Raw genomic sequence first — 288358 nt, 5'->3', positions numbered from 1 at the left:
ATATTGTTTCAATGTTGGCAAATTCACCTATGTTGAGAAACATGACGTCGGAATGACGTTGCCATTTCAACGTTGATTAGATTTGCAAAATCTAAACTAAAATCAATATTGTTTCAATGTTGGCAAATTCACCTATGTTGAGAAACGTGACATTGGAAAGACGTTGCCATTTCAACGTTGATTAGATTTGCAAAATCTAAACTAAAATCAATATTGTTTCAATGTTGGCAAATTCACCTATGTTGAGAAACGTGACATTGGAAAGACGTTGCCATTTCAACGTTGATTAGATTTGCAAAATCTAAACAAAATTCAACGGTTATCCAACACTGGCACCTGACGTTGATTCAACAGTGGCTCAATGTTAAAATGCCAGCTGGGATAGCCTATGCTTCTCGTACTCTCTCACCGGCGGAGAAGAACTATTCACAAATTGAAAAAGAGGCGTTGAGCCTGGTGTACGGAGTGAAGAAATTTCACCAGTATCTGTGGGGGCGGAAGTTTAACTTAATCACCGACCATAAACACCTGCTTACGCTGTTTGGAGAGCATAAAGGACTTCCAACAATGGCTGCAGCGCGTATACAGAGGTGGGCTATTATACTGTCTGCTTATGATTATCACATAATCTACCGCCAGTCAGAAGATCATGGCAACGCAGATGGACTGTCTCGTGTCCCACTGCCGGAGACTACGGACGCAGGAACAGAGACAGTGACCGCATATCTACATGCACTCATCTGTGAACACCTGGAGGATGTGCCGCTGAGTGCAAAACAGATTTCCAAGGCAACGCGCAAGGATGCAGAGCTATCTAGGTTGCACAGATACATCATGGAAGGATGGCCAAGAGAAATATCAGAAGAACTGAAAGTGTTCTACAAAAAAAAGAGGAACTATCTGTTGAGCAAGGTTGTGTTCTATGGGGGACAAGAGTAGTGGTGCCTACAAAGTTGAGAACGGCAGTGCTTAAGGAGATCCACAGCGGGCACCCTGGCATTGTTAAGATGAAGACCATTGCAAGGCAATATGTCTGGTGGCCACATGTAGACATGGACGTTGAAAGAACCTGTAAGCAGTGTGACAGGTGCCAGTTGGAGCAGCGTATGCCACGTCTAGGTCCTCTGCACCCGTGGGAGTTTCCGGGAGAGTTTTGGAAAAGGCTCCACATTGACTTTGCAGGTCCGCTCATGGGTCACATGTTCATGATCGTTGTAGACGCATACTCTAAGTGGCTGGAGGTTTTCAAGATGGCAAAAATGACATCCTCCGCAACCATTTTAAGGCTTCGGAGACTTTTTGCGTCATATGGGTTGCCAGAGCAAATTGTCACTGACAATGCCACAACCTTCATGTCAGAGGAGTTTCAACTGTTCATGAAAAGGAATGGTATTCTTCCCACAACTGGGGCACCGAGGCATCCAGCTACCAATGGCCTCGCTGAGAGGTATGTTGCCACATTCAAAGCAGGCATGAAGAAACTGGATGGAGAGGATTTGAGTGTGGAGGACAAAATCTCACATTTCCTACTGCGATATCGTATAACTCCTAATAGTGCGACTGGAGAGTCACCCGCAGATTTGCACCTGAAGAGGCATGTACGTTCGCGGCTGGACTTTCTAAAGCCAAACATCGCCATGAGAGTGAGAAGGAGACAGTATCAGCAGAAGGAAGAACATGACAGTAGGGCTGCTGAGAGACAGTTTGATGTGGATGATCCTGTGTATCTACGCAATACTGCAGGAGATAAACCCAAATGGATCCCAGGGGTAGTTACACAACAGACCGGTCCGGTGTCGTACCGGGTGCAGGGAAGGTTAACTGACCAAGTGTACAGGCGTCACGGAGACCAGTTGCGACCTCGATACCCTCAGGGCGTTTCAGAGCCAGAGCCTCAAGGAGCAACCCAGTCAGCTGAGCAGGAGGGGGACTTTGATGTGCCAGTCTCTGCAACACCTGCCATACCACCTGTTACGCTGGACCAGCCCAAGTTGTCTGATCCAGAGACAGTGACTTTGAGGCGCTCGGAGCGCATAACTAAGCGACCGTCACGTTACAGAGATTAAATATAGTATAATACTGGACTTGTGCAGTTATTAAACAGGGTTGAGTTAATTGTAAGGTTAAACATGTTTCATTTAGTTAACCGGAGTGAAATTACTATTATGTGTAAGAGGGGTAGTTAAAGTTGGTGTTATGCTATTGCACTATGTTGAAATTACCTTTAATTTTAAAAAGGGGAGGTAATGTGGTGTATTTGATACTATTAATATGTGCATTAAGGTTGGGCCTGAAGACTTGCCATAGTTAGTATTGGGGTACCCTCTGCGCATGTTATAGATACAGGAAGTCGTGTCCGTAATGCCCTGATGTAGAGTTTTCATGTGTTCACCCCTCTTCACTGATAAAGAGTAAAACGCGTGCCTTGCCTCGTTATTGAAGTACACCACAGCTGTTAAGTGAGTCAGATCTCACACTGGAGAGAGAGAGAGAGAGAGAGAGAGAGAGAGAGAGAGAGAGAGAGAGAGAGAGAGAGAGAGAGAGAGATTGAAGATTGAAGATTGAAGATTGATTTTATTTATCTGCAGAGAAGCAGAGAATGCAAAGCACAAATACAACCATGAGTACTACAGCACAAGAAAGAGCAATACATGCAATGAACAAGACCAAAGGCAAAGACAACCAACATTGGAAACAGGGAAGAAAACAGTAAGTTCAAGTCCAGAGTAACAGTAAGAAAATAACAGATCAAGTGTGCAGGGAATGTGGAAAGTCACATTAACCAAGGCTTTGCCCAGCATTTGGAGTCTTCTGCTGTTAGTGTGGCAAGCTCAATCACTACGGAAAGATGTGTGAGTCTACAAAAGCAACACATAAGATGAAAATGCATAATTTGAGCTCAAAAATAGACACACTTTTCATTGGGACAGTGAACTTTGACCACATAAGCACTAAAAGAGACAATTCCTGGTATGCAGACATAAATGCTGGAAACATGTCTATTAAGTTTAAGTTAGACACAGGAGCAGAAACAAATGTACTACCGCAGGCTTTGTACAAAACACTGAAGAGAAATGCCAGGTGCGAAAAACGAATAAACTTGCAATTGAAACCGTCAAAGACAGTGGAGTTAAGCTGAAACCAGAAGGAACAATCTCACTGGAGTGCTCCAGTGCCCAAACCAAATCCATCCTGCTGTTTTATGTGTATTATGACCCTTTACCCACAGCTTTGGTGAAAACACACGTCAGCTCTCTTAGTCCCTTAATAACCAAAAGTCATCAACAATTCTCTACATACTGGTCATGTACATGTACACTCTACATCTGCTCTTAAAACTGCTGTTATCAAAACCCCTTCTGAAAAACCCCACTAGTTCTTCCAAACAACAGGCCTATTTCCAACCTTCCATTCTTGTCCAAAGTTCTAGAAAAAGTTGTTGCTCCCCATCTTCAGGATCATCTAAATTCAAACTCTTTGAAAAATTTCAGTCTGGTTTCCGTTCCGCTCATAGTTCTGAAACAGCCCTGATCAGGGTCACAAATGACCTGTTGATGGCAGCTGATACCGGCACACCTTCGCTGCTCATGTTACTGGATTTATCTGCTGCTTTTGACACGGTTGATCACAATATCCTCCTTCAGCGTCTCCATCATTCTATCGGACTCTCTGACACTGCTTTGAGCTTGTTCCAGTCATACCTGTCTGGAAGAACAGAGTATGTTTCCTTGGGAGGTGTAAAGTCTCAGACGCATACAGTCACTTGTGGTGTCCCGCAAGGGTCGGTCCTCGGCCCGATTTTGTTCACCATTTATACTCTTCCCCTTGGCCACATAATCAACAGGCATGGAATATCATTTCATTGCTATGCCGATGACACTCAGCTATATATAAAAACCAACCTCACTTCATCTACAGCCACTCTGTCATCTCTGAGCTCCTGTCTTGAGGATATTGAGGCATGGATGAAGGCAAACTTCCTACAGCTAAATAGCTCCAAAACAGAAGCTATTTTAGTGGGTAAACCACACCAGGTCCAGTCATCACCTATAACGCACATCACCTTCTCTGGTCAAAACATTCCAATTTCATCGACAGTTACTAACCTGGGAGTAAGATTTGATGCTCAACTCGACTATTTGATGCTCAAACCCCCCTGCGTTGGGGGGCTGTTATTAATGCCGAGTGGTGTGTAGCAGAATGGATTGCAACTTTGCCAGTGGTCATGGGACGGGGTAGGCGTCTCTTTGCTTGTGCGCAGTTAAACTAGCTTTGCTAACCCCGCCCCCCAGAGCTTATTGTGGCCGCCACTTCTGGGCGGCCCCTGGCCTTATCTTGGGAGGGACGGCCGGTTGGTAGTATGTGTTGAATGCTTCACTTCTTGCTCTGTGTCTTCTGCTCCACCTTTTTAGGGCTCGAGTTGAGCTGTACTTCACAACCATCTGCTTAGCATGGGTTAGTAGGATGCTCCCCTAAAGCTGAAACACTGCCATGGCTGACGCCCTTGCACGGACGGCGGGCCGCTGGATGAACAGACGGCCGCCCTGGAGGCAGGTGACGTAAGTTGTACTCCCCTCACTTTAAAGGGTCCAAGGCGTTTTTGCTGAGTGCACTGCTGTTGGCAATGTGTTTTTAGGTCCACCCTGGTAGGTGCTGCCTGGGAAACTGTGCCGTCGCACAGAGGGCCCTACAGGCCGCTGGGATGGACTGACTTTAGAAGCCCAGTTGGCGGGGAGACGCCAGTCTAGGCAGTCCGGGCAGTTAAGTCCAGGACAGGTGGTAGGCCTCAGTAGGCCTCCCTGCGAGTGAGTTCCGACATTGTGGCCCATGTGAGCCGGGGAGTGTTCTCCCCAATGATGTCGGCTGCAGCAGAAACCTCGTCAAAAGCAGGCCCCTTATGGCCTCCCTGGGGATTAGTCCCCAGGTGGTTACTGGATGTCCAGTTCTTTGTCAACCAGCAGACAAGCCACTGTCAGCCCGACTTGGAGCGGCCAGCATTCATCCAACCTGCCAGCGAGCATTCGTCGCTGGCATGGCTACAAGCCCAGTTAGTAGGCCACCCTAGGCCTCCCTGAGGGGCTGCTGGGGTGCAGCAGGCCTTGCCGGGCTTCCCTTGAGGGGGTATTCCCGGGCTTCAGGTGTTGGACGGCAGGTAGTAGGCCGCACCAGGCCTCCCTGACGGCCTGCTGTGGTAGCAGTAGGCCTCGCCTGGCTGCCCCCAAGGGGGTGTTCCTGGGCTTCAGGTGTGTAATTTTGGGAAGTTCAGAAATAATTTTGATACTCCAAGTTCCCGAGATGAGCGTGGCATAACTGTTAAAAAGGGCGGATGGGAGATGAATTTCAGGTGTTTTATTAGGTTTTTTTTCCACAAATATTTCATTGTTATATTCTGATATTCTGCTTCCTGCTTCGCTACTGTTCGGACGCTCTTGCTTACTGCTCCGCGCTTTGCTCTATCGCTTCTATATTTTATCTCATAACTTCAACTTCAGCAAATCAACACAGCGCTCAAACAACAAAGCTTAACTTTTTTGATAAAACTTGAAACTCTGGAGACTGGATTACTACAAAAAAGCGAACACTTCATCTGACCAGCCTCTCCCTTCCATCAGCTTACATTCCGGAAGGGAAAACACAGCTGCCTACTATCGAAAGGATAAGAAAATGCCTCTTTTAGTTCAAGAATCTACTTGCTGCACAAACTGCCACAGACTTTCACAACGGATTGCAGTTCTTGAAACAAAGTTATTTGCGCAACTACCAAACCGGACGAATCACACAGCAGAGCTTCATCACGAACGTCCTCTGCACACAGCTGGTGAGTCCCGTAAATTTAGTGCTACTCAACAGATAGAGAAACAAGTAACTGATCAACACATTAATCGATGGCACAAACAGGGGGCAAGACCCAAACGCACTCGAGACGTCAGATTGTCACGAGCTTCATATATTGCTGCAGTAGCATGCTCTACCCCAGACACAAGGATTGCAAACACTAGTTTCCGACCACCATCGATACATCTCGAAAACAGATATGAAGTATTAATGAATGAGGGTGATGTATCCCCAAACGTGATGAATGTGATCGAACACGGATTGCATCAGCCCACAGCTAACACTAATGCTAACAGGCGCTCAAGGTCGAGCAGACAGTGGCCCTCAGCTCAGAGCGCAGCCGAGCCAAGGACTCTGATAGTGGGTGACTCTACAGTCAGAAACATTAGCAGCAGAGATACAACTACATGCTGCCTTCCACAAGCAACCATTTCTGATGTAAACAGGGAAATTCAGAACATCCTGATAAAACATAAGACCGCAAATCGACTTATCATTCATGTAGGAAAGAACGATATTCAGAGAGAGCAGTCAGAACTCATTAAAAGGGATTTCAATGAACTTTTTGAAACACTTAGCAAACTGAAAGTTCAGCCGTTCATCAGTGGACCACTGCCAGCAAGAGGAACAAATAGATTCTCACGGTTGCTTGGGCTTAATACATGGCTGCAAAAAACCTGCATGATGAAGGGAGTGAATTTCATCGACAACTTTAATCTCTTCTGGAGCCAGAGACAATTGTTTACATCAAATGGCCACCACCCAAACAAACTTGGTGCAAGAGTGTTAAAGGACAATATTTATTTTTCCCTTCATCATCCTTCAGCTGTGTGTTCTAACCCACTCAACCTAATACAGAGTATGGACGACCACAGGACTTCTTTTCAGCAGCTGAATGGACATGTGGCTGACACATCCCACAAGGACAATGATAAGACCACGCCCCCACAACAACAATTGCTCACGGACACACTCCCAGCTGAGCCCTGCCCACAGAGCTCACCACAGACTGACTGTGAAGGATTAGATCTGCTCCAAGATTCAGCACCCAAGGATGATTTTCTGGAAAATGGACAGGGAAGCCAGGACAACATATTTCAACTTCCGATAACACCAGAGAAACAGCCCCTCTCACCGGACATGTCATTCCTCTCTCCAGCATCCCCGCATCTGAGCTTCTCAGAGAAAATGGAGGGTTCATGCTGGAATCAGACTATCACACTCGATCGCTATGAGCCCCCAAATATCGACCAAAAATCGTGGAGCCCCACAAACACCAAAGCCTGTGGGCCCAGCTCGTCCTCGCCCTCCTCCTGTGAGATTTCTTCGGTCACAACGTCAGGGCCCACACCCGCCTCCATCTGTTGTAGGTGAACCAAAAACAACTGATTCCAGCTCTCAGTGATGTGTTTTGGGTCCCCGCTATGATAACAGTAACTTTATCAAATGTTTACAAAACAAGGGGGAACCCAGTGTGCCTGCCTCTTTCTCTATCTCTGTTCTGTTACGTGAAAGAAAGTCTAAGGCCTTGTCAGGCCGTTTAATAAACCAATATAATCTGCTGCCTGTTACCTGCCAAAATAGGATTAATGTGGAGAAAAAAATTATTACTGTTAAGTTAGCGCTTTTAAACATCCGTTCACTTAAGAACAAATCATTTCTAGTCAATGACTTAATAACCACTAACAACCTAGATTTTCTGCTTCTAAATGAAACGTGGCTAGAAGAAAACTGTAGTGCAACAGTCCTCAATGAAGCAGCCCCTCCTAACTTTACTTTTATGAGTGTTTGCAGATCTGTTAGGAGAGGTGGGGGTGTTGCTGCTCTTTTTAAAGATTTCTATCAATGTAAGCAAGTATCATTTGGTGACTATTTGTCTCTAGAATATCTGGGTATTGTGTTAAAAGGTTCTCCACGCATCCTGCTTATCATTATTTATAGGCCTCCGAAATACTCTGCAGGCTTCACTGAGGACTTTACAGAACTGTTATCAATAATTTCCTCAGAGTTTGACTGTTTTGCTATTGCTGGGGATTTTAACATTCACATAGACAATATTGAATCCAGTAAAACAAAAGAGCTCATGACTGTTCTTAACACTTTTGATTTGACACAGCATGTAAATGGACCCACACACAATCGTGGACACACTCTAGATTTACTTATCAGTAAGGGTCTAAACATTTCATCAATTGTTATTAAGGATGTGGCACTGTCTGATCATTTCTGTATTTTCTTTGATATATCAATCTCTCCTGCCATTAAAGCTAGATCTGTCTCTGTCAAAAAGAGATGCTTAAATGAGAACACTAATGTGCTGTTTATGAAGGCTTTATCTCTAACACCAAGCATATCTGCAGACTCTGTTGATTTTCTCCTTGACTCCTTTAACTCAAAAGTTAAGAGTGTAATTGATGATATTGCTCCTCTAAAAGTCAGGAAAAAGAGTACCAAACAAAAAGCACCCTGGAGAAACTCAACAGCAGTTCAAATAATGAAAAGACAATGCAGAAAATCTGAACGCATGTGGCGGAAGACAAAACTTGTAGTCCATTATAACATCTATAAAGACACCCTTCATGCTTTCAATGTTGAACTAGGCAAAGCTAGACAGACCTTCTTCTCAAATATTATAAACAGAAACATAAACAACACGCGCACTCTTTTTGCTACTGTCGAGAGACTAACAAACCCCCCGAGTCAGACTCCTAGTGAAATGCTCTCAGACAGTAAGTGCAGTGAGTTTGCTTCCTACTTCTCAGAGAAAATCAATAATATCAGAAAGGCGATCAGCACATCCTCTAGTTGCTCTGGGGTCAGTCAGATCATACCAAACCCTCGGAAAATTACCATGTCAGATTTCGACGCTATTGACTGCAAAATTTTAGAAGACACAGTACAGCATCTTAAAACATCAACCTGTGCCCTAGACACACTCCCCACTTCTTTCTTCAAAAGTGTGTTTAACTGTTTAGAAGCAGATCTCCTAAAAGTGGTAAACTCCTCACTTCTCTATGGGACTTTTCCAACCGCCCTTAAAACTGCAATAGTTAAGCCTCTTCTGAAAAAGAGAAATCTGGATAACTCCATACTGAGCAACTACAGACCAATCTCAAATATCCCCTTCATAGGCAAAATCATTGAAAAAGTTGTTTTCAATCAGTTGAACAAACTCTTACGCTCAAATGGATACTTTGACAATTTTCAATCTGGTTTCCGTCCACATCACAGTACAGAGACAGCGCTCATAAAGATTATAAATGATATTCGCTTAAACAGTGATACAGGCAAAACATCAATTCTGGTACAACTGGATCTCAGTGCCGCATTCGACACTGTTGACCACAACATACTTCTAGACAGCCTGGAAAACTGGGTTGGGCTTTCTGGAATGGTCCTCAAATGGTTCAGATCATACTTAGAAGGGAGAGGTTATTATGTGAGTATAGGAGACCATAAGTCTGAGTGGACATCCATGACATGCGGAGTCCCACAAGGGTCCATTCTTGCACCTCTCCTGTTTAACCTGTATATGCTGCCACTGAGCCAAATAATGAAAAAGAACAATATTGCTTACCACAGCTATGCTGATGACACCCAGCTCTACTTAGCACTATCACCTAATGACTACAGCCCCATTGACTCCCTGTGCAAATGCATTGATGAAGTTAACAACTGGATGTGCCAAAACTATCTTCAGTTAAACAAAGACAAAACCGAAATCACTACATTTGGAAACAAAGATGAAATTCTCAAGGTGAACGCATATCTTGAGGCTAAAGGCCTGATAACAAAAAATCAAGTCAGGAATCTTGGAGTGATTTTACAGTCCGACCTGAGTTTCAGTAGTCATGTCAAAGCAATAACTAAATCAGCATACTATCATCTGAAAAATATTGCAAGGATTAGATGTTTTGTCTCCAGGCAAGACTTAGAGAAACTCGTTCATGCTTTCATCACCAGTAGGGTGGACTATTGTAATGGCCTTCTCACCGGCCTTCCTAAAAAGACCATTAGACAGCTGCAGCTCATACAGAACGCTGCTGCCAGGATTGTGAGCAGAACCAGAAAATATGACCATATCACACCAGTCCTCAGGTCTTTACACTGGCTTCCAGTTACATTTAGGATCGACTTTAAAGTACTATTACTTGTTTATAAATCACTCAATGAGCTAGGACCCCAATACATCGCAGATATGCTGATTAAATATAAACCCAACAGATCACTCAGATCAGCAGGATCAAGTCAGTTAGAAATACCAAGAGTTCACTCAAAGCAAGGAGAGTCTGCTTTTAGCTATTATGCCAGCCGCAGTTGGAACCAGCTTCCTGAACAGATCAGATTTGCTCCAACAGTAGCCACATTCAAATCCAGACTCAAAACACATCTGTTCAGCTGTGCATTTACTGAATGAGCTCTGAGCACTGTATGTCCGACTGATTGCACCCTATCTTATCTCTTTATTCTTTTTATAACTGTTTTAGTTTACCTTTGTTCTTATCTCTGGTTATTGTTTATTTTATATTTTCTTTTGAGTTAAATATGATGAGTGAAAACTGGGTTTGATGGAAATAGTAAGTTTGACAATAAGGTTTGAGTATGTGTAAATCTGTGGAGGGTATGAAGAGTGAGTAAGGGTTTTAACAAGAAGGTTTCTGAGTAAAAATCAGGGAATAGTGATTAAAATGGATGGTATGAACGTGTTTGAGAAAGAAATGAATGAGAGGTGTTCTAATTAAGATGGTACATGTATGTAGGCAGTAAACTGAAGAATGTTTATTTTTATATCAGACCATTATTGTGGATCTGACCATTTTATTTTATTTTATCTTATTTTTATTTTATTTTATTTTTTAATTACTATATCTTTACGACTGTTTTAACTATGCTTGTTTTTAATTCTTTATTCGTCCATATGGTATTCTTTTTTTTCTCATGCATTTGTTACCACTGTTTTAATTAATTTCTATGTAAAGCACTTTGAATTGCCATTGGGTATGAAATGTGCTATACAAATAAACTTGCCTTGCCTTGCCTTGCCTTGCCTTGCCATTGTCTTGTCATTAAAGAAGTACATTTACATAAATTAATAATCACATGTAGTTGACCATCATTCCAGAATAGTGAGCAAGCTGACTATATATATAGTGTGGTAAAAGTAGCTATACAATAGGATCATGTATAGCTGAAATCTATTGCCATTTTAGTCTTTAAGCAGCCTTATCTTGTTTACTTTATGCCTTATTTGTGAATGTGATTATAAACAATATGCTTTTGTGTTGTGCTGCTATGTTTGCCAGTGATTCTATGATTTTCTGGGACCGAGAAATGACTGAAATGTTTATAGTGTTAAAAATAAAATTTTCCCTAGACACAAAATCAGGAACCTGGCGTCCTCCATTCTTTCACAGAAAAAAAAAATATACACAGATAGAGAAGGTGCTTCTGGCTGTCGTTGTTTCAGTTAAGTGCTTTTATCAGTATGTTTATGGAGTCAAAGTTAATGTCGGATTACAAACCTTTGGAAATTATCTTGAGAAAGCCACTTGGAACAGCTCCGTCCAGACTACAGCGGATGCTACTTCAGCTGCAATGCTATGACCTGAATGTAATCTATACGCCAGGTAAAGAGTTACTGATCCCAGATAGCAGACAAACAGTGAATCAGCGTTGAATCAATGTTAATGCATCAACTAAAATATCATTGAATCAATGTTGAGATTTAACATTGATTTTTCATCAGGTTTGCACCCTGAAATAATGTTATTTCAACGATGAAAAATAGATCAAGATGGGCTTAAAATCAATAGTTTTTCAACTAAAATTAAACCACTTATTTAAGTGAATCAATGTTGAATCAATGTTAATGCATCAATCAAAATATCCTTGAACCAGTATTGAAATATAACATTGATTTTTCATCAGGTTTGCACCGTGAAATAATGTTATTTCAACAATGAAAAATAGATCAATCTTGCTTTATGTACAGCAGGATTCTATGCCAGGCAATTTGTCTCTTTATTTTATTCATTTTAATCAGAGACCATGTGTGGCTGCAATCGATATGATTTTGCATCAAAAAGTCACTCAATTAAACAACATCCTTCAGTTTACATGCAAATGTATTTATTTATGCCTCCACAGTTACAACAGGAAATCTCACATTGACTTAAAAGAATTACATCTGAATTTATGACACAAATGGGAAGAGCCTGGAAAAACATGACAACTTGCATCTGCAAAATGGAAGTAAATACAAACGGAAACTTGCCAATAAATACAGAAATGAGACAGTACGACTGAAAGAAAGAAGGAAAGAAGGTAGAAGAAAGAATAAAATGCTCCAAACTCAGGGGTTTCCACCATGAGCAAGGCCCCGAAGCCTTTCAGGTTGTAATGGAGCCAGTTCTGCACCGTCCCAGCAAAGATAAACTCTGATGCCTCTTATTATCAGCATTCACGGCATCTAAAACAACAAGAAGTTAGTAAATATTTGGAAATGTGATTAATTATACATTACAAATATAGCCTACTACAAAATGAAGTGAAACTTGAAATTTTATCAAAATCTTGATATCCCAGTTAAAACGGTAACATTATATTCAGGACTATTTAATGCAATTTAGTGTAGAATTTAAAGGACCTGCAGACGCACAATGAATGAATGAAAAAGCAAAGTGAATATATCGGGCGTTTTATCTAATAACATTATTGTATTTAATAGTAAATAAATAAAGTGTGAAAATGAAAAGAGTAAATGAATGACCAAATAGCTAAATTAAGAAAATAAAAGAGGAGCTGTATAGGCTACATGGTGGTTTGGAAGAGATTTTTTTCCATTAACAACACGAACTGGAGGCACAACTGTTTACTAAATTTCTGTAGTTTGATATAGCTGCCTTAAAGACCTCACTCTTTTCTTTTTTCTTGCTTTTCTTTTTGGTACCGTGACATCCCTAGCTGGCAACATTTATTACCTCATTACTGAACTATTATTTAGAGGAGTATTGTACTCTTCAGATTTGTTCATTCATAGGATCTTCTGGCTTTTGTAAGACAAGTAAAAAAAGAGAAAAAGGTCAATTTATAATGTTTTTTTTCATAAAGCAACTTATTTTCAATTATTCCTTCCTGGGACAACACTTATTTTTTTTAGATTTGTTTAAGTGGGAGAAGATCCTATTGTAATTTTTACTAATTTATTTTATAATAAAAATAAAAACTAGCTTTGAAGAAAAGGTGGGTTTTTGTTTGTATATGCTGTCAATTATAGTTCTTAGAAAGAAAATTGCATTTGGCCAATCTCACTCACAAAAAAATCCGAAATCGGAATCGGCCAAGAAAATTGCAATTGGTGCGTCTCTAAAAATATTGAAAGACAACCAGCAAAAAAAGGTGCCATGGTTCGTCTCGTGGTGTCATCTGATATTATATTCTTTACAAATAGTGACAACTTCAGTGCAGATAAGACACACCAGCTTTGCATTCACAGACAAAACGTCTCTACAGCATGTCTAATTCGGTAGCCCTGCCCCGACTCATGGAGGTGATCAGCTTGCACTAGCCAACAACAATAAACATGCCGAAGAATATAGCAAGATATTGCGCTAGTCCTGGTTGTGGAAGAACACAGTCGCTGCTTCCTTCGGATCCTTCCTTTCAGATCCTAATATTAGGAATGTGTGATACTTATTTTTAATGAAGTTCCAGCTCACGTGGGGAAGACATTCATGTGTTCGCTTCATTTCACTGCGGAATTGTTTTTAAACAAGTGTCAGATGCTGGATTTGCAGACATATTTAGATTGTGCCTTCTATATTGGATACGACAGGAATGGTGAAACACACTTATGTGAGTAAAACTTGTTTTTATATGTGATAGTACTGCATTGTTATAGATCGTTTTGATTACAGAACATACCTTTAGCACGCTGGACTCAGACACGTATTGGCCAGGGCTCGCAAAGCCCAATGTCCCAGGGCTGTGTGTTTTCCAGACAGGCTACCAAAACGTAAGCCTGTCGGCAGGCCGATGAATCTCAAACAGTGAAATAATATTCCTTATCTTATTCCTTATTCCTTGATCTGCGCTATTCACTCTCTCTTGACGTGACATTTGAACATCGCATGCGCACGTTTTCGCACTTAAATCGACCGATCGGACGGGTCATGTAATACAAAAATAATACTCCAATCAATCGCGGGTGGATGAGAAATAAATAATTGTGTTTGTTTGATAAAGACGTTTACAAGCCCTCTGTTCGAGAGAATTATTCCGGTTGCTGCTTTCAAAATAATCCCTCCCTCATGTGACCTGTTTAAGCAGTAAAAAGTTTAAGCTGTAAAAAGCTGTAAAAAAGCTGTTTAAGCTGTAAAAAGTTTAAGCAGTACAACACAGCTGTGCGCCAATGCATCTGTGCCGAGGGTACCCCCGGTCAGGGAATAGTACCACTGGCAATGGGTCGAGTCCGGAGAGGCAAACAGGTCTACCTGTGCGGCTCCGAACTGGTCCCATATCAGCTGGACCACCTGGGGGTGGAGTCGCCACTCTCCCGAAGGTGCTGGCTGCCGAGAGAGCTCGTCGGCTGTCTGGTTGAGCGCACCAGGGACATGAATGGCCCGAAGAGACCTCAGCTGCTTCTGACTCCACAAGAGCAGGTGGTGGGCGAGTTGGAACATGCAACGGGAGCGTAGACCACCCTGATGGTTGATGTACGCAACGTCCGCCATGCTGTCCGTACGGACCAGTACATGCCTGCCACGTAACAGCCCCTTGAGGCGGCGCAGTGCCAAGTGTACTGCTTGCAACTCGAGGCAATTGATATGCCAATGCAATTGCGGTTCTGTCCACAGACTCGCAACTGCATGCCCGTTGTACGTGGCCCCCCAACCCGTGGATGAGGCATCCGTGAACAGCACAGCATGCCTGGACACTTGTTCTAAGGGCACCCCGGCCCAGAGAAACGTCGTGTCTGACCAAGGACTAAGAGTTTGGCGGCAGTACGGAGTCACTGGGACCCGGTACTGCCCGCTCCGCAGCGCCCACCTCAGGACTCGGCCATGAAGCCAGTGTTGGAGCGGTCTCATATGAAGCAATCCGAGCGGCGTCACTGTGGCTGCAGGTGCCATATGCCCCAGGAGCCTCTGAAAAAGTTTCAGTGGGACTGCTGTTCTGCCTTTGAACATTTTTTTAAGCAGTTCAACACCGACCTGACTCGCTCCTCCATGAGGCGCGCAGTCTGGTTGACCGAATCCAGCTCCATACCGAGGTAAGAGATTCTCTGAGTAGGACAGAGCTTGCTCTTCTCTCGGTTGACCTGAAGGCCCAACAGGCTGAGGTGACTGAGCACCATGTCCCTGTGTTCGCACAACTGCTCCCCGAGACTGGGCGAGAAAGTTGAGAATGCGAACGCCGCGTTCTCGGAGTGGAACAATGGCTGCCTCCACGATCTTCGTAAAGATGTGAGGCGACAGGGATAGCCTGAAGGGCAGGACCTTGTACTGGTATGCCCGTCCCTTGGACACAAAACGTAGGAACAGTCTGTGTCGAGGGAGAATCGAGACATGAAGTACGCGTCCTTCAGGTCGATCGCTGCGAACCAATCCTGGGGACGGATGCATTGAAAAATGCGTTTCTGCGTTAGCATCCGGAACGGGAGCTTGTGCAGGGCCCGATTCAGGACGCGCAGGTCCAGGATTGGCCGTAGCCCACCCAATTTCTTGGGCACGATGAAGTAGGGACTGTAGAACCCTGTCTTCATCTCGGCTGGAGGAACCGGCTCGATCGCGTCCTTCGCCAGTAGGACCTCGATCTCTGACCGCAAGACTCGAGCGTCGCTGCTTCTGACTGAGGCGAAGAGGACGCCCTTGTACTTGGGTGGCCGGCGAGCGAACTGAATCGCGTAGCCGAGTCTGATGGTACTGATGAGCCAACGGGACGGTCGAGGGAGCTGTAGCCACACTCCCAGGGACCGTACCCGCGGGACCAACGGCACCACAGACATGCCCGGGGTGGGGCAGCGCAATGGAGTGCTCTGGCTCGACTCGGGAGGCCCGGAGGCGGCCTGGAGTGTCGCGCGAGTACTCCTGGTGCGGGCAGGGAGTGGGTGAGAAGGCCCTGAGGTGTCCTCGAGCTCACTCGGCTGCTCACTGCCCGGAGGCACAGAGGTGGGAGAATCAGACCTGACTCGGGAGGCCCGTGGGCGGCCCAGAGTGTTATCTGAGTGTTCCCGGGAGGGGCAGAGAGTGGGTGAGAAGGCCCAGTGGTGGTCTCGATGCCCACACTACTGCCCCCTGGCGAGGGAGGGGAGGAAAGAAGGAGCAAGCCCGGGGGCTTCGCACACTTCCAACCTGGCCCTCTTGGGGCCCAGAGAGAGAGGAAACTGCTCTGAAAATGTGGGTACCGCTGGACTCCGGAGAGCCAGTGGCAGAAACGTTAACCAGTCAGGGCCCCCCGGTCCTCCTCCGGGGGGGTGGGGGAGGGATACGAATATCACCTCCCCCCGAGCAGCTCCTGTTCTCCACAGCCTGTCCGTCTCAGGGCCGCGTCCCCTTGCGCTTGCCTGCCGGTTAGCGGGACCCTGGACGGGATGGGCGCCTCCCTCGCAGTGGAGGCTGCTGCTCGGCTCTAGCAGGGTGGAGGCGGACGCAGGAGGGGATGTCCTCGGCGACAAGCCAGCAGAGGCGCCGCGACCAACGACCGAGCAGCTGGTCGTCGGCACCCTGGTGCAACGCCTCCGTCTGCTTCTGGGCCACCAAGAACTGCTGGGCAAAGTTCTCGATGGCGTCGCCGAGGAGGCCAGCCCGACAGACAGGTTTTTCTTACGCATATCTGCCAGTGGTCTCTGTTCCTGGACCACTAGTGTGGACGGTGCCTGACCCAGGGAGCGTGCAGTGATTTTCATCACCCCTAGGGCGAGGTCCAACACCGCATGCAGTTCCTGCACAACCCCTGGGCTGGTACTACCCACGTGCGTGCAGGGCAGAGGGCAGTGAAAGAGGGGAAACAATTATACTTTTTTTTATTTTTGGCCCTTATGGCACTCCATATTTTCCTCTCTCCGATGCAGCAATTGACACCTGTCCTCTGCCAGAGCAAAAAATGAAACGCTAAGACCCTTTCTCTTCTAGGATCAGTGATTCCATCTCTCACTACAAGCAGGCATGTGAGACAGTGAACGTGGCCGTCAGAACGGCACACAGCGCACTGAACGCTCAAGCCACTATGAAAAAAGGCAAGGCGAACAATGCCCTGACGTGGTCATGTTCTCATGAGAGAATCCGTACCACCCATGAACAGAGTCTCAGCATGCTTTTGATGCGATAGAGGAGTGGGGGCCCGAAGGGATTTACCCGGCGGGGAATTCCCACTGTAATCCTCAGGCCACCAGCGCTTATCAGCCAAAGTAGCCCTTTTCCAGTAACACCAGAAAATGAACTAGATCAGGGGATAGGCGAAGGGACTCGACCCCATCTGAGGTTTCATAGTCTCGACTGCGCATCTAGAGCGCCAACTGACGCACGCTGGTTGTTGTGACACGGCGTGCTGAACACTCAAGCCTTTTATGAGAAGGGTGAGACGAATAACGCGCCGATGTGACCATGTTCTTCTGCGAGAACATGAATCACCCACGATCGCAGTCTCACATGCGATCGTGGCCATCAACGAGGACAGGAAACAGTTGCATTCCAGGAATGCACGGTTTGAATAACATCTTGAAAAAGACGCAGGGTCAAACCGTGTTGCTCTTTTAGAATGGAAAAACTGCTCTTTTAGATGTGCTGAAGCACTCAGGGAGATGACCACAGCCAGCACACAGTCTACAGTGCAAGCCTGTGTGTGGCACTCAAGTTTGGAAAAAACGCCCAGCGAACCAACAAAACTGTTCTACTACTGTTCGGCTCCAAAGTTGAAAGCATTGATCTGCCATATCACTTCCTTATTTATACCCGCACTGCGGGGTGGAGCGTGGAATGTGTGGATCACATGCCAATCTCCGATTGGCTCGTTTTTATACACTCGAAGTGGATAGGTCTCTGAAATCAGATCTCAATTTGTCGGTTCAGTTCCGACTTACGTCGAACGTGACCGACTGAAAGGGAACTTTACAAGTTACATGAAAATATACATAATACCTTAGTATATGTTTAAGTCGCCTTTGGGTAGATTAATTCATGTTATTGAATCTATGGTTTAAGTTTACTCCTCATGTTTGCATTGGTGTGAGGTCTTGTACATTGGTGTGATGTTCAAAGAACCTTTGGAATGCGCGGGTCAAGAAAGGAGGTGCACAATGAGGTGTCCTGGATGGTGTCAGGGTTGACGTCGAGCCTTGGAAAAGCTTTTAGCGACTCTGTGTCCCGATAACGATTTTAATTTATGCCTGTCGGTAATAAATGAGTTCCTTCTTCGTGAGGTTCGACCCGCTGTTATGCTTGTTGAACAAAGAGGAAACATATCATGTGACTCATCTTGTCCTTGTGCTGGTTTTGAGAACACAGGTATAAGGGGGAGAGCTGTTGTCTCTGGGCCAGTTGGGCATCCTGGATTAGTTTTACGATCGGTTCAGGTTTCGGAGAGGGGGTCTCTGGAATGCTTTTGTTGTGTCGACTCACTGCTGGAATATACATATTCCTACAAGTGTTATTTGTTTATCTGCAGTTCCAATGATTTGGCTCTGTTAGTTCCACCTGACACTGAACATGTTTGGACAGATGCAAATGTTGGGGGCGTGCATATAAATTATCCCCAACACTTGCCTCACAGTTGGCCTTATGTTGAGAAGCACTTTTTTTTCCGTGGTGTTTATGATTTACGAGATTTACATAAGAAGGAGGAGGCAATGGTATTTGAGACTCACAGTATATGATGTACTTATTTCACTATGGCAAGGTTAATTCAATTTTTCATTCTAGCACCTTTAATATTGAAATTACGTGTTGTTTAATGTGTTTTTGAATGAAAGAAAGCAACTGTTAATCGTTACTGTATAATCTTCATATATGTTTGGCATTTGAAAGAATTTCTGTTGAAGTTTTAACCGTTTGTTGAGTTATGTTCTCATCATTTATGTTGTATTTTGTTGCTTTCTATTATTATTATTATTATTATTATTATTTCCCTTTTTAAGTTTACATTATGATACTGACTGTCGTATACTAAAAATGTGCAAGAGTTCATTGTGCGCATATGTGGACAACATGTGACTTTTATTTTGACTTGAGTCAAGTTGATTCACCGTCACGTGTGGCTGCTCCCTCGAGCACTGATGGTTTGCCAGTGTATTGAAATGTACGGTAAAATAAAGAATACTAAGAAGTTATTTAATGTGTAATATTCTTTAATGGATGCACTGTAAAACCCAACAAATCACAGTAACTCAAACTATTTGAGGAAACCAATTGCTTCAAACCAATTAAGTTTTAAAACCATTACTCATATACATTGAGTTAAATTAACTTATATTTTAGTGTTGTTTTAGTGTTAAAACTTATATTTTAGTGTTGTGTTGTTCAATTATTAAGAGTAAACTGAACTTAAAGATTTTTAAGTTAATTTTATTAATTCAGTTTGAATTCAGGTGTAGCAATAATAGAGTCTTTGGGGAATAATTTATTTAAATGGGACTCATATTCATGAGTCTATAATGTGACTCGCTGGTTGTACATTAGTTATTAACTTTATAATGGGACTTTTAATCCGATTATTATCAAAGTCGATTTCAGTCATCCATATTTTCCTCTCGTCTCGCAAGTGGAAAATGAGATTACTGAAATAGTAACACGACAATCAAGCTTAATTTGTAGCTAAGATCTTACGTCATCAGTGACTTCAAATCTATGAGCAAAACATTCACTTCAATGTAATTATTGGATTTTAATACTCAACTAAAGTATACAAAAACTACGATTTCACACAGGGTAAAATATGCATTTACATGTGAGTAATAAAAACAACATACAAGGAAAAATCAAAACTTAACGAATAATACAAAATAAAGATAGAGAGAGATTGAGTGAGTTTGATGGTGAGAGAGAAAGAGGGTGAGAGAATTTGAGGGTGAGAGAAAGAGAGAGAGATAGACACAACTTTTATCGTGCAGTCTTTTCCAAGAGGCCCCAATTAAATTATATTCAAACAGGAATTATCAAGACAACCTTTAAACGCAGTTTGATGGTGAAATAGGATACTTGCATTTAAGTTTTTAGGTGTGTAGGTCTGTTGCAGTTTCTTAAGTGGAGTGGAGCTCGGATGGAGTTCTTGGAGGAGTTTCGGCGTAAAGTTGGTCGGGCCTCTCGGGTAGGTTTGCCCAGATGGGCATGATGAGCGGACCACGAAAAGTGGGTCTCTCTTTGGCGGAATGCGCCAGAGTAGGTGAAGTCTCCCTTCTTCCGCCGTCACGTGAGGCGGAGGATGAAATGCCTGCAGAACCAGTGACCTGACCACCCTTGATGGGACCTTAGGCACATAACCCGGCCTAGGATGTAAAATAGCCTTTACTCCACCCGGGGCGTTACCGCCAAGGCCTGGAGATCTCCCACTCTCCTAAGAGAGGTAATAGCAAGGAGAAAAGCTACTTTAAAAGTCAAGTGTTTCGGTTCTGCCAGCTCCAGTGGCTCGAAGGGGGCCTCAGCCAACCCTCCGAGAACCACTGCCAAGTCCCATGTAGGAACTCTGGACTGAGCCACAGGCCTCATCCTCCGAGCCCCACGGAGGAACTGTACAACCAGCTGGTGCCTACCCAGAGGCCCATCACCCAGAGGTGTGTGGAAAGCCGCAATGGCAGCCACGTACACCTTGAGTGTGGACGGGGTCAGACCCGCAGAGAAATGATCTTGGAGGAACTCCAGCACTGAAGCCACCGGGCAGTTAACTGGGTCCACCTCACGTTCTCTGCACCAAGTGGAAAAGACATTCCACTTGAGGCTGTACAGTCTCCTAGTAGACGGGAGCTGAGTAGGGTCTCTACCACCCCTGCCGACAGGCCAGCCTCTAGGTACCTGGCCCCTTCAGGCCAGACCCAAAGGTTCCAAATCTCTGGTCGGGGGTGAAAATTGTGCCCGCCGCCTGAGACAGGAGATCCCTCCTCAGAGGAATCTGCCACGGGTGACCTGCCAGCAGAGCTATGATGTCTGAGAACCAAACTCGGGTCGGCCAACGGGGCGCCACCAGAAGTAGGCTGACCCCCTGTTGACGAACCCTCTCCAGGACTCCCGGGAGCAGAGCGATCGGGGGAAATGCGTACAGACGCAGCCTCGGCCATGTCTGCACCATGGCATCCAACCCCAGCGGGGCTGGACGCGTGAGGGAAAACCACAGTGGACAGTGGGACGTCTCTCGAGACGCAAACAGGTCCACTTCCACTGGGCCGAACCTCTCGCATATGGCCTCCACCACCTGTGGGTGGAGCCGCCACTCCCCGGGCCTCAGCCCCTGCCTTGACAGGATGTATGCTCCCTGATTTTGAACCCCTGGGACATACATTGCCCTGATGGACAACAGTTTCCCTTGGGACCACAGGGGAATCAGATGCGCCAATCTGCATAGAGGGCGCGATCTCAACCCTCCCTGGTGATTGAGGTACGCTACGACAGCCGTATTGTCTGTCCGTACCAGGACATGTTGGCCGCGGAGGTCCGGGAAAAAGCTCCTGAGAGCTTTGTAGACCGCCATCATCTCCAGGCAGTTGATGTGCCAGGAGGAATGACGGCCCTCCCACGGGCCCCTCGCAAAGCGGCCATCCATGACCGCGCCCCAACCAGTGAGGGAGGCGTCTGTTTAAATGGATTTCCGGCAACAGGACGCTCCCAACACTGGCCCCTGGGACAGAAACCAAGGTTTCTTCCATATGACTAGGGAACGAAGGCATCTGCGCGTTACCCTGATCATACGGAACGGATTCCCTCTGGGGGAAAACCCCTTGGTTTTCAGCCACCACTGGAGGGGTCTCATGTGCAGCAGGCCAAACGGTATCACGTTGGACGCTGCCGCCATGTGCCACAGCACTCTCTGAAAGTGCTTCACAATGATGCTGTGGCCTAGCCTTATTCCCGAGACCATCGCCCGTACGGTCTCGACTCGCGCGGGAGACAATTGTGCCCGCATCGTAGTCGAATCCCATACTATCCCTAGGAACGTAATCCTCTGGGATGGCGTCAACACGCTCTTCTTCGTGTTGAGTCTCAGCCCCAAGCACTTTATATGGGCCAGAACGACATCTCGATGCCAAACTGCCATATCGTATGACTGGGCCAATATGAGCCAGTCGTGGATGTAATTCAATACACGGATGCCCAGAAGCCTCATTGGAGCTAGAGCTGCATCCATGCATTTCGTGAAGGGAAGTACTTCCGTTCTAGGCCGAAGGGAAGTACTCGATATTGGTATGCTTCGCCCCCGAAAGCGAACCTCAGGTACTTCCTGTGACACGGAAGGATTGGGATATGGAAATATTCGTCCTTCAGATCTATCGTGACGAACCAATCCTCGGACTGGATCTGACTCACGATGGTGGGGATCGTGAGCATTTTGAATCTGAACCTCCTTAGAGACCGATTCAAATGCCGCAGATCTAGAATTGGACGTAACCCCCCCATCCTTTTTGGGAACTATAAAGTACCGGCTGTAGAACCCGGACTCCCTTTCCAGCGGAGGAACCTGTTCTATGGCTTCCTTCGCCAGTAAGGATTTTACTTCTAGCTCCATTACCCGAGCCTGCTCTGCTACCACTGCAGTCCAGTTCAACCCCCTGAATTTCGGAGGAGGGTGACCGAACTGCAGTCTGTAACCTGTCTCTACAGTACGCAGGACCCAAGTAGAAATACTCGGAAGGCATTTCCATGCGCCGAGATAATCTCTCGAGGCTGGCGTCGTCGTTACACGAGGCTCGTCCCCAACCCCCTGAAGCGGCTGACCGGCAGGGAGAAGCTGGGAATGAGTCTCTATGTGCGAGCTGTCCCACCGCAGGTCTTTCCAGAGGCGGTTGGGGCAGCATGCGTTCGGGGGAAACTGATGTGGCCCGAAGCGTCAAAGACGGCGGGATTACCACATTGATTTCCCCAGGGCGCCACGAAGAAAACAACCTCGGTTGTCTCTTCGTGGGAGGGACCGCCCTTAGAAGCCCTGCCGCGGCTAGGACTTCTTCCCGGCAGCCTTCCGCGCCTGAAGGACGTTCCGTAGATCGCCTTTAGGAACGGATGGCTGCTGGTGAGAGCGCTGCCTCTGTTGCCAAGCTCCCGGAGGAGGGGCTCTAGAGGCGACGCTCTCCTTCTACATCTGCCGATGCGAGGAGCTGGCAGACGGCTGAGGCTGCCCGCTAGGGCCAGCCTTCCCTGGTTTAGAGCGGCGAGGGAGGAATTGCTGGAAGGCCGCTGACTGTTTCTTCGCCTCCCGGTGTCTGGAGACCACGGCGTTAACCGCGTCCCCAAACAAACCAGAAGGCGAGATCGGGGAGTCAAGGAGAAAAGATCTATCTTTCTCCTTTATCCCCGACAAATTCAGCCAGAGATGCCTCTCCACAGTTACCATACCAGCTAAGGAGTTGGTAATGCGGAGAGACAAATCTGCAGCCTTCCGCAGCTCTAAAATGTCCTCCGGAGAGGGACCTTCCTCCTCGTCCAACTCCTTCAGGAGGTCGGCCTGGTAGGCTTGCAGAATGGAAAGGGTGTGCAGGGAACTACCAGCCCACCCAGCCGCCATATAAGCCTTGCCCACCAAAGCCGAGGTGTCACAACAGGGCTTGGTGGGCAGCACCGGAGCTTTCAGGGACGATGCCGATTCGGGCGAAAGATAGCTCGCGAGAGCATCTTCCACCCGCGGCATCGCCCCATAGCCTGCCTTGCGTGCCCCCAGGACATTGGAATAATCCAACACTGGGGGAATGGAAACACGCGAGGAGTAGGGCTTCTTCCACGATCTGCACACCTCAGTGTGCAGATCCGGGAAGAAAGGTAAGCCCGGGCGCGGTGTTTGGACCCGGTGCGAAAGAAACCAGTCGTCCAGCCTGCTGGGTGGCTGGACTTCCTGCGTTTCTTGTGGCCACTCGATCTTTAATTTGGCCACCGCCCGGGTCAACACCTCAACCAGCTCCTCATGGGCGGGCGGATGGAACATACAATTTCCCGCTTCATCCCCCGCCTTGATGCCCGCGCCCTCCGGCTCCTCAGAACCGGAGAGAACGAGCATCTGACCTTCCACCCCGGGGGAAGATGCCGCAGAGCGGGCTTCCACACGGGGAGGAAGCTCCCTCGAGAGCCGCCCGAGCATGCTGAACACCCAGACACTGCACACAAAGCATGTGTGTATCCGAGCCCAAGATGTAACGAGGGCAAGGATGCACACACTGCTTAAACTCTCTTTCCATTCTTTCACTTTTTAAACTACTCAAACACACACTCAATCGCAACTGGACAGAACAACAGTAAATAGACAGACAATGTAACACAGAGCACCTGCTGAAGAGCAAAGACTGCCGCCATTATGCGCCGGCTCCCCTTTTATACTTCCGGGTACGCCATCACAATGACGTCATCATGCACGCCAATCGGATTGGTCTAGTTTCTATTCAGACTTCAGAGTCGCTGATGCTTAAGGAGCATCCCCATTTCGTCGTTCCGACACAGTGGGAAGTTCCCTCGATAAAGGGAACCAGGTGAACACTTCCTGGCCGGGTGTTCCACCGTACCGTTGGCCGATAGGACCCACTCCTCTCTTCCTGGCAGAGGCTGGGTGGGCCCCCTCGGTCAGTCGTTTCTTTTAATTGCGTCGTCCCGTCTTTCGGTCGGTAGGACTCACCCACCTGATATCACGAGTATTGATCTCCTCTCAGATGAGGGCTGAGCCTTCCCGATCGTCCGTCCCAAACAGCGCGCCCCCTGTCCACCAGTCGGGACGCTCCCGGCTGAGCTGGATGGACTAAATCATGTGCTCCCCTTTTCGACCAGTAGGGTTTTTTCCATCTGATACAGTGAGCATTGGCCTCCCATCTGATGTTGAAAAAAGCCTTACCAGTCGGTCACCCTAAATTCTGACTGCTCCATTTACCAGCCAGTAGGGCCCGTCCCGCCAGGCGCTGTGAACTTCCGCCAGAGGCAACACGGGTCCTCCCGGCCAGCTAATTCCAAACCACCCCCGCTTCTCGGTCATTGGCTGGTTGGGTTCTTCCATCCGATACAGTGAGCATTGGCCTCCCATCGGATGTTGAAAGAGCCCTCCCGGCCCGGCGTTCAAAACCATCTTGCTTCCCAGTTACTGGCTGGTAGGGTTTTTCCATCTGATACAGTGAGCATTGGCCTCCCGTCAGATGTCGAAAGAGCCCTCCCGGCCAGGCGTTTAAAACCATCCTGCTTCTCAGCTATCGGCTGGTAGGGTTTTTCATCTGATACAGTGAGCATTAGCCTCCCATCAGATGTTGAAAGAGCCCTCCCGGCCAGGCGTTTAAAACCATCCTGCTTCTCAGCTATCGGCTGGTAGGGTTTTTCATCTGATACAGTGAGCATTGGCCTCCCATCGGATGATGAAAGAGCCCTTGTCCTGTCCTTGTCTCTTTGCTTTTTGGGGGGATACTCTGGGTTCGGGCAAATTTTCCGAGCCCGGAGCCCTCCCCGGACAGCACGCCAAATACGCATAATCTTTACTCTATTTAATTGATGTAAGTGTGAAGTCGTGAATTGAAGTTTCACAAACTAATTTCGGGAGAAGCACGCGCAAACAATTAAATCTAATTAAACACAGGTGGAGCAGGCTCAGATAATTAACCCAATTGGAACACAAGAGGAGCACATTAAACTAATCAGTTAATCAATAATAGGAGGTGTATATAGACAGCCGATTTACCTTCCTGTCATTGACAGTTTCTCAGCATCCCACCACCACCCCTTCTCCGCACTTACTTAAATCAACTGCTATAAATATCAAAACAAATCACAAATTGCAATCTAGTTCTAAACTATCCATGTCGGGGGGGGGGGAATACTCTGGGTTTGGGCAAATTTTCCGAGCCCGGAGCCCTCCCCGGACAGCACGCCAAATACGCATAATCTTTACTCTATTTAATTGATGTAAGTGTGAACTCGTGAAAAAGTAGGAATGGACCTCAAGCTGCTACTAAAGCTAACACAACTGTCAACGAGGTCCGCAAAGAACTTCTGTTGGACAACATGCACGACTATCTGAGCCAAGACACAGACTCCACAGAATTCATGCTATGCGAGGAAGAATTCCCATGTCTTCCAGAAACACCATGTAAGTCCCCTGCCATCAAACAACGCAAGACCGAGAGCGCTGACACAACTGCCATCCTCTCACAACTCGGGGAGCTTTCGAAGCTGATAAATAATCGTTCGGATGCTTTGGAAAAGATGGTAGGGGAAAACTCACGTGTGATCGCTAGTATGAAAGAAACGATCAATGAAAATACCAAGCAGATCTCTGGAGTAAAAGATGTTATCGACTTTATGAGCGCCGAAGTAAAAGATTTGAGAGTCAAAATTGGCGCGACTGAGTCACTAACCAGAAGAGTCGCGGTTAACTCGCATGAACAGGAGAAGCGGCTTATGCACCTTGAGGCTTACTCACGACGATGGAGTCTCAGAGTTCATGGGGTAACTGAAAGCGAACGAGAAGATGTTTGAGAAAAGATCATCAGTGTCTGCCAGCATCTTCTGCCAGACGCGAAAGACAAACTCCCGGATGTCGTGGACACCGTTCATCGCTTGGGTCGCAAACGGTTGAACGATAGCAAGCCCAGAGGAATCATCGTCCAGTTTACTTCTCGTTTTCAACGTGATGCGGTCTGGCGTGCAGCTAAAGATTCAAGTTTTCTTAAAAACAACAACCTGAAAATATCAGAGGATCTATCTACAGCGGAAAGAGAACGAAGAAACAAGCTATGGCCCATCGTGGAAAAGGCGAGAAAAGAGAACAAGCGAGCTTACTTTGTGGGTGGAAGGGCTTTTGTAGAGGGATCTGAAATATTCCCTCCTGATTGATGTGAGTCTCTCGTTAATTATTGTCTCGACAGTAATATTGCGTCCACCCTTTTGTTTGACTGAAGCTCTTTGATGTTCTGAAGTGGTTTCATCAGTCTACAGTTCATCCCAGGACACTGAACACGCGGTACTACACTCTTGACTGTTCTGCAAGACATTTAAAAAAAAGCCTTTCACATGGCTTAAATAGTTCTATTTCATAGCTTATATTCAGAAATGTGCTGTCTGACCTGTAAATTACAATACAGTCTTCCACTTAAACGATATGATGTAATTTACATTACATGCTGCATTACATTATTGAGCATATTTTTTGAGTTGCGGTTCTCATCCTAGTGTTCAATTCTCGACCGGTTAAAGGTTAGTAGCCTACAACAAGTTATTTGTTTTGCTTTTCTAGGTCTAGTCAATTTTCTTTTCCCTTTCTGTTTATTTTTCTTTAATTCCTTTATACTTCATGTCTATATCTATTATTTCATTAAATGCTAAGGGGCTAAGAAATCTCACTAAGCGAAAGGCTATTTTCTTATATCTCAAACAATTTAAGTCTGACTTTTGCTTTCTCCAAGAATGTCACTCAACTGTAGAGGATCTTAATTTCTGGAGGTCACAATGGGGACTGGACATATGGATATCTCATGGTACGACGCATTCAGCCGGTGTATGCATTTTAAAAAAAACAGTCTAAAGGAAAGGTGTTACTTAATGTAAGTAATTTAGATGGACGTTATATCTGCTTATATTATATTTGGTGGAGACTTTAATGTGGCTTTAGATGGCAGTATAGACAGATGGCCTCCAAAACTCCCTGACAATTCTAGTTTATACTTGAAAATGTTTATGCAAAGATTTTCTTTGATTGATAGTTGGAGAGTATTGCATCCCTCTCAAAAGATGTTCACATGGTGAAATAATTCTCTTTCCTCTCAGTCCCGAATTGACATGTGGCTCATCTCTAAAGAATTATGCAATACCTCTACTGATATTTTGCCATCACCATTTTCTGACCACAAGAGTATCTTTATTCGTACCCATTTTCTTGCCTCTGATAATGTGCGCGGATTCTCCTCTTATTGGAAACTTAACAACTCCATTCTCTCTTACAGTGAAGTAGAAAATGAAATTAATAAAATAATTCACAAAAATTGGAATAAAGCAAAAGAGGAGACTAGTTATAGCAGCAATTGGGAATTTACTAAATATGAAATGAGCAAATATCTTAGGAGATTTAGTACTTATTTGGCAAAAAAGAAAAAGGCTGATGAAAATTCCATTATATGCAAAATCACCAATTTGTTATCTAAAAATATGGAGGATTTACTTGATTGTGAAAAAGCAGAGTTGGTTGAATTACAGTGCAAATTGGATAACATATATAAACATAAAGCGGAAGGGGCGTTTATTAGATCACGCAGAAAATGGATCGAAGAAGGTGAACAGAACTCTGCATATTTTTTCAGATTGGAAAGACAACAAGCGAAAAATAACCAAATTCAAAAATTAATGATTAACGATTATATCTGCGAGGACCCTAAAATTATCGCAAAGTTCTGTGCCAAATTTTACAGTGATCTGTATACTTCTAAATTTTCCAAAGAACATATGGATGATTTCTTTAAATCAGTACCTAATCTAAACCAGTTAAGTAATTTAGATAGTAACTTTTGTGATGCCTCTATTACATTGAAGGAGATAAAGGAGGCTATTAATAGTTTAAAAGCCAACAAATCTCCCGGAACTGACGGACTCAGCTTAGAATTTTATAAATTATTTAGTCATAGTATAGCTCCATTCTTGTTAAAGGTTTATGAGGAAAGTATAGAAAAAACATAGACCTTTTACGCAAAAAACGGAAACGCGTCAGAGAAGCGTAAAGCTAGTTCCGGCGTAAGCTTTGTTGACGGCGAAATTGCAGCTAGATTATTTTCGACAAGCCTTACTTTTCTTCCGAAGTTCACCAGCGCCGATGTGGTGAAGAGTGTGGAGATACATTCGTCCACTAAAGGAAACAAACTGGACAAGGGATACAAATTCTTCCACGAAGAGTTTATCCACAATTACCAAGGTAAGTTAATGAAGACATTTCTACAACTAACGTTAGCGTTGAGCCATATCATAACTCTCTTTAACGTATGTCGTGTGTATGTTTAAGTGAGATGGCATGAGATAACATAACAACCAGTCATTTAGTGAAGCTGTAACGTTACTAGCTAAATGTGAAATGTTACTAACATTGTGTTGTGACTTACGAAAGTTACGAAGTTGTGTATTTCTATGTGAGATAAAACGTAATGTTTTCTTGTTGCATGGGGTTATAGTATCAAATATACTCCAGGGACAGGTTGTAGTCAGAGGTAGATGCTTCAGGTCAATAAGGAAGAGCAAGGAGCCTCACAAACTGGAGGTTTGACTAGACAGAATGCCGGTTGGCAAAAGTTAAAAGAGTTACCTGTTCTTGCGTGTTCACTCTTTTTTTTGCTGCGGTTGCGGCACTTTCTTCACTTACTATTGCTTTACTGAAAATAGGGTGACCAGACGTCCTCTTTTTGATACATAAATAATGGGTCTGCTGGAATTTCAAAATCATCCAGGTGTTTGTTCTACCTTAGCAAGGGTCAGACTGAACTGCAATTTAAAAATAAAAAATATCTAATTTAAATAGATTTTACACACTAATAGCAATATCATATCACATAATTTAACAAAGTATTGCATATCACATTTTTCTTCAATATCACCCAGCCTACATTTTATTTATACATACATACATACACACACACACATATATTATATTATATTTTATATATATATATATATATATATATATATATATATATATATATATATATATATATATATATATATAATATGTGTGTGTGTGTATATATATATATATATATATATATATATATATATATATATATATATATATATATATATATATATATATATATAATGTAAAATGTAATCATATTTGCATTCTGCACACCCATTACTCTCGATGAAATAACTCACCAACTCTCTTCACTGCTATTTTTTTTACCAACTCATATCTGGTCACCCTACTGAAAGTTACAATTCATGTTATTGCTAACATTGATATGACAGCATAAGTATGACTTCAGTGTAACCTATTTGTTATTGTGTCTAGATATCACTGGAGGCAGAAAGTTCCGACCTGAAAACCTTTTCCTGCAGTTGTGCGGCTGGTAAAGGATTCTGCAACCACATTGTTGCCATCCTGTACCAGACAGCACACTATTCGCAGCTGGGTCTGCAAGCTGTCCCCCTCCCCTTGGCCTGCACAAGCGACTTGCAAAAATGGCACAGACCAAGAACACAGGTAGGTTTGTGATAAACATGTCATTATGATTTAAGAACTGATGTGTATCTATAACAACTGTAAATAATTTTAAAATCACCCCTAGTAGTGACTACTGACTGTAACTGCTCTTTGTCTTTTACTTTTAAGGGAATCCATCCTGAACCTGCTTGTGAGCTGGTGGTGAGAGAGCCCAAAACAGTGGGCAAGAACGCTCTGAGGTCCACACTGTTACCAGGCTTACACAGGTGATTCATTTGTTAACTGTTTGATTGTTGCTTCGTGAGTTATTTTTTTGTTGTTTATGTTTTTGAATAAAATGTAAATGTAGTAAGGCAATCATGTCTAACTGTTCTTTTGTGTGACCAATAATCTTGTGCACCTCTTTGGTCTTTTGTCTAGGACCACTTCCAGATCCATATATGATGGCATCTGGAAGCAAATTAAGCCAGGTACAGCCCCAGCCTCTCATTGCGGTTGTATTGGATGGGGTTTCTGAGATGGAGCTGACACCATCTAAATTTGGGTCTGTCCCTCGTGGATCGCCGATGTCCTATCACTGTCCACCCAAGAAATCCAGTGATGTCATCCTACACCACATGGCTCCAGAGTTTCCATCCCTTCCTCTGATGGAGCACACTTTTCCCAGGTTGCATTTCGTGCCAACCTTACAGCAATTAATGCATCTGCAGTCTCTTCAAGTATCACCGCAGCTCTCCAGTGAGATAGCTAAAGAAACTCAGCAGCAGTCCAAATGTCCTGCGTGGACACAGCTTCGACGACCAAGGCTGACTGCCAGTTGTTTTTGGGATGCATGTAGTAGGGCGTGTGGTGCAGAGCAGGAGTCTGCTGCTATTCAGATGATCAGAGGCTCCACAAAGCAAACAGCTGCAATGAAACGTGGTCTGCTGGTGGAGCCTGAAGTGCTGGCAAACTATTCTGAACTGATGCAAGTTAATGTGCTACCAGCAGGATTCATCATTCACCCTGACGCACCACATCTCGGGGCCAGTCCAGATGGTCGGGTGTATGACCCTTCAGAGTTGCCTCCTTTTGGCCTGGTTGAGGTGAAGAGCAGCACAAAAAATGATCCTTCTCAGGTTGCTCACCTCAAGGTGCAGGAAGGCCATGCCAGTCTGAGGCGTACACATAAGTACTACTGGCAGGTTCAGGGCCAACTGGCAATCACAGGACTGACGTGTTGTGATTTTGCTACAGATACCCTATCAAATTTAACTGTGGAAAGAATTTGGCGTGATGATTCATTCATAGCGGAAATGAAAGAGAAATTAGATCTATATTATTATGGGACATACATGAATGCGTACCTAAAATTCCAGTAATGTTGTCTTTACCAATCAGTTTTGCCTTCTGCTTTACTGTTGATAAACTTTAATGCTATTTTCTATTGTAAATGTTTCATATTATTTATTGAATAATTTGTTATGAATAAGTTATTATTTATCAGTTGATGTTACACAAGGATGTATCGTTTTGACCACCAAAAGTTATTTATAATTAGTTTTAATTATTCAATCAGTTTTGACTTCTGTCTTAATGTTGATAAACTTAATTGTTATTTTCTATTATAAATGTTTGATGTTATTTATTGAATAAGTTGTTATTTATCAGTTTATGTTACACATACCAAAAAATTAAAGGATGTATCATTTTGACCAAAATTGTTTTAATTTGTTCATTTGATGTTTTAGTTAAAAAACATGTCACATTTCAAAAGACAAATATTAAGAATATACCAATTATATTTAATTTTGATGTTTTGATGTTTAACTAAATTATTTACATACCATTAACACATTATACAAAATATCAATTCATTCACTCTACAAAGCAAAAAGGTCCTTGATAATTGGCTAAAACACAGCAGTTAAGCCACATCTGATTGACACTGCCAATCAGTGTGAGCGGCACAGGAGAGTCCCAGATGTGAAAAGACTTTACCCTACCGATCACTCTCTCCACTATAATTCTGAGGCGGGCAATGGCTTGGGTTTTGTAACAAGTTCGATATGATAAGGAATGAAGAGGACACGGGGGTCGGCTAGACGGTTGATGCGTTCGTACTTTATTTCAAAACTCAAGAACACAGCGTACACACTCAGGCGTGTGACTTCTCATAAAAACTCATATAACGTTTCCCTTCCGGGTCGGTACTTCCGGCTTCCGGTTTCTCAGTCTCTGGGGTTTCGCATCAACCGTCCGATCTCGCTCTCTCTCTCTCTCTCTCTCTCTCTCTCTCTCTCTCTCTCTCTCTCTCTCTCTCTCTCTCTCTCCCCCGTCTGCGGTTCCACCGGTGTTTTGTACCCTCTCCGCACCCATTACTGGAACAAGAGACAGGTGTTATTAATCTGCTTCCAACCCACTCACTTACCGTCCCGGCTCTCTCTCCCGCTGCAGACCTCGCTGAACCACCAGCTTACGACTAATGTACAGCACCGGCCGCTCTCCCCCCTCCACCTCCTGGGCCAGGACTGCGCCCAGCCCCCTGTCCGACGCGTCAGTCTGCAACAAGAAAGGGAGAGAAAAGTCAGGGGAGTGTAAAAGCGGCCCGCCACATAGAGCAGCCTTAACTTGGGTGAAGGCCTGCTGGCACGGCTCCCCGTATCTGGTAGCCCCTTTCTAGTAAGGTCAGTCAAAGGGCTGGTGAGGTCCGAACAATTTGGTATAATCCGTCTATAATATCCCGCCAGCCCCAAGAACTGCCTTACCTCCTTTTTGGTCTTGGGTCTCGGACAGGTTGCAATCGCGGCGGTCTTATCAATTTGGGGACGCACCTGTCCATGACCCAAGTGGAAGCCCAGATACCTTACTTCCACCCGCCCAATCGCACACTTCTTCGGGTTGGCCGTGAGCCCCGCTCCTCTCAGCGACCTCAGGACCGCCCTGACATGCTGCATATGCCGCTGCCAATCGTGACTGTAGATCACGATATCATCCAGATAGGCAGCAGCATATGCGGCATGGGGAAGCAAGATCCTGTCCATGAGGCGCTGAAAGGCGCCCCGAACAAACCGAAAGAAAGCGTGACAAATTGGTGTAATCCAAACGGCGTGGTGAAAGCTGTCTTTTCTTTGGACAATGGGATCTGCCAATAGCCCTTTGTTAAGTCCAATGTCGAATAAAATTGAGCCGTGCCCAGCCGATCAAGCAACTCGTCAACCCGCGGCATTGGATAAGCGTCGAATTTCGACACTGCATTCACCTTGCGATAGTCCACACAGAACCTGACCGAGCCGTCAGTCTTAGGGACCAAAACTATCGGGCTCGCCCAGTCACTGTTGGACTCCTCTATTACTCCCATATCGAGCATTGCCCCTAATTCGTCCTGAACCACCTTTTTTTTGTGCTCAGGCAAGCGATATGCCCGGCTGCGAACTACCACGCCCGGCTCGGTCTCGATATGGTGCTGAATCAAATTGGTACGTCCCGGTAGGGGCGAGAACACGTCGGCGAACTCCGCCTGTAATTTTGACAAATCAGTGAGTTGGAGCGGTGAGAGATGATCTCCCCCCGGGGCCAGCGCGACCGATTGTGCTTTGATGCTCGCCTCTGGCCCGAGATCATCCTCTCCCCCAATCACCGTTGCCAACAACACTGATTCCACCTCATTCCATTTTTTAAGGAGGTTGAGGTGGTATATTTGACGTGCCCCGTTCCTATCGGATCGTATCACTTCATAATCGAGGTCTCCAATTTGTCGTGCGACCTCAAACGGCCCCTGCCACTTCGACATTAATTTAGAGCTCGAGGTAGGGAGTAACACGAGCACTTTCTCTCCCGGTGTGAATTTGCGTAGCTTCGTACCCCTGTTATATGACCGGCTCTGGCGGTCCTGGGCTTGCAACAAATTCTCCCTAGATAGCCGCCCCAAGGTGTGGAGTTTTGTTCGCAAGTCCAGCACATACTGAATTTCATTCTTCGCCAAAGAAGGCCCCTCCTCCCAAGTTTCTCGCAGGACGTCCAGCACCCCCCGTGGCTGGCGCCCGTAGAGAAGCTCGAAGGGGGAAAACCCCGTGGAGGCTTGGGGGACCTCCCGCACGGCAAATAAGAGGGGTTCTAACCACCTATCCCAATTTTTGCCGTCCTCCTGTACGAACTTACGGATCATGGATTTAAGTGTGCGATTAAACCGTTCGACCAAGCCGTCCGTTTGTGGATGATAGACGCTTGTTCGAATGGACTTAATGCCCAATAACCCGTATAGTTCGCTTAATGTACGTGACATAAACGCTGTGCCTTGATCAGTGAGGATTTCTTTCGGAATCCCCACCCGGGAGATTAGACGAAACAGTGCGTCCGCAACACTCTTCGCGGAGATGTTGCGGAGGGCCACTGCTTCCGGGTATCGTGTTGCGTAGTCCACGATAACTAGCGCAAAACGATGGCCGCGTGCGGATCGCTCTAATGGCCCGATGAGGTCCATCGCAATTCTTTTGAAGGGGACCTGCATTAATGGAAGTGGGCGCAAGGGCGCTTTTGGGGAGGCCAGTGGATTCACCAACTGACATTCAGGACAAGACGCGCACCACCTGCGCACATTGTAATGAATGCCTGGCCAAAAAAATCGGGTCATTAAGCGATTCAGTGTGGCCGCCTGTCCCAGGTGGCCCGCCATCGGGTTAGAGTGAGCCGCCTGGAAAAGCATTTCCCGGCGGCTCTTTGGTACTAATAACTGAGTTGTATCTACTGTTGTCTGAGTGTCTTGGGTCACTCGATACAACCGATCCTTAATTATGGCAAAATAAGGATACGTGACGGGCAAGGCGGGTTGGAGAGACTGACCGTCGATAGAGCGGACCTGCTGAAAGGCATGTTTTAGGGTCTCATCTTGAGACTGCTCCAGAGGGAAGTCATCGCGGTCCGAGAGAATCAGTCTCTCGACCCCGCTCGGTTCCTCTGGAGCTGTTCCCAAGGGTCCCGTGTCAGTCTCGCCAAGCTGCACTCGCGCCGCCCCGATCCTAGCCTTGTTTTCCCAAGCGGCATCCGCGCATAACGACCCCAATAAAGCCGAGAAGGCGGGCCAATTCGTCCCCAGAATTAGCGGATGCCGGAGGTGGGGACACCTCAATCCTATGCTTTTCTTCCCTAAACTGTATCGTGACTGGGACCAGCGGATACTCCACTACATCCCCGTGCACACACCGCACCTTAACCGCGCGGCCAGTATCCAATGCCCCAGGCTGCATCAGGCTTTGATGGATCGAGGTTTGGTTACATCCTGAATCCACCAAGGCCTGATATGTACCCCCCTTGATACTCACAGGAATTTGGTACTCTCCTGCTTGATCGGGGGTGGTCCGCTGGAAGTCTGGGACCCGGATCATTGTCCCGACGTCCATCATCGGACATCGGTCCACAAAATGATCCGGGTCGCCGCACCGCCAGCAAGCCAGCCCAGGCCTACCTGCCGTCCCTGCGAAAATGAGCGCGGAGAGGGGGTGGAACCGGATCCGTTATCTCCGCCCGACCCCAGCAGACTCCCGAAGTGCCCCGGGCCCATTCCACCCCGGCCTCTGGGGGGAATGCGAGGGGGCCCCGGAGGGCGGGACCTAGGGAGAGGGACAGGGCGAGAGGGAGAAACAGAGGGGGGAGAGAGAGAGGGAGAGGTTAGCAGGGGCTCGCCAACCCCCGGGCACGCCACAAGGTGGTCCTCCGCCAGATTGATGGCCGTCGTCAGCGACGTGGGCCGGTGGCACTGGACCCACTCGGCAGTCTTCTTTGGTAGCCAAGCGATGAATTGCTCCAGTACCACCAGATCGACGATGTGGTCCACGTTGCTTCCACCGGCCAGTAGCCATTTGCGGCACGAGTCCCGGAGCTGTTGGGCCATCGCTTAGGGTCGGCCGGCCTCGCCCCACTCCAACGAGCGAAATCTCTGGCGGTGTTGTTCTGGGGTCCGACCGACCCGCTGGATAATGGCCCTCTTTAGGTCTTCGTAGTCCAGGAGGTTCGCCACCGGCAGTTGTTGGGCGGCCGCCTGGGCTTCTCCCGTGAGCAGTGGTATCAGGCACACCGGCCACTGTGCCCGGGGCCAACCGCAGGCCTCCGCGGCTTTCTGAAAAAGATCAATAAAGGCCTCCGGATCATCTTGTGGCCCCATCTTATGCAGGGGCACGGGGACCGGTGCGCTGGTCAGCCCGGCGGCTTCGGCGCGAACCTCCCTGTCGATCCAGCTCCGGAACCTCTCGCGGTCCTCTTGCTGGCCTTGGACAATGGCCGCGAAGCGGCGCTCCTGGTCTGCCCGAAGGTCCAGCATGGCCTGATGTTGATCCTGGTGGAGGGCCGCGAGGGAGGTGATGATATCTGCAAACGGCGAGGCGGAGGGCGTTTGCATGGCGGCGGCGCTTTCCTACTTCCTTCCCGGGTTTCGGCACCAGTGTAACAAGTTCGATATGATAAGGAAGGAAGAGGACACGGGGGTCGGCTAGACGGTTGATGCGTTCGTACTTTATTTCAAAACTCAAGAACACAGCGTACACACTCAGGCGTGTGACTTCTCATAAACACTCATATAACGTTTCCCTTCCGGGTCGGTACTTCCGGCTTCCGGTTTCTCAGTCTCTGGGGTTTCGCATCAACCGTCCGATCTCTCTCTCTCCCCCGTCTGCGGTTCCACCGGTGTTTTGTACCCTCTTCACGCCCATTACTGGAACAAGAGACAGGTGTTATTAATCTGCTTCCAACCCACTCACTTACCGCTCGTCCCGCGGCTCTTTCTCCCGCTGCAGACCTCGCTGAACCACGCCCCCCTTGCCACAGGTTTGTTCTGTTTCCTCCTTGCTAAATTGAGCTGAACGCTTAAAAGGTGGAATGATGAGATTAGCTCCAACGTCAGCAAGGAGGTCTTGAATGTGGAACCCTTTATCTGCCATGATGTCGTCTCCTGGCTCCAGCAAGGGAAGGACTCCACTGATCCTGGTGATCTCCTTATCAGAGATGCACCCAGTGTACAGGGGTGAGACGAATGTCACCAAACCATTAGGAGCAACTCCAATCAGCCCTTTCAATGTCGTCCTGTTTTTATAGTTTGAAAAGGTTTCTGACTGCAAGGTCAGGGATGAGGCTGTCTCCAGGGTAATTTCTGTGCAGTCCAGTATCACTCTGACATTGGGACAGTACCTCTGGAATTTAAGGGGCATAGTGGATTTAACCTATTCCCTGCTTATCCAGATGGGAAGTGAGCCCAGCATTGGCCCAGGTAATGGTAACCCTGCTGACCCTGGCAATGCTCACATTAAACATGTCAGCAATGAGCTGCTCCTTCATGCCAACAGCAACCCGCATGGAGTACATCAAGAACTCATCTATTAATGGCATGATGCGTGGTGGGCTGGGATCTTGGCAGCCTTCCTCACCTGCCCTCTTTGCTTTGGTCCAGTACACCAGTCTGAGGGCAGATGGTGCAATTGACTCCCAAAAAATTGTAAAAACGCTCTCAGATGGGAATTTGGTGTAGAACCGCATTTGGTCGTCCGAAGCACAATATCGACTGAAGAGAGTAGGGGGTGGTAGGTCAGTGTTTTTGAACTTGGCTTCTAAATCATGTATGTAATCTAAAGCCTCATCCAGAGCACCTGTAAAGATAAAAATAAATTAAAATTATATTATATCATATATCTTTAATATATTATAAATGCTACACATACACAGACACGCACGCACAGTCACATTCGCGCACACACACACACACACACACACACACACACACACACACACACACACACACACACACACACACACACACAGACACACACACACACATTAACTCAGTCACTCACTCGCAGGCAGGCGCGCGCACGCACTAACGTGCACACACACACACACACGCACACATATTGACAAGCGTTAATTACGCATTATGAACAATCTTACCTGCAGGTGGGTGTGTCACGTAGTCATGATCCATCCTTACAGCCTTAGCCACCATGTCGCTATCTTCACAGGGTTGCTGGATAGACTGACGTTTGACGGTCCTTTCATACACTGACTCCCTTCTCAAAGGAGCAGTATAATTGTAAGGGAATAGGCTCGGGACAACACCACTTTTTAGGCGACGAACGACACAGCCACCAACATAGTCATCCAGAGCGAAATGCCGGCTGCAGACATAGGTGCTACCTCTTTTGACATTAAAACTCTTCCCTTCCTCTCATCGGATCGCCTGTATCCACTTAGGTTTTAGGGTAGGATCCACAGGAAACGAATGAAATGAAAGGTAAGGCTGTTTTTGGGTGGAACACGAACAGCCTGGAACACAACAGAAACTGCGGCTCTTTGATTCTGACATTTTTAGTATCTGCCGCTTTGACAACAGGAAGTTCTAATGCACTTCAGTGACGTATTTCCGTTCGAAAAATGCGGAAGTGCGTAAAAGGTCTATTACTTCCAGCCACATTATGTCAAGGATTAATAACTCTTATCCCCAAATTAAATAAAGATCCCCTCTTAATAGACAATTGGCGCCCAATCACACTATTAAATAATGATTATAAAATATTAGCTTTAGTCCTAGCAAAAAGATTAAAACTTGTTTTGAACTCTATAATTGATGAAACGCAGTCGGGGTTTATGCAGAAAAGACACATTTCTAATAATATACGATTAGTACTAGATATGTTAGACTATTCAGAATTAATTGACAGCGATGGCTTCATTTTCTTTTTAGATTACTACAAAGCCTTTGACACTTTGGAACACAAATTTTTATTTCATGCTCTTCAAAAAATTGGCTTTGGTGACTCCATTTGCAGAATGATCCAAACGCTTTACATAAACGGAAACAGCTCAGTTAAATTAAGTAATGGTACTTCACCTAGATTCTTTTTAAAATGAGGAGTAAGACAAGGATGCCCAGTTTCTCCTTACCTATTTCTAATTGCAACACAGTTCCTAAGCGCTCATATCAATAGTAGTCCCTTAAAGGGTGTCACAATTGGCAACACCAAAATAAAAATAACTCAATTAGCGGACGATACAGCTTTATTCTTGAATGATTCGACACAAATTCCAGTGGCTTTTGATATTCTTCAGTCCTTTTCTAAAGCATCTGGATTAAATTTAAATCTGAATAAATGTGAATTGCTACCAATTAAAAATTGCTCTCTTTCTTCAATTCAGAATATTACTATTAAAAATAGGGTAACATACCTAGGTATACAAATTACTAAAGACGAATGTAGGTGTTCAACAAACTTCAAACCGATCATTACCAAAACAAAACAAAAACTGAATTGTTGGCTACAAAGAGATCTGTCCTTAAAAGGCAGAACCTTGCTCTCTAAGGCAGAGGGTCTATCTCGTTTGGCCTATGCAGCTCAGTCTCTGTCTGTGGACAAGCCCACTTCTAAATTAATTAATGAGATTTTAATAAAATTCTTATGGAAAAATAAGTCTCATTATATGAGAAAATCAGTCATACTAAACTCTTATAATAATGGTGGTCTGAACTTTATTGATTTTGACACCCTCAACAATACGTTTAAAATTAATTGGCTGAATCAGTACCCACCCAAACCATCTTCTGTTTGGAATGTTTTCCCTCAACTTGTTTTTTCACGACTTGGTGGAATTCATTTTCTCCTAATGTGTAATTATGATATATCCAAACTCCCTATCAAACTATCCAACTTTCATTGCCAGGTTCTCTTAGCTTGGGCTTTAATTTATAAACAACTTTTCACCACAGAGATGTTTTATCTGGAACAATAAAAACATTTTATTCAAGAGCAAATCGCTATTTTATCATAATTGGTTCAGTAATGGTTTATTTTTGGTGGAGCAGTTGTTTATAAGCAAGGTCTTTTGTTCAGATACTCAGAATTTCTCTCCGAATATCAAATACCAATAACCCCAAAAGAATTTGCCACAGTAATGGGAGCTATTCCCTCTGGGTTATGTATGCTTTTTAAAAACTGTAATTATACCACCTCAGTATCTATTGCGTCCCTTCCCAAACCTTGTGATACTCCTGTTGGTCAAGTTTGTTTCTCTGAGTCGAAAGCTAAAAACTATAAAATAAGATCTCTATTTCTTAAAAATGTAATTTCTCTTTCACCGGTTATTTCCTTTTGGAATAATTTGTTTATTAACCTTAATTGGAAAAAAAATCTGGTCTTTACAGCAGAAATTCTTACAAATAAAGTGAAAGAAATTTCCTTTAAGCGCATACACAGGTTCTATCCTAAATCTGACATTGAATTAACATGCTCTTTTTGTTTAAATTCTGATGAAACCGTGGTTCACTTCTTTTGGTCATGTCATTATACTCAGAAGCTCTGGAAGGATATTACTGTATTGGTCAAGTGTAAAATTTTGCCTGGCTTCTCAATACATATGAGGAATGTTATATTTGGGTATTTTGACTCGGACCCCACAAACGAAAATATCTGTTTTGCTATTAATTTAATCTTTTTTCTGAGCAAATTTTACATTCACAAATGTAAATTTACAAACTTTAAAGTCTTCTCTGTCTTCTTAAAGGAAATGGAAAATTATTTAAATGTGATTTTAGTATCCACTAATAAGAAAGCTATAAGGACTATTAGGATTTGTACTGCCTTTGATCTCTTCATATGAACATTTTGTATGTGATGTAATGGCCCTCTTCTCCCTTTTTTCCCCTCTTTTTCTCCTTTCTCTTACCTTTTTTTATTTATCATTTCTTTGGTTGTCTCATTTATTATTGATGTTGTGTGTTGTATGCCTTCTTTTTTGTATGGTTCTGTTATCAGCAATAAAATAAATAAATAAATAAATAAATAAATAAATAAATAAATAAATAAATAAATAAATAAATAAAAAGCCACCCTTGAGAATCTGCAGCGCCTGCATCAGCCGGCTGCTCTCGAATCGCTCTCGCGGTACTTTGTTGACATACGTCAGAGTCACGTGCCTTCGGCGCTGTCTCAAGTCGGACAAAATTTCTAACCGGTGCTCTGAACAGATTACCTATTAAAATTTCTTTCAGCCAATAGAATCGCTCTTGGGGTCCATGCGGACAGGATTTCACAGGGGGACAGGATTTTTCATGACACCGGCATGCACTGCTTTAAGTCAGCCGCCAATCTAATCGGTCTGCGCATCGCTAGGTGAAGTCGAACAAGCCTTAAGGCTGTGGCACCGACATGATAACAGAAACGAACAATTTACAAATCTTTTAGCAAATCTTGCCATTAAATAAGTTAACATTTGCATTGAGAACGACATGACAAACACAAATCTTACCTGGAGCTCGACACTTCGCGGTCCCGCTGGGAGGCAATCATATCACGGACACAACAAGAACCCGCGATTGATTTCCGCCTGGCCGCGGCGCGTTAACGCATGCGTAGTTTGCGATGACAGAACTAAGGCTATTTTTGAGTTTTTAATTATTATTTTTTAAATATTGCTGATATTAATGTTAACAAATAGTTTGTATGGGTAGAACATTACGAAACAAATTTATGGGAATATACTGCAATTATATGCAAAATAGCCTATATTAAAGGAAATATAAAGGAATAAAGGAAACTAAAGCCTTTTTTAATATAGCTACTGCAATGTATGCATATTGACTATATTTATAAAATATGGCTATATTTTAACACATACAATATTTAGTAATTAAATTATAAATAGTATTACATGTAATATCCGTTAAGTTGTATCCTTTATTGTGTAGCCTTACTGTATATTGAATTTCCCATATTAATGTGAATGCATGTACACACATAAACACTTTTACAGAATGAGTTACAACAAATTTCTACTTCCCATCATGCTTTACTTCTGGTTTAAAGGAGGTTAAATGTTAAAATTAATTGTTTTTTCATGTGTTTTTGCTGAATTTAATAGAGGGAGATAGGTTGAAATAGTGGATATAGTGAGGTTGACTTTTGGCCAAAAACCAATAAAACTGTTACTTTTATTAAAAATAATGTCGGTGCACTTTTCAGCAGTTATAGCTCTTTGCTAAATATTTAGGAACATGCCGGTGTGCTTGACTTGTGTTATTGTTAACTGTATGTGTGTGTGTGTGTGTGTGTGTATATATATATATATATATATATATATATATATATATATATATATATATATATATATATATATATATATATATATATATATACATAACCCTTTGTAATTGTTAACATTTTCATAAGTAACTGTAATATAATAGCACTTTCTCAGTAACTATAACGGACTACAGTTCCTTTTATTTTTTAATTATTTTGTTCAATATATTTTTGGGTATATCATCACATGCACATCATATAAAATGACATACATTATGATATATAAGTAAATATATTGTCACATATTTTTTCTAATTGAAAGCAGCAATTCCTCATGTATTATTAAATATTGTAATATATTTATCCTGTATATTTTTAATATGCAGTTAAATAATTTAATATATTTATCATTCACATATATAAGGAAATATTTTCTTTGCGTTAGGGTTACCCATTTTTATTCGTTTTATTTGCTAATTAATTTACTAAAGTAAAATCTCACTGATTTGCAGGGGTTGCATTTAACACAATCCAGCATATATTTTTTTTTACAGTGTAGGACATATATGATTGAAAATACATGAATATTGTACAATTTGTATATGTGGTTTTTGCAGCATATATGATCCTTATAGTTTTCTGTTGGAACATATAAGAATCCCACATGTTTTTAGCGAGACTTTTCCATATGGGATGAGTGCTGATGTAGTTATGACGCCAGAATGGTGATGAAGAACGCAGCCGTATCTTTGATAACGTGCCCAGTAATCCTCCGTGAAAGTGATTGTCTGATCTGAACGCGAGATTGCTCGCCTTAAGGAACGAGCGACTTTTGGCGCGACAGCCTAAGGAACAAAATGATAGCTGACATTGGACACCACTGTATTGTACATTACTACTTTATAGTAGGGCCTTCGATCGACCACTACGAGCTCGTCAACTAACTGTCGCGTCAGCATCTGCCATGAATTAAACCACTTATTAAAAAAACGCAACTTGATCCTAAAGAATTAGTCAATAACAGGCCAATCTCGAATCTACCGTTTCTATCAAAAATACTAGAAAAGGCCGTCTTCACAATTATGTTCTTTTTTAGAAAGAAATGGTATATGTGAGGATTTCCAGTCAGGATTTAGACCGTATCATAGTACCGAGACTGCTCTAATTAGAGTTACAAATGATTTACTCTTATCATCTGATCGTGGTTGTATCTCTCTGTTAGTGTTACTCGATCTTAGCGCTGCATTTGATACTATCGATCACAATATTCTTCTGAATAGAATCGAAAATTATGTTGGTGTTAGTGGAACTGCTTTGGCATGGTTTAAATCGTACTTATCTGACCGTTATCAGTTTGTAGCAGTAAATGAAGAGATGTCACACCGATCACAAGTTCAGTATGGGGTACCACAAGGCTCAGTGTTAGGACCGTTGCTTTTCACCCTGTATATGCTACCACTGGGAGATATCATTAGGAAACATGGCGTTAGTTTTCATTGTTATGCTGACGATACTCAGCTCTATATTTCCTCACGCCCTGACGAAACCTACCAATTCACAAGATTAACAGAATGTATAGCTGATATAAAAAATTGGATGAATAGTAATTTTCTGCAACTTAATTCAGATAAAACTGAATTTTTAATTATTGGACAGAAAAGCTCCACAAGTAGTAACCGAGAATACTATCTAACACTTGATGAGTGCTCTGTCAAGCCCTCGTCGTCAGTGAGGAACCTGGGTGTGCTCTTTGATACTAATCTTTCATTTGAAAGCCACGTTTCTAGCATCTGTAAAACCGCATTCTATCATCTTAAAAATATATCTAAATAACGGCACATGCTTTCAATGCAAAATGCTGAACAGTTAGTACATGCGTTCATGAGCTCAAGGCTAGATTATTGTAATGCTCTACTGGGTGGTTGCCCTGCTCGCTTAATAAACAAACTCCAGCTAGTCCAAAATGCAGCAGCTCGAGTTCTTACTAGAACCAGGAAGTATGATCATATTAGTCCAGTTCTGTCAACACTGCACTGGCTCCCTATTAAACATCGCATACATTTTAAAATCTTGCTTATTACTTACAAATCACTAAATAGTTTAGCTCCCCGGTACTTAAGTGAGCTCTTAACACATTATACTCCATCACGTCGATTGCGGTCTCAAAACTCTGGCCAGTTGATCATACCTACCCATATGAAAAAAACCTATATGGTTCATATATAGCGACCATATATGTTCCTTACTTAAATCAGTCAGATATTTCTTATATGTTTAATGTAAGTCCCATATATGTCATACACAAAATCAGACCGTTTGTGGCCCATTTCATACTAAAAAGCACACAGAAAACTTTTGGGTCATGTATGAATCTTGCAAAAATCTTATATGAGTTTTACATGTAAACTGTATGCAATGGTATATGGTATTAGTAGAAAATACGTGATATTCATATACAAATCATATAAAGTTCTTATACTGAATCATATGCTAGTCATATTAAAGTCATATAGGATTTATTTATATTTTGTGTCATTTGTTTATATACTTTTTATACAGATTTCATATTTTTTAATAGGGAAATGGTATGTTAGCTCTTCGAGTTTATATAATATAAATATAAACTACATATAATAATCATACATGATATCAGTCAATATTACACATCTCTGCATATACTAACCATATATGATTTCAATCAATGATATACACACATTTGTGATGGAAACACTTTTATTTCAACACAAAATGAGATAATCAAATTATACTCCACATGAGTAATTTACAATTCCACCTTGATAGCAAACTGAACTTTGCTCAGGAAAAAAACAAAACCCAAAAAACAACAACAAAATACATTGAACACAGCGTCATGGCCATCAATCAAAGATAATGAACGGATTAGTTCACCCCAAAATAAAAATTGACTGATAATTTACTCACCCCCATCTCATCCAAGATGTCATGTCTTTATTTCTTCAGTGGAAAAGAAATTAAGTTTCTTGAAGAAAACATTCCAGGATTGTTCATCATATAATGCTTTTCAGTTACAACCAAAATGTTGAAGGTCCAGATCAACGGCGTTTCAAAGGGCTTCATAGCCTCTGCGTGATCCCAGATGAGGAATATGATCTTATCTAGTCAAACGATCAGTCATTTAAAAAAATGAATATACTTTTCAACCTTAATTGTTCAACTTGCTCAGCTCTGCGGTGCCAAGGATGACGTAATCACGTGTAAATGGTCACATAGACAGAAGTCCCGCCCTCGTGTTTACAAAGCGCTCATGTGAAGACTAATACAAACGCTCTTTAGCAAAAACACTCAATTTTCAACTTCAAAATCATCCAGTATCGTTGTTTTATATTATTTTTATTGGCTAGAGGGCATTTGTATTAGTCTTCACATGAGCGCTTTGTAAACACGAAGGTGGACCTGCATTGATTTGGACCTTCAGTATTTTGGTTGCAACTAAAAACCATTATATGATGAAAAATCCTGGAATATTTTGTTAAAAAAACTGAATTTCTTTTCGACTGAAGAAAGAAAGACATGAACATCTTGGATGAGATGGGGGTGAGTAAATTATCAGGACATTTTAAAAAATCTTTTAATAAAGGCCTTCTGAAGAGAAGCTATGCATTTTTTATTAGAAAAATATCCATATTTTTGACTTTAGACTAAAAGATCTATCTTCCGGCAGTCAACCGTGCGTGTCTACTTACGCCAAAAGAGTGACCTCTGACCTGAAGCATGATGTACTGATGAATGCGGTTATGCAGAGAATAGAGGAAAACAAAACACTGGTCACGAATTTGAATTTAAAGAGGATTCGATAAAAGAGAAGAGCTTGATTTTATTGCCCAGAGAGACGTTGAAGCTTACGCTACTCCTACATCGCATCACTCGGGTCACTCTCTGGACGCAAGTCGTCTGCCATGAGCTGGTTATTTTAGGCAATAAGGTTATAAATATGGATATCTATATCAGTATCTATATCAATTACTATATTAACTTATTTTACATAGTAATTATAGTACACATATTAAAGCTTTATTTCTTGTGTTCTGAAAATAAATGAACGTCTTATGGGTTTGGAACGACATGAGGGTCATTTTAACATCATACATTTTTGGGTGAACTAAACGTTAAAAATTGACAACGTTTAATAAATATTGTAATAATGTATTGCTCATTGTTAGTTCATGTTAGTTAATACATTACAATAAAGTCTCATTTGTTAACATTAGCTAAAGTCTTACAACTCACATTACATAAACTTCTTCAACACTTCCCGTTCAGAACTGAACCAGTCGATGAAACAGTCTGTGGCTGAACCTGTTCTTCTTGCGTGGTCTTCAAATGTTTTCATGAAGATCTTTCTGTGGAAGAAAAAGAAAATCTTCTTGACCACCCCATTTACATACAGGAATATTAGAAACACGTTTCATTATAATGTTTTTTTCAGTATAACAATATATTCTTATACAGTTACTTACTTTCTATTACAAAATTGTAATATTGTACATCATTTAGATTCATATATGTTGCAGTTACATGAATGCAAATGATAGAAGTTTATATTTTAGCTATATTTTAACTACATTAGAGCAATTTGCTAACTCAAGTTCACTAAAACATTAACTCTTTTAAAGTGAATTGGCACAAAATAGACTATGATGACAAAAGGAACATACCGGTAAACAAATCACATTACATTTATTCTAACTTTTGCTTTTTGTCAGTGTCACACAGCTTTCACTGTGTCACACACAATCGATGTATAACGTTATCTATGCAAACCATGAGCTTTAGGGTTTAACTTAGTTACCAAATGACATAGTTAAAAAACTAGAATAGTAGTTTTTTTACATTTGATCATTTAGCAGACGTTTTTATTCAAAGGGACAAACAAATGATGAGACCAATCATATAGTTTAATAACTTTAATACAAATATAAGCATTTTTCACTTGTTTTTGCACATTAAATACTTGTAATTTAATTTTTGCACGTGCGCGCAGCATAATTAGGCTTAAAGTTACCTGTACGTTACCTAACACTAAGGCTGTGGCACCGACGATAACAGAAACGAACAATTTACAAATCTTTTAGCAAATCTTGCCATTAAATAAGTTAACATTTGCATTGAGAACGACATGACAAACACAATTCTTACCTGGAGCTCGACACTTCGCGGTCCCGCTGGGAGGCAATCATATCACGGAGACAACAAGAACCCGCGATTGATTTCCTCCTGGCCGCGGCGCGGTGACGCACGCGCAGTTTGCGATGACAGAACTAAGGCTATTTTTGTTACAGAAATCTTCATCGTCTAAGCCTAACGCTTAGAGTGAGTGTTTAATTATTATTTTTTAAATATTGCTGATATTACTGTTAACAAATAGTTTGTATAGGTAGAACATTACGAAACAAATATATGGGAATATACTGCAATTATATGCAAAATAGCCTATAATAAAGGAAATATAAAGGAATAAAGGAAACTAAAGCCTTTTTTAATATAGCTACTGCAATGTATGCATATTGACTATATTTATAAAATATGGCTATATTTTAAAACATACAATATTTAGTAAATAAGATATAAATAGTATTACATGTAATATCCATTAAGTTGTATCCTTTATTGTTACTGTATATTGAATTTCCCATATTAATGTGAATGCATGTACACACACATAAACACTTTTACAGAATGAGCTACAACAAATTTCTACTTCCCATCATGCTTTACTTCTGATTTAAAGAAGGTTAAATGTTAAAATTAATAGTTATTTGATGTGTTTTTGCTCAATTTAAAAACCTGTGTTACTTTTATTAACAATAATGTCGGTGCATTTTTCAGCAGTTACAGCTCTTTGCTAAATATGTAGGAACATGCCAGTGTGCTTGACTTGTGTTAACTGTATGTGTGTGTGTATGTGTGTGTGTGTATATATATATATATATATATATATATATATATATATATATATATATATATATATATATATATATATATATATATAATTTATTTTTTTCATTTTTTTTTTCTTTGCATTAGGGTTACCCATTTTTATTCGTTTTACTTGCTAATTAATTTACTAAAGTAAAATCTCACTGATTTGCAGGGGTTGTATTTAACACAATCCAGCATATATTTTTTTTTACAGTGTAGGACATATATGATTGAAAATACATGAATATTGTACAATTTGTATATGTGGTTTTTGCAGCATATATGATCCTTATAGTTTTCTGTTGGAACATATAAGAATCACATATGTTTTTAGCAAGACTTTTCCATATGGGTAGAATATCTAAATCAACTGCAGGTGGTCGATCATTTTCCTATTTAGCTCCTAAATTGTGGAATAGTCTTCCTAGCATTGTTCGGGAAGCAGACACACTCTGTCAGTTTAAATCTAGACTAAAAACATATCTCTTTACTATGGCATACACATAGAACATTTTTAACTTTCATTATTCAATTAAATTGACTGATTGTTAGGCTGCATTAACTAGGTCAGCCGGAACCGGGAACACTTCCCATAACACCTGATGTACTCGTTACATCATAAAAAGAGTGACATCTACGCTAATGTTAGTCTCTCTGTTTATCCCGAGGTTTATCCAGGATCTGGGCCCTGTCCGGATCGGATGGTGGACCTGCCTGGACATGACCAACGCATCCTGGAGTGTCTGCTGAGCCGTGTCAAATGGTGTCTCCTCTGAATTTGCCTCACTTGCACGACATGCTCAAAACCCGTCTTCGGCGCAATAATTCCGATCTTTCATGTATTCATACTCTTGTGTAATCGACGCCCCATCCTAAATAAATCTGTCTCTTCCGTGATACCCTGAAAATTTTGAATAATCCGATCTAATATGACTTCCGAACTGTAAGGTTGCCAGAATAATAATCTTACACGGTGTGTTAATAGGCCAGAGGAGAACTGGCACCCGACTGAGTCTGGTTTCTCCCAAGGTTTATTTTTCTCCATCACGCCCTGATGGAGTTGCCAAATCTAATTATGTCGCAATATTATCCTGTTTGACACTGTGAAGCTGCTTTGACACAATCGTGATTGTAAAAGCGCTATATAAATAAAGTTGATTGATTGATTGATGATTGCAGCGTCAGCATGCGGTAAATAGTCGCATCGGCATCTGCCTATTGTTGCATCGGCATCTGCGAACTCAAACATGTGTAAGTACAACCTTTATACAGAAAATATGAAGACGTGATTGGCCAGAGATTAGGTTAATTAATGACGAAGTGATTAAGTCTTCCTGGCAGAACTTAAGCTGAAGCTTCCATTTCTGAACTTTTAATCAGAACGAAGACAGTCTATGATGAACACTGTCCTCTGAACTTACTTTGTTAACCCCATCACTGCTGGTGCAAAACAAACAGCAATTTCACAATGAAGAGTCTGTGAGCTACAATATTTTACATAGCCTACATAACATTGTATTTTTCAGAATAACAGTATATTCATGCCTTTAGCCTTTCATAAACTAATTTAGCCCGATACTAATATCTCATTTACTATTTATTGAACTAAATAACTTTATCAAAATATATTGTGATTGTGTTAAATGTATGAGACACTAGGTATGCGAGAACCTTGTTGGTTCTAATATTTCGAGCAAGCATACTTGAGCTTCCTTGATCAAATTCCTTCCTTGTAAGCTGACCAGTAGGTTTGTGACAATACAGGGTTAGTTCACCCCAAAATAAAAATTATGTCATTAATTACACACCCTCATGCCGATCCAGATTCGAGTCTTTTTCGGATTGTACCACAGACAAATAAAACATATTTTAGTCTTCAGATAATATAGCGAGAATATGGGGAATGAAGATGTTTTGTATTGTTCTGGATTTATTAAGTATCAGTATTAATATTGCTATGTTATACTTTTTACAGAGTTCAGAGGCATTGGAGCATCACAAAGTTGGAATGAAAATGGGAATTCTTGAAGTGAGCAGCAACAGTTCCACTTCAAGATCCCACTCCGATGTGACGTCATGATTGAATCTTAGAATCCTGAAATGCATGATTTTTATCTTTTTAAGATTTTTATCTACTAAGGTCTACTGTGCAGAAATATTCATTGTATTTACCATTTAAGGTATTTTCACAATACTGTTGTAGATTTAATAAAATGTATTAAATAACATGTGGCAGTATGGCTTGAGTGTTTTATATATATCCCTCTCTCATGTAATGACCAAATAACCAATTGGCATTCTAACCGAAATTCTAAATTATCATTCAATGGAGTCAGATAACGAGGAATTGGAATAAAATCCCCTTTTCCCCGCTGAAAAGACGAACGCGCAGCGACCTTCACCCGCCGATCAATGGCCTCCATTGGGACGATTTGGATGGCCTTACAGTATGTAACCCTCGTTCCCTGAGGAGGGAACGGAGACGTAACGTCAGTGACTGACAAATGGGGGTTTCGCCTAGAAGCCAATCATCTTCGAGATCTTAGAAAACGCCCAATGGCAGTGCCAATGCCATGGGCATGTGAGATTTGCATGTGTAACTCCGCCTACCCACATGGGTATATAAGGACGTAGCTGGCATGTTTCGCATTATGTTTACCTGCTGAGGAGCCAAGACTGAACTCTCGGCCGTTCCAGCGGTACAGCGGCTGTGGCAGCGGGACGTTACGTCTCCGTTCCCTCCTCAGGGAACGAGGGTTACATGCATAACCGAGATGTTCCCTTTCGTTCAGTCACTCCGACATAACGTCAGTGACTGACGAATGGGGGTCCCAATGTAATCACGCCACTCGGCTGTCTTCCAGTGCCCTGCGCAAGCGTGAGTGCCCTGATGCAAGAAGGACGGTCAAAGGCCTCTACTTAACGCAGGAATACCAAGGTACACTGGGAGGCATATTCCAGATGGAGATATGCGCCAAAATGCCTTCCCGTAGGGAGGACTTAAGGATACATGTATGACCCGAGGGGCTGCATACGGAGAACACTGGGGTACCAGCCGCAGGTGGATTTTTAACCCCAGGGGGTGGCAAGGTTGCCAAGGGAATACACCCGCTCAAGGAGGCTTACGGTGGAAATACACATGTGGGGGTCGACAGAGGGGAACCATGCACATGGGGCACCTGGCCGGACACGAGTGTCTGGGCTAAGGGCAGACTTACTGGCGTCAGCGTCGTCAGTGCTGGAGGAGCTCAGGGCTCTCGGGGAGCTTACCTGAGAAGAATATCGCACGTATCCAGTCCGTAGAGTGGAATGGCGAGCAAGCGAAGACACCTGAGCCAATCCATTACCGGCCACTTGTAGAGGCGAGTACATAGTCGGATACAGGCTCCACTCGGAGATTGTAAAATCTGGCGAATGTGTGTGGTGTCGCCCAGCCTGCAGCTCTGCAGATGTCTGTCAGCGGAGCGCCATCCGCTAAAGCCCAAGAGGAGGCCACACTCCGAGAGGAGTGTGCCCTGACCCCAAGGGGGCATAGGCGCCCCTGCTGCTGGTAGCCAAACAATGGCGCCACTAACCAGTGAGACAACCTTTGCTTGAGAGAGCCTTCCCTTTCAGCTTCCCACCATAAAAGACAACGAGCTGGTCTGAGGTCCTGAAACACTGTGTCCTGTCTACGTAAGCACGAAGGGCGTGCCAAGGCTGGGTCTGCCCCCTCCAAGGGCAGCGCTTGCAGGTTCACCACCTGGTCTCGAACGGACTGGCGGGAACCTTGGGCACATCCAGGCCAGGTTCTCAGGATCACGTGAGAGTCACCCGGCCCGAATTCCAGGCACGCTTCGTCAACCGAAAATGCCTGCAGGTCCCCTACCCTCTAGATGGAGGCCGATGCGGTCAGGAGCTTTCTTCATCGACAAGAACTTACGTCTACTGACCGCAAAGGCTCAAACGGGGCCCTCTGCAGTCACTTAAACTACTGAGAGGTCCCAAGAGGGTACGAGAGGAGCACGAGGAGAAAATAGTCTCCTCGCACCCCTCGGGAACCTGATGACCAGGTCGTGCTTACTTACCGGTTTACCGTCCAAGAGGTCATAGTAGGCGGCGATAGCGGCCACATAAACCTTCCGGATGGAAGGAGACAGCCTTCGATCCATTCCTTCTTGTAGAAATGAGAGCACAGACCCGATCGGGCATTTCCAGGGGTCTTCTAGGCGAGAAGAACACCAACTGACGAAGAGGTTCCACTTCAACGCATCGGCCTGTCTCGCGGGACTCGGCCCGAGCGGAAGTGATGGTAGCCACCACCGGAGGTGGTAGGGTACTCAAACCTGCCGCGTCTCGTCCAGGAGCCACACGTGGAGGCTCCAAGATCGGGACGCGGGTGCCACAGGGTGCCCCGTCTCTGAGAGAGGAGATCCTGTCTCAAAGGAATCGGCCAGGGAGGGGCTGTCGCAAGGAGTACTAGTTCTGGAACCAGGTCCGGCCGTGCCAAAACGGGGCAACCAACATGACCTGCTCCTTGTCCTCCCTGACCTTGCACAAACACGTGCAAGAAGGCTCACTGGGGGAATGCATATTGCGTAGACCCTGCGGCCAGCTGTGCGCCAGTGCATCCGTGCCGAGCGTGCCCTCGGTCAGGGAATGGTACAGGCTGCAATGGGACGAGTCGTGGGAGGCAACAGATCTATCTGTGCGTCCCTGAACTGATCCCAGATCAGCTGGACCGACTGGGGATGGAGTCTGCACTCCCCAGGGATTGGCTGAATCCATGACAGCTTGTCGGCTGCACGGTTCAGGATCCCCGGGATATGGACAGCACGAAGGGACCTCAGGCACTTCTGACTCCATAATACGAGATGGCGGGCGAGTTGGGACATGCAGCGGGAGCGTAGACCGCCCTGGTGGTTGATGTACGCTACAACGGCCGTGTTGTCCAACCTGACTAGCACGTGTTGACCTTCAGCAACGCTAGGAAGCGGTGCAGGGTGACCGTACTGCCAGCAACTCGAGGCAATTGACATGCAGGCGGCGCTGGCTCTCTGTCCAGGAGCACGCGGCCGCACATCCATTGCACATGGCACCCCAACCCGTAGTGGAAGCATCTGTTGACACAACAACATGCCTGGAAGCTCGATCTAAGGGCACACCTGCCCGTAGAAAACTGAGGTTCAACCACTGGGTGAGTGTCTGTCTGCAGGCCCGAGTCACTGGGACCTGGAGCGTGCGAGACTGCCATGCCCATCTCGGAACTCGATCGCGAAGCCAGTGCTGAAGCGGTCTCATATGAAGCAATCCGAGGATGTGGCTGCGGATGCCATATGCCCCAGGAGCCTCTGAAACAATTCAGTGGAACCGCACTCTTGCTCTCTATCTGGCGGAGGCAAGTCAGCAGTGACTGCGCGCGCTCCTTTTGTAAGCTGCGCGCACATGGCGACCGAGTCGATCTCCATACCGAGAAAAGAGATCCTCCGCATAGGGCAGAGTTGCTATTCTCCCAGTTGACCCAAAGTGGTGGAGAACCAGGTCTCTGTGTTCGCACATCCGCTCCCGAGAGTGGCCCAGTATGAGCCAGTCGTCGAGATAGTTCAGGACGCGAACCCCTTGCTGCCTGAGTGGCACAAGGGCTGCCTCGCCAATCTTCGTGAAGACGCGAGGGGACAGAGCTAGCCCGAATGGGAGTACAGCATACTGATATGCCCGCCCCTCGAACGCAAACCGCAGTAATGGTCTGTGTTGCGGAAGGATGGACACATGGAAGTACGCATCCTTCAGGTCAATCGCTGCAAACCAAACGTATGGACGAACGCATTCAAAAAGGTGTTACGCAGTCAACATCCCGAACGGCAGCCTGAGAAGGGATCGGTTCAGGACGCGAAGGTCCAGGATTGGCCGTAACCCACCGGATTCTTCGGTACAATGAAGTAAGGGCTGTAGATGCCAGACTTCATCTCGGCTGGAGGGACGAGCTCGATCGCGCCCTTCGCCAGTAGGGTAGCGATCTCCGCACGCATGACAGGGGCATCGGGCCCTACCATGGTGAACCGGACACCCCGAAAGTGGGGAGGAGCTCGCGCGAACTGAATCGCGTAGCCGAGCCTGATGGTAGTGATGACCCAGCGGGACAGTCCTGGCAGCTGAAGCCACGCTCCCAGGGAGTGTACCAACTGGGTCATACGGAGCACCGGCATACCCTCGGTGAGGCAGCGAGGCAGTGTTACCGGCCCGGACTCGGGTGGCATAGCAGCCCGGTGTCGGGGCACTGGTAACGACTGCGTCCTGACAAAGAAGACCAGGGAAGGACTCGCGTTCCACTGGGGTCTGCTCTGCGAGGGGGCTGATGACAGAGAGGGACGAGAGTGGCGTGGACCGGGGTCGGCGCGCACTGCCGTCACTGGTCTCTGGGTGCTCAGAGATGGGTTGATCAGTTCTTTCTTTACAAAGGGTACTGCTGACCCGTGGGCCAGCAGCTGGACAAAGGATTCTCCCCCAGCCCTCCACCGGGGGAAGGGGCGGACCTGCCACCGTCCCCTGAAAGAACTGGCCAGGGTGAAGGCTGCTGCTGTGGCCTCTGCCTCTGCGGACGGCCAAGAACTGTTGGGCGCAGTCCTTGACCGTGCCGCCGATAAGGCCAGCCTGGGATATGGGCGAGCTGAGGAGGCGGGCTCACTCAGCCTTCCCACATCGACCAAGTAAGGCCAATTGTCTTTCCCGGACCACAGCTGTGGACATCTCCTGACCCAGGGGGCGTGTGGTCACCTACGCCGAGCTGGGCGGGATCGGTGGCGGCACGCAGCTCGTAAGCCCATAGCACTGCTGGACTACGCCATCGAAGTAGACGAGCTAACAGGCTTGGGAGGGCGCTTAGGATAGCCTCACCGTGTCAGGTCAAAGCACTCAGTGGACACCGTAGTGCGCAACAGAGCACCTGACTGAGGGGGAGGGACCCCAGTGTACCCTTAGGCTGCGACCCCTCGAGGGCAGAGAAGGTGGAGGAGGCCACCGAACGGTCGCGGGAAGACCCGGAGATCTCCCGGACCGCGTGCACTCATCTCGGGAGCGAAATGGCATTGGGAGCGGGGCCTGCAGCTGTCGGGTGCCATCTCCAAAAACCAATTGCCCAACCGTGAGCACTCGTGACAGGGTGGAGATTCACACCAGCCCGAGGCTCGCGGCTGCCCGAGATAACATGGCTGTCAGCTCTAGGTCAGATTCTACAGTGCTACCACACCCGGAGGCAGAGCATAGCCAAATCGTCATCCCCAAAGGACTCCTTGAGCCCCTCAAGCCCACCTTGAGATGCGGCAATCGACCTCTCGCCGCTATCTGGAGTATGAACGAAACGAACGGGGCGTCAGCAGACGGTCCCGCTGCTTCAGTCCAACACTCGCTGGAAGCGATGTGCAAGAGGGCGGGAGTGGCCCGAGGAATGATCGTCGGGGTTCTTAATACCACAGCACCGCCCTCAGGTCACCCTGGCCACCAGCCAAAGTACCACCTCTCTCGGAGATGGTAAATCGGGGTGTGGCAGAGGGGACTCTCTCTCTTAACAGAGATCATTGAGTCCTGACCACAACATCGCGATGGTCATGTTCCCGCAGAGGGAACACAGCACATCCACAAACACTGTCCGAACGTGCTGGGCCCAAACACGTCGAGCAGTGAATGCATCCCAAAGACAGCAACAGATATCGACCGCACCCGGAAGTGCGCAGGCAAAACGTCTTGAAAAAGACGTGCCACACGCAAGCTCTTTTTGTGAGAGGAAGCTCTGCAGAGTGCTGAAGCGCCCAGGGAAAACACACACAGCTGTTGCAGATCACTGCACAGATCAGCAGGCAGGCAATGTGAGATCGCTGGAACGCGCCGTTACACCAACACCCTGGAGAACCGCTCGTCTCGAAGACTGAAGAGAGGACTTCAGAATTCAGGCTTGCAGGAGTGAAGAGATGCTCTTGGCTCCAAAGCAGAAACATAATGTGATACATGCCAGCTACTTCCTTATATACCCATGTGGGTAGGCGGAGTTACGCATGCAAATCTCGCATGCCCATGGCATTGGCACTGCCATTGGGCGTTTTCTAAGATCTCGAAGATGATTGGCTTCTAGGCGAAACCCCCATTCGTCAGTCACTGACGTTATGTCGGAGTGACTGAACGAAAGGGAACTAATTACTTTTCAATTGTTTTAACAAATTATTTCTTATTGAGCCAATGTTAACAGACTATTGCTACAATTGATAAAAATACATTTACAGAATTTCACTTGGGCCAATTGAAAATTTTAGATGTGACCAGTCACTAGAAAATTTTGAGTTGGGAAGATTATACATTTTTTACAGTGTTGGTAAACAACATTACCCTTTTTGAAAAAATAATCGTGATCAATAATCGTGATTATGATTTTGAGCAAAATAATCCTGATTATCATTTTTACCATTATCGTGCAGCCCTAGTCTAGATTATCCATACAGTGGTATTTTCTGCTCCAGTGTAATTGATCAAGTTGACCAAGTGTGTTGCCTGTCAACAAGCACTTCACCAGGAGTGTGCTGATGAAAATGAATGAAGTACTCCCTACAAGCAACCTTGAGAAGCAACACAAATCTGAAAGACTGTTGTAAAGGATGTGTATAACAACACACAATGGTTTGGTATTTATTATCAACAATTTTATAATGAATCTTAAACCACCTTGGTTTTGCATATAAAAAAAAAAAAATAATCAGCTGGGTTCCTGCTCAAAACGATGTTTGCAGGTGTATGCCCCAGTTTTCTCCCATGGCTGGCCCCCACCTATGACACAAGTAGTATGACAGCAGGGGCACGTTCAAGCTCAAACCGGTGCAGAACATTTTGCTACGATTTCCGGGTTTCCCGGAAATGGTGTGCAATCATAGACATGCGCAATAGGGTTTTTCTCTCGTTTGGTGGGTGTGTCAAAGATGTCAGACCAAGACCGATCTCGAGACCGATCTCGAGACCACTTTTTAACGGTCTTGGTCTCGTCTCGGTATCGACCGCATTTTTACTCGGTCTCGTCTCGGGCGAAGATGACTCGGGATTTTGTCTCAAGACCGGTCAAGACCACAGCTGAAGGCATATAAAGAGCAGAGAACTCCACCCTGCGCACACTCTCTCTAGCTGTGTCTCATTTCAGAAGGCTGCGTCCTCCGGAGGTCGCATTTGAAGGGTGCATACGTCATAAGGCCGTCTCATTTTAAAAAAGTGAGAAGGACACTCCAAATGCGACCTTTGAATGCGTCCTTCTTTCACAGGAATTCGGAGTGTGCATGAGGTGTAGCCTTCGCGGCTGGAGATAACCCATAATTCTTTGCATCGCCGTTAACAACCGTCATAAATATATTTTTTATATTATATGAAAAAACGGCACCACTGCCAGATATACATGCAAGCGTAGTTGTGGTGTTTAAAATGTAAGTTCAAGCTTGTTTTTATTTTTAAGCTCTATTACCTCAAACAGATAGTTGTGGTTAACAGCATTACAACGCTTTAGTGCTTTTTAAACGTTCAGAACAGTACATTGCTGTCAAGACAAGAAACATTTCATAGTAATTTTCAAGTTATAAATAATTTTCATTCATATAAACTGGCGTGAGAGCGCAACGAGGCTGAAAGTGTTGGCATAGCAACGTGATACTTCCTGCCTATGTGTCCTACGAAGTACGTCTCGTTTAATTCTGATTGAGGACACTCCGTATACTGCATCCTACACAGGACGTGTCCTCCGGAGGACGCAGCCTTCGAAATTTAACGAAATGAGACACAGCTATAGTCTTCAAAATAAAATATAAGCTCTCTCTCATACTTCACATATTAATCTAAATCAAAAGTTCAGAAAACCGAATCCATGTTGAACGCTGCGCGGTGTGAATTGCGCTCAAAAAACGTTTGACCAGCTAAACAGCTGACATAAATCATACATTAAATAAACAGGAAACAATTTCTATCCAGTTATGAAGTGTTTTATGTGTGACAAACCTTCCGCGATGTTCTGACAGAAGTGATTCACACACAACGGTGCTGCGTTCCAGTTCGTTTTTATCACGCCCTTCACTCGCGAACTTCCCTCCATCTCGTTCACTCGGATGTGCGTCATTGCTTGCGTTGCATGAGTGCCCACTACTGGCGGAAACTTTGCAATGGACTGAACTGGAACGCCCTAAGCCCTTGATCACTTGGAATCCACTATGGAGTTGATTTATTATTTATTTTTATACTTTTTGAAATTGTTTAATGCAGCATTTTATATTTATATGGATGTGTTTGGGTTGTTTTAAATGTTTTTAAAAATAGTTATTGTTGTTTGTGGTGGGGTAAATTAAACGCGATATGTGGTGACGTCACAATCGCGTTGCATTGTGGTATATGAAGCTGCCTGAAGTGTACCTATGAAGTAGACTCGCTCACTCGGTCAAAATCGAGGGAGCAAGGGTCTGTCCATACAAACTTCCCTTGTTCACTTCATGAAGTGGAACGCACTTCAAAATGGCGGCGGGGATTCCCCCAAGGGGAAGTGCTTAGGGAAGTTTGCAAGTGCATGTCTTAAAGTGGAGTGGAACGCAGCACGGGTCTGCTAATGTCCGATTCACGACCAAATGACTCATTGGAACCGAATCATTTTAACGACGGTAAGAAGAACTGATCTGTTCAACAATGAACTGAACGAATCAGTTTAATCATTTACTCAGAACACCTCAGAAATGAGAACGCAAGTGTGCTTATCCAATTTAGCAAGAGTGGAGAGTAAGAATTATCCAACTATCCACAGTATTTCAGCTTTTGTATGTTGAATGTGTAGTAAAATAAATAGTCTAAAATCATTTAGTTTAGACTGGAGTGAGGTGAAAACAGAACAAAGTTGTTTGTTAGCTAGCTGATCATTTTATTAAATTGTAAATGGCAGAAAATGTGGCTATTTGTTAACTGTTAATGCTATTTCTAATATTGATATGATTATATACCAAAACAATTCAACCTGTTGGAACAAAAAAAACATCAAGATAAGAGATCATACATAATATGAGATATAAACATAAGATAATAAAAAATGATTGTTTCATTGCATTTAAACAAAAAATTGTGTGTGTGTGTGTGTGTGTGTGTGTGTGTGTGTGTGTGTGTGTGTGGGTCTGTTAGCCACCACCAAAGACCATTTTTGAACCAGGAAAAACCCTGCACATGTGAGATATTTGTTAAATCAAACTGTAGTTAATCAAAAAATGCAAGTACAGGGTTTCTTTTCCTTGTTGTTGCACAATAAAGCTGCACAATAACATTTTCAAATTGTAAATGAAAAATATGTACATATATACAATAATTTGCTTAAGCAGCATACTAATGCATATCTGTATGATACATATTCCACCTCCTGTTATTCACATTAATTTAAGACATAATGGACTGTGTCTGAGATTAATACCTCATCCAGATTAGCATTCTTAGGGAACTTTGAGTTTTAAAATGGGATTGAGCGCTTTTCACAAAACAAAACTCAAAACTCTGTCAGTGTCAGTTTGGTGTTTATGTCCACCATAGGCCGTAAACAATATGGACACGTCGTCTTCAGTGACTCCCATTGACGAAAAGTTAAATGTTATTTGCTTATAGAAGAAAAAGATTAATTCCCACAAAGCTGCAATGCCTTTTGATTATTTGATCAAAACTTCTCTCATGGTACACTTACACACCCACACATACGAGAGAAGTGCCAATCATATGCATATTCCACATTTTATCATAAGTGTGGGGACATGCACTGGTCTTGGTCTTGACTCGGTCTCGGCCTGTCTTGGTCTTGGTCTTGACTCGGTCTCGGCCTTTCAAAGTCTTGGTCTTGTCTTGGTCTCGGCCCTTCAAAGTCTTGGTCTTGTCTTGGTCTCGGTTAAGGTGGTCTTGACTACAACACTACACTGCAGCACGGTATATGGAACAATTAAAGATATTAGAAGACATGTTTGTCTTTTCATCCGGAAATGTGAGGCAAATGTTTGATCAAAATAATTAGGAACCACAGTTTCCAAAAAAAACTTCACTCGATTGGGATGTTCTCTTTTATTCTGGACGGCAAGGGCAGTGACTGTAACATTGAGCGTATTTTTCAGTATTAAACACACTTATGCCGATTGAAAAGAAACCTAGATCTGCGTTCATCCCCAACAAAACGTTGCAAATTGTTTTGTTTTTTAAACGGAAACGGTGCTGCATTGAACACCCTGTTCTGATGACGCAAGAGTTGCAATTATGGCAGCTGAGAAGGCCAGTCTTTGTATTGTTTTTGAAGAATTTTCGGAGCCTAATAAAATTGGTATAAATGTGTTTAATACTGCAAAATATGCTCTAAAAATACAGTCACTACACTTTCCGTCTAGAATAAAAGAGAACATCCCAATCGAGTGAAGGGATTTGTGGAAACAGTGATCTCTACTCCGCAGGCACAGGACGTCAGTATGACGTCAGATTGATGTTGGACTCCAATGTCGGACAGACGTTGTATTTTGGTTGAAAATGAAAATCGGGTTGACGTTAGTGATGTCCGGTTCGCGAACGAATCGTTCCATTTAAACGGATCTTTATGGTGAACCGGTCGAACCAGTTCACCAAATCGAACTGAATCGTTCTAAACGGTTCGCGTCTCAAATCAGGGCTGATCCCACAAGTTACTGTAGTTATTAACTTTCTGACATGAGTGACAGTCTCTCAAACTAGAAATAAAACTAATATCTTGAAGTAGATGTTGTAACTCTTGAGACATGAGACATGTTTTGCTGAGAGATCTGATGAACTCACGAGCAACTGTTACTGAGCATGCGCGTGTAACCGAACATAGCGGTTCTCGGATCTTCGGATCAGAAGTACAGAATCGAAAACCGTTCCTGTCGGACACGTGCGATACTGAGAGCCGATGAGCTGATGAGCTGATGAGCTGCGCATGCGTGTTATTTGTTCAGAGGAACGAAATACAGGTTAAGTGTATAAAACTAATCACTTTTGGAAACATCATAACAAAGCTGTCTCATCACTGTATTATTTTAAAGTTTGGGAACAATGGATTTGTAAAACGGTCAAATTAAACATTTATTTGTTTTATCAATAATGCATGATATTTTCAGAAACAGCTTTTATCTTATTGAATTTGATACACATTTTAAAATGTAATCAAAACAGTAGGTTTGATATAGACTATTCAGCTTGCAGCAGTTCGCAGCTCAGCACCCTATGCTCAGCACACACACACACTGATACAGCGGTTCTCGAGTCAGATCGACCAGGTTGCAATGGATCACAAGTACAGAATCGAGAACCGTTTCTATCGGACACGTTAGATCTTTCGGATATGTTCGATTCTGAGAAGCGGTGAGCTGAGATAATGAGCATGAGTGATAGCGTCATAACCAAACTGTTTCTCTCGGACTGGGACAGCTGATGCTGATAATACATGAGCCCGGGTGAACTGAGGATTTGTGTAAGTATTATGTCAATGTAAGTTTATTTAATCTGTGTAAAACATCAGTGTTTGCACGACAGTGACAGTATAAGTCTCTCAAACTAGAAATAAAACTAATATCTTGAAGTAGATGTTGTAACAATTGATTCAGTTCGATTTGGTGAACTGTATTGAGTGCTGTTGCAAAACATAAATGAAAAGATGTATCCAAGATGATGATGTCAATAATAATTATTACTATACTAAGTTTTGATTACAAATACTTTAAAGGGATGTGTTTGAATGTATTTTCATCCGCCAAATGATGTCATCACGTGAAGACGTAAAAGAACCGGTGATCCTTTTTTTTAACCGGATCATTGAAACAAACTGTCCGAAAGAACCAGTTTGCGGAAAAGAACCGAACTTCCCATCACTAGTTGACGTCAGAACCCAACGTCAGAGTGACGTCTACATCCAATGTCGGACGGACGTTGTATTTTGGTTAAAAATGAAAATCGGGTTGACATCAGATCCCAACGTCAGAGTGACGTCTACATCCAACGTTGGACGGACGTTGTATTTTGGTTGCAAATTAAAATCGGGTTGACGTCAGAAGCCAACGTCAGAGTGACGTCTACATCCAACGTCGGATGGACGTTGTATTTTGGTTGAAAATGAAAATCGGGTTGACATCAGAACCCAACGTCAGATGACGTCTACATCCAATGTCGGACGGACGTTTTATTTTGGTTGCAAATTAAAATCGGGTTGACGTCAGAGCTCAACGTCATATTGACATTGGGTTCTGATGTCAACTCCATTTTCATTTTCAACCAAAATACAACGTCCGTCCGACGTTGGCGTCCAACGTCAATCTGACGTCATACTGACGTCCTGTGCCTGCTGGGAATTCCCTGGTTTCCTGGACAAGCAAATGGGAATTTTTTTAATACAAACTTCGCCAGTTATTCATTTCTTATAGTAAACAGCTAAACAAATCTTGTATTTTAAAAGAGGCCTCTATTATTAAAGAAATAAATGAATATGCTAACAAATTAATTTTAACAGAGGAAGATTGTATAAAGATTGTCAAAATTGTATAAAAAGATAGATAGGTCAAAATCTTTGCAATCACAGTTGGATGAAATTTATATGAGAAAAGCAAAGGGAGCATATATTAGATCAAGAGCTAAGTGGATGGAAAAAGGGGAGAAAAACTTTTTGCAGGTTAGAAAAAAAATGACAAGAAAGAAACTTAGTTAAAACTTTAATTATTAATCGGAAATGTTCAAATTTATGTTTAATTATTAAATGGAGTGTTCAAATGCACAATTAATAGCTAAAGAAATTGCCAACTTTTATCAAGATTTATATTCATCCTCTGCTTCAATATTAGACCCTAATTCCCTCTTTGAAAAAATTGGAAAATTTGTTCCTAATATAGACGAAAAATTCAAATTGATATGTGATGCAAAATTACCAATTGAAGAGCTTGACTCTGATGTTATGTGTCTGTCATTAGATAAATCACCTGGCCCAGATGGTATAACGTCCAATTTTTATTGTCATTTTTGGGACTTATTAAGGGAATTTATTTTTGCTGTTTTTCAAGAAATAACTACAACCTATGTTTTGCTTAGTTCGATGAAAAAAGGCCTAATTATGATTATTCCCAAACCAGGAAAAGACTCTAGATTGTTGGACAATTTACGACCTATAACTTTACTGAAAAATTACTATAAATTATTAACCCATATATATAATAATCGCTTGAAGCTAGTTTTAACCAAAATAATTGGGGAGACACAAACTGGATTCATTAGAGGCCGATCTATACATAACAATATTCGATTGGTTTTGGATTTGTTAGAGTCCATCCATCCATCCATCCATTATCTTCCGCTTATCCGGGGCCGGGTCACGGGGGCAACAGTCTAAGCAGAGACGCCCAGACTTCCTTCTCCCTAGCCACTTCCTCCAGCTCCTCCGGGGGAACCCCGAGGCGTTCCCAGGCCAGCCGGGAGACATAATCCCTCCAGCGTGTCCTGGGTCTTCCCCGGGGCCTCCTCCCGGTGGGACGTGCCCGGAACACCTCCCTGGGAAGGCGTCCAGGATGCATCCGAAATAGATGCCCGAGCCACCTCAGCTGGCTCCTCTTGATGTGAAGGAGCAACGGCTCTACTCTGAGCTCCTCCCGAGTGACCGAGCTTCTCACCCTATCTCTAAGGGAGCGCCCAGCCACCCTGCGGAGAAAGCTCATTTCTGCCGCCTGTATCCGGGATCTTGTCCTTTCGGTCATGACCCACAGCTCATGACCATAGGTGAGAGTAGGAACGTAGATTAACCGGTAAATCGAGAGCCTCGCCTTACGGCTCAGCTCCTTCTTCACCACGACAGATCGGTACAGCGCCCGCATTACTGCAGATGCTGCACCGATCCGTCTGTCAATCTCCCGTTCCATCCTTCCCTCACTCGTGAACAAGACCCCAAGATACTTAAACTCCTCCACTTGAGGCAAGAACTCTCCACCAACCTGAAGTGAGCAAGCTACCCTTTTCCGACTGAGAACCATGGCCTCGGACTTGGAGGTGCTGATTCTCATCCCAGCCGCTTCACACTCGGCTGCAAACCGTCCCAGTGCATGCTGAAGGTCCTGGTCTGAGGTTGCCAACACGACAACATCATCCGCAAAGAGCAGTGACGAAATCGTGTGGTCCCCAAACCGGACACTCTCCGGCCCTTGGCTGTGTCTAGAAATTCTGTCCATAAAAATTATGAACAGAACCGGTGACAAAGGGCAGCCCTGCCAGAGACCAACATGCACCGGGAACAACTTTGACTTACTGCCGGCAATGCGAACCAAGCTCCTGCTCTGGTCGCAAAGGGACCGTACAGCCCTAAGCAAGGGGCCCCGGACCCCATACTCCCAGAGCACCCTCCACAGGGTGCCACGAGGAACACAGTCGAATGCCTTCTCCAAATCCACAAAGCACATGTGGACTGGTTGGGCAAACTCCCATGAACCCTCCAGCACCCTGTGAAGGATATAGAGCTGGTCCAGTGTTCCACGACCGGGACGAAAACCACACTGCTCCTCCTGAATCCGAGGTTCCACTATCGGCCGAATACTCCTCTCCAGTACCCTGGCATAGACTTTCCCAGGGAGGCTGAGAAGTGTGATCCCCCTGTAGTTGGAACACACTCTCCGATCCTCCTTCTTAAAAAGAGGGACCACCACCCCGGTCTGCCAGTCCATAGGCACTGTCCCCAACCGCCACGCAATGCTGCAGAGGCGTGTCAGCCAAGACAGCCCCACAACATCCAGAGACTTAAGGTACTCAGGGCGAATCTCATCCACCCCCAGCGCCTTGCCACCGAGGAGCTTATTAACTACCTCGATGACTTCAGCCCGGGTGATGGACGAGTCCCCCTCCGAGCCCTCAGCCACTGCTTCCTCAAAGGAAGACGTGTCGGTGGGATTGAGGAGATCCTCGAAGTATTCCTTCCACCGTCCAACAATATCCATAGTTGAGGTCAGCAGCCGCCCATCTCCACTGTAGACAGTGTTGGTGGGGCACTGCTCCCCTCCTGAGGCGTCGAACGGTTTGCCAGAATCTCTTCGAGGCCAACCGATAGTCTTTCTCCATGGCCTCACCGAACTCCTCCCAGGCCCGAGTTTTTGCCTCCACAACTACCCGGGCTGCCGTCCGCTTGGCCTGCCGGTACCTGTCAGCTGCCTCAGGAGCCCCACAAGCCAGCCAGGCCTGATAGGACTCCTTCTTCAGCTTGACGGCATTCCTTACTTCTGGTGTCCACCACCGGGTTCGGGGATTGCCGCCTCGACAGGCACCGGAGACCTTACGGCCACAGCTCCGAGCAGTCGCGTCGACAATGGAGGTGGAGAACATGGTCCATTCAGACTCAATATCTCCAGCCTCCCTCGGGATCTGGTCGAAGCTCTGCCGGAGGTGGGAGTTGAAGATCTCTCTGTCAGGGAGTTCAGCCAAACGTTCCCAACAGACCCTCACAGTACGTTTGGGTCTGCCGAGTCTGTCCAGCTTCCTCCCCTGCCATCGGATCCAACTCACCACTAGGTAGTGATCGGTTGACAGCTCCGCCCCTCTCTTCACCCGAGTGTCCAAGACATACGGCCGGAGGTCAGATGAGACGACCACAAAGTCGATCATCGACCTTCTGCCTAGGGTGTCCTGGTGCCATGTGCACTGATGGACACCCTTATGCTTGAACATGGTGTTCGTTATGGACAGGCCGTGGTTAGCACAGAAGTCCAATAACAGAACACCGCTCGGGTTCAGATCAGGGGGGGCGTTCCTCGCAATCACACCCCTCCAGGTGTCTCTGTCACTGCCCACGTGGGCATTGAAGTCCCCCAGTAGAACGATGGAGTCTCCAGTCGGAGCACTTTCCAGCACCCCTCCCAGAGACCCCAAGAGGGCTGGGTACTCTGCACTGCCATTCGGCCCGTAGGCACAAATGACAGTGAGAGACCTATCCCCGACTCGAAGGCGCAGGGAAGCGACCCTCTCGTTTACCAGGGTGAACTCCAACACATGGCGGCTGAGCTGGGGGGCTATAAGCAAACCCACTCCAGCCCGCCGCCTCTCACCATGGGCAACTCCAGAGTGGTAGAGAGTCCAGCCTCTCTTGAGAAGTGTGGTTCCAGAGCCCAAGCTGTGCGTGGAGGTGAGCCCGACTATTTCTAGTCGGTTTCTCTCGACCTCCCGCACAAGCTCAGGCTCCTTTCCCGCCAACGAGGTGACATTCCACGTCCCTAGGGCCAGTTTCCGTGTCCAGAGATCGGGTCGTCGGGGGCCTTGCCTTCGACTGTCGCCCGATCCACTATGCACCAGCCCCATTTGTTAGAGTATAATCAAGAAATAAAGGATGATGGGGTTATTTTATTTTTAGATTTCTATAAAGCCTTTGATATTCTTTCATTTTTAAACGTTTAAAAGTATATGGGTTTGGTGAAAATTTTTGTAATATGATTCAGTCATTCTACACAAATACTAATAGCTCAGTTGCCTTACCAACAGGCACTTCACCCAGATTTGATTTCAAGAGAGGAGTTAAACAAGGCTGCCCCATCTCCCCTTCGTTATTTCTTTTGGCTACAGAGATGTTGGCTCTTCTAATTAAAAACTCAAATATTAAAAAATAAAGTGTGTTTGGACAGAAAATTGTTCTTAGTCAATTGGCTGACGATACAACATTATTCTTAAAAAATCTTGCCCAGATTCCTAAAGCTATTGAGATAGTTAATTATTTTTCAAAATTTTCAGGTTTACACCTCAATATAGATACATGTAAAATTATTACCATACATGAATTAAATCTGTTCTGAGAAAATTAAATCTTAAATCTGCATATAATATTCCAATCAAGTCGAATGTCAAATATTTAGGTATACACATCTCTAAAGATAAGGTCATGATGGAAAAGCAAAATGTCTGGAATTATAGATGGAACGAATGCAAAAACAGACTTGATGCATGGATGCAAAGAGACTTGTCTATTTTTGGAAGGACTTATTTAACTAAAATGGAAAGCCTTCAGGTGCATTTATCCTGCATCTTGTCTCTCCTTTCTAATAAAGCTATTAAGACCATCAATTAAATTAATTTCAATTTTATATGGAGAAAGCGGGTCCACTATATAAAGAGAGCCCAAGTTATACAAGAGTATAAAAATGGTGGCTTACAAGCTTTCGGCTTTTATTGTATAAATGGAATGTTGAAGGTAAAATGGCTTAAAAATTTCATAACAAATTAATCTAGTTTCTGGTTTTGCATTCCCAGAGGTATATTTAAAAAAATTGGGTGGAATTGATTTTCTTCTGAGATGGGATTTTAATGTGTCCAGGTTGCCAGTCAAATTAGCTTCTTTTCACCAGCAGATCTTATTATATTGGAAGTTATTATACAACCACAACTTCACCCCACACAGAACTCCCATATGGAACAATATATTTATTTTATCTAAGTCTCTATGTATTCTTAATGAGTTGAAAAAGGTGTCTGGTCAGTTCTTCATTTAATGAATGAAGATGGAAGCCTGTTAACTTTTAGAGATTTTGTACTAAATATAATTTGCAATGTGAACCGTACTTCTCTGTATTTAAAAATAGATTTGATTTGTAATTATTTTCCATCATTAAGTTATATGGAGATTAAAAAGCCCAGAGACTTGTAAATATAATAAAAGACCTTGACATCTTAGAAGAGCAATGAAAAGACCCCTTCTTTTTCTTTTTTCCTTATTTATTTTTGTTTTTATGTAACTAATGTGTGCCTTGCTTAATACTGATTTCTTATTGTATTTGTATTCATCAATGCCTTTATATATGTATATTTTCATTTTGTTTTTGTTCTTAGTGTTCAATAAAAAAAGGAAAATAAATAAATAAAAATTCCATTATAACGGAAATAACGATGTGTTTACACCGGATATTCTACAGTCACGTGATTGCAAAAGATTTTTAGTGTATGTGGATTGACCGATTGACTGACAAACAATAGCATATCTATGGTCGCCTTTTCAACATCTGATTAACAAAATATAGATAATGCATTTTTTTAAATGATCTGTGGTGCATCCTACAGTAAAACATATTTATTGTCGATTGTGAAAGTCTCACAGTTATATTGGATAAAATTAGGCCTATAGAACAGCTGCATGGTTTATGTCCAGTTTCAATTTGTTGTAGCCATGATTCAGTTAAACAACATTAATCACTATTTAATATTTTGCATTTACCGTAGTCATAGACCGTAAAAAAAATAGTAGTAATACATTTACATTACTTTATATCACGTCTTAAATAACCACGACACGTGATATGCAAATTAATTAACTAGGCCAATCTGACAGGTGCGTTTACCAGTCAAAATAGAAGCGCCACGCGTTCGCTGATCTATTGAAAAAAAAAAAAAAGTTGAGTTAATCGGTATAAAATTGTTTTTGAAGAATCCGTTTTTCTTTAATTAAAATCTCTATACATTTGGTATAAATTATCGTTATGGTCATGTGTTACTTTTCTTTGACATGGTGAGTTTTGAAGTTAACAGTTTTTTTTCCCTAATCATGAAAATCTCACCTAAAAGCGACAGCTAAGACGTTGTTGTGATTATCGTTCTTTCTTTTTTCTTTTTTTTTCTTTCAGGTTTCTTTTTTTGGGATTATGTCCCATTTCTGTTGCTGATTCCATACCTATTGGTAAGAAAATAATTAATAAAAGTTCAAATAATTTATTTAATGCTAATGCATTGGACTATGGACAACAATGTGTTATATATTTCGCAGGTATGTTCAGGGCAGAGTGCCATGATCGTCATTTCTGGTTGTCTGTCAATTCAAACTTCCTTGGCTACAAATTTAGGTTTGACGTTCAAGGTGTGTGTGTGTTTTGTTTTGTTTTGTTTTGTTTTTAGCATCTTGTTTAATTTAACTGGATGTTTTTGTTTCTTGTCAAAATTTAAGATTCCTGAATACATCACAGAATTGTTCCTGGTTTGAAGCATATTGTGCGGGTGAATTAAGGTAATCCGGGACAGTTTTGCCATTTTGATTGATGCAATTTAGTATGTCACCACAACACTGTTGATCTATAAATTACACCTCAAATCCCACTACAAACCAACTAATATATCATTGGTTTACTTGCTCTTAAGGTTGAGTAGACTTGCTCATGATGGAGCAAAAATGTACACCTAACTATTCCACATTGGTCACATTGCTCACTGTCCCAGACTACCCTAATTCATCCTGTATCTGGTCATTGAAATTATGTAATTGTCTTTGCCCACAGCAGACTCTGAGGTCCATGAGATTTCTGGTCAGTGGGCAGCAGAGTGTGGCTATACTGTGGCTCTTGACTCCTGGGGTGAATTACTCTTGCGTGTTTCCTACCTGGCCTGTTTGGTGGAGAACCTGGTAAGATATAATTAAAAGGTAGTTACCCAAATTAAAATTGTGACGATTTACTCGACCTCATCGTTTTAAACTTGTTTAATTTTCTTCTGCTGAACACAAAAGATATTTGGAAGAATATGGGTAAACCAAACTGTTGACATTGACTACGTTTACATGGACAACGATACTCCGATATTAATCTGATTAAGACAATACTCTGATTAAGAGGCTACCATGTAAACAGCGATTTCTAATATTCTAATCCGATTAAAGTCATAATCGTACTAAACGCAAATCGGATTAAGATGTGGAGTATGCCTATTTTAGTCACATTATCGGAGAGCATTAAAGACATGTATACACCTTAATCTAACTATTAACGTTGTGTTGGAGATATCACTGCATTTTGTGACAGGACACAACGTTACGCACAACAGGGAAGTGCAGAGGGAGGGGAGGGCTTTGGGGGTTCGAGCCTCTGCCCTTTTTGAAAATTAACCAAAAGTGCCCCTCTCAACAATCATCAATAATATTATGCCTAATAAAATAGAATTTGAATTATAATTAATGTAACAACGTGTACAAAAAAACAATACCCTTAGGTTGGAAAAGTCCCATTTATCTTTTACGTATCTGTCAGTCTGAAATGTCATTGCCCAACCTAACGCTTTGCTATGGGTGGCATGTATTTTGCTTGACTATTCATTCTGAACACTGCGACCTCCTATATATTTTTTTCTTTTTGTATGCTGCTTGTAATAATAAAATACAATAAGTTTGTAACTGTAATTGCGAACCTGATGGGTCATTTAGTAAACGCCTGTGGCTCGACGGCAGAAAAACAAAACCTTTTTCATCATTAATCAAATCTATTATTCTAAATGTAGGCTGTCAAGAAGAAGGAAATAGGGGCAGTGTCTCTTTAAAAAAAAAACAGAAAAAAACAATAAATATTACAAAAATAAAATTACTTAAATGTATATAAAAATTAGTGTTTTTTTTTTTTAATACTTTTTAATGTAAAGTAACACTGTTCAACAGCGACACCCGCAGGTAAATTTACAGCGAGTTTCCTGAGCCCATTAATTTTAAAGCTACGCTGTGTAACTTTTTTTAGTTTATTCTTAGCTAAAAGCACTTAGTTCTTTCAAAAATATATGTGCTTATTAATGTATATTTACTTATTTCAAGTAATGAAGTATTCTTGTAAGTTTATAATATGCCATTGAAAATACATACGGGTGAGGAGTGCGAATGTCGCCATGTTGCCCCTCCATCTTGAAAGTACATTAGCCAAAGAGGGACATACCCATAAATTCCAGCTTGGCCTTTCGCGTTTTAACACTCGATGGCACCGTGTCGAATGTAAAGAGGGGGATTAACATGTTAATCTTGGACTAAATCGGCCACCGTAGGAGTTAAAACGAAATCAGAATTGAGAGGAACAGAAACTATTATTCACTGGATGGTCATATACCTTTTCACCACTAGATGGGGGAAAATATCACACAATGTAGCATTAACAGACCTGCCAAAGGCTATGATTGGATGTTGGAGAACATAGCGTGGCATGGGGACGTAATGACGTTCCATTAATCGATCTATGTTCTATAACATGTAAAATGGAAACATGAACAGAGTATTCTAAAAGCCACTCATGTAAACACCTCAATCAGAATATTGTCTTATTTAGAATAAGGTCAATAATTTGATTACTGCTGTCCATGTAAACATAGTCATTGACTTATTCTATAGAGTACTGTAGAAGTCAGTTAGCCTGACATGGTCATACTCCATTCTAGTCAGAATATGAGTCTGAAACTGCTCTATTGGGCTGTGATTATGGGGCGTGTTTCAACCGAACCAGGAAAGACCTCAATTGGATAGACCTACAACCAATCAGAGCAATGAAGCGACAACCCCCCCCCCCCCCCCCAAGGGCAAGGTGAATGCATATACAAAAGAAACTCTCCGTTTAGGATTTGAACCAATATAATCCAAGCCCCTTTGATGGCGTGGATGATTACGTTGCTGTTGATCATCTGTCTGTCGTCTAAAGCCCGCCCTGATGATTTCATTGGTCCGAACAGTTTCTGTTCGGGGATAATTACTCCTCTACGGAGCAAGGCCAGACCGAACTGCCCGACCTAAAAAAGTTGTGGGCGGGGCTAAGTTCAGCTGGCATCCAGGCTAGAAGTCAGTGGGGTCTATCAACTGTTTGGTTACAAACATTCTTCAAATCTATTGTTTGTTCAGCAAAACAAAACAATACAGGTTTGGAACAACTTTAGTGAGAAAATTACAATTTTAATGTTTGGGTGAACCATCTTTTTAAATGTCATAAGGCTTTTCCATACAACAATAGTTAAGTCACTACATCTGTCAATTTCCAAAATAATAATTAAAAAAGTTGGTTATTAAGACTTGAGCTATACTGGAAGTCATCTTAATCCATATGATGTATTTATGATGGATACAGCAGAAGGTATATATTCTAAACTTCAGCCCGTTCCTCACACAAAGCTATCTGGTATGGCCAACTACAGTTATGGCTCTAGCAGTGAAAAGGTATATGACCATCCAGTGAATAATAGTTTCTGTTCCTCTCAATTCGGATATTGTTTTAACTCCTACGGTGTCCGATTCAGTCCAAGATTAACATGGCAATCCCCCTCTTTGGCTAATTTACTTTCAAGATGGAGGGGCAACATGGTGACCAGCATTCGAACCCCTCACCCGTATGTATTTTCAATGGCATATTATAAACTTACGTGAATACTTTATCACTTGAAAGAAGTAAATATACATTAATGAGCACATATATTTTTGGAAGAACTAAGTGTTTTTTAGCTAAGAATAAACAAAAAAAGTTACACAGTGTAGCTTTAACTGTAAATTGGTTACCATTGCATTCAATTGATTGAAATATAAATTTTGCTAGAAAAAAGATAAAGTCCCTGCTTACAATAAATTTTGTCCAGTTGCACTGAACTTTGATTCATAATTTTCCTTTTGGTTAACCCACCTATAATACCATTGTAGTTATCAGTACATATTAGGGTTAAAAAACAATTTTGGTAAATTGGTATTTTAACACATCACTTGATGAAATTTGTTTGTAAGTTGGAAAACCTTGGGCACCAATATGCCATTACATAATAGGTGAAGCATTTTCAGTATTATACTGAAATACTACTTTTGTGTGTGTGTGGTTAAATTTAACAGGATTTTTTTTTTTTTTTTTTTTTGTGATTTAAAAATTTAATTGTATGGTCATTTTGTTTTATAAGCTTGAGAGCACAACACTTAGCAATGTTAGTTTTGTGGTTTCAGAGGGATACAGAATTTCGATTGCTGGTGTGGTTTATAAATCAGGACTCAAATGGGGAGGAGAAATCCTACCCTTTACTGCTTACCTGCCCTCTTCAGGTCCCATGGGGGCCTCGGGAGCTTGTCTGTGAGCAGAACTACATGGAGGTGGAATGACTCTTATAGTTTGTATTTATAAATTGTAAATTTCCAAATATTAAACTGTCCCATAATACTTTTCCTATTTGTTAGGTTTCTGTGCTGAAACAGCTGCCTCCTAATAATCACATGGGCACAGCCTGGGTTACCCCAGCCCCTGTGGTAAGAGACTGTCACGACTAGCAACACATGTGAACTGAGTTTGCTACCATAGAGACAGAGCGTATTTAGGCCATGCCCACACAAGGGGGGGACAGTCCAACGCTCTCCATTGACTTTGTATTGCATGAAGTGGTTGCGCCGTCTTTTTTTACTTATAACAAACAACAGCGCAATGTCTAAAAGCTGATATGTGACAAGGTGTATAGCACACAAGCTAAAAAACACATGACTAAGTTTTTATAAGCTGTTGATCCCAAAAATGAGCGTTTAAGGACACAAAAGTGGATACAGGCAATAAGACGTGAAGCTTCAGCAGGAAGAATAGGTCAATTTTGGGATCCTGACCCTCAGTATGCCTCATTATGCCTACGTGTGCAGTAAACATTTTGTTAAATATCCAAATGTCAGTTTTATATATTATTTTTTGTCGCTGATTACTTTTCCTGGGCGCAGTTCTCAGTGTAATATAGCATCTCTCACTCTGTCTCAAGTGCCTGTAGCCACTTTTTTTGTCCTTAAACGCTCGTTTTTTGGGTCACCAGCATATAAAAACTTCTGGGTTTTTGTTTCTGGGTTTTTTAGCTTGTTTTCTGTACACCTTGTCACCATATCAGCTTTTAGACATTGTTTTTTTGTTGTTGTAATAAGTCAAATGACAAGGCGGTCGCTTCCCGTAATAGAAAGTCAATGGAGACGGTTGTTTTTGTGTGTGTACACCCCCCCCCCCCCAGTGGGCGTGGCTTTCAGATTATGACTCGTATCACTCTGTCTCTTGATCAGAAAATTGGTAAAAACCGAAGCCAAACTCACTCCATTTATGGAATGATGTAAAACTCTCATCAGACTGTTTGATATGCAGCCATTTTAAGACAACCAAATTGTATATGTTTGGTTGACAGTTTTTGTTTTTTTTGGTTCCTCTTAGGAGCTGGATGAGGGTCTGAGGGAATGGAGGGTGGTGTTTCACATACCAGCACTTCATCAGGAGGGTGGCATGAGAGAGGAAACTGTGCCAGTGAGAATGGCCCACCTGCTAGGCTACCACATTAACACCACAGATAGTCGCATTCTCCTGCGTTGTGCCTACAGATCCAAGCTGGCATACATGCTACAGGTAAAGGATAAAGCCGAGGACTTTTATTATTAAACTTAATTTAAAACATTTTTCTACTTTCCACTTTTTGGATCATGTGACTGCTAGAATACACTACATCAGTGGTTATCAAACCTTTCCTGTGCACATTTTGCATGTCTCATCATCTATCACACCTGATTCAACTCATCAGCTCATTAGTAGATACTGCAATAGAGGGAATGTACGTGACTTATGGGTCCTGCACACTGTGCAATTTTTCAAAATCCTTTGCGAATGTCCCTTGTCAGACTGTACGAACATGATCCCCGATGTAAGCCATGTCACACTGTAAGATCTCAGTTGTCTTACAACTGTCAGACTGCACGATAGTGAAGGCAAGCTAAAAACGGACGTGCACAAGAAAACTCACCCGGAATTTTATATCATCAATGAATGACGCGTTCGGTGACAGTGAGCTGCATTACACGCGGGACTGAAATGCTGGCTATAAAGAAATCTCTAGCTCTAGTTTTGGTCATAGTTTGTCTTGGAAAAACGGAGATATTTGACTGTTCGTAGAAGTCACACTGCAAGATTGTGTGCCAAATCTTCTGACACTGCCAGAATTTCGTCTGAGGTAAAATTTGATCGCAGCGCTCATTAATCGGCTGCCGGTGAACATGTCAAACTAACGACCAAAGACGTCAGATTTTAGCCTAGGATCAGAGGAATCTTTTAGGATTTGCAAAAATTGTCTCAGACGGCCAAATCGTGGCCAAAATCGCACAGTGTGCACCCGGCTTTAGAGCGACTGCGATTACGCCCTACTGAGTGGCAAAAAGACTGAAAAGCAGCTTTGGTTTACAGCGTGAATGCAACAAAAACACACAAAACCAGGCCCGGCGCCGGAGGGGGTGTAGGGGAGGCTTGTCCACGGACCCAATGGACATCGTTGTTCCGGACTAGAGATGGACTTGATAATAGAGTGTTATTTTCTCACTCAAACCACTACCACCTGCTGCTGCTTTTTGAGGGAAAAGCTGCCCATAACTGCTTTTATATGATCTGTAATCCTCTGTAAGAATTTGCATTAGCATATTATTAGTAAAAAGGAGCTAGCAAAAGATCCAGTGTGTATCTGTATTTGCACTCGTCAAATGATTACATTTCCAACATGTTTTTGCTTCGGTGAGTAACTTATGTAGCCAATCACAGACATGTTTGTAGACTTCCACAACACAGCTGGCCAATCACAGGTGTTGAATTTGGAATCACTCACCGCTTGTTTGTCCAGGTGCTAAGTTCAGTTAACACGCGCATCAATCCTCTTTAAGTGCAGACATTGTGAAAATAAGAGATTCATTGTATCATTCATTGTATACCAACGTCACTGTGGAACTTTGTGAGATTGTGTTTATTGAATGAGTGACAGCTTTTAGTGAATTTAAAGTATATTACCAACACTTTCACGCTTTAAAACACTGACCCATCTGCATATGCAGGGTTCGATCGAAAAATGTGATGAATGACAGTTATAAACATTCATGTTGAAATCAGTCTCATAAAAATGTCAGGAAAACACTATTCCTGGCTGCCTGTCATTATCCATGAATCACTGAATCTGTGGTAAGTTGTAAGGATTGTTTGCTCTACTTGCGTTTTCCTCATAGACAGTAAAAGAAAGGGTTTTCCTCTATTAAATCCAGTCAGGCAGCCGCTCTTCTGCCACTCAGCCCTGGCTGAGGCGGCGTGTAACGGCGGAAAAAGTGACGTTGATGCATTCCCTCTATACTTGAATTGGGTGTGTCGGATGAGAGACAAACGTGCAGTGGTGTGGGGTCCCCAGGATAGGTTTGAGAACCACTGCACTGCATGATGTGGTGTACGATGGCCCTGCCATTTTCATTTAGTTAGAGGATATCAAACATATTTATGAGCAGCTATTAGAAGACATCTTGTGTAGTGTATTTCAGCCTTCAGCCGATAGAGGTTATTGAATTAAATTACTGGCATTGCTTTAATACCTGTTGTACTTTAAAGTAAGTTGAAAAATACTCCACCCAAAAATTACAATTGTCATTATTTACTCACCCTTATGTTGTTCCAAATCTTTATTATTTGCTTTATTCTGCGTAGCTGATATTTTGGAATTTGTTTGGTTTCAAAATTGTTCCACAGAGGGAAGCCATACAGGTTATGAATGACTTAAAGATAAGTCGATACTGATGTGTCTTGATATAAAATCTTAAATTAAAAATTTGCTCTGAGCTGTTATATTAAAATATTGTTTGACTGAATGGTTTCAGTTGGGTGAGACTGGTGTGGAAGTGGTCAGTGCCACCATCTTGTACAAGCTTAAATGGACCCTGTTGACTGTGGACATGTCAGTAGCATGCACTATGAGTAAGTTCTTGCGGTCTCCCATTTTAGTCCTACATGATACAGCTCAGCAAATTGCTTAAGGTGTTTTTTTTTGTGTGTGTGCAATATTGTCCTGTTTAACACTGAAGCTGCTTTGAAACAATCGTCATTGTAAAAGCGCTATATAAATAAGTTGGCTGGTATTATATTTCTAAGCTTAAAGGGTTACTTCAGCGATTTTAGCATCACGCTTTGTATCAGTAGAAATCTAGTAGTTCTCACTCTAGAAGGCACCAAATTCAAAAATAACTTCACATTTCTACTAAATTAATGACACGGTTTAAATACAACTTAATACTAAATCACTGAAGTAACCCTTTGATTATTTAATGCAAATGCAAACCCACCTCTTTAATGGCCTTTTGTAGGTCAGGCCCGAATGGATGGTTCAGATGTGTTGTGGTCTCTTCCACGTGACCTTCCCCCTCTGGTCAATCCTCCCTTCATAGAAAAGGGCCTCAAGTTGGGTGTTGGGGGACGTTACCTGTCTGAGTGTGTTGCCCACCAGCGTGGCTACAAGATTTACAACAACAACGGAACTTTGGAGATCCGTATTCCTTTTGGTGCCGAAGGAGGATTTATCAAGGTATCCCAGAGATCATATGCCTTCTAGTTTTTAGTTGAAATGTGTCAATTTTTACTTTACGTATAAACTAAATATAATGTTTCTGTTAATGACTGTCTTTCTCCTTTCCTCGGTCAGAGTCACGTGATTGATGGACATTACTCTCAGTCATATTTAGTAGACGTCTTTCTGTTGCGTGAGTGGGAGGATTCAGTGTGGAATTTGACTCAGCAACGAACATTCAGAAATCTTAACATTTATCACCTGCCTCGACCAGTCATGCTTATTAACAGTGAGAAACACAATTCAAACCACTTAAATTCGTCTCTAGCTGCTACGTTACTTTTCTCACATAGCCAGATTATGTGTCATGGTACCACCTACTTGTTGATGATAAGGCCATGTGTGTGTTTGTCTATATCTCTCTCTCTCTCTATCTCGTAGGGACTGTGCCCTCTCAAGGAGAGTTTTCCATCTCCTTGTGCTGTTTTCCTCATGATGTTTCTCTGGGAAATGTGACCGTAGGAGGTCAGCTGGTTCTCTGGGAGGAAATGGAAAGGACTGGTGTTCGTCTTTCTCAAAACCCTTTCCCAAACAACACATACATGTATCTGTTTCAGATGCCCTTCTATCATCCACTCATCTCACAAAAGGTGATGGACCACATACATTTGTTTGTCTCAAATATTTTTGTTTTTTTTAAATTTAAAGTTATTCCTTTTTATTGCTGTGATTATAAAGCATGCTTGCTCCATCTGTGGTTTAGTATTTGGGAGACCGGTTAAGAAGATATACTTTCTCTGGGGTCTTCTCTTTCATTCTGTCTCCTGATGGAGATATCTACAACTATCCTGCTACTGTTGAGGCAGACCTGCAGGATGTAGGTATGTAATGCCCACCCACTAAAAGTTAGTTTAACACTGATTTTCACTAAGTGCACATAGCCCATCTTGTTGGCCAATGTTATTTACACTTGCTCTGCCAACCATTGTATTAAAGGTGGGGTAATTGCTATCTTGTAACGGTTGTTGATATTTCAAATCACCAAAACAAACACATCCCTATCCCCAAAAAGGGGTTTCCGCCCTATTTTGATAGCTCCACCCCAAATACAGGTCCTTCTAAAAAAAATTGCATATTGTGATAAAGTTCATTATTTTCCATAATGTAATGATAAAAATTAAACTTTCATATATTACAGATTCATTGCACACCAACTGAAATATTTCAGGTCTTTTATTGTTTTAATACTGATGATTTTGCTTCAATGCGGCGTGGCATGGAGGCAATCAGCCTGTGGCACTGCTGAGGTGTTATGGAGGCCCAGGATGCTTTGATAGTGGCCTTGCGCTCATCCAGAGTGTTGGGTCTTGCGTCTCTCAACTTTCTCTTCACAATGGCCCTCATTTATCAATCTTGCGTAGAAACTGGTGTATATGTTGGCGTAAGATTATGCTTACACTCCTCTCACCGCCTGATTTATGAAGCTGTGCGTACCTCTGCAATCCAGGTGTACGCAATACTTGCCCTTAATAAATCCCGCGGCTGAAAACGATCGTCATTAGAATAACACGCCCCTATGTATTCAAGTCTCTGCCTCCTCCACGCCCTCATTTATGCCATGGACAAACAGAAGACGGCAAAGAAGCGAAACTTCTCTGACGTGGAGATCAGGCGCGCTCAATCATCTCACTACTCCACTAGTCAGGGCACTGATTAGGACATAAGAATGGGCTGACTCCCTTATCAGTGCCCTGACTACTGAACTAGTGAGATGATTGAGACGTGCCCATCGAGACCATCACCAGGGAAGTGGAAAGAAACCCGAAATTGTTTTATTTGGGAGTTTAAAGAGTGGGATTAAAGGCACCTACAAAAACAAAATATGGACCCAAATTACGAGTACTCTTAATAGTGTGGAGGTTGAGAAGCGCACTCCAGCAGTTTAAAGCTGTTTGGATGATAAATTACCATCACAATGCATTATTTTACAGCACGTTTTGAAACAATTATCATTTAATTTCGTATCACGGCATGTATTGGGGTGTACAATAGTGATGATGATGTGATGTGGAGAACCATTCATTCACATTAATAATTACATGACAATTTGTAAGATTCTTATTATTATTATGATTTTTATTCTTAATGACGCTTGTTATTTAGAAGAAGAATGTCGTTTTTATTGATTTTATTATTATTTAAAAGAAGAAGGTCATTTTTATTATTTTGTCAGTCTGAATTATTTTAGTCCCAGTCCGTGCGCAGCTGCCGGGCCTAACCCTGAACCGTCAGATAAAGTGCACAGGCTCGCGACTGGAGGAATACATATGCCTACAGATCAAACGCTTTGGTAAAGACACACAAATTAAACATTGACGTTCATGTTGCACAAAAATAAACACTGAATGTTGTTGTTGTGGTTTTTAACAGTGGGTCATATCATATCTTTCCAGTGCGTTTTGTGGTGTTAGGAATTGTTTTTCTGTGCATTTTCGCTCTAACTCAAACGTGCGTACATGGGATATGAGCGTGCTGTACGCCAACGTCCATATTGATAAATCTCAAAGTCACCGTGGGTTTGGGTGTACGCAAGGTGTACGCTGGAAATTTGGTGTACGCACTTTTGATAAATGAGGGCCAATATCCCACAGATTCTCTATGGGGTTCAGGTCAGGAGAGTTGGCAGGCCAATTGAGCACAGTAATACCATGGTCAGTAAACCATTTACCAGTGCAGGGTTTTTCCTGGGTCAGAAATGGTCTTCGGTGGTGGCTGACCAGACATGGTCATCCACACACATGCATGCATGCGCACACACAGCAACAGTAAAAGTACCTACCTGTTTGATCTGTGAGCCCAATACTGACGATAAATATTTAAAAAAATATATATATTAAAAAATGCATTTATCTCATTATGTATGATGTCTTGATGTTTGTTTCTTTAGTTCCTTGTTTTTACACAGTTTGCATGGTTTACCGATTAATTATTTTGGCAACAATTAAAAAGTAGCATTAAAATGTAATTACAAATAGTCTAATTCTCTACCAAATACAATTTAATACAATTATTGTCTATCAACAACTTGCATTGTTCTGGTTTCACCTTATTCCAGTCTAAATTATTATTATTATTATTATTATGGGAATATACTACACATTATCATATAAATAGGCCTTCTCAAAATAAATATATGAAAATACTGTGGATTATTAAAACAAATTCTTACAAACCCCTCTTGTTTAATGGGGTAAGCACACTTGCATTCTCATTTCAGAGGTGTTGTGAATAAATGATTACACACCGATTTGTGAGTTCACTGTTGGACAGATCAGTTCATTTAAATGAATCGGTTCAAATGAGTCATTAGTTCGCGAATCGGACAAAAGCGGACGCGTTATATGTGAAACCGCTGTTAAAACAGACCGTTAAAACAACGCAAAAGATTTGTCAACACAGAAAACACTTCATAAGGATATTTTTCTGTTTATTTGAATGTATGGTTGATGTCAGCTGCGTGTGCAAAACGTCTCAAAAGAGGTGCCTTTTTTTTTTAAGCACAATTCACATCCAGCAGTAATTCAGAGAAAATATTTTGCGAACGCGCCACATGGAACATGGAGTCAATCTTTCGACCTTTTACCATTGTGTCAGTTCGGTTGATTTTGATTGCTGTGCGAGTGAGAAAGAGAGTGTGCACGGCTCTGCTCGTTCTCTGTCAGTTAACGCACGCCCTGGCACGTGCATTAGTAATCTACGTCAATTTATAAATCACAATAAATCATCAAATAAGGCTTTGGCGGGACAAAAATTTGTTTTGGCGGCCGCCAAAAAAATTTAAACGTAGGAAAAACCCTGCCTGTGGTTTTGGCACTATGAGCAGGTGCCAGGTCGTGCTGAAAAACGAAATCTTCATCTCCATAAAGCTTTTCAGCAGATGGAAGCATGAAGTGCTCCCAAATCTCCTGATAGCTAGCTGCATTGACCCTGCCCTTGATAAAACACAGTGGACCAACACCAGCAGCTGACATGGCACCCCAGACCATTACTGACTGCGGGTACTTGACACTGGACTTCAGGCATTTTGGCATTTCCTTCTCCCCAGTCTTCCTCCAGACTCTGGCACCTTGATTTCCAAATGACATGCAAAATTTGCTTTCATCCCAAAAAAGAACGTTGGACCACTGAGCAACAGTCCAGTGCTGCTGCTCTGTAGCCCAAAAGTGGCTTGACCTGGGGAATGCGGCACCTGTAGCCCATTTCCTGCACACGCCTGTGCACGGTGGCTCTGGATGTTTCTACTCCAGACTCAGTCCACTGCTTCCGCAGGTCCTCCAAGGTCTGGAATCGGTCCTTCTCCACAATCTTCCTCAGGGTCCGGTCACCTCGTCTTGTTGTGCAGCGTTTTTAGCCACCCTTTTTCCTTCCCACAGACTTTCCACTGAAGTACCTTGATACAGCACTCTGGGAACAGCCTATTCGTTCAGAAATTGCTTTCTGTGTCTTACCCTCTCGCTTGAGGGTGTCAATGATGGCCTTCTGAACAGTAGTCAGGTCGGCAGTCTTACCCATGATTACGGTTTTGAGTAATGAACCAGGCTGGGAGTTTTTAAAAGCCTCAGGAATCTTTTGCAGGTGTTTAGAGTTAATTAGTTGATTCAGATGATTAGGTTAATAGCTCGTTTAGAGAAACTTTTGTAGATCTAACTTCTGATATGCAAATTTTTTGAGATAGGAATTTTGGGTTTTCATGAGCTGTATGCCAAAATCATCAGTATTTAAACAATAAAAGACCTGAAATATTTCAGTTGGTGTGCAATGAATCTAAAATATATGAGAGTTTCATTTTAATCATTACATTATGGAAAATAATGAACTTTATCACAATATGCTAATTTTTTGAGAAGGACCTGTAGTGCTAAGAAACTATTGCTGTTTTCACTTACAAATATAGCTTCTCTAAAAGAGGGGAGGGGAGGGGGGACGGCATCGAAAGTCATTGAGATTAGCTTACAATTACATTCAATGTCCATTATAAAGTTGAGAATGGAAAAAATCTGGACTCAATCCACCTCCTACATGTAGTCTCTGTAGTTATGTAGTCTGCATGACAGGTTTCACCTATTTTATTTTTAATTTTCCCCCTCTCGCTTCATGTGAACCATTCTCTTCCAGTGTGAAATCCCTTAAAAAACAGTGCTTGAATGTAGCCACAAGTTGGAATGTGTTCTTTATAGGCATGTGCCGATATCAATTTTTTATGTTGCGATTAATTGCTGAAGTTTTATCACGATATACGATGATATCACGATATTGAAATAAGTTGCAAAAAAAATGTTGCCATAGCATAACCGCTTTAACGACTATTTTTGTAATAACAAAAATAACTGAATGTTTAAATAATGCACCAAAAATATATACAGCTCTGGAAAAAAAATTTTAAGAGACCACTTAACACTTAAAATCAATGAGAAATCAATGTTAAGTGGTCCCTGATTTTTTTTTCAGAGCTGTAAAAGTACAATTTTCAAACAGATTAAAGTGCAAAAGAATTAGACTATAAAGAAGAACAGATAGGCTTACAAATTACAATAAGGTGGCATTATTTAATGCATTAACTAAGATTGAGCAATAGCTACATTTGGTACAGAAAGTATAATGTTTTTGGTAATGTTAGTTAAGAAATACTGATCATTGTTAGTTTTATCTTAGGTCCATTAAAAAAGTTATTTTGATTTTAATGTTATTAAACAGTAACTAAGAAATTAACATTACTTAGAATAATTAATTCTTTATAAGCATTTTTCATTGTCAGTTTGGTAATAATGAATTAACATGTTAAATAATGAAGTCGTATGTTTCAAAGTTTTACTGAACAATATCAAATAATTAGAACAGTTCTAATCATTAGGGCATGTTGTGGTCCAGATTAAAACATAAAAATGTTTAAGTTTGAAAATAAATAGCATATTAAGTCTTTAAGTATTTGATGCTGTGATGAACAACCTTGAGATTACAAAAAACGAATGGCTGTTTTAAAAACTATGCGGTTTGTTTTGTTTGCGGGGTTTCTGGGGTAACCGATGCATTCTGCAGTTCATCAGCACCCTCTGCTGTCACTAGGGCTGGTCGATTCCGAAATTTTTGGAATCGATTCCTGTTTCCGGAATCGATGGAGTCGATTCCAAGAATCAATTCCGCACTGTTGTTTTCGATTCCTTTTCAATTCTTCTTTTTTAAACAAAATCGATGGTGAACCTAGTTCCGGAGTGACCGCAGGATACAAGGATGTAGAAAGTATCCTTCTCCGAAACTTTATTTATAAAATGATGATACATTTCCATAACTCTGAATTTTAAATGATGGATTCTCCTGAAATGACCCATATAGCCCAGAAGTAAATCCGTTTTAGCCTAATAAATCAAAAGGATAGCACATTATTCATGGATGTGCATTTATTGCATGTTTAAAACTACATGACATGTCTAAAATGCATGTGCACAGTTAAGTTAAATTCAAATAAGTGCTTGCACAGAATGTACGAGTTAAATTAACCACAATATTAACAAAATCAATAATATAAGAGTGCGCAGTTTATTTGTCAATCAGCTGCGCGAGCAAGTTGCGTTCATTACTATAGCAACATTAGACTCGGTCATTAAGCTGTACTCTAGTCTAGGCGCATTTTCTTTCAGTTATCAATGGATTAATGAAAATAAAAGAAAATGGAAAATTAAAATAAGACCCTCACATCTGCATCTGTAAGCAGCGCTCAAAACCTACCGTTGTGGATAACAGAACCATTTCACAATTTTAAATTATGGAGTTTTTGTGTGCAAAATGTAGCAAACTTGTCCACGATGCAGGATCACAGAAGGAAACGATGACAATAAACACTATTAAACTAAGTGAATGAAAGGTATAGTAATAATCAGCGATATGCATTCACATATGGCTTGATTTGAACGTTTCATACCATAAAAATAAGTACCGTATTTTCCGGACTATAAGTCGCACTTTTTTTCATAGTTTGGCTGTATATTTACAGCCAAACTATGAAATATATCAAATTTATATATCAAATTTTATTCATACTGACTGACAAGAATAAACATATAGCCGCGAGAATGCGCTCTATGCTGCTCCTGTAGCCTAATATTTACTTATACACAACAACTTAGAAAGACTGAACACAAACAAAATGCTCCCATAAAGAAAATCTTATTCTGCAAAATACAAACAGCATGTAGTAAAACATGCAGCGGAGAACGATTCTCACAGCGTTCGTCTCGCGCGGCAGAGAGTTCAAGCCTCTGTGGACTCGTTCCTTCAGCTCTGGCCATCTTGCTTACAGTCCGCAAGTAGATTTCTTTTTCTTCTTCATCACAATTAAAGTAACCTCTGCTTTTCGCCAGTCCCTTACAAGTTTCTCACTCACTTCAAACTTTCTTTCTTCTGCTCGGGTTATGCAGTGAAGCGGGCACGAGCGAGTGCACGCGAGCAGGTGGTCGCATGCGCGCGCGGGTGCTCGCGTGCTCGCATGCGCGCGGCTCCAGCTCTGCCCTAATGCGACTTATAGTCCAGTGCGACTTATATATGTTTTTTTCCGCGTCATGACGCATTTTTTGACTGATGCGACTTATACTCCGGAGCGACTTATAGTCCGGAAAATACGGTAGTTAGAATTACGTTCTAGTGACGTCATCACACAATGCACAAAAAAACACCAAAAAACGCTGAATTGTTTTATTTTTAACTCATAATTTGAAACTAACTGCTCAAAAGAACCTTTTGCAAAAAATAAATAGACTTCCAATCATTATTAGTAAGCGAGAGGCAAGTGAATAAAGAGCCTTGGAATCGATTCTTTTTGGAATCGATTCCCAGCCCTAGCTGTCACTGAGCGGCACTTCAGCAGCGCGTCTCCTTCACTCGTTCATGTGCTTCTCATTTACACCTGAGCTGCGTCCCTTTGACGCAGAATACAGCGGTGTTGAGCATTTATACGGTTGATGGGCAAAGTATTCTTGAGTGCATTATAAAATAATTATTAATTATTAATAAATTATTATTTAAGATATTTTAAAGTGCCCACAATAACAATATCGTGCATATTCATGTGATATATTGTGATAAATCGCATTATCGAAAATCGGCACATGTCTAGTCCTTTATGAATAGAGCAATTACAGAATGGATTTGTTTTGTGTCTATCTCCCAGTCCTGCCAAAGCTGGAAGGGGAATGTACAGTGCAAGGTGTGCGTACATTGGTTTACTATGGTAATATAGACTCCTCTGAGTGGAGTTTGTATGTAGGAGGAATGAGGCTGGACTGGGAGCTGGTGGAGCTGGGGGGATTTTCTCTAGACCCGCACGAGCTCTACCTCAGCTTGGAGGTGCCACTTTATGCCCCTGGCATGGCCTATGAGGTACATGAAAGGCCTGAGACCAGCCATTTATTCATGTATGATTATTGGTATCAACTTTAATCATTTAAAAACTAAAAGGTCAATAAAGTGCTTTCGTCTTTTTCTTAGGGCTTGGGACTGCAAGGTCTGTTAGTGAGTGTGCTGGTGAGTTTAGTTCATCTGGAAACCGCTGAAGAACAGACTCATGTGCAGCGCTGTGTGTTCCCTGTGAGAGAGTTATTGGGTAACTTATACAAACTACTCTTGATGGGCATCTATTCAAAGATCTATTGATCTATTCAAATTGTAACTTTATCCGGAAGATCAAAAGGCATGTTCCGTCTTTGTGCAGTGTGTCTGCCTGATGGAAGAATAGTGGTGATGGTTGACACAGCTGGAGCTTCTCCCCCAGTGAACCCAAATCACACAGCCCTCTTGGATCCTGCCTGTAGACCTCTTGAGACTGACCACTCTAGAGCCATATTCAGCTTCTCCATAGACTCCTGTGGCACTGTTGCATCAGTAGGAGTTTGTCAGCCCCTAAGTTTCTAGTTTAAGCAATGCATATTGACTGTATTTTAGCCTTTTTTTTTTAAATGTAGAAAATGTATAAAACAGTTTTAAATATACTTCATAAAAAATCAGGTTGCTTTCCGAACTTTTAATCCTAAACATGTTTTAAATGCAGCATGATGGTGATCAGGTGATTTACAGGAATGAAGTGAGAAACACACCCCCTTTTCCTCCACACCTGAGACCTCTCAGTCAACCTCATCTGCATTACAGGTATAAAACCCCTTTCTAATCAATCATGAGCTCATATTGCATGATTTGACAGATTAGGATAGGGTAGCGCTACCACCAACCAGAGCAACGAAGGTGAAACAGAGCTCGCTGATAGATTAAACAGGGAGGACTTAACTCCAAGTCTTCCAGAGTCGCGGTCAAAGCTGATTCGAAAGACCGCCGCCGTTCGCCAGTTTCTGTGTTTACTAGAAGCACGCAAACGCAATTCGCCCGTCGTCATTATGGCCCCGCCCGCCGACTCTATACATGCTGTGATTGGCCCGGCAAGAGTTAGGGGAATACAGCTCAGAAGGGTATTGAGAGTTGCTAGACGACACTCACGGGCAGATTAAATTTGTTGCCACTAGGGTGCGTCTAGATTTCTAAAAAAAATAAACCACGGCTATCAATCAGATTCAACTAATGCATACAGGTCCTTCTCAGAAAATTAGCATATTGTGATAAAGTTCATTATTTTCCATAATGTAATGATAAAAATGAAACTTTCATTAGTTTTAGATTCATTGCACACCAACTGAAATATTTCAGGTCTTTTATTGTTTTAATACTGATGACTTTGGCATACAGCTCATGAAAACCCAAAATTCCTATCTCAAAAAAATTAACATATCATGAAAAGGTTCTCTAAACGAGCTATTAACCTAATCATCTGAATCAACTAATTAACTCTAAACACCTGCAAAAGTTTCCTGAGGCTTTTAAAAACTCCCAGCCTGGTTCATTACTCAAAACTGTAATCATGGGTAAGACTGCCGACCTGACTGCTGTCCAGAAGGCCATCATTGACACCCTCAAGCGAGAGGGTAAGACACAGAAAGAAATTTCTGAACGAATAGGCTGTTTCCCAGAGTGCTGTATCAAGGCACCTCAGTGGGAAGTCTGTGGGAAGGAAAAAGTGTGGCAAAAAACGCTGCACAACGAAAAGAGGTGACCGGACCCTGAGGAAGATTGTGGAGAAGGACCAATTCCAGACCTTGGAGGACTTGCGGAAGCAGTGGACTGAGTCTGGAGTAGAAACATCCAGAGCCACCGTGCACAGGAGTGTGCAGGAAATGAGCTACAGGTGCTGCATTCCCCAGGTCAAGCCACTTTTGGGCTACAGAGAAGCAGCATGGACTGCTGCTCAGTGGTCCAACGTTCTTTTTTCGGATGAAAGCAAATTTTGCATGTCATTCGGAAATTAGGTGCCAGAGTCTGGAGGAAGACTGGGGAGAAGGAAATGCCAAAATGCCTGAAGTCCAGTGTCAAGTACCCACAGTCAGTGATGGTCTGGGGTGCCATGTCAGCTGCTGGTGTTGGTCCACTGTGTTTTATCAAGGGCAGGGTCAATGCAGCTAGCTATCAGGAGATTTTGGAGCACTTCATGCTTCCATCTGCTGAAAAGCTTTATGGAGATGATTTTGTTTTTCAGCACGACCTGGCACCTGCTCACAGTGCCAAAACCACTGGTAAATGGTTTACTAACCATGGTATTACTGTGCTGAATTGGCCTGCCAACTCTCCTGACCTGAACCCCATGAGAATCTGTGGGATATTGTGAAGAGAAAGTTGAGAGATGCAAGACCCAACACTCTGGATGAGAGTAAGGCCGCTATCGCAGCATCCTGGGCCTCCATAACACCTCAGCAGTGCCACAGGCTGAATGCCCCCATGCCACGCCGCATTGAAGCAGTCATTTCTGCAAAAGGATTCCCGACCAAGTATTTAGTGCATAACTGAACATAATTATTTGAAGGTTGACTTTTTTTTGTATTAAAAACACTTTTCTTTTATTGGTCGGATGAAATATGCAAATTTTTTTAGAAGGACCTGTATATGATGCGTTTGCTCTCTCCCTGACTCGTGCACACGCACCCTTCCGGGAGAAGAGCCCGTACGGCCCATACAAGGACATTCCGCCCGGTTGACGTCAAGCGGACTTGTACTTGAAAAAAACTCTCTGAAACTTGTGAGAAACCGGAAGGAGTATTTTTGATACAGAAATACTCCATCAAACGTCCAACTTATTTTTTTTAAACTTTGTCCATGTTTAGGATGGGAATCTAAGTCTTTAACAATGTTAAAAGCTATGCATGAAACTGCAAATTCCTTATTGTATTTCTCTTGGGTTCAGGGTTCCACTTGGCTGTGTCCATCCAGAGAATGGAAATCGCACTCTTGCCATCTACCTGCCATCCCATCCTCCCACACCTCTACCTATGAAACACGCACTCAAAACAGCCTCACTCTCACACACAAGGCAACTTGAGGACCGAGGTAGGGGAAGTAAAAGATCAGTCATTTACAACATCTTAACAGGTAAACAACCTACTGAGATACTTGGGACTCTCTTGGCAGACATTTTGGCATCCTTGAAAAACAAACCCACACCATACTCATTTATAGTAAATGACACTATAGACTAATTTGTATTTTATAGTTTAATATATAATTTATAGCTACTTTTTACTCATTAATACACATTAATGTAATTGTTTACAATTGTGAGGTTAAAGGGTGTTTTGAGTCGGCACATTCATCAACAAACGATCATTCATACAATGGTATTGGCGGCATGTGAAAGTTTCATTAAAGGATTACTTCAGCGATTTAGCATTACGCTTTATATCAGTAGAAATCTGGTAGTATCTTCAAATGATTCACTTGGTTGGCCCAAATTCCGTGAGTTGTTGTCTTTCATCCACATGAGCCAAAAATACATTTTCTGTCTTAACGCAGTCTAGAAGGCAAAAAATTCAAAAATAATTTCACATTTCTACTACATAAATTACCCAGTTTAAATGCATTGATCTTCCGAGTCCTGAAGTACCCCTTTAATCACGCATGAGTCGAAGATGATTTCTGTGCTTGGTTCTACATTAGATAAATGAGGCCCATTGCCTTTTCCCCTCGCATTTGAAATCTGATTATTCTGTTTTTGATATTTTGGTATTCTATTTTGCTAAATACCTGTTATTTATTTATTTTGTTTAAAATTTCTGTGTTGTGGGACTTTTATTCTGCCCTCACAATGGGGAAAAACGCATAATATGCATATTATGGTCTCAGTCTAGGATGCATGTTAGTATTTCTAGGATGGAATTGCAGGGATTTGTTGTAGAAACTAAATCACTGTATAACTTGTGATTTAAATTAAAGACAACATTTTAATAACTAATTTTAGTAAACAATCACGGAAGAGATCCACAAATGCAGAGGAAGCCATGAACAAATGCACAGGAAGCGATTCACAAGTAAATGCAAGGCAGAGTTGTTTGACATAAAAATAAAAAATAAATCCACACATTTATTTTTATTTTTGTTATTCACAAATGTCATTGTATTTATTTGTGAATCTAATTAATTTTTGAATCTCTTTACATTTATTAATGGATAACAATCTATTTGTTTGGAATAATGCAACAAAACTACCCCTGTAGAGTAGAGACCCCTATCGTGTGTAAAATGCTTTGGGTGTACAGTAGTACATATAAAGCATCAATATAAATGACTAATTCATTCAAATAATTAACATTTGTAGAGGTTCGGCTAGCAAAATTTTGGGAACCCTGGGGCCATTTGAATAAACATAGCCACTAGGTTAAAAACAAGTCTGACCAGCTAGCAATTAGTTACTCTTTTTTTTATTATTATTATTATTAGGCCTACTATTAGATCTACCTTTTTATGTAGAGTAACTGATATGGTTTTACAAGCTGTTAAAAAAATATAACCCCATCTTGAAGAGGGGAAAAAAAAACATGGCTAACTTGTAAAACTAATCTTGGCAGTTTATGCAACCGGCCACTTCTGAATATTATAATGCATATTAATTTCGCTCTAATAATGCTGTTGTCTAAAGGGCTAACAGGCATTTAAGATTAATATTACTTTGCATGCACAGACTTAACAACTTTAATTCAATATACTTTTACAGATAAAAAAAGGCACTCAATGTCAGTTGGAGGATGACGCCCATAAAGGTAATGTTTATTTTATCATGTGCATTTAGGTAAATCTGCTCCTTTTAAAAAAAATAAAAAATAAAACAACACACACGAGTAGTTAACATTGTATCGAGCTATAACAAGGGCATTTCTACACTCACTGGCCACTTTATTAAGTGTATACTGTTGAACTGCTCGTTGACGTAAATATTTAATTGGCCAATCATATGGCAGCAACTCCGATATGGTCAAGACAATCTGCTAAAGTTCAAACTGAGTGTCAGAATGGGGCAAAAAGTTGATATTAAGTTACTTTTAAACATGGCATGGTTGTTGGTATTTCAGAAACTGGTAATCAACTGGGATTTTTCACACAATTTATTTCTAAGGTTTACAGAGAATGGTTACATTTTATGTGGGTAAACATGTATTGTTGATACTAGAGGTCAGAGGAGAATGACCATTCGAGCTGATAGAAAGGCAACGGTAACTCTAACTGTTCATTACGCCCGAGGTCTGCAGAAGACTATCTATGAACATACAATACATCAAACCTTGTAGCAGATGGGCTACAGCAGAAGACAACTCGTGTTGCCACTTCTGTCAGTTAAGAACAGGGACCCTCAGGCTATAATTCACATGGTCTCACCAAAATTGGACCGTATGGGAAAACATTGCATGACTCTGAGTCTCAATTTCTGCTCTAATATTCTGATGGCAGGGTCAGAATTTGGCATAAACGACATGAAAACATGGCTCCATCCTGCACTTTATTAGTGGTTCATGCCAGTGCGGGATATTTTGTTGGCACAGTTTGGGCCACTTGGTACCAAATGAGCATTGTTTAAATGCAGAAGCCTACCTGAGTATTTTTGCTGACCATGTCCATCCTTTTATGACCCCAGCATACCCTTCTGATACCTTTCTGAATTCAAAATGTTAAGTTTTTATATTTTATAGCATATTATACAGTTTAAAAACATCACGACGCGACCAAGAGTGCTGTTTTCCTGAATACCATCATGACTGAAAATGTGACACTGATTTCATATGACAGTTCCATAAACAATTAACACTTTTAAGTCACAATTAAAGGTCCCATGGCATGAAACTTTTATTTTGAGGTTTTTCAACATTAATATGAGTTCCCCTAGCCTGAATATTGTCCCCAAGTCGTTAGAACTTTTGATCAGTATAAAACGAGTTCAGGCTGTCTTTCTCTGCCTTTGAGAAAATGAGCTCAGATGAGCTGATCTTGAATTCTCCTGTTAGGACGTCATATTAGGAAAGGTTACCGCCTCCTTCCTCTGCTTTGCCCGCCTGGTTTGCGTCTCAAATCAAATTGTGGGCTGATCCCACAAGTTACTATAGTTATTAACTTTCTGACATGAGTGACAGTCACTCCGACTAGAAATAAACGAATATCTTGAAGTAGATGTTGTAACTCCAATCGTTAGCTGAAGTGAGACATGTTTTGCTGAGAGATCTGATGAACTCACAAGCCTCTGATACTGAGCATGCGCGTGTAACCTAACCTAGCGGTTCTCGGATCCTCGGATCAGCAGTACAGAATCGAAAACCGCTTGTCGGACACGTTCGATACTGAGAGCCGATGAGCTGCGCATGCATGTTATTTGTTCAGAGGAACGAAATACAGGTTTTAAGTGTATAAAACTAATCACGTTTGGAAACATCATAAAGCTGTCTTATCACTGTATTATTTTAAAGTTTGGAAACAATGGATTGTAAAACAGTCAAATTAAACATTTATTTGTTTTATCAATAATGCATGATATTTTCAGGAACAGCTTTTTTCTTATTTAATTTCTAAGTCGATACACATTTAAAAATGTAATCAAAACAGTAGGTTTGATATAGACTACATATTCAGCTTGCAGCAGTTCGCAGCTCAGCAGACACACACACTGATACAGCGGTTCTCGAGTCAGATTGACCGGGTTGCAACGGTTCTCGGATCACCAGTACAGAATCGAGAACCATTTCTATCAGACATGTTCGATTCTGAGAACCAGTGAGCTGAGATACTGAGCATGAGTGAAAGCGTCGTAACCGAACTGTTTCTCTTTGACTGGATAGCTGATGCTGATAATACGGGAGCACGGTTGAACTGAGGATTTGTGTAAGTATTATGTCAATGTAAGTTTATTTAATTTGTGTAAAACATCAGTGTTTGCATGACAGTGGCTATATTAAGTGCTGTTGCAAAACATAAATGTATCCAAGATGATGTCAATAATAATTATTACTATACTAAGTTTTGATTACAAATACTTTATATGGATGTTTGAATGTATTTTCATCCGCCGGGATGATAGAAATGACGTCATTACGTAAAGACGTAAAAGAACAGGTGATCTGTTTTTTGTTTTTTTTACCGGATCGTTGAAACAAACTGTCCGAAAGAACAGGTTTGCGGAAACGAGCCAAACTTCCCATCGCTGCTCGTGCCTGACTAGACCACACCCCCATCCGCACGTTATCTAATTTTAAATGTAAAGATGTCAGCCAATCACAACAGTGGGTGTTTTCACTGAAGTCTCACAGCAGACACGCCGCTTGAAACCGAGCATTCTAAACAGAGGGCTAATATCAGTATAGAAAAAATGCCTATTATTTCTAAATTATGACTTCTTTTATTTTATTTTTTTATGTAAAAACCATACTATCAATATAAGTACACCCCAGGAAACATTATAAAACAACCCATGCCATGGTACCTTTAAGTCACTAACATTTTAGATGCAATATTGACTGCTTTTGTTCTATTTCAGCAGCAAAAATATTTCTAAGATCAGATCATATTTCCACATCAGAACCATAACTCATCTCAAAACAACAGTGTTACTGAATGATTCTGCGTTTTGAATGAATCTGTTGAATCAAAGATTCAATGACCTGTTGTAAACGACTGCCTCATTTATGAACAAATCAGCTGTTTGAACGAACCAACTCGATGACTCACTCATTAAGATCTGCCGTCACCAACTGGTGGTTTTCATGTTTAAACATTATTTCCAACATTTCTTATTTCCATTAACCCTTGTGCACTGTTCAATTTCTGTGTACACCCTTTATGGAGCGGGTCAAATTGACCCTAATTGGATTCAATACAATTCCTCAAAAATCACACTCTGAAAAACAACGAAGATTTAGGTACAAACTGTCAACTTTTAATATCAACATTTGTCAAATATTCCAAAAATATATATATATATCTGAACATGATTTAATAAAAAATGTTTTTTAACAATTTTTCAAAGCTTTAAAATAAATAGTATGCTGACATACACATAAAAAAAAAAAATTATATATATATATATATATATATATATATATATATATATATATATATATATATATATATATATATATATATATATATATATATAATATATTTTAAACATCATAACTGAACCCTTAAATGTAGCTGTATAATGAAAATCTTTACTTTTCCTAAATTGGCTATTTTGTAAACTCTTTTTATAAAGTCAAGAATTTACATCTGATGATGAGCACACAGAAAGTGCTTTTAGGTTTACTTACACTTTAGAACTGGAGTTGATGGCCTGACATACATGAAATGAATGTTTTTATTTTGTGTCTGTACAGTTGCTCTTGAATAGCTGCCTATGAGGGTCAAATTGACCCGTGAACATCACACACGTAATAGTAATTTTGTTTGCATATGTCAAAAAACACCAGCATGTTGAAACTTTGCATGCATGTTCATGATGATAAATAAGTCACAAAATATCAAGAAAAAAAAACAAAGGTTTAATATTTTATTAGGTAGCTTGAAAAAATAAATGATAGGTAATTTTTTACCGTCTGTGGCTGACAAAAAAATCCTATATAAAAGGTAAACATATCATAAATTTGAAGATTTAAATACATCAAAGCTGATGAGACTGTTGCTTCAGAATAATTTAACTCTGCAGATCACCCCGATTAGATAACCAGAATTGTAAGTCAGAATATAAACTGGGCGATAGATGGTAAGCACAATTACATTAACCCAAAACTAACATAATTAAAATGCCACAGCCCATACGGTTTTCTTCTTTTTAATTATTAGAATATAGACCTTAAGATAATTTATTATGCAATTACTTTTCATTTTAATACTTAAAGTACATTTAAAATCAGGTACTTTTTACTTAAGTAGGGTTGTTTGTCCTTTTGCTATTGTTCTTCAGCGACGATAAATAACCGTTCGTTTCCACACCGTATAAGCCTGGTATGTCTAAACCCCCTCACTGTCTGTTTCAGGTGTCATCTCACAAAATGTGTCCCAACATTAAGATAATCTACTCCTAATATATGTTTGTTTCCTCTTTTCATATTCTTTCACCCTCTAATCTGGTCATAATTGTAGTATGTTCGTTGGTTGGACTGTCATGCTTGTGTATGGGGTTGTTCATGAGAACTGTTTGTTTTTGTGATCACTGTAACCATCTTATCTGGACATAATTGTAATATGTTCGTTAGTAGGTCTGTCGTGCCTGTGCCATCCAGTTGTTCTTGAGCAGTTTGTTTTTTGATCGCTATAACCCTCTAATAGGGTTGCCAACTCTCACGCGTTTTCACACACTCTCAGTCGGCCTAACTAAATCTTTTAATGCTTTAAATTTTAATGCAAAATTCAAACAATAAATGGCGTTTTAGCGCTAATGTGGCATAATGTTAAAGCCAGAGGTGTTGAAAAACGTAGTTGCGACATGCTCTCATCTACTGGCAGCTTGCACGATCACGTGGTTCATGGAGCACTCAATACTTCTAGCACTGTGTCAGTGCATTTGAATGGCTTAAGCCGATGCACAACAGTTTCACTACACAGATGTTTGCAGCAAGTTTTGGTGAACAGTACATCATATTGTGCATTGATTATTAAGTCAACCATAATTACAAGATTTATGAAGCGTGATAGAGATGCAACATTGTTAACATTAATGTTCTTGTATCTTGTATTTAGCCCTCAGGTATTCTTTAGGCTACTAACTGGTCACACTCATACTTATTGATGACAAATGTGACCATACACCATAACTATTTTTCAATTAAATAAATGTTCTATAGTTTAATAATTATCGAATATCTTGGTGATCTTTTGGTAGTAAATACTATTTGTGCAATAATTATTATCAATTAATGACTACTTGTAAATAATACAAATATTATTAGAAAAATATTTTATTACAATTAGTGTAGTAATTAAGGTTAAAATAAAGAATTCCAATTCAGAGGCAAATTAGTCATTTTCTGGTCTCTAATCTAGTTGCTCAAAGTATTTCAGTCTTGCATTTTAATAAATATTTACATATGATGAAACACTACATTTCGTTATGTGAAAATTTTAAAACTTAAACTTCCATCCTAATATTTTTGATGTAATGATGCTTATTATATAAGCAAACACAAGTGAATACTAATGAATGCAAGGCACGGTTAAAATAGTGCTAAGACAAACATTTTTTTCCCCTTATGTACAGTAGGCTATATACTACATATGACTTGATACTGAATCAAGATCGAAATGGATATCGAGCCAACCCTTCCACTTGGTTCTAGCAAGGTGTACCTAATAAAGTGGCCAGTGAGTGTATATTGCCATTGATAATCAAAAACATTTACCTTTAGGCTGTATCCAAGGCAATAGATCACAGAGTAAAGTCCAAGACTGTTTTATCCATTTTTATCCAATTGATTTGTTAACATTGGGGTAAACGTGTGAGTTAACTGAATGTCTAATTGCTTATTTTGTGTGTGTTTTGGATTATTACAGATGTAGCAATAAAAACTTGCTTGCACTGCTTCTATGATGCTGAAGGTGAAGCCTGACAGCACAATGAAAGGGGCTTGTCCGGTCGCCTTATGACAACAACAGATCTGTCCAATAAAAGTTAACTTTTTGATGAACAATTCATGCTTCCGTTCTGACATTTGTTAAAATCTTCTTGATTTTATTCATTTTTCTAAAGATGATAACCAGTTAAAGGGGTTGCTTATTAACCCCAACTTCCCATTTCAATAGGAAAGTTCAAACAGGAAGTTTGTTTTACACTTTTCTTTTTTTTTCTTTTTTTTTTGTCCTCATTTTAAAACGGGTCCTCAAAGAGTGGTGAGAAACTATTAGGGATGGATTGTGAATGGGAGGGGTAGTAGGATTCATAGGGTTCATCTTGGAGTGTTTTGACAAGTGGTTTGTGAGATTTGGTACTGCTCTCTAACATTCCTTCGTCTTTGGTGATCAGTGGTTACTTCAATCACGTTCTCTGCTGGAAACCAGCCCTTCTTTCTGTCATAGAGACGCATGCCTTCATACCAACCTTGAGGAGTGGAATGAACACAGAAATCAGTTTTAGTGAATTATTCGAGTGCATTTAAGTAATTTTATTTTTTAACTGTACCTTCATTGGTTTTGCGCAGTACATTGATGATATCAGATGGCTCTAAGTTAAGCTCATCTGCCTGTTTTGCTACATACTGGCTGACACACTGCACTTGAGGACAGTCTGATTGAGAGACACAGAAGTTATTTATATAACAGGATGCATTACACCAACACCTTATCCCAAGTATAATTGGGGAAGCTTTTTAAGTTTATATTGGAATTTAATTGGATAGCCATGTGGTGTCTAACTTGAATTTGTAAAATGTTTTTTTTCCTTTTGTTTTTTTCACCCAGTGGAACTCTAGTGGCTTTGTCCCAAATCAAAGGGTTGGTTCACTAAAAAATGAGAATTGTCATTAATTACTTGCCCTCATTTTGTTCGACCTCCATTCACCACTCATAAGACCTCCATTCATCTTCGGAACATTAATGAAGATATGTGTTGAAATCTGATGACTCAGGCCTTTATTGACACCAATGTCATTTCCTCTCAAGTCCCATAAAAAGGCACTAAAGACGTCATTTAAAAGTACATCTCACAACAGTGGCTCTACAATAATTTTATGAAGCAACAAGAATGGGTTTTAATGTGCAAAAAAAAACATAATTACTTCTATAGTGATGGGCTGAATTCAAAACAAAGCTTCGAACCGTTATGAATCAGTGTATCGATTCGGATTGCCAAAGTCACGTAATTTCAGCGGTTTGACATGCAATCCGAATCATGAATCGATATACTGATTCACAATGGTGCAAAGCTTTGTTTTGAAATCGGCCCATCACTATATCGTAAATGTATTTATTTTTGCACACAAACTATTCTCGTCGCTTCATAAAATGATTGTAGAGCAACTGTAGTGAGATGGGCTTTGTAACAACGTCTTTAGTAGCTTTTATGGGTCTTGAGAGAGGAAATTACATTAGTGTTAAGTTTTATTTTTGAGTGAACTAACCCTTTAAGCTTGATGTCTAGTGGTCACTATACACTTTCTTACTTTATATATACTTAATTGAAGTAATAATTTTGCGTTCCAAGGAAAAAGTTGAATCATTGGGGAATACAGGTCCTTCTCAAAAAATATGCATATTGTGATAGTTCATTATTTTCCATAAGGTAATGATAAAAATTAAACTTTCATATATTTTAGATTCATTGCACACCAACTGAAATATTTCAGGTCTTATTATTTTAATACTGATGATTTTGGCATACAGCTCATGAAAACACCAAATTCCAATCTTAAAAAATTAGCATATCATGAAAAGGTTCTCTAAAACAATAGTTCTCAAACCTATCCTGCAAACCCTTACCGCTTCACTTTTTGTATTTCTCCCTCATCAGACATAACCAAATCAAGTATATTAATGAGCTGATAAATAGAATCAGGTGTGTAAGGTGAGAGAGACATGCAAAACGTGCAGTGGTGAGGGGTCCCCAGGACAGGTTTGAGAACCACTGCTCTAAAAGAGCTATTAACCTAATCATCTGAATCAACTAATTAAATCTAAACACCTGCAAAAGATTCCTGAGACTTTTAAAAACTCCTAGCCTAGTTCATTACTCAAAACCGCAAGCATGGGTAAGACTGCCAACCTGACTGCTGTCCAGAAGGCCTTCATTGACACCCACGCGAGAGGGTAAGACACAGAAAGAAATTTCTGAACGAATAGGCTGTATTAAGGCACCTCAGTGGGAAGTCTGTGGGAAGGAAAAGGTGTGGGAAAAAACGCTGCACAACAAGAAGAGGTGACCGGACCCTGAGGAAGATTGTGGAGAAGGACCGATTTCAGACCTTGGGGGACCTGCGGAAGCAGTAGACTGAGTCTGGAGTAGAAAACATCCAGAGCCACCGTGCACAGGCCTGTGCAGGAAATGGGCTACAGGTGCCGCATTCCCCAGGTCAACCCACTCTTGGGCTACAAGAGAAGCAGCACTGGACTGTTGCTCAGTGGTCCAAAGTACTTTTTTCAGATGAAAGCTCATTTTGAATGTCATTTGGAAATCAAGGTGCCAGGGTCTGGTGGAAGACTGGGGAGAAGGAAATGTCAAAATGCCTGAAGTCCAGTGTCAAGTACCCACAGTCAGTGATGGTCTGGGGTGCCATGTCAGCTGCTGGTGTTGGTCCACTGTGTTTTATCAAGGGCGGGGTCAGTGCAGCTAGCTATCAGGAGATTTTGGAGCACTTCATGCTTCCATTTGCTGAAAAGCTTTATGGAGATTAAGATTTTGTTTTACAGCACAACCTGGCACCTGCTCACAGTGCCAAAATCACTGGTAAATGGTTTACTGACCATGGTATTACTGTGTTCAATTGGCCTGCCAACTCTCCTGACCTGAACCCCATGAGAATCGGTGGGATAATGTGAAGAGAAAGTTGAGACGCAAAACCCAACACACTGGATGAGCTTAAAGGGTTAGTTCACCCAAAAATGAAAATTATTTAATTAATTACTCACCCTCATGTCGTTAGACACCGGTAACACCTTTGTCATCTTCGGAACATAAATGAAGATATTTTTGTTGAAAGCGGATGGCTGAGAAAGGCATCAAAAAGGCCTCCATTGGCATTTAGTACATTTCCACTGACCCACTCACAAGACCCATAAAAGGCACTAAAGACAACATTACAAAGTCTATCTCACTACAGTGGCTGTACAATAATTTTATAATGTGACGAAAATAGTTGTGCGCACAAAAATCAAAATAACGATTTAATCCACCAAATTATTGACGTGAACTCGAAGCATGCGCGAGAATATGACGCATGCGCGAGAATATGACAGCTTCGCCGTTCAAATCATAGCGAATACATGACCCGGAAGAGGAGGAGCGCTGCTATCGCATGAGTTCCGGGTGAGTTCAGGTCCGAGACCTGCACGGAATACAATATCTTGGCAGATAAAATCATTTTTTTAATTTTTTTTTGCACACAAAAACTATTCTCGTCGCTTGGTAAAATTATTGTACTGCCACTGTAGTGAGATTGAGTTTGTAATGTTGTCTTTAGTGCCTTTTATGGGTCTTGTCAGTGGGAATGTACTGAATGCCAATGGAGGCCTTTTTGAAGCCTTTCTCAGCCATCAGCTTTCAACAATAATATCTTCATTTATGTTCCGAAGATGAACGAAGGTATTACGGGTGTCCAACGACATAAGGGTGAGTAATTAATGAAATAATTTTCATTTTTGGGTGAACTATTAACTATTGGGTGAATTTAAGGCCGCTATCGAAGCATCCTGGGCCTCCATAACACCTCAGCAGTGCCACAGGCTGATTGCCTCCATGCCACGCCTCACTGAAGCAGTCATTTCTGCAAAAGGATTCCCGACCTGAACATTAATTATTTGAAGGTTGATTTTTTTTTTTTTTTTTTTTTTTTTTTTTTTTTTTCAAATTAAAAACGCTTTTCTTTGAGCTTTCATGAGCTGTATGCCAAAATCATCAGTATTAAAACAATAAAAGACCGGAAATATTTTTTAGTTGGTGTGCAATGAATCCAAAATATATGAAAGTTTAATTTGTATCATTGCATTATGGAAAATAATGAACTTTATCACAATATGCACATTTTTTGAGAAGGACCTGTATACATTAGCATGAAGGGAAGTAAATTACCACTGTCCATTTAAAGAAAATGCTACAGCACTGTGTAATGCTTCCCACGGTGTCTGATGTAATGCCTTTTAAGCCTACCCCAGTCCTCATAAATCTTCTCCTCCCCAGGTGCTTCATTAATCAAGGGGAAAGCAGCCATCCACCTATGCATGTCTGACCTGGAGAGGGGGTGTTAAAAACTATGAGAGAGGTGTAAATGACTAAAAATGTAAAAACAATGGTTATTTCCAAGATAGAATAGTCATGTCACATGACATGACATGACAGCAATATATTCTATTCTGAATCGAACCAGTGGTATGAATAAAACCACGGGCATCACATGCATCTTACTCTGTATTAGCCTTGAGCAGGTGTTCATAGGTACAACCACGATGGTTTTCCAGGAGGATCAGACAGAAACAATGTTCCAAGTGTGGTCCAAGACCATTTTCTGTAGCTTGCACCTGAACCAGAGACCGATGAGCATGATCGATCACCACAAAGCGGTCTGGACATCCACTGAGAAGAGAGGGAGGAAAAAAAGGGCTCCACATGATGTCAAAGATTCACTTAATTCATTCATTACATAGAGCAGTAATTTTGATTATAAATTAATAGCTTGTATGCTAAGAGATTAAAACAACATTCATATCATGAAAGAAACAGACCAGCTTTATGAAAGGACGTCATATTAGTTGTAATACTCGTCTTGTTCTGGATCTTATTAATTATAAAGAAGAAATTAAGTCTGATGCAATTATCTTATTTCTCGATTTTTATAAGGCCTTCGACACTGCACCAGTATCTTTATTAATGTTATCCAAATGTTGTATAAAGATATTGAAAGTTGTATAATTTTACGCATGTCACCAAGGTCTCCTATTCTTTGCGGAATAAGACAGGGTTGCCCTCTAAGCCCATTTTTATTTTTATTTGTTATAGAAAAATTATCTATTGATATTTTGTGCAATAATAACTTTGTTGGGCTTAATATCTTTAACAGAGAGATTCGAATCTCACAATTAGACAATATCACTTTATTCTTAAAAGATTAAGAGCAAGTTTCTCCAGTCTTAACTACAATGAATGCTTTCTCTAATGCCTCTGGACTCAAACTTAATTCATTCAAGTGTGAAATTATTTGCTTTTTGGAAACTAAAATTGAATATATACCAATTAAAAATTAAGTTAAAAATTTGGGGATTCATATAACAAAAAAATTAATTAATAAACAATCTCTGAATTTCTCTCCTCGATTATCCAAAAACATTAATATAAAAACTTAAATTTTATTGCTGATCTTTTCCATTGTAATGGTGATCTGTTATCATATGAGTTTTATGAATACCTACCAATATCCTATCATGTTTAAAGAATTTAACTCTATTATAAAAGCTATTCCAAGTGGTTTAATATGTCTGATGAAAGCTTCCCTATCCCATGAGTCATGTTCTGAACAACAATCTTTGTTATGTTTGGAAGGTGTTTCCATTTAAGTAAAGAGTGTAATAATACATTTATTCGTCAACTCTCTCAGGCCCCGTCCACATGGAGATGCGTTTCACTGTATACGTATACATTTTGTACCGTATCAGCGTTTCGTCTACACGGATCCGGCGTTTTGAAGCATGAATCCGATATTTTTCTAACAAAGGTCCCAAAGCGGATAAATCTGAAAACGGTCATCTTCCGTCTTCGTGTGTACAGCGAATCCGTATATTTTCTGAAACGGTGATGTCATCACACTACGTCCAGCATGGTGAAGAGTTTAAGGGATACAACTACGGGCACTGGGCATGCGCACATCAACATCGCGTCATTTAATTACCGTATCTGCATTATTGTAAGGGTATGTTTAGGGTTGGGGTAGGTGTAGGCATTAATAAAACCAACCCGATCACACATAAATGCGTATAAATAGTACGAGTGTGCAATGTCGTGGAATGTATACGCCAAAACTCATTTTGGCGTGCATATGATACGCACTTTATGGCGTATATATGACACGCGCTTGGGTAGGTTTAGGGTGGTGGGGTGGGGGGTTCATATGTATAATACGCCATAAAATGCGTCTAATATGCACGCGAAAAACCGCGTGCCATAGACACGCCAAAATGAGTTTTGGCGTATACATTCCACGACATTGCACACTCGTACTATTTATACGCATTTTTGTGAGAATACCCTGAATAAAACACATCTGTTAAGTAGCAAATGTATTTATTGTTATTTCATTGTGAGATTTTGGCTCACCTCCGACCACTGTTGCAGAATTACAGCGCCACACACTGGCCTGGCATGCAAACTACATCGTTTTTAGTCCGTTTTCTTAATCCCGTGTGGACGCAGATATTTCTTGAAACGAGGAAAAAAAATGATCGGATTAGGAAAGCGCTGACTTCGTGTGGACGAGGCCTTAATTACTCCGAAAGGGATTTTTTTTTTTTTTGGGGGGGGGGGGGGGGGGGGGGTAGTAGATAATATTCATTGGAGGAGAACATGGTTACTGACATATAAATATTGCATACCAAATAAAAATTTAAAATAAAAATTCTGCATAATATTTACCCTTTTAATGCACTTTTGTCCAAATACTGTGATGTAGCAGATATATGTACCTTTTGTAAAAATTAAAGTGAAGACATCTGTAATTTATTTTTCTCGTGTAATATATCTCATTTGCAGTGGCAGGGCCGCAACTCTGGAACAACCTGCCCTTAGAGATTAGAATGGCTAATACCCTGTCAGTTTTTAAGTGTCTGTTAAAAACGTTCCTGTTTTCTCAAGCTTTTTGACTGTTTTGCACTGTCTGTTGTGTTGCGTTATCGCTTACCTTGATTTCTTTTTTATCACTTCCCTCATACCATTTGATTTTGAGTTTGTTCCACTTTGCCTTTTTTTTGCTGTAGTATGTTATCACCTAAAGTTGTTCTGTATTTACAGTCGTGGTCAAAATTGTTGGTACCCCTGGTAAATATGATCAAATATGGCTGTAAAAAATAAATCTGCATTGTTTATCCTTTTGATCTTTTATTTAAAAATGCACAAAAATCGAACCCTTTCGTTAAAGTAAAATAATTGTAAATGATTGTAAATCACATTATGAAATTAATGCTTTTCTCCAAAACACGTTGGCCACAATTGTTGGTACCCTTTTATTAAATACTTTTTGCAACCTCCTTTTCCCAAGATAACAGCTCTGAGTCTTCTTCTGTAATGCCTGATGAGTTTGGAAAACACCTGAATAGAGATCAGAGACCATTCCTCCATACTGAACCTCTCCAGATCCTTCAGATTCACAGATCCATGCTGGTGCTTCTTCTCTTCTGTTCAGCCACACATCTTCTATAGGGTTCAGGTCAGGAAACTGGGACGGTCATGGCAGAAGCTTAATTTTGTGCTCAGTGCCCCATTTGTGTGTTGATTTTGATGTTTGGATTGTTGTCCTGATGGGAGATCCAACCATGGCCCATTATAAGATTTCTAGCAGAATCCATCAGGTTTTGATTTTTTATCTTATGGTATTTGCTCAAATCCATGATACAATGTACCTGAACAAGATGTCCAGGACCTCCAGCAAAAAAATAGGCTCACAACATTAAAGATCCAGTGGTATTTTCAGCCGTGGGCATGGGGTACTTTTTTGTTTCATCCTGACCACAGAACCCAGTCCCTTTTGACTTTCCAGTCGTGTCTGACAACTGAATGTGCTGAAGTTTGTTTCTGGATGAGCGAGGAGGATTTTTCTTGAATCCCTCCCAAACAATGTGATGATGTAGGGGTTGTTTGAATTTCTGACCCCAGGACTCAACTAATCTCTGCGATTCTCCATCTGTGATCCTTGGAGAGTCTTTGTGCAATCAAACATTCCTCATCGCTGTGCATTAGGACAATATACACACACGTCCTCTTTCAAGCAGATTTGTAACATCTTTAGTTAAATGGAGCTTCTTAATTATTGCCCTGGTGGTGGAAATGGGGATTTTCAATGCTTTAGCTATTTTCCTACAGACACTTTCTATTTTGTGAAGCTCAACAATCTTTTGCTGCACATCAGAACTATATTTTTTGGTTTCACTCATTGTGATAAATAATTAAGGGAATTAGGTTTTATGACTCTTTATATTTATACTCCTGTGAAACAAGACATTCTAGCTGGACAATTTAATGTTGCTTGTCACCTTGGTGTGCTAAAAAATGTAAATATTAATGTAAATATACTTCAGAGGTATTTTACTCATTTAAAATTCTAGGGGTACCAAAAATTGTGGCCAATGTGTTTTAGAGAAAAGCATTTATTTCATGTGATTTACCCCCCATTGTCAATTATTTTACTTAAATGAAAGGTTTGTATTTTTGTGAATTTTTTAAATAAAAGATCAAAAGGATAAACAATGCAGATTATTTTTTTACAGCCATATTTGATCATATTTACCAGGGGTACCAACAAGTTTCACCACGACTGTATCTCTTGTCCTTTCCTAGTCTGCTATTTTTCTGCAAATGCTGTCCCTATTTATTTAAAACTATTTATTTATTTTTGTCTGCTAATGCTATTGCCAATAATTATTATTATAAATACAACTAATTGAAATTTCTGATGAAAGCCAGGTGTTCGATAAGGTTTTTAAAACATCTTTTATTAAATAGGGATGGCTTCTGAATGATTTTGTGTGGAAACATCATACCTGAATGTTCATCCATCCAATTTACTGATGGCGAAACAAGCTGTTGGTCTGAGTACATATGCTTCAGTGTTGTTAAAACCCCACTCATTATTTAAGTATTTATGTGTCTAAAAAGGCACTTGTTAAAGTTGCTTAATGGGACTTCAGAGGCTGTTGGGGACATTAAACTTAAAAAGGAAAACTCTTTGTTTTAAAAATGCTTTTACAGTCTTTTTGTGTTTATACTCTATTACAAACTATTCTTACTCAAACTTTTCAACTTGTAGGTTTTAAATTAAGACTGAAAGAGTTATTGGAAGCTGAGTGGTGGTGGTTTAGTTCTTTATGGACACACTTAAGGTTTTTACTCCTTCTGATTGCATTTATGCTTCAAACTTTGTGAAGATTATGGGATTATGGATTATTTTTTGGGTTGCTAGGCAACGTGGGGGAGAGGACACTGGCGTTGTCTGTTCGCCGCTTCTCCACCCACAACAAATCATGTTAATGTACTATTAGATTTACATTTTATTTTATTTCCTTATGTTTGTGACTAGTCTAACAGTCAGAGCTACAATTGGGACTGTTGCTGATTGCTGGCAGCCACTGAGAGGTCGTTGTTCGTCGTTTCGCCGTTTTCAACCGCTTCTCTAATGTTTACGTTTGAATTGCTGCGGTTGGTTTCTGGTTTGGAGGACATTTGATGTTTCTCGCCCGCGGGTGCTCACTGGTGGTCTCCCTTGGGCTTAAGCTGCATGGTGGCTGAAGTTTGCACCGGGCTAGCGTCATCCGGGCTTTCGTCGTCGGCGTCCGGCATGATGTTGGGATGTTCTGCTTCTCGGCTGCGCCGCTGTTCCGTCCTGCATTGCGACCGTGGAGCGACATCTGCGCCGGCCCCGGTGTGTCCACAGAAGTGCCCGGAGGAATGTTCTGCTCCTGCATGGTGCTGCAGCGATCCCCCCATCGTTTGAATCATCATGAAGAAGACCCATCATCTGGTCTTCAGCTGTCGTGCCTCGGCAATTCCATCGGGACACTGCCGCTGGGAGAAATCTGAAACATGGAGTGGACCACAGTGTGCTGCGGAGCTAACAGAGACTTCCACCATCAGCTGTTTTCTGTCCACCATCAGCTCTGTTTCTGTTCACCATCAGCTCTGTTTCTGTTCTGTTTTCTGTGTTGGTTGATTGTTTGTAGTATTCTATATTTTTACTTGTTATTCTTTTTTTTTTTTTTTTTTTTGTTATCCCCCCCCCCCCTCCCTTTGTTGCACTTTGAGATTCTTCGGAATGAAAAGTGCATTATAAATAAAATCTATTATTATTATTATTATTATTATTATTAAGATTATCATGAGGAACAACAATCATTAATTTTTTATGGGCAAAAGAGCATATTTTCTATAATTATCCAAAAGTCAATGGAAAAATCTGTTTTTGCAGAGGGTGGTGATGCTAATTCCAAGGTTGGCCTGCAAAAATGTAATCCCTATAGCAGGGGTTTTCAAACCTTATGATGCCAAGGAAGGACCTTCAAATATGAGGAACCTTTATGGGGGAACCCCTTCCTAAAACCCATCTATATAACTGTATGTATGAAAAAACATATAAATTGTTAGATAAATAAGTGTGACGTTATAAATACAACATATTATTTCCAAACTTAAATTGGCGATACTTAATGTTGGATGTATAAACATGAAGAAGAGCAATTTTCACAATGTAGGCCTATGTAAGCAGCTTGCGTACTGTGTTAAGAACCCCAGTGAGCAAGACAAAGGGGACTATAGTGAGAAAAACTCACTCAAAAGCAATGGACCCCAAGTCCAACGTTCATTTTTTTTTTTTTGCACGACAACACTAGCAACATGAAGAAAGCCATGGACGAGATGAATGTACTAAGTTTGTACTAAGATGCTTCGCCCACACTCTCCAGCTGGTGGTGCATGAAGGGCTACTGTCACTGATACGTGTGAGTGATGCAGTGGCGAATGGCTGGAAGATAGTCGCGCATTTCAAACACTTTCCACTGGCTACTACACATCTGGAGGATATTCAAAAATATCTCCAAATGCCCACAAAATATCTGCACCAAGACATAGCAACGAGGTAGAACAGTACCTACTATATGGTCGAGAGTTTACTGGAGCAGAAGCGGTCAATTTCAACATATGGAGCTGACCATGACCTGCCAGTGACCTTTACGGCTAACCAGTGGGCTTTACTGGAGAAAATAATCCCTTTTCTGGCACCATTTGAAGAACTAAACAGACTGATTAGCTCTTCCACCAGCTCTTCTGCAGCTGAAGTCATTCCCTCAGTCACAGTGCTGAAATGCTTTCTCGGGAAAACGAGGGGGACACTGGTATAAAAACCATGAAAACAACCCTTCTTGAGGCTGTCTAGAAAAGATTCAAGACCATAGAGAATGAGCCCTTCTATGAAATTGCCACTCTTTTCAGACTGATCTCATGAAATGGCATATGTATGACACGCCAATTTGTATCCCATTTTGGCATGCTATCAAGACGCATAATCGCTTTTTAGCGTGTTTATCAACGCAGTTTCATTCTATCCCCCTACACTGCCCCTACCCCTAAACCTACCCATCACACACAGCCCCTAAACCTACCCATCACAAGAAACATTCTGCATTTTTACATTTTCAAAAAAACATAATTTAGTATGTTTATGAATTTATTTACCTTACACACACACACACACACACACACACACACTGAATGCGTAACTCAAACTCTTCCCTAAACCTACCCATTTGTGTATTATAAAAAACAGGATATAACAGGCAGATACGACTGCAGGCACAATTTATTCAGAAAGTACAAATATTCCGAGTGTTCCGAGGCCAAACGATTGATTTGTGTGAAGAAAATCCCCAAAAGCGATCAGAACGTCGAGTCCATCCGCCAAAGATTAATAATATATTTCAAATATTGCTGCCAGAAGCCAAGTCACGTCAGCTATACAGCATTGGCTGTCGTTTGTCTGGTGACCAATTGTGTCATTACGTCAGCTTTGATTGTAAAATGCCATTGGCTCTCGTGTGTCTCGTGACCGTTAGAGTCATTCTAAACTTGTCCTATGTATCATTTGAATCAGAAATGCGTGTGTTCTGTTCACAAAGGGGCGCGATCATCATTTCGACGACTAGAACATTAAGATCAACTCTATTCTTCACATAAATTAAGTATGAATTCAGAAGACTTGGAATGCAACATGAGTTAATACTTTTATACTGTTTTTTGGTCAGTTTTTGCAATAAATACATGTGACTGTACATTTATTTTCATGTTACGGGTTTTATATTGTTGAGAGTGGGTAGGAGTGGAGTTAGTTGCTCCAAAATATAAAATTAGGCTATAAATATTAATTCTATAAGGTCAGGTTGGCAGAATCACATGGCGTAGACATACACACAGATAGCTCAAAAAGCATACAGATAACACGCCACTTGGCTTTAGAAAGTGGCTTGTATGTTTATCCAAAGCTCTTTTGGACCCACGATTCAAAGACAGGTATGTCTAATAATTTTAGTAAATGTCTACATTATAAACAACATTTTAAAATGGTGTTTTGAATAACTAGATATTGCATTATTATTGATTACTATTGCATTAATATGTTACCACTAAAAGCTACTATGGAGGAGGTTGTTTATTTGTTTATTTTACACATCAGGACATTTATTTATAATTCTTTGTTGTTTTTAGATATTTCACAGGAGCAGACAGCATAAAGCATGCCAAGGATGCTCTGACCCGAGAGGTGGAGAAGATTGAGGCGTTACTGGGCAGGACCACACCTGAGGGACCAGAGAAAGTGCCAGAAAAACCCAATAAAGCCCCATGTATAGAAGCACAGGCACAGCCAGAGAGCAGCAGTAGCAGCAGAAAGAGCAGCTTGAAAGGCCTGTTTGAGGAAATCCTGCAGGAGAATCTGAGGAATGTGGGGCAAGTAGCACAAGCACAAGAGTTCAAATACACACATATTTGACAGAGCAAACTGGGTGAGTACTGAGAAGTACTGGGGAGTCAACCAAATTTGGTTTCCCACCCTGGCTGCCACTGCTGCAAAGTTTCTCTGTGCTCCTTGTACCAGTGTTGACAGTGAGATATTGTTCAGTGCAGCGTCCAACATTGTTGATGCAAAAAGGAACAGGCTAGGAGGAGAGAGGGCAGAAATGCTCATTTTGAATAAGAATCTGCCTTTGCTCTTGAAATTATGAGCAATACTAAATTTTGTCATGCTGTCATGCTGTACTGATTTTGTGTTATATTGAAAGCGTACAGCAGAAGGAGTGAGAATCCAAATTCAGTTTATTTACAAGTATTATCCAAGGTACCCTGGAGGGTCAGGAACGACTCGGCGGAGCAGGAACGGAAAGCTACTGCCAGGCCGCTTCATCTGCAGGCGCCGTTGAGGTCTTTGTCGCGGAACGGGCGACCACGAGCTCCCCAAACCGTGGTAGGTGGGGGATGACTCTGGTGTGAAATTCCTTTTGAATGGATGGCACTCTGGGCTGGGAAGGAGAGATGCTAGAAGAATCTCTAGTACTCCTAGGCATGAACTGCCTGAACCATCGAGCATCCTACCGCGCACGGTGTGCTTAGTAGCCCATAAGGCCAAACTCCTTGGCCATGCGGAGCTCTCTTACAGCCCTTTTTTCTTTTTTTTAGGCGTAACACCACTGAAAGATGAGAGGCCACTGTGTCTTCGACCGCCGGAATGGCGGAATAACCGCGCTCCACAGAACCAATGTGGTTGGTGAAGTGAGCGGCTGCTGCATTAGTAAGGCGGGCGGAAAAAGGCTGCTTTCATGATCTGGAGACCTAGTTGTGCAGATCGCTGAAAAACGGCAGTTTCCTTCTCACCCTGCGATTCGCACTAGCACATTTAGAAATCTCTCACCGAGCTTAGAAGATTACGATTCGTAGAGAACATAAGGCCAATTGATCGCAAGCTTCTCAGTCGCGCACAAAGCGCGTCGACGAGCTTGGAGTAGGCCGCAAAAGGCCGCCCTTCCTGGCCGCTAGGCGGGAGAGTGTCGTCAATCGAGACAGGCCCGAAATCCCCGGAGACGGACGCTGTCATAAGCAAAATGTCAACCAGGCCGAAAGAAACAGTCTCACGTGCTTCCGGGCAGGGCATCATATAGTCGTGCGAGCATACAAGCGGAACAAACTTCGCTACGTGGGTGCGCTCGGGAGAGGGAGTGAGAGAAGGAAAATAGCTTGCTCACACTCAGTGTCCTAGAGCTCAACCTCCGAACCCCAGGCCGCGGATCCGAGGGAGACCTGGCCAATTCGGGCACGCGCCGGGGGAATTAAAACGGTTTTAAGATACATCTTTAAGAGAGAGCCTTGAACGGAGGGTTTTAAAAAGGAGATATCGCAATATTTGCATTTCGAAGTGACCTGAACCGCGTCACACGCGTGGGCAGGCCCATATATATATATATATATATATATATATATATATATATATATATATATATATATATATAGTTAGGAGAACAAAGTTCCGCTATCCGTGGTTGCTGAAGTAGTGAAGGAGAAAGATGCTTAAATCCAGTTTTTAAGGGTCAGATAAATCGCACGAAGGGAGCGACGCTACCGCATTCTGAGGGCAGAGAAATCTGGGAAGAAGATGGCGCGCGCCAGTATAGCTCAAAGGTGATGAGCTGGAGAGGCAGCGCTTCGCCATCAGCCAATGAATTGGCGTGATTCTACAAGGGCTTCAGACAATCGGCACGCCCAGGGGCGTACCCCATATGCGTCATCATGCAGCGTCAAAGTGAAGTGATATTTGATATTTGAAATTGAACACAGACATTTGTTTTACTGTTTTCCACCCCCCTCTCTCTTATCAGTGGGACCATTTGGGATTCCTAAAAACAAAGAGATGTTGAGGACCTGTAGGCCAAATGGGTGCCCCACCTGTAGTACAGTGGGGGAAGTTTGGTCTGATTGGTCAGTTTGAATGTCTCAGGGTTTCAGTCACATGGTCAAGGGATAGATAAAAGAAGATTGGAACTGTTGCTCTGGGTCTTATTCTCTGGCTCTCTCTGATCTTGGGGGTCTTCTCTTTGGCTCTTCTCATTGCTTTCTTCTCTTTGTCTCTCTTTCTATCTTTCTATCTCTCTCACTTTCTCAGGTAACATTCTATACATGCTGGGTATGATTAATGGTATAAGTATTTATCATCTCATACATCTATTTTGTAACCATTTTAAGTTTAACCATAATCAGATTTTGTCATTAAATTCTTTCAATTATAAATGATTTAATAACTGGTTTTGATTTGGTATTGACTTTGAAGTGTTACCTATTGCAATACAATATAGTCACATTAAAGCAACGCTCTCCCACATATTTTGCTATTGTAACTGTGCTTATTTCCGTCATTGGTATAAGTTGCAGTGGGTGGTTATAGACAAGAAATGTAGTTTTCTACCATCTTGCTGATAACGTTTCTTTAGTTGTTCGGCAACCCTGCAGTCAGAACCTCTGTCGGTGATTCACCCTTACAACTGCAATACAATTGGTGGGATTCTGATCCCATAGGTTACCATCAACTTCCCTGTGGACACTGCCCACTAGCGGTCTGCATTTGAAATTGCATATTGACGTGGACAAAAATGCAGAAGTATAAATGAAAATCAACACGTAACTTGCAGCGTAGCATTAAGTATAAATCAGCATTAAGGCTGCAGCTTTTTAACCTAGCTTACCTTTTAGATTGAGGAAAGAGTGGAGAAAGATAATAAATAAGTTGGACGCAGACCAACCGCGTAACTATTTAGCATGCCAGAGTCTCATTTGAGATTTCTTATTGTTTGGATGTTGCTCTTTTACAATGTTTGTTTTTTATTTATTTTTAAAAAGAGCTTCCATTCTATTAGTTTTTTTTTTTTTTTTTGGGGGGGGGGGGGGGGGGGTTATACTAAGTAAACAAGGACTGGCATTTTTAAAATCAGGGTTACCAAACATTTTCTCCATGCGCAAACACTGACGTATTACAGAGTCTCACTCCAGCCAAAGTTCCAAAGTTGGCAACCCTTGGGCTAATGCTTACTCCCTTTGTACACAGTGAAGGAGACCAGAAGCCATTTGCATTCATGTCAATGGAGAAGAGGCTTCATTACACTGAATAAAACTGCTTTTGTGAGGAAATAGCTTATCGTTTAATGAATCAACTGCCTGTGCACTACTCTTTAATATGTTTTACGCTAAACAATAATTTAGTTGGGAACGATATGTAGATTTTACCTTGATAAAAAGGTTATTTAATACGAGAAGGCAGAATAGGGAATTTCACGATAGGTAGTACTCATTTACAACATTACGATAATGTTTAATTGCAATATTGAATGATATATTAAGTAAAAAATAAAAATAAAATAAAAACAATGTTTTGTTTCTTTGGCTTTCAGGTTTTACCAGTTATGATTAAACTTGAATTGTAATGCCTATTATAACGTCATGTGTGCATATGATACTGATTTTTTAATAATAAAGAGAAAATGTATAATTTAGTTATAAATATTGTTTTATATTGAAAATAAAATGTAAATGAAAAATTAATGAAAATAAAAATTGAACTGGGCTGCATTTCCCGATAACGTTGTCTCTTAACGCGCTACAAAGACTCTAAAGGTATAACTTAACGGAAGGTATACCATTTCTAGGCGTATTCCTCGAACTATACCTTAGTAGGTTGCAAGTGTGACGTTAGCAGGTGCTGTCTGTGGCTACGGTGCTGAATTGACTTATAACGATGGCTCAAGAATCTATATTTTACTCATGCAGGGGCTGTTTCACTGCGTTATGCAAACAAAATTATGTTCTTTATAAAGAAGACGCACTTCAGAAATAGTTGAACTTTCATTTATCATACAAAACTGCATTCTGAAAGGAGTGCACGAACCAGCAATCTCATGCTGAACCGCATCATGAGCATCACACGTCATTTAAATTATTACAATATATTTTCCATAGTGTCTTGATTTACTCCACAACCAGGGATGATTGCCCACGCAGCAGCTGCATCACATTATTGTGTAAATAACTAATTTATATTATTAGATGGCCTAGTCAATAAAACGAGACACGCAAAACATATAATCAGTAGCTACTATGGCGGAGAAAAAAGAAAGAAAGAGGAGAGCCGCCAGCAGCTGGATTTCAGGGCTGAGGGGGTAGCTCCGTCCAGTTTGTCTTTACAAAGTTGGTCCAACAAGTAGCCTAGAAATTTACATGCACCCTAGCGGCAGCAAATCTAATCTGCCCACGAGTGTCGTCTAGCAACTCTCAATACCCTGCTAAGCTGTATTCGCCTAACTCTTGCCGGGCCAATCACATTGTGTATAGAGTCGTTGGGCGGGGCCATAATGACGACGGCCGAGTTGCTTTTGCGTGCTTCTAGTAAACACAGAAACTGGCAAACGGCGGTCTTTCGAATCAGCCTTGATCGCGACTCTGGAAGACTTGGAGTTAAGCTTTTCTCTGAGAAAAGAACAAAGAACGGCACTGAAGTCATTCTAAAAAGTTCTAAAAAGGGAAGATGTGTTTGGCGTTTTGCTGACCGGATACGGCGAATGTTTAATCTATCAACAAGCTCTGTTTCACCTTCGTTGCTCTGGTTGGTGGTATCCTATCGCATGCAGAGGGAGCTTGAAAGACAACCGTTTATCCCGCCCCTCGGATTGAGCCCTGTCAATGGTGAGTTTCCAGACCAAACATCTTGATGTGGGTCTGGCTTGTCAGGCTATCCAACAAGATCTAATAGCTGCTGAATTTGCTGTCGTGGTTGGCGAAATTTATTTTTAATAGCAGCATCTGACATGGTAGCCAGGGAACTAAAGTTTTCACGTATGAAATAGTGCACATACACTAAATGGCTCCGTGGATGGCGCCGTCTTTGATTTAGCATAATTTTATTCACTGCCTCGCTGCCAAAGTTTGACTAAACTCCCCTCCACAATCATTCTCTTTAAATAGGCTCCTAAGCTTTTCCTGTCTAATGGTTTGCCAGCTGATGTACCTTTGGATAATATCATTAAAAAGCTAACAACCATTAGTGTTTGTTATGACATTTTTATGACAATTTTAATCCTTGCATTAAATAAATAAATAAATAAATAAATAAATAAATAAATAAATAAATAAATAAATAAATAAATAAACAAACAAACAAACAATTCAACTAGCCTAATTGAACACTGGGTGTATATTACAACTTCGGAATTATATTCGTATAGACTGACATATAAAGAAGCTTTTTGCACAGTGGTGGCCACTAGTGGAATTAACTGTTAATAGTGATAAGGTATAGCTAAGAGTGATCCAGACCAACCTTATGAAAGTATGATTTAAAGAAGGTATTCTTAACTAAATTTGGTTCGGGAAACACATATTAACATTAAGGATACTTTAAGGTATAACTTAAGAATGACGTAGTGTTAAGAAGGTTTCGGGAAATGCAGCCCTGTTCTTTCTCTCGCTGCCAGGTTAGACTTCTATTGTATGTAATGATTTATGACTGCTGTGTGGCTGATGATGATGATATAATGCTTTTTAATTAATGATGAAAAAAAATTAAATATGTATTAAATTACAATTAAAGGTGCACTATGCAACTTTTCCATCTGCTAGAGGGTACCTATTCAAAACAAAGGCATAGTTTGATGACGCCAAGTTTGAGTGCAGAATTTTGGGACATGTGGTTTTCACCTCACAGCCGGTGGAAAAGAATCGGGATATGACTGGGGCAGAAATCAAGTTCATGCGATTATTAACGTTACTGCAGTATGAAGCAGAGCAGGGGCGAGTGCTGTGGAGCTGAACAAGTTTGCTGGAGCGATTGCTAATGAGAAACGAGTCTGACATGGCTCACAATTCGTTATTATCATGCCACAGTCATCTGCACCATTTCTATTTAATTTTTTTAATGTTCATTAAAGAAAAGCACATACACATCTCAAGGCACAGTATATACATCGAATCATTGCAGAATTGAGTGTAAAATAAAACATGTATAATAAAGGCCCACATATAAATGAAAGTATAATCATTTTGATATACTGTATGCATAGACATCTAAAAAACAACAACAACAACAAACCCAACAACAACAAAAAAACAACCTTTACCCAGATTCTTTCTCTTTAAAGTAATCTAAAAATGGGCTCCAAGATCTTAAAAAAAGATCGGGCTTCAGTTTAACTCCGAATTTAATTTTTTACAGTTTGAGGGCAAAAAGTAGGTCAAAAACCCACTGACGGTAGGTTGGAGGAGATGGCAGTTTTCAGTTGATTAGAATAAGTCGTCTGGCTAGCAGTGTGCAAAGTGCAATATTATCCATCTCTAAGGCTGTCAGTTTGATATTTTCCGGAAGAACCCCAAATAAAGCTATCAACGGGTTGAGGTCTATTGCTGTATTAAAAATATCTGAGAAACAGCTAAATATTTGTCCCCAAAACCTTAATAGCTTAGGACAGGACCAAAAAGAGTGAAACAAAGTGACTGACTCCACAACACAGCGTGGACAAGTGGGCCTGCCACTTTGTTTCACTCTTTTTGTCAGCACGCAATGCAATTGCCAGGGGTTCAATGGCAATAGCAAATAGGAGGGGTGAAAGGGGACAACCCTGCCTTGTGCCCCGACACAGTGGAAAAGAATCTGAGACAATATTGTTTGGGCGTACAGATGCTTTGGGAGTGGCATGAAGTCTTATCCAAGAAATGAATTTTAAACTAAATCCAAACCTCTCCAAAACATTTATAAGATAGTCGGTCAAATGCTTTTTCAGCATCTGAGACCACAACCTCAGCATTGTTAGAATGAGGTGAATACAAAACATCAAGAAGATGCCTAATATTAAAAAAAGAATGTCTGTTTCTAACAAAACCGGTTTGATCGGGTGAAATTACTTTATGAAGAGTTTTTCAACCCGTATAGATAATTTAAAAGTAATATGGGACAATACGAGCAACAATCGGGGGGAGGGGGGGTATCTTTCTTAAGAATGAATGAAATGGTGGCTTGATAGAAGGTTGGCGGTAACTGGCGGAAGACTCTCTTGAAAAACCAAAAGCAACACAGGGCATAACAATTTAGAGAATACCTTGTAAAAGTCAGATAGGAAACGATCAGGACCCGGAGCCTTGCCTGTTTTCAAGGAAACAATTGCATCCGCTATTTCTTCAATTTGAATATCTGCATCTATACAATCACTCAGAGTCTTCTCTATAGTAGGGAAATTTAATTTATCTAAAAAGGTATTCATTAATGATGCATCTCGAGGAGATTCAGAGGTGTACAAATATAGTATTTTTTAAGTTGAGAGTATATTTCTTTATAGTCAGTGGTGGTAGTTCCTGATGGTAACCTGAGTTAGGGTATTAAGCATGATGTCTGCGATTTACGAATATGATAAGCTAATAATTTACCTGTCTTATCACCAAACTCATAGACCCTATGTTGAGCTCGTAAAAGTAAATTCTCAGCCTCTTCAGCTGTTAACAAATTATATTTTGTCTGCAGAATCTGACGTTCTTTATATAGGTTTGGAGAGGGATTAAGTGAATACTGAGAGTCAATAGCTGCTATTGAACCAGATAATTCATCTAGATGTCTCTTTCTCTCTCTATTTTTATAAGATGAATATGAAATTATTAGGCCACGCAGATAGCATTTTAAGGTCCCCAAAATTGTAGAATAAGCCATACTCTGAGTACTATTAAGTTCAAGAAAAGAAGATATATTTGAGGAGATCAAATTTGCAAATTCTTTGTCACGTAATAGACAAGGGTTAAAGGACCATTGGTGCTTCTTCGGGGGTGATTTCGGAAAGCTAAGTTCCAAAACAGCTGGTGCGTGATCAGATATTACTATGCTTTTATACAAGCAATCCTGCGGTGGAGGAAGACATTTGTTATCTAGGTAGAAATAATCGATTCGTGAGTATGACTGATGTACGTGAGAAAAGAATGAAGATTTCTTTGTGGAAGGGTTTAAAAAGCAAAATGCATCACAAACACCATAGTTATGCAGAAAAGATTGAATAATCCCGGCACATTTTTGAAAGAGATACAACTTTTTTTGAGGACCTATCAAGTCGTAAACACAGTTCAAACCTCCACCAAGGATTAATGAATGAGAATGAAGGTCGGGTATACATGCCAAAAAAGAAGAGATGAAAGTAGCAGCGTCGTAATTAGGAGCATAAACATTAGCAAGAATAAGGGGGTTGAGAATAAAGTTGCTATTGCAACGACATATCTGCCCTTATGATCTGCAATTACTTGTGACATGACAAATGGAATAGATTTATGTACAAGAATGGCATAGCCCCTAGACTTGAACTGGAAATTGTGGAAACTGTGAATGATAAACTTGACCCACCCAATCTTTTTTTAGTCTAAAATGGTCAGAAGAACAGAGGTGAATTTCTTGAAGAAACGCAAGTTTTCTACGTTTTTTTTAAGTTTTCTAAGATGAATCAAAACCTTATTACGTTTAACTGGATTATTCAAACGTTTACAGTTCCAGCTAACCCATCTCACCAACCCCTTTGCATTAGTCCTACTGCCCAACATTTAAGGTGAGTGAGGAGAGAAAAAAAAGGAAAAAAAGGAGAAAGAACAAAAATGTATTTACGAAACCCAAATACAGTGCCTTGCGAAAATATCCGGCCCCCTTGAACTTTGCGACCTTTTGCCACATTTCAGGCTTCAAACATAATGATATGAAACTGTAATTTTTTTGTGAAGAATCAACAACAAGTGGGAGACAATCATGAAGTGGACCGACATTTATTGGATATTTCAAACTTTTTTAACAAATCAAAAACTTTTTCGGCCCTTTACTTTCAGTGCAGCGAACTCTCTCCAGAAGTTCAGTGAGGATCTCTGAATGATCCAATGTTGACCTAAATGACTAATGATGATAAATAGAATCCACCTGTGTGTAATCAAGTCTCTGTATCAATGCACCTGCACTGTGATAGTCTCAGAGGTCCGTTTAAAGTGCAGAGAGCATTATGAAGAACAAGGAACACACCAGGCAGGTCCGAGATACTGTTGTGGAGAAATTTAAAGCCGGATTTGGATACAAAAAGATTTCCCAAGCTTTAAACATCCCAAGGAGATCCCAACATCATACAAGGAAAAGACTGATCAGAAATGCAGCAAATAGGCCCATGATCACTCTTGATGAACTGCAGAGATCTACAGCTGAGGTGGGAGACTCAGTATACAATCAGTCGTATACTGCACAAATCTGGCCTTTCTGGAAGAATGGCAAGAAGAAAAAAGTGTTGTTTAAAGTTTGCCACAAGCCACCTGGGAGACACACCAAACATGTGGAAGAAGGTGCTCTGGTCAGATGAAAACAAAATTGAAATTTTTGGCAACAATGCAAAACGTTATGTTTGGCGTAAAAACAACTCAGCTCATCACCCTGAACACACCATCCCCACTATCAAACATGGTGGTGGCAGCATCATGGTTTGGGCCTACTTTTCTTCAGCAGGGACAGGGAAGATGGTTAAAATTGATGGGAAGATGGATTGAGCCAAATACAGGACCATTCTGGAAGAAAACCTGATGGAGTCTGCAAAAGACCTGAGACTGGGACGGAGATTTGTCTTCCAACAAGACAATGATCCAAAACATAAAGCAAAATCTACAATGGAATAGTTCAAAAATAAACACATCCAGGTGTTAGAATGGCCAAGTCAAAGTCCAGACCTGAATCCAATCGAGAATCTGTGGAAAGAACTGAAAACTGCAGTTCACAAACGCTCTCCATCCAACCTCACTGAGCTTGAGCTGTTCTGCAAGGAGGAATGGGCAAAAATTTCAGTCTCTCTATGTGCAAAACTGATAGAGACATACCCCAAGTGATTTACAGCTGTAATTGCAGCAAAAGTCGCTACAAAGTATTAACTTAAGGTGGCCGAATAATTTTGCAAGCCCAATTATTCAGTTTTTGATTTGTTAAAAAAGTTTGAAATATCCAATAAATTTTGTTCCACTTCATGATTGTGTCCCACTTGTTGTTGATTCTTCACAAAAAATGACAGGCACTGTAAAAAAGGCACTGTAGTTATACAAACAGGAAAAAACAGGAAAATATCATTGGCCCAATATTGTGCTCTTGAGATGAACAAAGAAATGCGAACACGTTAACAAACAACACGAACCCAAGCGCGAAAACCAACCCCCCACCCTCACTACAACGTCCCACCATGCGCTCTTGACCTAAGCTAACACTCCCCCAACTGGAGAGTACGCTCCCCTGAGGAAACACCCCAATGTGCGTGCGAGATATTGTGACTCACCTCGGACGCATCTCCACAACCGAATAATGAGTAGGCTACAGCGAATACAATATATAAAGAAATTTAATAATAATAGTAATAATATATTCTAAAGATTATACCCCATAAATGAATTAAGAGCTTTCAATAGTAGACGATCTGAGCCATAGAAAATGAAACACAACTTCCAGTACGTTGCACCAATTCACGCAGGTAATAAATGCTTTTTCACAAAATCCATTGCTGCGGCTGGAGTGTCAAACATATGTTCAGCACCGTTCTTTGTCATTTTGAGCCGGTGAGACCTTTTAGACCGTACTTAACATCTGGCATGGACCTCAGTAGACGTTTCACCTCATAGTACGCAGTCCGTTTCTTGGCAATTTCAGGTGGGAAGTCTGGGAATATGAACACAGTTTTATCTCTGAACCTTAAGCTGCCCACTGCGGGTCGCCTTTCGCCAAATATCCTCCTTTACATCGTATCGATGGAAGCAAATCATGAAGGCTCGCGGACGGCCACCCTCTAAAGGTTTCGGTGCAAGTGTGTGATGAGCGCGACCAAGTAGTGGAGGTTCCGATAGATCAAATATCTCCGCCAGGGCATCTGCCACGAACTTCGTTGGTTGTGGGCCCTCCAAACCTTCCGGAAATCCCATTAAGCGAAGATTGGATCTGCGGGAAAGACACTCTAAATCGATGCACTTAGCTTGCAGTGAAGCGATCTCTTTCTGAAGAGAAACGACAGTAGGCTCAAGCGAGTGAAGACTGGTCGTCCATTCTTAGAAGACATCCTTAGAACTTGCTGTAATAACGCTGTGTCAAGTATTAGATCAAAATATAAAACGCGGTTTGCGGAGCTCCCGACTTATGCGGCCTCACATGGCTGACGTAAAACCGGAAGTCCATCTGCACCATTTCCGCTTCCGTTCATAATATTGAGTTAAGGAAGCTCTGTTTATCATATTACATACATGTGAGTGTGTTGAAAATTATGGTATGACGTTACTCTGTGATTTTGCTCAGTGGCTGCTATAACACTTTGCTGAGAGTAAAGCGTTTCTCCAAAAATAAACAGAGGGTAATGCAGATATGATGCAATTGACAGGCGACTTCATCACAGGCTCACACTTCCCAGTTCCTTGGCAATTTTCTCACAATTCATAAATAACACTGAACACAATATATAACACTGGCCTAGAGGTTTTGTGATATTTTACAGAATTTTTTTTTACACCTTTAAGTTTTTGTGCAATCTTAAAGGGTTAGTTCACCCAAAAATGAAATTGATGTCATTAATGACTCAGCCTAATGTCGTTCCACACCCGTAAGACCTCCGTTCATCTTCAGAGCACAGTTTAAGATATTTTACATTTTAGTCCCAGAGCAAATGCAGTCTATGCACACTGTCAATGTCCAGAAAGCTGAAACAAACATCATCAAAGTTGTCTATATGTGATATCAGTTGGTTGATTAGAATCTCTTGAAGCATCGAAAATACATTTTGGTCCAAAAATAACAAAAACTACGATTTTATTCAGCATCAGTCTTCTCTTCCTCGTTTGTCAAACCTCAAATAAAGATTCAAACGGCCATGACTCAGTGAATCGATCATTGATTCGGATGTCACGTGATTTCAGCTGTTTGGCAGTTTGACACGTGATCTAAACTGCTGAAATCACATGACATTGGCGATCCGAGTGTACTAGTATGTGGTTCTGAATTTAGCAAGTGTTAGTCTATTCAATTCCATATTCACAACACATAGCAAAGTATTCCTAATATGTTGGTTCTTTTATTGAAAGTAGTCTATTTTACCTGTTTAGATAAGTCTTCTCAAGCATCTGTATTATGTGCGAAAGGGGCATTTCAAAAATACGCTTTAGTTGTGACAATAGTGTTGCATCGACAACATACTTCACCTTTAAGGTTAATCTCAATAACTATCTGCCTCTAACCTTTTTTTAATGGTGAGAATGAGAAGGTCATTGAAGAGGAACATGTATACCGGAGTACATTTGTTGCGGAGGCTGAAGAGAGACCCTCTTTTGCTTAGCTCTTGAAGTTCCCCCTGTTTTTCTAAACAGCGTTTTTTAGAAACAATTGGAATGGCCTGTAGAAATAAACACATAACTTATTATTGTATATTGTACCATTTTAATCCTGCAAAGAAATATAATAATGTTGGCATATTGAAATAAAACATGTTTTAGTTAGTAAAATAAAATTGTACATTTCTGAAATTTTTGACAATCTGCTAGCTGAAGTTTGATTAAAATATATAGTCCTCACAATAATAAACATTCTCCTGTAGAATTTTGGTGAGAACAAAAAATGACCTACTGAAAATACAAGGATGAGAACAGTTTTTTAATGGTTCTTTGATGCAGAAGTTTAGCATAGAACCTTTCTCTAATCACTTTATTTTCTTGGTCTCTTGAATTGCTAAATTGCTCATTGAAAGTTTTTAAATATTGATGTTATGTTATACATTTTTTTAAATTTATATTTAATGTATTATTACTTCTCTAAGGTATTATTACTACCTCTATTAATGGAATAAAGCCTGCTTGTTTCTGTAAAGCAAGAGTAGATGCATTCTAAAGAAAATATTCTTCTGTGGCATAGTCTATAAAAACCCTTGTTGGAAAATGTATTTTTAATAGGGCAGTAGTGAATTTACTGACCTTGAGTTTGTCGAACTCCAATTTGTTAGAGATGTGTATGAGCTCCTCCATTTGTTTCATCTGCCCTACCTGTGTGTTTGCCTGCATGATAAGCTATAAACAAGAAGGTTGTGAGTGATCGAAGCTGGACATAAACAAATACAACAAATGAGATTTAACCGTTATGAATCATTTTTGAAAAAGTGGTTTAGATTTAGTGTTAGTTTCCCATTTTACAGTGGTTTTACCACAAATATATCAATAGGCATGATGTGACACTCTTATGGAAATCAGAATTATCACATCAATGTTCAGTAAATAATCACAGTCTTCCATCAAGCAAAACATTTCATTAGCCTATCAGTAGACTGTTTATGATGCTAAGAAAAGTATAGCAAAAGTAGCATTTTAAAGGGCTGATAAATTGAGAAATCAACTTTCCCTTGAGCTTTTGATATATAAAAGGTCATGGTAATATAAGATTATCCTGTAAGTTTCAGAGCTGAAAATGTCCTTGTTAGCCAAAGAAAAGCTTTTATACGTAGACACCAGGCCCAGAAAACGTCTCAGGTTACTCACGTAACCTATGTTCTCTGAATAGGGAACAAGACGCTGCGTGATGACGCAAATGGGGTACGCCCCTCCGCATGCCGATTGTCTGAAGCCCTATATAGTATCACGACAATTCATTGGCTGATGGCGCAGAGCCACCCCTCTAGCTCATCACCTTTGAGCTATGCTGCTCAATCTTCTCCCCTGATTTCTCTGTCGAACAAGACAGCTTGTCGGCAGTGCAGGGAGCTTGGCAGCGTACGCAGTGTCTCGTTAACTATTCAGAGAACATATGCTACTTGAGTAACCTGAGATGGTCTCTTTCATAGGTTCACTCGACGCTGCGTGATGACGCAAATGGGGAACGGTATACCACACACGCCAAGCTAGAGCGCTGCCGCATCTGACACGAATGTCAGGTAGGCCTGAATGGCTGGATTAAGCTGACAGAACATGCAAACCCGGAGGCATGTCAAGATCAAGAATTTGTCAAAGGTGTGCGGTGAGGACTGTCCTGCCGTGACACAAATGTCCTCCAAGAGAGCCCCCTTGGAGAGAGCCTGAGAAGAGGCCACACCTCTAGTAGAGTGTGCTCTAATGCCCAGAGGTGAAGGAACTCCACGCACCTCATAAGCTAAAGAGATAGCCTCCGTCACTCAATGTGATATTCTCTGCTTCGACGCGACAAGCCCACGCCGGCCGGCTCTGAAACACACCAGCAACTGGTTAGACTTCCTCCAACCACCCGAACGAGCAACATACAGCTTAAATGCCCTAACTGGGCAGAGCAAATGTAACCTCTCGTCCTCCGAGGACGTAAAAGGTGGAGGGTGGAAAGAATGGAGGATGGTGACCTGTGAGCGGAAGGATGTGGACAAAACCTTGGGCACATAACCCGGCCTGGGTCTCAGCGAAACCTTAACTAGGCCGGGAGCAAAATCCAAGCAAGCCTCGCTAACAGAGAGGGCTTGCAAGTCCCCCACTCGCTTCAAATAAATTAGAGCCAATAAAAGACCAACCTTAAGAGTCAGAAACTGCTCCGGACACTGCATGAAAAGTGGGATTTTCGTCCCCGTAAACGGCCGGAAATCTCCCTGATTTTCGACAATTAACGTCAGTTTACAGCCTGTGAACGTCGCGTTCGTCTGTGCCACATATTGACGGAAACGAACCATGACGTATGTGGAGCTTGCGGAGGCATGCTGGCGCCGGCGCTAATGGCTCTAATTAGCATATGAATAGCAGCTCTGGGCGGCGCCTTGCCGGAATGGCTTGAATTTCCTCACTCAGTATTGGTTGAAACTACTACATTGAAACAAGAAATATCACTCGTGATTGGTTGGCAGATCTGTTACTATTGGTCAACCTGGGTAATAAATTAATAAATTTAAACCCCCAAATTATAATAATTTTACACCCATATATATATATAAAATTATGATTTGCATATTATTTTTTAATTGTATATATTCATATGATATGCTATTATGTTTTATATTCATGTCATTGTTATCCTATGGACTACGCTATTATAACCATCAAGGACATTCATTTATTGAGGAAAGAAAATATGCCAGGGACATGCAGTTTATTCACAGAAAGAGCTTTATTAGAACAAACACAAACACACAACCAAATGCAAAACGTGTGAGATCTGCCCGCACAACAATAGGAAGCTCACGAGAAGCCCAAAATCCTACAGCACCATAAAGTCTCTGTTTTCCGCTTCAGAGCTGTAGGTAACTAGCGCCATTCTGTCTGTTTTAAGTCCATTTTTCAGACGTCTGTCGTGCGTTGCCCTGTTCTTTGGAATCGCCTCTAATCTCGATTGCAGCGTGGCACAGAGCTCGACGAGCTCCTGGCTGGTCAAACAGTCCATCCAGACACCGCGCGAACGATGCCGTCTTCCTCATCAGACATCAGGTCTATGGTAGCGCACTTCCAAAGGCCCACCTCATCCTCAGCTAACACACTCTTTCTTGCTTGTAGCAGCTGTAAAAACAAACAATAAAGACAATCAGTATCGCACGATGTACTGCGTAAAATGCACCTGAAAAATAGTCACACTGACCAAAAACGGATCTAATCTAATAAATCTTACCCTCTTTCTTCTCAATCGAGTCCGAGCTGAACTCAGCTTCTGCGCGCGATGCAAGAACTGGATGTTTGTACCTGAAGCTCCTGCGTACTGTCTCTATGTCTTACATGCAGCTGGAAAACAATTAAATGAGTGTTATGACGAAGTTGTGAAGACGGCGTACTGCTTCCTGTAAAATGACCAGAAAAAGAAAACACTTTTATAAAGCAACTTACATTTGTTCTTTTACAAGGCTAATTTCAGCTTGTGCTACTTAAAAAGCTTTGCTTTAGGTTACTTTAGCTTAGATAACAGTCTTACCGCAATCTTAGGACTGGTCTTCTCTTAGGCACTCGTCTTCTCTTCTTAAAGTTAGTATCTTCCACACAGTTTTTCGACTCCAAAGCAAGCAACCTATCATCTATGGACAGCAACCTGGAGATTACTAAAGTTAACTGCTCGTTAAAATCGGCAGCAAACTGAGCAAGCTGACGAGATTGCATTCAGCTGTTTCTTCCCGCCGGTGTTACGGATCAACTGGGGATCATGTTATCTGGGGACGGGCGCGTGCACGCAGCTAGTTTTACCTGGATTTACAGCAGATGTTAGACGAGGACAGATTCGTCACAGCGGATTTTCCACTGAACAGATTTAAAACGCTTTCCACATTATTGGTAAATGTTTGCATAATATCAGGCTCTGTGTTTTCCTCTGTCGCTGCTTTGCTGTATGTTTCCAACGCAGTTTAAGGGAATTTTTAATGTGGTTTCATTTCACAACACAGACCACGCCCACATTTTTTTACATTCTTTTCGATGAAAGTCGTATCCAATGACAATTACATTCAATAAATTACATTGTGTCGTATTAGTATCGGAATTTTTATTTTTAACAACTATTGTTTTTGTAATTTGCTTAGGGTATTTTTTAAATTATTTATATATATATATATATATATATATATATATATATATATATATATATATATATGTATATGTATATGTATATATATATATGTATATATATATATATATATATATATATATATATATATATATGTATATATATATATCCTAACTAAAATAACTCATAGCCTGTCATATTACCTTTCTCATATTAGCCTATTATATTCTATTATAATCTATTATATTGCCCACCCCTTGCCCACCTGCACATCCCAGCTGATATACAAGATTTGGGGGGTCATTCTGCATTTGAAAGTTTGAAAGGGTTTTAAATCTTCTAAATAAAGTAAAATGATTCAAAATCAAGTAATTTATATATGCCAAAGTCAACTTTAAACATATACAATGTAATTTCCAAACAGCAAAATTGTGACCAGTGAAAATGCTGAGTGGCTAGTAACTTTGGAAAACCACTAGCCACGGTGGCCGGTGAGCAAAAAAGTTAATGTCAACCCCTGTATGTATATGTATATGTATATATATATATATATATATATATATATATATATATATATATATATATATATATATATATATATATATATATATGTAGTGCTGTTAAAATTAATTTGTGTTAACACGTTCATTTTGACAGGCAATGATATATAAAGTTTGCTGATGTATGACGCCGCTTATTAGCAGGAGACCGCAATGATTGGTAAAAGTTGCGGTGATTGGTCAAAATTGCGAGTCGCACTGAATTCACGGGGACTGATTGCAAATGACACACAATAAATAATCTAGAATACTTTCATCAAATATATAAATTCAAGCTTAAGTTTAAGATTTTACAATTAGGCTATACTGAGCCTGATCTATCTAAGAGATTTTCTTAGAAGGAAGTTAATACCTTTTAAATGTCACATGGGTTAAAACTCCTGCTACCCTGATTTGCATTTGTATAGCTCACAGCATGTTCATTTACATGTTAAAGCCTCCCCTGGAGTTAAGGGAAGGGGGGTCTTGGGGGGGACAACTGCCAAGCAAGGCCCACGTCAATTTCTGACAATTCACGGCAGTTTTCGGTGTCGCCTGCAAACTGCCGTGTACAGTCGTAAACCTGATCTTCCACGACAATCTACAGTGCCGCTTACTGACGAAAATCCCACTTTTCATGCAGTGGGAGCTGACTCCAATGGCTCAAAGGGAGCACTCGTCAAACCCTCCAGGACGATAGATAAGTCCCAAGAGTGTACACCAGGGGAGCGAACTGGCCTCAGGTGTTTGACCCCTCTCATAAAAGATGAGACTAAAGAATGCTTCCCCAAAGGGGTCTCATCCAACTCCCTGTGAGCGGCGATAGCCGATACATACACTCTGAGTGTAGTAGCCGCCACCCCGGCTGTGGAAACTCCAGAACTGAACCAATAGGGCAGTCAAGTGGACTTCTACGGTGGGCCGAACACCATGCCTGAAAAACCTTCCACTTGGAAGAGTAAAGCTTCCTCGTAGAGGGGGCTCTGGCATTAGCGATAGTGTCCTGCACATCTGCTGGTAGACCGGCCCTTAAGACTGATTGCCCCTGATAGGCCACACCCACAGTTTCCAGATCTCGGGATGAGGATGCCAGATCCTGCCCTGGAGCTGTAAAAGCAGATCCTTTCTGACCAGAATATCCCAAGGAGGGGAGTCCAGGAGGAAAATCAGCTCCAAGAACCACATCTGGGATGGCCAGAACGGTGCCACCAGCAGAAGACTGGCCTCGCTCTCTCTCACTCTGCACAGAACCGCCTTAATCAGCTTGATGGGCAGGAACGCATAGAGCTTCAGCCTTGGCCAGGGATGAGGGAACATATCCACTCCCAACGGCGCAGGAGAACTTAGAGAGAACCAACGCCGGTATTGGGATGACTGCTTCATAGTGAAGAGGTCCACCTCCGCTCTGCCGAGCCGCTCCCAGATCTGGGCTGCTGTGAGAGGATTTAACATCCATTCCCCTGACTTGAGTTTCTGCCTCGAAAGGAAGTCTGCCGCGAGGTTCAGAACTCCGGGGATATGGACTGCCCTGAGGGACAGGAATTTGCCCTGGGCCCACAGGAGGAGACGGCGCGCATGCCTGTCCAAGGTCCGCGACCGAGAGCCCCCTTGGCGATTCACATGAGACACCACCGCCATGTTGTCTGTCCTGACAATGACTCATGCCCAGTGAGGAAAGGGAGGAAATGCCAAAGGCCCTGCTCTCAGCTCAAGGCAGTTTATGTGCCAGGCTTGAGTCTCCTTCGAAGACCGCATCCCAACCGGTGAGGGAGGCGTCTGTCGTAATCATCTGGCGACGGAAAACGACCCCCGTGCCGACACCTCTTTGGAGAAAAAGAGGGTCTCGCCACATTGATAGGGGGATCCTGTAACTCGGATCTCCGCATGTTTCATCCACCAATGGAAGGGCCTCATGTGGAGCAGGCCTAGAGGAAGGACCTGGGAGGCTGCGGCCATGAGGCCCAAAAGCCTGCGGCATGTCCCTACAGAAACATGATGGCCGGGCTTGAAGCGGGACAGGCATGTCCTGATACTGGAAATTTGGGCAGGAGCCAGACAGGCCTGCATTGACACGGAATCCAGACAGACCCCAAAAAAGGTGATCTGTTGGGATGGTAATAACACTCTTGGCGGTGTTCACTCTTAGGCTAAGGGAACGGATGTGACGAAGCACAGAATCCCTGTGAGCAACCTCCACCTCCCTGGACTGGGCTAACAAGAGCCAATCATCCAGGTAGTTGAGTATGCCCTGGAGCCTCAGTGGGGCCAGTGTAGCATCCACACATGCCAGAGAAAGGCCGAAGGGTAGCACACTGTACTGGAAAACCTTACCTCCGAAGGCAAACCTGAGGAACTTTCTGTGTCGCTGAATGACCTGAATATGAAAATATGCATCTTTTAGGTCTATCGCCCAATCCCCTGCACGAACCTGGGCAATGATAGACTTCAGCGTCAACATCTTGAACCTCCCTCTGAGGAGGGAAAAATTCAGACATCAGAGGTCTCTGGTCACTCCTACTTCCGGAGTGAAACTTCTTCTCTCTGGGCTGGGAAGGAGATGTACTATAATTCATATTCAATACTAGATGATTCCCTATTTCTCCTAGGCATAAATTGCCTGAAAGCCGCTGACTGAGACTTGGCTGCTCTGAACTTGTCAACCACAGTGCTGACGGCCTCGCCAAATAAACCTTCTTGACAAACCGGCGCTCGGGAGAGAGAGTGAGAGAAGAGAAATTGGCCCGCTCACACGCGATATCCTCGAGCTCAACATCCGAACCCAGACCGCGGATCCGAGTGAGGCCTGGGCCACCTCGGGTGCGCGGCGGGGAAAAACGGAGGATTCCTAGTCAGAAAGAGAGAGCTTTGAACGGAGGGTTTTAAGAAGGAGATTATCACAGAATTTGCATTTCGAAGTGCCCTGAACTGCCTCACATGCGTGGGCGAGGCCCATGCATTTAATGCACTTACCATGTGGGTCGTCGCTCGAAATAGAGCCGAGTGCATGGCGGAGGGCAGCGATGAAACTCCATCATACTTCACCGGTAGGAGAACAAGTTCCACTGTCCGCTGAAGTAGTGAAGGAGAAAGAAGCTTAAATCCATTTTTTAGGGTCAGATAAATCATACGAAGAGAGCGATGCTACTGCTTCGTGAAGGCAGAGAAATCCGGATGAGAAGATGGCGCGCGCGCCAGTATAGCTCAAAGGTGATGAGCAAGAGGGCCGGCGCTGGGCCATCAGCCAATGAATTGGTGTGATTCTATAATGGCCTCAGACAATCGGTACTCCCAGGGGTGTACCCCTTTGCGCCATCACGCAGCGTCAAGTGAACCTATAAAAGAGAACGAGTGTTTGCTTCTACTGACGTCAGTACGCGATGAAACACGTCCTCTACCGAATAATAAGCATGTGAAGCCCCCGCCCACCGACTCATGGGATCATGCAAGCAGCAGCAATAAACAAGCTGAAGATTATAGCAAGACACTGCACTATTCCTCGTTGTGGAAGAACACAGTCGCTGCAAAAGCTTCCTTCGGATCCTAATATTAGGAATGTGTGGTTAAACTTTATTTTTAATGAAGTTCCAGCTCACGTGGGGGAGACAGTGAGGGTTCACTTATTTCACCAGGGGATCGTTTGTAAACAAATCTCAAAGTCACAATGCTATAGTATTCTTCTATATTGGATCCGAAAGGAGGAATGTTGCAACACACTTATGTGAGTAAAACGTGTTTTTTTTTTTTTTATTATATGTAATAGTATTGCATTGTTATAGATTATTTTTCTTATGTGTACGTGTCTAACAGAGCATAAGTAACCTTTAGCACGCTGGACTCAGACACGTATGGGCCAGGGCTCGCAACGCCCAACGTCCCAGAGCTGTACGTTTTCTCCAAAACAGAAGCCCGTCGGCAGGCCGATGAATCTCGTAATATTCCTTTTGTTCTGCTGTTCTATCTCTTGACGTGACATTTGAAGGGCGCACTCACGCACATGTATGTGTGTGTACGTGGTTCGTGCTTTTATCGACCGATCATGCGGGCCATGTAATACAAAAATAATAGTCCAATCATTCACTGGTAGATGAGAAATAAATCATTGTGTTGTTTGATAAAGACGTACTTGAATCAGTCCAGTTGGCGCTTTTAAATAACCCTTCCCTCATGTGAACAGAACTAACAGCAGGGACTAGATATGACAGCGGAGCTGAACTCATTAAATATGCAAATCTTTTCCAATCCTAGCCGTGGGCGTTTACTTCCAAGTCTCCAGTGCGGCACCCCCATCAAAACCCAGCATTTTGAAGAGAGCCTCAAAACCAGTGTAGAGAATAGCCTATTACTTATTAGTTATGATGTTTTTGAATGTAAAAACCACATGAACGTCATCAGTTGACCTCAGACAACAGTATAAAAAATTAAAAAAGCCAGTTTATAGCCCTATTCGGACTGAATTAGTTTAACATGGGGATGTGGGGGTAAAGTAATTATTACCAGAGGTTCTCTGTGATTTTAGTCCCGTCCGAATGTGCCATCTCGGTAATCATTACGGACAATGTCAGTAAAGATTACTGAGACTTTTCCCTTCTGTAAAAAGGTCTGGAAAAATGACCTCGGGTAATACTAATCCCGTTCGAATAGACCTGCTGTAAAAATGTATGGTAAAATTCTGTCATTTCTTGTTTAAAAGTAAAAAAAAAAAAAAAACCGCATTTTACGAACTTGGAGGCGCTTGAAGCATTCGGTTGTGTTGTAGGTGGTGGGACAAATCTGTGGAAAATGTCCAGTATTTTCCGCATATCATTTAAAGCAAAAAAGAAGATCAAAAGCACTTATTAGAGGCACAACACATTTTAGCTCTAGGAAAGTGTCTATTACCAACATAATCCAATCAGAATCGTTAGACTGGACCTAACTGTTTATTAAGACACATATATATTGGAGACAGAGTTCAGACTGGCGCTCAGGTTGTGTGTTTGCTCACGTTATAACGGTAACGTCATACACTCTAAAAAATGCTGGGTTAAAAACAACCCAAGTTGGGTTGAAAATGCACCGACCCAACAATTGAGTTGTTTTAACCCAATGGTTGAGTTGTTTTAACCCAGTGGTTGAGTTGTTTTAACCCAGTGGTTGGGTTAAATGTTGCTTAAGACAACCCAATTGCTGGGTAAGAACAACTCAACCATTGGGTTAAAACAACCCAATTGTTGGGTCGGTGCATTTTCAACCCAACTTGGGTTGTTTTTAACCCAGCATTTTTTAGAGTGTACGCACATGATGTCAAGGAGGTGCGTAAAGCGAGTTACTCCTCCCACTTCTGCTAGTTTTACTGAGATTTCTTATCCCGTGCGAATTGGCCATTAATATTACAGATGTCCTGAGGTAAAATGACTTTACCCCCATGTCCCCATGTTAATCTAATCCTGTCCGAATAGGGCTTATGACACCTTTAATTAATTTATCTGACGTTATATTGATAATTGGGTCAATGGTCGTTTTTGTCCAGATCTATTAATTTATTCGAAACTACTTTTTTATGAAATTCATAGAAACTCTTCTATGATGAGCATGTTCTTTATTTCTGAATTAAAATCCACATAAGTAAAAGTATTAGAAGCATGTAGCCAACAATAAAATGTTTTGCTGCTGCTATTCTGGATATCAGCACCTGGCTAATCAAACTCAAGGATCAATGATGATTTTACCCACTTTACCTCAGACACTGAAGCCAGGGCCTTGGAAGCAGTTTCCTCCTCTTTAGTGCCCTTTGCAGTCCTCTTCTGGATATTCTACAAAAGGTTGAAATCAATACAAGCATTATTGTCTGATCATTTCACATCAACAAATGAGAGGAATGGGTATTTCATTAGCTGTTTTAATTTACCTGTATAAGGATTTTAATGCGTGTTATTCGTTGGAAGGGCAGAAGCATAAAGGATGTGAAGGGGAGACGTTTGCAGAGTGGCGATAACTCCAGCCGCTTCATCACAACTGAAAAATCCCTGTTACTCTCCCTGCCAGTACATGTGTATAAACATTATATTTAATTATAAAATGTATTTTATGCATTTAAAAGCTTTAATTTTTTTGAAGCTTTTAAAACGAAGCAGAGTTAGGCATAAAAAGTCTCACATCAGTCTGCTGTATGTCTTTTCTTGGTATTGCTGATTGCGGACATAATCAGTGAAGATTGAGAAATAGTTCTCTGAGTGCTCATAAATTATGTCACACACATCAGATATCACCACACTCTCATCAACTCTTTTCAGCAGATCGGCTATAAACCTAAGAAGAAGAGATATGTTCATTAATTCCAGTGGAAATATAGTTCTTTGGTTAGTCAAAAACTCAAAAGGTTTTGACTGATTACTCAAAAAAATCTCATAATGTACTTTTTTTTAAAGCCATTTCAAATTCATATGACCATGTCATCCCTTACGTAAAAGTAAGGGATGTGACAAGTCTGCTAATAGTAGGCCTATGTTTTTTAAAACTAAAAATAAAGTATACTTTAAGTCTTTCTGTGTACTTCTCATAAATAAACTGATAAACTAAAGTTTAAAAAATAAATAGACAGTAAAAACTATAAGTATGATGTTATGCTCATTTAAAGGGGTCATATAATGGTATATTTACATACTTTTCATACTACAAGTTGATTGTACAGAAATGTGTGTTGGCAGTGCCTGTACACAACCATCCTATAATGATAAAAATCCATCAAGTGTTTTTTTTAATCCCCTTATATGTTTTCCCTTGTCTCGGATGCCCCTCCCACGATTGCTGATTGACAGAAAGCGTTTCAACACAGACCCGCCCTGAGCGAGCTGTCATCACAGTCCGCCATTGTTGATACTCTGGAGCAGAATGGCGTCTAAGCGACTGCGGTGTTCTGTTCTTGGGTGTAATAATGAACACAGCAGTCATTTTGATGTTCCTAAATCTGTACCGCTGAAGACGTGGTGGCTGATTTTTGTTTTTGAAGGGAATATTCCCCCCGATCAACGTCAATGCTTTCATGTTTACACAAATCATTTCTCACCAGACTGCTTTATAAACGAGGGTCAGTATAAAGCAGGTTTTGCTTTATAAGCTTCTCCTGAAAAAAACAACTATTTGTTTTCCTGCTGCACCTTCAGAAGAAGTGAGTGTAACATTTTATTAACCTTTATATTAACCTTTTCAAATTGCTTGGACGCTTCACGATGAATGCGGTTACATTACGATTACATAACGGTTACATTACGTCATGCTTTCTGTGTATGACGTTCTCAATATAATTCATAATCCCACGTTTATAATGAACAACGCATTATGGTTATTGTGTTATTACAAACTGTGTATTGAAGGGGGAATTCTGAAATCCACTGCCGCTTCAATATACCTGTATATATTTATATCCTAATTAACTTCATAATCAAAACTTTAATCAATATTTATCGTATATTATTATAATTATTCTATCCAGTTATGATTTTGCTTTTAGTTTATCGTTTTTCTAAAGTGTATATTTGGTCTCTGAGGAGTGACCGAGGGTCTGGCCTAGGGGTGTGTGATGTGTCACTAAACACTGGCAACAAGGCCGTGTGTTTGGAATTTTGAGGTATCACACACCCCTAACATGTCAGGAGTGCAGTAGCAGGACTTACTCACTTAGCCCCGCTTCCAGATATGAAATATGGATTTGTCTTTAATTTAATTTATTATGTTTTATTCCTTTTATATTTCCTTTTACTGAAACACTAAAGTCTCAAGATGAATATTGCCTGTACTATTGTGTGTCCCTCTCACTGAAAGAAAGCACATGTTATCAGTAAGTTTTGGTAAGAACTGGTTAAAACTGGAGCTTAATCAGCTCCAACCTTGGAGAGACTATGTATGTGTATGTGCGCAGTATTCTATGTTACAGATCAATGTTGAGAATGGTGTACAATGGGCACCCTAAGAGATGGGTGTACTTGTTGTTGTGGGCAAGCTGACGCCTGCTCCAGATCTGGAAAGTCATTACGGGCCTTATTCCGGGGTGAAAACTTCAACAAGTGACACGTCTATGGAAACGTGCATCAGATTAACTGACATGAGTGGAAATTTACCATGACTGTGCATCGTCTCTGAGCCAATCAGAACCATCCACATTGCAGTAATGACATGGCTAAGACCTTGAAAACGGTATAACTGTTGGGAGAATGGGACAATTGTATGTACAATAGGGCGAGGCAACGAGACGGTGAGAGAGGGAGCGCGGCCTACGAACTCCTTGTGAGACTTGAAGCTGGCTTCTGCTTTTGAAACTGCAAACTATTCTTAAGTAAATTTTCGTTTTAATTAATTGCAATCCTGACTCTGTCTTAATTTCTTCACTACTGATCCTGGTTCATAAGCTGTTATTCCCTAACAGTACGCTAGTGATAAAGTTAAACTGGTAACACTACACTAAGCTTACTTTTGTAGATGGTTTAATAATGTGTCATATACAGATTAAGAAGTAATGTAAAAATGAAATCATGTTGTAACAGCATAAATAATGTTACGCATCACTGACAAGCCGACATTTACAAAAAAAAGTTTTTCATGCCCAGTAGCTGTAACATCAATCTGTCAATGAACTAACATATGTAAGGGATAATGTACACCCAGCCGGTTGTTATCGCAGAATAAACCCAGACAGAGTGATCAGGATGATCTTGCATCACTCTGAAGGGGTTTATTCTGCGATAACAACCGGCTGGGTGTACATTATCCTGCTTTTATTACAGGGCTCTGTGAAATACTTGATTCTGATTGGTCAATCGCGCATTCCAGCGGTACGTTAACACCCGCTCATACGGGTACTACGAGTTATCTTGACCGGTACTACTTCTATGCTTAACGCTGGCGCCATCTTGTGGCTTAAGCAGCCGTGGGTTACAATCGAAGACTTCAAGGCAGGTTTCCTTTATAACGTTTTTAATATAGATCTTTTTCTTACACAAACACATCGATTCGAATCAGAAGGCTCTATTAACCCATCGGAGCCGTGTGAAGCATGTTATTTGACGGACAGCTGCATTTTTTTATGGACTTCAAACACCACTACAACAACTGCTTGGATTAACGTTAGCCTGGACTTTTTAAATTTAACTCTGATTGTATTTGTCTGAAAGAAGAATGTCATATACACCTACGATAACTTGAGGGTGAGTAAATCATAGGCTTGATTTCATTTTTGGGTGAACTAACCCTTTCAGCATTCATTTTCAACATTTAGCAAGGGCATATGGCAAATCATCAGCAATAGATAAAGGCTTAAAGCAGGTTGGAACTGTTTTCCTTCGCGGAAGCTTTGCGTAAGAGCTAATAAAATATTTAATCTCGAGACAATATTTTGTGTCTAATAATTATTTATTTGAGACTAGTAGCCGTGTAATAAGCGGGATAATGTACACCCAGCCGGTTTTTATCGCAGAATAAACCCCTTCAGAGTGATGCAAGACCCCTCTGCTTCACGTCGGGGTCCTGATCACTCTGTCGGGGTTTATTCTGTGATAACAACCGGCTGGGTGTACATTATCCCTTACATTACACGGCTACTAGTCTCAAATAAATTAGACACAAAATATTGTCTTGAGATTAAATATTTTATTAGCTCTTACGCAAAGCTTCCGCGAAGAAAAACAGTTCCAAACTGCTTTAAGCTTTTATCTATTGCTGCTAAATGTTGAAAATGAATGCTGAAAGGGTTAGTTCACCCAAAAATGAAACCAAGCCTATGATTTACTCACCCTCAAGTCATTATAGGTGTATATGACATTCTTCTTTCAGACAAATACAATCTGAGTTATATTTAAAAAGTCCAGGCTAATGTTAATCCAAGCAGTAGTTGTAGCTGTTTTTGAAGTCCATAAAAAATGCAGCTGTCCATCAAATAACATGCTCCACACGGCTCCGATGGTTAATAGAGCCTTCTGATTCAAATCGATGCGTTTGTGTAAGAAAATTATCCATATATAAACTTTATAAAGGAAACCCGCCTTGAAGTCTTCCATTGTAGCCATGGCTGTTTAAGTATTTAATAGCCACAAGATGGCGCCAGCGTTAAACATAGAAGTAGTACCGGTCAAGATAACTTGTATGAGCCGTATGAGCGGTTGTTATCTGGAAATAACATACCGCTGGAATGCGCGATTGACCAATCAGAATTAAGTATTTCACAGAGCCGTGTAATAAACATAAGTTAACACATAGCACTCATCGCTAACGTTACCCTGCCAGTACATACAAAGATATATCTAAGTGACATTACATTAAACAACCATTTAGAAATGTCCTGTTCGAGCCTTAATTGTCGAACTTCATTGGGGCCATCGTCATGTTCTTGAATCCAAAACATTTCCTCAACTGTTGTCAAGGCAACACTCCACCTGTGTTGTGCAAAAACCAGCCCACAGAACAGAGGGGCGGGGTAAGCAAAGCAAATTATCATTGAAAGTCGTATGCACTGAAATGGCTTTCTGAAAACAGTTTTGACCTGTTTTTGAGCAGGTAAAATTTGTGTTTTCTTACAATACTACTGAGAATTTTTATTTAAAGTATATTACAAAGTTTTCATTTAGACACTAAACAACCATGTTAGCTTGTACAAAAAAGGCATTATATGACACGTTTAAAGAACTTACAATTATACTTGCAGTATAAAACTACCTTTACTACTAGTAGTTTTCTAACCATACCGCTGTCATCATTACAGACGTGGTCAAAGTGTACGATGCCAAAGATCCCTTGCAGCCTTTTTGTTTCCATGACACGGAGGAGGCATTATACTTCTTTCGCCACAGGCCTACATTCTATAAAGCACCATAAAGAGCAACAAGACGAATGGCGGTGCGGTAGCTCTTCCGCACATTGTGCAGTGACTTCAAGGTTCAGACGTCCATCAACAGCAATCATTGAGCCAAGACACTGGAATGTCAGTGCTGTCAGTCTAGATCTCACCTTACTTGTTTGGGTCTGTCATCATGTACTTTTTAAAGGTCCCATGGCATGGGTTGTTTTATTGTTTTATGTTTCCTGGGGTGTACTTATGTTGTTAGTATGGTTTTTACATCAAAAAATGTCATAATTAAGAAATAAAATCAATTTTTCTATACTGATATTAGCCCTCTGTTTTTGGAATGCACTGTTTCAAGAGGCATGTCTGCTGTGAGTCTTCAGTGAAAACACCCACTGTTGTGATTGGCTGACATCTTTGCATATGGAATGAGATTACGTGCTGAGGGGCTGTGGTTTAGTCATGCACAAGCTGGAGCAGCTGCTGCAGCGCTGCCAGTGGAGAGAGAGAGACAGAGAGGGAGCTGGGGAAAGATTGCTGAGGAAGTGTTATTGTACCGAGTTTTTGAGAGCACGAGTTTATTTTGTTTGTATCTGAGAGCTCTGAATAAACACGAGTTAACTTTGCAACGTTATTTCTTTCACAAAATGATTTCACCACAGCTAACAACAAACACGACATCGACATGAATGTCACAGGCCGGAGCGGACCGCCACTTAGCGCGAGTCCCGCTCCTCCCCTAGTTTCCACCCCGAGGAGGTCCCAGAAACACCCCAATGACCAGACAGACGAGGACGGGTAAGTTAAGAACCAATATTTATTAATTTAAAAGAGATTTATGAAAAAGGGGAGGGAGGGATACTAAAAAGGGGGACACCAGTCCTCCAGGACTGGGGCCTTGGTTTCCTGAGTCGCTCCTGATTTTCGACAGATCTTCCCAGCTCTCTCTCGTCGTCGTTCACACCTAGGCTTGCAGGTGACTATGCAGGCGGTACACTGGGTTCTTGGCTTTGGGCGTACAAGTGAGTGTACAGGCGGTCCACTGGCTCTCAGCTTTGGGCATACAGGTGAGTATACAGGCGGTACACTGGGCTCTTGGCTTTGGGCATACAGGTGAGTACACAGGCGGTACACTGGACTCTTAACTTTGGGCGTACAGGTGAGTATACAGGCGGTACACTGGGCTCTTGGCTTTGGGCATACAGGTGGGTATACAGGCGGTACACTGGGCTCTTAGCTTTGGGTATACAGGTGAGTATACAGGCGGTACACTGGGCTCTTAGCTTTGGGCATACAGGTGAGTATACAGGCGGTACACTGGGCTCTTAGCTTTGGGCATACAGGTAAGTATACAGGCGGTACACTGGGCTCTTAGCTTTGGGCATACAGGTGAGTATACAGGCAGTACACTGGGCTCTTAGCTTTGGGCATACAGGTGAGTATACAGGCGGTACACTGGGCTCTTAGCTTTGGGGCATACAGGTGAGTATACAGGCGGTACACTGGGCTCTTAGCTTTGGGCATACAGGTGAGTATACAGGCGGTACACTGGGCTCTTAGCTTTGGGCATACAGGTGAGTATACAGGCGGTACACTGGGCTCTTAGCTTTGGGCATACAGGTGGGTATACAGGCGGTACACTGGGCTCTTAGCTTTGGGCATACAGGTGAGTATACAGGCAGTACACTGTGCTCTTAGCTTTGAGCATACAGGTGAGTAAACAGGCGGTACACTGGGCTCTTAGCTTTGGGCATACAGATGAGTATACAGGCGGTAAACTGGGCTCTTAGCTTTGGGCATACAGGTGAGTATACAGGCGGTACACTGGGCTCTTAGCTTTGGGCATACAGGTGAGTATACAGGCGGTACCCTGGGCTCTTAGCTTTGGGCATACAGGTGAGTATACAGGCAGTACACTGGGCTCTTAGCTTTGGGCATACAGGTGAGTATACAGGCGGTACACTGGGCTCTTAGCTTTGGGGCATACAGGTGAGTATACAGGCGGTACACTGGGCTCTTAGCTTTGGGCATACAGATGAGTATACAGGCGGTACACTGGGCTCTTAGCTTTGGGCATACAGGTGAGTATACAGGCGGTACACTGGGCTCTTAGCTTTGGGCATACAGGTGAGTATACAGGCGGTACACTGGGCTCTTAGCTACAACTCACAGATCCGTAGTCAGGCAGATGTCGGCTTTAGTGCTTCCTCTGATGCAGGGCTTTCTCTTCGACCTAGGGAGGGATCGCTGACAACGTTTGCACAGCACAACACTATAATTCTTCGGTGGACACACATCAAAAGAAAGACTCACCCACTGTACTCCACACACACTCACGGTGAATTAGGGTCAGGATCACCACGTTGGGCCGGGAGACAAGTCCTGGGTAGTAGAAAGGGTCAGTGCAGAGGATGACCATATGAAAACGTCAAGACCACGATCTTTCAGCACGCTCCTTCCTCTTTTCAATACGTTCCCAATGCCTTCTTAATGTAAACAATTTCTCCAAGGCAGTAACAATACATATCAACACAGTTGTTTCAACAATGAATGCTTCAAACACTTAGCTCATGTTTTCTTCAGCCCAGCACTTTGTTCTCACTTCGCCCAGTCTGTATCATCCGCCTCGAGACGTCCCTCTGATTCACCGATCGCTCCGTCTCACCCACCGCGATCGCCCAAATCAACTTCACTCACCCTGCAGCGTTGGCCCGAATCAACTTCCTCCTTCCGCCCCCGTTTGCCGGAATCAACTCCTTCCCCCTTCTGTTCTCCCATTACCTTCTTTATATGCCTCCTTTGCTCTAATTTGTCCAACCATCGATCGCCACGTCCATGCACACACCTGTTCCCAATAACACGCCCTTTTAGTTGCCCGGAGTTACCGGAACTAGTCGCGTGTTCCATGGACAATGGTCCGGGCGGACAATTTCCGCCATTTTAAGTTCCGCCCCTTTAGGTCACTCCGTGACATCCTCCCCCGCCAAACCGTTCTAGTCCCTAGAACGGGAATCACCTGCCTAGTCGCCGTATCGTACAGGGGGCCGCCCTCGGTTCTCCCGTTGAGACCGTCGAGGTGGCGAGACCGGTTCAACCCTAGCGGCCACAGTCTCAGGGTCTCTTGGCACCACAGCCCAGCCCCCGATCCACGGGGCTGCAGGCACAGGCTCCCTTGGGGCCTCTTCCACGGGTCTGGGATAATTCGGACAGGGACGAATCATGTTTCGATGGACCACTCGGTCCGGCCCAGCCTTTCCTTCTGGCCGGATCGTGTATACCGGTTGTCCCGGCCGCTGCTGGCCCTGGATCACATACGGGATGGCTTCCCACCGGTCGCTCAACTTTCCTTTCCCTTGCCGCCAGTTGTCTCGGGCCAACACGTTCTCCTGGAAGCAGGGGGGCCTCTCGGGCCGTTCGATCATACAGCCTCTTATTTTTCTCTGCGGCACCTTGTATCCGCTTGGTGACTTGTTCATAGGCGAAGTGGAGGCGTTGATGGTGGGGCCCCACCCACTCCGTCAGACTCACATCCTCCTCAGCCGCGGGTGTCCCCGACATCAAGTCCGTTGGTAGCCGTACATGCCTGCCAAACATCAGGTAAGTCGGGGCATACCCCGTGGTGCTGTGTACACTATTATTATACGCCTGGACTAAGGTTGGTAAGGCACTCACCCAGTCACTCTGATGCTCTTGGTCCAGCGTGCCCATTAGGCCCAGCAAGGTCTGATTAAGTCGTTCACACCCGCCGTTCCCCTGGGGGTGATAGGACGTGGTGTGAGTTTTCGTGCACCCATATAATTGGCACAGTTCTTTGATCACTCGGGACTCGAAATTTGGCCCTTGATCGGAATGCAGAAACTCAGGGCACCCAAACGGCTGAAAGACGGCTCTCCATAAGGCAGTGGCAGTGGTGTTGGCAGTCTGGTCCAGAGTTGGAACGGCCCAGGCGTACTTGGTGAATAGATCAGTAATTACGAGGATGTTCTGATAACGATCCGTTGGTCTACCCAACGTCAGAAAGTCCATGGCCACAATATGAAGGGGGGCTTTTGCCTTTATCGGGACCATCGGGGCTCTGAGCTCCTTCCTAGATTTAAACATGGTACAGCGAGGACATGCCTGGATGAAGGCACTTACGGATGCTTCCAGCCCTGGCCAATAGAAGTGCCTGCGTAATAGGGATACCGTCTTCTCTTGCCCTTGATGTCCCAACTGGGCATGATATGCCATCAGTAAAGCTTGTACCTGGCCCTCCGGTACCACAATCTGGCAGATCTCCTCTCCCAGTCCTGAGTCTCTGATGGTCCTACACATCACCCCATCTCTCAATCGGAGCTTCGTCCACTGTCCCAGTAATTTTCGCCCCATCCCCACTTGAACCTGCCTTTCCGCCTGTGTTGGTCCTCGGCCCTGTTCCAGCCATCGGCTCAGCGTTCTCAACCCGCTGTCTTCTTGCTGCCGCTCTCTCCAGCGGCGAGGGTCCCAACCCCAGCTTATCGGCACCGCCTCTCGTTGGCCTCCCGGCGCCTCCACAATGCCCACCATATACCTCTCCTCTTGGTCTAGTAGCTGTTCAGGTGGGCGCCTCAGGCTCTCTACTTCCGGAAGTCGGGACAGGGCATCGGCATTTGTATGCTCTCTCCCAGGCCGGTACTGGAGCTCGTACTCATAGTTGGCCAACTGTGCCACCCACCGCTGCTCGACAGCTCCCAACTTGGCGGTCTGCAAGTGTACAAGAGGGTTGTTGTCAGTGATTACCTGTACCTTAGCGCCCCACAGATAGTCCTTAAATTTTTCGCTCAGTGCCCATTTCAAGGCCAACAACTCCAGCTGAAAGGAACTATAGTTGGCATCGTTTCTTTCGGCTGGATGGAGGCTCCGACTAGCGTAGGCGATCACACGTTCCACCCCCTCCTGTCGTTGGGCCAACACTGCCCCCAGGCCGAGGTTACTGGCATCTGTGTACAGGACGAAGGGTTGGGTAAAATCTGCATAGGCCAAGATCGGGGCTTGCAACAGCTCTTGTTTCAGCCGCTGAAAGGCTTTCCCACACTCAGAGTCCCAAGCAATCGAGGAAGATCCACGGCCCCGAGGGCGTCCCGTCCCGGACAGAAGTTGGTTCAGGGGCTTCGCGATCTTAGAGAAGTCTTTAATGAACCGTCGATAATACCCCACAAAGCCCAAGAAGGATCTGACTTGCCTCACGGTCTTCGGGACATTCCACTCTCGTACCGCTGAAACCTTCTCCGGGTCCACAGAGACCCCAGCAGCGCTTACACAGTGGCCCAGGAACCTTACTTCTCTCCGCAACAGGTGACATTTGTCTGGTTGGAGCTTCAGCCCATACTTCTCCATAGCTTGAAAAACCTTCTCGAGATGGTGCAAATGGGACTCGAATTCTGGGGAATAAACAATAACATCATCCAGATATACCAGTGTGGACTCCATCAATTGACCACCCAAACATCGCTGCATCAATCGCTGGAACGTAGCGGGAGCGTTGCAAAGGCCGAAGGGCATCCGATCCCACTCGAATAGTCCGAAGGGGGTCGTGAAGGCGGTCTTCTCTCTGTCCGCCTCTTCCACCTGCACTTGCCAATAGCCGCTTGCCAGATCTAACGTGGAATACCAGGCCGACTGAGTTAAACTGGTAAGTGAATCCTCAATCCTAGGTAAGGGAAAGGCGTCCTTCTTAGTCACCTGATTTAACTTCCGGTAGTCCACGCAGAACCTCCAGGCTCCCGTCTTCTTCTGCACCAAGACTATGGGGGCTGCCCAGGGGCTACTGCTTTCACGAACAATCCCTTGATCAAGCAGTCCTTGCAACAGGGTTCGTACCTCAGAATACAAGGTGGGCGGTATGGGACGGTATCTCTCGCGACTGGGCCCGGCTTCCCCAGTGGGAATCCGATGCTTCACCACATTGGTACATCCGTAGTCTTCATCATGTGCAGAGAATATATGTTGCCACTTCACCAGGAGTTCTCGCAGTTTACGTGTCTGAGCCTCTTCCAACTCTTCTCCCCGCAGGGACTCACCTACTAAATGGCCGGGCGTCTCTTCCCCAGCCTTCTTCAGGGGCGAGTCTGTTTGAATTAAGGCCACCTCAACCACGGTAGGACACACTTGCCGGAAGCTCACATCTCTTCCTTCCCTTACTTGATGAGGATCGACCATCGTCACTCGGGCCAGTCGTTGATGTCTATGTAGGTGTATGGAATAGGGGTTCTCGTTGCGTACTCTCACAGGAACTCGTCCTCGACGGACTATTGCCAATCCTCGGGCCACTTCCACATGTTGACAATCCAGATGGGGCTCCACTAATACCCAGCCTTCTGGCCCATATTTCTTTTGGGGGACTCTTACCCACACAATGGCCTCACTCCTAGCTGGCACGGACAAGGCATAGCGACAGGCCACTCGGCCGGTATCTTCCCGGTCTCTTCGGACCCTAGCTGCCTGTATCCGGCGACAGTCAGCCACAATGCGTTCCCACTCTCGCTGCTCTGCAGGTGGTATCGACTTTACGGGCCTCGCCCGGAATAATTCTTCCCAGCACTCCGAGATTACGTTCATGCCCAGAAGGGCTCGATGGGTCCCCAAACAATGATCCTGGACGATGACTACCCCCTTCTGGGGCACGGTGATCCCATGGATCTTCAGATCAGTCAATAGGTACCCAATGTAGGGGATGTCCAACCCATTCGCTCCCTTCAATGTCAGCCAAGGGGCCTCGGTTTCCTGCATACTTTGTTTTCCAAACAACTCCTTCGACAGGCTCTCCGAAAACAGGGTGACTTGAGATCCGGTATCTACTAGACACTGTACCTTAGTACCGCATACCTGGACCTCCACCACAGGGCTTTGCCCAATCAGTCTATCCTTCGAGCCAGTTACTGGAGATGGGTCATCTAAAGGGGTCCCGACCACTCGACCCACAGTGGCCGGTGGACCTAAAAACCCCCTTCTGAGCTTCGTCGGGAGCCACACTGCCGGCTGTAGTGTCCGGGCTCACCACAACGGTTGCAAATGGGTCGTCCTTGTTCGTCCCACTCAAATCGAGGGTGGGCAGGTCGGCTTAGTTGCCTCCCTAGGTCTCGGCCTCCACCTGAATAGGCTCGCTCCCGAGGGGCAGGCTTTACCTCCTGTCTTAATGCGCCTAGCCGCAACTCCTCCAGGAGCGTCTTGGACAGCGCTGTCATTTGCTCGCGGACGTCTTGTAGGAGCTCCCTCCGTAAGGTCTGTTTCCAATCTACTCCCTCAGAGGCTACTGCTGCACCACTTACGGCCGCACACACTGGGGGATCAACGACTTCCGCCTGGTCCGATTCCAGAGCCACCGCTTCCTTCTTTAACTCCTCAAAGGTCATCTCTGGATCTCGTCGAAACTGCACTCGCAGGCTCTGTCGCACCGGGCCTTCTCTTAGCCCTAGCAAGAATTGATCCCGCATCAGAGTTTCTCCCTCTCCCAACCCGTGGTCGCGTCTTCCTTGCAACCGGGTGAACTGCTCCCGCAGTCGGAGCGCATAGGCTCGGATGGGCTGCCGAGGGCCCTGTTTGCAATTAAAGAACTGTGCTCGGAGGACGGATACCGGCGTGGTGTCTCCATATCGTTCGGTCAGAAAGTTAAGCACAGACTGTGCGGTGGCTCGGACGGCTTCTGGGGCGGCCTGGACTTCTCGTCGGGCTTCCCCCTCTAGGGAGTTCAACACAAACTGTTGATATTGGGACGCACTTAACCCTTGGATTCCGGCCAGATACTCTATCTGGGCTTTCCACTCAGAAAATCTCACCTCTGACTCTGCTCCGCCATACTTCTGGATCCAGGGGGTGCCCATGAACACGGGCATGACTCGGAGTGGGGCCTCAGGTACCTCGTCGTCGGCCATTGGGGAATTTCGGTCGCTCAACTCGAGGTGGAACCCTGCCGACTACGCCAAAATCTGTCACAGGCCGGAGCGGACCGCCACTTAGCGCGAGTCCCGCTCCTCCCCTAGTTTCCACCCCGAGGAGGTCCCAGAAACACCCCAATGACCAGACAGACGAGGACGGGTAAGTTAAGAACCAATATTTATTAATTTAAAAGAGATTTATGAAAAAGGGGAGGGAGGGATACTAAAAAGGGGGACACCAGTCCTCCAGGACTGGGGCCTTGGTTTCCTGAGTCGCTCCTGATTTTCGACAGATCTTCCCAGCTCTCTCTCGTCGTCGTTCACGCCTAGGCTTGCAGGTGACTATGCAGGCGGTACACTGGGTTCTTGGCTTTGGGCGTACAAGTGAGTGTACAGGCGGTCCACTGGCTCTCAGCTTTGGGCATACAGGTGAGTATAAAGGCGGTACACTGGGCTCTTGGCTTTGGGCATACAGGTGAGTACACAGGCGGTACACTGGACTCTTAACTTTGGGCGTACAGGTGAGTATACAGGCGGTACACTGGGCTCTTGGCTTTGGGCATACAGGTGGGTATACAGGCGGTACACTGGGCTCTTAGCTTTGGGTATACAGGTGAGTATACAGGCGGTACACTGGGCTCTTAGCTTTGGGCATACAGGTGAGTATACAGGCGGTACACTGGGCTCTTAGCTTTGGGCATACAGGTGAGTATACAGGCGGTACACTGGGCTCTTAGCTTTGGGCATACAGGTGATTATACAGGCGGTACACTGGGCTCTTAGCTTTGGGCATACAGGTGGGTATACAGGCGGTACACTGGGCTCTTAGCTTTGGGCATACAGGTGAGTATACAGGCGGTACACTGGGCTCTTAGCTTTGGGCATACAGGTGAGTATACAGGCGGTACACTGGGCTCTTAGCTTTGGGCATACAGGTGAGTATACAGGCGGTACACTGGGCTCTTAGCTTTGGGCATACAGGTGAGTATACAGGCGGTACACTGGGCTCTTAGCTTTGGGCATACAGGTGAGTATACAGGCGTACACTGGGCTCTTAGCTTTGGGCATACAGGTGAGTATACATGCGGTACACTGGGCTCTTAGCTTTGGGCATACAGATGAGTATACAGGCGGTACACTGGGCTCTTAGCTTTGGGCATACAGGTGAGTATACAGGCGGTACACTGGGCTCTTAGCTTTGGGCATACAGGTGAGTATACAGGCGGTACCCTGGGCTCTTAGCTTTGGGCATACAGGTGAGTATACAGGCAGTACACTGGGCTCTTAGCTTTGGGCATACAGGTGAGTATACAGGCGGTACACTGGGCTCTTAGCTTTGGGGCATTCAGGTGAGTATACAGGCGGTACACTGGGCTCTTAGCTTTGGGCATACAGATGAGTATACAGGCGGTACACTGGGCTCTTAGCTTTGGGCATACAGGTGAGTATACAGGCGGTACACTGGGCTCTTAGCTTTGGGCATACAGGTGAGTATACAGGCGGTACACTGGGCTCTTAGCTACAACTCACAGATCCGTAGTCAGGCAGATGTCGGCTTTAGTGCTTCCTCTGATGCAGGGCTTTCTCTTCGACCTAGGGAGGGATCGCTGACAACGTTTGCACAGCACAACACTATAATTCTTCGGTGGACACACATCAAAAGAAAGACTCACCCACTGTACTCCACACACACTCACGGTGAATTAGGGTCAGGATCACCACGTTGGGCTGGGAGACAAGTCCTGGGTAGTAGAAAGGGTCAGTGCAGAGGATGACCATATGAAAACGTCAAGACCACGATCTTTCAGCACGCTCCTTCCTCTTTTCAATACGTTCCCAATGCCTTCTTAATGTAAACAATTTCTCCAAGGCAGTAACAATACATATCAACACAGTTGTTTCAACAATGAATGCTTCAAACACTTAGCTCATGTTTTCTTCAGCCCAGTACTTTGTTCTCACTTCGCCCAGTCTGTATCATCCGCCTCGAGATGTCCCTCTGATTCACCGATCGCTCCGTCTCACCCACCGCGATCGCCCAAATCAACTTCACTCACCCTGCAGCGTTGGCCCGAATCAACTTCCTCCTTCCGCCCCCGTTTGCCGGAATCAACTCCTTCCCCCTTCTGTTCTCCCATTACCTTCTTTATATGCCTCCTTTGCTCTAATTTGTCCAACCATCGATCGCCACGTTCATGCACACACCTGTTCCCAATAACACGCCCTTTTAGTTGCCCGGAGTTACCGGAACTAGTCGCGTGTTCCATGGACAATGGTCCGGGCGGACAATTTCCGCCATTTTAAGTTCCGCCCCTTTAGGTCACTCCGTGACATGAATACAGTAAGAGCTTCTGTTGAGCATAATGAGCAGCGACATTCAAATGGGTGATTGACCAATCCGAACATTATAAAAAGTCTTATTTGATTGTTCTCTGTAGTTTATTCATTTAAAGAACATATTTGTTTCATGCTACCAACAGAAATGACGTGAAGTTGATGGTTTTAGTCACTGGCTTGATTCACTGTTGCATCAAGACGGCCAACGGCGGGACTAACAGTTTTAAACGATTTAGAAAAAATGTCTGTGTGAACTTGAATGATTAGCTACACATCAGAACTCACTGATCCCAGATCAGGCATTAATGAACACTGTTACTCACTGTTTGTGGTGGTACTATTGAATCCGTATGGTAAAGCCTGTGCTGCTGACATCCACTGATAAAACTGACTCCTTTCTCTAGTAATTCTCTGGACGGGCAAAGCAGAGGAAGGGGCGGTAACCTTTCCTGGTATGATGTCATAACAGGAGAATTCAGGATCAGCTCATCTGAGCTCTCATTTTCTCAAAGGCAGCAAAGACAGCCTGAACTCGTTTTACACTGATCAAAATTTCTAGCGACTTGGGGAGAACATTATTAATGTTGAAAAACCTCATAAAATAAAAATTTCATGCCATGGGACCTTTAACATTGAGGAGTAGGCCGAAAGCTGCCAGTCGATTGCTCCATGCCTGGACATTCTGCTTGAGGCTGGCTTTCTCTTTAGCAGCAAGCATAATGTCACCCGCATAGAGAATTGTCCATGGCGTGGCTGCTGTAGGTCATTTTCTTCACCGCTTCAGCAACTTTGTTGGCCGTGACCAGTTGCACTGGACTGAGAACAGGAGGAGCATACGCAATTGGCGGATGTTTCCTGTTTTCGTCATTGACACAGAAGAATTTCTTGATATCCTCAGTTTGACAAAGGTGCAACTTCCTGAGGAGATAGATGTCACGTTCGCCTTTGGGTGTATCAAGCTTCTTGTAGAACTCGTCATAGCGAGCAGCTTTTGCAGTATCTACGGTCTTCTTCGTGCTCCTTCAGGCATTGTGTTGCTTCTTCCAGTTATTACAGTTCTTGTTAGCGTAAAAAGCGAGGTAGAGACATTTCTTCTTGCAGACTTTCACCTTGACCATCACCTTTGGCTTGTTCAGTTGGGGATACTTAAATTTCAACTATATTACATATCTGCCCACATTGACACTATATAATAATAATTAAAAATTAGCTGGATAACATCATTTTCACCAGAGCGGCTATATCAAATTCTGTCGCATTATTTTCCTGTTAACACTTTGAAGCTGCTTTAAAACAATTGCCATTGTAAAAAGCGTTATATAAATAAAGGTAACTTGACTAGACTTTGTCTACCCACAGCCATATTTCCCTGGCCACCACTGTCCTGGCAAGTTCTGTGCCATCTGTTTCGCCAATTGTTTGTTTGGCTTTCCTCCATGTTTCTTCAACCGTCGTGATTGGTGGCAGATGGGTGCATGTGAGGACTCTGCCTCTTTTTCTTTAAACATCCACTATTTAATGCAAGCTGGTCCATTTTGTAACATCTCATATGGGATGGCCTTGATTTTGAGCAGTGTCTACAAATCATGTCTTCTGACTAAGATAATGTCAATTTGTTACTTTTTGTTGTCACTGTAGTAGGTGATGAGATGGGATAGCTGCTTGCAGAACCACATGTTCATGTTGATGAAGTCATGGGCATTGTACATTTAGTTTAACTGCATTAAAAGCAAACCAAAGAGGCCAAGGTTTCAACTAAACTATGCATATTCATTGTATACACTTACGTTATGTTCTTGCTCTGTCCATGCAATAAATGCACATTCATCAATGAATGAGGTTTTCTAGCATATATCAACTGCTCAGGTTGCAAATTGCAAAACCTGAGCAGTAGCTAGTGTAGCTAGGGTATCCGGGACCCTGGTGCAGGTTGTTGTCTTAATAGCACGCAGATATTTCTGCTCGTTTTTGCTTGTGTAATAATCATCCTCTGCCTTCCTGAGTGTATAACTATAACACTGGGGTCCGAAGAAGATGAAGATGAGGATAGGGTAAATACAAGTTTTATTTATAAAGAATAAGGCAACGTGTGAAACATTGTGCACTTAGCACAGGCAATACTAGACAACTGAAAACAAGCAGGAACTTAAATACACAGATGATTAACTAAAATGACGAACAGCTGTAATGATTGTGATCAGTGTCCATCATGACTGATTGTGGCAGGAAAATAGAACAAAGGTAGACATGTGACCAATGAAAACAACTAATAGTTAATGAAAACTAAAACAAATGGAACATAACTGTGATAACAACAGGCCACAATTACATTCAGTTAATAAAAGAAAAATACTAGAATTTTCTGATGTAATTTTTCATTGCTTTGGGCTATTCTAAATTCTGATTGGGTGGACAAGGGGGTGGCTTCACCCATACCTATATTTGGATTCAGAAGACTTAGTGAATATAGTGCATGGAATATAGTGCACACAGAGTTGTGTGGGCTAATTTTATTTTATATTTTGGGTTAATTAATACACTGTAAAAAACGTCAGGCCTCTCCAATTGAACATTTTCTAGTGACTGATTACAGGTCCTTCTTAAAAAAATAGCATATTGTGATAAAGTTCATTATTTTCCATAATGTAATGATAAAAATTAAACTTTAATAGATTTTAGATTCATTGCACACCAACTGAAATATTTCAGGTCTTTTATTGTTTTAATACTGATGATTTTGGCATACAGCTCATGAAAACCCCAAATTCTCAAAAAATTAGCATATTTTATCCGATTAATACAAGAAAAGTGTTTTTAATACAAAAAAGGTCAACCTTCAAATAATTATGTTCAGTTATGCTCTCAATACTTGGTCAGGAATCCTTTTGCAGAAATGACTGCTTCAATGCAGCGTGGCATGGAGGCAATCAGCCTGTGGCACTGCTGAGGGGTTATGGAGGCCCAGGATGCTTTGATAGCGGCCTTAAGCTCATCCAGAGTGTTGGGTCTTGCTTCTCTCAACTTTCTCTTCACAATATCCCACAGATTCTCTCTATGGGGTTCAGGTCAGGAGAGTTGGCAGGCCAATTCAGCACAGTAGTAATACCGTGGTCAGTAAACCATTTACCAGTGGTTTTGGCACTGTGAGCAGGTGCCAAGTCATGCTGAAAAACAAAATCTTCATCTCCATAAAGCTTTTCAGCAGATGGAAGCATGAAGTGCTCCAAAATCTCCTGATAGCTAGCTGCATTGACCCTGTCCTTGATAAAACACAGTGGACCAACACCAGCAGCTGACATGGCACCCCTGACCATCACTGACCGAGGGTACTTGACACTGGACTTCAGGCATTTTGGCATTTTGGCATTTCCTTCTCCCCAGTCTTCCTCCAGACTCTGGCACCTTGATTTCCGAATGACATTCAAAATTAGCTTTCATCTGAAAAAAGTACTTTGGACCACTGAGCAACAGTCCAGTGCTGCTTCTCTGTAGCCCAAAAGTGGCTTGACCTGGGGAATGTGGCACCTGTAGCCCATTTCCTGCACACTCCTGTGCACGGTGGCTCTTGATGTTTCTACTCCAGACTCAGTCCACCGCTTCCGCAGGTCCCCCAAGGTCTGGAATCGGTCCTTCTCCACAATCTTCCTCTGGGTCCGGTCACCCCCTTCTCGTTGTGCAGCGTTTTTTGCCACACTTTTTCCTTCCCACAGACTTCCCACTGAGGTTCCTTGATACAGCACTCTGGGAACAGCCTATTCATTCAGAAATTTCTTTCTGTGTCTTACCCTTTTGCTTGATGGCCTTCTGGACAGCAGTCAGGTCGGCAGTCTTACCCATGTTTGCGGTTTTGATTAATGAACCAGGCTGGGAGTTTTTAAAAGCCTCAGGAATCTTTTGCAGGTGTTTAGAGTTAATTACTTGATTCAGGTGATTAGGTTAATAGCTCGTTTAGAGAACCTTTTCATGATATGCTAATTTTTTGAGATGTATGCCAAAATCACCAGTATTAAAACAATAAAATACCTGAACTATTTCAGTTGGTGTGCAATGAATCTAAAATATATGAAAGTTTAATTTTTATCATTACATTATGGAAAATAATGAACTTTATTACAATATGCTAATTTTTTGAGAAGGACCTGTACATCAACATTTTTCAGTTGGCCAAATTTAATTTCTGTGAATTGATACAATTTAAGTCACAGAAATTCAATACTTTTCAAAGATTTCATTATAAATGAACAATGTAAATGTCATGCTATAAAACAAAAATAAAAAACATTTCCCCTTGTTTCTCTTCTATCTTTCTCACCTCTCGCTGACCTCATAGACCTGCAGGAGGTTGGAAAAGAGGGCCTTCCTATCATGAATGACCAGAGTTTCATTGAGTTCCCGTGACCCCAGGAAGTGATCCTTCAGAACCCGCAGGGAGCGCAGGTAGGAGGCCTCAGAGGTGAGTACCTCAAACATGCTCTAAAAATGCATATTAAATTAAAATTAAGATATATACATAAACATAATCTTGACAAAAAAAAAGATGTAAAGTTACTTCTAATACTGTTATCTAACCTCTTGTCTCTGTATTTCAGTGCGAGTGAGTTTGTATAACATTCCACTTTCCTTCACCACCGGTAAGTCTTGCCAGAGAGTAATCTCTTCAGGGCCTCTTTTGGATCGGGGGTCAACCACCCCCAGCCTTCCGGGACCCTCTAAACCCAGAGTTTCACTAACACTTCTCCTGTTGCAATCAGGACTATCAGTCTGTGTCTGACTGGCTTCGTCCGAGACCTTAGCCTGGTAGATCTGATACAGTGGTTCTAAGGATGACACAATGTGTTTGAGAAAAACATTTGTTTGAGCCACAACAGATCCAAAGAAATGTTATCGCATTTAATGCTCATTCAACTTATCCAGTGGACTATAAATCCTGCTCCAATTCCTTCATATTAAATAAACCAGCAAAACTCTAACTGGTAGTGAGTAACACTTAGTGGTAGGGTTAAGATTAAGGTTAGGAGATATAATATTGTCACGGTGGTTGGAGGAATGCAGACACAGACAAAGATAATAAATCCAAATTGACAGGTTTAATGGTATTCCCAGCAGACTGTGAACGGACAAGGAGTGACTGAATAAGGAGAACAGGTATTTTCATTATTTACAGGGGCTAGTCTGTGATTTTATGGCTGTCCGAATCCAGAATGTCCGTTTTTTTCTCCCACCATCAGCGTAAAAATCCTTGCCCGAATTACCTACTGTTTTTAGACAAACACCAAGGTCGTGTGGTGATTTAATTGCCATCCGAATCCACATCTCCAGTTTTCAAGAAGAGATCGCTTCAAAATTAACTGTTTATATCCTTTGTGACCCCTGCGGAGCCCCGTATCGTTGCACTTTGCTGTATTCGGATGCATTTTAAAGATCTACAGCCTACACTTTTACTACTGAAATGCTAGAAAGCATTTACAAGAATAATCTTTCATCACCGCTCAAAAGAGAAAGAGAAGAAAAACACGTAAACATTTGAAATGAGGCGTTATTACAGCAGTAATTAACGTTATATAGGTTCAATTTGCAGCATTGTATTAACTTATTTCCGCTCATTTTCACATTTTTTAAATTACATCTTTTTTTAAATTTGTGATTTAAATAATTAAATAATTAATAATTTCCTATTATTAGATTAAATAGGATTTTATTCTTTATATTATTCCAAGCATATGACATTTTGACAGCAAACAAGCATTCGACTGACCACGTGAGCAGGCGTTCTCAGGTGCGTAGGACCACAAAATTCGCTCCTCCTCCGGGAATAAATCGCCATCCGACTGCACAAGTTTTATCACTGAGGTGGCATGCAAATTTATTTTTACGGATGTTCACATGAGAAACAATTACCGTTCGAATAGGGCAAATTTTTTGAAAAGGTAAAAATGTTTTCTGTGTAGGGGGATAGATGCGACAGATTGTACAATATAAAAATCATTATGTCTAAGTCCCTCTAAAACATGAAATTACAGTGTGTGTGTGTGTGTGTGTGTGTGTGTGTGTGTGTGTGTGTGTGTGTGTGTGTGTGTGTGTGTGTGTGTGTGTGTGTGTGTGTGTGTGTGTGTGTGTGTGTGTGGGTGTACATGTATTTTGTATACATTCATTAAAATATCTCACCATAGTCACTGTTTGGCTCCCAGTCACTGGAGATCCTCCGTGGGCTTCCGGTATTGTCACACAGCCTGCAAGAAACCTACAACTTAACCTGGCCATGCATTACTGGGCTAAAACACACAGAGATCATAAAGGCCAAATGGCAAGAGTGTTCTTTTTAAAATGTAATTCCCCCCAAAAAGACAAACCTGGGAGACAAAAATGGTTTGTCTCACCACCTAATACTTTCATGTTGACTAGCCTTTCTAGCAAGCGGTGAGTCGGAAATGAAGCCTCTCTTTTTCAGATCCTTAAAGTTGGATATGTCAGGTTTTTATTTCAGGGAAAGAGGATGTGTAAATTAAACTATTCTAAACATATTTAAAGTATATAATATTCCAAGAGTGTATAAAGGAATTAAAAAAAAAAAAACATAAAAGGAATAAAAAGTAGTGGTTTGGTCAAAAAACTTTAATGTTTTGTTTACTTTTTTTTTTTTTTACTTTTCTGCTGAGCCCCAAAAATTGCTGACAGAAATTGTTTAAAAAAGTTGACTCCCTTCAAAAAATCATTGAATAATTTGCACACTTTTGAGAACAGCTTATTAATAATAAATTGTTGTTAACTTACTCTTTTGTGTCAATGGACTCCCAGCCTTCACAATCACTATTTTTTTCACCTAGAAAACAAACAGCTTTTAGACAACAAATGGGGTGGGGGAGGGGGGATCACTAATGGTCACTAATGACTATTGCACAGTAAATATTAAAGGCATGCACACTTTTTCTCTAATGAAACTCACCTGAGGGGTTTGGCACAGATATGGGGTGAGACCTTCCACGCTCACAGCTGCTGATGTTTCTGATAGGTAGACCGCCTCCTCGAGGAGAGAGCACACAAGCCAGCACTGGCTGAGAAGACCGCCTCTCTTTTTTTTGCTTTATTGGAGGGTGCTGAGGAAGTCGTGGGGGAGGACGAGGGGGGACAGCTGGAGCAGTAACTTTATTATCATTTGATGGCAAAAGATCCAAGTAAATATGAGCATCAGTATGTTCAAGCTCTGTATATTGTTGCCTATTTTGATACTCAGAGGACTGATAAGTCCTTGGTGGTACAGGGGGTTGTGAGTGGTTTTGAAATGGCTTATCAGCGTATGCAAACCCTTTTCCTGATAATTTGTGAGGGCTATGGTGAAGTAGAAAGCTTTGGCAATTTACACACGGAGGCAATACTTGGGGTTTTGAATGGCAAGGTGGCCTATTCTGCGGTTTACTGACTGCATTGCCGGTTAGGTGTAAAACATCGTCCTTTTTTGGAAACTCTTTTCTTTGACTACCTCTGTTTTGATGTTTATGATTATTTTCAGTTACAGTATCAATGCCATTTTTCTCTTTTTGTAGAGGTACCCAGACCAGTTTCATACCAGGCCTTTGAAGGTGGCAGATGCAGTGACAGTGTTTCTCCTCTGAGGTGTTTGGTGGTGCAGTGGAGCCCTGATGATTTTCTATGGTGCCATTCACAGAGTTATTCATTTCACTGCCATCTGGAGCTGAGGGAATGAGGTGTAAAAAGAAGGTTTATTTTATTGTGTTTATTTTTTTGTTTTCATTTTCTACATTGGTATTTTTGTAATTTTGTACTGGTAAAATAATGTAGGCTATTAAACTAATTATACTGTATATTCGGTAACACTTTATTTTAGGGTCCAATTCTCACTATTAGCTAGTTGCTTATTAGCATGCATATTATTAGGATATTGGCTGTTTATTAGTACGTATAAAGCACATAATAATGCCTTATTCTGCATGACCATATTCTACATCCCTTAATTCTGCAAAATACCCAGTTGATAAATGTAATCTGGCAACACTTTATAATAAGAGTGTAATACAGTATTTACAAATCATTTATAAACTATATTAGTTTATATTTAATGAATTGTTTGTAAACTGCAGTTAAAACATTAATACACTAAAAACAGTTCCCTATCTGGGAACTCGAGCTGCATCGAAACGCTGTAAGAACGCCTCTGCGTGATTGCGTCGTGAAGCGGGTGTAGAACCAGTCCATTCGGGAGATCGATCGTCATCAACGTGGTGACGTCATCGACCGGAAACTATAAATCGTCCACGAACACAAACAGGAACTAGCTTCTGTGCCTTCAGTAAGCGATCTGTGTGAACCTGTCTGTCTATTTGGTGTTTTTGTCTGTCAACATCGAGAGAATTTTCCAACCTTTTTTTAAATGTTGTAGATATATTAACAAAAAAAGAGAAAATAGAGGTCATGGCAAGTGAAAATCAGTTTAAGAGGTGTGTTCATCCCTGCCCACGCTACATCACGGGTGGGGATACACACGCTCTGTGTGTGATCTGCTTGGGAGCGCAGCATGCCCAGGCAGCCCTCGAGGGGGCTGCTTGCGAGCATTGCGAGCAGCTTCCCCTGAGAACGCTGCGCTCCCGCCGGGCACTCTTCGAGGAGGATGCCTCTAGTTACATGGGAAGACACCCTCTAGTTACACGTTTCCTCCGTGGCACTTTAAGGTTGAGGCCGGTGGTTCATTCAAAGGCAAATGGACTGCATTTATATATATATATATTTGGCCATTGTTTTACGGGGCTTCTCTGAGCCCCCGTTCGAACCAATAGAGGAAGTATCAGAGAAGTTCCTCACCCTAAAAACGATCTTTCTGCTGGCCATCTCGTCCCTTAAAAGGATAGGGGATATTCAGTCCCTGTCGGTAGGGCCCTCATGTCTAGATTTTGCGCCTGGCATGGTAAAGGCTTTCCTTCTCTCCAGACCAGGTTACATCCCCAAGGTTCCTACGAGCCCGCAGGGTCCTATTACTCTTCAAGCCTTTTGTCCTCTCCCTTTGTGACGTCAGACCAGGTAAAACTAAATCTGCTGTCTGATCAGCTTTTTGTCTGTTTTGGAGCCCCAAAAAAGGGGGCACCCTAAGCAGAGGATGAGCAAGTGGTTGGTCAAGGCCATTTCACTTGCTTATGAGGCGGTTGGACAGCCGTCTCCTTTGGCTGTCCAAGCGCATTCTACCAGGGGTATGGCTGCTTCTAAAGCACATTTGTCGGGGGCTTCCCTCCAAGATATTTGTAATGCGGCAGGCTGGTCTTCGCCACTTACTTTCGTAAGATTTTACGAACTGGATGTTGCATCTACAGTTGGGGCGCAAGTGCTATCGTAGTCGTGTGCGCTACGGTTTCACACATACGAGGCACTTGGTCCTATGGCGATGTGGGTATAAGCGTTCTCACAGCGTTTCCACGCAGCTCGAGTTCCCAGATAGGGAACGTCTCGGTTACGTATGTAACCCTAGTTCCCTGAGGGGAACGAGACGCTGCGTTGCCCGGCCATACTCCCGGCATGCCCGTGATCACTTACTTCAGGCTGTTTCAGAAGCTAGTTCCTGTTTGTGTTCGCGGACGCTTTATAGTTTCTGGTCGATGACGTCACCACGTCGATGATGATCGATCTCCCGAATGGACTGGTTCTACACGCGCTTCACGTTGCAATCACGCAGAGGCGTTCTCACAGCGTTTCGACGCAGCGTCTCGTTCCCTTCAGGGAACTAGGGTTACATACGTAACCGAGAAGTTCTTCATTCATTGTTACTGTTATTTACAAATTATTGTTTAAGTAGCTCATATGTAAAGAGTTATGCTTTAACAACGTATTAACAGCAAATAGTTCTCATTTTAGAAGATGGAAAATGGGAAAATTATATTAATGGACCAGATTACTCAAAATGAAATAATTCAATAAATAAATAATTCAATAAAACAACAATTTAAATGTACCAGTTTATTCTGAAATAATTAATGTAATAATTAAATAAATCAAATAAGAATTAAATAAATACATGAAAACACAACATTTATTGTTTGATATATTTCACAATTACCTCTTCCACACACACTATTGTTGTTTAAAAATATTTTTTTCATTATTAAATGTGCTTTTAAAAAAAGTCATAATATCATAATTTCATAATAATATGCTGCTTTTACGAATGATGCCAATTTGAGGAATCATGCATTTCCAAAGCACGATTTTCTCAAAGATTTTTTTCATAATAATAGAGGACATTTCACAAATGCTAATCAACAGGCAGTGGGCGGTGCTTGGGGCTGATTGGATAATCCTTTCAGATTGATTACTTTTTTCTGTCTGGGTCTGGCAAGGGGAAATGGGGGAATTGATTGGAAATTAATAGCCTATGGCGGTAGGAATAGATGATCAAAATAAAAACGCATACCTTAAACACAGCCACTGTTCTCATAGTTTAGAACATTTTGAAAACAGAGTCAAAATACATTTTCAGTCACAAATAAGAAATGAGAAGCAGCCTTGGTGTTTTCCACGATGTCACCACAGCACACACAGATAGATCTGTCATGTCTGTCAACTCTTCAACTTCAAACCAATCAGCGCATAGCTCCAGCCACTGCCTGTTGATTGGCATTTGTGAAATGTCCTCTATTATTATGAAAAAAATCTTTGGGAAAATCATGCTTTGGAAATGCATGACTCATCAAATAAATCATGCGTTATTCATAAATGCAGCATATTATTATGAAAAACGTCTTTTTGAAAAAGCATGTTAAATAATGGGGGAAAAAATCTATTTTTACACATAACAATAGTGTGTGTGGAAGAGGTAATTGTGAAATATATTAAACAATTTCATGTAATTGTACAAAATAAATAGATACATTTATTTTTTTATTCATATTTAAATTAATAAATTAATTATGTAAGTATAATTTCAGAATAAACTGGTACATTTAATTGTTGTTTTATTGAACTTGTTATTTATTGAATTATTTCATTTTGAGTAATTTTGTCCTCCATAGTTTTGGGGATAGGCTTAATTTATTTGTAACCATTTTAATGAACTCTTAATAATAATACAAATAATGTCCAATATAGGTTGGTTTAAAGCACTTAATGCCATTTTCCCATTTTATTTCCCTCATTTTTTTTTTTCCACACAAAAATATTTGTGTAGCTTCATGCAATTAAGAATGAACCACTGTAGTAACATTAAACAATGTCTTCCTATCTTTCTTGGCATTGAAAATGGTAATGATGGTGCTGTCTATAGGGGTTAAATTCAGAAGCTCCCTGATTTCATCAAACATATCTTAATTTGTGTTCCAAAGATGAATGAAGATGTCACGGATTTGTAATGACAAGATAGTTAATGGCAAATTTAATTTTGGGTGAACTAACCCTTTAAACAATAACACTTTGTTAATTAAAATGGCAATGAATGAAGAACTATTGGTATATAGTCTATTAATGTAATAACTATTGTTTTTAAACTATTAATTAACTATATACAAATGTTTTGCAATATCACATATACTTAAAAAGGCCTGTACTCTTTGTATTTATGCTGTGTTCATATAATACTTCTATACCTTATTCAACTGTTTTAATTAATCTAAACCTACATCACATACAATATAAAGCGCACATGTTAGAAACATATAAAAAATCACTACCTGATCGACCCACATCCACATCGTCTACTGCCAGCTGATTTCTTTCCAGCATCTGTTTTTTATCCCATAATGTAAGTCCACTTTTATTAGGTCTTGAGAATGAAGATATATCCTCTACTTGGTCCTCTGTCCTGGTTGGACATCTAGCTTCAACCACTAAATCACTTCTATTTTGGCTCATTTCTTTGGAGTATCTTCGTTCTTTACTGCTGTAGTTTAATGCTGTTTGCTTGCCTAATCCTGGTTCAAAGTTGCGCAAAGCCTGAGCAACTCTTCTAGAGGAACCAAAGAGGCTTGACTGGTGTGAAGCATTAAGGGTTGGTTTTGGTGGAAGGTTGGGTTTCTGTGGAATGGTAGGTTTTCCATTGCATGGTTTAGAGATTTCCTTATCCATTTGATTCTCTAAAAGAATTTTCATGTCCAAATAAGCAAGATTCACACATTAAAATCCAGAAATATGTGGATTACTGCACAATATTACACAATATTAAACTGCACAACAACTAATGCAACAAAAATTTATTGTGCTGATTTCAGTATCAACAATTTAGAGTCTTCATGGTCAAGCCTGTTTTGTCACTCTTTATTCTCATATCAACATATTTAAACAAGAAAAGAAGTTAATTTACCTTTCATTGAGCAATCAGGAATGCCATACACAATATGGCAAGAAATGTTTGCCTCCGCCGGTGTGTTATCCTTACTTGTGAGCAAACTTGCTCTGAGTGTTGTTAATAAATGTCACTAATATAGTTACTTCTTCTTTCAGATGTTGTTTGGTCTTTCGCATGGCTTAAGAGGGAAGTAGGTCACCAGACCAAATGGACTGTTGTACATTATAGTGACATACTGTACATGCTGGACATCTACATCTAATTTCTACAAGCATTGTGACTTACATGATGAAGTTATCTGCAGATATTTTGGATGTTGTTACGTGCTGGTCTCAACTTTTTGCCCAGTAAGACCAACCTGCCTCGCACACTAAATATTTTTTGTTCACCATTTTTAAATGCTATAATTATACTAAATTATACACAGATCAAGCATAACATTCCTAATATTGTGTTGGTCCCCCTTTTGCTGCCAAAACAGCCCTGACCCGTCAAGCCATGGACCCCTGAAGGTGTACTGTGGTATCTGACAACAAGATGTTAGCAGCACATCCTTTAAGTCCTATAAGTTACGAGGTGGGGCCTCTATGGATCAGACTTTTTTGTTCAGCACAGATACTCGATTGGATTGAGATCTGGGGAATTTGGAGGCCAAGTCAACGCCTCAAACTCGTTTTTATGCTCCTTAAACCATTCCTGAACCATTTTTGCTTTGTGGCAGAGTGCATTATCCTTCTGAAAAGGCCACCAGGGAATACCATTTCCATGAAAGGGTGTGCATGGTCTGCAACAATGCTTAGGTAGGTGGTACATGTCAAAGTAACATCCACATGGGTGGCAGGACCTGTTTCCCTACAGAACATTGCATCTGCCTCCGCCGGCTTGCCTTCTTCCCATAGTGCATCATTTGTGCCATGTGCTCCCCAGGTAAGCAAATCACATGCATTTAAAATATGTAAAGAAAATCTTTGATTCTTCAAACCAGGCCACCGTGGTCCTGTTCTGATGTGGTCACGTGAACACTGTTGGCACCTTCACCGGTGGACAGGGGTCAGCATGGGCAATGACTGGTCTATGGCTATGCAGCCCCATAGGCAAACAAGCTGCAATGCACTGTGTATTCTGACCCCTTTTTATAAGAACCAGCATTAACTTCTGGAGCAATTTGAACTACAGTAGCTTATATGTTTCATCAGACCACACCTTTACCTTCTTTTGCCGGTTTACCACTGTTCCTTCCTCGGGCCACTTTTGATAGATACTTATCACTGCAGACTGGGAACACCCCAAAAGATGCTGTCAAACTCGTTCAAATCTGTATGTTTGCCCATTTTTTTGTTTCTAACACATTAACTTTGAGGACAAAATGTTCACTTGCTGCCTAATATATCCCACCTACTCACAGGTACTGTGATGAAGAGATAAGTGTTATTCACTTCAAAATGGTATTCTGCATGCCTGATTCACCACCATCTAAATGGTATGCCTAATCAGATATTATATTATATTATATTATATTATATTATATTATATTATATTATATTATATTATATTATATTATATTATATTATATTATAAATATTGTTGAGCTTTACAAATAGTTCCTGTAGAAACAGAATACCTCAAAAAGAGCACACATTTTCATGACTTGCTTCAACTTTAAAGAACTGAAAATTCCCATTTTAATATTTCAGCAAAGCAGCTGACCATAAAAGCAACAGACTACTTTTCTACATCAAATTGTTTTATTGTTATTATGAAGTTTATAATGAGACTGCTATGCAACCAAATATATCATATATTAAAAAACAAAAACAAAAAAAACAATATGTTGACAAACAGTAATTTGAACAGATTCAACAGATTTAACTTGAAATGTCTAAACACACACACACATTATATATATATATATATATATATATATATATATATATATATATATATATATATATATATATATATATATATATATATATATATATATATATAAACTACAAAAGTAAACAAGGATCTCACTTCCTCTATGACATATAAACTCTGATTTGTTACTTTTTCGGTTCCTTCATTTTACATTTACTAGATTTAATTCCTCTTTTTATGGCAACATCCTCATGACCAAAAATTCCCTCATGAAACTGTAGATATACAAATAACATTATCAGTAATGTTACCTCTTGTACATTATAATAATTTTGCATTTTCACTATCAGAAAAATACAATACAATAAAGAAGCTTATGTCCACATACATAGGTCTACATGTGGAGACCTTTTGAGTTACACAATCATTATTCGATCACATAATTCATGCCTTTGTTGTTGATGAATCATTTCCTGTGCACCCAGTTTTTTTTTTTTTTCGTTTTGTGTTTTGCTTCTTTCCAGTTCACAGTAGCACACACCCTCCTCCTTTCGCTTCCACATAGTTGGGATCCAGATCATTCGGGAGTTTTCCATTTTGTCCCCAGATGTTAAGCTCCCCAAACACGCCTGTTTCGATCATTTCCTCCTGCCATGGAATTGGTACATTCCCAGTTGCAAACTCACAGTAAAATTCATCGTCTTTGTTGTCGATCACAACACCTTTGATAGTGCTGAATGCTCCCACATCATCAATGTCCTTTGCATAGACCATTTTAGGATCCGGAACAAAAGGAGGAGGAAGCATACCTGTGTGAAAAATAAAAAATATATATATATAAAGACGATTTTTGTTTAAATTATAATACATGAAAAAGGGAATTACAATGGTACAGTGATGGTACATGATGGTCATTTGATATTTATCTTATGAGTTTATGATTAAAGGTGCCCTAGAATGATTTGAAACCATATGTTAAATTGTTCTCTGAGATCTACATAGATGGTATGTGGCTTATTTAAGGGCAAAATTTGTCCAGATACAGTTTTACAGGTCCATTTACAACATTATAAATTGTCCCTAGGATGTAATGCTCTGTTTTTGCCTTATTTGGAAAGGTCATGAATATTAATGTTGAGCTCTGCTTTGATTGGCTTATTTCAGCAGTTCACAGCAGTTCAGTAAAGCGGCTCGTGAGGCCCGACAGAACAAAGACTGACTAAATGACACTTTAAGCAAAACATCTGAAATGGAGATTGATAAAATGCAGCTTAATTGTTTATTGGTGTTTTCAGATCATCCGCGTGCGAGAAAGAGCTCGTATGCTTCCGGTTACCAGATTTCAGTAATTAAATCCCCCAAACAGAGCTTGAAAAGAAACCCGTATATTCCTCTGTGTTTTACCTAAACATGTCCAATCTGGCAACCATATGCACGTGAGCTCTCTCTCGTGCGGATGATCTGAAAACACCAATAAACAAGTAAGCTGCATTTCAGCAAACTCCATTTGAGATGTGTTGCTTAAAGTGTCATCCAGTCTACATTTTAGACTTGTCTTTTTTCGTCAAAGATATTGCATGTTTATATAACGTTAGTCACAATGTAGGCTAAGGTTACGCAGTGACTGTGATGTACTCTGAAATACAAGCATGCAAAAACATCATAGGCTTACTTCAGTTCTCAAAAATATATATAACTTCTATAGACAATGCTGTCTACCTAAGAAACTTTCAGTGTCATCAGAAATTGTTTAACAGTCAGTAAGTGGATAAAATCGCTACTTACTGCTTGCAAGAATACAGTTGTAATTGCCACTTTCTTCAGTTTTAGACGCTGAGTGATGCTTGCTTGAAATGGGCCAAACAGACAAACGATCTTGAATTAAATTGTTGTGGTATCTGATTATAATAAACATCAACCATGACTGTTGACATTTTTTATCTGTGGGAAGGGTAGAAAAGTCTCCTGCACAGCCTGGAACATGGCATGTGTCCATGAGAGAAGTTTGTTTATCTGCAGTCCCAGTTACCGTCAGACATGTTTGGACAGATGCAAATGTTGGGGCCGTGCATGACCCCAAACGCTTGCGTCACAGTTGGGTTTATGTTGAGAAGCACTTTTTTTCCCTGGTATTTTTGATTTACGAGATTTACATAAGAAGTAGGCAATGGTGTTTGAGACTCACAGTATGTGATGTCCATGTACTGAACTCTTATTATTTCACTATGGCAAGGTTAATTCAATTTTTCATTCTAGGGCACCTTTAAAATTTTCATATACCATTATATTTATATACTGGTACTTCAAAGAATATGTTCTAAAAACTATGTTAATACTATGGTAGTTTTTCATACGTGGTTTATATTTATATTGTTCCATCTAATAGACCATACCAGCCTCTAGTCTGCCCCAGTTGAGCTCTTTAAAGAAGGACTGGTTTTTCAGGTCAGCACACTCATTGTTTTTGAAGCCAAGTCTCTTGTCTGGATCTTTCTCCATTAGTCCTTCACAGATGTCTTTGAGCTCCTTACTGAAGGTTGGGGGGTATGAGACAGGGTCATTCAGGATGCGGCGTGTTACTTCATTGTTGTCCACCTATGATACAGAATTTTTTTTTGTAAAGTTAAGTTCACCTTAACTTGCTCTCATTTGATTTTTGTCACTTCAAATCGCTGCCAGTGTGAAGGCACCATAACAGAGAGCCAAAGTGTAAACATGAATGTGTGTACCTGCTCTCCACGAACCCTGAAAGGTCCCTTGGCAGCAACCATCTCATACAGAGTGACCCCAAGAGTAAAGTAGTCTACAGAGTAGTCATACTCTTTTTTCTGTAGTAGTTCTGGAGCCATGAAACCTGGGGAGGAGACATACAGTCTATGTCACTTGCATCTGAACAGGTCCATCATTACCTTATAATCTTTCTCCTTCAAGACGAAGCTGTCGCAATACAACTCTTGGTGTTGAAGTACTCCTCTCATGTGGACAATGCTCATTTTGCCCCTTCCCTTCAGCGTTTCGGTAGGAAGATCATCTTGTGACAAGAGCATCTTGGGTCTGTGTCGCTCCCATGCATAAAACATTTGCGAATAAAGTACTGTTTCCAGTACTTCCAAGAGAACAAAATTGTCACTTCCTGATAAAGTGGCTCTACATATCACAAAGAAAAGTAATAGAAGCTACTATGTATAACAATTTTACTTTATAATAAATTAATTGTGCTTTAAATCACGTAGATAAAACGCAATAAATTCCAGTGTGCCACAGCCTAGGTCTGTAACTGCTCCATGGTTCAAGCCTGCCATTGTTTTTAGTACACCAGGGTGACTAGGAACATACTATTGTCCAGCTATGACTTCCTGTTCCACAGGAGTATAAATATGAGGAAACATGGAATCATTCATCACAAAGAGAAAAACCAAAGAATATAGTTCTAATGTCTCGACATATATTTCAGATGGAACTGGGTTAAATATTCTGACTGTTCCGATCCAATCTGACTTCTAAACATAAATCATAATCACACTGGCTCCTGACTAAGCATGGTTTCGCCAAAGGTATTTTTTCTCCATTCTGTCACCTGATGGAGTTTTGGTTCCTTACCACTGTCACCTTTGTCGCCTTTGGCTTTTGGCTTGCTTAGTATGGGACACTAAATATTCATCAGTATTACTTATCTGCCAAAATAACACCATTGTATGATCATTTAACTGAGCTAGATGATGACATAACTGTTTTCTCCAGAGCTGCTGTACAACTAAAACAAACTTTGTTGCATTATTTTCCTGTTTTCACTGTAAAGCCGCTTTTGAAATAATCTGAATTGTAAAAAGCATTATATAAATGACGGAGACTTGACTTCACTTGATGTGCAGCAAAAGACTGTTAAGCGTCACAAAATAGACAGTGGCTGTAGGAAATGCATGCTGAGGAGCATTTGAGTGGCCAAAGACTCTTCAAGAATCACAAAATTTGAAAATTGTAGAGATTACTTGAGTCTTGGGGTCAAAAAGCCAAAAAAAAAAAAAAAAAAAAAAATTCAAACAGCACCTACATAACCACAAGTTGTTTAGGAGGGTTTCAAAATTCCTCACCACTCTTCTAAACACAAACTCCAGTAAATTCATCTGTCAGACATGATGGGAAGGAACCTGATTCTACGGTCAGATGAAAATAAAAAAGAGCTTTTTAGCAGCAAACCCACCAGATGGGTTTGGTGCAAACAGGGACATAAAGTATCCCATGCCCACAGTTAAATATCCTACTGTGATTGGATCTTTCATCAGCACAATGATCCAAAACAAACATGAAATTCCAATTCCCCTGACCTGAACCCTATAGAAAATAATTGTGAAAAGAAAAAGCAGCAACATGGAGCTTGGAATCTGAAGTATCTGGGGCCTCATTTATAAAACTTTCTGTAGATTTCGTCTTAAAAGTGTACGTATGCACATAAGCTAGATTTTGCATAGTCTACATACAAAAGTTTTCAGATTTATAAAACCACGTTTATGCCCAAATCTGCACAAAAATACCTTTATAAATACCATTCCCAAAATCACCATATGGAGCTTACAACCCCTAGCTTTTCTAAGCATAATCTCATCTGCATATCATTTGCATGGATATTCCCATTTATGTGACACCATATTTAACACTGTCAAAGGTACAAGACATTAAACAAATTATAGATAGTGACTATAAATAATATTACATTATTACATTACTGAAAACCATGCAATATCCTTTTTATGTTTTAGAATAAATATATCAAAATATCCATTAAAAATGTATTTACCTATTTATTGCAGTGTTGCCTACTTTGTAAACAATCGTCTGACTCTGCACGTTACTGACGTTTTTGTTTTTTTAAAGGAAACATGCAAATCTCACCATTTTCTTCAGGTTGTATCCTTCAAATAGTCGTATTTTTCATAATTTTGTGAATATGCCTTTACATGAAATCCACACCTCCGAGCAGCTGCGGTTGTACTGTAAGCTATTATCATTGGACCTATTCAAACCGCACAATGGACCGTTCGACTACAGAATCCTGCAGTGTCTGTAATATCTAAGAATCTGTGCATCACTGATCTTGCTAAAAATATTTTGTCAGAACATGAGATCTGCAGTTTATTTTAAAGAGGAATCATTGGAAATAGCCTATATTTAATCCTTGCTGTAATAAATTTGTATAATTTTTGTTTAACTTCTGAGTCATTACTTTATGTAATTTCAGTGCATATCACCATTAATGTAACTGGAACATTTGCAGGTTATATCAAAATTAAATCAGATAAATCATATCATTAAATCATATTTCAGTGTCTCAGAGTTTACATGCAGGTGCGAAGATTTTTTCCATCAATTATGTTTGTATAAATCACAACTTACAGTTTTTCTCAGTCGCTTCGGTACATTTCTCAGATCAGAAATGAAATTCTCAAAACTACCTGTTCAAATCTCACATCATTGTGTCTTGCTTTGGTACATCCATGCAAATGATTATGTACAATTCTCTGCTGTTTCCTACATTATCAGTTGCTTATGTCATGTTGATCAAAATATATTATATTAGGTCTCTTTTGAATAGTCTCACCTACCACAACATTTAGGCACAAGCTCATAGCATAAGTCTTTACAAACAAAATGGTTGAACAAGTTATCATAATATGTCAAGCATATTTCTATACTTTCTATGGCCTTGTCCACACGAACACGGGTATTTTTATAACAGTGACTTTTATACGGTTCGGCCGTTCGTCCACACGGAAACGCAGTATCAGGTCACTGAAACCGAACATTTTTGAAAACCCATGCCAGGGTGATGATTTTCAGAAACGCCGGTTGCAGTGGTGTCATGTGGACAGTAAAACCGGCGTTTTTGCCTTGTGATGTGAGAGTGTGCGCTGTTATGGTTATCCGCTGTGTTTGACGTCAGAGTGTGCGCCGCTGACTGCTTTGTTGATGACCCTATGGTTGACGATTCTGTGCAATGGCGGACGTAGCATACATATTGCTGATAGTAACTGTGCTAACTGTGCTTGTGTCATGTACACAGATACATGCTCAGTAGTTAAAACCGAGCATGTGTGGATGGGATTTTTTTTTTAAAACGCAAAAAAGGAAGGAAAATCTCCCGTTATAAAAATACCCGTGTCCATGTGGACTAGGCCTATATTTCCATTAGACTTTTTTCTAAATCTGTCCTGCATTGGTAAATTGCTCCCAGGTGAATCTTGACTTTCTCTAACGAAGGTGCTTCTCATGAAGCATCAACATCAAGTCGCACGTTGCAGTTTCAGCTTTAGTTTCAGCTTTTGTTCACACAGAGCTCGTCCCGGGTCGAATCCCGCAATATTACTAGTTCCCCGACCCGGGTCGAATTCGGTAATCAATCCCGGGACCTAGTTGCTTTCACACAGAATCAATCAATCAATCAACTTTATTTATATAGCGCTTTTACAATCACGATTGTGTCAAAGCAGCTTCACAGTGTCAAACAGGATAATATTGCGACAAAATTAGATTTGGCTGTACAGTCGTACTGGAGAAAACAGTGATGTTATCAGCTTATTTTAATTTATCATATAGCGACAATGTTGGCAGATCAGTATTATAGTTTATAGAATTAAATAAGACCTAATTCATATATTTTATTTGTATAATAAGTTGAATAACTTTAATCATATTTTTAGTGTCCCACAGAAGGCGACCCGGCAATGTTCCGGGAATATTGCAGTTCCGACGTGCAGTGTGAAAGGGGCTAATGACATGTTCTGTCAATAAAATACAGTAAAAACAGTAGGAGTGTAAATTTGAATATTTTCCATTCTCTTGCAATTATACTCACACATACACTAAGATGTAACTTACAATTGACAATAATTGTCATCAAAACTTAAGCCATGGTTTCCATCAGAACATCTCTCCAGAGTGAACTGTTATATTGACAACATGACTAAACAATTTGACTGTCTTATCCATACACAATGACACAAGGACTTGTCATCTGATGGCACTGACAAGTTCATTAAAACAGATATTTACTTTTGAGAGATGAACTAAGGATTTTGAGTAAGAGAGTGGCTTTTGCAGGTTATCCATACACTGAAAAAAATTTGGAGTGACATTTACTCCACACAGAAAGTGCTTGTAATCTTTACTCGTGCTATTCTATGTAATATTTACTTACTAGAACCACTTATTCTTTATGTAAAATACACAAGTAAATTGCACTGGCAATACTCATCTATAGATTGTAACTTTCACTCAGGTAACCATTGCATCCAATTAAAAAACCCAAGTGAATATTGCTGCTATTTCTGAGTTTTGCATGATGCACCCAGAATGCATTGTGGCATGAAGCATGTCACCATTGTTGAGATTCTTAGGCTGAATCTTGATATCTGTGTGTGAGAAAAGCTTGCAGGAGTTCAAAGTGCTGAGTGTACAGTCTGTTATAAAATGTATTCAACTTTTCTGTTTAAAACTGTGCTGGATCTTTTCAAGAATAAAACAAGGTTAATAGTATATTGCTCATACTCAGGTATAAGATTGGTAAATTAAGCCACTACACAATGATCATATTCTTATCATCAAGTGGCCAAAAGCATCTGATCATGTTTTCTCTGCTTTTCTTGCCATAGCAAACTCAGTCACAGCAGTGAGAGAAACACTAACATTAAAAAGTCGCCAAACTGCCCAACTAAAGAAAACACTAATCGCCATAATGGTGACATAAAAAACTCTAATAATTCTCAATAAGAATTTATGTAGCTTTAGCTACCGTTGTTGTGTTTAAAACTCACGTCCAGTTAAAAGTCAAAACTTATTGAGAATAAGTCAGCCACATAAAAGCAACATCCCAAAATGACCGTCTCTGCCACCACTGAACAAGTGGGATCTTTGCGAAAAATCTGTGCGCATTTTCAAATGCACTTTGCTTTTCAGATTAAAATGTACTTAATATTTTAGGTGAATGTGCTGTGACTATAAAACATTAAATATTATTTGTAAATATATGATAAAATGTACTCTTTTTTTCTCAGTTAAGTTATTACATGAATAGACTGTGTACATTTTACTCAAGATATATAGTTCCAACTTAAACTTGATTTTACAATGTAATAATTACATGAATGATCCAAATTAATGTAATAGATTTTACAATACCACAAAGTCATTTTTTTTAGTGTAGTGTTTTGCTATTTGTACAAATTGTTTTGACAAATGCACTTACTGTTTTGCAAATTGTGAGTTTGATTCGAGAAATGTACCAAAGCGACTGAGAAAAACTGTAAGCGTCAAACCGTACGCCTCTTTATTGGCCTGTTGTGGCCCCTGAAAAGATTCTGTATGAAGTAATGTTCTCTGATCTGTAGTCAGGTGAAAAACATTTAATTCATGAGATTCCCCACCCCACTTTACTTCAATGACAGGTTAGAATTTTTTAGTGGAGGGCACGACAGACAGACAGACAGACAGACAGACAGACAGACAGACAGACAGACAGACAGACAGACAGACAGACAGACAGACAGACAGACAGAATTAAAAAAATGTTGGTCCAATATAATATTAATTATGTTCATACTTCCTATGCACTATAGTTGATATGCAGTGACCTGAGTTCAATTTCAGTGCTTTGTAAATGGGTGTATTAGTTTAATAGCATTTAACTGACTTGATTAACTTGGCCTCAAAGCCAAATGAACTTGAGAGTTTCTGTGGCAACTTCACTTGCAAACCTACATAAAAAAAAAATACCTGCTAGAATATTTTAAACTCAATTGATCAGCTCAAAGCTAAACACAGATATAATTATAAATATAGCTGCAAGCAGCATTATCGGGGCCAAGTGCAAAGAAGAAGACAAGACATGCCAGCATGGCTGGAAGTGTCAAACCAACTGCAACAATGAGTCATTAAGGACCTATTAGGTTGATTTTAGGCAAAATAGCAGTACAATTTTAATTAAATACAGTCAAAAAAAATGGTTTAATGGTTTATCACTTTCGACCAATAGGTGTCACTATTACGAAACTGATGTAATTTAGTCAGATTGAGATGACAATGACACATGCAAAGTTTAGTGTCAATGTGTCAAAGCATTGCAGAGATACAGCCTCAAGAGTCATTTTTGCATCATGGCTCAACTCTATTGCAGAGGTATATGAAAACAGTTTTGTCTATCAACACGAACTGAGTTTCAGTTTCATGAGTTTCGGTCTAGGAAAAGTAGGTTTTTAACAAATAACAAGATGGAGGACAGATAGGTTTGCAAAATATGGCAAAATTGGTATCCATGTTCTCGGCATCAGCCAATGAATTTACAATGACTAGTTTCATTACAATGGGTTAATTTAATCAAAAGTTATTAGCATTTTTGTACATTTTATTACAACTTTTGACCACAAGGTCGCGCTACCCCGAAACTTTTTGAATATCTTCGGGACATAGAGCCGAAGACACATACTGCGTTTTGTAATGATACTCTAATGCATTCTTAAATTATAGCATTAGCATTTTAAACCGTAATAATGCATTGAAGTCAATGGGAATTTCATGTTTTGTTTTATTATAGCGCCACCAAGAGGCACAATCCCACCAATTTTTTATGTGTCCTCATAGTGAGCCCTTATACATGTGTGTTAAGTTTGGTGAAAATATCTCATTTTGTTTTGGGCAGTTTCGAAGATATCAGCAAATGTTTTTTAAGCAGTAAATTACAATGCTACGCAAACCATATGCCAAAACCTGGCAAGTCTGGTATTGTTGGACTCTGCAAGGATTCAGGAGACCAAAAAACATACTCCCATCAAAATATGTCAACCACACCCAAAGTTATAATCGTTTGAAAGAAAAAAACCTCCACTAGGTGGCGCTGTTTTGAAACTTCTCAGGCTACTTCAAGGCATCGTGGTGATGACCCATACCAAGTTTCAATCCTTTTATGCGTTCATAAAATACAGCATTTTAGCCCATAATTCAAAATGGCCGACAGCCAAAATGGCCGACATGATAAAATCTGATATCATTCAACTCGCCATGACAAAAGTAGGTTTTTCGGTTAATTGAAAATGGCGGAAAAAATTGCATACCAGAAAATGGGCTGCCATAGACTCCCATGGCGGAAGAAGATGATGAAGAAGAAGAAGAAGAATAGGAACACTAACGGTTTCAATAGGTGCCTTCGCACCTTCGGTGCTTGCCCCCTAATAATATACACTCTAAAAAATGCTGGGTTAAAAACAACCCAAGTTGGGTTGAAAATGGACAAACCCAGAATTTGGGTTGCTTGAATGGGTCCATTCAATAGGTTCAAACAACCCAATTTCTGGGTTTGTCCATTTTCAACCCAACTTGGCTTGTTTTTAACCCAGCATTTTTAAAGTGGAGGTAATATAGATAAAATATGTTTCATGTCTTCTTTTTTAAAATCAGTAACACAGAACAGGACCTCAAATGTTTAATTATTTGGCTGTAATGAAGGGTGCCTGCAATGAAGGGTCTGCATGCAAGTTATGTTATTTTAGAGTGTACTGAAATGTCTTTGACCTGGGGTCCCAGCATATCCCTGTGTTTTGTCTTTTCCTGGCGGTAATTCAACAGCCAAGCCTAGATCAGACAGACGCACATGTCCTAAAAACAACAACAACAAAAAACATTCAGATAACGCAAAGTAAAAAGTGGAGAGGCAAGCGGTTAATTAGTGTTTCAGTGTGTTTCTCACCTGCATCATCCAGGAGGACATTTTCTGGTTTGAGGTCTCGGTATACAATCCTGTGCTGGTGCAAATGCTCTAGCCCACAGACTATCTGAGCCGTGTAATAACAAGCTCTAGTTTCATTAAAGCCTGGGTTCTTCTCATCCACATTATACATATGGAATCTAAAGCAGAGAGGAGAGCAGAAGCAAAGAATGGAGTAAGAATGATAAGAACTGTTTGGCATTTTTTAATAGAATTAGCTTAAAGTTGATCAAGCAGGTTTCTACATGGTAACTTGTTTGTTGCTGGTACAAGATGGTCCCAGCTAAAAATAAAAATAAAATACTTTTATATATTGAGGTAATATCTGGAGGTGAGTAATGTATTGTGCATGCACCATCATTTTTTCCATTTTTTTAATTGGGTTTAAATAGAGAATGTTATCCAGAAATGTTAAACACTTCTGTGAACTTCTGGCCTTGTTAGCTGAGTCCAGAGAAATCAGGTTGTGACGCAAGCAGACACTACACCTTTATATCAATGCTGCCACTCAGATTATCTCCACAGATTATGCTGGATTAGGAGAAAAGCTTCTACAATTCACCTGAAAATCAGGACGCATTCTCTACAACATTACATTCACACACATACTAGATTTTTGCAAAATGCAAAATATATTACAAAAAAGTACACTTTATTAATTTGTTCCCTAGATTTATAAATTATGATCACGATTTGCTATTTAGTTCACGCAATTTGCTAAACTGTACACACAATTTACTAATTTGGTCCCCTCGATTTATAAATTGTGCTCACGATTTACTATTAAGTTTCCTCGATTTGCTAAATCGTGCACACAATTTACTACTTTGTTCCCTCGAGCAACTTACTAAACCATCCACAAGATTTAGTAATTTGTTCCCTTGATCTATAAATCGTGCACGCGATTTTTAGCCTACTAGTTTTTTCCTGCATGTCATGTACTCCGTACTTTAAAGTGCTTTGGAGGACTATGTAATTGTTACAGTATAGGAATCAGCAGTATTAACAAATCATATTTTATATTATAAGTAATTTAATATCATGGTAATGGCATTTAATACAGTTTAGTTATTATTCACATTCTAGTCCCTAATCCTACCCCTAAATGCAACCCTCACTGAAAACTTTCTGGATTTTTACATTTACAAAAAGCATCATTTATAATGATTTATGGTAACACTTTATTTGATGGTCCCCTTTGAACATTCTGTTGAAGTAACTTTGCACATACATGTCAACTAACATCCTTAAAGTATTAGTAGACTGTCTGCTTAATATATGGTCCCCCAAAAGACATTCTACTGTCTATAGATATACTTATGTCAACTTATTCTAACCCTACCAGTCTACCAATACTCTACTAACACTCTAATGAGAGTAGGTATACATGTGGGTGCAACATAATATAGTTATCAAAATGTGTTAAGTCATCAAAATAAAGTGAAACCTGAAATATAAGATGTTTTCCTCATAGGGACCAAAAAATGGATCAACCACACACATACACATACACAAGATATATAAGTAACACCTGAGGTCTCCTCCATTCATGATCGTCATGACCAGGCAGAGGTCTGTTTTTGTCTGGAAAGCGTAGGCCAAGGTCACAATGAAACGACTGTGCACTTTAGCCAGTATGCGCTTCTCAATAATCGCACCCTATGCAAAATTCGAGGAATGAGAAAAGAGAAGAAAAAATAGAGAAAGAAAATGGTGTCCACATTTAGTTATGCATGTTCAAAAAATTCTTAAAAAGGAATGAGGAATGTCTGAGGAATGTAAAAAGGAATGTCTTTTTTAAAAGACAGAGGGTTGTTTTCAGAAGATTTAATATAAGGACTAGACCACATTTGCTGAGGCTGACTGAGACAAAGACCACCTGTCCAAGATCTTGCATCATCAGCAAACACTAATTGATTCTTCCTAAAGATTCCTTCAAGAAGCTTGCAAGATGTGTCTTGCTTTTTTAGAGTATTTTAACTGTTTTCATCAATCTAAAAGCTTCTGCACATGCAATTAGGAAGTTTAGAAATCTACAATAATTTATTATCAAATAAGTTTTCATGATTCCATAGTTTTAAAAAGGTTTTTAAGCAAGACAATTGGTGACAAGAATGACATTTCCAAGCAAGAAAGAATAAATAGTTATCTGATGAGACTATACATGACATGTTAGCAAAAGGTTAATTCCATTTAGCCTGCTAATACCTTTACAGAGAAGTAGGTTAGCCCCTATTGCTTCCCCTACTGAACTTTAGTTTTCATGTGTTTTCCTCCTTTCTGTTGTGGTGGGGAAATTACTGCCGCATTCAAATGAGTTATATTTTTTTAACCCTTAAGGATTCCTTTTCTTTTTCCTTATCTGTCTTTCTGCATCTCAGTTGCAGATGAGCAGCTTTGTGGAGTATCAAGCAGAGCCTGCAAGCCTCTTTGCACTGAGCCAATACACTATGATTAGAGCTGCTTAATACCATGTTCTCAGGTTAATCTAATTTCATGTCTCTTTCCTTTTTCCCTCAAGTTGCTCTCTTACCTACTATGTGGTTAAGCAATGAACCAGGGCAAAATATACCAAAAAGGGAATGCTTAACTTGCAAAATGTTGGATATGCATACTTATCAAGATTTGAAAAATGCACTTGGGCCTTCTATTGCAAAGCTAAGTCTAGACACTGGATCAAACCAAGGATGGTTTGCATCACATATAACTTTATTTACTGATAAATTAGCTCTCTCTCTTACATCATAACCTTTACGTTTCTTCAATCTCTTCTTGTTCAGTTTCTTGTTAGCATACATCTTCCCTGTTGCCTTCATTTGGCAAGCATGGACCTCACCAAATCCACCTTTCCCAAGCACTCTGAAATCCATGAACCAATCTTCAGTAACAGGCTGGCTCTCCAGCCATTTAAACTGTACGTAGCGCAGAAAATACATGCTGTCCTTGAAGCCACCGAGTGCTTTAGCTTCCAGGTGGTCAATAAGCTGCTGTTCACTCTCTTTAAACAGATCTCCTCGAATGTTCTTGTGGTCCTCTTTCACCCTGCTCACAGCCTTGTCCCCCAGAAAGTCACAGAAGTTCTTGGAGGACGATTCATAGTATTTGTTGACCATCTTCTGTGCTTTCTTAGCCCGGTCATTTTCCTGGGCAACGTTGTAGTCTTCGATATCTTTCCACAAATCTACAGGATTTTTGTGAGCAGGTTCACTTTCAAGGTATTGCTGAAAGAGGCGCTTACCAATCGGTTGACGTACGCACATACTGTCAAAGGAAGAATCCACTGTAGACTTCATAAGTTCACATTGTCTGATGTGAGGAAGGTTAAGCTTGGCGCGATATTTTTTGTCACGCATTGTTGCTGCGGCAGCACCATCTATACTCCCACGTGCAGACACATAGGCTGAGTTGGCCACAACGGTCTCCAAACCTCCAAGATCCATGTCTAAGAAATAGAAAAATAAAAGAAGAAGAAGTTTTGTGGTTAAGCATCTATCAAAACGTCTGACTACATCTCGTAATCAGTAGCCTAGTAATGCTTCTTGTCATTCACCAATAGCTCTATTGCCTTTAGCCTTCAATCAATTGCTGCTTAGTGATATATTATATGTCTTTTATTTAGCTTTAGCATTAGTTTAAGTGTTTCCTGTTTCCTATACTTTCAAGGTGGCCTCAGGCTTAATGTCAAATAGGGATCAACCACAAACCTTTTACTGGCATCCAATAACTGTTTACTTACCTGTCAATGGGGTTAAGAGCAAGGCTTGTCTTCACAAATGATTATCTGTCAAACTAAACTAAAACTAAACTATAACCTTTTTATCCACCCTGAAGTTATGTAAATAAGTGTTACCCTTAAAGGAGCTATGTTAAGTTATGTTGGAATTGTCATAATAGACCTGCTTCATTGATGTTCACTGCCATATACCAATACAATGACTCCTCTTCAAGAGCATGTTCCTCACAAGCACACTGTCCATAGAAAGGTAGTTGTATTTAGCCCAGCATATTTCTTTAATATATTTTTTATTCTTCATTGATCCCTTGGACTGCTGCATTACACTTAAGTGCAATGTCATAACAATACGAAGCATGCTTTCTGTTCACTTTGGGTGTTGGTAATCTGTGATCCATTTTCAGATAGTGAGATAGTGTTAAATAATGGGTCTATACTCAGACAGGCTGAGTTTCTCAGTGACCCTGATACTTTCTCATCCAATTAATGCTCACCTTTAATGTTGTTGTTAAACTTTAAAGCTGTGAATAAGCATGAAGCAGCAGGACTTCAGCTAGGCTTAGGCTAGCTGTTGTCTGGATTTTAGGGATACTTATTTATTATAATTAATTTTTTTTATGATTGATATATTATTTATATTATTTAATACATAGATTTATATAATTTATATAATCTTCTTGCTGTGTAAAGGCATTTATTTATGTGCACATGCTCTATTAGCTCAAAGCCTGACTGAATTGGTTTGGTTTTGTCAACTTCTCAACTAATCCTGTAAAACTTAGTTTGTTCAGTTACAATTATGGTATAGGCTCTGGAACACACCAAGCTGACATCATCAGACAAAGGCCGTTTTTGAGTGTTTGTTCAGCTTTCTGTGAATTCTGGCTTTATATTCGAACGCCGTTAGTCAATTCTGGTTGTCAAAATGCAGACGAAGCATGTCAGTGAGAGAGATCATGTTCTGCTTAACAATTCAGCACACAAGAAGAAGAAGAACAACTGAACCGACGAAGCATAAAACTGAAGCATAAAACAATGGAGTAAAGAGAGAAAAATTGTAAATGTAATGAAAAATGTAATTTCATCTCATTTTAACAGTGGATTCTTTTTTAATAAACAAGGGCTGACAATGTCAGTCACAATTTATCCAACATAAATTAAAACTCTACACAACTGTTATCAAGTCACACGTGATTCAAGTTAGCCGTTACGCTTTCTTCAATGGTAGAACCAGTTTATTACCAGAAAGAAAACCAGGCTTATTATTGGGGAGATGAGAGTATCTTTGGCTCTTACCATTGGATAAAGTGCAATGACTAACTTGGATCACGTGCCTTGATATTGATAACCATTAAATTAGGCTACTGCCTTGATGTCATTGATTGAATTTTAAAATCTCCACTTTAAAATCTTGTTTAGACAACATGTCTCTCTCTCTCTCATTTAAGCAGGCTCGGATAACCCCACTGCATAAGAAACCCACTCTAAATCCAGCACTTCTTGTTTCTTCCATTAATTGCTAAAACACTTGAACGAGTCATGTCTCCAAATTTCTTACACAGAACAACCTCCTGGACAGCAATCAGTCTTGTTTCAAAAGTGGCCACTCAACTTAGACTGCCCCACTTTTAGTTCCCTTTCGTTCAGTCACTCCAACATAACTTCAGTGACTGACGAATGGGGGTTTCGCCTAGAAGCCAGTCATCTTCGAGATCTTAGAAAACGCCCAAATGGCAGTGCCAATGCCATGGGCATGCGAGATTTGCATGCGTAACTCCGCCTACCCAGATGGGTATATAAGGAAGTAGCTGGCATGATCGCATTATGTTTCTGCTTCAGAGCCAAGAGCATCTCTTCACTCCTGCAAGCCTGAATTCGGAAGCCCTCTCTTCAGTCTTCGAGACGAGCGGTTCTCTAGGGTGTTGGTGTAACGGCGCGTTCCAGCGATCTCACATTGCCTGCCTGCTGATCTGTGCAGTGATCTGCAACAGCTGTGTGTGTTTTCCCTGGGCGCTTCAGCACTCTGCAGAGCTTCATCTCACAAAAAGAGCTTGCGTGTGGCACGTCTTTTTCAAGATGGTTTGCCGCGCACTTCCGTGTGCGGTCGATATCTGTTGCTGTCTTTGGGACGCATTCACTGCTCTACGTGTTTGGGCCCAACACGTTCGGACAGTGTTTGTGGATGTACTGTGTCCCCTCTGCGGGAACATGACCATCGCGATGTTGTGGTCGAGAATCAATGAGCTCTGTAAAGAGAGAGAGTCCCCTCTGCCACACCCCAATCTACCATCTCTGAGAGAGGTGGTACTTTGGCTGGTGGCCAGGGTGACCTGAGAACGGTGCTGTGGTATTAAGAACCCCGACGATCATTCCTCGGGCCACTCCTGCCCTCTCGCACATCGCTTCCAGCGAGTGTTGGACTGAAGCAGCGGGACCGTCTGCTGACGCCCCGTTCGTTTCGTTCACACTCCAGAAAGCGGCGAGAGGTCGATTGCCGCATCTCAAGGTGGGCTAGAGTCCTTTGGGGATGACGATTCGACTATGCTCCGCCTCCGGGTGTGGTAGCACTGTAGAATCTTACCTAGAGTTGACAGCCATGTTATCTCGGGCAGCCGTGAGCCTCGGGCTGGTGTGGAACTCCGCCCTGTCACGAGTGCTTGCGGTTGGGCTATTGGTTTTTGGAGGTGGCACCCGACAGCTGCGGGCCCCTCCCCAATGCCATGTCGCTCCCGAGATGCATAAGGAGTGCACGCAGTCCGGGAGATCCCCGTGTCTTCCCGCGACCGTTCGGTGGCCTCCTCCGCCTTCTCTGCCCTCGAGGGGTCGCGGCCTTAGGGTACACTGGGGTTCCTCCCCCCTCAGTCAGATGCTCTGTTGCGCACTACGGTGTCCACTGAGTGCTTTGACCTGATGCGGTGAGGCTATCCTAAGCGCCCTCCCAAGCCTGTTGGCTCATCGTAGTCCAGCAGTGCTACGGGGTAAGCTGCCGCCCCGATGCATATGCACGAGGACAGAGTTGATCCAGGGCTTCGAGCTGCGTGCCGCCACCGATCCCGCCCCCGGGCGGCGTAGGTGACCACACGCCCCCTGGGTCAGGAGATGTCCACAGCTGTGGTCCGGGAAAGACAATTGGCCTTACTTGGTCGATGTGGGAAGGCTGAGTGAGCCCGCCTCCTCAGCTCGCCCATATCCCAGGCTGGCCTTATCGGCGGCATGGTCAAGGACTGCGCCCAGCAGTTCTTGGCCGTCCCCAGAGGCAGACTGAGGCCATCAAACACTTACTGCCCCGGTGGCCCGCTGCTGCACATAAAGCACCGCCGGCACAGTTGCCTCAGCCTCCTCAACGCCAGGGCGACCTCCTGCGACCCCCTCCCGCGTGGCCAAAGCAGCAGCCTTCACCCAGGCCACGCAGCGGAGCACGCCGCAGGAAGCTGCCCCAGTCCGCGCCAGCCCTGCAGCCTGATGAACAAAACCAGGCTAAGCGGCACTCCTGACGCAGACAGCTTTGGTATGGGCAGTTCTTTTCAGGGGACGGTGGCAGGACCGCTCCTTCCCCCGGTGGAGGGCCGGGGGATAATATTTTGTCCAGCTGCTGGCCCACAGGTCAGCAGCACCCTTTGTAAAGAAAGAACTGATTAACCCATCCCTGAGCACCCGGAGACCGGTGACGGCAGTGCGCACCGCCCCCGGGCCACGCCGTTCTCATCCCTCTCTGTCGCCAGCCCCCTCTCAGAAAAGACCCCAGTGGAACGCCAGTCCTTCCCTGGTCTCCTCTTTCAGGGGCAAGTTGTTACCAGTGCCCCAGTGTCACTGCTGACTTGCCTCCGTCAGTTAGAGAGCAAGAGTGCTGTTCCACTGAATTGTTCAGAGGCCCCTGGGGCATATGGCATCCACAGCCGTGGTGACGCCGCTCGGATTGCTTCATATGAGACCGCTTCAGCACCAAGGTTATTTTCGTAAACGAAAACTGAAACTAAGACTAAAACTATTGGTCAAAAAACATTTTCGTAAACTGAAATAAAATTAAAAAATCTGAATAAATAAAAAACTAAAACTAAACGAAACTAACTACTCTTACTAAAAAACTAACTGAAATAAAATAATAATTAGCAAAAATAAATATTCGTTTTCGTTATTAATAAGCTTTCTTTAATGTGGTGGAAAATCTGACTGTGGCGGTTGAGCGAGTGTCTGTATATTGCGCTACTGCGCGTGAAGTGATCTGAGGAGGAGATTAACCGCTGCCCTGTGACGGACGCGTGCAGACAGGCAACACATCGCTAGTCCTAAACGGCAGTTCACAAAGAATCAATGCGTCCGTGGCAGTGAAATGGGAAATAACACAAGGTAATGAGATGCACGTTGAACTTCTTTTAACTTAAGCTCACTGTTTTAGAATGCCGTTTCTTACGCGACGAGAGAAGCAGGCGCAAAAGTCAGCAACTAGTAGCAAGTACTAGCCTACTGTCCGTTTGAGATTTCATGTTTGCATAATATTGACAGGCTCAAAGGTGTTATCATAATCATTTACTACTACTAATATTATTATCTGTGTGGAGACATTTCCCCACAACGTAGGGAATACAAGGACACATACACACACGTCTGTTTCACTATATAAGTGAGGACATTGCGTGGACTTCCATTGATTTTATATCAGGTTAATGATATATTGTAAACCCTAACCCAATCCCTATCCCTAAATCCATCCCAAGAACGTGCAAAACAATAGATTTAAATAAAAACATGTTTTGGCCGATTTATATGGATTTTTAACTAGTGAGGACCAGTCAAATGTCCTCACTAGTCAGTTATCATAATATTTTACTAGATAAGTGAGGACATTGGTCCCCTTTACAATTATAGCACAACAAACACACACACACACACACACACACACACACACACACACACACACACACACACACGCAACAGTGTGTGTTGGCTTTATTCAGATGACGTTAGCTGTGGTCTTACATTGCTAGCCTACATTGTACTACTGAAGAAATTAAAATAAGCTTTTAATTGTTTAACAATATTTCATCTTTGTTATGAATGAGTTTGTCTGGAATTTATAATTTTTACTTTTATATTTTACGTTGCATTTATTTTGTTCTTTAAGATAGATCCTCTGAGTATTAGCCTATGTCAAAAATATCAAATATAATTTTTAATATCAAAATATAATTTATTTCATTTTTAATCTCCAGATCGTTGTTTGTAAAGGTCATAGTTTGCCTCAAGCTTTTTTGCTCAAAGGTGAAAACCCAACTTTATGCATGTTTTGTAAGACCTTCCTGGGTTTAAACAATAATGCTTGTTTATCAAGTTATTTCACTTAAGGATGTTTAGTAAGATTAAACTCTAATCTGTGCAAAAATTAAACTTTGCTGAAATTAAAAACCTTGATTTGGTCTCTACACTTCATTATGGTAACTCTGCTAAACTATAATTACTAAAACTATAACTGAAACTAAATAAATAAAAACTAAATAGAAATGTATTTGCAAAATAAAAACTAAACTAAAACTAGCAAAACCATTTGTAAAACTAACTAAAACTAAACTGAAATTTGTAGCAAAATTGAAAACGATAATAAAATAAAAACTAATTTCAAAAAGCAAAACTATAATAACCTTGTTCAGCACTGGCTTTGCGATCGAGTCCCAAGATGGGTCCCAGAGCGTGCAGACAGACACTCACCTAGTGGTTGAACCTCAGCTTCTACGGGCAGGTGTGCCCTTAGAATGAGTTTCCAGGCATGTTGTTGTGTCTACAGATGCTTCCACTTCGGGTTGGGGTGCCATGCGCAATGGACATGCTGCCGTTGGCTCCTGGACAGAGAGCCAGCGCTGCCTGCATGTCAATTGCCTCGTGTTGCTAGCAGTACGGTTCGCCCTGCACCGCTTCCTAGCGTTGCTGAAGGGACAACACGCACTAGTCAGGTCGGACAACACGGCCGTTGTAGCGTACATCAACCACCAGGGCAGTCTACGCTCCCGCCGCATGTCCCAACTCGCCCGCCATCTCGTATTATGGAGTCAGAAGCGCCTGAGGTCCCTTCGTGCTGTCCATATCCCGGGGATCCTGAACCGTGCAGCCGACGAGCTGTCACGGATTCAGCCAATCCCTGGGGAGTGGAGACTCCATCCCCAGTCGGTCCAGCTGATCTGGGATCAGTTCAGGGGCGCACAGGTAGATCTGTTTGCCTCCCACGACTCGTCCCATTGCAGCCTGTATTATTCCCTGACCGAGGGCACGCTCGGCACGGTTGCACTGGCGCACAGCTGGCCGCAGGGCCTACGCAAATATGCGTTTCCCCCAGTGAGCCTTCTTGCACGTGTTTTGTGCAAGGTCAGGGAGGACAAGGAGCAGGTCATGTTGGCCGTCCCGTATTGGCACGGCCTGACCTGGTTCCCAGAACTAGTACTCCTTTCGACAGCCCCTCCCTGGCTGATTCCTCTGAGACAGGGTCTCCTCTCTCAGAGACGGGGCACCCTGTGGCACCCGTGTCCCGATCTTTGGAACCTCCACGTGTGACTCCTGGACGGGACGTGGCAGGTTTGAGTACCCTACCACCTCTGGTGGTGGCTACCATCACTTCCGCTCGGGCCGAGTCCACGAGACAGGCCTATGCGTTGAAGTGGAACCTCTTCATCAGTTGGTGTTCTTCTCGCCAAGAAGACCCCTGGGAATGCCCGATCGGGTCTGTGCTCTCATTTCTCCAAGAAGGGTTGGATCGAAGGCTGTCTCCTTCCACCCTCGAGGTTTATGTGGCCGCTATCGCCGCCTACCATGACCTCTTAGACGGTAAGCCGGTAAGTAAGCACGACCTGGTCATCAGGTTCCTGAGGGGTGCGAGGAGATTACATATTACATACATTACATATTATGTAGACAGGGCGCAGTGTTTCAGGACCTCAGACCAGCTCTTTGTCTGTTATGGTGGGAAGCTGAAAGGGAAGGCTCTCTCAAAGCAAAGGTTGTCTCACTGGATAGTGGACACCATTGATTTGGCTTACCAGCAGCAAGGGCGCCCATGCCCCCTTGGGGTCAGGGCACACTCCACTCGGAGTGTGGCCTCCTCTTGGGGTTTAGCGCATGGCGCTCCGCTCACAGACATCTGCAGAGCTGCAGGCTGGGTGACACCAAACACATTCGACAGATTTACAGTCTCCGAGTGGAGCCTGTGTTCGACTATGTACTCGCAGTAAGTGGCCGGTAATAGATTGGCTCAGGTGTCTTCGCTTGCTCGCCATTCCACTCCACGGACTGGATACATGCGATATTCTTCTCAGGTGAGCTCCCCGAGAGCCCTGAGCTCCTCCAGCACTGATGACGCCGACGCCAGTAAGTCTGCCCTTAGCCCAGACACTTGTGTCCGGCCAGGTGCCCCATGTGCATGGTTTCCCTCCAGCGACCCCCACATGTGTATTTCCACCATAAGCCTCCCTGAGCGGGTGTATTCCCTTGGCAACCTTGCCATCCCCTGGGGTTAAAAATCCACCTGCGGCTGGTACCCCAGTGATCTTCCATATGCAGCCCTTAGCGGGTCATATGTGTTTTCTTAAGTCCTCCCTACGGGTAGGCAGTATGGCGCATATCTCCAACTGGAATATGCCTCCCTGTGTACCTTGGTATTCCTGCGTTAAGTGGAGGCCTTTGACTGTCCTATCTTGCATCAGGGCACTCACGCTTGCGCAGGGCACTGGAAGACAGCTCGGTTACGTATGTAACCATCGTTCCCTGAGGAGGGAACGGAGAGGTATGTCCGCTGTACCGCTGGAACGGCCGAGAGTTCAGTCTTGGCTCCTCAGCAGGTAAACATAATGCGATCATGCCAGCTACTTCCTTATATACCCATGTGGGTAGGCGGAGTTACGCATGCAAATCTCGCATGCCCATGGCATTGGCACTTGGCATTGGCACATGGCATTTTCTAAGATCTCAAAGATGATTGGCTTCTAGGCGAAACCCCCATTCGTCAGTCACTGACGTTACGTCTCCATTCCCTCCTCAGGGAACGAGAGTTACATACGTAACCGAGACGTTATTAAAGCTCTGAGACTGGCAAAGGCAGCTTTCATGTCCTCAGTACTCATCTTGCTAGATCTGTCTGCTGCCAGATCCTTCTGCCAACCCTCTAATGATGAAGGACATTTTAGGAACCGCACTCCAGTGGTTTAAGTCCTTCAGGCACAAATGTGTCCAGCTGGCCGTCTCTTGATCCCTGTTGCTCGGATGTTTGTCTTGTTTTTAGTGACTGTTTTAAATACTGCAGACTCTAGTATGATCGTCAAACACTTCTTGGCATTATAACAACTATGGATAATATGTATCAGGGACGTGCACAGAGGGGTTGCTCAGGTTGCCCGGGCAACTGCCCATATGCCCTTCTCGACTCACGTTGCCCTTCCGAGGTGGAAAAAAATAAATAAAAAAATCATACAATGGATGCAGAATTTCACCTAGGCCTAGATACAAAAAAAATAATAATAATAATCGCAAAGCCTCATTCACTTCCATATACGGGTACCCGTCCGAAAGTGAAAGTCAAGCAATTGCTTGGGGCCCCGAGCTGGCCTGGGGCCTCAAGACAACGACAGGTTAAGAATAAAATGCAACGACAAACTGCTTGAGCGCCCCTTTGATAGTCAATGCAGTTAAGTGCAATGACACTGTTATCGGAATCCCCCTCAAGGGGGCCCTCTCAGTCTTCGCTGACAGCAGCCACCCAACCACGTGATCTCTGCTGCCGGCAAAATACAAAACCTCCTCGGCGATCATGAAGCGGAATTATGCTTTAGGAATCCAGAAAATAAAAAAGAGAAAAAACAAGATAGTGGTAAGTGATAAATTACACTATATAAAATAGCTCTATTTGTACAAAAATTGTGTACTTTTGCAGCAGGTAGGCTAGCAAAAATATGTTTATGTTAGCATGACGGCAAATGCTGCTTGCAGCGAACAGTTAACGTTAGTGCAACTTTTTTTCCAAACGGACAGAATATGGTTACATACTGTAATATGTTTTTTAACGGGATAAGGAAGACGCAGATCTGTTCCAGAATAACTGTTTATCGTATTTAATGACATAAAATTGCTATAGCTTTGTAATAGGTTTTGATGAAAGTGGCATAGCATGCTATACTAACTATTTTTATGCTATGCATAAATAACCTGGAATAGTTAATATAGCATTAACTATTATTATAAACATTATTTAACCAGAAAGAGGCAGAGGAACATGATTTTTTTCCATAGCTTATCTTAATGTGCTAGTGTCGGGATATATGGTAGTAACAGTTTATGCAAATATGATATTATTTTTATAAGTTACCAATGGATCTTGAACAGTTACTTTATTCTGTGTGGCAATTTTTACACTGTTGCATTTTGAAGTACAGTATCAGGACAACCCACATGTTTTACTGGTACTGTTTATTAACTATTTAACAAGGTATTATAGTCATCTGTTGCAACTTTATAATAACCATCCAGATAATGTTTATAGACAGTTTACAAACCAACTAGTAAGCCTTAACAAAGTGTTAGGAATATTTGGTCTGTCTATGTAATGTTTATAGATGTTTTAAAAATGGTTTCTTAAAGTTTTACAATTTTTTTTAATCATTACCCGTTAATCTGTAGAAAGTTAGCCATGTCCATTTTGCTTGGGGCCCCCAAATTTCTTCTAACTGTCTTGGCTGAGCCTGCATAAGCGGCACTAGAAGGAGATTGTCGCGGTTGTCGGGTGAGACTTAACGTTGTCGGAAAGGTATAACAAACGGACGATCATAAACTGTTGATGGCTGTTAAATTAATATTGTCTTTTTTTGTTATTGACTGGTTTGAGTTCTTTATTGGTATAGGCAAGGTAATTGGCCTCAGACGCACCATAATGTAGGAAATCACATCTACGAAATAAAAAAATTATTGGGGGAGAAACCCCTAGACCCCCCTGCAAAAAGATAGCCCCACCTATAATATTTTTCCTAAACAGAACATAAATACCACTAGGGGGCATTGAAATAATAATGATAATGGCGATAACAATAATATGTAATTGGACAGATGATGGGGGGTGGTTTTGGTGGTGGGGGGGGGGTCTTTTTTAGGTCAGAGCAACTACCCCTCAAAAATCCTGTGCACGTCCCTGATATGTATAATCAGGTATAAAAATCAATTTGCCCCCTCCCCTGTTCCTGCATGGATTACCTGCCTATCTCTGCCAAACCCTTTGCTCTCTTGGGAGAACTAAGTGGTTCAGACGTCATGGTAAATGAGGTAAAACCCTAATGGCCCTGTTCCCGGATGCCGATCCTTGCTGGACTCTAGGAGATCTTGACATGGATTGCCGTTGGTATGTGCTTCGATGCTCTTGGGGTCCTGTGTATGGATGGTTCGTGCCTGTAGTTGGCATGGATGAAGCGTCTCCAGTCGTCATTCATCGGCTGCTTAGTTTTAGAAGAGGATGTGTGGACACTACTCTTATTTGGTCTTTTGTAGGGGTGTTAACCTACACCGGTCTCACGTTTCGGTTAGATTCCGATTATCATGTCATCGATTCAGTTCAATTCGATATCACAATGCATTGACAATGCACTGCATCCTCATGTATACAACTTTGTCAGTCAGTTGAACTGAACCTTTAATTTTACCTGCTCAAAGAAAACACGCTTCTTGAATGTATCAAACAAAACTTAAAAGATCAAAAAAAAAAGTAATAAAGCCATTATAAAAATAAATGATCGAGTGTCTAATCCAAATTCAAGTCTTCTGAAGAGACACGAATGATGGCTTATGATGAACAGATTTACAATGACACACATACTGTAGTAAACACGGACATTCAGATGATTGCGTGACACATGGAAACAACGTGAGTATATGAGTATTGCAAAGTGAGTAAACGCAGAATTAAAATTCTTGGATGAGCTAAACATTTACAGTTTGAGAGCAGTCATTTTGACAGTTTTCTTGCCATTAAAACTGTGACGGATTGCATTGATCATCTGAAATACACATGGTGACGGAATGGTGCTGCTCAAATGTAAAGCACAAACAACATTTAAAGCAGCACTACTTAGTGAAAGTGCAAGGAAAAATGAAAGTTTATTAGGTTTCATAGACAGTATTACATTTATATCCGTATTGCGGAGATACATTTATGTGTCCAAGTGTAAATTAAATCGTTTTAATAAATCACACACAGCGCATGTGTTCTCCAGGTTGTGCTTACCAGGTTGTTTATTAAAGTCGAAATGTGCCTGGATATTGGCTTTCAAAGTAGTTAGAACAACTTTAATTACTCTCACTCACATCCTGCCTCCCTCTGCCATTGTATACTACCGTGAAAAAGCATGTACGTGACAAATAACATTGTATATGACGTCAGTAACATTATAATCAGTTATGTTCTGCACAGATAGCGAATTGTCCTCGTCTGCATCGCAATGCATCGAAGAAACGATTAATTTTCGACACCCCTAGTCTTTTGATTGTGAATCTATGGACCTATGTTTGTTGTGTGTGACTGAGACCTGGATCGGTGTTGGTGAGTCGAGTGTTTAACCACTAAACTGTACTTATTTGAATTCTCCTCGGCCTACTGGGCAAGGAGGTGGAATAGCTACTATTTTAAAGTCCAAATAAACTGTTTGCGTTTTCATTACATTGATGATGACTATTCAGTGTCCTCTTATGGACTTAATACTAAAATATAAATAAACGTAATAATCTCACTTTTTTATTGACAAGGTCGAGCTATTAGAACAAATGTAACTCTTCCATTGACTCTTTTACCCATTATCACTGAGTGCTCTGCTGTTTTTAGTCCGTTTGAGCCACACTGTAAAAAAAACACGTAATTTTACGGTAATAGTCTGTATTTTTTAACAGAATTTTCCTGTTTTTTCATTATACAGTGAAATGCCTGTTGTTTTACAGATATTTGCTGTAATTTATATTTTGACTATTAAATTTACGGTAATTGCTTGTATTTTGGTATTACATCAAATTTCCATTTTTTAAGAGGAAATTTCTGTATTTTTACATAAGTTTGATTAATATTTTACAGATTTTTTCTGTAAAAATAGAAAAACGGAAATTAATGTATACTGTAAAAAAAACGTAATTTTACGGTAATAGTCTGTATTTTTTTTTACAGAATTTTCCTGTTTTTTCATTATACAGTGAAATGCCTGTTGTTTTACAGATATTTGCTGTAATTTATATTTTGACTATTAAATTTACGGGAATTGCTTGTATTTTGGTATTACATCAAATTTCCATTTTTTAAGAGGAAATTTCTGTATTTTTACATAAGTTTGATTAATATTTTACAGATTTTTTCTGTAAAAATAGAAAAAAGGAAATTAATGTATAGAAATAGGCTAAGCAGTCGTTCAACATTTGTGTGTGTGTGTGTGTGTATATATATATATATATATATATATATATATATATATATATATATATATATATATATATATATATATATATAACTAATTATTTATTTAGTTTTTCACATAAACACTGGAATTGGCCTACATATGCAAATGTATCAACACTTCAGAAATAATATTTTTATATTATATAGTTTAATATTTGTATAATATTATATAATTAATAAAACACATTTTAATACATTCAAAAATAATGTATATTTACATAACATTAATAAATAGATGAGTATATATGTAGCCTACCTTTTATAGAAATGAAAAAAGAAGGTTTATGGAATTTGTCTTTTAGTTTAATTATTTGCTTTTTAAATAATTATAAGATTATTTAATAATATAATAATGTGTGTATGCACGTCATTTCGTGTTTGCGTAAAAGAGCTGGTAAATCGGGTAAATCAGTCTTTGAAGTTAACAGACTTCCATCACTACTGCAACTGATCACATCTTGTTCCGCTTGTCAAAAGTAAGCCTATGTCTGCTGCGTTTGGTGTTTTATTACGCATTTATTTTCATAATAACGTAAAATAAAATAATATAATAACACTTTCTTACTTTAAGTACGATGATATTTAAATGACGGTCATAAAGATTTTAAATATTCGAACCGAAGGAATTCCCGCCTTGGCGCAAGGATACATTCCCTTCTAAGCACACAGTGGGGCAACTGCGCGTGCGACAGGATTCACTTGACCTTCAGCTTTGCCGTGGCCCGTCAATCTTGGATGATGTGAGGCGCAAATAAACAGGTAAAGTGCATGTATTTTAATTTAAAAAAAAAAATGTTTTACCGCTTTGAATCCTGTTGACTGTGTTTATATTAAACGTGGGCTCAGCCCGTTAACGTAATGATTTAAATTCTTTATAATGTTTAAACTTTATAATGTTAAGGCTTCAGGTGATGGTACCGTGTAACGTTATTTTTTCCTTCTTTTAGCTGGATTGTATCTTAACTTTCTTTATAGTTTTAGTTTTAGCTTTCTGTTGCATTTTGTTACCAAATGCTATTTTTCCGTCGTCTAAAAGCTCAAAAATGCCGTCGACGAAATAGGGCGAATTTTTTTTTTCCGTCGACGGCTGTTTGGCAATAAGTTTACCTCAGGTGAAAAACGGCATTTTTTGAGCTTAGACGACGCATACATCCGACTATACAACTTACAAGTAGTCAGTTGTAGACGTCGTCTAAGCTCAAAAATGCCGTTTTTCACCTAAGGGAAAAATTATTTGACAAAAAGCCGTCAACAGAAAAAATCTCGCTGTTTCGTCGACATGTCCCATACACTTAACGTTACATGCTTGTTTTTGTCTCTCCCTGCAGATAAGTTGAGAGCTGCCAGAGTCAAGATCAGGAAGAAAGGTGATCGTTGTTGCACCATGTAAATATGTTTGCAGATTACACTTGTAATAGTTGTAGTGTTTCAGTGAAAACTAAAAGGTTATGTAACGTTAACATCAAGCACTACACAGAAATGAGCCACATTACCTAACTTATATGCATGTTGCATGACATGCTTCAAAAATTACAGCGCATGCCGTAGGCAGTCATCTTCATCAATAAGTCTCTGAAAAAATACTATGGCTGCATGGATCTGCTTGGTTACAAATATTCTTAAAATATCTTCCTTTGTGTTCAGGAATAATTAATGACTGAATTTTTGTATTAACTAACCCTTAATAAGAAAATAAGCAATCAATTAAGAAATCAATTCTTTGTTTATATGATTTTAACGGATGTGTATTACTCTTGCAAAATATATTACTCAACATGAGTCTTGTATTATGTGCTTTATTAAGGTCAAAGTGATGTCTGATAGCCCTTCAAGCAACTCAAATGCAGCCTGTGGCATTCTTGATAGAATGTCCCTTTCTGGTGAGTACATGGTGTACTATATAGTAATTTTTGGGAAATGATGATGTCATAATACATTTATTGTATTAATTTATACAATATACATTCATTGCATTTATATGTAAAGAATTTGTAGGGTTCGCATCCTCACTTACACTCACACGCGCATCCTCACAAACACGCGCATCCTGAAAAACACTCGCACGTGTATCCTCACATACACTCACACGCGCACCCTCACATACACTCACGCGCGCATCCTCACATACACTCACGCGCATCCTCACATACACTCACGCGCGCATCCTCTCATACACACTCACACGCGCATCCTCATATACACTCACACGCGCATCCTCACATACACTCACACGCGCATCCTCACATACACTCTCACGCGCATCCTCACATACACACTCACGCGCATCCTCACATACACACTCACGCGCATCCTCACATACACTCACACGCGCATCCTCACATACACTCACACGTGAACCCTCACATACACTCACGCGCATCCTCACATACACTCACACGCGCATCCTCACATACACACTCACACGCGCATCCTCACATACACACTCACACGCGCATCCTCACATACACTCTTACGCGCATCCTCACATACACTCTCACGCGCATCCTCACATACACTCTCACGCGCATCCTCACATACACTCACGCGCATCCTCACATAAACTCTCACGCGCATCCTCACATACACTCACGCGCATCCTCACATACACACTCACACGCGCATCCTCACATAAACTCACGCGCGCATCCTCACATACACTCACGCGCGCATCCTCACTTAGACTCACGTGCATCCTCACTTACACTCACCATATACACTCACGCGCGCATCCTCACATACACTCACGCGCGCATCCTCACATACACTCACGCGCGCATCCTCACATACACTCTCACGCGCATCCTCACATACTCTCACGCGCATCCTCACATACACTCTCACGCGCATCCTCACATACACTCTCACACGCATCCTCACATACACTCACACGCGCATCCTCACATACACACTCACACGCGCATCCTCACATACACACTCACACGCGCATCCTCACATACACACTCACACGCGCATCCTCACATACACACTCACACGCGCATCCTCACATACACACTCACACGCGCATCCTCACATACACACTCACACGCGCATCCTCACTAACACTCACGCGCATACACTCACGCGCGCATCCTCACATACACTCACGCGCGCATCCTCACATACACACTCACACGCGCATCCTCACTTACACTCACGCGCGCATCCTCACATACACTCACGCGCGCATCCTCACTTACACTCGCGCATACACTCACGCGCGCATCCTCACATACACTCTCACGCGCATCCTCACATACACTCTCACGCGCATCCTCACATACACTCTCACGCGCATCCTCACATACACTCTCACGCGCATCCTCACATACACTCTCACGCGCATCCTCACATACACTCTCACGCGCATCCTCACATACACACTCACATGCATCCTCACATACACACTCACACGCGCATCCTCACATACACACTCACACGCGCATCCTCACATACACACTCACACGCGCATCCTCACATACACACTCACACGTGCATCCTCACATACACTCACGCGCGCATCCTCACATACACACTCACACGCGCATCCTCACTTACACTCACGCGCATACACTCACGCGCGCATCCTCACATACACTCACGCGCGCATCCTCACTTACACTCGCGCATACACTCACGCGCGCATCCTCACATACACTCACGCGCGCATCCTCACATACACTCACGCGCGCATCCTCACATACACTCACGCGCGCATCCTCACATACACTCTCACGCGCATCCTCACATACACTCTCACGCGCATCCTCACATACACACTCACACGCGCATCCTCACATACACACTCACACGCGCATCCTCACATACACACTCACACGCGCATCCTCACATACACACTCACGCGCATCCTCACATACACACTCACACGCGCATCCTCACTTAGACTCACATGCATCCTCACATACACTCACGCGCGCATCCTCACATACACTCACGCGCGCATCCTCACATACACTCACGCGCGCATCCTCACATACACTGACGCGCATCCTCACATAAACTCACGCGCGCATCCTCACATTCACTCACGCGCGCATCCTCACTTAGACTCACATGCATCCTCACTTACACTCACGCGCATACACTCACGCTCGCATCCTCACATACACTCACGCGCATCCTCACTTACACTTACGTGCATCCTCACTTACACTCATACGCATCCTCACTTACTCAAGTGCATCCTCACTTACACTCACTCGCATCCTCACTTACACTCACGCGCATCCTCACTTATGCTGCGTTCACACTGCACGCGAATATATTGCGCTATTCGCGCGAAGATGGACGTGTGAACAATTTAAATCCATTCGCGCGTGAAATTCGCTTCATTCACGTGTGACATTCACTACACAACAGACGCGAATTCGTGTCATGGGAGGGGGTTCTGCCAGGCAGCGGCAGTCGGCAGAAGGACTAGCCGAGTTAAGGCTGCTCTCACCGAGGTTGATGAGCGCTGAGCTCCGGTGATCGCCTGGGTCTCACACCTCCGAAAACACCAGATCAAATTTTCAAATAGGAGCTCTCTTAATAAATAAATCACATATTTGAGCTTTAAACAACTACATTCTCGCCTGAAAAACTATTAAAACTACATTTTGTGACACAATACAGTAGTATTTTTAAATTACTCTGGCCTCAGGGTTTCCCCTATGGGTTTCCCATTCGTCACTTCACCACGTGACAGCAGTAAGCAGGCTCCTCATTGGTTAACGCGGCGCAAATATCTGCCAAAGTTCAGACTTTTCAACTTGAGCGATTCGCGCGAATCACGCGTTCAAAACGCTCAATTCGTGTGATCATTGCCGCGTCATTCGCGCCGCAGAATGCCTATTCGCGTCGCTGCATTGACAACATGGAAATCACTCGTGCGAATTGCGTCATTCGCGTGCGGTGTGAACACAGCATTAGACTCACGCGCATCCTCACATACACTCACGCGCATCCTCACTTAGACTCGCGCATCCTCACATACACTCACATGCGCATCCTCACTTAGACTCGCGCATCCTCACATACACTCACATGCGCATCCTCACTTAGACTCGCGCATCCTCACATACACTCACATGCGCATCCTCACTTAGACTCGCGCATCCTCACTTACACTCACGCGCATCCTCACTTACACTCACGCGCATCCTCACTTACACTCACGCGCATCCTCACTTACTCTCACGCGCATCCTCACTTACACTCACGCGCATCCTCACATACACTCACCCGCATCCTCACATACACTCACGCGCATCCTCACATACACTCACGCGCTTCCTCACATACACTCACATGCGCATCCTCACTTACACTCACGCGCATCCTCACTTACACTCACGCGCATCCTCACTTACACTCACGCGCATCCTCACATACACTCACCCGCATCCTCACATACACTCACGCGCTTCCTCACATACACTCACATGCGCATCCTCACTTAGACTCGCGCATCCTCACATACACTCACGCGCATCCTCACATACACTCAATGATTTATTACTGAGGTTTCTTTTCTCTCTCACAGATGCCTTTTCAAGATAAACCCCGAGACGGGATCAAAAGTCGAGATAGAAGAACACGTCAAGAAAGGAACTGGCAGTCAGTCTAAAGGTTCTTTCGTTGATGAGCAAAATTGTGGATTATGGATGGATGGAGTAAAAACTTTCGTAAGCGTGTCAAATCTCTCTTTATTACCATAGAGAAATTCTTGAGTGTTACAGACTTTGTTTTCGTGATTTAATTATTTTATTTTCATGACTCATCTGTTGATGAGACAAATCCACTTTTTCGCCATATATGTGTATAACAAATTGCTATTGTACAATATCTTACATTGTTGCAGTTATTATAAAAAAAATTGTATTGTTGTATTTATGAACTAATTGTTATATTGTTAAAGTGTTGAAGTCATGAACTAATTTTATTATTGGTATGCTGCTTTGTTTTTTTTATATTTTTGCAGTTATGATATAACTTTTTATATAGGTATATTGTGGTCATTATGAACAAACTATATTGTGATCACATTACTATTTTAAAACAACTTTAAAGTTCAATTTTTTAAATAAAAACTACAAAAACAATATTTTGCACTCTAGGGTGGTTATTTGAGTTGTAGCAATGTTCAATCTAATTGGTAATTTCATAGTTTTTACATAATTTTCCACAATTTGTAATCCTTATTTTTTTACATAATTTTCTTGTTTAAATATAGAAACTCATATAAATGACAGATAAAACCTGTATTTTGAACTATGGAAAATTACTGTAATTTTACGTGTTGGTTATTTTCTGTTATTTTACAGTTTTTTTCTGGCGCCCCAGCTGCCGGAATATTTCCGTTTTTTTACATGTTGGTTATTTCCTGTTATATTACAGTTTTTTTCTGGCGCCCCAGCTGCCGGAATATTTCCGTTTTTTTACATGTTGGTTATTTTCTGTTATTTTACAGTTTTTTTCTGGCGCCCCAGCTGCCGGAATATTTCCGTTTTTTTACGTGTTGGTTATTTCCTGTTATATTACAGTTTTTTTCTGGCGCCCCAGCTGCCGGAATATTTCCGTTTTTTTACATGTTGGTTATTTCCTGTTATATTACAGTTTTTTTCTGGCGCCCCAGCTGCCGGAATATTTCCGTTTTTTTACGTGTTGGTTATTTTCTGTTATTTTACAGTTTTTTTCTGGCGCCCCAGCTGCCGGAATATTTCCGTTTTTTTACGTGTTGGTTATTTTCTGTTATATTACAGTTTTTTTCTGGCGCCCCAGCTGCCGGAATATTTCCGTTTTTTTACGGGTATTTTTTTTACAGTGCAGTGTGTCTTGCCTCATTGAACAAGATTATTGCTGAAATAAAATTACACTCAGGTGGCATGGATATTGTTCCTCCATGTTTTCTAAAAGACTCTTTTGAAGCTATTGGTCCCAAAATTCTGGACTCAGTAGCTTGGACTGGATTTGTACCCAAGTCTTTTAAACATGGAGTTGTGGAACCAGTTATCAAGAAACTTATTTTTAGATCTCAAAACATTTCTTTCTAAACTATTAAGAAGGTCATATATGGACAGTTGAATCAATTTCTAGATCTACTTGGTATTCATGAAGTTCATGAAGTTTTTGTTTTAAATCCCTACATAGCACATAAACTGCATTGTTGAATGTTTTTAATGATTTGTTACTAGCTACTAATATAGGGGACTGTGCAATTTTAATGACATTAGATTTTTCAGCTGCATTTGACACGGTAGACCATGAGATCTTAGTTACACACCTAGAACAATGTGTTGGGATTAAGGATACTGCGTTGGGATGGTTTAGATCTTACCTGTCTGAAAGAACTTTTTAAGTTCGCCTCAGAAAATGTGCCTCTTCAACAACTTCTTCCAAGTGTGGGGTTCCTCAGGGCTCTATTTTGGGGCCTATTTTGTTCTTCCTGTATATGCTGTCCTAGGGCCACATTCTGAGAAAATATGGTATCTCCTTTTATTGTTATGCAGACGATGGGCAAATGTATCTGCTGCTGAAACGTCAAGATACTTGCTTTTTAACAATCCTATTGCAATGTCTGGAGGAAATTAAGGCCTGGATGGCAACACATTTTTTTTAGTTTTAATGAACAAAAAACAGAAGTTATGCTGTTTAAGCTAGGAGGCACATATGTTGACCTTGGTGAACTAAGTCCACTTGCTATGTAAAAAAATGTAGATGTTATTATGAACAGTGATTTTAAACTGGACAAACAGATTAACTTGGTAGTTAAATGTCCAAATGAGACAATTTACGATGGTGAAATAATTTCTGTCTTATAAAGACTTTCAAAGACTTATGCATATTTTTATTTCAACTTGTCTGGATTATTGTAATGGCCATATTGGCATTAGTCAGACCTCTCTCTCCCGACCGCAGATGGTTCAGAATGCGGCAGCTCGCTTGTTGGCGGGAAAACGAAAGCGGGAACATGTTACTACCCCTATTCTTGCTTCTCTTCACTGGTTACCGTTGCAGTTCAGGATTCATTTTAATATTTTGGTGTTTGGTTTTAAATATCTTAATGGTTTAGCACTCAGATATCTTTCAGAGCTTATTAAGCCTTATACTCCTTTAAGGGCTCTAAGGTCTGCCAACCATTCTTAGTTGTTCCAATTGAAGAGCAGGGGTGACAAGCATTTGCTGTGGCAGCCCCGAAACTCTGGAATAGTTTGCCCCTTTATGTTAGACATGCTTAAACACTTAAGCTGTTTTTAAATCCAGCCTAAAACCATATTTTTATAGTCTGGCATTTGACACTATCTGAGAGCTGCTTAAGTTAATCATGTTCTTCTGTGTTTTTCCCCTCTCTTTTGGTATTGATTGTTTGTATTATTGATGTTTAATTTATGTGTGTATACAGCACTTTGATAAACACTTGGTGTTTTTAAAAAGTGCTTTATAAATAAACTTGAATTTTGCCTTCTCTTCTCCTTCTATGCGAAAATTGAGTTATCTCATGTTGCGTTTATGTCATGTTGTAATTATCGTAAATAAAGCTCTGTATCCTTGCAAATAGCTTTTACAGTATTTTGATGTCATACAAAGATTGGTCGGCACTGCGCCGCTTCAAGACAAACACACTTTAAATCTGCAGTGGTCAAGTGGTGCAGCGGCCATAGCTCGGCCATAGTAGAATTAAAAGTTCTACAAGCATGCAAAGGCTTTTTACAGTTTAGAATTGTTACTGTAATTATAGCACCTACTGTCCCAATGTGTAGTGAATCAACATCCTTATCAATCCCTGGATACTTGATATCTGGATACTAATTTATGAGCTAGGCACTGATTGAGGTGCACCCAAAGAAACTCATAGGCTCGGTGGCAGGTGGATAATTTATTTTGAACAGCAGATTCGGGTGACTTTCAGAGCTGATCAATGCATCTCTAATCCACAGTTCTAGTTCTTCCCGTTTCCCTTTTTGAATCCCAAATACAGACTTCTGCCACCTTCTGGTATGGGAGAACCTTCTGGTATGGGAGTATATTCATACTTTTATTAATACAAAAGGTAGAGGATATACTGACACTCTTCGTAAAAAAAAAAAAAAAAAAAAAAAAAAAAACTTGAACTGTCACCTTAAATCCAAAGCTAAGCCACGCCTGCATTATACTAAAAAATAATTAGTCTTTAATGTCCTTACCTTTATTTTTGTAACTCTCCCTTTTGTAGAATCCCTGTGACAAAGAAAGCCAATTGCGGTGTAAAAGCTTCCTGAATCAAATCCAAATGCAGCCCTTTGTCTCAGAACTCCACAGACCAGATAAAACCCTCTCTCCTTCAGCAAGCATTGTAAAACTCAGTTTGCCCACTGGTAAACCTGCCTCCAGATAACGTCATTTAGTGGCTTGCCTCATTCTTTCTCTCCCTCCCCAGTTTCACTCTCATTCTGATAGAAAATAAGTAAGAAGAGTGAGGAGGTGCTTAAACTCCATCTGAAATCCAAACTGATAGTTCATTAGCCTGTGTGGATTATGGTCCGTGGATTAGAATGGAAAGAAACTTGTCACAGTCTATTAGCATAAGTCTGCTGTGGGTCAGATCAGTTATCAAAAGGGCACTGCACGAGCAACAAGCTCCTGCTCAGGATGCATTAACTGTTGTCACTCTATCTTGTGTTTGTCATGCTCTCTGTCAGAAATCAGCCTTTAGAATCAAAACTGTTGATCTTAATGCATGCGTCTTAATGTATATGCTTCAAATTGTGCAGAAAAATACAAAGTATGCATAGAATTTTGTTAATTTATGTACTATACAATTATAATTTACTGTTTTATGGATTAGGACCAGATACACTGATCAGTTGACTTAGAAAACTTAAACCCATTGCCTTCTAATTATTAAGTAAATAAACTCCAAGCATATTTGAAAGAAATAAAGTTATATGGAATTGTCAAGATCACATAACACATTTTTTTTAATTACACATAAAGTTTATTACTTAACAATTTTAAGGCAATGGGTTTCCCCACTTTTTTAAGTTAAGTCAACTGATCACTTTTTACAGTGTGTGAAGTGTCTGACATTTAAGTAAAAATTTGAATACACTTAACAAGCATTCCTGGATTAACTTCATGAAGTTGGTTTTAGTAAAACTATAAGAACACATGCGTTTTTGTCTTTAAGTCTTTTCTCTATACAAATCTTCTCAAAGTGAATTGTTTTATTAAATGCATGCCCCAGAACACAAAGTAAACAATAAATAAAACTGACATTCCAGAAATGGGGGATGATAGTGTGAAATTAAAACATTAATCCATCCAAAAAACTAAACAAAACAAAAAACATAAAAACATAATTTAGTAAGATGTATAAGCTAATGTATTCCAACTATGCGATAAACTTCAACCCCTCTTATTTGTCTTGATCTCGCTGTCAAAAAACAAAAAACAGAGATTCAGACCCAAAACTGTCACATGCCAGCTGCATATACCAGTTAAATGCTTGGACTGTAGTCTAAAAACATTTTGATTTAAATGCCTATGCCTATTAATGATTTTGTTGAAAAATGAAATATGCAGGCTAATTGTCAACAAATTATACAATCAGGCACCAATACATTAGCAGCAGTTACTTCGTGTCTTTAAAGGGTAAGTTCACACAAAAATGAAATTTATGTCATTAATGACTCACCCTAATATCGTTCCACACCTGTAAGACCTCCGTTCATCTTCGGAACACAGTTTAAGATATTTTATATTTAGTCCGAAAGTCTAAGCAAGTGTATGCACACTATACTGTCCATGTCCAGAAAGGTACGACTACGACTTTATTCAGCATTGTCTTTTCTTCCAGGTTTGTTTTCAATCCTCAAATAAAGATTCAAATGGTTATGAATCAGTGTACTGATTCATGATTCGGATCACGTGTGTCAAACTGCCAAACTACTGAAACCACGTGACATTGGCAATCCGAATCATGAACCAATACGCTGATTCATAACCGTTCAAATCTTTATTTGAGGATTGAAAACAAACCCGGTAGAGAAGACAATGCTGAATAAAGTCAGTGTTTTAGTTATTTTAGGACCAAAATGTATTTTCGATGCTTCAAGAGATTCTAATTAACTAACTGATGTCACATATGGACTACTTTGATGATGTTTTTATTACCTTTCTGGACATGGACATAAACTGTGTTCTGAAGATGAGCGGAGGTCTTATGGGTGTGGAACGACATTAGGGTGAGTCATTAATGACATAAATGTCCTTTTTGGGTGAACTAACCCTTTACGCAAAATTTGGAGATCCTCAAACCATTCCTGAACATTGTAGTGAAGCAAGGTGCAATGTCCTGTGGGTTAGGTCAAGCCAATTTTCAAGTTATCAGTTTAACCCAGTGAATACCTCTGGCAGGTTCAAGCAGGTAAGACCGGATTTAGCATATGTCTCTTAAGAGGTTCAGAGGAGGGAGATCTTAACGTGGAGATTGAGAGCATGGTTCTAAATGAGCAACTTGGGGAGAGAGAGAGACAGGAGAAGATGAAGTGGGAGAATTAGGCTAAGTGAGGTTTGACCCGTAACATGGATTCAAGAAAAAGTTTGGTGAAGAATTGTTATCTGTGCTGGGAAACCAAAATAATTATGTTACTGTCTGCATATAGTGCCCCTTGATGTTCCAATGGTGTATTGTCATGAATAGCAGCTCGAAATCTCATTAAAAAAAAGCATTTTTTGGCCGTAGTGTGTAGGTTCTGTCTATGGGTTAGCAGGCTGTTAAAGAGCATTGTTTGGTGCAGAGTGTTTGATGTTTGGCCTTATAATCTGGCTAAAACAGTCTAACGGATCAAATGGACTAACAAAGCACAGTTAGCTTCTTATTTGGATATACACAAATGTACACATAAACACTTACTTCTGGTAAGTAGACAATGGTGCTACTGTATTCTGCTAAATTAAACAATATTAAAAGTTGATAATTGTTTTTTTATTTTTAATTAAGTCAACACATGAGTTTGAGTAGATGTTGTCATTTTTGTCATTAAAAATTGGCCATTTATAAAGAAACATAGGTATTTCTTTTCTAGTGACTCTGCATAAGGGAAACAGGTCTATTTAGCTCAAATGAATGAATGAATTCATAGGGAATTTTGAAAGAGTCCATTTTGAAAGAGTCTATTTTAGTGCCGAGCAAATGGCTCGTCCAGCATTCATTTCAACACAAACACACGCACACACACACACACACACACACACACACACACACACACACACACACACACACACACACACACACACACACACACACACACACACACACACATATTCATATGCGTTGCAGAAAGGAAAAAGAAAGTAAGTAAAGAAAGAATGATGTTTTATTAAACAAGGTTTGGGAGGAGCATGATCAGATAATTGACACAGGTGGAGAGTACTTAAATCAACAAAAGAGGTCCACAGATAAAAAATGTCAACAGTCATGGTTGATGTTTATAATGGGTTACCACAACAATTTAATTTAAGATTGTTTGTTTGTTCGGCCAATTTCAAGCAAGCTTCACTCAGCGTCTTAAACTGAAGAAAGTGGCAATTACAACTGTAAGTTTCTTAGAGAGACAGCATTGTCTAGGTAACGCAAGATGCCAGTACAGTAACAACAGGAAACACCATGTACCATAAATTTACTAAAATTTTAGTAACTAAATATTAATCAAGCTGCTTGTTTATTGAACTAGTAGGCCTACACCATTCATGCTACACAATTCACGATTGCAGAGTCGACTTGTGTTATTAACAATATCATAAATCATAAATATCAACAACTACAAAAAGTTTTCCGTTTTACCCCAGTATGTTTCTTCTGTGAGTTTATATTGCTGCTCAATTGTTTTGATTTCTCCACAAAGAGACAGGCAGCGCGAGCCTCAACGCGACTTGTTAACATACCAGAGGCAGAGATACAGATCAATCACTGATTACATTGAATATAATAAAAACAACAAAAAAATCTGAATCATTGTCACGTTTCTGGTTATTTTTATATTTTATTTGTCCCATTTGTCCCAGACAAAAAATGTCAAGCCCTTGGCTTAGGCTACAGACAGCACTGTATTCTCCTGTGACCAATGGTTTGTCTGTATGTGTATTCAGAGGCAGTGAGCAACGGCCTTTCAATATAATAATAAATAACTAGGGTGTCCTCGACTAAGGATTTAGACATTCGAATCAGAATTTTCAAATCTCTCTATAGTCAACTGATAGTCGAATCATCTGTGTGTGTGAATGGGTTGGGAGGGGCACGACACTTGTCAGCAGAAAGGTAAAACTATTTTTATTTTCCTTTACACACGACTGCACACAGCAACAACTTTTAATAAAGCGACCAAAACTGCCTGCCAACTGACAGACGAACTGACAGTGGCCTTCTTATTTAGGTTTAAATAAAAGGTAATGTGGTGGATAAACATTCGTAAACCGTTTTCTCATGACATGTTAAAGCCGCGATCGAAATATAGAACATCATTCAAATATATAAAAGAACATTTTGATAAATAACCCTAAAAAAATACCTGCCTAGAGAGGAAATGAGCACTGAGCACTTACATGCACGTTCTTAAGCCAATTGTGCCTAAAGGGGGTCGCACACCGGACTGAAGCTCAGCGGCATCTCTCACACCAGACGCGCACATAATACATGCAAGCTCAATTTTGAATCGACCTCTGACAGAAGAGCTGCACGATGAGTGTATCTTGTAGCACAGGGTGAAATCAGTACATTCACGATTTGAGGGAAATATAGGCTAATATAAATTTAATCACCGCAGACAGGCGCCGAATGCCACCGCCGGTGTGTGTTTTCGAATTTTAAAGGCGCGGCGCCGCGTCCGGTGCGGAGCTCAGCGCCTTTAAAGGGATCAGGATCAGGACATAAGTTAATGGGCTGACTCCCTGATCAGTGCCCTGACTACTGAACTAGGGAGCTGATTGAGACGCACCCCATTAATATTGAGCAGTGAGCACCCTCATATTGCCAAAATGGTATGATCCTCGTTTCATAACACCCACGAAGATTCGACCGTGGGATCGGTGGTCGAATCCGGTCCCGCATATCGATGCATCGAATCTTCGACTATTAGGGGTCACCCCTATAAATAACTAAATTAATGCGCGATAAAATAATTGCAAGCGTTAATTAATTAATGCGTTAACGCGATAATAATGCGTTAACTTGCCCAGCCCTAGTAAAAATATATTTATTTATATTATATTATATTTATATATTCATACTTTTTTTTTTAAGTATGATGTTTTTATATGTTTGTATTTTATATGTATTTGTATTTTATTATACATCACAGTCTCTGCGTAGCTTACATTGTGACTAACGTTATATAAACATACAATATCGTTGATGAAAAAAGAAGAGTCTAAAATCACTGGTTTTGGTTTGGGAAAGTAGAGCGTTCGTGTGGTTGCCAGATTTCAGTAATTGAAATCCCCCAACAGCTTTTCTGTGAGTTTTTCTTTTCATACTATGCATGTATAATATCCGGTGTTTTACCTAAACATGTGCAATCTGGCAAACATATGAACGTGAGCATTCTTTCGCACGCGGATTATCTGAAAACACTAAGAAACAAGTAGGCTGTATTTTATCACTCTCCATTTGAGATGTTCTGCTTAAAATGTCATTCAGTCAGTCTGTGTTCTGTCAGAACTCACCAGCCGCTTTGCTGAACAACTGAAATGGTGTGTGTTGTGAGCTGCTGAAATAAGCCAATCAGAGCAGAGCTCAACATTAATATTAATGAATCTTCCAAATAAGGCAAAAACCGAGCATTACATCCTATGGACAATTTATAGGCAAATCAAATTTTGTTGCAGTATTGTCTTGTTTGCAGTATTGGATACTGAATTTGGGATTTTCCTTAGTTGTCAGTTATAATCATCAAAATTAAAAGAAAAAGAAAGAGAAAAAGAAAGTCTGTGTGTAATAAATGAATATAATATACAAGTTTCACTTTTTGAATGGAATTAGTGAAATAAATAAACTTTTTGATGATATTTTAATTATATGACCAAGTCAACTTTATTTATATAGCGCTTTTACAATGACGATTTGATTTGGCTGTACAGTCATTCTGGAGAAAACAGTGATGTTATCAGCTCATCATTTCAATTTATCATATAGCAACAATGTTGGCAGATCAGTATTATAGTTTATACAATTAATTAAGACCTATAAATTAATTTTATTTGGATATTTAGTTGAATAACTTACATAACTTACAAAAAAGCACATGTTTCGAATATCTCAGTAAAGACTTGTAGCAGCAGGTCTAAATGTCTGTAAAAGTCACCTGTGAGACCATCAGATCCGGGGGCTTTGTTAGAGAAGACCAATTAATACGTCTAGTTCTGTAATTGTTATTTGATTATCATATTTTTGTTTGAGGCCATCCTCTATTTTTGGAATATGTTTAGCTATATCCTGAAAAAACTTCTGACAGTCGATGCTAGAAAATGTAGAGTTATAGCTGGCTATAAAATTTACAGATTTCTGAAGAGATTACTTTTTCATCTGTGACTTCATTATTGAATGAATGAAAGTTTATTCGGTTACTAAACATCAAACGAAATATATGTACAGCAAATTCATTACAAACTAGGAGAATAACCGAAAAGGTGTAGGCTGAAGCCATGGTTTATTATGCCTATCCTATTTACAAAACAACAACTTCCCATCAAAATTTAAACATAAACATTATACATGTATAAACATATGCATACATATAAACATAGTCATATTCATGTGCTGAATATATACTCATATACATACATATTTACATACAAACATACACACACACACACACACACACACACACACACACACACACACACACATAATTACAAATGTTTGTTTGTTGCTTGTTTTGTTTCAATTAATGCTCAAAAATTATACACAAACTTATTATAAACATTTTAAGCATTCATATATTTGTCAAAAATCTGGATTTTTAACTGTTTTAAAAAAAATGGAGTTGCTCCTCTTGAGATCATCGGTGAGATCATTCCACAAGTTGACCCCTTTTACTGAAATGGTGTTCATTTTAATGTTTGTTCTGACCATTTGTTTTTTAAACATACTCTCTCCTCTTAAGTTATACTTCTGTTCCCTGTTTTCAAACAAACATAGTATGTTTTCAGGGAATATTTTCCTATTGACTTTAAACATGAAGACACCCGTATTCAGACTGACTATATCAGGAAATGTTATTGCTTTAAATTTGCAGAATATTGAGTTTGTCGGTTTATGCAGTGAATGATTGACTATCCTTATGGCTGTTTTATGTAATATAGCTATTGTTTTAGACAATTTTGATTGAACATGAGCAATGTGTGGTTTCCAGGATAATTTATGATCTAATATTATTCCAAGAAATTTGTTTTCATTCACCCTTTCTAGTACCACTTCATCAATCTTTAAGCTCATGCTGGTTTTAATTTGTCGATAACTGAATATAATATATTTAGTTTTACTTGAATTAAAGGATAGTTTATTTCGATCAAACCATTGCTTGATTCTGGATAGTTCTCTGGTCACATCAGTAATTAGTTGGTGAATATTATCACCAGATACAGTGTAGTTTCATCTGCAAATAATACACATTTTAACCAATCAGATACCTTACAAATGGCATTAATATATAAAATAAACAACTTAGGACCAATCAAAGAACCCTGGGACACCCCACAAGTTACTTTTCGCATTTCTGATTGATGAAAATTAAACTGTACATACTGGTATCTATATTGTCAAGGTAACTGCGTGGCCTCTAAAACCATACTGCTCTAATTTATTCATTAACAATTTATGATCTATAGTATCGAAGGCTTTTTTGAGGTCGACAAAAACACCCAAAGTAAAATACTTTTTGTCTAATGCATTATTATCAACCATCAGGGATCATAAGCAATTTTTTTCCTGTCTTCTTTTTTCAAGACACCAGAAATATGAGAAATAAGAAATAAGCTGTTATGATTAATAATTTTCCCCCTCCTCTATCCACTTAGATCTGGATCTAATAAATGGGCCTTACGACTGTAAATTTAATAGTTTAGGTTGGATGCTTAATATTGTCTGTCTATCATCTTTAGCTGGGTTTGGTTTGATGCAGTACAAATTTAACTGATTAAAAGTTGATTAGAAGTATGTCTACTTCTTTTTTTCACTATCCTTTTTAAGCATTTTACTGAATGAGAATCAGTAATCAATTCTTGATTTATAATTGTGGCTTGAACTAAACCAGGAGTATTTAAATATTTCTGGATTTAAGTGTCCCAAAGTATCAACCAAATTTTGTTTTTTTTGCAGAAGTTTGTGAATATGGTGTTTGGATGACTTACAGACTGCAAGGATATTTATCAAGAAATTCTATAAACTATAATACGTCATGAACAAGGTTTAGGTCACCACCAATGACAGTCGAGTGTGTTCATTTAAGATTGTCTAACTTTAAACCAGTTTTCGGTTTTGTCTACTGATGTTATATTCATAAATGTTGGCTAAGATGAATTTCAGACCATCTATGTTCATGATGAGAATCAACCAGTGACCAACTTCATCTGCAATATGGGACTCAATATGACCTTTGAAATTATTTAGGAGGATGGCGACACCTGCTGATCTTGAAGTGCCATGGCTAAAGCTTCATCTCTTACTGAAGATTTGTGCTGCGTTCCGGTTCGTTTTTAATTATGCCCTTGGGCGCGTCTCAATCAGATCCCAGTTCAGTTGTCAGGGCACTGATCAACCTAATCAGTTCCCTGACTCCTTAACTAGGGAGCTGATTGAGACGCACCCTAGTTCTCTGCAGGTTAGTAATAGAATAGGCGTTACCACCTCAGTGGGCGTGGCCATACAAGAGGGACTGTTTTTAACTGTTGTTACCTGATTTGCCCACGTCACTGTGGGCAGGGTAACTGTGGGGTCATCATTTTCATTGCGTGATTTATAAACACCCATCATGACACCCATACATTTAGAAACGCCTACTCTTGTTCTTGTCGCCTACTCTTGTATTATGTGTTGACGTCACAATCGTGTTGCATTGTGGTATGTGAAGTTGCCTGAAGTGTAGGCTACATTATGAAGTGGACTCGCTCCATCTTTTAAAATTGAGGGAGCGAGCAAGGGTCTGTTAATATAATCGTCCCTCGTCCACTTCACGAAGTGGAACGCACTCGGAAGTGGAATGGATTGCCATTCAAAACGGCGAGCATGATTTTCAGACAATTAATTGGTTCCGTTGTCATGACAAATCCGACAAATCCTGTCCGCATGTGAAATCGTGTCCGCTTAGTAGCTGTTTTATACGCCTGATCAAAAGCTGTTATACATGGTTCTAGACAAGCAATTGTTTAAAAATAAACTGAATTTATTTTCAAATACACACACACACACACACACACACACACACACACACACACACACACACACACAAATAAAACAAATAAAAAAATAATATACAAAACAGGCACAAAATAAATAGATTATGAGATATGCTCACATGTATATACCTAGCTATATAAGCACAGCTTCAGTTATATACGTATATGAAACATATATTTGCAAGACAATAAATCTTGCAGAATGGTAGGGGAACCGCCTTTTTCGTCTATGATTGGCTAGAGGCTCTCCTCCGATTGTACATCTCACGTTCATGGCATGGAAGGCTGTCATCTGTTTTGATCGTCTTTACAACAGAAGTAAACGAAGTCAATCCAACATAGCCTACACACACACATACACACAAACACAAAGTTTGTTTTTGTGACATATGGGGACATTCTTAGGGCGTAGGATTTTTACACTGCCCGTGCCCCTAAACCTACCATCACAGGAAACATTCTGCATTTTTACTTTCTAAAAAAAAAAAAATCATCCTGTATGATTTATAAGCATTTTAAAAAGTGGGGACATATGGCCAAATGTCCTCATGTTTCACCCTCTCCTTGTAATATGTCATTATCATGGTCATTATTAATACATATTTCCTCATCACAAAACATGAAATTGTGAAACATAAATATAAATCTGAAGACACGGACATATTTCTTAGTAGGCTATGCTGGCTGCCATCTACCATCCTGGGGGGAAAAATATCGCTAGGCGGACACGTAGGGCGGACCATGGGACATTCGTGGTGAATATTGACCTATTGTGCATACCGTAGAGGCTCTCGCGTACTGTAGTTTGTGTAAAAACGCTAGAAATGCATATTGTGAAGAAAGAACAGCGTTGTCCTTTCGATCACACGCATATATCGGCCGGGCAGCTGCCTCCGGCAGTGGCAGGTTTTAGAGGAGCTGCCTCCAGCAGTGACGGGTTCTGTGACAGCTGCCTTTAGTCCTGGCAGGTTTTTGTGGCAGCTCCCCCTGCCACGCAAAGATTTTACTCCCTCTCCCATGGGGCGGACAACGTCATTTGAAATTTAAAACACCACTAGAGGGCAGGCTTTGAAAGGATCTCAATTCACATCACATCCGGTGCCAGCTGATGGAGGGAAGTCGTCGCGGCTGGTTAGATGCTGGTTAGTCGTGAGTCTGTTGCATACATTTATGTGGAAGTATTGATATGGCCTAAGTTTAAGTTGATATCATTATGCCTAGCTACCTTTATGATGAAAATACGATGTGTTTAATTAAAATGTTGACATTGTGTTGAGACGCAATAAAATTGACAAATAAAAGTATGATACTACAGTACTATGATAATACTACAGTATACTTTTCTTTGATATGTTGCACAAAAATACCTTTACCATTGCAGTGGCGAGCACAGCTATGACTCGGACTCTGTTTGGCGGTGCTTTATCAGCTGTTATTCCTCTCAATGCCCAGGATATTAGGTAATTATTAAGTAAGTCGTATGTATATAGCACATTTAAACATAGTAAAGCTATCCAAAGTGCTGTACAAAGTAAAGAAAATATACAGACTAAAACGATAGTTAAAACAATGTTTCAAGGACGTAGAAATCAATGTAACTACCGGTAACTGTATTTCTAAAGTCAATGTATGGAAGCTAGCAATATTCAGTTTCAAATGTAATATACAAAGTGACAATGCAATATGTAAAATGGCAATGCATTTCTGTATTTAAAATCAAAAATTCTAATACGTCACACAGAACATTAATTTGATTAAAAAAATCGCGATTGCTTAAGATTCAGCACAAAATAATATAAAGTGATGATTAGAAAATTTCTCAAACCATTTAACAAATTTAACCTCCTATTTTAAATGATTTCTGCAAAACTCTTCACAAAAAGCCCTCATTTTACACTGGTTTAACCATGTTCTCTTCTCATTCATTAAACACAAACACATAATAAAATGAACTCTAGCATCACATTGTAAACTCTCAAAAAGTATACATTTTGCAAAACGGACCAATTAGAATCAAATAATAATATAAATAGGAGCACTTTTCTTTTCTTCAGTTGTAAGATCACTTTACTGTTGTGTAATGGAAATTAATTTCCCCTAAAGCTCTTTTGTATTTTACTGTATCTGCACACTTTGTTGTATACTGTAATAGAAACTGAACTACAAAATTATTCCTAAGGATTTCGATAAGATAGTTTTGCTACAGTATATTTATTATGCAGTATACTGTCTCATTAGAGTTAAGACAGGAAAGTAGTCACTCTGTGTATATTTGTTATGTTTTGTGTAATCTGAGGCCAAAGTTTGATTCTTACAAAAGAGAATATGTTTTTGACTAAAACATTTAAGTTTGATGTGACAGACTGAGGTTTGTACAAATTTGGTGTGCAGTTCTGAGAAAATTGTAAATTGTTTCATGGTTTGTTTGGTAGCAGCAGTCAAGAAAAAATGTAATACATCAGTTGCAAACAGCCCATGAGTAGATAAATTAACTATAAATTAACTTTGGTAGGAAAAATGTTTGTTTGTGATTATTCATATTAATAAAAGTCAGTTTTATTATCACATTGTGGTTGCCACCTTTTTTTTTTACAACTACCTGTGGGTTTGCATGCTGTGAATTTAAGTAATCGGTAAAAACCCATTATTCTCTCCCCTACTATCCTGCAGTGAACTGAGGCAGATCCCGGATAATCAAGAAGTGTTCGCTCACTCTCAGACAGATCAGAGTATCATCATTGAACTCCTTGAGTACCAAAGCCAAGTGCAGGGTGCTGAAGCAGCCAGGTAACATGTACAGACCTAGATTTAAAGCACATAGTAACCTACTAGTAACATACAACTAACACACCAGTAATCATTTTTAATGTTGTTGTTGTTTCATCAAACCTTTAACACAGAGATACAATGAGTATGTTAACTAAATATTCCAGCCTACAACACATTAAAAGCAAATTAAAAGTATAAAAGCTCTAATGCCAGATACGAGGTTAAAGCAAACAGGTTTCCAAAAACAGCAACAACCTTTGTGCATATGAATGCCATAAGGAATTTACTTATTTTTATCATAAGAATGTATTCTTTCTGGTCCTAGAACAGGAGAATCATCAGGACTGGACAGGGGCTAAAATTTATCTAATCCGACCTACACATTCGCCTATAAATGTTTTGCCCGGGGTTAAGGCCTTAAAATTGGAATAAATAAATTAATTAATTAATAAATGACAGAAACATTTTATATTGTATTATACTTTATATCATATTTAATTTAATTTAATTTAATATAAATTAAAACTGACATCACATAAGAAAGTGTCATAGTTCCATCCTTAATTCATGGGACCCAGGCTAAAAAGCTCTTAAATTCTCCTTTTTTAGTTGATATTATTACAATAATATTAATAATAATAATAATGAAATGGTATGCATATTAATAATAAAAACCTCTTAAACACATGATACTATAAATAAATAAAAACCTATAACGTTACTTATATTGCCCATTGTTACATTCCACTCAGTCTAGGATAGGAGAAGCAGCATTAAAGTTAATGAAAACTGAAGCAAAAGGCGAAAAGCGAAAGTTTGGCTCAAAGTTATTTACCAAAAACAGAAGAAATATGGTACAACAATTTCTATTATATATATATATATATATATATATATATATATATATATATATATATATATATATATATATATATATATATATATATATATATATATATATATATATAAATATATAAATGATATTTGAGTAACAAAAGTGCAGAGAGTGAAAAAAAAACGTAATACCGAATTATAGCCAATAATAGTATCATTAATTGAAAATACCATGCTGCCACATTTCTACAGTGTAAGTAACTGCTTGGTACGTTTTTATGGGGTGGTGCTGTGTAGACTGAAATGTGATAAAAAAGTTTGATAAAGTTGCTAGGCAATGTGGGGGCCAGGATGCTGGCGTTGTCTGTTTGCCGCTTCTCCACCCACAAATCATGTTACTGTACTATTAGATTTTATTTTATTAGGGGCCAAGCCCCAAAGGGGCTGTAGCCCCTCTTGAAATTGTTGGTTTACTTTATTATTATTATTATTTTTCCCGAATGGGAGTCAATGGCAGCCCTATGAACCGTATATAGGAAAATGATGAAATTTGGCACACTTGTAGATATGTTCATCAATAATGAATGTACCAAATTTGGAGTCTCTAAGACCAACTCCATAGCGCCACCATCAGTCCAAAAATTCAACATTTAAACTGTTATAACTCTTGAACCCTTTGGAATAGAGAAATGAAACTTAGTACATCTGATTCCTCTCTTCACCCTCATCATTTTCAATATCTTACTTTAAGGCTCCGCCCCTTACAGTAAAAGCCATTTTGAAAAGTACAGTATTCTGTTTTTTTGCTACTCCTCCTTCAAATTTTGTCCAATTTTGTCGAAACTTGGCAGAGAGAATCTTTGGACTGAGCCGCATAGAAATGACTGAACAGAATTTTTTGGACTACTGGAAAAAAAAAGCTATGATGTCTCAAAGTTAACAAGGTGGAACTAAAATTGGTTCTGAGGCTGTATCTCGGCCAAACTTTGACCAATCGAAACGAAAATTGATACGCTTCATCAGACCCATGATCTGAGGGTCCATGCCAAAGTTGGGAACAGCGCCACCTAGGGGTCCTGAGATATGAAAAAAGGCTATTTTTGCCCATAACTTCTGAGCGCTTTGTCAGAAAATCATAATTTTGGTGTCTATGGATTCCCCGCGTCATGCCGAATCTGTGGATACCGGATATGTTAGGATCAAATGAACCACGTGACGGCCATTTTGAATTTTGTCATAAATTGCTATATCTTTTGAAATATTTGACATATCTGCACAAAATTTGGTATGCGTGACCGTCAGCATGTCCCGAACGTACCTGAGAAGATTCAGAATAGCGCCACCTAGTGTTCCCGAGATATAGGAATTTTTGCTAAAACGTTTATAACTTTTGAAAACTTTGTCCAAATTTGGTGTAATTTATGTCATCTTGTTCCCTGGCTTATGCAGATTACGACGATATATCATTTGTCATTTTCCAAAAAGGTTATTGTCCGCAATATTGAAACAAGTGAAAAACTGTTTTTTTACTACTCCTCCTACAAATTTTGTCCAATTTTGTCCAAATTTGGCTCAGATGATCTTCGGACTGAGCCGCACAGAAATGACTGAACGGATTTTTGATATTCGCTACCGTTCCCGAGATATTTGTCACTGAAGTTGACACTTCCTGTGTTTGTGTTTTTATGCTAGTTAGCTTAGCATGCCAATTGGTTATTTGCAAAATGTGCTTCTGTTCCATACATTGAGTCATTCTGAGATTGATCTAAACAGAACTTTTTAAACATTAAATGCTGTGCATTTATTTGAAAAAATCTTCATTTTGAGTCGACTCTCATTAGAACTATGGAACTTCAGCAGGTGTTTGAACACAAGCCCGGCCGGTGGCGCAACGAGATGAGCGATGGACGCCGCACCCCGAGGTTATGGGTTCGAGTCCCGTGGGGAGCGGCCTTTTAAAGGTCGCTCTGCGTTCGGCGAAAGCCCCTTCTGGGGCTTGGCCCCGTACAACTGTTTGCAATTCTTGTTATGTTTGTGACTAGTCTAACAGTCAGAGCTACAATTGGGACTGTTGCTGATTGCTGGCAGCCACTGAGAGGACCTTGTTCGTCGTTTCGCTGTTTTTTCGCTGTTTATGTATATAATGCACATTACAAAAAAAAAAAAAAAGATTGTCCAGTGTTGTCATAAGGTCATTGCCAGAATGCCTGTCTGAAAAACTTGTTAGTAATGTTTTCTGTGTGTAAACATAAATTGTTAAATATATTTCTCTGGTATGTATTGTGACAGGTATCACTTTGAGGATGTGGCTGCCAGTAATAAGGCGGTAGAGAATGGCTTCTGGGAAGTCAGGGGGCTGGAGCAGCTCTCCCAATCAGAGCTGTCAATGCAGGAATGCAGCTCTGCCTGGCTGCTGTCTGGAGCTCAGCTGGTCTCTAAATTCAATGAGGAGGTACATCAGTAATCCTTTTTAATATTCGTATTACTAACTTTCATTTGTAGTAAAAAGTTATTGTGTTCTAGACAACACTAAATAATCATAATTACCTTGCCAAAAACAAGTGTTGTGTCCTAATGCGTCTACATATACTATGCACTAAAAATGTGTTCTGTTTTGTGAAGAAAAAGTACACTTTTGCAGGAACCAATCACACACTTGCTTATCCACCTGGCATGCTATTGGTGGGTTTAACATGATGATGGATAGAGAAGCAATGCATCGTTGCCCATAGATCATGCCTCTTGTGGTCTGATTGGTTGAAGGACTATCCGATTGCATACAGAGTCATTTGAATAATGCTCATTTAACACCTCTTGTGCAGTAGAAAATACATAGCAGACAAATGTTCAATCTTAAATTGAGCTTGGTCTGGTGATAGCTAGACAAATTCATCCTGTCCCCATTTAAACTGCCCTGTCAATCACCTTGTCAAATTTTAAATCTTCCACAATCAATTTAATTGGATTTGAGAGAAATGTAGGAGCATGTTGATCTGCCAGTTGTGGGCTTTTATGAAAGGACTTTTATGAAAGGAACTCTGATTTTTCAAGCTAGACCAGCCAATGCACTTATGCAATCTTAAAGGGTTAGTTCACCCAAAAATGAAAATTAAAGATATTTTTGTTGAAATCCGATGGCTCAGACCGGCCTTCATTGACACCAAAGTCATTTCCTCTCTCAAGACCCATAAAAGGCACTAAAGACGTCGTTACAAAGCCCATCTCTCTACAGTGATTGTACAATAATTTTTTGAAGCAACGAGAATAGTGTTTGTGTGCAAAAAAACGAAATAACGACACATAATGGTGGGCCGATTTCAAAACAGTTTCAACGGTTATGAATCAGCGTATCAGCGCAAAAAAAAAATCTAAATAATCCCCCAAGTTCGTGTCTTCCGCGTAGGTCCTCGGACGTGAACTCACCTGGAACTCACGCTCCTCCTTTTCTGGGTCATGAATCGAACGGCGGATCTGCGTTATATTCTCGTGCATGCGTCGAGTTCACGTCAATAACTTGGTGAATAAAGTCGTTATTTTGATTTTTGTGCGCACAAAAACTATTTTCGTCGCATTGTAAAATTATTGTACAGCCACTGTTGTGAGATGGACTTTGTAACGACGCCTTTAGTGCCTTTTATGGGTCTTGTGAGTGGGTCAGTGGAAATGTACTGAATGTCAATGGAAGCCTTTTTTGGTGAACTAACCCTTTAAGTGCGAGTCTCGGTTTTCTATGGGAACCGGAGCCTATAATAGCAGATGCAGTGACGCAATGACTTTACGCAATCAGTGATTGGCTCTTTTACTTTGAAGGCATGATATCGTGTGTTGCAGTTTCCTTCGTAAGTAATAAGAGTGAACATCTTTCTATATTTATAGTCTGTTATTCACTCAAAAGCTCTTTGCCATGTTTGTAGTGTAAGACTTTTTATTTGTGTTTGTAGTTGAATCCTCTTCCAACACGCAATGGATTGTGGGCATTATTAGCCTTTAGAGTGTGCACAGATCTGCACTTTGGATTCTAAACCGGAAAAAGTAGACCAGGTCTACCAGATCTGTTGTCTTATCTTTGAAATACTCATTTCAACATACGATTTGACACACACTACTTTTAATTTTTAATACGAGTTGGACATTTCCTCATAGTATGTAAATTGGCACTCAGGGATCTAATTTGTCTTGCTATCACCAGACCAAGCACAATTTAAAAATGGAAATTGGTCTGGGGAATCTGCTCTGTATTGTCTACTGCACAAGATCAACGAGCATAATTTGAATAACTCTGTACGCAATTGATCTTCACACATCAGAACACAAGAGGCATGATCAACGGGCAACGACCCATCATTTCTCTATCTGTCCAACTCAACCCACCAAAGGCTTGCCAGTTGGATAAGCAAGTCTGTGATGGGTTCCCGCAAAATTGTAACAGAAGCAGTAGAAATGAATGTATGGTTTTCCAGACTGGCGAAATCAAATCGCTGGCAGATCAGGCTGGGTTTAGCCAGTCTAGGTTCTAATTTTAGCAATGTGTAAAAACAACTGCCAAATAAAAAAGGAAAAAGCCATACAAATTAAGGCCATACATAAACACAACTTTTAAGATGCATCAAATGCGTTAAATCTTCAGCATGCCTAACACCAACATGCAGTGACATTAGAATGTATTGGTACAGTATTTAACTTCCTAGTTGTTCTTTCTTAAGATCCTGTCACAGTTCACTTTTGCTTTGACCTCATGAATTTCCTCATCTATAAGTAATTATTCACATGATTTCTGTGGGCGGAAAAACCTGTTGAGCAACTGTATAACTGCTGACAATATACTGGCAATCACTTCTTTTTATGGTTAGATTTATGCCTTTTATGTGCTTGAATTTTTTCACAGGCAAAGAACACAGTGAACATTCACCTGTGCTTGTTCCGCTTGCCGCAGTACACAACTGACATCTTGGTGACATTCAATGATCCTGTTTGTATCAAGTAAGTTAAACATACGGACTGAAGTTGCACCACTCTTAAATTTTCACTAAAATTTAAGGTACACTGGAGGATTACCTAGACATCTTAAATTAAACAATTATTAGGCATTTATACACATGAATTTGATTAAAAATCTTCTTTTCAGTCCCCTCAGCAGCAGTGCCATTGGGAATGTGGCAGCTATACCCTGGACACTACAGGACTTCCAGGCTGTTCTGAAGTCCTTCTGTCTACTTGACCCTGGAGTGTTCGGGTAGATTCTTCCTGCATATTATTAAACACGAGATTCAAACTTCCATTACAAGAGACTTTTTTCCAGAAACTTTTAAAATTATGCATTTACAATGGCTGAACGGGTTAAAATTCAAACTTTACAACACCTAAAAAGCTGTCTCTATGAAATATTGTCCCTTGTAGTGCAAGTATATGTATAGTTATGTTCGTATATGAATATGCAAAAAAATACAGAATCTTCAATTATTCAAAAGAAAAAAAAATACAATTCTTAAGAAGAAAAACATTGTGTTTCCTTCTCAAGTTGAAAACCAGCGTTTATTTGACTCAATGCAAATTCTCATTTATGAGAATGATCAGCATAAATGAAATGCATTTATCAGCATGAATGAAAAAATCATTTATGCTGATTCATTCCGCAGCATTTCTTTGGCGTTTTCTTGATGTAATAAATGTTTACAGTCATCAATGTCTTTTTGTATGCTGATTCAAACATCTCTATTACTAACTTTTCTGTGTTGAAACTGAAATGTAAAACACTTTCACCCATTCATCAACTTTCCTATCATTCTGAAAGATTTCCTATCGTTCTTTAAGACAGGGATTTTTTTTTTTTTTACTTCAAGTATTTGGTCACTTAAGTCACACTTAATGTTTGAATATCAGTGCATTAGATAACATCAGACAATGTTATCACAATGTTATAAATGTTAAAACATTTTATTTTAAATACAATGCAACACAACTACAACACAGTACAATCAAAACATTTCACAAAAAGTTTGGTTCTATGTCTATAGTTAATGTGATTAACTACACCTGTAAACATATGGGTAACTATCTTCATAAATCCATGTAAAATTATTAACAGTAAAAAAAAAAAAGAGGTTATCATTATTCCCATGCTGATTTCACTAGATGATTTGATTAATACAATGACATTCAGACATTTGAGTGTGAATTAAGTGTGTAGACATGTTTTGAGGATTAGATGACCAGTGGTGTATTTGTACTTAAAACAAGGACATGCTGCAGTGTTAATGTCATGTTTATAGTAATAAATACGACTCATTCTTTTAAAAAATAATTTATTTTCAAATGATATACTGTCATGTTACAGACCTATGTTACAGAAATATGCACCTAATATATTTAAACTTTTAAATAATTTAACACAGATAATTCATTATATTAGTTTCTCTAAAGCATTAAACATGAGTTCATACACTTTCAGTAGAGCACACTTAAGGCAAATGGTTACCATTATCCTGTATCCCATTGAATAGTGTCTTAATGTCCTAATATTCTAGGACGTTTAAAGGCATCAAACAGGTGGGAGAAAAAATATATTCCTAATGTTATGTTTTAACCATTCAGTTTGAATGCAACTTCATTCTAACTTCTACTACTCAAAAGTAAGTCTTTGTCATTTCAGTTGATTAATAATTAGCAACAAGATACAGTTGTCAAGGCAAAGTCACAAAATGAAAATACTATTCTGTTAGTCATTCTACTCACAATCTCTGTGTGAACTCAGAACTAAACATCACTACATTGTGTGATTCATACTTTACAATAAAACAAAATAGTTCAACTGATTCTGATCCAGTGGATCATATTTAATCTTTAGAAAAGGGTTATTATATATCTGTTTAGTTCTTTTAAAAAGGATTAATCATTCAGTCAACAGTCACCCAATCAGGATTCAGGAAATCATTAATTGGCATAATGAAAATGCACACAAAACTTACAGTAACTTTGATTCAACCAGTGAGTGTAGATATATTATGCTTCCATTGAACCTTTTGCAAAACCTTGCTGGAGTGTGATGTATTAGAAAATAACGAATTAACTACATTGTCCATCCTTTCCAATGAGTTTTATTGTTAATCCCAGTCACTGCGCAGCTCCCTTTGCACATGATTTCATAGCAACATTCTGTTAAATAAGGAAGTACTTCTAGATGAAGGTTGCCAGTTGAAGATTGATGTTTAATAAAATAATGTTTTAATATGTAGTAACTGCTTTATAAAAGCAATAAGGCACTTGAGGCCATGCTGCATTGAGAGAGTATAGTCACTCTGCTGTGTTATGTGACTATATTCAAACTAAAGCGAGGGCCTTTCATACCTTAGTGCTTGATTGTGTTTTCAATCAGCTAATCAGATATTTTGCTGATGCAAGCAATAGCAAAACGCTAGCTGTAGCTATGGTACAAAGTGCGCAGCTCATTCCAGAAAAGCAGAGAAAGGATGGTATGAGGTCCAAGGCGGAAGTAGGAAGCTCCAAGTCCTTTATACAAACCAGTCATTCCTTCCTTCTTCAGTGTCTTAGAGAAACAGTCCGCGAAACCTCTGTACAATACACCCTGCATGAGGAAAGTGCAGAGCGTGAGAAAGTTCTTGTTTTACTGGTTGTAGCAATTTGTAGGTGAAACTGAATATGCAAGTGTGTAATGCCACCAATGACAAAATATGCTAATAATTACAGTAAAAGTTTGCAAAGAAATTTCTGTATTTTTTTGACAGTTGCTAAGAGATCACCTTGCCAAGATGATCCACAGGCTGGTTGTAGAGTCTAGTGCTGACCACATCAAATGGAGTCATAGCTAATACAACTACTACACTGCTGATCATACCAGCACTCAGAGCTGTTAACCAGCTGCCCTCAGAGAACACCTACAAATACAGAAAGAAAAAGTGTTTCTTAAACAGTTTTAATAGGAATATTAAATTGAAGGGGGAGGGGGGGGGGATTCTCGTGGTGCCCCCCTCAGCACTTGGTGCCCTACAGCAGTACTGTGATGTGGGAGCGGCGGCACTGTACACCTGTTACAACCAGGCTTGTGCACAATTCAGAATTTAATTGAGAATGACTCCTAAATTCCAATTCAGTTCTTGAATTTGATTTTAATTTGAATTGATGTCAGAAACAGGATGTAGAATTTTAATTAAAGGAAGCAGAATTTAAATTCAAAGAAATTCATACACATGTCCATCTTGCCATAGCAGCTTCCTCTGCACCTGTTGAGAGAATCTTTAGTGTTGCAGGAAAGATCTACAGACCAGAACACTGCAGAGTCAATGATAAAACATTGAGGAGTGATTGAGAATTAAATGCATCAGTGTTGCGGTGAGTTTTGCATTGGAATTAATGATAACTGGATTTACAACAGCTTGGTGTTATTTGATTACTGTTGATGAAAATAACATTGGAACAAAACTAATTAAACAACATTGGGGGGTTAATTTATTTCAATTGATCATAATCTGTATTTTAGAACAAATTGTATGCAGGGTTGAGGAGTGATGCTGTAAAAATTGAATCATGGGTCATTTCCTCAACAAAAAAATTAAGGTGTTAATTAAAAATAGTGTGTATATTTTCTTTAAAAAAATGTGGTTCAGTGTTGTATAGAAATAAAAAAGAGAGACACTTTCCTAATTATTTTAAGGAAATGTAAGCAATTTTGAGGCTTGAATTGAAGAACCGATTAAGCTGATAAAATTAAGGGAAATAATGTTACTTGTTTATTTGAAGAGAATTAGCTCAATTGTGCAATTTTATTTAGAGACACCATTACACTTAGTTCCCAGCATGCTTTGCATATGGCTGGAAATAGATTTCAATATTGAAATTAAATGTTGTTTAATGTGTTCATTTATGTATGACATTCTAACAAATTTCTGTTATGTTGAAGTTTTAAACGTTGCCATTGTGCAGTAGAGCTTATGGTTAGTTTGTGATGTGAATAACTGCATTATTATTATTATTATTATTATTATTATTATTAATAGGAAGAATGTTGCTTTGTTCAATGAGCAATAACTTACACTAACTTGCAATAAACTTGAACAATACCTAATGCTGGTGCAATAACAAGTTTGTTTCTACTTGTGCAAGCATCAAACAGACTATTAATTGAATAACATAACTGAAAGTCAAATATAAATAGGTAATTTCCATTTACTCTAATATATATATATATATATATATATATATATAAAATACATACTAAACACCATACTAATACTGTGTTTGACCCCCAACTTCAGAACTGCCTTAATTCTATGTGGCATTGATTCAACAAGGTGCTGATAGCATTTAGAAATTTTGGCCCATATTGATAGGATAGCATCTTGCAGATGACGGAGATTTGTGGGATGCACATTCAGGGCACGTTCCACCACATCCCAAAGATGCTCTATTGGGCTGAGATCAGGTGACTGTGAGGGCCATTTTAGTACAGTGAACTCATTGGCATGTTCAAGTAACCAATTTGAAATGATTCGAGCTTTGTGACATGGTGCATTATCCTGCTGGAAGTAGCCATCAGAGGATGGGTATGGTGGTCATAAAGGGAGAGGGACATGGTCAGAAACAATGCTCAGGTAGACCGTGGCATTTAAACAATGCCCAAAAGTGTGCCAAGAAAACATCCCCCACACCATTACACCACAGCACAGTGGTAACAAGGCATTATGGATTCATGTTCTCATTCGGTTTATGCCAAATTCTGACTACCATCTGAATGTCTCAACAGAAATCAAGACTCATCAGACCAGGCAACATTTTTTCAGTCTTCAACTGTCCAATTTTGGTGAGCTCGTGCAAGTTGTAGCCTCGCTTTCCTAGTGGAGATGAGTGGTACCCGGTGGGGTCTTCTGCTGTTGTAGCCCATCTGCCTCAAAGTTGTTCGTGTTGTGGTTTCACAAATGCTTTGCTACATACCTCTGTTGTAATGAGTGGTTATTTCAGTCAAAGTTACTCTTCTATCAGCTTGAATCAGTCGGCCCGTTATCCTCTGACCTCTAGCATCAACAAGGCATTTTCGCCCACGGGACTGCCGCATACTGGATGTTTTTCCCTTTTCACACCATTCTTTGTAAACCCTAGAAATGGTTGTGCGTGAAAATACCAGTAACTGAGCAGATTGTAAAAATATATTGACCAGCCCGTCTGGCACCAACAACCATGCCATGCTCAAAATTGCTTAAATCACCTTTCTTTCCCATTCTGACATTCAGTTTGGAGTTCAGGAGATTGTCTTGACCAGGACCACACCCCTAAATGCATTGAAGCTACTGCCATGTGATTGGTTGATTAGATAATTGCATTAATGAGAAATTGAACAGGTGTTCCTAATAATCATTTAGGTGAGTGTTTGTGTGTGTGTATATATAAATAAATCTCAAAATCAACTTAAATTAAAAAAGCACATTCCACTAATAAGATTTAATTCATCATAAAAACTACTAAAATATTATGTAATATTGTTACCATATTTTTTTTTTTAAGTAGATACTGTGTAATTTTTTTACAGTGTAGATGGCTGCAATGAAATTGTTATTAAATTACAAAATTAATGTAATTGTTGTATTACTGAGGTAAAATGTGTAATTCAATTAGTTACTAATCATATTAAAAGGAAATTGCTTTGCATTTATAATGTAATCCAAACCACATTTGTAATGGATAACATATAACCGTAATCGATTACATTTCCAAAGTAACCTTCCTAACACTGAATGTTTGTGAGATTCAACATATTCTTTCTGGTGTGTGACGCTGGAATTTCTTTGAATTGTCATGAATTTAATTCTACTTCCTGTCATTCAAATTCAACTTCCTGTGGGGCGGAGTCAATTCAATTCCAATTCCATTTCATTAATTGAATGGAGGCCAATTCTGAAAATCTGAATTTTGCACAAGGCTGGTTACAACTAAATAAATACATTTCTAATGACTTTTTGGAAGAATAACATTACCATTAAAGGTGGGGTAAGTGTTATTTCAAAACCGTTTTACAAAATGGACTCGGGCCGAGTCCAATAACAAACTTGTAGCCAATCAGCAGGTAAGGGGTGTGTCTACTAATGATGGTGAGAAGAGTGTGCTTGCTCAGTGCACATCATTATTCAAAACACACGACACACATGATGGACATTAGTCGAGAACTAATATATGCTGGCTTTTGCTGGAATATGCTTGTGTCTTGTTCGCTTGTTTGTCTATTAAGCGTCAGCTCACAAAATGTGTCCGACAAGGTAAAATACTATACTCCTAATATATGTTTGGTTCCTCTTTTCATGATCTTTATAACCATAATTGTAATATGTCGTTAGCTGGACTGTTGTGCTTGTGTATCAAGTTGTCATGAGAATAGTTTGTGTTTTTGTGATCGCTATAACTCTAATCTGCTCATAATTCAATTACCTTTATTTATATAGTGCTTTTACAATGACGATTGTTTCAAAGCAGCTTTACAGTGCTAAACAGGACAATATTGCCACAAAATTTGATTTGGCTGTACAGTCGTTCTGGTTCTGGAGAAAACAGTGTTATCAGCTTATTTTAATGTATCAGAGCGACAATGTTGGCAGATTATTTGTATATTTAGTTGAATAATATGGATCATAATTTTAGTGTCCCCAACTGAGCAAGCCAAAGGTGACAGTGTAATTGTAATATGTTGTTAGCTGGACTGTCTCGCTCGTGTACTATTGAGTTGTGGTGATGTAAGGGGGGACGTTTTCAGTGAATATTCAACCTGGATTAGTAACAGATTCTGCCATAGTCGTTGCCTGGGTTATGTTTGTTTGGGGCGGAGCTATCAAAATAGGGCCAGACCCTTTTGGGGGTAGGGGCGTGTTTGTTTTGGTGATTTGAATTATAAACAACGGTTACCAGAAAGCACTTACCCACCTTTAACTATAGGCTGGAATAACCAGTTTCATGTTTAATTTCCAATGGTTTATAAATGACTCCAAACTGAAACAGAAAACACCCTTGTGTTCAAAATTCTGGACAACAGGAGTAGTAGTTAAATCAAGTAACTGCTCAAATAACTTTCACAATAGTCATAAACTGTATCCACAGCATAGCCTAATGCCCACACAGTGTTTGCTTGTCTTTTCCAGACACAACTGTCTTTCCTTTGTTGACACATTTCCTTTTGAAACAGAAAGATATACCAGGTCAAGTTAGTCATCAAATTTTAGCTGTTTATACCAATGGTGGCAAAACATACAATGTTGATGTAAAGAGAGTATGCCATTGCCAAGGGTGTGCTAATAGGTGCTGTACAACACAGTGTTGGCAAGACTATTGTTTCCTACAATATTTTTAGCCATGGGGTGGGGGTGGGGGTGGGGGTGGGGGCAGCAAAATATGTATATGCTTATGTCAAACAAGACATAAATAGTCTTGGTCCATTTTCTGTGAAAAGAGGCTCCATGGAAGGATTGTTTTGTCAACTTTTGTAAATGGAAATCTCTATGTTGAGGATGTTGAGAAATGTTACAAATTAATTGAATTAAAAGTTGACTGTCCTGAAAAAAAAGCAGTTTTAAACTTTGGCCACTGTATTGTCCTTCAAAGACACATTATGACTGAGTTGGTTAGCTAAAGCTACTTTACACAGTCAGTGTCAGTTGCATAAACATAGCCATTAATGTTAAGACTGTGTCTTAAACTAGTATGACCAACTAGTCAAGAGCAATCATCAGTCTTACTTTTCGTTCTCAAATTAGAACATCAATCTATGTTTTTATGTAACTTATTAAAAGTTATGAACAATCTTGACAACTAACTTGTAAGACTTGTTTTAACAGTTAATGCAACCTGCCTTAAAGGAGCAACCTAAATACCGTAAATACAAACGTCAAACACCTCTCTTTTATTCTCACTGTTAACTCCCAGCTGAAGTGAAATATGCTTACCTGTAGGTCAGTGATCAGCTCTTTAGAGGCAGAGAAAGTGGAAAGCTGAGCAGCTGACCCCACACTGACCCTTGGGACTGCTGCGCTTGCCCCCCTCCACAAACCCAGAATTCCATGTTGTTTGTGGATGGCCAATAATGCATGCATCATTCCCTGTCAGAGAGAAAAGCAAAATATACAAAAGAAAGATATAAAACAACAGGAAATATTTGCAGATTTAGATGCAAGCTGGTCCCTGTTACCACTGACCCAAACAAAACTGCCTTTGAATACCACAAATGCAGTGGGATCTAAAATTACAAAGTTCTCACATTTATTGTGTGTGTGTGTGTGTGTGTGTGTGTGTGTGTGTGTGTGTGTGTGTGTGTGTGTGTGTGTGTGTGTGTGTGTGTGTGTGTGTGTGTGTGTAAGATCACTTTATTAATTTACCTTGTGCTTATACTGGTGTCCAACTGCAATTGAGGATGTGGATTGACTCTGGAGATGTGTCTTCACCTGAAGGAAATACAAAGAGAGTACAGTAGGTAACCTGCTGGTAAACTAAAGGCCCATGTATGGTGCGTTTTGTCTATTTTGCAGTACCATTAACTTTCAGTGTAAACCAGAAGAATGGAAGACATTGCTCATGATTGTTGTGCATTGTTTTAATTATTTAGCATAACATATGTATTATAATTATTGCGTGTTATAATAATCATATTTTAATCAATATATTAAATAATCATTGTCCAGCTAGCTTGATCAGAATATAGGCTCGAAACTATCCGTTTCAGTCGCTGTTTAATCAGTCTTTTACTAGACAGAAACGCAGACAGCTATCGTTACTCACCAGGTAAACAGGGCTGCCCATTACAGCGCCCACTACACCGGCAATGGCCCCGGACACAGTGCTCTTTGCTGCGCTGACCCTTCCGTCCGTGTGGATGTAGCCCAAGGACTCGATGACGGCGTAGGACCCCAGCCGGACCCCATTCATAAAAAACTGATAAACCAATCCGGGGACCAAACCTTTCTGAAGACCAGCCAGTCCGTCTATTTTGCCTATCGTGTAAAAGGCGTGAAATACATTTCTATAATACACCTGGTAGGTTCCTCGACTTTTAAGCTCTCCTTGCAATTGCATTCGAGTTTTGACAACCTCCAGCGGGTTTGTAAAAAAGCAAGCGCCACACGCAGCGACGCCACCGAGAACGAAATCCATGTTTCAATCGCGGAATGCTCGGAAACAGGTGATGGACAGGCTGTTTAGTTTGACTTTCAACTAGAAACAGTTTTACTTTTTTTAGCAGCCTGTAAATAAAAGAACATATTAATAAAGTACTAGTTAGGATAACTGACAAACAATTTTATAGTGCCATTTTTAAGAAGCAGAGGAGTATCTTGTATAATCCTCCTCCCAGTCATGCGATGCGCGTAGACATTTTGCTGATGTCAGATTGCATTTGCCAGGGCGCGCCGCGCCGGGCGTCTATCTTCCCAACTCAGTATTTTTAACCAATCAAAACATTGCCCCATCCTTTGTTACATGTCCAGTGATTGGACGGTTGTAAATTACATCAAGTGACACCCCCCTGCGTCTCAAAGACCGTCCCAAATGGCACACTTATTAATGTGCACTTTCGGTCTTGTGGACTTACAATGGCCATTGCGTGCACGTGTCCGTTAAGTCCATAAGACCGTAAAGTGTCCCATTCGTCATTTAAGCTTAAAGAAGGGTGCTCGTGAGTGCCCCCTTTGCGGCTGCTATAGCGCCCTCGATGCGCACTTCAGCGAAGCCCGCAAGTTTGCGAGCTACGTATAGGACTTCTACCCATAGAGCTTCTACCCGGCCGTCAAAGCGGCATTACGTCGTGAAAGTGCGGACTCAGAGGAAGGCCGTGAGGGTTTAGGGTGCCATTTGGGACAGGGCCAATATGCAAACTATCCACCATATCTGTCATAGGATTGATAGCTACACATTGGGACGCAGGCACGGGCATGCATTTGATGGGCACCTCAACTGTGTCTTTACCTTACTATGGTCTTACATCCATTGCAACCCCGCTGTAAAGAATATTCAGGAACACTTAATGTTCTCGTTACATATACTGTATAACAGCAAATTGTTTAATCACAAGCAACTAAACCTTAAGCAAAATCTAACCCCATAATACTACATGTTAATTATCACTCCGTACTTATTTGTGTAATTACACGGAAACATTGAAATAATGTGTAATGTTCATTATTAATGTTTAATAAATATGAAAGTTGATATAAAGAGAATAAATTATTCTAAGAACGAATAAACTGCAAAAGACATTTTTACATAAAAAGTAGAGCATAACTTTCAGTAACATCTTTCTGCAATTGTTACCAACTTTAAACAAAAAATGTACAAAATAACAGGTAAAGTGGGACAAAGCAACATTGATAATTATCCATATTCCTGGGACTTAAATTCAAGCTCTCTCCTTGTTCCTCTAGCCTTCTCATCTTTCTGAGACCTTTTCAACATATTCGCCAGTTTACGCTCAGAATAAAAGATCCTCTGTACTTAAAATGGCACAAACCCCCTGTAATGCGATCGACTTGAGATACACAATTGTTTCCTTACGTAAAGGAACAAATATGTGCCTCTGTCTTTTGTATCTCAAAGGACTGATTTGTAACTGTTCCAAGATAACAGATCCTTGTCTGGTGGACTCTGACAAGTAATCCAGATTTTTATTAAGAGTGAAATATTTTATTTCAGGTTCATCATGCTAGATGACTATATACACTCCTTTCATAAAACATTTGATTGTGTAAATCTGATGAGAAAGAAAGCAAAATCATTTTAAATATCAATTATTACTTGAAACACACACACACACATAAAATTCTTTGAAGGCTCATTCCATCACATCCCCATAGCTTGTGACTTTGGGGTCTGCAGGTGTTGCAGGAGTTTGTGGTTCTTCCTCTAGGGTGAATAATAAAGAAACAATGATCAGATTCCTCCATCATGAAGTCCAAAATATACCCTAAAAAGAACTTTATTTTTAAGAACCATTATTTTCTTATCGTGAAGAACAATTTAATAATCTAAAGAACCTTTTTTCCACTGTATCTGAAACTTTTATGCATTGTACTGCATAATACCGTAGCATTGTACTAAATGAAATACATTAGACATGAAATACTGCTTTCACAAAAAGTTATCTACAACTTCTTTTGATAAATACAAATCATCAACTCATCAGAAAAGAAAATAATCCAGTACAACTAGAAAATAACCAAGCAACCCAGATAAACACAAAAATATTATAAAAATAATTGATGTAGAATTATTTATCTGCAATTCAGTTTACTTTTTATATAGCTTACATACACCAATCAGGCATAACATTAAGACCACTGACAAGTGAAGTGAATAACACATCATCTCTTCATCACGGCACCTGTTAGTGGGTGGGATATATTAGGCAGCAAGTGAACATTTTTTCTTCAAAGTTGATGTGTTTAAAAAGGTGAACTGTAAGGATTTGAGTGAGATTGGCCAAATTGTGATGGCTAGACGACTGGGTCAGAGCATCTCCAAAAGCAGCTCTTGTGGGGTGTTCCCAGTCTGCAGTGGTCAGTATCTATCAAAAGTGGTCCAAGGAAGGAACAGTGGTGAACCGGCGACAGGGTCATGGGCGGCCAAGGCTCATTGATGCATGTGGGGGAGTGAAGGCTGGTGAGTGTGGTCTGATCTAACAGACTGAAGAAGTTAATGTTGGTTCTGATAGAAAGGTGCCAGAATACACAGTGCATCGCAGTTTGTTGCAAATGGAACTGCATAGCCGCATGCCTGTCCACAGCCGAAAACGCCAACAGTGGGCATGTGAGTATCAGAACTGGCCCACGGAGCAACGAAATAAGGTGACCTATGCTTCGTTCCAGTTCGTTTTTAATATGCCCTTCACTCGCAAACTTCCCTCCGTCTCGTTCACTTTGGATGTGTGTCATTGCTTACGTTGCATGAGTGCCCACTACTTGCAGAAACTTTGCAATGGACTGAACTGGAACGCCCTAAGCCCTTGATCACTTGGAATCAACTATGAAGTTGATTTATTTTTTTATTTTTTCCTTTACAAAATTGTTTAATGCAGCGTTTTATATGTATATGGATGTGTTTGGGTTGTTTTAAATGTTTTTAAAAATATCAGAGTTGTTTGTGGTGGGGTAAATTAAACGCGATATGTGGTGACGTCACAATCGCGTTGCAATGTGGTATATGAAGCTGCCTGAAGTGTACATATGAAGTAGACTCACTCACTCGGTCAAAATCAAAGGAGCAAGGGTCTGTCCATATAAACTTCCCTTGTCCACTTCATGAAGTGGAACGCACTTCAAAATGGCGGCAAGTGCTTAGGGAAGTTTGCAAGTGCATGTCTTAAAGTGGAGTGGAACGCAGCACTGGTCTGATGAATCAGATTTTCGTTTCCATCATAAGAAGGGCCGAGTGCGTGGCTTACCTGGGGAACCCATGGCACCAGAATGCAGTATGGGAAGATGGCAGAGTGATACTTTGGGCAACGTTCTGCTGGGAATCCTTGGGTCCTGCCATTCATGTGGATGTTGCTTTGACACCTACCACCTACCAAGGCATTTTTCCAGACCATGTACACCCTTTTATGGAAAGGTATTCCCTGGTGGCTGTGGCCTCTTTCAGCAGGATAATGTTCACACTGCCACAAAGCAAAAATGGTTCAGGAATGGTTTGAGGCGTCGACTTGGCCTCCAAATTCCCCAGATCTCAATCCAATCAAGCATCTGTGGGATGTGCTGAACAAACAAATCCAATCCAATCCATGGAGGCGCCACCATGCACCTTACAGGACTTAAAGGATATGCTGCTAACATCTTGGTGCCAGATACCACAGCACACCTCCAGGGGTCTAGTGGAGTCCATGCCTCGACAGGTCAGGGCTGTTTTGGCAGCAAAAGGTGGATTAACACAATATTAGGTCATAATGTTATGCCTGATCAGTGTATATAGCCACAATGTAGTCTTCCTTTTTTCTCATCAATTAAGAGTAACATGTTATTTTGCTTCTGTATTTAATGTTTTGTATATATCAAAATTAAAACTGAAATCCTCTAGTTTGAGACCCAAGATAGCTATAGCCAAATAGCTATTGTTACTTGCGTTGGTATAAAATTAGAGAAATTACGGAGACAAACCACTAAATACTTACTAGGAGAGTTTCTGTCAGGAACATTTCCTGTCTCAAGATATAACCACAAGTCTGAGCACTTCATAGTTTCCCAGCGAGTAACTGAATAACTGAATACTGACGAGGAAACTGGGAAGACCAAAGGGAAAAAATAGCTTACAATCAATCAAATAGATTACACAAATCATTTTCTTTATAACATTTTGAATTAAGCCTATATGGTTTTGAAAAAATATGTGTATTTCAGTTAAGGGTCTTCTCTAGCATGATCCTCAAACATGCATCAGACTTACCAATAGATACTAGAAGATTCCACTGAAGGGGATATGGGATTATTTTCTGAAGTGCTCGCTGTGCAAAAAATAAACCCGCTGTGCCTGTTTGAGGATAGTAAAGTTTTCACCCAAAGCCAAAGGATTAAAAAAACAAAGTTTGTTAATAATAATTCAGGACATGATGGGGTTGTCACACTCAGAAATGTTTTATACCAGTAACTTTGTCTCAAATGTTTCTGCTGAAAAAAGTATAACATGATACACTGTTAAGATGGTTCTGAATATCTAGAGGACATGTAAGCTTACAAGGGTGTGTTTTCTAAGTAGAAAAATCTTATACTCAATGAAACTGATGTGAAGAAAGATAAACTCTTAATTTGATCTAATCACTGTGCAAACGAAAGAGATATGGAAAAGAATAGCATCTTGTTTGTCATTTACTTTCACAAACACAAACTGTTCAGACATATCAGAAATAAACACTTCTTAAAGTAAACATGACACTAACCCAGTATGAAGCTTGCTGTGCCTTTCATAAAGGCATAAGACTGACAGGCGGCGTACTGCTGCAAACCCTGAGGATAGTGGGGGGAAAAAATAGTTACAGTTTACATGGACACAAAATTTTCAACTAAATCAAAATTTTATTTACATTCAGACTGAGCCAAGAGGCCTCTCTGTATGTTTGCATGTTCTCCCTGTGTCTGCATGGGTTTCCCCCATAATCCAAAAGCATGCAGTAGTAGAAAGATTTTACACTTAATTCAACAAAATGGTAACCAGCTGTTTATTTACAATTTAGAGATTTGAGAAAAATATTTTTTTTACTGTTAAATATACCTATTTGAGAAGGGGGAGTTCAGGGGCAACTGTAACATTTTTTACATTTTCCTTCATAACTCACAGACTACTTGAAAAAAAAAACATCTTTTAACATAACATACAGATGCACTTATAATACAAATTATATATTTTCACTAATAAGGACACAACTATAATATTAAATTCAAGAAGTCAATTTCAACAGTGTTTGGGGTAATTGCTGAACAATAAGTCATATTAACCCACTGCCTCTAAAATAAATGCCTACTTCAAAGTAATCACTTCACTGCTGAAGTATCTAATAATTAAGATATATATATAAGATTAGATAGATTAGACTTTGATAAGATTTTTTTTGTATATTGTTCAAATTCTTTTAAATTTCAGGCATATGCATTCAAAAAGCAAACGATTTATTTCTATTTTTTGCAGAAGACTAGACAACTGTCTAGAGGTAGATTTTAATTATTTAAATAAAATTTTACTCAAATACATTAATCAGTTAATGATAATATAGGCTACACAGACTATATGGTTATTCCATTAAACTCAACAATAGCGTTACAATATGAAACATACGCACCGGGTGCTTTGCTACAACCGCATCATCAACTTTAGTGAGGCCAAGGTTAACCATCCCGCTACAATTATGGACTGTAAACTCCAAATTGTCTTGACCCATAGACAGTAAAGGTTTGACCATGGAATGTTTCTTCAACTTGACTTTGTTGTTGTGTAATTTCCGCATGTGCAGCGACAGTGAAAGGAGTAACAAAATACAGATTCTCTCACAGTGACCTCGTATGGACTGGAGACGTTAATGCATTTGACTAAACATGTTTTTTGTTTTGTTTTTGTGTTTTTTGTTTGTTTATTACAAACTCTCGTGGAGACAACATCATAAGAAACACAACAAAACAAATAAAAATAAAACAGACAAGGCAACAGTTTACATTTGGCAATTGTTTTTTCCATTTACTTTTGTGAATGTGGTATTTACCCATAATGATGATAAGGCTAATCAGAAGTCAAAGATCCCTCGTTAGTTTAGAATTATAAATAAGAATATCTTCTATTGTAAATTACTCAATTTCGCTAATTTTATTATTTAACCAGTTGTGTACATCTTCCCAGAACTTCAACTGAGCAAAGGAAGAATAAATGCTCTGTTCGTTCTGGGTTTTCATGACAAAAATCGCAAGGGTCAACTTCAAAACCAAATCTACCCCTCAGTGTCTATGCAGATGGATAGGCCTAGTAATTGTTAAGAATTTTAAACTGCATTTCTTTTACTTTGGGTGCAATTGGCCATTTTATGAATTTCCAAAGTTTTTCAGCAATTGTTGGATTATCTAATATTTTAAGTTTTATCTTCCTATCATAGTCGTGATATATATGTCCTTTGAAAGCTTTATTTAAATATTTGCCGTCACATTTTTTGTCCGTAATGTTTAATGCTCCTATCATTAAGTTTGGGAGTTTGATTTGGACATTTGAAAAAATAATTATGTTTTTTATCAGCTGTAACAAATTCACTGGAATAGATTTACATATTCTCTTATATTCTTTAAGAGAACATTGAATATTATCAAAGTTGATTTTTAAATCTTTTAATTGTAAGATTTCACCCTTTATATCTAAAATGTCATGAACAAAGATAATGCCTTGGTCAAACCAAAGCTGGTTGAACAAGGGCTTTTTGTTTGATACAATTACTCAATTATTCCACAAGGTGGCGCAGTGAGGGGTAAAGTTATGGGTAAATACCATCTTCCAATGATGCAAAACTTGTTTATGAAACTCAGATAATTTCAAAGGTAATTTAGAAATTTCAAAGTCACATTTCAAAAGAAAGTTTAACCCACCGAACCTCTTAAAGATACTTTTTGGAATGTGATACCATATTGAATCCGGCTTCAGTAGAAACTCTTTCAACCACTTTAAATGTTCCTAACATTGCCTCAAAATCCACTGTTTTGATTTTTTAGAGTGCAGATGAATTTATATATCATAGAGTTAATTTCCCTCACGTTTTTTGGAGCAATGTAAAGGAATTGACAAGGATAAATCAGTTTAGCTATACCCTCAGCCTTGGATAGTTGCTCCCAAAAATGAAAAGATCTCTACTAAGCCAGTGGTTTAAGGATACTTGTATTTGATACATTTTTCCTTTCATATTAATTCCCTCTCTTTGTTTTTCGTCTTTAACCATCTTAACTCCAAGATATTTAGCTTCTTTTTTAACAGGGATAGACATTATTTCTGTATCGTCATATAATGCAAGTAGTTCACACTTTTTCATATATTTAAACGAAGCCCTGAGGCTTTGGGAAAAAAAAGTAATTATTTGCAATGCATTGCTAACCATCGATTTATCTCTAAGGAAGAAAACAGTGTCGTCAGCAAACTGACTGAGGCGAAATACGTAATCAAAAAAATGTATACCCTGAAAATTTGGATGATTTAATATCTGATATGCTAGCTGTGTACATAAAATGAACAATTTGGGACTAATTGGACATCCTTGCCTTATTCCACAGGTTATATTTATTCTGGATGTTAATCCTGGATTTAAGGAGACACAGTTATAAATATCACATTTTGATCACTGAACAAATTTTTTTGTCGAATCCCAAATTTTCTAACGTAGAAAATAAAAATCATGTTCTATAGAATCGAAAGCTTTGAAATAGTCTATAAATAAAATCAGGCTTTCCGATTCCAGAATAGACTGATAGTCCAGCATGTCCGATATTAATCTCACATTATTATGCTTCTACCTTTTATAAACGCAGACTGAGATTCATCTGCTATTTTATCAATTACTGTTTTCAATCACTCTGCATATATTAACACTAATATCTTGCAGAGCAACGTAATGGGTCTCCAATTGTCTAAATTTTCTATATCTTTTTTTGTTTTAGGGAGTAGGGTTATTATACCAGTTTTTATTGTTGGAGTAAGACATCCTTCTTCTTCTATACATTCGATAAATACATTTAATAACAATTCTTTGATATCTTCCCAGAAAAACTTTAAAATCCGTCTATTCCAGGTGACTTCCCATTTTTCATTTTTTTTTCAGGGCATTTTCTATTTCTTGCAAATTTATTTTGTTTTCCAAACTTTTTTTGTCACTTTCACCAATCATTTTAATATTGCTCTTAATCAGAGTAAAAAAGGATTCACAGTCCTCTTTGTGGAAATTTGAGCAATACAGGTCAGAGTAAAAGAGTTGAACTTCCTCATTTATTTGGCAAGGGTCTTCAATAACTATGTCATTTTTTTTAAATTTGCAAATTCTTTTTTTTTTTTGACTGCCTAGATTTTTCTACGCCATAGAAATATGTTGTATTCTTCTCACCTTCTTCGATCCATCTAGCCCTGGATCGTACAAAGGCTCCACTTGCTTTTTCTAAATACATTTCATCTAACTGTTTTTGGAGGGAGTTCAACTCAGTTAGTTCTTCCTCCGAATCATTAGTTTTTCCACAGTGTATGTTAATCCTTTTCAGTATTTCTTCCTGTTTTAGTTTATTTGTTTTTGACATGCTTTTCCCTATTTCAACTGCCAACCTCCTTGTTTCAAATTTAAACCATTCCCACTTTCCTTTATTTGACATATCCATTCCTTTTACATTAAGACAAAGGGATTTTATTTGTTTGCAAAAAAAAAAAAAAAATCATTTGATAAAAGTCTATTATTTAGTTTCCAAATATTACCCGAAGAGCATGGTTGTTTGGTTACTAACAAGGATAAGCTTATCAAACAGTGGTCGGTGAGTGGAGATGTAATAATCTCACAATTCTGAACATTATTACTTATTGAATGTGAGATTAGCCAGTAATCTAGCCTTGACCGTTGGTTCCTGTTTGAAGCACTAATCCATGTATATTCGAAATTTGTAAGGTTCTTCAATCTCCAATAATCAAAAGTATTAGTTTCAAATTTCAATACAGAAATGTTGTAGTACTTCATTGTTTTCAGGTTGTTGGCTTCTAGGAGGTAGCCTATCCAACCAAGAATTTGGAGCAATGTTAAAATCACCTCCCATAACAACTTTATCCGTCATATGAACAGCTTTCCACTCTGTCACTTTACCAAGTTTTTCTAACATACATTTGTTGTTCACTTTGTGATTATATCCGTAAACTGAAAGCACAATAATTTTTTGGTTGCATACTGCAATCAGCCAGTGGCCATCTTTATCTCCTACGAGACAAATTACTTTTCCGGCAAACCTGTTACAAAGTATCATAACACGCCGAATAATCCATGAGAATATAAAACATTATCCCCCCACTGCTGTTTAATTTTTTTTATCATTTTTACATTTATTTTTTTTCATCTGCTGTACCTGAATGTGTTTCCTGTAAAAAAAAAAAAAAAAATTGCTTTAAGTTCTTTACAAAATAAAAAAAAGTGCCTTGTGCTTTGTAAGATTTTTCAAACATCTAACATTTAAGGAAGTAAACAAAACCGACATTGAACACTAAAGAACACTGAAAATAGTGCTTAATGAAAACGCTCAAAAAAGCAGAAATGAGCAATTCTGTCCAAAGTATATTAGGGCTCAACCAAAACCCAAATGTTTCAGTCTAAAACTTGGGCTATTTGGCCATGTCAATGAGACATTTTCCCAGTCTATTCAACAGCCCATTATAACAGAAGCACAACAACTCGGAAAACATGTGATTACTTTTTCAATCAAAGTTATGGAACGTGTCGTATGCATCAAGGATAAACCTTTTTCCCATCAATGATCGTGTATCCTTCCTTCAAAAAGGCCTTCTTTCCTCGTTTCCTGGCTTCGTCCACCCGTGGCCACAGCTTCTCCCTCGCCTCCCGATCCTCTTTGGAAAAATCCTGTTTAAAGATGATCTTCTTCTCTTTGCACACTCTGGCCTCCCTCGACATCTTCCAAACTTCCTCCTTCACCGTTCGTGAAACAAACTACATAATGATGGGTCTTGGCATGTTGTTGTTCATTGCACCTTTTGTCCCTAAACGGTGAACGGTGTCAACATTTCAGCGGAGATCATCAACAGACACGGGGACCACTCTCGTAAGGATACCTATGACTTCATCTCTGGTTTTCTCATCTTCCTTCTCAGGTAACCCCAAGAGCCTCAGGTTCCATCTCCTCTTGTATTTCGCTGCTTCCAAAACCTTTTCCTTCAGGGATTTGTTTTCTGCCGCCAGTAAACTCTGCCGCCACAACTTGTCTTTGTAGCTTCACAACGTTTTCTTTATTCTCATCCGTGGCTCGTTTAATGGCGTCGGTGCGTTCATCGATGTTCTGCAGTTTGGCTTCTAGGGCATCAAACTTTTTCAGAGCTTCTTGAACATTATTCATTCATCCTCGCTTCAATGTTCTCAAGTTTCCCATCCAAAGCGTCAAATCTTTTCATCACAGACTCAATAGCTAGCATAAAGCTATTCACATTCTCCTCCCTTGTCTTCGCACCTCTCTTCCTCAGCTTTTTGGGTTGTGGACTATTTACAAGAGTTTGATCACCCTCAAGATTAGCACAAGATTGCTCCATTTCTTGGATTTCATTTTCGCTCGTTTCACTCATATCACTCAGCACAGTGGTGCTGTAGGCATGGTCGGCGATGTTAGCTTCACCATGTTTTTCCATCTTTCCGGTAGGCCTAGTTAGTACTGTTTGTGCAATTAATTCTTCAAAAAGTTTAAAAGTTGATCAAAATCTAATAAAAGTCACTTCTGTCACAATATGGTTTGGTTGATTTTCCTTTAAGTAATGTTTGGACTTAAAAAACGATTTTTTTTTTTCTTCGGAGCCTGCTAGAGACTGAACTACTCACTCCGCCATCTTGATTTGTCCCCCTCCTTGAGTAAACATTGGACTATTCAAATAATCATCACAAACATCTGTTTTGTTTTTTTATTACTAAGCCATTAAACATATTACTAAGACATTCAAATTAAAAACATGTGAAATGTCATGGTACTCCATTTGTTATACGAGTTTGTTTTTTAATGGAACTTGGTATTGTCTTCCTCTTTGATGACTGTGGAAATTCAACAGTTTTAATCCTGCAAAAAATATATATATACAGTCTTGTTCAAAATAATAGCAGTACAATGTGACTAACCAGAATAATCAAGGTTTTTAGTATATTTTTTATTGCTACGTGGCAAACAAGTTACCAGTAGGTTCAGTAGATTGTCAGAAAACAAACAAGACCCAGCATTCATGATATGCACGCTCTTAAGGCTGTGCAATTGGGCAATTAGTTGAAAGGGGTGTGTTCAAAAAAATAGCAGTGTCTACCTTTGACTGTACAAACTCAAAACTATTTTGTACAAACATTTTTTTTCTGGGATTTAGCAATCCTGTGAATCACTAAACTAATATTTAGTTGTATGACCACAGTTTTTTTAAAACTGCTTGACATCTGTGTGGCATGGAGTCAACCAACTTGTGGCACCTCTCAGCTGTTATTCCACTCCATGATTCTTTAACAACATTCCACAATTCATTCACATTTCTTGGTTTTGCTTCAGAAACAGCATTTTTGATATCACCCCACAAGTTCTCAATTGGATTAAGGTCTGGAGATTGGGCTGGCCACTCCATAACATTAATTTTGTTGGTTTGGAACCAAGACTTTGCCCGTTTACTAGTGTGTTTTGGGTCATTGTCTTGTTGAAACAACCGTTTCAAGGGCATGTCCTCTTCAGCATAGGGCAACATGACCTCTTCAAGTATTTTAACATATGCAAACTGATCCATGATCCCTGGTATGCGATAAATAGGCCCAACACCATAGTAGGAGAAACATGCCCATATCATGTTGCTTGCACCTCCATGCTTCACTGTCTTCACTGTGTACTGTGGCTTGAATTCAGAGTTTGGGGGTCGTCTCACAAACTGCCTGTGGCCCTTGGACCCAAAAAGAACAATTTTACTCTCATCAGTCCACAAAATGTTCCTCCATTTCTCTTTAGGCCAGTTGATGTGTTCTTTGGCAAATTGTAACCTCTTCTGCACATGCCTTTTTTTTAACAGAGGGACTTTGCGGGGGATTCTTGAAAATAGATTAGCTTCACACAGACATCTTCTAACTGTCACAGTACTTACAGGTAACTCCAGACTGTCTTTGATCATCCTGGAGGTGATCATTGGCTGAGCCTTTGCCATTCTGGTTATTCTTCTATCCATTTTGATGGTTGTCTTCCGTTTTCTTCCACGTCTCTCTGGTTTTGCTCTCCATTTTAAGGCATTGGAGATCATTTTAGCTGAACAGCCTATCATTTTTTACACCTCTTTATAGGTTTTCCCCTCTCTAATCAACTTTTTAATCAAAGTACGCTGTTCTTCTGAACAATGTCTTGAACGACCCATTTTCCTCAGCTTTCAAATGCATGTTCAACAAGTGTTGGCTTCATCCTTAAATAGGGGCCACCTGATTCACACCTGTTTCTTCACAAAATTGATGACCTCAGTGATTGAATGCCACACTGCTATTTTTTTGAACACACCCCTTTCAACTAATTGCCCAATTGCACAGCCTTAAGAGCGAGCATATCCTGAATGCTGGGTCTCATTTGTTTTCTGAGAATCTACTGAACCTACTGGTAACTTGTTTGCCACGTAGCAATAAAAAATATACGAAAAACCTTGATTATTCTGGTTAGTCACATTGTACTGCTATTATTTTGAACAAGACTGTATATATATATTTCATTAATCTTCAATTTAATAAATGCATTTCATTTATTAAAAAAAGTATTCATAAACACGTGAATCTGTAAGAATTCTCAAATGACAAAACAATTACTAAAGTTCCCATAGGATTGGTTTCGTATTAAGTTCTCTCAGCAATCCTGTACTCAACCTTGTGGTATTTTTTGACTAGTAAAACAATTCATACCTGTTCCTTTGTGATCTGTTTTGATGTTGTTTTGTACATGATTCTTGATTAGAAGAAACAGGCTGAAGCAGTTTCACATCCTCTGCTGGATTAAAAAAGAAATGAGAGCTAGCATTTAATTAAGTGATGATTTAGTGGTTACATCTTAAGTCTAAGAAAAAGTGAGATGGAAAAACTCACAAATAAGTTTGCTGATGCATGGAAGTTTCTCTCTGTCATTTGGAACTTTTCTGTCTGTGCTCCACCGCATGAATCTGGCTGTAGAATATTTTGATATATCAGCACATTTATTTGCTTGCTATTTTTTTCATTTGCTTTCAATTCATGGTTTGTCAAAAAATCACTTATGCAACTGTACCTGGGCTGATCTTGGCCCTGAAGTGTGTGAGGGTCCTCTGGAATGGATGACAATGTCTTTTTTCTGGAATATATACTCAGAATGTTCTCTGTTAGGAACCGTGGGACGGTCATAGAGCTCACAGGAAACACAACAGCTGGACCCTGTCTGTCACTCTTCAAAAGAGGATTTAAAACACACAAACCATGTTTGTATTAACATAACATCAAGGCAACAAAGGTTCCCTGGTTGGGAATCACTGATCTACAAGTTTTAACATTAGAGGTTGATACTGTATAACAATACCTTAGATTTGTGACTGGAAGATTGAATTACCTTTGGACTATGTATCTGAACTAGTATTGTGACACCTCAACAAATAATTTAATTCAGGTGTTCCAATCACTTTCATGGCCACAGGTGTAAAAAAAAACCACATAGGCATGCTTCTACAAACAATTGTGAAAGAATAGGTCGCGAATAGTGAATTCAAGAGTAATACTGTGATAGCTACAGGCCTCCAAACTCAGTGGCTTTCAGATTAGCTCAAGAACAGTGTGTAGAGAGCTTCATGGAATGGGTTTCCATGGCCAAGCAGCTGCATCCAAGCCTTACAACACCAAGTGCAATGCAAAGCGTTGGATGCAGGGATGTAAAGCACGCCGCCACTGACTCTAGAGCAGTGGAGACGTGTTCTCTGGAATGACAAATGACGCTTCTCTGTCTGGCAATCCGATAGACAAGTTTGGGTTTGGTGGTTGCCAAGAAACCGTTACTTGCCTTACTGCATTGTGTCAAAATTATGACACAATGCAGCAATGGAGCTGATTCAGATTTCAGATTTATCCACTCTGGGACCCGGTTTCAGAAAATTTCGGATGCATGCTTCCAAAACGCTGGATGCGTGGATGAAACGATGATACGGTACAAAATGTATGTGTATACAGCTAAGCGTGTCTCCGTGTGGACTTAGACTTACAAAGAGTGACTTGTAAGAAGTGACTTGTAAGCTCTATTATATATCTAGAAAGAATATAATAGAGCAGACCCTGCAAGTAACTACCTATAACCTGCAGAACCACCTAGCAACACCTAAGGATCCACTCAGAACCACATTAGCTACCGCATAGGAATGCCCTGGGCCTGGCAACCACCTACAACAATTTGTGGGAACTAAGGAATGCATTTCATCAGAAAAGATAAACATCTTGTTATTACAATTACCATTAATAATGCTGTTGTTGCAGTTATATGTTAACAAATTCAGTTTTTTCTATACTAAGTACAAAACTGACCTTTGTGGCTACAGGATAGGCATTGTGCCAAACACCTGAAAGTCTCACAGGCAGAAGAATGGGATACAACCTTTTCACAGGTTTCTTCACAATGGGACAGTAGTGCAAGAATGATTGCTGCAGAGTTAACTGTATTCTCTCTCTCAATTTCCAGAAGAACAGATAAGCTCTTAAGTACCTCATTGAACACATGTTGGTTCTGAAGGAACCACATCCGCCCTGATGCAGTTTCAACCTAAATCATAAAGAACACAAAGAGCTTTAGATCACAACAATACCCCAGTCAGGCATAACATTATAACCACTGACAGGTGAAGTGAATAACATTGATTATGTCTTCATAACAGCACATGTTAGTGGGTGGGATATATTAGGCAGCAAGTGAATATTTTGCCCTCAAACTTGATGTGTTAGAAGCAGGAAAATATGCAAGCGTAAGGATTTAAACGAGTTTGACAAGGGCCAAATTGTGATGGCTAAAAGACTGGGTCAGAGCATCTCCAAAACTGCAGCTCTTGTGGGGTGTTTCCAGTCTGCAGTGGTCAGTATCTATCAAAAGTGGTTCAAGGAAGGAACAGTGGTGAACCGGCGACAGGGTCATGGGCGGCCAAGGCTCATTGATTGCATGTGGGAAGCAAAGGCTGGTGAGTGTGGTCTGATCAAACAGACAAGTGTAACCCGGGGCTCAGGGTTAGTGTAACCGATGTCTACCATTAATGACTGAATTAGCTATAAAGTACAGCTGGGCTGATATCAGAAACTCTAGGTACGACTACAGAGCCTGAAGTAGTGCAAGGTCAGCAGAGAAAAGATAACACAGAAAACAGGTAAGTTTTAGAAATGTATTATACAAAAAATAAAGACAGTTATTTACATTTCCTTCCTGAGTGCACAAGCGCACAGTCATAAAACCAAAATAAACAACCTTAAACAAAAAAAGAGTCCATGAAAGTTCTTGGTGTGTGTGTTGTTTCTTGAATTATGTATGTTCTTTTCACTACCCTTGTAGATTTATGTGTTTTCTTATCTGTATTTCAAATGAAGGCACAGGATTATGGTGGTTCCAAAGATGCCACGGCTGGCCACACCAGGCTCTTGGTCCGTTCACTGATTTCTGCGATTGGCTTGCCACTGACCACCAAGGTCAGATTCAAATGATCCATCCCTCTAAAAAAAACAATTGGAGGTATCTTGAGAAGCTCGCAAAGCAATGCGGTTTTAACTCACTCTCTCGCAGCTTTCAACCAGTCCTTGATATTTCTTTTGCTACCCTTCACCAGAGGAAAGGTGTTGTTATTTTATTTTAAAAAGTCCCTGGGTGTATGCGCCACCCACAGGCAGAATAGAGGGTTGCACTCCAGTAACCTTGTGTGGGTTACACAAGCTATTGTAGCTCAAATTTCTCAAGAAGTGGGACCAGGATTCTCTATGGTAAGAAGGCAAGCCGGCGGAGACAGTGTGATGCTTTGGCCAATGTTCTGCTGGGAAACCTTGGGTACTGCCTTCCATGTGGATGTTACTTTGACACATACCATGCACCTACCTTAGCATTGTTGCAGACTATATACACCCTTTCATGGAAACGGTATTCATTGGTGGACGTGGCCTCTTTCAGCAGGATAATGCAGTCTGGCATAAAGCAAAAATTGGTCAGGAATGGTTTAAAGAACACAACAACAAGTTTGAGGTGTTGGCTTGGCCTCCAAATTCCCCAGATCTCAATCCAACAACAAACAAGTCCAATCCATAGAGGCCCCCATTCCAACTTACAGGACTTAAAGGATATGCTGCTAATAACATCATCAACATATGAGTAAATAAAGAAATAATATGCTGCAGCATGCATTATATTGTTATGCAGACATACCAATGAGGCTATGGCCCCAGCAGCATTCATCACAACATCAGATTCATCTTCAGTCAGCATCTGAGCAAGGTCACATATGAGAATGTTGTCATCTTCAGTCTCCTTCTGAAGTTTCAGCACCATGAATTCATTCTCCAGCAGGACCCCAAAGATACAAGCTGCAGTACTGCTCAGCCTGCACAAACACACACAGAACAAAACTGCACATAACTGGTCTATTGACTCAACACTGCAGGACCATTTTACATTTGTGATGACCACTTTCCACTGCAAGTTCTGCATATTCTAGGTGGTTACTTGATCCCTCAATCTTTGCTACTCTATTAGATGTTTTTTTCTCCTGTTTTATGATTATTTATTAGTGTAAAATAACCTTAAAATCAGTTTGCTGTCCACTTATGTGAATAACAACAACAACGATTAATCTAATACACCCTTACCTAAAGGATTATTAGCAACACCATACTAATACTGTGTTTGACCCCCTTTCGCTGAACTGCCTTAATTCTACGTGGCATTGATTCAGCAAGGTGCTGAAAGCATTCTTTAGAAATGTTGGCCCATATTGATAGGATAGCATCTTGCAGCTGATGGAGATTTGTGGGATGCACATCCAGGGCACGAAGCTCCCGTTCCACCACATACCAAAGATGCTCTATTGGGTTGAGATCTGGTGACTGTGAGGGCCATTGTAGTACAGTGAACTCATTGTCATGTTCAAGAAACAAATTTGAAATGATTCAAGCTTTGTGACATGGAGCATTATCCTGCTGGAAGTAGCCATCAGAGGATGGGTATGGTGGTCATAAAGGGAGAGGGACATGGTCAGAAACAATGCTCAGGTAGGCCATGGCATTTAAACAATGTCCAATTGGCACTAAGGGGCCTAAAGTGTGCCAAGAAAACATCCCCCACACCATTACACCAACAACAACAGCCTGCACAGTGGTAACAAGGCATGATGGATCCATGTTCTCATTCTGTTTACGCCGAATTCTGACCAAATTCCATCTGAATGTCTCAACAGAAATCAAGGCTCATCAGACCAGGCAACATTTTTCCAGTCTTCATCTGTCCAATTTTGGTGAGCTCGTGCAAAATGTTAGCCTCTTTTTCCTATTTGTAGTGGAGATGAGTGGTACCCGGTGGGGTCTTCTGCTGTTGTAGTCCATCCGCCTCAAGGTTGTGCGTGCTGTAGCTTCACAAAAGCTTTTCTGCGTACCTCAGTTGTAACAAGTAGCTATTTCAGTCAAAGTTGCTAATCAGTCGGCCCCTTCTCCTCTGACCTCTAGCATCAACAAGGCATTTTCGCCCACAGGACTGCGGCATACTGGATATTTTTCCCTTTTCACACCATTTTTTGTAAACCCTAGAAATCCCAGTAACTGAACAGATTGTGAAATACTTGGCCCCGTCTGGGACCAACAACCATGCCACGCTCAAAATGGCTTAAGTCTTCTTTCCCATTCTGACATTAAGATTGGAGTTCAGGAGATTGTCCTAACCAGGACCACATCCCTTAATGCATTTCCCCAATGTGCATCCCTCCAATTCACTACCCTTTCGTTACCCTCATGGCTGAAAACAGCCACTAAATTAAACTGCTGTAAAAATGTATCAGATAAAAAAAAATTCAGTTCCGATAAAAAATTTTTTTTTTTTTTTTTTTAATCAGGATTTTAACTCTTTAATTGACATTTTCATAAATGATGTCACTGATTTGGTGGTGGGGGGGGGGGGGGCACAAAATGACTGATTTTTAATATAAAATGTAATTGTGGACTGGATTTTTTTATTTCTCAGGCAAAAACACAAAATAAAAATGTTTCAGTGATGAATGTCAAGCTATTATTTTGTTTGAACTTTGTGTGGCATATGAAAGTCAGTAAGGAAGTGAGTACTTGTTACAAAACACTCTAAATGTGCTTCATTACTCATGGTTACAGATATACAGAAGAGGCCATCTTTACCTCAGCAGACACGAACTGTTCCTCTCTGGGTTTGAGTTCAACCTGAGGACACTGTTTCAATAGAAAGGCAAAATCCAGCCAGTGCCTTGTCTTAAATCATTCCACCCTTTCGGCAGTGATAAAGACACTCATTATGCTTTGACCTCTCAAAGGACTGCATTTGGAAGAGGTCAAAAGAGCTGAGCAAGATGACTCCCATAAATCGAACTTCATAGGCACAGTACAATAGACTGTCGCTGTTACTGAGGTGACCGTTTCTAATGACTTGTGTTGTCTTTTCAGGGCTGAGGTTTCCTAGATAATTAAGTATTTATCAAGCATTGCATCCTAATTTAAAGTAAAATTATTAATGGTGAAACAGTCTGAGATTGACAATAAGGTGCTCCAAGTAACTTTGAGTTTGGTTTGAGCAGAAAGACAGAATTCTCAAAAGTTTCAGTCTCTTTGTTTAATGTACATGACTGTAAACGCATTCATAAAAAGTACTAATAATTTTTGTAGTCGTAAAACTTTTTTTAGGAACAGTAGATCACTCATGTTTGTATATGTGATTTAAGTGTACAAAACCATTAATAAATGTGAAGGAACAGATTGAAATCTTGAGACCATGAGAATTTGATGTATAATATCAGTTTTATGATATCAGTTTTTTTGAGTTTTATGCAATAGTAGTTCATACATACATTAACAGTAATTGGCCAGTGGTGTCAATATTCTGCATTTTTATTAAAGGGATAGTTCACTTTAAAATGAAAATTCTATCATTCTTTACTCACCCTCAAGTTGTTTCAAACCTGTATGAGTTTCTTTCTTCATCTGAACACAAGGGAAGATATTTTGAAGAATGTCAGTAAACAAACAGTTAACTGAAGCCATTGACTTCCATAGTAGGGGAAAAAAAATACTATGGAAGTCAATGGCTCCAGTTAACTGTTTATTTACTTTCAAAAATTAGCATATTGTGATAAAGTTCATTATTTTCCATAATGTAATGATAAAAATTAAACTTTCATATATTTTAGATTCATTGCATACCAACTGAAATATTTCAGGTCTTTTATAGTTTTAAAACTGATGATTTTGGCATACAGCTCATGAAAACCCCAAATTCCTATCTCAAAAAATTAGCATATTTCATCCGACCAATAAAAGAAAAGTGTTTTTAATATAAAAAAAAGTCAACCTTCAAATAATTATGTTCAGTTATGCATATGGTTGGGCATCGTTTTGATTTGAACGATTCTGATTCCGATTCCAATTCTTACTTTCGATTCCGGTTCTTTTCGATTCTCGATTCCGATTCTTTGGGGGGTGGAGTCAAAACATGTCACATCGATATTCAATGCTATTTTAAATTCCATGGGGGTGGGAACGCTGCATATACTGTCAATTACATATTTTTTATATACATTTTTTTTTGTCTGTCATCAAAAATTCACTTTATATGATAAAGCATTTAAGCTTTTTCTCATATATAAACATTGATCAATTACTATAAAAATTCTCACACATATTTGCTAACTCAATGTATTTTTTACAACGGGGTAATTGTGTTGCAATAGGTTACACTCAGCACAAGGAAGCTTGATTTTGAATGGTAAATTGAATTAAAAAAGACGAATAAACAGTAATAAAATAAGAACAAATAAACATATAGCACAAATAAATGCAATAGAATAAAAGATACAAATGAAATAGACTGCTTTATTTTTTTCAGGTAGGTCTAACATTCAGGTAAGAAACTGAATAAAAAACGCAAAGTAGGCTAATTCAATATAAAATAACATTGGATAATGTTTTTTGTAAAAAATTAAATAGCTTCATATGAAACCATTAAAGGGGGGGGGGGGACACTCAGTTTCAGTCAATCTCATGTCAATCTTGAGTACCTATGGAGTAGTATTGCATCCTTCATATCTCCGAAAAGTCTTTAGTTTTATTATATTTATAAAAGAAATATGGGCTGTACCGGAAAAAAACGAGCGCCTGGAGGCGTATCGTGTGGGCGGAGCTAAAGAATGACGAGTACAACAAAGCGGTGGCGTCCTCATGCGTGGAGAAACCCATGGCTATCGATCTCAGCTAATACAGATAATGATCCAGAATCACATTTGGAGGTTGAAATAAATTGAACAGGAGAAACAGCAACAGCAGGACGTCCGTCTCTGTGGTATGTACTGTATTTAGTCAACATTTGTGTGTGTTTACTCTCAGTTTATGAGGACATGATTCGGTTTATGGACTATTGTATGCGACTAAACCTTAGCAGTAGCAGCAAGCAAAACGGTTTTGCATGTCAGACTAGTGTAACGTCATACATAGAATAACAATGGAGTAACGTTAGAGCATTTGAATGACGAAGCATGCGATTGTGTCGTTTACTGATGTAGCCAACTGCATAGACATTTGAAGCAGTTTTACTCACCAACTGCTTCCAAAGCAGGACCGAACCTTTATCGCTGGGACCGCTCCGTCAAAAACACACTTCTTTGGTATGATTTGGTGAAGTCCTGTGACAGCAGTGACCGTGGAAATCCACTTTGCGGCGCGACTGAAGCGATGTGAAGCTTCCCGCCATTTCTGCGTTCAAATCGGTTCAAATGCAGCGCTGCCTTCCCGGAATGCTTTGCTGAAGCGTTGAAGTCACTTGATGTCACCCATAGGAATAAAGTGGAGCGCGGCGCGGACTATAACAACGACTGGATCTGCACCTGAGAGAGTGTTTATGTGCGTGCATTTCCTCTCTCGCTCTAGTCACGTGCGCGCACCCTACTGGGAGAAGTGCCCGTACGGCCCATACAAGGACCTTCCGCTCTATTAACGTCAAGCCAACCCATACTCGAAAAAAAACTCTCCGAAACTTGTGAGAAACCGGAAGGAGTATTTTTGACACAGAAATACTCCATCAAACGTCCAACATTAGTTTTTGAAATTGTGTCTATGTTTAGGATGGGAATCCAAGTCTTTAACAGTGTAAAAAGCTCAGTATGTATGAAACAGCATCCCCCCCCCCCACCCCCAAAGTTACACAAGTTGATCAGTGAAGAGCAGTGCGATCGTTTGTTTTTCTGTAGTTTGACTTTGAATAACTGCTGTCCCTTTAAGAAAGTTCTGCCGCACTCATGGATCCTGAACACTGTTCCTGTTACTCATTCTTCATTTCTTCCTGAACTGTTTATGATTGTGTTTACATTAATACTCTTCAAGATGTGCACTGAGATTTTTTGTGTGTGTGTGTATTTGACCAATAATAAGCTGGAAAAAGAAGCAAATATTTGCACTTGTATGTCAGAGGGGGCTTTATAACGGTGTGTGTGTGTGTTTGCTTATGATGTGAGCTCGACATCTGCGGGGATTAGTAGAATTATGTGCAATCCCGAGCGAAATTCAGACCGCTCACACACTAATACTAACACTAACACGCTGTCATGAGGAAAAGTCCAGCAGAACGCGCGTTCGCCATGTTCAGAGGGTTAACTGGGCTGAGTGAGAATATGCTGCGTGTCAACTCGCTGATGGCCGGTCGGAGAGGAGAAGAGAGTGCAGCTGGGATCGATACTGTAGAAACTGAGTAGGCTATCGTATCTTTTCAGATATATCAGTATCGATATTTTTGACAACACTAGTTGCACTGTGCAACTGTGCAAATCCATACTTTAGAGAGCCCCGTGCCGGCTAAAAGAACAAGCGGGCGCGCACGCACGCACCGGAAATCAGGTGGCCATGGAAACCAAATGTTGCGCGCTTCGAACCGATGATCGGAACCGAAAACTAATTTTCTAAACAATTCCAATGGCATCGTTATTTTTAAAACGGTTCCAAGTTAGAACCAGTTCTCAATGCCCAACCCTAGTTATGCACTCACTCAATACTTGGTCGGGAATCCTTTTGCAGAAATGACTGCTTTAATGCGGCGTGGCATGGAGGCAATCAGCCTGCCAATTGAGCACAGTAATACCATGGGCAGTAAACCATTTACCAGTGGTTTTGGCACTGTGAGCAGGTGGCAGGTCGTGCTGAAAAACAAAATCTCCATAAAGCTTTTCAGCAGATAGAAGCATGACGTGCTCCAAAATCTCCTGATAGCTAGCTGCACTGACCCTGCCCTTGATAAAACAGTGGACCAACACCAGCAGCTGACATGGCACCCCAGACCATCATACTTGACACTGGACTTCATTTTGGCATTTCCTTCACCCCCAGTCTTCCTCCAGGCTCTGGCACCTTGATTTCCGAATAACATGCAAAATTTGCTTTCATCCGAAAAAAGTACTTTGGACCACTGAGCAACAGTCCAGTGCTGCTTCTCTGTAGCCCAAAAGTGGCTTGACCTGGGGAATGTGGCACCTGTAGCCCATTTCCTGCACACGCCTGTGCACGGTGGCTCTGGATGTTTCTACTCCAGACTCAGTCCACTGCTTCCGCAGGTCCCCCAAGGTCTGGAATCGGTCCTTCTCCACAATCTTCCTCAGGGTCCGGTCACCTCTTCTCGTTGTGCAGCGTTTTTTGCCACACTTTTTCCTTCCCACAGACTTCCCACTGAGGTGCCTTGATACAGCACTCTGGGAACAGCCTATTCGTTCAGAAATTTCTTTCTGTGTCTTACCCTCTTGCTTGAGGGTGTCAGTGATGGCCTTCTGGACAGTAGTCAGGTCGGCAGTCTTACCCATGATTGCAGTTTTGAGTAATGAACCATGCTGGGAGTTTTTAAAAGCCTCAGGAATCTTTTGCAGGTGTTTAGAGTTAATTAGTTGATTCAGATGATTAGGTTAATAGCTCGTTTAGAGAACCTTTTCATGATATGCTATTTTTTTAGATCTGTGTGCCAAAATCATCTGTATTAAAACAATAAAAGACCTGAAATATTTCAGTTGGAGTGCAATGAATCTAAAATATATGAAACTTTAATTTTTATCATTACATTATGGAAGATAATGAACTCACAATATGCTAATTTTTGAGAAGGACCTGTGGTTATTTGCAAAGTTAAAAACAAGTTTAAAAATGTAATATATATAAAAAGGTATGCCCAAAATACCATCCTTAATGTGTCACTGCCTAATGAAATTCATGCATCTTTGATATTTAGCCTACACAGCACTTCCAAAAATATAACAGTATAAAACATATCATTGTAACAATACCATGCACAAAACATCAACCTTTTGTGAAATAATATTTTTCCCACTCACCAGACAGCACGCAGTTGGGTCTTTTGATAAATAAAATTGTTATTCCAACAATGCTCGGCACGAAAAATAAAATACACAATATCCTCTAACAATCCATCTGGCCTCGTTTATATCTTGACAGCGACTTTTTAAGCGAAACACGTGTTTTTCAAAACAAACGAAACTGCTTGTTAAAGAGGAGTCGAGAAGTTTTAAAAACATTTGACTCTGTAGATGCAGTGAATGAAACAACCACCCCTCCGGTTCCCACGGTGAATCTGTTTGTTTGGTGAATCTGGCTTATTCTCGACATCCTCTTTAGAAACACATTAAACTGACATGAACTGCTTCTTTTGAGTTTGTACACGAGGACTTCAACCTATACAGCAACACCAATATAATGTTTATCATATCCTCCTAGGACCCGTAGACTTTTGTCCACTGTAGTGGACATTATATTTTAGTGAGTTTCTGTGGCATCATACTCATCACAGTTTTGAGTCTGAATGTCCTGTAAAGAGCACATTCAGGGCTTTGCACAGATAACAAATATTTGGAGGTTTCACCAGGACAACAACTTCTTGGTCTTTAAAAGTGGCTGACATTAATGTTTAGCACTCTAAAGAAAATATGATATTTTGTAATTATAATTTAAATCTGATTAAAGGTGCACTATGCAACTTTTCGTCCACTGGAGGGCGCCTATTCAAAACAAATGCGTAGTTTGATGACGCAAAGTTTGAGCGTAGCATCTTGGGACATGTGGTCTTCACATCACAGCCGGTGGAAAATTGGACTCGGGCAGAAATCACGTTCATGCATGCGGTTATTAACGTTACTGTAGTGTAAAGCAGAGCAGGACCGAGTGTTGTGGACCTGAGCACAGCTGCTGGAGTGATTGTTAAACAAATACCCGCCTCGCAAATACCGGGACTTTTATTATGACAGGACGGGACACATTCGCTGGACGCCTGCACTGATCCGCTCTTCCGGTTATGATTATGAGGTAATAGAGCTCTGTTTATCATATTAGATACATTAAAGTGTGTTTAAAATGATGTTATGACTCTGTGCGTTTACTTGTTCACACTGCTAAGAGTAAAGCGCTCCTGCCAAATAAAACCCGAAACCAAGGGCAGTGCCGATATGACGCAATTGACAGGCGACTCCCTCAAACGCAATGCTGAAACGTCCCGGTACTTAGTTAAAATAGCAATTTTCTCACAATTTTCAAATAGTTGGAAACATTTAGGATATTGTAGGTACTCAACTGAACAAAATATATAACACCGGCCTAGTAGTTTTTGGATATTTTACTGCAAAAATACTACATAGTGCACCTTTAATTTTCAAATAGTTTGCTATAAATCAACATCTCAGGAAAACGCTATGGGGTTTCTAATCAAAATAGGACTTTTTGTTAAAAAAAACAGGTCATTGATTTCATAAATGTCCACTGTAGAGGACATAAATCTTGGAGACACAACAAGTAAATAGGGAAATAAATTATATATCAATATTCCTATGAAATATTACATATTATTATGAAAATGTTGCCAATTATTACTCCCATTATTACACTTCTTTTTTTCATTACATGTTGCACCAAGAATACAATAATATGCAAATTAGATGCAGTGTATCGATACATTGTATTGAATGGGAAAATCCAGGTATGGACATTTTACCCACATATTGTATAAATGTCAAAGCATTCAGTTATATATTTCTTAACATAGCTTAGAATCATCTTTAAAAAAAGTATTTTTTTTTTTTTTAAATCCTGAAACTTCGTAAATTAAAAATAAATCCCTTTTTTTTTGCCTATAGGCTACATGCAATTTCATTTCATTACTTTTTTTTTAACAACTGAGTCCTGGTGTCAACTACAGAGGACATAACATATTAATACACTATAATTTTTCAAAAAAAATGGCATGAAAAAATACAAAATTCGAAAAAACATTTTTTTTCTGGGTCCCAGGAGGATATAATGTTACTCAAACGTATACCATCCAATTGGCTTTCTTTAATTGGGCAGAAGACAATAATTTGGGCAATTTACTTTTTTTATATAGATTAAATTGTTTGTTTTATAGATTAACAACAATGGAAACAAGTTTCCGCCAAACGAGTAATGTTATACTATTTAGCTAAAATATGACAACATCTCATGATAAAGTTTCTGGTAATATCTCGCAATGAAAAAACGCTCATAATGATTTTATAGATAACTTTTCATAATGTCTTTTTTTCATAACAAAGAACAAAATCATGACATTTTTCCACTGAACTGTGGTAAATATATTTTTCAAAATAGAAAGTCATTCAGGTTCTATACCACATTACAGTTCATAATATAAACCAAGTGACATTAAGTTCATAAAAGAACAAAATTAAAGTTAAATTTCAAAGAATATTAGATCAAATGATCGAAATTAAGTTTTATACACGGTCCTTAATTGTACTTTTTAAAGCTTGTTTTTGACCTTTGACTTCACCTTTAATGGCACTCATATCAAAATGATTCAAAGTTATGCAGAATGCGAACATCTTAATAGTCATCGCTCAAAAGAGAACATATGTGCAAAACAGACACTTTCCAACCAAATTAACCTTTACACATTTGAGATTTTATTTCATTAATTTTATTCTTATATTTTACAGTGACGCGATGGACAGTTATCACAAACTATGTCCATTCACATATTTATGCATTTAATGTTTGTATGGTAATAGCTTAGAAAAAAATAAAAAGAACAGACACCAACCTACCCCAGACTCCCATTTCTCAGAAAAGAACAAGAATCAAAGTGAGGATATTCAGTGCACAGTGTTCAACCCCAACCAGATAAATTATTCGGAATACGAACACAGACAAACATCACATGTATGCATCATTATACATGCTTATTTGTGTGCGCGCGTCACAGTTTGGTAGAGTTGCCCTTGACATAAGAGGAAGACACACTTGGAACATATGTGCACATTTCTGTATCAAGATGTAAAAATTCTAAAAAAGTGAAACAAAATTCATAAGTTAAACTCATTTTGACAAAGAATTTAAGACAAACAAGAAGACAAATCGTTGAATGACTGGGACCCAAATGAAAATGTTATCCAAGTACACACTGACAACATGAATCAGTCAACTTTCCATGTGGGTTTTCAAGTTTTTCCCAGGACATCCCTCTAAACTGAGTGCTTGTTATGGTAAGTGAAACTAAACATGACGAGTGGGAAGAGTAAATAAGATTGTAATGCATTTCAAAAACAGGCAGACAGGAGAAGTGACACTGCCTCCCAAAGGTGGCATATTCCCAACACCACCCCCCAAAATTCCCATAAAGCAAAAAAACAAACAAAAAAACAACAACATTCAACCACTTCAACCATGTCCTTCAGTCAAAATGGCATTGCACACACAATACTGGTGGTGTGGTTTTGCACAGCGATCAACTGTATACTTGTAGAGGGTATGGCAGGTGAGTGACTGTGCTTGGTTATGTGCACACGAAGTCCAACCGGGAGAAAAGGAGGAAGGGTAGTACAGTGAGGAGGTCCGTATTCCATCCCATCATCAGTTGTACAGCAGTTTTGTCCCTCGGTGGCTAATACTTCATGACAGAAGGGTGGATGGAACAAGCGAGCGCATGACTGTCAATACTCATATGCAGTTCATAGAGAAAAGAGTTATGACGGCATGGTTTTCTTCATCAGACGCATCCATAGCAGCAGGTGGAGCTTTTAAGACCTCACTCTTAACAAAAAAAAAACTCCATTTCCCATAATCCCCATAGGCAAGTTGTGGAGATGTGAAAGTTCTGGGAAGTATGTTTTTTTCCCCCCGATAGGCCCAATCCAACCGACCAAAATTGTCCCCAGGCCTACCAGTAAGTTTTCACCCCTACACCCCATGACCCTCGTTTTTCAAACTAGGGTTGGGGGGGGAGAAATCATCGTTCAGGCTCAGACTCCAGCGCCAGAACCCGCTTACGTTCACGACACTGCTTCTTATGGGCCGGCCAATCCCTCTGTTGACACTGTGAGCCACAGTAGCGTGCCACCTGGCATCGGCCGCAGATGTTGAACTCCCTCAGCTGGAAAAGTACACAGATAAAGACAAGATAGTCACAAACAAGTCAAGTAGACTAAACAAAAAAAAGTTATGACTGTTATGACATTGTCATATGACAATGACTTGAAAATTATGTGGTCAATTTAGCTTTTTAAGTGTGTAATTTGAATCCCCACTAAAATGGGATTGTAATCATGGTTGCCACAACTGACTAGGAAAATTAAGTAGACTAGTATATCTTGATATTTTAAAAATTTGCTTTAGGGCGCTTTTACAATTAGTTTGATTGCCTGGTCCAAACGGGAGTTCAATTGCTTCACCTTCTCCCTGCTGGGTTACGTTATTTATTACTGTATTGTTTGATTCAGAACTGTGGTGTTTGCAAAGCAGCAGGTGTTGATCCCTGTTGCTTGGTAATGACGACACGGGAGAAGGTGGAAAATGCATAGAAATGCAAATAAATAGAGAAATTTTCCTTTTTGCCAATTAAAATAAATATATATATCCATGATGCATCCAAAAATATATCCATGCAAGAATATTTGCCTGTTGCCTCACTCATTAGCCTATGCCTTTTCAAATTTGAAAAATACTTGTTTCAAGTTTTTTTAAATGTATCTCAAGATATGCTACTGTTTCCAGTTTAATTATTTTGCACTCCATCAAGCTGTTTTTAAACAATGCATCCTATATAAACATAAAACGCACCTATGTTGATTGATTTTTGATTTTGGCAAATGTTTTTGCTTTTAAAACACGCCAGTGCACAGGAAGTACATAAAACATTTCACAATGAAATAACAGTATTAACAGCTTGATAAACACAACTGTAATAAAACTGACTTTAAAACAGACAACATAAAATAAATTAAGGTTAACTAAACTGGTTAAAAAAAATTAATAAAAAAACTCAAATGTGTATGAAAAATCTAACAGATGGACGCGATACCGCCTCATTCGCGTGTCCAGTTCATGGGAATGATGCGAACTTGAAGTGAATTGAGCGTCTTGCGCGAGTGGTGCTTTTTGTGCATTCACGCGTTTGAAACGGATTCGCGTCTACGCCCAAGTTGAAAAATTTGAACGGTCATAAATTTGTGCCACGTTAACCAATGAGGAGCCTGCTTGCTGCTGTCACATGGTAAAGTGATGTGATTAGTAACCCTGCATAATTAAAAATACTGTTATTTTGTCACTAAATGTAGTTTTAATGCTTTTCAGTTAATAATGTAGTAGTAAAGGAATACTTCACCGCTTTTTCAGATTAAACCATGGAGGTGTTTGGTCGCTTCTAACTTGATCTCTTTTTGGTACAATAGTGATTGAACTGGGCTTAGTGGGCTAAGCTAAATGCTATCAGAATGTCACCGCGCGTCAAATCGATTAAGTGCATGCACTGATAATGAGGACCAGGACCTACCCAGAGAGGTATGTATCAACTCGTTTTATTTAAGGGAATAACAGTTTAATATGAAAAAGCAGTGAAGTATCTAGGGATGTCCCGATCAGGTTTTTTTTGCCTTCGAGTCCAGGTCATTTGATTTTGAGTATCTGCCGATACCAAGTCCCAATCCGATACTTCTATAATACGTTTAAAAAAAGAATAAAGAAGAGTGAAAAAACGAATTAGGATATTCCTTATTTATTTATTTTATTCACCTTATTTTAACATTCAACACCTCTAACAAACAAAGCACTTCTGTGAGGTAGCTTGAACAATCAAGTAACAAATAACAAAATTCTTCACTTTTTGGATTTTAGTGCAACAGTAAATATAAAAGTCTGGGACCGGAGTTGCGCAGAGCAGGAAGTACAATGGCGATATCAAAAGCACACCCATACTCTCACAGATGCAGAACAATTAATTATGTTGGTGTGAAAAACAGTTATGGAAATTAAATTAAATGAAATAATTTGCTCCCAAAAATCCTGAAAAAAGTCTGTTAGTGCCTCAGTGACAACTTCACTCAGAGAAGCCGTCGATCTCAGCTGTCAATCATGACATCACAGCCGTTTTTTTAGCATCAAATAACTAAAACTAAACTTATTTAAAAAACAAACACTTGAAATGAAATCGTGACTGCCTACAATGACAAACTAACTTCGGAGAAAAAAATATTTGAAGTGTAATTTGACTGAAGTGTAATTAACAATGCTTTTCAAGCTTTTATAGGTCTAACATTAGTTTTTAGGTAGGGAAATTGAATAAAATAGGTTAATCAAATGTAAAATTGCTGCATATTTAACTGTTTAAATTAAAGACTAATCCTTACAAAAGCTATTCAATCAATAGCAGTGAGTGATTCCTTATCTTTTGTTTGACATTAAACAGACAGCAGTAAAGGCTACTGCCCCTTTAAGACCTTAATGGAAGGCTCTGCGTCGTCTTCCTCAACTGTATAAAGTCCTCTTAAGGCATATTCAGACTTTGTCTGCTTGGATACTCATTAAGATGGACATGTTGACATACTTCTTGTGTGAGTTGGTCCGTTTAAGCGCAAGACTTGAAAGAGAACTCAATATTTGCACAGAGACAGATCAGCGGGCGCACTCATTTGCGTCTTCTGGCGAATATACATGGGTAATGACTGTAAAAAATGACTGCTCATATTCGAACATACGGCAGCACTTGCATGAATTGAACAAAGTTTACACAGATAGACCGTTTTGCCCACATTTTTCTTTTATTAGCGCTGTTGTAATGTATTGAGGAGCCAGCACGTGTATCCATCTACAGAAACATACATAAAGCATTATTTTCAAGTTTCAACCCATATTATTGATGCGTCATCGGATGTGAGATGAACCACGGTGCAAGTGCCGACTTTTACACGGCACCCCTGCTCACGTCACCCCAGAATATACATATATATCCGAATCCTGATCGGGATGTAACGTCCGATTCCGATCAAGTCTGAAATCACGTGATCATGCCCGATTTCCGATCACGTGATCGGAATATCCCTAGAAGTATCCCTTTAAAGCAAAAATATGTGGTTTATTTATAAAGACTGCACCTATTTTAAAAAATAATAATCTTGCATTTTTTGGAGTTGTGAGTTCCAGGCAATCACCGGGCGCTCAGCGCTCGTTAACCCCGGCGAGAGCAGCCTTTCCTCGGCCAGTCCTTCTGGTGTTTGCCACTGGCTTGGATGTCTCTGTAGTGGTTAAACATGATATAATTCGTATTGTGTACATCTAATGGGCGATCTGTGGTCTAACGAATCTATTGTTGCCTACCAAATCATTTTGACTGAGGACAAAGTGAAGTTTATATTTAAGGATATAAAAATATGAAGATTCAGGTAATGTTAGTGTTGGCTGAACCACATTTATGTGGCTGTTAATGCTTAATATGAAAATGAAAAGAAGCAGTGTGGTGTTTTGACATATTTCTCATGGAGAAATCTCACGTGTATTTTACTTTAAATGCTCGATTTCTATGCGCGTCCAATTCGCTGTGCATACGCAAATTGATTCAAAATGTTCACACGTCAAAGACGCGGTAGACGTATTCGCGTTCGGTGTGAACGTAGCATTACACTGAGATTGAATTGAGATCTGTTGTGACTCAGGAACAACTAGTTGTCTCAGAGCGATTTGTTCATTTTTATTTGACCATGCATGAGCTACAGGATATGCTGTACTCAGTCTATGGGGCTGCAAGAACGAATGACGTTTAGCCACTCACTTAATTAGACTGTACTCACAAAGATATTACGATCAAGATAAACTTAAAAATTCGCTGGGGGTCGAGAAATTAACGAGAAATCAACTTTCCCTTGAGCTTATATAAAAAGGTCATGGTAATATAAGAATATCCTGTAAGTTTCAGAGCTGAAACCTTTCTTGTTAGTCTAAGAAAAGCTTTTATAAACACCAGCCCGAGAAAACCATTATAATCCTCAACAGAATAATAAGTCTAATTCAGGAAACAATGCCCACCAACTGATGGAGCTCATCCCCCATTGGTGGGTTCAAAACATGCAGAAATGGCTCCCTCTACTGGCTGTAGTCTTTAGCCTTTGGTCAAACATTCCTCCCCATCATGCAAATATCGTAAATTTGCATCATAGGAGGAATTTTTCCAGAAATAAAATGCAAGAATCTCTTGTCTCAGGGGGATATGAGGGGGGAAAGCACAATCATTTGAATATACTCCAGGGTTTCTACTGATACAAAGCCATATGCTAATCGCTGAAGTAACCCTTTAACTGAAGAATCCTTTGTAAAGTCTTAGGTCGCGCTGGATTTGCAGACACAATGTTGTGCCTTCTATATTGGATCCGACAGGAATGATGCAACACACCTATGCAAGTAAAACAACTATGTTTTTTTATATGTAATAGCCCGTGCCAATGTGTTTTCCAGGCGGGCTACCAAAATGTAAGCCCGTCGGCAGGCCGGTGAATCTCAAATCGTGAAATAATATTCCTTTCTTGATCTGGGTGCGCACGTGTGTGTGTGTGTGTATGTATATACGTGGTTCGCACTTGTATTCACCGATTGGGTGGGCCAAGCAATAAAGTAAAGTACATGTTATATGTATTTATATGTGTTCATTCATTACAAATGAAAATAAAACCGTAAAAAATAAAACTAACGATATGTCGATTTATCGCGTTATTTCCGGCCGCAAGACGTTATCAATACTCTGGCACCAAGTTTCAATATATATTTTTTGTATACATAGGCCTACCCGCAGCTGCGTTCAGTCACTTCCGTGTTAATCTAGGCACAGGGCTCCAGACTGTAGCAGAAAATATACTAGTGTATATAAATATTAAACTGCAAAATACTTTTTAAATATTACTGAACTCCTCTTTGTCTATGGCGATGATGCGCACACACACACACACACACACACACACACACACACAAACGTGATACTCACTTGCTGTCTTTTTAGCTTGAAAAGCGCTCGCGCTTGTGTGTGTCAGCGCCATAGACAATAAAAGATCCGTGCCCGTCATTCAGAGACGCAGAACATGCAGGAGTTCAGTAATATTTAAATAGTATTTTAGTCTGCCTTGTCACTAAGTTATATGAGGACACGAACGCATAAACCATCTCTTCATCATGAGATTTTACCGTTTCATTAGAGAAAGCTGTCATATCATGAACAGACACTCAAAGTTCTTCACAGCAACCCGTCAAAATAAAAGTTCGGTTTAACGTAAAAAAAATTGAAATATATTAGGCTACTGTTGTATGGTAGATTTAGCTACATCTCAGTAATAATAGGTCTCTACTACTAATAATAATTATGCCTAGATTGTTGCTTTAACGTGATCTTTTTATAAACAATGTTTAATTTTAAACAGCATGCAGCCTTAAATTTTAATGTTTATGTTGTGGAAATTGCAGTAAATTACAAGAGACAACTTCTCATGTTGAGCATTTTATGATCAGAATATTTAAAGGGACCGCGATCCCTAAATAGTCATGAAGAAACATGCTAAAAATAAAGTGCTGCATTTTAAAAACCTTACAGTTATTTCCATAAAGAAACCTGCACTGCATGCTCTGTCTGCGCAAGACCGTTGCTTACTTTCTACTTCAATTTTCTTTTTAAACTATAGCACGATAGAAAAGGCTCGCACAAAACTCATCACCCTTTTGGAGCGTACTGGTGAACTACGAGTATGCTACGTTGATAAATTAAATAAATAGAAATCGCATGTGCTCAAATCACAATTGCGATTAATTGTACAGCCCTAATTAATTAAAACATCAAATAATGACTTTACATTATTTAATGACTTTACATTAAATAATGACTTTGTGTAGTCTCTACACCATACTGACCCTCCTTTCAATGAGCGAACAGGGTGGGTAGTGACACTCATAGTAGGTGCAGGAGCACTCCTCCTCTTCCACCAGCTCTCCATTGGCATTGTAGTAGCGTGTGCGACTCAACTCCAAATACTGCTCTTCCACCGGGTCTGCAGGAACCTGCTGGATGGCCAACCAATACAGCGACTGCTCTCTAGAGAGGATATTTTATTACATGCATAAGTTAGAAAGCTCTTCACCGGACAAATTCTAGCAGAGTAGATAACAGCAGATATTTATTTGTTTCTTTCACATGAGGGATCTAAATTACCTTTGCTTGCTGGACAGTTCTTCAGGTTTGGGACTCCATCCCACAGGAACGAGGCGTAAGTTGTCTAGACGGTTGTCAACTGTGACTGAGTTTATGTGAACTACTTGGAAACTTGGAGCGATTCCACCTCTGTGCTTTTCCCTGTGAAAAAGTAAACCAAACCATTATTACTTCTAAGGGTGCGTTCACACTTGTAGTTCGGTTAGTTTGGTCCGGACCAAAAAACAAAAACAAAACATATAGTCCTGGTCTGCTTAGCGTTCACACTGGCATTTTTAACAGCGAACCTAAAGTTACCGAACCAAAGGCATAGGGAGACACTCACAACCTGATTGGTCGGCTTATATGACGTAGGAGCTCGCTTACCGAACATTCAAAACCATGCTGTGCGCTGGATTAAATTCCATCATTTTATGCGTGTACATATGGCATTATTTTTACCAGCTGAGAACTCATGAAGAGCTCATAAAATGTTCAAAACATTCAAAACAACGCTGTGTGCTGGATTAAACGCAGTCATTTTATGCGTTTGGAATTTTTACCCGTTGAGAACTCATGAAGAGCTCATAAAATGTTCAAAACATTCAAAACAGCAGCAGGATTTCCTCCTTTGTGCAGAAACGGCCGTTCTGTCGTCTGTACCTGCTAATAATGGGCAACACGGGTCCTTTGATGAGAAGAACCAGGCATGCTTTTTGTGCGTTTTTTCTAGCATTTTCGAAACATGCTCGTCTGACCAAATATTGATTAGGCACCTCCTCGTTGCTCCTCGTTTGCCCTCTAACGTTAACATTACTCATTTTGGATACACTGATCTTTCCGCGTCGTCAAATCAGCTGATGCGTCGCATCTTGTGACATTACGCACGGTTTTTGGTCCGTTTACATGTCTTTGGTCCGTGTTGCGTTCATATATCAATCGAACCACACCAGTTCGTTTTGGAAGCGGACCGAGACCCATCTTTTTAGCGGTCTCGGTCCGCTTGTTTGGTGCGCACCAGGGATCGGATGGCAGCGTTCACATATGTTCAAATGAACCGCACTAAACGAGCAATCGCAGCAGGGTTCGTTTTAATCGAACCAAACATGACAAGTGTGAACGCACCTTAAAACAAGTAGATGTCTACTTATTTACAGCATCTTCACAGTTTACACCTTTGCAAAACAACATATTTTAACCAAACGTATTCTTTATCATCAGAACATGACAAACAATTGCAAAGCAGATGAACATTTTACAATAAATGAAATCCATCTATGAGAATTTGGCAAAAATGCCTTCTGCTACACACCTAGACGAGAAGGTGGCTTCACAAACAAACTGAATGTTTTAAACAAAACTTTCACTGGTGGCCAAATTGTGACAGTCATATGTGGAAACAGTAAACGGTGAAAAAGCAGTAGGCTCTGGGAATTGCAATTGGCTCGAACAGTACACTCACCAGAGTAACTCATGCAGTGGTCGACCAGCCCATCTACCCTTCCCAATGTCAAAGGCATAAGCAAAGATTTTTGCCCCATTCCCATCTGCATCAACTTCCATGCGTGCCTGAAAATAGAAACATTCAGTCATTTAATTTAATTATAGTATAATAAATAATAGTATTCAAATAAGGTGACAATAAGTTTTTTGAATTTTTTGAAAAGAGCCCAAACTCCAAACGAAATGTTCAAATTAAACAAACAAACAGCCTCAAGTGGCAATCACTAGTGTCCAAGCATCAATAGCTCATGAGGATGATTAACGATACAAATTAAATCCATCTTATTTTGAGGTTTTTACAGCAAGTCCTTCTTGAATCTTGAATCAAATAAAATCTGTACGTAAACTTTTATGCTTGCAGTTTAACACACACTTGTTTGTTTTATTCACACCACAACAGTAAATAATCATCTTTATAGAAGTTACAATTAGGGCTGTGCAAAAAAAAAAAAAAAAAAAAAAAAAAGCATAATCCATTCCGCATTGAACTTTGACCCTGAGAACTTCTCACCACCGTTCAACTGTAAAATTAAGGAAGGAGATGAGAACACGCTGCCTGGACCATTGATTGGAACATTTACTTATAGAAAAAAAACGGCTTGATGGAAGTGTTGATGAAAGTACCAAATGCAAAGCATCCAGGAATTAAAGTTTATCCGGAGGTACGACCTAACGTCCCGTGACAACTCTAGCAGTCAACGTCATCTTTAAACCGCACTAAGTAAAAACTGCCTGGGAGGGACAAGCGCTGTCAAGATTAGATGTAGCACTATGTCTATGTCTGTGTCATTATGCCAACATTATCTTCATGTCTTGTGACGAAATAAAAAATTAAATACCTCAGGAAAATGAACTTTACTCTCTTGTAAACAAGCCTGGTGTTTAGTGTATTAGTACTATATATTACCGTATATTAGTAATATTACTATTACGTCGTATATATTTTATATATTACTGTCTATGCGTATATTACAGTCTATGCACACGTTACAGAAGGACATACACAGTAAACGGATCTTTTCATGGTGGAATATTTTATTTGATCGTTTCATTGAGGTTCAAGGTTTATCCCGTCCCGCCCCTCTCAAACCGATTACAATTTCGGTTTTGCCATTTTTATTCCAATTGAGGTGTTTATATGAAGCATTTTCATTCAGATTGGACTTTTAAAAAGATAACAGACCTTCATGCAAACAAGTCCATGTGACCAACTAAGCAATTCGCCTTACTAAATGAATAGATCAATACATTAACCTTAAAAAAGAAATGAAATGATATAAAATGTTTACAAATGTCTATGTACACTAATGACAATAAACTATAAATGTCAGTACACCATAGGTCAGGGGCGTACCTAAGGGGGGAAAAGTTAGGATGATTATAAGGGCCCCATAAACTTTTGGGGCCCCCAGAGATCGGTTTTAGCCTATTAGTAGTAACAGTACTAGTAGTAATGAAATATAAATTGTAAATGTATAATCTACCAGAGTAACAAATAAAACAAAATTACATCTTATTTCTGCTTTTCTGTCAAAAAAAAAAATCTCTCCCTCCATTTACTGCGTGGTTCCATCTTGTTCTGCGTAGCCACAATCACTGTCTTCGCAGATGACAACGAACTATAAATCTGGTCATCAAAACTGAAGATACAGCGATAGTCTATTCAATAGGTTATGTTTTTCACAACTGAAAATAAAAAGAATGTAGTTTTGTTTTTTTTGTTTTTTTATTATTGTAAAAACAGTATTATTGAGTAATTTTTTTTACAATGTAATTTTTCTTCTTCTATTTGAATACATTTAAAAAATATATTTTATTCCTGTGATCCAAGCTGAATTTATCCTCATTACTCCAGGCTCAAGAGTCACATAATCCTTCAGAAATCATTCTAATATGAGGATTTGATGATCAACAAACATTTATGATTATTTAATGAATAGAAAGTTCAAAAGAACTGAAATATAAAGCTTTTGCAACATTATAAATGTTTATACTGTCACTTGAACAATTTAATGCATCCTTGATGAATAAATTATATATTACATTTTTTTAAAAAAAACTTTCTATTCATCAAATAATCCTAAAAAAAATGTTTTACACAACTGCTTTCAACATTAATAATAATCATTAATGCTTCTTGAGCAGTAAATCCTCATATTAGAATGATTAGTGAAGGATCATGTGACACTAAAGACTAGAGCAATGATGATCAATTCAGCTTAAATAACAGGAATAAGTTACACTTTACTATATATTTAGAAGTTATTTTACATTTGAATAATATTGCACAATATTACATCTTTTTTTGTATTTTAATAACATAAACGCAACATTGGTGAGCAGAAGACTTCTTTAAAAACATTCTTAAAATCATACCAGTCTCAAACTTTTGTTAGAGTTGTGTATAATTAAATGGCTGACAACGGATCGCTATAGGTTGCCCTGTATGTTTGGGTATGATAGGGGGCCCAAGCTCATATTCTTTCATAGGGCCCAAAATTGCTAGCTACGCCCATGTCATAGGTATACAAAGTTTAATGCTTAAATTATTCCTTAAGCTGTGGGCAACATTAACACCACAGCCTTCATCTTTAGGCTGAAATGAGTTTAAAATTTGCTAGCTTCCAAAATGTCATAAATTCATGAAACTATGCACTGTTACTCAGAATTATTTATTCTCTATGTAAAATCACTTCATTTTTTAGTAAGATATAGGCATACAAGTCATAACAGGCAACACCCATCAAATATGTCAGATATTTGCAAAATGTTTCATCGATAAAAATTCTTTGATAACTTTTTGCTAACATAGTTAATATGAGTTAATATGTAAAGTTTGATACATTTATTTGTGTCATAGTACACCATTCAAATTTGATGTTATTAGCTGCTGAAATTTGATTGCCTAGTGGCCAACTTTTATTTAATTTATTTAAAGGCAAACGTTAGAAGATTAGGAAGATATCAAAGATGCAGCATATCAATTTTAAAGGTCATGAATCAAACGGATGCTAGACATGTGCCGATTTTCGATAATGCAATTTATCAAGATAATGAATATGCACGATATTGTTATCGTAGGCACTTTAAAATATCGTAAATAATAATTTATTAACAATTCATATTTTTTTTATAATGCACTTCAACCCTATACATGCTCAACACTGCTGTATTCTGCGTCAAAGGGACACGCGCTCAGATGTAAATGAGAAGTACATGAACGAGTGAGGGAGCCGCGCTGCTGAAGTGCCGCGCAGTGACAGCAGAGGGCGCTGATGAACTGCAGAATGCAGTGTTTACCCCGGAAACCCCGCAAACAAAAGAAACCTCGTGTAGTAAAACAGCCATTGGTTTTTTGTAATCTCAATGTTGTTCATCACAGCACCAAATACTTAATACTTAAAGACTTATTAGGCTATTTTTTTTCAAACTTAAACATTTTTATGTTTTAATCTGGACTACAACATGCCCTAATGATTAGAACTGTTCTAATTATTTGTTAATGTTCAGTAAAACTTTGAAACATACGACTTCATTAGTTAACATGTTAATTCATTATTACCAAACTGACAATGAAAAATACTTATAAAGAATTAATTATTCTAAGTAATGTTAATTTCGTTAGTTACTGTTTAACAACATTAAAAACAAAAATCACAATAACTTTTTTAATGGACCTAAGATAAAACTAACAATGATCGGTATTTCTTAACTAACATTACCAAAAATATTTACTTTCTGTACCAGATGTAGCTATTGCTCAATCTTAGTTAATGCATTAAATAATGAGACCTTATTGTAATTTGTTAGCCTACCTGTAATCTTTATAGCCCAATTCTTTTGCACTTTAACCTGTTTGAAAATTGTACTTTTACAGCTCTGAAAAAAAATCAAGAGACCACATAACATTGATTTCTCATTGATTTCTCAATGTTAAGTGGTCTCTTAATTTTTTTTTTCCAAAGCTGTATATATTTTTGGTGCAATATTGTATTTAAACATTGTTATTTTTGTTATTACAAAAATAGTTCTTAAAGCTGTTTTGCTATGGCAACACTTTTTTTTGCAACTTATTTCAATATCGTGATAACATCGTATACCGTTATAAAAGATCAGCAATTAATCGCAACATGAAAAATTGATATCGGCACATGCCTAACGGATGCAAAGCAATTTTTTTTTTATTTTATGAATTACTATGTTAAGTAAGTTCAGCAGATATAGGTAAACTCATAAAAGTGTTTGACTAACTAATTTACTTATATCTTTGCAATGCTTCAATGAATCATTGACAGTGTAGAACCTTGCTGTTGTGTGCCTATTTAGGTGATGATCGGACCAACGGCCTAGAAGTTTAAAAAAAGTAGGTCTTAAAAATCTAAATGGTGGAAAAACATTGTATTTTTCCCCCATATAATTGCCTTATAACACCACTTAGTGTAGGACAAATGGGTGTTTGTGTGCCTGAGTAGCTGTGCACTATATCAGGACCATTCTGCTGAGTTTGGGGTCTCTGATGCCCAAACACTTTTAGGGTAGAAAATACAAATGAAGAAAATCAGTTCAAACTGAATAGGATTCCAGCACATTCTGTTAAGAGAAAAAAATGGTTCTCACCTCAAAGGCATAGTTTTCCACTAATGGTATGTCTTGCTCGTCAATCAAAGTGTACTTTGTCTGAAAAGAACAAAATGCTGTTACAATGCAGATAAAGTCCATTAACAATTCAAAATCAAAACCATATTAGACGTCTTCTATCCTCACTGAAGACTTTAAGTTTCCTTAAACCTGCAATAAGCAATGTTTGAATTACCTAGGGGTGGGCGATATCTCGATATTTAAAATATATCGAGATATTTTTTCAGCTCGATATGGATTTGGACATATCGTATATATCGATATATTGTTTATATTTAATTCTGATTCCGCTTCCACTTCCACTTCGCTTGTTTGCCTTCTCTGTGTTGTGCTCGCGGAGCCTCGCGCGCCTCCCGCCTCTTGCTTTGTTCCCCCTCCCCTCGCGTGTTGTCTCATTGAACACGGCTGCTTCCACAACCAGGTGAGGATTAGTTATCATGTTGACAAGCGCGCACGTTGTTCAGGACTCAGTTTAGAGACCATGTTTTTCTTCTAACACAACTGCTTGCTAAAATTCATAAAGAAATATTAATGTTCATCATAGTTCAAATCGCACATTTCACCCACAGTCAGGTGATTGACACTACTGGTGCGAGACGCGCTCTCAGTCGCAATAATGCCAGTTTTTGATTTGTGTCTAACTGATCGCATAGTTTTCGGTTAAAATGTCAAAATGATCGCATATCATTTGAAAACATTTAAAAAGTATTGCAATATAATTACTATTATTATTTTGTCAGCTTTATCACGGGATTATGATGAATAGGTCTATTCACGTTTTAACCAAGAGGGAAAAACGCGACATCCCGGGTGTCCTGAGACACGCGGTGCTCTTCTGTCAGTTGTACTGTATCATATTATCATATAGCCTACCTTCTGACATTCATATTTCGTTCTGTAACTGGAAAAGAAGTGAAATTCAGCTCATGTGTAGCCTACATGATCCGCATGATGAGTTTGAATTTGGTCAAACTCATGACAAACATCACTGTTTGAATTTTGATACAAATTTAACAGGAAATGATGTTATGACAAAATCAGTTTATTTATATCTCAGTCATGCCCCCATCCTTCTGCAAAATGCTTACTGTTTACTTTAACTGTAAAAAAGGGAGTCTTTGATTCATCTTTTGAAAGCATGAAATAAATGAAAAGAAGGCAATATTATTTATTTTCTTTTACAGTTAAATTATTATTATTTATGTAATCAGGGAGTTTTTTTTTTTTTAAATGTCGCAAAAGCACTTGACTACCTCTTTGCACTTCAATTTAAAAAAAAGAAGTTTTGTGGTATTTGGCATATTTGTTTTTGCTGTAGTTTTTAGGGGGTTATTTTTCCTGTAAAGATATCGAGATATATATCGTATATCGAGATATAGCAAAATATATCGAGATATATTTTTTGCTCCATATCGCCCAGCCCTAGAATTACCCATGCAAATTCAATTCTGTCAGAGTTCCCACACTTTTTGGCCAATTAATTATGCAGCTTTACTGATTAATTGAAAAGAAATTCAACAGTTGAAGCAAATCACGCACTATAGATTTAGATCAAATTTTACTTTTCACAAAAACAATATTTAAATAAATTGGGGGGGAAAATTGTATATGGTACTCATAGAGATCCTGTCATATCCCAAAACTCATTATTAGCAGAGTTGCCTAAAAGTTTCTAATTGGACTATATATGCAGGATCCTATATATGTATATCTTTAAAAAAAAAAAACAAGGACATGCTACACAAAATATACCTGCATTTACAATAAAAAATAATAAAAAATGTGCAAGTTTTAACAAATATTAAAACCACATCTGCTTTGAATGCATTTAATTTAAAAAGGTAACATTTATTTCCAGTATATTGTATACTCAGTTTAACAGCACTGGGTTCAAGAAGTTAAACTAACCGAACTACTACATTTTGACCTTTAAATTATGTTCAATGAATGGGTGAAACGCGTTTGCAAATCAGCCTGAATCCACTTTAGTTAGTTTGAACTGTTCTCAGTAGCCGTGTTTCCATTATAGATTTGCTACTAAATGTCGATTAAAAAAAAATTATAGCAAAATTACAGTTTCCATTAACCGCTGTTATGTCACTAAAACGTTCTTTTCCTCTCATGATAAGTCATTCCAAAAAGTATGCACCGTATGTGGGTAAGTTTATGTATATTCCAGCACCGCAATAGCCATTATTTTTAATGGAAGGAGACATAGGCGTGTTATCCAAGCATTAATTAAAATTAAAGGAAGTGTGAGGTTGTGGCCAAAACTGGTACTGCAATCACTATCCACTCTCCCCTGACTCGAGGTTAGGGGTTTGCAATATATATAGTCTGTGATAATATCTGTGATAAACACACACCACACACACACACACACACACACACACACACACACACACACACACACACACAGTGTGCGCGTACACTACGTGATGTGCGCGCGCGCATTCACTAAGTGATGTAATGTTCACACTTGTCATTTTTGGTTAGATTAAAACGAACCCTGGTACGATTGCTCGTTTCGTGCGGTTCATTTGAACATATGTGAGCGCTGCCATCCGAACCCTGGTGCGCACCAAACAAGCAGACCGAGACTGCTAAAAAGATGGGTCTTGGTCTGCTTCCAAACGATCTCTGGTGCGGTTCGAGTGATATATGAACACAACACGGACCAAAAACAGGACGTAATGTTACAAGATGCGACACACAGTCAGCTGATTTGACGACGCGGAATGATCGGTGTAACCAAAATGAATAACTTTAACGTTAGAGGGCAAACGTGGAGTAATGAGGAATAGGGTTGGGCATCGTTTTGATTTGAACGATTCTGATTCCGATTCTTACTTTCTATTCCGGTTCTTTTCGATTCTCGATTCCGATTCTTTGAGGGGTGGAGTTAAAACATGTCACATCGATATTCAATGCTATTTTCAATACCACGGGGATTTTTTTTTTAAACGGTTCCAAGTTAGAACCGGTTCTCGATGCCCAACCCTAACGAGGAAGTGCCTCATCAATACTTCGTCCGACGAGAATGTTTCGAAAATGCTAGAAAAAACGCACAAAAAGAATACCTGTTTATTCTCATCAAAGGACCTGTGTTGCCCATTATTAGCAGGTACAGACGACAGTCTCTTTTCTGCACAACGGAGGAAATCCTGCTGCTGTTTTGAATGTTTTGAACATTTTATGAGCTCTTCATGAGTTCTCAGCAGGTAAAAATAATGCCATATGTACACGCATAAAAGGATGGCTTTTAATCCAGCACACAGCATTGTTTTGAATGTTCGGTAAGCGAGCTCCTACGTCATGTCATATAAGCCGACCATAGGGCTGGGACGGATTTTTTTTTACCGCGGTTGAAAAGCAAGAAATTACCGCAGTTCAGCGGTAAACCGCTTTTAAACCCGTGATATGAAAAAAAGACATGCAACAGGGGTGGCGCCGCGCCCCCTCTTGCACGTCTTGCTGTGAGTGCCACACACACATTAATCTTTTTCTATAGTTTACTCTGTAAATTAAATTGAGAGTATAACTAATGCATATATGCTATTTTAAATACTGTACTGTATTCCAGATATATAGCCTACATTTTACAACAATAAACGCGCAAACATCCATTTCATAACCACGTGTGTTTATTTTCCGTCAGTGAAACAACATATAGCCTACAGCCTGTAAAACATTTAAATGATTATAAGTAAATAATGGTAATCTTAAGAATATAAGAAAATTATATTATAAAAGCCTACAGCGAACGGCCGTTTGGACTACAGCAGGAAGTGCAGGGATGTAATGTCGTCACTAGAACCGTTTGTTGACTATAATCCTCCGCCCACAAGAACACGCAAAATAGGGGGCGTGGTCTTGTTGCTCTCCCACGTGGAGAAGAGCGCGCATTCAGCGCTTGCATCTCCCCGTTATGGTAAGAGGCAGGACCTTTCCGGGCAAAGTGCACTAAGCTGCTGTCCAATCACAACACGGGAAGCGCTGGCCCAATCAGAACTCGTTACGTGTTTCTGAAGGAGGGACTTCATAGAACAAGGAAATCATCAGGCCGTTTTTAGGACAGAGGAAACAGCGGTGTTCAGATAAGTAAATTGTGTGAAAAATACTGTTGTTTTTTTTACACGCGAAACATGATGTTATATTGCACACTGTAAACACACTGTAAACACACTGTAAACACAATCAAGGCTTCAAAAACACGTGAAGAACGGGACCATTAAAAAAATATTTGTTTTATGGCCTATTGCTCCGCAAAGTTGTGTCAAGCCGGTCTGCGCTTTGAGATGAATATGGGACACGAGCTGGATATAGACAACGTCTCGAATATCTTCGTCTTCATGTTCTCTCCTAATGTTGGAAAGCAACACTTGTTGTAAAATGTCTGAAGAGTGAATTTTATCTTCCACAGGGTCAAGACATTTAGGCTATGTATGATCATGCATTTGTTTTTGCGGTGATGGCAGTGACGATCTCAGACCCACGGTAGACATCACGTGACTGTGGTATTGCGGTAAAATGGTAACCGTCCCAGTCCTACCCAACCAATCAGGTTGTTACCGTCTCCCTATGCCTTTGGTTCGGTAACTTTAGGTTTGCTCAACTTCGCTGTAAAAAAATGCCAGTGTGAACTAGGGCTGGGCGATATGACGAAATATATCGTCTGGACGATAGAAAATGTCTATCGTTTTATATAAGGCTCTATCGCTTACGCCACGATAAGGCGTTTACGGCAGAACTTTACGTCAAGATGCACCTCACGCCACGGCATGCCCATGCACGCTGCAATACATAAACAAACATGGAGGAAGACGGTAGTAGACGCGGTTCAGACCAGGGTAATTCTCAGAGTAATTATGCCAGAGTGGTGGCATAGCGCTCAAAACAAACTTCAGACACAGACGCTGCAACGGGCTTTTACGCGTGGCACACCATAGCCATATATTGAAATATTTTAATGGCAGGTGTAGGGATGGCGAATTTGAAATAACAGCCGCGAGCCGCGCTCCAGCTCTCTCTCTATCTCTCTCTCACACACATACACATACACACGCACTGTCCTCCTAGCGCTCCCGTCCACTCACGTCACTTTTTTAAAATCCCCCACAGCGCGAAACACGAGTGCAAACGCTTTTCCGAGGAGCTTGTTTGTAATCTGAGGACAATGGCTCCTTAGTTTCGAAATGGTGTTTGGTCAAGGTGATGGCGTTAGAAAATAAAGGCATTTGTCTAGCGTAAGAAGCTCATTTGAAACATTGCCGCGGCTCATTTAAGAAAATGACAGCTCCGAAGAGACGTCGCGGCTTTAGTTCGAGGTACTGCTAACAATAATAAAAAAAAGACGATCAACACCTTATGTGTTACCACTGAAATGTAGATATTTCCAAATGTAAGCCCACCTTAAGCGAAATGCACGCTTCATACTGTCGTCTGCTCTGGCTCTAACCTCGAGTGTTTAGCCTGTTTACTTTTTGCAAACCTTGTGAGCACACGCTGTGACCTCGCGGCAAATGTTTTTATTGGTTTATTAAGTACAAACAGGCGAGTTATGGAAAATTGAGTGCGAGGGATATGTTCAATCACACAAAAAGATTTTGTAATGAGATGGCTAACTGTAGTAGTGTTTAGTCCACTGTATAATAGCCTAATTTAGAGATCACTTTTCTTTTTTTTTAACCGACAACTTTGATCGATCAACGTTGATACGGTCAACCATCGGTCAACGGTCATCGGTTAACATCCCTAGGCAGGTGTTAACTTTACCAACTGTCTTGCTTGAAAAAAAGGATCTAAATAAAATAAAAATGTAGTCCATACTACCTTTATTTGTTTTGTATATCATTTCAAACTGCATTTCCACATTGCAATTTTGTATAGACTATTCATAAACTGAATTAACAGAAAAATTGCTATATCGTTATGTATATCGTTATCGGGATATCAAATGAGCTATATCGGGATATGAATTTTTGGCCATATCGCCCAGCCCTAGTGCGAACGCTAAGCGGACCAGGACTATATGTTTTGTTTTTGTTTTTTGGTCCAGACCAAACAAACCAAACTAACCTAACTACAAGTCTTTTGAAGATTAGACTAATGAGAGTGCACGCTTTCACTGCATGTATTTTTAAAAAATATCATAGGAAGAATACAGACATCAGCATGATAAATGTGATATTGATTTTATACAAGTTTACTAAATAAGAATTTAATAAGAGACTTTTAAACATTTTAGACACCATAGTGCCCATTTTTACTCTATTTCACCAACAAGAATAGTTCAAAACAAAGTCACAGCACTTTAATCGCGTCTCTCTGAGCAACACACACACACACACACACACACACACACACACACACACACACACACACACAGTGTTTTCCTTACTGAATGAATCAGCTTTTTGAACAAATCATTTGAATCAATGATCAGTGAATAAGACAGATTAATATATTATATACAGACTATTCAGCTCACTGATGATTTGAGAATGATTTTGCAATTTGATGATTTTTGTAAAATAAAAGATTTTTTTTTTGATATTCAAACTCCATGTGGTGTCAGTTTAATATGTGGGAGGTTTTTTTTTTTTTTTTTAGAAATAAATACTAATGATAATAAAGAATATAGGGCTTGTTTTTTGAAGCTGCGATTGTTTTTGTCTTGCGAGAACGGTATATTTCAAGTTTTGTGCGAGAGCGAAAGAAAATCTGTTACATAGGTGTGCTCTCCCGTTACAATAATGGGCTCTTGACAATTGTCATTAATACAACGCCACATATTCCGTCATATGACAACCTAAAAGGGCATCATTAAACGGTATATCGCGCGTCTAATATGTGCGCACTTTTTCATGCAACTTCTCACAGTCCTTCTGTTTAACCCCACGGAGATCTGTTTACCGGCTGCCCTCTAGTGTCATGGCAATCAGCGGCCTGTCCAGCTTGGATTTGTTCAGGATGACGCAAAGAAACCGATCAAAACAGTTAAGTTTAAAAAGCTGGCAGCATTTTGCAGAACGTTAAGCGATAAATTAGGTTGTGGTGAAGCAGTGACTGTATAAATGTTTGACAGATAAAGCCGGCAAATGCAGTGCTAAGCTCATCACAGCCGTCATGCCGGTTGTCATGCTGTGAAGACGGTTCCTGGTTGAGGCATTTTGCGAGCTGGCTGAGCCATATTGGATGGCAGTGTCATTACTGACGTGGATCAAGCATCGGCAAATGCAACGGTCTTGTGTTTAAAATATTATTTAAGTATACAAGAAAAAATACAACTTTTACATTCCCTAGTTAACAAGCGAACTCTCGCCCGAGCCATCTAGTAGCACTGTAGCGGCACTACACATCAAAAGTAGGCGGTTCAAAAGGGACTAAACCTACTCGGCTGATGAGCTGACCAGTTTATTATAAAAACCCGCCCGCTTCGACGACAACTACATACATATATTACATATATCCCCCTCTGACTAAGGTCGGCAACAGCAAAATGGACAAATGTACCACTTGATTGTTAAACAGAAGCATTTAGCTCACGGATCTCGGCTCCCCTCCCCTTTGCGTCGCACATGGCAGCCCTAGGATTCAGCTCACCTTCCCGGCCACACGGCCAAGTCGAACAATCCCAAGCTTGAAATCCGACATTAGAGGGGATGTCAGGTCTGGGTTGAAATGTAAGAGCAGGTACGCCGGTATTAGGCAGGAAATCGGTCCGGGCAAACCAACCCCGAGTACAATTTTAGTGTAATAGGGTCAGTCGTTGCCCGTGTCTTCCCCACCCGCTTCCAAACCTCCGTGATGCACCGCTGAGAGGCGTTGGAAAAACCTGCCAGCTTCGGGTGGGAGGGACTCACCAAATTCTGAACGTAAACCAATCGTTAAAGAGGACTGACAGCGATTTGTCCAATCAGAGCTGCGCATCGTCAAAGCGTTCGCGTTGGCTGTTTAATTCTTATGCTGACGTAGGATGGATATACGTGAACGCATTTCACCACTCTGTCCAATCACAAGACGATATTTCACCACCAAGCCCTCCCTCTGTGAAACCACGCCTTTTCGTATCTAAAATACGACATTTTAGCGCGAAAACAATGCTCACCGGCACGACTAGGTCCACCTCCTATTTTTAAATATCCAAAGTCTTCTATTTTTTACTTCACTGTAGTGAAAGGCTTAATAGGTAGCCCAATGTATTATTCTAATGAGTATATATATATATATATATATATATATATATATATATATATATATATATATATATATATATATATATATATATATATATATATATATAAAACTGAAATCACACGCGTGTGTGTGTGTGTGCTTGTGTGTTTGTGTGCGCGTTTGTGATTTCAGTTTTTTTGTTTTTTGTTTGAGCAACCCTTTTTTAATATTTGATTGAATTTGATCTAATTAAAATACATTTAAATCAAACAACTGGACAGTGGTTGTTAAAAAAAACACATTTTTTTCTCATTGCCAAGTTGGAAATCTGGAAAAGCATGTTGAATCGAGCAAGATGCATATAGGCAGGACAGCTATGGCACTAATAATGTTTTTTGTTTTTTACATTACACCAGCAACATATAGGCCTATATTCATGATTTATTGTAGTTTTTAAAGCCCAACTCTTAATTTATATAAAACATAAATGTAACATGATATACACACTATGTTGCCAAAAGTTTTGGGACGGCTGCCTTTAAAATGCACATGAGCATTTATGGCATCATTCTTAATCTGTAGGGTTTAATAATATGAAGTTGGCCCATCCTTTGCAGCTGTGACAGCTTCAACTCTTCTGAGAAGGCTTTCCACAATGTTTTGGTAAGAAATTTCTGGATGAGTGGTAAGAAATTTCCATAAATACATTCTTCTAGAAGCGCATTTGTGAGGCCAGGCACTGATATTGGACGAGAAGGCCTGCTCACAGTGTCCACTCAAATTCATCCGAAAGGTGTTCTATCAGGTTGAGGTCAGGGCAGGCCAGTCAAGTTTCTCCACACCAAACTCAATGTCTTTATGCTTTGTCCAGTTTGCTTTGTCCCAAATTGTTCCCACAAAGTTGGGAGCATGAAATTGTTCAAAATATAGTTCCTTTCACTGGAAACTAAGGGAAATTAAGCCAAATTTATACTTCAGAATTGAGCGTATGCTGTACATGTTGACTATAATTTGCTAGTTAGTTCACATATTTTACACACTAGCAATAACAGTTTGAAATAATTAAACTTTTTAAAGGGGGGGTGAAACACTCAGTTTCAGTCAGTGTCATGTCAATCTTGAGTACCTATAGAGTAGCATTGCATCCTGCATATCTCCGAAAAGTCTTTATTTTTTTTATAATTATATAAGAAAGATGCGCTGTTCCGAGTCTTTCCGAAAAAAGCCGAGCGGGTGGGGGCGTGTCGTGTGAGTGGAGCTAAATAATGACGTGTGCAGCAGCGCGCTGCAGTGAGGAAAGTGAGTCGCTCTGTGAGGAAAGTGATTCGCTCAGTGAGGAAAGTGATTCGCCCGCCGCGTGAGGAAAGTGATTCGCTCTGTGAGGAAAGTGATTCGCTCAGTGAGGAAAGTGATTCGCCCGCCGCGTGAGGAAAGTGAGTCGCTCTGTGAGGAAAGTGATTCGCTCTGTGAGGAAAGTGATTCGCTCAGTGAGGAAAGTGATTCGCCCGCCGCGTGAGGAAAGTGAGTCGCTCGGTGAGGAAAGTGATTCGCTCAGTGAGGAAAGTGATTCGCCTGCCGCGTGAGGAAAGTGAGTCGCTCTGTGAGGAAAGTGATTCGCCCGTCGCGTAAGGAAAGTGCTAATACAGATCGACCGCCGGCCTATCAGTGGGTAAGTCAGTAGCTACTGTTTATATCACCTGTCCAGCATCCTACAAGCCAGCGCTTTGATGGGCGTAGCCTGTTGCTTTCGCTCTCTCCCTCGCTCTCTCTCACGCGCTTCCGGTAGAATTGTCCGTAAGGCCCATACAAGGAAATTCCGCCCCCACTAACGTCAATGGGAACGCATGATCTCAAAAAACTTGACGAAACTTATGACTAACCGGAAGTAGTATTTTTGACAAAGAAATACTCCCATCAAACGTCCACCTTAACTTTTGAAACTTTGTCTATGTTTAGTATGGGATTCCAAGTCTTTAACAGTGTAAAAAGATCAGTATGCATGAAACAGCATTTCACCCCCCCTTTAATGTTTTTGAAAAAAGGCTAGATTTATTTGATAAAAGATATACAGTAAAAACACAATATTAAGAAATATTATAAAATTATAATAAAATAAAATATAATAAATAAATATAATAAAATTTTTATTAGCTGTTGTGAATTTTATTGTAAAGTGTAATTTATTTCTGTGATCAAAGCTGAATTTATCATTAACTACTCCAGTCTCCAGTGTCACATGATCCTGCAGAAATCATTCTCATATGATGTATTTTTCATTTTAAAAAACTATTAAAAAAACTGCAGGACCAATATATTAAACAATTGGAGCTCTATTCCATAAAATGACAGATGTCAAGCTCCTGAAAGGACAAATACCCACTAGAAAGGTGCCATAAAATAGTCCAAATTAGCCTTCCTTTATATGGGCTGATTTTATAGTGTATAGGTATTGAACTTTAGTGATATTAAACTTCATGGTATGGAGAAAAAAAAATCAAAATGTGTAAAAAAAAATCAAAATCAAAATTATTATTATTATTATTTATTAATTAATTGACATGTGCTCCAGGAAAGACTATAATCTAAAGAAGTGTGCCAGTCATTCATTGATGTTAATGATAAGCATTCAATAAAAAATATATATCTCTGTATAAATAGCATCTTTTTATGTTAGTAAGTGGTTTAAAATAGCTCTGTGCATAATGAGCTGGTGAGTTTAAGGTGAGATGAAAAACTTTTCTTCAAAAGCAATAGCACTGTAAAGCTGCTTTGTAGCAATGTGTGATATAAAAAGCGCTAATGAATGAAGGTGACTTGACATGACTTGTTGCAGACCAGTTGTTATGGGCCACTTTGTGCCAGAAAGTCCAGGGCCACTTTTTTGCCCCATTCGGCCCCTGGTTGTTGGGCCACAAGAAGGTCTGTAGCTATTGACTCTGCAGAAAGTTGGCGACTTTTGCGCACTCTCTCTCAGTACATAACTATAACAAATGTTTAAACAGAGACATTTTTCACTTTTATCCACTAATTGAGCTAATTTCAAACTTGATGCCCACAGGTCTCATGAAAGTTAGGACGGGGGCATGTGTGTAGCATTTCTTTTTCTTTTCATAACAGTTTTGAGACTCTGGGCATCAAGGTTATTACCCAGAGTTTCTGTAGTGTGGAATTTGGTTCCCTTCTTGCCTGATATTTCAAGCTACTGAAGAGTTTGTGATCATCTTGATGTTTTTTTTTTTTGCACCAAATGTTCTCTATAGGTGAAAGGTCAGGCCAATTCAGCCCCTGGACTCTTCTACAATGAAGCCAGTGTCATCTGAGGGCCCAAAGACCACCCTGACTTCCAGGGTGTTTTTGAAATAATCTTTTAAGTGAACAAATCATTTCCCTTTTTAAATAAAGCTTTATTATATGCACATTTATGTATGCAGCTGTGTATATCAAGATACATTTACAGTTTACAATGAACATGCTAGAAAGTTGTATTGGTTAAATTATGTAAACAATAAAATAAGAGAATGCAGAACAAAGGCCTAAGTATAATTAAAACAATGTAAAACAAAAAGTGTCACTCATCAATTTTTTTATATTTACTAGCTCATGTTTTATTCGCTGTCTTTAAAGCATGTGACCACATTTGAATGCGGGCCATGAAAGAGTCTTTCATTTAGATTCCATTTATTTTGTGCTGTTTCAAATTTATTTCAGATTCAACACTAAATTTGGAACACTCCCTATACCCTCATTCACAATCCCCTACATTACTCCACTAATATAATCCATTGAATGAGTGAATGAAATCGAGTGATCATATTTAGATACTGAGTGATCAGAAGTGCTTAAAGGGGTTGTAAGAGACCGTGTGTATCTGCGGCTGATTTTGGATTGCTCATCAACTGAGTCTTCGTCGGTCAGAAGGAATAGGCAAATCCAATGGTGCAGTTTGAGAATTTATTGAGGAGGTGTCAGGTACATGGATATGATGAGGGTTTGTAGGTATTAATATGACAAAATAGGTGTGTTTGTGTGTGTGTGGTTATATCTTAAGGACACACACAGAACCTCTACACACAGGACTAGCGCAGGATTAACAGAGGATCGCAATTCTCTACACCGGGAATACTGCTAACATGGACCTGGACCACATAAAAGTGAAAGCGCCTAACACAACCACGAGCGAATTGAACTACATATGACAACATAATCTATTTGAATTTTCGATTCCCTTTCGCCAAAAGCGCGTATTGTTAATTATATGATTATAGATCATAATCTAGATGTGCTGTGTTTGACAAAAACCTGGCTGAAATCTGACAACTACATTATATTATGACTACATTGTGTTGGCTGCTGTATACAGGCCACCAGGGCACAATACAGACTTTATCAAAGAATTTGCTGGTTTTCTGTCAGAGTTAGCACTAGCTGCAGATAAAATACTAATTGTTGGTGATTTTAATATCCACGTAGACAATGAAAAAGATGCATTGGGATTGGCATTTAGAGACATTCTAAACTCTATTGGAGTTAGACAACACGTATCAAGACCCACTCATCGCCGTAATCATACTTTAGATCTAATAATGTCATATGGAATAAAAGATACCGTTAAAATTCTGCAGCAGAGCGATGACATCTCCGATCATTATGTAATATCATGTATATTTAATTTAGCTAAGGCTGCAAAGACATCCCCTCACTTCAAATATGGCAGGACTATAACCGCTGCGACTAAAGATTGCTTTGTACATAATCTTCCTCATCATTTCCATCTCCTCAGCATTTCAAATAGCCAAGAGGAACTTGATGCTGCAACAGAAACTATTGACTCTCTCTTTACTAGCACTTTAGACATAGATCCTCCCCAGCGCTTAAAGAAGATTAAAGAAAATAATCCAACGTCATGGTACAACGAGCACACTCAGGCCCTTAAGACAGCAGCCAGAAAAATGGAGCGCAGCTGGAAGAAAAGTTTTTTCCAGAGGTTTTTCGCAATTTGTGGAAAGAGAGCATGATTGCATACAGAAAGGCCATAAAAACTGCTAGATCTGCTTATTTCTCAACTCTCTTATGGGTCCTGCACACTGTGCGATTTTTCAAAATCCTTTGCGAATGTCCCTTGTCAGACTGTACGAACATGATCGCCATGTCACACTGTAAGATCTCAGTTGACATTAATGTCAGACTGCACGATAGTGAAGGTGCGCTAAAAACTGACGCGCGCAAGAAAAATCGACCGGAGTTCATATCATCAATGAATGACGCGTTCAGTGACAGTGAGCTGCATTACACGCGGGACTGAAATGCTGGCTACAAAGAAATCTCTAGCACTCGTTTTGGTCATGGTTTGTCTTGAAAAACGGAGATATTTGACGGTCGTCGTAGGAGAAGTCACACTGCAGGATTCTGTGCCAAATCTTCTGACACTGCCAGAATTTCGTCTGAGGTAAAATTTGATCGCAGCGCTCATTAATCGGCGGCCGGTGAACATGTCAAACTAACGACCAAAGACGTCAGATTTTAGCCTAGGATCAGAGGAATCTTTTAGGATTTGCTAAATTTGTCCCAGACAGCCAAATCGTGGCCAAAATCGCACAGTGTGCACCCGGCTTTAGAAGAAAACAAACACAAGGTATTTATTCGATACAGTGGATAAATTAACAAAAAATAAAGAAAAAATAACAAAACTTCTGACGTTTGTAAACAACACAGCTGTAATGACTTTATGAACTTCTTTACTAGTAAGATTGCTAATATTAGGAATAAAATTATAATCATGCAGCTGTCTACTACAGTATCACTTCAGACAGAGTATTTTAGTGTCACTGAGGAAAAATAACCCTCATTCACTGATATGGGAGGAGAAGAATTGGCTAAACTTGTTAAATCATCAAAATCAACAACATATATGCTTGACCCTATACCGACTAGGCTATTAAAAGAGATACTTCCAGAGGTCATAGATCCTCTGCTTAATATTATTAATTCATACTTGACATTAGGATATGTACCGAAAACTTTTAAGTTGGCTATAATTAAACCACTTATTAAAAAAATGCAACTTGATCCTAAAGAATTAGTCAATTATAGGCAAATCTCGAATCTACCGTTTCTATCAAAAATACTAGAAAAGGCTGCGTATTCAAAATGATGTTCCTTTTTAGAAAGAAATGATATATGAGGATTTCCAGTCAGGATTTAGACCGTATACTGAGACTGCTCTAATTAGAGTTACAAATTATTTACTCTTATTATCTGATCGTGGTTGTACTCTATTAATGTTACTCGATCTTAGCACTGCATTCGATACTATCGATCACAATATTATGTTGGCATTAGTGGAATTGGATTGGCATGGTTTAAATTGTACTTATCTGACCGTTAACAGTTTGTAGCAGTAAATGAAGAGATGTCACACCAATCACAAGTTCAGTATGGAGTACCGCAAGGCTCAGTGTACACCGCTACTATAGACTGCTGCTCTTAACCGTGTAAATGCTACCACTGGGAGATATCATTAGTAAGCATGGCGTTAGTTTTCATTGTTATGCTGACGATACTCAGCTCTATATTTCTTCACACCCTGACGAAACTTGCGAATTCACAAGATTAACGGAATGCATAGCTGATATAAAAAATTGGATGAATAGTAATTTCCTGCAATTTAAATGTCCACTGAAATCAAAATTTAAGTTTTTTAGCTTTTAGTATGTATGACTGGGTTAGCCTTAAAGTTATGAATAAGCTGGTATGTTCCAAAAATATGACAAAATTTGCATTTAGGAGATATAAGCATTCAAAATGTACAGTCTCCCACTTCTGTTAAAACGAATCTCAGATTTTGGTGACATCATCGCAGACTTCACTTTATCGTCAAATCTTCTGTCCAATCTAAATGCTCTCTAGAATCTAAAGCCCGCCCCCTACACTGCCGAAGCTAAGGTTGAAATCGGTCATGAGTTGTTAACACACATTTACTAATTTCTATGGTGAAAGGGACATAGCATACTATATATGTGATAGGAAACGATTCAGTGTAAATATGCTTTCATTTGAGCCGAATAAAGTCTGTTTTCACGTTAGTTTCACACACCGCAGCAGCGCACACACCTCAAAGGCTCTGGTCTAAATTTAGACTACAGACACGAGAGCGCAGCATGGATCATATGCGTTCCTAGGCCAGCCGGGAGACATAATCCCTCCAGCGTGTCCTGGGTCTTCCCCGGGGCCTCCTCCCGGTGGGACGTGTCCGGAACACCTCCCTGGGAAGGCGTTCAGGAGGCATCCGGAATAGATGCCCGAGCCACCTCAGCTGGCTCCTCTCAATGTGAAGGAGCAACGGCTCTACTCTGAGCTCCTCCCGAGTGACCGAGCTTCTCACCCTATCTGTAAGGGAGCGCCCAGCCACCCTGCGGAGAAAGCTCATTTCAGCTGCCTGTATCCGGGATCTTGTCCTTTCGGTTATGACCCACAGCTCATGACCATAGGTGAGAGTAGGAACGTAGATTGACCGGTAAATCGAGAGCTTCGCCTTACAGCTCAGCTCCTTCTTAACCACGACAGATCGGTATATCGCCCGTACATCCATCTGTCAATCTCCCGTTCCATCCTTCCCTCACTCGTAACAAGACCCCAAGATACTTAAACTCCTCCACTTGAGGCAAGAACTCTCCACCAACCTGAAGTGAGCAAGCTACCCTTTTTCCGACTGAGAACCATGGCCTCGGACTTGGAGGTGCTGATTCTCATTCCAGCGGCTTCACATTCAGCTGCAAACCGTCCCAGTGCATGCTGAAGGTCCTGGTCTGAGGTTGCCAACACGACAACATCATCCGCAAAGAGCAGTGACGAAATCGCGTGGTCCCCAAACCGGACACTCTCCGGCCCTTGGCTGCGTCTAGAAATTCTGTCCATAAAAATTATGAGGTAGCCTCAAATCTCCGGTGACAAAGGGCAGCCCTGCCGGAGACCGACATGCACCGGGAACAAATTTGATTTACTGCCGGTGTCACAGGGTAAGCCTGCGACTAGTCATGGACTACACACACACATACACATGCACGTAATGCACACACACACCGGCCTCATGTATTATCAGTCTGTTAGCTGACATACATTCATGTATGCATGGAACTGTGGAATATTTGATGTAACTGTGTGTTGTAAACTGTTGGTACGATGTCCTGTGTGTAGTGTTACCTGAGAAATGTGAATTAGCAATCAAGTGCAGATGATAGCATAATAAAACTGTTTTCTCATATAGAAATAAATCACCACCACAAGTATTTGCTTTACATCGTTTATTGAATACAGTGTGAGAGATACAGATGATACTTACCAGATTTGAGTAGTCGTTGGCCAAACCTGTTTAATTTGACAGCCAATCCATTTATAGTTGTTTGTCCTCCATCTTGTGCCGTCATTGGAGAGTCAATTCTCAGGTGTAGGAGAGAAAGGCTTCTCAAGTTATTTGTTTTCTTTCAATATGTATTTTTATGTATATTTGCAGATATGATTTCTTGTTTGCATCTTTATTTGTATTAATTATTCTTGTTATTGTTTTGTTATTTTTGATTATGTATTCCTGTGATGTCTGTGCAACATGTCACCTTCCAAAATGGTAGGTTCCAAAGTAGGAGGAGTCAGGCCTATAAAATGACTCCAGAAAGTTAGTTGGGCAGTTCAGAGATAGGAGGTGTGGAGAGGTCTAGGCAGACCATGGACAGTCTGAGTCTACAACTGGAGACTCTTAAGAGACTGTGAGAGAGTCTCTGGGAATGTGCTGCTTATGTAGTGCAGTTTGCACACACAGGTCAGGTTGTTTCCACCATTATATATTGTTTGGTGCAGTTTATATTTTGTTGCATCTAAGTTTTGTTTTCTTTTGTTGTTGGTTTTTTCTCCCACCTGAGTGTCTGTCACCCTGTGCCACAATAAAAACCACTTAACCCTGACCAACTGTTTCCTCTGTCCATTGGAGTCTCCAACCGCTCAAGGCGTTCATAACAGCCGGCAATGCGAACCAAGCTCCTGCTCTGGTCGTAAAGGGACCGTACAGCCCTAAGCAAGGGGACCCCATACTCCCAGAGCACCCTCCACAGGGTACCACGAGGAACACAGTCAAATGCCTTCTCCAAATCCACAAAGCACATGTGGACTGGTTGGGCAAACTCCCATGAACCCTCCAGCACCCTGTGAAGGATATAGAGCTGGTCCTGTTTTCCACGATCGGGACGAAAACCACACTGCTCCTCCTGAATCCGAGGTTCCACTATCGGCCGAATTCTCCTCTCCAGTACCCTGGCATAGACTTTCCCAGGGAGGCTGAGAAATGTAATCCCCCTGTAGTTGGAACACACTCTCCGGTCCCCCTTCTTGAAAAGAGGGACCACCACCCCGGTCTGCCAGTCCATAGGCACTGTCCCCAACCGCCACTGTCCAGCTTCCTCCCCTGCCATCGGATCCAACTCGCCACCAGGTAGTGATCAGTTGACAGCTCCGCCCCTCTCTTCACCCGAGTGTCCGGCCAAAGGTCAGATGAGACGACCACAAAGTCGATCATCGACCTTCGGCCTAGGGTGTCCTGGTGCCATGTGCACTGATGGACACCCTTATGCTTGAACAATGTGGTCGTTATGGACATGCCATGGTTAGCACAGAAGTCCAATAACAGAACACCGCTCGGGTTCAGATCAGGGGGGCCGTTCCTCCCAATCACACCCCTCCAGGTGTCTCTGTCACTGCCCACGTGGGCATTAAAGTCCCCCAGTAGAACGATGGAGTCTCCAGTCGGAGCACTTTCCAGAACCCCTCCCAGAGACCCCAAGAGGGTCGGATACTCTGCACTGCCATTCGGCCTGTAAGCACAAATGACAGTGAGAAACCTATCCCTGACTCGTTCACCGGGGTGAACTCCAACACATGGCGGCTGAGCTGGGGGGCTATAAGCAAACCCACTCCAGCCCGCCGCCTCTCACCATGGGCAACTCCAGAGTGGTAGAGAGTCCAGCCTCTCTCTCGTGTGGTTCCAGAGCCCAAGCTGTGCGTGGAGGTGAGCCCGACTATTTTTAGTCGGTATCTCTTGAACTCCCGCACAAGCTCAGGCTCCTTCCCCGCCAACGAGGTGACATTCCATGTCCCTAGAGCCAGTTTCCGTGTCAAGAGATCGGGTCGTCGGGGGCCTCGCCTTCGACTGTCGCCCGATCCACTACGCACCAGCCCCTTATGATCCCTCATGCCCCATGGGGGAAGGCCCAGCCACCAGGTGCTCGCAAATGAGCCCCAACCCCGGGCCTGGCTCCAGGGTGGGGCCTCGGCTGCGCCATGCCAGGCGACATCTCGGTCTTTGATTTTACGTTGGTCATAGTGGGCTTGTGAACTGCTGACCCATCACCAAGGACCTATTTGCCTTGGGAGGCCCTACCAGGGGCATATAGCCCCGGACAGCATAGCTCCTAGGATCATTCAGGTACTCAAACCCCTCCACCACGATAAGGTGACAGTTCAAAGAGGGGCTCCCAACAAACATATTGACATACAACAAACATATTGACCCATTTGAATTCGGCATAGAATGCTGCATTTCAAACCGATATGGAGGCGATTATGATGGTAAACAGTGTTAGAGGAAACTGGCTTTACCATACAAAGAAAGGTCTGCTCTTGCGCTCTAGTCACACTGTATATTAACGAAACACTATTGGCTGTTTCAAAAAAGGGGAGGAGCTGCTAACAGCTGAAGCCGTTTCAGGGGAAATTACATCAACATATTGAATAATGCGGAGCGTTTCAAGGCACTTCAATGGGCCTTTAATTCAGATAAAACTGAATTTTTAATTATTGGACAGAAAAGCACCACAAGTAGTAACCTACGGTCAACACTTGATGACTGCTCTGTCAAGTCCTCGTCGTCAGTGAGGAACCTGGGCAGGGGCGGAGCGGGGGGGTGGCTAATGGGGCTTAAGCCCCGAATGTTTTGTCAAAAGCCCCGAATCTTTTAGTAAAAAAAAAAAAAAACTTAATTTTGTTTCTTTTCCTCTCAGTCTTTCAGACTGGAGCGGCAAAAAATGAAACAAAAGCTCCTTTACCGTGTGTGTGGCGGTCGGCAATGCGTTGCACACATAGACTGTTGCAAAATCCCCAGCTTGTTTACCAATGCCAACTGCCAATAAAAACTAACGAAGAAGAATATACATCTTCTTCTTCGTCGTTGTCATCAGGGATTGGCGGGCTTTTGTATTTCACCGGCGTCGTAGTGAACTATAGTTAACATGGACACTACACATTTTTTTTTAAAAGGAACAGTAAACCTCACCGGCCAGAGAGAGATTCTGCGTCAGACAAGCGTGTTACAGGTTTGTGAATCCGCTGTTGTAACACTTGAGTTAAATGACTGTACTGCTGGCTAGCTAGAGTTGCGTTGAAGATTAACGTTAGGTTTTACTTATTAAGGCGAGACACGACAGGTGAAAACAAAGTCAATTTTGAGATTTTGGGCCAGTTTACTCCCTTAACATGTAAGCTTTCATGTCACAATAAAAAAAAGGCAACATTACACATTTAAGGGTGTTATTTCATTATATTTTGTCACCGTGCGCCTTTAGATTTCTACCTGAAATCATCCAAAGTTATTCTAACGCGAGCTCCCGTGCCGTCTCCATTCACAGAAACATGTCATGCCTGGTATCATTATAAAGCTCTGTCTCACACACAGAGCTGTCTAATCCAAATATGGGCATTTCCTTTGTAGAACTAACCAACCGCGAAAGTTTGCAGCCGAAAACAACATCTGATTGGTCATGGATTCTGATGTATCAAATTTGTCAGCTAAGCACAAAGTAAACCAAACTGAACTCTAAAGATTAGTAATGATGTTTACACCAAATTCCAATTTCACCTATGCAGGCTAACTTAAAAATAGTCAGATAATGGTTGCCTTTTTTATTTGCCAGGGGTTAAAATTAGTCATCCTTAACATGTTTGGTGTTTTGGATTCACTACAGCTGGAGAACAGTTAAATACCAAACAGGTTGTAGGCTCTACTGGGTGAATTATTTTTTTATTTTATTTTTTTTACTAACTTATTTTCCCAGATAGTATATAGATTTTTAGGCATTCTATTATCTCAAACAGCCTGAAAAATAGTGAATTTAGCTGATGTAAAAGGAAAAAAATCTCCCCGGGGGAGTATACCCCCGGACCCCCCTAGGTTTGGGCTAAGCCCCGAATGTTTACATCGTCTGGCTCCGCCCCTGAACCTGGGTGTGCTCTTTGATACCAATCTTTCGTTTGAAAGCCACGTTTCTAGCATCTGTAAAACTGCATTCTACCATCTTAAAAATATACACTGTAAAAAAAAAAAAAAAAAACGGCAGCTGTGGTTGCCAGATTTTTACCGTAAAAAAAAATTCAGCAGTAACGTTTTCGTTTTTACGGGGCAACAATATATAATTAACAGGATTATAATGTAATAACCACGGTTGAAAACTGTTTATTTTACAATTCAAAACTGTACACTAAAAAAATACCCATCAAATTTATGGTAAAAAACCGGCAGCTGTGGTTGCCAGAACTTTACCCTAAAAAATAAGGCAGTAACGTTTTAGATTTTACGGAACAGCAGCATATAATTTAAAGGTTTATAATGTGGTAATTATGTGTACACAGTACACTATAAAACAATAACGGTAAAAAATATTTATTGAACTGAAATAATATTAAATAACCAACTTATTGAAATGCTAATATCTGTTATGTACCTTCTATATAGAATGACAGCCACCAATTACAGTGGTGATGAGAATCACATGATGAATCAAAGCTCATCACACGCAGCTTTTGGAGGGACAATATTAATATATAGAAGGTGCACACACAAACACTAAACACCAAACCCCATCATGGTAACACACATGACATTTTAAAAATGCAATAAACATTAATTTAACATTATTAGATGTAACATAAAACCTTAATGTACATAAGTGATTAGAAAAAACTAAGAAGAATCATAGTTAATTAAATGAAAATGCATCAAATGCGAAGTGTAACGTAGGGAATTCTGGGAATGTCAATTTATGTTTTTTCACTGTTAATTACACAATGACCTGTTATTTTTCACTTCGAATAACTGTACATTTAACGGTATTTTACTGCTAAATAAAATAAAATGTATAAACCTTTAAATTATACAGTTTTGACCTGTAAAATAAATGTTTTTAACCGTAATTATTACATAAACCTTTAAATTATATGCTGCTGTCCCGTAAAATCTAAAACGTTACTGCTGTATTTTTTAGGGTAAAGTTCTGGCAACCACAGCTGCCATATTTTTACCGTAAATTTTATGGGGATCTTTTTGCACACTATGAAATTAGGCATGGTTAGAGGAGGCACTGTTTTTATTTTATTTTATATAAATATAAATAGAAAGCCATTAAGTATTACATAAAATGTAAAGACTAAAAGAAAAAATAAACAAATAGCATAAAGATTTATGTATTTAAATTGCATATAAATTTTCAATGGATTTGGATTATTTTTTCATAAACAAATTAATAAACTTAATGTGATTGATATATGTAAGTATACATAAATGAAACAGGTAAGATTTATGTAATTGTATTAATAAACTGAATGGCCCTCATTTATCAAAAGTGCGTACACCAAATTTCCAGCGTACACCTTGCGTACACCCAAACCCAAGATGACTTTGAGATTTATCAATATGGACGTTGGCGTACGGAACGCTCAAATCCTACGCCAACTCAGGAGGTGGTGTACGCACGTTTGAGTTAGTGCGAAAATGCGCAAAAACAATTCCTAACACCACAAAATGCACTGACAAGATATGTTATATGACCCACTGTTAAAAACCAGAACAACAACATTCAGTGTTTATTTTTGTGCAACATGAACGTCAATGTTTAATTTGTGTGACTTTACCAAACCGTTTGATTTGTAGGCATATGTATTCCTCCAGTCGCGAGCCTGTGAGCTTTATCTGACGTTTCAGGTACGCCTGGCCCGGCAGCTGCGCACGGACTGGGACTAAAATAATTCAGACTGACAAAATAATAAAAATGACCTTCTTCTTTTAAATAATAATAAAATCAATAAAAACGACATTATTATTCTAAATAACAAGCGTCATTAAGAATAATAATCATAATAATAATAAGAAGAATCTTACAAATTGTCATGTAATTATTAATGTGAATGAATTTTACTCCACATCACATCATCATCACTATTGTACACCCCAATACATGTACCGTGACACGAAATTAAATGCTAATTGTTTCAAAACGTGCTGTAAAATAATGCATTGTGATGGTAATTTATCATCCAAACAGCTATTTAAACTGCTGGAGTGCGCTTTTCAACCCCCACACTATTAAGAGTGCCTTTAATCCCACTCTTTAAACTCCCAAATAAAACAATTTCAGGGTTTTTTTCCACTTCGATGGTCTCGATGGGCGCGTCTCAATCATCTCACTAGTTCAGTATTCAGAGCACTGATCAGGGAGTCAGCCCATTGACTTATGTCCTAGTCAGTGCCCTGACTAGTGGACTAGTGAGATGATTGAGCGCGCCCGATCTCCACGTCGGAGAAGTTTCGCCTCTTTTGCCGTCTTCTGTAAGCCTGACAAGCCAGACCTACATCAAGATGTTTGGTCTGGAAACTCACCATAGACAATCTCAATTCGAGGGGCGGGATAAACGGTTGTCTTTCAAACTCCCTCTGCACGCGATAGGATAGGGCTACACCAACCAGAGTGAAGGTTAAACAGAGCTCGCTGACTGATTAAACATTCGTTGTATCCGGTCGGCTAAACTCCGAACACATCTTCCCTTTTTAAGAATGACTTCAGTGCCGTTTTTTGTTCTTTTCTCAGAGAAAAGCTTAACTCCAAGTCTTCCAGAGTCGCGGTCAAAGCTGATTCGAAAGACCGCCGCCGTTCGCCAGTTTCTGTGTTTACTAGAAGCACGCAAACGCAACTCGGCCGTCGTCATTATGGCCCCGCCCGCCAACTCTATACATGATGTGATTGGGCCATCCAGATTTTGAGGAACACAGCTCAGAATGGTATTGAGAGTGCCTAGACGACACTTGCGGGCAAATTAAATTAGCTGCCGCTAGGGTGCATCTAGATTTCTAGGCTAGTCTTCTGTTTGTCCATGGCATAAAATGAGGGCGTGGTGGAGGCGGAGACTTGAATATATAGGGGCGTGTTATTCTAATGACGATCGTTTTCAGCCGCCACATTTATCAAGGGCAAGTATTGCGTACACCTGGATTGCAGAGGTACGCACAGCTTCATAAATCAGGCGATGAGAGAAGTGTAAGCAGAATCTTACGCCAACATATACACCAGTTTCTACGCAAGATTGATAAATGAGGGCCAATGTGATTGATATATGCCAGTTATACGTAAATGAAACAGTTAAGAATGTTGTAAAAGCACACAGAAAAATGCTCATGTACCACATCCTAGTGTTCATGTGTGTGCTCACTACTAAGTTAAAGAACCATTGAAGCAGTGTTGACGTTAAAGGGTTACTTCAGCGAATTAACATATGGCTTTGTATCAGTAGAAACCCTGGAGTATATTCAAATGATTGTGCTCCCCCCTCTTATATCCCTCTGAGACTAGAGATTTATGCATTTTATTTCTGGAAAAATTCCTCTCGTGACGCTAATTGATGATATTTGCGTCACAAGAGGAATGTTTGCCCAGAGCCTAAAGACTACAGCCAGCAGAGGGAGCCATTTCCGCATGTTTTCAACTCGTGCATGGGGAATGGAGATCATACTTACAGCACAGCTCAGCTACAGCCATTAATTTAAACGGATGCTAAGCAATGTAAGTGTTTTAAC

General features: G+C 40.5%; 7 protein-coding genes and 2 long non-coding RNA genes across 15 annotated transcripts; 3 read left to right on the top strand and 6 right to left on the bottom strand.

Moving 5' to 3' along the window:
- The first annotated feature begins 68505 nt into the window (after positions 1–68505).
- Positions 68506–96408, top strand: LOC137070629 (uncharacterized). Of its 3 annotated transcripts, none has more exons than XM_067437938.1 (19): positions 68506–68637; positions 68753–68805; positions 68893–68982; positions 69401–69522; positions 72835–72978; positions 73063–73131; positions 74057–74245; positions 76513–76609; positions 76996–77213; positions 77331–77484; positions 77637–77845; positions 77959–78076; positions 85417–85625; positions 85734–85848; positions 85957–86132; positions 86293–86390; positions 88525–88667; positions 90328–90373; positions 96141–96275. In XM_067437938.1, the coding sequence occupies exons 1-18, from the start codon at positions 68609–68611 to the stop codon at positions 90360–90362; spliced, it is 2268 nt and encodes a 755-aa protein (XP_067294039.1). In that variant the 5' UTR covers positions 68506–68608; the 3' UTR covers positions 90363–90373; positions 96141–96275. The 3 variants fall into 3 exon arrangements, with proteins under 3 accessions (XP_067294039.1, XP_067294038.1, XP_067294040.1); XM_067437937.1 differs by having other exon boundaries at positions 69398–69522; XM_067437939.1 differs by having other exon boundaries at positions 68507–68637; positions 69398–69522; positions 85957–86126; positions 96141–96408.
- Positions 96409–96517: 109 nt separating this feature from the next.
- arhgef15a (Rho guanine nucleotide exchange factor (GEF) 15) lies at positions 96518–159520 on the bottom strand. Of its 3 annotated transcripts, XM_067437936.1 has the most exons (17): positions 159425–159520; positions 158796–159197; positions 154697–154822; positions 154076–154261; positions 153904–153967; positions 153298–153362; positions 151702–151949; positions 151445–151605; positions 132229–132381; positions 131981–132110; positions 131811–131885; positions 122044–122136; positions 121315–121469; positions 100699–100866; positions 100444–100523; positions 96766–96870; positions 96518–96684 (listed from the first exon to the last, which is right to left on the bottom strand). In XM_067437936.1, the coding sequence occupies exons 1-17, from the start codon at positions 159429–159431 to the stop codon at positions 96533–96535; spliced, it is 2370 nt and encodes a 789-aa protein (XP_067294037.1). In that variant the 5' UTR covers positions 159432–159520; the 3' UTR covers positions 96518–96532. The 3 variants fall into 3 exon arrangements, with proteins under 3 accessions (XP_067294037.1, XP_067294035.1, XP_067294036.1); XM_067437934.1 differs by having other exon boundaries at positions 154076–154822; XM_067437935.1 differs by having other exon boundaries at positions 153904–153952; positions 154076–154822.
- Positions 123658–125531, bottom strand: LOC137071794 (uncharacterized). The gene is made up of 3 exons (XR_010904496.1): positions 124973–125531; positions 124676–124841; positions 123658–124566 (listed from the first exon to the last, which is right to left on the bottom strand). It is a non-coding gene; the product is annotated as an uncharacterized lncRNA (long non-coding RNA).
- Positions 159521–161471: 1951 nt separating the features above from the next.
- Positions 161472–197626, bottom strand: grk1b (G protein-coupled receptor kinase 1 b). Its single transcript, XM_067439993.1, has 8 exons — positions 197389–197626; positions 174761–175461; positions 173551–173678; positions 172002–172159; positions 171827–171910; positions 163999–164123; positions 163663–163864; positions 161472–162078 (listed from the first exon to the last, which is right to left on the bottom strand). The coding sequence occupies exons 2-8, from the start codon at positions 175457–175459 to the stop codon at positions 161795–161797; spliced, it is 1680 nt and encodes a 559-aa protein (XP_067296094.1). The 5' UTR covers positions 175460–175461; positions 197389–197626; the 3' UTR covers positions 161472–161794.
- On the top strand, positions 188638–194214 carry LOC137071792 (uncharacterized). 2 transcript variants are annotated; one of them, XR_010904494.1, is made up of 5 exons: positions 188638–188682; positions 188830–188965; positions 189535–189573; positions 190011–190086; positions 193749–194214. It is a non-coding gene; the product is annotated as an uncharacterized lncRNA (long non-coding RNA). The 2 variants fall into 2 exon arrangements; XR_010904495.1 differs by having other exon boundaries at positions 189535–189592.
- A 10029-nt stretch (positions 197627–207655) lies between the features above and the next one.
- On the top strand, positions 207656–215917 carry rangrf (RAN guanine nucleotide release factor). The gene is made up of 6 exons (XM_067437933.1): positions 207656–207766; positions 208017–208095; positions 209306–209422; positions 212528–212690; positions 215124–215218; positions 215364–215917. The coding sequence occupies exons 2-6, from the start codon at positions 208031–208033 to the stop codon at positions 215473–215475; spliced, it is 552 nt and encodes a 183-aa protein (XP_067294034.1). The 5' UTR covers positions 207656–207766; positions 208017–208030; the 3' UTR covers positions 215476–215917.
- A 144-nt stretch (positions 215918–216061) lies between these two features.
- Positions 216062–224979, bottom strand: slc25a35 (solute carrier family 25 member 35). The gene is made up of 5 exons (XM_067437929.1): positions 224003–224979; positions 223603–223668; positions 223174–223326; positions 217996–218130; positions 216062–217820 (listed from the first exon to the last, which is right to left on the bottom strand). The coding sequence occupies exons 1-5, from the start codon at positions 224372–224374 to the stop codon at positions 217650–217652; spliced, it is 897 nt and encodes a 298-aa protein (XP_067294030.1). The 5' UTR covers positions 224375–224979; the 3' UTR covers positions 216062–217649.
- A 600-nt stretch (positions 224980–225579) lies between these two features.
- On the bottom strand, positions 225580–230203 carry tmem141 (transmembrane protein 141). Of its 2 annotated transcripts, none has more exons than XM_067437931.1 (5): positions 230037–230203; positions 229140–229206; positions 228650–228733; positions 228378–228485; positions 225580–226117 (listed from the first exon to the last, which is right to left on the bottom strand). In XM_067437931.1, the coding sequence occupies exons 1-5, from the start codon at positions 230199–230201 to the stop codon at positions 226047–226049; spliced, it is 495 nt and encodes a 164-aa protein (XP_067294032.1). In that variant the 5' UTR covers positions 230202–230203; the 3' UTR covers positions 225580–226046. The 2 variants fall into 2 exon arrangements, with proteins under 2 accessions (XP_067294032.1, XP_067294031.1); XM_067437930.1 differs by lacking the exon at positions 225580–226117 and adding an exon at positions 226128–228108.
- A 20418-nt stretch (positions 230204–250621) lies between these two features.
- zmynd19 (zinc finger, MYND-type containing 19) lies at positions 250622–272165 on the bottom strand. The gene is made up of 6 exons (XM_067439992.1): positions 271906–272165; positions 264280–264339; positions 259622–259728; positions 258181–258321; positions 257883–258063; positions 250622–252096 (listed from the first exon to the last, which is right to left on the bottom strand). Exons 1-6 carry the CDS (start codon positions 271954–271956, stop codon positions 251953–251955), a joined length of 684 nt encoding a protein of 227 aa, XP_067296093.1. The 5' UTR covers positions 271957–272165; the 3' UTR covers positions 250622–251952.
- Positions 272166–288358: the final 16193 nt, after the last annotated feature.

This window comes from Pseudorasbora parva, chromosome 3 (assembly GCF_024679245.1).
Source record: "Pseudorasbora parva isolate DD20220531a chromosome 3, ASM2467924v1, whole genome shotgun sequence".
Lineage (NCBI taxonomy): Eukaryota > Metazoa > Chordata > Actinopteri > Cypriniformes > Gobionidae > Pseudorasbora > Pseudorasbora parva.
This window is presented reverse-complemented; position numbering and strand designations above follow the sequence as displayed.

Excerpts from the sequence above, each read along its gene's own strand:
- LOC137070629 (XM_067437937.1), top strand. The coding sequence starts at position 68,609 with ATGGTCATGTGTTACTTTTCTTTGACATG. Across the intron at positions 68,638-68,752 it reads TGTTACTTTTCTTTGACATG|GTTTCTTTTTTTGGGATTAT; the intron begins GTGAGTTTTGAA and ends TTTTTCTTTCAG. Across the intron at positions 73,132-74,056 it reads GGGTTACCCCAGCCCCTGTG|GAGCTGGATGAGGGTCTGAG; the intron begins GTAAGAGACTGT and ends GGTTCCTCTTAG.
- arhgef15a (XM_067437934.1), bottom strand. Across the intron at positions 122,137-131,810 it reads CCCTGGCTTCAGTGTCTGAG|CTTATCATGCAGGCAAACAC; the intron begins GTAAAGTGGGTA and ends TCTTGTTTATAG. Across the intron at positions 100,524-100,698 it reads CTGCTCAAGGCTAATACAGA|GTCAGACATGCATAGGTGGA; the intron begins GTAAGATGCATG and ends CCCCCTCTCCAG.
- grk1b (XM_067439993.1), bottom strand. The coding sequence starts at position 175,459 with ATGGATCTTGGAGGTTTGGAGACCGTTGTGGCCAACTCAGCCTATGTG. Across the intron at positions 173,679-174,760 it reads AGAAACGTAAAGGTTATGAT|GGTGCGATTATTGAGAAGCG; the intron begins GTAAGAGAGAGA and ends AATTTTGCATAG. Across the intron at positions 171,911-172,001 it reads TGTCCTCCTGGATGATGCAG|GACATGTGCGTCTGTCTGAT; the intron begins GTGAGAAACACA and ends TGTTGTTTTTAG.
- rangrf (XM_067437933.1), top strand. The coding sequence starts at position 208,031 with ATGACTCGGACTCTGTTTGGCGGTGCTTTATCAGCTGTTATTCCTCTC. Across the intron at positions 208,096-209,305 it reads CTCAATGCCCAGGATATTAG|TGAACTGAGGCAGATCCCGG; the intron begins GTAATTATTAAG and ends ACTATCCTGCAG. Across the intron at positions 212,691-215,123 it reads TCTCTAAATTCAATGAGGAG|GCAAAGAACACAGTGAACAT; the intron begins GTACATCAGTAA and ends ATTTTTTCACAG.
- slc25a35 (XM_067437929.1), bottom strand. The coding sequence starts at position 224,374 with ATGGATTTCGTTCTCGGTGGCGTCGCTGCGTGTGGCGCTTGCTTTTTT. Across the intron at positions 223,327-223,602 it reads GACACCAGTATAAGCACAAG|GGAATGATGCATGCATTATT; the intron begins GTAAATTAATAA and ends TCTCTCTGACAG. Across the intron at positions 217,821-217,995 it reads CTGTGGATCATCTTGGCAAG|GGTGTATTGTACAGAGGTTT; the intron begins GTGATCTCTTAG and ends TTCCTCATGCAG.
- tmem141 (XM_067437930.1), bottom strand. The coding sequence starts at position 230,201 with ATGCGGAAATTACACAACAACAAAGTCAAGTTGAAGAAACATTCCATG. Across the intron at positions 228,734-229,139 it reads CACAGCAAGCTTCATACTGG|GCACAGCGGGTTTATTTTTT; the intron begins GTTAGTGTCATG and ends ATCCTCAAACAG. Across the intron at positions 228,109-228,377 it reads TCCTGACAGAAACTCTCCTA|CCCTGACCTGTCGAGGCATG; the intron begins GTAAGTATTTAG and ends CTGCCAAAACAG.
- zmynd19 (XM_067439992.1), bottom strand. The coding sequence starts at position 271,956 with ATGTCGGATTTCAAGCTTGGGATTGTTCGACTTGGCCGTGTGGCCGGG. Across the intron at positions 259,729-264,279 it reads TGGAAAACTATGCCTTTGAG|GCACGCATGGAAGTTGATGC; the intron begins GTGAGAACCATT and ends TTCTATTTTCAG. Across the intron at positions 252,097-257,882 it reads GTTCGCTCATTGAAAGGAGG|CTGAGGGAGTTCAACATCTG; the intron begins GTCAGTATGGTG and ends GTACTTTTCCAG.